Source organism: Peromyscus californicus, unplaced genomic scaffold, assembly GCF_007827085.1.
Source record: "Peromyscus californicus insignis strain IS unplaced genomic scaffold, ASM782708v3 Scaffold_11__1_contigs__length_118956290, whole genome shotgun sequence".
NCBI classification, from domain to species: domain Eukaryota; kingdom Metazoa; phylum Chordata; class Mammalia; order Rodentia; family Cricetidae; genus Peromyscus; species Peromyscus californicus.
The window spans coordinates 28,065,985-28,354,342 of NW_026294402.1; the positions used below are offsets into that span (position 1 = coordinate 28,065,985).

A 288,358-nucleotide genomic window follows, 5' to 3' on the forward strand; every position below is an offset into this window, starting at 1 on the left:
GTTTATTGTCTGTGTCCACATGACCTTGACTGATCCCCTCATCTATGATGTTGCTTTTAGGCTTATTCTTGGGGGGTCTTCCTAGGACCTCACATAGACCACAGGGAACAGACGTGATATACATATCAGTTGAGTACGTGGGAACCATAGTTTGCTTGTCTCCTCTTTGATCATCACAGTGAAACAACTTTTACTGAAATACCCACTTGGCTGTTATTGAAGGAATTCGGGTGTCGGAGAGTTTGATTTGCTCCCAAGTTCAGAGTTAGATGGAGAAGCCTAGATGACCACGTCTGACTAAACGTGAGTGTGTGTGTGTGTGTGTGTGTGTGTTGTGTATGTGTGTGTGTAGGGTTGTCTGTGAGTGTGTGTGTGTGTATGGGTGTCTGTGAGTGTGTGTTGTCTGTGAATGTGTATGTGTGTGTGTGTAAGGGTGTCTATGTGAGTGAGTATGTGTGTGTGTGTGTGTGTGTGTGTGTGTGTGTGTGTGTGTGTGTGTGTGTAGGGGTGGGGCTCAGGAAGATCTGCTTTTCTTCCCTGGCATCTGTGTCTACCTCCTCTTTTTACTTAGACCTAAGCCAGTCAAATTCAGCACTACTACAAAGACCATGTTAAGGTTTTCTCATTCTCTTGGGGGACTCTGGAGGTCTCAGTGCCTGGTCTTTGGCAATCCCAGGCTTGCCCATGGCCCCAGTCAGCCTGATAAAATCACTTGAAGCTCATGCCCTCACATAAACATGAATACTGCACACATGTGTACCTGAGCCACTTACGAGTGTGATCCGCTGGGTCTAGACCATGCAGGCTCCTGCTGCCCTGGCCTGGCTCACAAATGCAAGCTCACCACAGATCCCCTTCCCTTCCCAGCCTCCTTCTCCACAGCAGGTTTCTGCCTGCACCATACAGAGAGGGGACCGAGCTTCTCTGCAGCACAGGAAGGGTGAAAGGAGCACTTACAAAGTTTCTAGCGAGCAGTGGGGCACATCCAGAGGTGGCATGCTGGAGCTCATGGGAAAGGACAGTTGGGGAAAGATGGTGCCAGTTCAGAGCCCATGTCCTGGGTGTTCTACTTTATCCCACATCGGCGGCAAGAACAGATGTGAGTGCTTCCCAGGAATTCAGGCAGCCCTATGCCATCAGGAGCCACCTCTGCTTTCTGAAGGACAGAGCACAGAAGCTACAGTGGGGCTGGCTCAGGACGGAACAGAGAGACACCTGGGGTTAGACAGTGTGACCAAGCTGGCATCTTTTGACTATTAGTCAGTCTTGTTGTAATGCATGGCCTGATGAGTAATGCCTCAGGGCTGATCTTTCATATCCCTGGGTAGGCAGGGTGAGAGCTGGAGTGCAATGAAATGGAAACGCTTTTGAAAATTATTACCTAGGAATCCTCTCACCTCAGCTATAACACTAAACACAACTGCTTCGGCCCACAGGACTTCCTGCTCTTTGCTGGTGGCAGACCGGCTTCGCTGTGGGCAGCAAGACACTGGAGGAAGCTCTGATTCTGAAAGCCTGAAAGGGTAGCTGTAAGAGACTGCGTGGCAGGCCTCTGAGTGAGCCAGGAGATGGGAGCAACCCTGAAATTACTCACGACTACACCCCAGCGACACACTGCCACCCACCCCAAACACCTAGGCACATGTAAGTGTGCACACACATGCATACACTTAATTTGCACCAGGCAATCCTTAAAGCAGCCCATTTAGTCCTGCTGCCTGGGTACAGATCTACCAGTAGGCCTTGTGTTTCTCTTTTAAAAAAATGACAACTGTGTATGCAGAGATGACTTCACAAACAAGCTGAAAAGTCGGGGGGCTGTGCACTATTTGCTCAAGCAGTAGGTGCAGGTGTGTCTGGGCCGTGGGTCTCAGGCAGCTCTGTTCCTTCTGGCATTGGTAGTGCCGTGGGAGAGTTTTATAAATGTGGTGGGGTGATGTCTCCCCCTGAGCTGGCTGTTGGATTGGATGAGTAAAATATATAATAAATAATATATATGTCTGTATCGTTAAGCTGTTTTCATAGCATTATAATACAGACTACACCATCGGTGGGCGGGCGCAGGAAGTGGAAGAGAAAAGGAGAAAGTAGAAGGGGGGGAAGGAGGAGAACAAGAGGGGGAAATGAGCCACATCGTCTCCGAGTCAGCCTTCGGCTGGCTATGTCCAGGGCACACACACACCACTATGTCCAGGGCACACACACACAACTATGTCCAGGGCACACACACACCACTATGTCCAGGGCACACACACACCACTATGTCCAGGGCACACACACACCACTATGTCCAGGGCACACACACACCACTATGTCCAGGGCACACACACACCACTATGTCCAGGGCACACACACACAACTATGTCCAGGGCACACACACACAACTATGTCCAGGGCACACACACACAACTATGTCCAGGGCACACACACACCACTATGTCCAGGGCATACACACACAACTATGTCCAGGGCACACACACACAACGACAACAACAACAAGAAAACACCTGCTGCTGCTTCTCATTCTGTTCCTGCACTGACTGACCGGGTAGTAAGCCCTTCACTACGTCCACAGATGGTCATGAAGACTGACATGAGCCACGGAAACCAGTTTCTACCTCAAACTACCAGGGCTGCTCTATGCAAATGAAAGATAGCATCCAGAAGTGTGGAGAGCTACATCTTGGGGAGGGCTGAGCCTATGAAACCTACCCCCGGCAGCTCTGTTGTCCTGGCTTCCCCTACGCCCACCGGCCCATCTCCAGTCTGAGCCAGCCCTGATGGCAGAATTTTGTATGCTGTGACACTGGACCACTTGCTTCTTTAAAGGCTTGAGGAGGCACACACTGCTCATAAACTCTGTGTGCGCTGTGATCTGAGTGATGTGGCTCTTTTTCCCTCATGGTGATGACTCTAACTCTTGGCACTAGGAAGTTGCCTTGAGGTTTTGGCCTCCTCTTTAAGTCCACTCCCCCAACTAAAATCCTAACCTGGAGTAAAGGAACATTCCTCCTTGGGGGCTGGATCCAGCTTTCTGTCCAGTCGTCCCATTCCCAGGCCTGACTGTATCTTGGGAAGTGGGTCGTGCTAAAGTTGGGCTTTGCTCCCTCGTGCCCCCTCAGCTGGCCTTTGGCACCAAGCTACTCCTGGGACACTTGGACTCTGCTGTTGAGTTGAGTTAGCCCCTCTCCTTGGTAACACACTCTGCATCACCCCAGGTCTCGGTTCCTTCTTCCTCCTTCTACCATCTGCCCGAGGATCATGGCACCAACATTTGTTCATATGACAGCAGCCAGCAAAATCAGACAGACACAGAGAAAAAGTCTCACCAGGATTCTTGGTCCTTGGAGGTGTAGTCTAGGGAGAACCTGTAGGACCCAGAACCTGGTGTCTGCAAGCTCCCCGCTGGACTAGCACAGGCTACTGCAGACTCCCACATTTTGGGCCACATGAAGAAATGGGGTTCAGTGCACAACACAGACAGAGCGTAGAACCAAAGCCAACCACACAGCAGATACCCGCCACCCCACCCTCCACCCCACACGCGTGGCTGTCCCTGTATGAGACATGTACCAGTCTCTGGTCCCTGACTACTGGAGCTGCATAAACCACAGGGCCCCAGGTTGCAGGTGGTGATTTGCATGGTTGGCATCTCCTCTCCCAGGAGGTTAGGCCTATCTAAGTTTCTTTTCTGTACAGGGGGAGGTGAGCAGTGTCTTTAAAAAGAAAGGAAAACAAGGCGAGCAACTGTGCCTGGACCCGGGCAGTAAGGTGTTCCAAAGCCTCCGTGGCTATTTCTGGCCCCATTGTCGTCTGGGTTGCAGAGGAAGGCCTCCTGGCAATTCTTTGCTTGAAAGACAGAAACAGAACATTGTTCCTGACGGCTTTGATTTAATGGCCAAAAACAGTTATAGGAAACTGTTGAGCAGATGTTCTATGAAACTCCGAAAAGACTGGGTCTTTGAGAAGGGCTATTTTTAGACAAATGCTTCCTACCATTGGGGGCTTCAGTGCTTACAAAAGGGGATGTAAAAGCAGAGAAAATGTGGGAGGGAGGGAGGGGGGAGGGAGGGAGGGAGGGAGGGATGGAGGAAGGGAGGAAGAGAGAGAGAGAGAGAGAGAGAGAGAGAGAGAGAGAGAGAGAGAGAGAGAGAGAGAGAAGTTTGTGTTTTGGGGCCTTTGAATATTTTGACAATCACAGTTTACTTTTCTGTCCATCTTCCCATGGTTTGCTGGGTGCTAGGGAATCTACATTACTTCCTCATTCTTTACCTCAGGCTCCAGCTCCAGGAACAGGCTGTGAGGCTGGTTTTCTGACCACTTCACTTTCTCACCTCCCTATACCCAAACACATATTTTCACCTCATTTCCATCTGTCTCTTCCATCCATTTCATTCTAATCATCCATTTCACACTCAACTGTGAGCGTTCCCTCCTCCAGGAAGCCTTCCTGTACTGTCTGGGACAAACTGGCCCTCCTTTTCCATCCTGCAGTGAACTTGGTCATGGCTGTCATTGCCTCTGTGCCTGTCCCTCTCCACAGACCGGAGGCTGAGGACGCATGCTGCTCTCACCACTTAGTACTCATCAGTGCAATTATGAGCACAGAGACAATGTATGTGAGTGTGGGCGTGCGTACGTACGAACCAGGGAATGAGCGAGTGAGGCGATTCCTTGGGTGAGCATTTCCAAGCTTCACCTACTGCAGCAGAAATTTATCCCTCTGTTACAGCTTTTCAAATCAAACCTGAATTGTTACTATGCTTAAGGTCATAGACCAGTGACTGCAGTAGGGTTTGCTATTTCCAGGAAGCTGGGGCTTTGGGACAGTCCTTTGGAGAGCCGGCATGTGGACACTTTCTGGTGCAGAGATCATCTATATTTTTTGTTTGTGTGTTTGTTTGTTTTTGAGACAGAGTATCTCTGTGTAACCCTGGCTGTCCTGGAACTTGCTCTGTAGACCAGGCTGGCCTCGAACTCACTGAGACCCACCTGCCTCTGCCTCCCAAGAGCTGGGATTAAAGGCGTGGGCCACCACCGCCTGGCCTATCTTTTAATTCTGAGTGTTTTCTTCATTCCACTGAGGACAATACTTTTCTGGAGTTGGGGAGAGGGCAGACCTTCTAGAGAGCATTGGGTATGTGGCCCCATGAAAGTGCCACCAGCAATGATAGGAGGTCAGAGGGCCCCAGCACACGTCATTTACTGCTGCTACTGTTGCTGCTGCTGCTGGGGCCACATCCAGTTGCAACAAGGGGACGTGAAGCTGCCCAGGTGAAGACTGACGTCATAGTCGAGGGAGCAGAGCAAGTCTGGGAAGGACCAGTTCCCTTCTCTTGGCTCTCCTTCACAGTCTCCCTGAGCAGTTTCCGGAGAAACCCTTTTCCGGGTGAGGTTAGGCACATTCTGATACATGGAAGAAGGGTCATCCTGGCCCTCACAGGGGGCCAATGGCCACATCACTGCACTCTGGGCAGGAGCGTCTGAGCTTCCTAGAAGCTGAATCCAAACAGAGCTTGCCTTTGGGTTTGTGGCCTTTTAATGAATGTTTCCATCTTTTTTTTTTTTTTATTTCTGTAGAGGCATTAAAACACAGGCACGCACACACACACACACACACACACACACACACACACACAATGCTGTAGAAACTGTGCACTAAAAATAGTCAAGAAACCATGCTTACTTTAGTGGAAAACAGTGTTGTTGTTTGTTTTGTTTTTTAAATAGGGTCTCATGTAGCCCAGGCTAACCTTCAACTTGCTATGTAGCTGAGGATGGTCTCGAATCATGATCTTCCTGCTTCTACCTGCTGAGAGTGCTAAATGCTGCGACGATGGGCATGCATGAGCACACCTGGTTTTTGTGGCACTGGGGTTCAAACCTAAGGCTCTGTTCATGCTAAATGGTTCCTCTGGCACCTGGGCTCCATCCCAGCCAGGGCTCTGTGCATGCTAAGTGAGCCCTCTGTCAACTGGGTTCTATCCCAGCCAGGGAAACTCTTTTGTCAAAGCATAGAATGTAAAAAACAAACAAACAAACCAACCAACCCTGCTTGCTCTAGGAGCAATGTCTTCTTAGAGCACTTACCACTCTAAGTGCTGAGCTCTGTTATCTTTGCTTTTGCTTTACAGAGGAAGGCTCTGCATTGGCCAGAGAGGTTGAGTTACTCGCTCAGAATCACACAGCAGCAGGAGAGTGAAATGCTTGAAATTAGTTCAGTTTTGCCTGACACCAGAGGCCAAGTTCGGAAGACTTCACTATCCCTTGCCATTTCCAGGGATTTTTGTTTGCTTGCTTTGTCTGTCTGGTGCTGGGGCTGGAACCCAGGGCCCTGTCCACACCAGGCAAGCCCTCACCACTGAGCTTCCCTTTTCGTCTTTCCACGGTTGGGGTTGCATTTGCGCCCTAGCTCATTCCCCCTTTCCAGACCTTAGATTTCTCATTTTGACCATAATATCTGCAGACCAAGACGGAGACACCCAAGGTAGGCACCTCAGAGTGAGTAACAGTGGTGGGGACCGCCAGAGGCCAAGCAGTGATGTTTTAGAGACATGAGCAACAGCAAGGTAGTTACCCCTTTATCTGTGGTTTTGCTTCCCATAATTTCAGTTACCTATGGTCAACCACAGTCTAAAGATATAAATGGAAAATTCTAGAAATAAAAAAAATGCGAGTTATAAATAATTGTATTATAGAGTATATTATTGTAACCACTCTATTTTGATTATTAGTTACTGCTGTTAACCTCTTACTAATTTATAAACCGAACCCCACCTCAGGGATGTAGGTATGGACCACCATACTGTACACGTAGGACTCTGCCATGGCTGGCTGTGAGACAGCAAAGGATGGTCTTACAATGCACTGTGGCGATTTTATTTTTTTTTTTTTTGTCCAGAACAAGTAGCCTTTTGAAAGTTACTTTGTTTTCTTCCATCCGGGTCTGCTGTCTGCGAGGCATCAGCCCAGGCATCAGCCAGCACTTGCTGCACACTTCTGTGTGTCAGCTGGGATGGTTGCGCCGTGGTGGCAGGTGCCAAACCTCAGTGTCCTGCAGTCGGTGACACTTCTTACTCTTGCTGTGTGAACACTGTCGTCTGGCAGGGGTGTGTCCGGGGTAGGGGGCAGGGCAGGGCTTTGCAACCTGGGACCAGGCTGAGAAGCAGCTGTCACCTGACCCGTGCCAGAGGATTAAAAAAACCCGCACTGGCTGAAATTCCTCAGCTTCTGCCAGAAGTGACTTTGCCTGAATCCCATCCGTAAAAGCAAGTCCTCTGCCTGTGGCCTCTCTCACCTTCAGGGCAAGGAAGGAAGATACAACTGTACACTCTGATTGGTAAAGAACTGGAATGTCTGTTGATAACGTCTCACGTGTTTAATGTTGGGTTAAGTATTATTGAATAAATGATTTTGAATCAGAATCTTGCCTTCAAGAAACTTTCTATGTCACTGGGACGCATCATATCTGACATGGTTGTAGAACACTACGAGGTGGTGTAAGGTCCTTCCTGTATCTTGCCAAACCACATAGGTGTAGCAGGAATCTTAAAAGGTCTTGTTATTAAAATCAAACCTGAGCCAGGTATTGGGGTGAATGCTGGAAGATCAGAGAGACAGAACAAGCCACATCTTCCTCACCTCGACAGTTCCTCAGCTGATCCTGTTTCCTCAGACTGGAAGCCTCTGAGTCCTCAATCGAATGGATCTCAGCTGAACTGCTGCTCAAAGCCTAAAAGCTTAACCAGCTAAAAGCTTCTAGTTCCTGGTCTTCACGTCTTATATACCTTTCTGCTATTTGTCATCATCCCCTGGGATTAAAGGCTCACTTCTTGGGATTAAAGGCTGTGTCACCATGTCTGGCTGTTTCCAATGTGGCCTTGAACTCACAGAGATCCATGCCTCCAGAAGGCTAGGATTAAAGGTGTGAGTGCCACCATTTTCTAGCCTCTGCATCTAGTGGCTGTTCCGTTCTCTGACCCCAGATAAGTTTATTAGGGTGCACAATATTTTGGGGAACACAATACCACCACACATAGGAGGGGCAGTTGGATTTCAGATGGTACTTTCAGCCCCGAGAAGGAAAATAAATAGGAGAAGAAGACCTGGAAAACACGGCCTAAGTAGTGTGAGGTTTAAACAGAAAGAGTAACTACAGAGCTTACAAGATAAAAAGGATTCTTATACCTAGTGGCTTTTGTTACCTTAACTCCGTGTCATGGGACTCTCTGCAAGCCCCCCTTGAAAATTTGTATCGGCTTGTTTCTTCCTCTGATAAGCTACAAGCATTTAAAACACAGAATCTGACTTTATCTTTCATTGTCAGTTCTTATCTTGTATCTGGGGCACAGAAGGGTGTGTGGCTTGTTGTTTGGATGAGCTAATCCTGCCGAGCTATCTTGAAACAGGGTCTATAGGAGCAAAGTGCACCCAGATCCGGAGACCACCCACAGAAGCATCCTTAGCCCAGGACTCAGGACCACTCATCAGGGAGAGCCCTAACACTCCCGCTCTTTCCCCACCAATTGGGCCGCTCTGACCCATATTCACAGTATACCCTCTCTTCCTTGGACATCTTTCTTCAAATATCTTTTGCTGTATTATCCCAGGATGGAAAGGCCCTAGTCGTCTAAAACGTCAATTGCTTGCCCAAGTACACTTTCCAAATGACATCTTGTCCAGCATGGTCAAGAATTCTAAAAGATGTGAGCATTTAATGCTTGGAGACCTCTATGCTCTGGGGTTCTCCAGTCTACTGCTGGTGGTTACACTATGGAAAGAGACCCTCTCAGAGCTAATAAATCTACCAGCAGAGGTGGGCTAGGACATGGGTGTTTTGACTTAGCTAGTCTGCTCTGGACTCATAGATACAAGTTTCCATTTAACTTGTTGATGAATTTCACATTGACCTTGTATTTGCCCTTATATTGAGACAATATTTAAAGCAAGACAAAAACAACCAAAGGACACCAAAAATAACACGGTTTCTATGGCAAGAGGTGAACAACTCCACAGTCAACACAAAACAGGAGCTCCCTTAGAAACCTCAGCTCACCAAGAACATTTAACTTCAGTAAATGACATCTGGGCCACATGGGTGGGGCTTGGAACCCCAGGTGAAGAAGGCCAGCTCTTCAGACTGGCATGATGGGGTAGTCACTGTGTGGACGTTATCATCATTTTATAGGCATCTGAAGGCAAATCTAGCTCAACTGAAAGATTCATGCTTGTTATCTGTAAGGTAGGGTAAGAATCCCAGTGTGTTTGTCCAAAAAATCAAAAACAAGGCTGAAAATGCTGGATGAACTGTCCACAAATGTCACACCCATGGGAGGGGCATCTAAGAGAGTCTTCCTACCCCCAAAGCCCACACAGGAAAGGAGAGTTATCCAAGGACACTGACTCAGGCATCATAGTTTAGCCACTATTTGGGGTTTTGATGGGGAAGAGGTGAAGAGAGAAGATGGGAACGGGGACCACAGAGGTACACAGGGAGGGTCAGTGGGGGCCCCATGGAAGGCAAGGGAAGAAGACAAATGCATCTCAGAAATAGGGGCTTGGTTAAAATTATCTGTAAATATGGCCTCTCACTTCTCTCTGAAAGCAGTGTTCTCCAAAAATAAACTAAGAGCAGAAATCAGCCTAACATGTGGTCAAGGAGATGGGTTCAAGAGTCAGACTGGCTTGAACCTAGATGAGTTAGTCATTTACTGCTGTGCTGCCTTGGGAAAATTATTTAAATCAGTGCAACTTCGCTTTTGAGTTGAAACCATAATGAAAATGAACACCATAATGTTACCTTTTATGGGTTAAGTCACATAATCGGTATCGAGTATTTCTTTCCATATCTGACAAGCCATACTGTTGGTTCTTTGTGTGATCTACGGTGTAGTCACTGGTAGGGAAGTGTTTCTTGGATTTATGTTGAAACCCAAATTTACTGTCTGATGAGGCTTCCTTCATACAAATCAATTTGGGAATCCTTGCCTGCTTTTTTCTTTCCCTCTTCCCTAACCTATGTGGGCTTCTTTTCAATCACTCTTAATTAATTAAGCATCTCATTGAACAGTTCTGAAATGATGGCCGGGATCAAAAAAGAAAGGGGGAATTAAGGTGTCCAAGAGGAGCTCAGTGAATCAGGACCAGTTTAAGAATGTCACAAGCTGAAATTATTGCGTTTACTTTTATTGGCCCCGTGAAACATAAAAGTAGAAATAGGTTGGCTTCCGGGGTCTTCTTAGGGCTGTCACAACTGGGAAACCTTCGCTTCCTGGTGCTCAGTGAGGCCCCACACAGCCTTGTATGGAAGTGGGGGCTCTGCTTCCACGGTACCGCTGTGGCATTGTTACAACTGGAATCATAATTAGCTAAGACAAGGAGGCCCTATTTCCTGTTTTTTTGAAGTCATGTTTGCTGTAACCTAGGATAAATAAACTCCAAAGCAGCCCTTAGACCAGGAAGCACTCTTAGGACCCGTATCCTGCCCCGGAGGGGAGGTAGGATCCGATGAGCTCATGGGCCTCTGTGTCCTAACTGCTGTGGCAGCTGCCATTCAAATAATGGCAGGAGCCTCCCAACAGCGAGCTGTCCAAGGAGAGGAAGATAGAGGGTCCAGTCAACTTTGCTCAATTTTCATCTCTATCAGCACAGGAAAATGAGATAAGTATCAAAGCATCCTTGTTTACTCTGCTCGTACGGAGATGAAAATTAAAATAAGGGGAAATTTGAAGCTTTATGACTGTAAAGGATAAGTCACAACAACAAAGCACAAGGCTACATGCAGTAATATAAAATCAACACAAAACATCAACTATAAAAACAAGCCCTTTCCAGTGACGTTTTAGAACTGTCTAGAAGCACTGAAGTCCATCACCTCATTGAGTTCTTGGCGAGGCTTCAGTGGGATTGAGGTACCATTAAGTCTCTATGTAAAGGTGGCAAGCACTAGGACCTTCAAACAGAACCAGGCCTCTTGTTCAGCGTGGAACAGAGTCAAACAGAGCTGGGCACACCGGCCATACCCCAAGTTCCCCTTTGGATCTTAGCTTCTAGCCAAGTGGCTACAGTCCCCATTGTCTGGTCAAAGATGGACACCTACTTGTCCTTGTGATCTCTGGAGAAGACCCTAAAGTTAGAATGTCAGTGAGTTAAATCAGGTATTATTTGTGCAGGCTGGCTATGATCCATCTGAACGTCAATTGCATCATTTATTAAATGGGGAAAAAATACAGCTTGTCACAAATTAATCAACAGGACAAAACAGTTGAAAATGCGAATGATTTGAACCTAGGAAGGAATCCATATGTGCGTGAAGCAGTTCAGCTCTCTCCCTTCCTAGCCTACTCTCTCATCTCCACTCAAACTTCTTGGCTTGCCTGGATTGTAGAAATTTCTTTCCTAAGCTACATTTGGCTTCAGGTTGACTTGGAAGGACAGGGTTGGCATTGAGAGTGTACACCCAATCCCTGGGTGTGGGTGGCATTGGATGGAGCCAGGAGAGTCGTGACGTCTTTGGCTCTCTTTCTTTGTTCCCAAGTACCTCTTTGGGGCCTTTTCTCCACCTCTTTTCCAGTTTATGGAGGATGGAGAGGAGCTGAGCAGAGGTTGCCCCTGTCCTAAGCCTGACCACAGGGTATCCAATTATGTGGTCATCTATCTTATCCCTTGCCTCTTGGGAGGGGAAGGGACCTGGGCAGATTTGAAAACCATTTCCACAAAACTGATGCTACAAGTCGACAAGAAGACCATGCTCAGCCTTCCAGACAGGATTTTCCAAAGAACAAAGACTTGATTCATAACAACCATTGACTGCTTTATTTGTGATTTTCTCCCTTAATATTATAAATGCAGGCAGCAGGAATGCAGGCTTCCCACATGAGGAGTTACACAAATCATTTTTGTTTTCCATTTTCTCAATATTTCCTGTCCACCCCCACCTCCAACCCAACATACCCCATCACTACAGGGAGAGGAACTGGAACTGCTTTTGTCTGGAAAAGAGGGAGCCCTGCATGTGGGGGAGAGAGAAAGTTTGCAGGATGCTGTGGCCCACCATCCTCCACTCCCGCCTCTCCTCCCTGAGCCTGATGCCAGAGGATGGGTGGGCACCTGGAGCCTGGCGACACATCTTTGCACTAGGAAGGATGAGGCTGGATCTGCAGACATCTGCAAAGGAAGCTCCCCATCCTGCACCCCGCCCTACCTGGTTGTTTGTGAGGTGACTGTGAGCTGCGTAGGCGGACGGCCACAGAGCATGCAGCCAGTCAGCAATTTCTGAGAAGATTTGGAAATTTGATTTGGCTACGGGAAGTGTTGGAGTGACTGACATAACAACCATACAGTTACTTGACTGTTTGGCACATTCACTTGCATGTCATAAATGCATGCGAACTGCGTGGCCCACTTCTACAACGACCGGTTCAAGAAGGCTGAGAAGGACTCCTGGCCAAAGTTTCCTGCAGCCTTCAAATTCTGAGCAGAGAAGCAAAACGTAACAGGCAAGAGTGCCACAGCAGGATGGGAAGACTGGTGTGCAGAAATATATTAAAACGTGTGTGTAGCTCATACACGTAATCTCAGAACTCTGAAGGTAGAGGCAGGAGGATCTGGGATCACCCTCAGCTACATAATAAGTTGGAGGCTAGCCCTAGCTATGGAATACAAATACACTGTCTCAAAAATAAATAACAAAACACAAACACAAACCTCAAATCAAACTCTAAACATTTTCATGTCCCTAAACTTTGAAGCTGCCATTCATCCCTTCCAATTCCAGTGGCAAACTCTTCCGTTTTATAATTTACAGAGAGCCTTTCACAGCCTTCTTGTAAATTATAACAGAAAAGGAAAATCAAATTTTCATTTCTGGAAATTTGGTGTTCTCAATGATTTCATCTCAACACAATGATTTGTAGGGAAAAATCACTATGGTTCAGTACCTTCTGTACAAATGGCCTCTTCTGATAAAAATAAACTAGGGGACTAGAGAAACTGCTTAGCAGTTAGAATCTGCTCTCAAACCTGGTTTGGCTCCCAGAACCCACATACTGTTCACATCTGTGGGTAACTTCAGTTCCAGGTGATCCTATGCCCTCCTCTGGCTACTGTGAGCTCCTGAATGCACAGGATGCATATAAGCTCATGTATACACATGCATATATATATACAAATTAAAATAATCTTTCTTTGTAAGAAAAAGTAACAAGTAAAGAAAGAAATGAGGAGAGGGATTGAAGAAGGAAAGAAAGAAGAAATTTAGATAATAAAGTAAGAACAGATTGCTAGAAAAATAGGTTAGTGAACATTCCTAGTTCTACAGTTGTTTACACACCCAGAGGTCTCCATTTAAACTATATTTATTTTCACTGTAGCTCTCATTATAACTTTGAATAATATGCTTTAATTTGTATTTATCCACTCACTGTAATTACACATTAAGTCTGATTTCATGCCCTGTAAAACATATATCTACTAATATTATCAAGGTTGAATCTTCCCTCCATTTTTTTAGGTACAATTAAGTCATTTATGCTCTGTCTGTAGATTTATTCTAAAAGGTGAAATTTGTGTTAAGATGATGTTGTGCTCATATTAAGTTAATTAACTATAGAACTAAATTGTGTACCCAGACTTTACAGAATGAGTCATGATTATGTGCCTCTGAAACTATGGACCATTGAAAATTATTCCAAGTTTTAAGGTCAGATGGAGTCTCTGTCTTCTATATTGTGATGGTTAAACTCAGACTACATTCTACCCATGAAACTCTCTGTTTCAGCCTTTTGTGTTCCCTGGAGTTTGTAGTTGCTTTAGAATAGAACGTGCTTTCAGCTTTCATCTAGCTTTTAACTTATTTGTAACAGGTTTTCTATCTTTTTTTCTCCATTTAGGTGCTCTAATTGGAAACAATTTCTTTATTCATCTAGCTGTATTGTTCATCTAGCTGAATAATTCCCAGACTTTTGCAGATCTCACCCTTGATTCCATCTTCATTTCATTAAAGTACATCTTATTTTTTTTCCCAGAGAGGTTTTACTGGAGGTGAACATTTATGGGTTTTTTGTGTGTGTGTGTGTGTGTGTGTGTGTGTGTGTGTGTGTGTGTGTGTGTGTGTGTGTGTGAATCTGAAAATATTTTTTCATTCTGTTTCACTTGATTGATAGTTAAAGTATAGAATTCCAGGGTTGAAATAATTTTTCTTTAAGCTTTTTAAAGATCTGTCTTTATTATCTTCTGGTCCTGACAGTCCAGAGCCTGGTGTCAGTCTTATTCACTTGTTATTAATGTTGATATCTCAGCTTCTTTCTAAAAGGTTTTGGTATCTTCTCTTAAGTTTAGATGAAATTTCAGTTTCAAGGTGGTGAATTTATTCAGTTTTCTTCTAGAATTTTCTCCCTTTTATTTTCTTCCTTTCTGTGAACTAAGAGGTAAATGTGGGATATCTTACTCTGATTTTTTGCCTCTTAACATATTATTTCACATTCTCTACCTTTGTAAACATATGCTTTTTTGTTCCAAGAGACTTCATTGACCTTTATTTATTCACTTGTGTTATTGAACTTTTATTGGGCCATCTTAGTTTTTAGCTTTAACAATTAATTCACCTATTAGTCACTTACTTAGTATGGTGGTTTGAATAGAAATGGCCACCATAGACTCATGTGTTTGAGTGCTTGGCCCATAGGGAGTGGCACTGCTAGGAGGTGTGACCTTGTTGGACGAGGCATGGCCTTGTTGGAGGAAGTGTATCGTTGTGGAGGCGGGCTTTGTTGGAGGAAGTGTATCGTTGTGGAGGCGGGCTTTGAGGTCTTATATGCTCAAGCTAGGCCTAGTGTCACAAGTGCCTTCTACTGCCTGTGGATCAAGATGTAGAACTCTCAGCTCTTTCTCCAGTACCATGTCTGCCTGCATTCTGCCCTGTTTCCCACCATGGCAATAATGGACTAAACCTCTGAAACTGTAGGCCAGCCCCAATGATAGATTCTCCTTTACAAGAGTTGCCGTGGTCATGATGTCTTTTCACAGCAATAGAAACCCTAAGGCACTTTGAGAATGTCTCCTTCGTCTGGGGATACAGCAAAGAATAAAGCCAAGTCTACAAATGTTCTTTTCTTCTAATACTGGGGAGCCAAACAATAAAGAACTGAACAAGTAGCAATCTTGTTAGAATCTCATGTAATGGTATCTTCTGTGTAGGAAAATAAAGCAGAGTAGGTAGGATGGGGATGCTGAGAATGAGCATGAATAAACTCCTGTTCAAGAGCAGAGAATCTCTGGCCTGGGCGGAGACCAAGCATTTCAGTTGGGCTGGTTCAATCACTGTGGCAAAGGGACTACCCCCGGGAAGGTAGCTCATTTCAAGCCATGTTTAAAGATACAGGCAGAATAATTAGCCCTTTAATAGATATTGTACTTTCCCTCCCCTGGATCCCTACCCCTGGGGCAGCAGCTTACAGAACACAACCGTGTAAGGGCCCTAACTCTGCTGCCATCCTGGACACTTCAGAAACGATCTTTTTCTTCTTTCAACCTCTTTTAAAAGCATGCTTTCTTCGACCCTTTGGACTTCCCCCCAACTTTGGGCTTCCTTCCTCTTTCTCTAAAGTCTCCTCTCCACCCCCACGAGGCTGCTTGTCAGCTAAGTATCTGACCTCCATTCTAGCTACAGCATGGCCTTTTCCTTTCTCTCCTCCTGGCAGCAGCTGAGACTTTACAGCTTGCCAGCCCTAGCTTATTTTTCTCTTTAACGCTAATAAAATTGCCTTTGTGTTTTCATTTGACTCCACTCTTAAATCATTTTATTAATGAGACTAAGAACACCCAAAGGAGGCCCCAATTTCCCCTGTATCAAGGATGGGTGGTTTTATCCTGTCTGAGGTAGTCAGGTGTGATTGTTTAAATGTAATTGTCCCCCACCCCCAGCCCATAATCTTATAGGGAGTGGTACTATTAAGAGGTGTGGCTTCGTTGGAGTGAGTGTGGCCTCGTTGGAGGAAGTGTGTCACTGTGGGGGTGGGCTTTGAGGTTTCCTATGCTCAGGATACCCCCAGTGTGTCAGTTGACTTCCTGTTGCCTGCAAGATGTAGGACTCTCAGCTATTCTCCAACACAATGTCTGCCTGCACAAAGCCATGCTTCCATTTGCAATTAACCTTGAAGGTTCTCAAATAAAGCAAAATGTACACTTTTCTAATGTGCACATAATTGTATATAACATGTTTGTATTTTTGACCAAATAAATTATACTTAGAATTTCTAGAGGACCACACATCAGGTGAAACTGTGGAGATGCAAAGGTAAGTAAGGTAAAATTTCTGCCCCGAATGTGAAGGAGTAAGTCATGAGCATGGCAGTAATCACAGGTCCGATTTGTACATACCTGGGACAGGAACTGGGAATGTGAATACTCAATTCACAGAGATGCTGATATTTACATCCACTGAAGGATGAGGACAAGTATGGAGGAGGAGAAGAGTGAAGACTGAATATAATATAAGTTGGTTATGGTGGGACTATCCATGGTGGGCTGGTCCATTTGTATCAATCCACAATTAACACAGTTCTATGCAGATATGGCTAAGGGCCAATCTTATCTGGGTAGTCCTTCTATTGAGATCCCCCTCTTCTCGTATGACCCTTTGTAGTGTCAAGTTGACAATAAAAAACTAACCAGGACACCAGGTACTTGTGACCTTCTCAGAAGAGATAAATGAATCATGGGACCTGGTCTAACCCCAGTGGATTAGCTGTCCTTCCTACCTTGAAGAAAGTGACTCAGATAGCATTTCCATACGTTTGGCTATTGTTCCTGGGTAGTACCTAAGTTTACCTTCCTCTAATGTCATCAATTGGCCCTTGCTGGCTAGTTAAAAGCAAAATACCTTCTCTTCTATGTTTCAGCCCTTCACATGTTTAAAAGCAGCAGAGGAGATTGGCCCAGGAGTGGACTCACACATTCCTAGTGCTGGTTGGAACCGTAGGCCCTGGCTAGTCCGGCTCATTAGACCTCCCACACAGCATCCCTGCCAGCCGCTTAGCTAGCACAGTCTCCATTTACCCAGGGCTTTCCTAGCTACTCATTTCTGTTTTGAATGGCTCCAACAGCTCAAAGGCTCTCTAGATGTTCAAAAGCTCTTCTTCATTTTGCTGTGACATATTATGCTTATCCACTGATCCAAGTCGGGTGATGCTGCTGTGTTATGAGGCAGCCACAGTTCCAGCAATAAGATACTATAACAGGCTACTGCAGGGAGACAAGGCAGCCTTCATCGGAGAGATCATGAACAACATCTCCAACGGCTTTCATGTACAAACCGCTTCACATTGAGTCAGGTCTCTATCTCCATGATCTCATTTTAATTTTCAGCATCTTAACTGAGAAGAGATCTTTTGCTGAGAACAGAGGCAGTGGCGAGGACACAGCATATTGCTTGATCTGATATTGCTGTGTTTGGCAACACTGCTAGGGATAGGAGGGACATGGTCAGATAGGAACTGCCTCTTAAGAGATGCCCACTGTTCGGATGCCCCCATTCTCTGGAGTCCCACTTGCTGAAGTGTGGGAATCAGCATCACCTAAGATAAGGAGATGTGCTGGGGCTGTGCCCCTCGTATGTTCCCAACTTCTCACCAGAATTGCAAGTCCCCAAGCTGGGTGGAATTGATGATAAAAGCAAGATATCAGAAGCCTGTCTGTGTCTTCTTCGTGGATATGCTCTAGAAGAGTATCTGGTGGAAGGCATTAGCATTTTTTGAGACTGTCAGACTTCAGAGATATGCAACTCAAAACCTGTGCCTAATCTCCAGATCGGTGTTGAATGTGCCGTGAATAGCTTAGGCTGCCTGCGGCTTGAGGGAATCCATCTTCTCCGCTATGGGCATGGTTTCCCAGGAACTCAGCAGTGCAGAAATTGCACATTGGAGCTTCAGGCAACCCAACCTATTGTCCTATCATCCCAAAAACTAGAACATCAGACTCCAGGAATTCTTATGCTTCTTAAACCACAGGCAAGTGGAGTCCCCTGTTCATGTTCAGAGTCTAGGGTGGAAAACATGGTCTCTCCCCAGCTCTCTTGTGATGGGGAACACAATCTTAGCCGGCTCTTTGAAAAGAGAAAAGATGGACTTTTCTGCTCCAAAGGAAACAAAGTGTGCTTTTAAGCCTTTCTAGCTTCTCTCTGCTGAAGTATGCAAGAAGAAAGAAATTTATTAGGAACTCTGGGGTCAGTTTTTCACCTTGGAGGCATGGAGCCTGACATCAGGAACACACACAGGGCTACCTGTTTGGTCCCTGAGCTGCAGAATGGAACTTTCACTTCCAGAGGGAGAAAGATGCCCAAGGTACAGTGGTGGAAGCAGCCAGTCACCCATCTTCCCAGAAGAAGATAAAAGGCATCACATTCCATTGTTTCAGAGAGAAGGAAGTGGGGAATATTAAAGTCAAGCAAATCAAAGGAAGAAGTGAAATAGGAAATCCCTCTCATATGGAGCTCACAGAGCAAGCAAAGAGGGGCTTGACCTGGGAGCATATGATCGATGCATCAGTAGTCTCCAATTTGGAGACTTTCTAGAAATCGACTCTGTAATCCTTTACTCCACAGACAGCAAATTAATCAGAGAGACCTCGCCTCTAACACATACCTGGTTAGTGAAAGTACTAGTTGACTCCAATCATGTAGTAGAAGTTTTCCTGTGTCCCACCTGGCCTGAGGTCAGGACAAATCTCTCTCACCCATCAGTCCCGAAGCCACTCAGACCCAAGCAAACACACAGAGGCTTACATTATTTATGAACTATATAGCCATTTGCTCAGGCTTATTACTGACTAGCTCTTACAATGTGAATTAACCCATATTTCTTATTTATGTTTAGTCACATGTCTTGGTACCTTTTCTCAGTTCTGCCTTCACATCTTGCTTCCTCTGTGTCTGGCTGTGATTCCTGACTCAGCCTTCCTCTTCCCAGAATTCTCCTTGTCTGCTTATCCCACTTATACTTCCTGCCTGGCTACTGGCCAATCAGCATATTATTTATCAACCAATCGGAGCAACACATTCACAGCATACAGAGCAACATCACCCATCACAATCTTGGGATCTAGAAGTGTCAGGATGGCATGACATTACTAGAGGGGTCAGTTTGACAAAGCACTGTTCTGGTCTCAATTTTTTGCTTTTGAGGCAGATATGTGAGAATTTTTAGACAAATATTTAAAAAAAATACTGTGGAAGGCTGGCTTTATAATCAAGATTTGTGACTAAGAAAAGTTACCCTAAAATACCACCTTCAGTGCGATCTGCTTTATTTAATGCAACATAAACTGCTTATTCCCATGGGAAAGTTCAGAAGGAAATAAACATCTACTGCAATATTCTCACTGCCATCTCTAGATGAGGGAGCAGAGATTCTTTGATTCTTCTTGTCTTGACATTTTCTAGTTTCCCAGTTTTTAAATAATTGACACATTTTATTTTTAGTTTATAAAAGAATACATTGAAGAAAAAAAGTAGAAGACCAAGTTGCTTTTGGATTTGAGACTAGAATTCTTGGAGCGGAGGCTCTAGCTCTATGGTTGATATATTGTGCACCCCAATAAACTTATCTGGGGTCAGAGAACAGAACAGCCACTAGATATAGAGGCCAGAAAATGGTGGCACACACGCCTTTAATCCTAGCATTTCAGAGGCAGAGATCCGTCTGGATCTCTGTGAGTTCAAGGCCAAACTGGAAACAGCCAGGCATGGTTACAAAAGCCTTTAATCCCAGGAAGTGGTGGCAGGAAGCAGAAAGGTATAAAAGGCGGGAAAACCAGGAACTAGTCGGTTAAGCTTTTAGGCTTTGAGCAGCACAGTTCAGCTGAGACCCATTTAGATGAGAACACAGAGGCTTCCAGTCTGAAAAAACAGGATCAGCTGAGTAATTGGCAAGGTGAGGTAGCTGTGGCTTGTTCTGCTCTGATCTTTCAGCATTCACCCCAATACCAGGCTCCGGGTTTGTTTTATTAATAGGACCATTTAAGAGTCATGCTACATAGCTCAGCAGCTTATCTAGCATGTTCAAAGCCTCAGGTTCCACCTCTCTATCCCCAGCATTGCCAAAGAAGAACTCATTGACTTGCAGTCCTGGAAAGTGATATTTAATGTCAACACAAAGAATCTTCCCCCTGAAGGTGCTTGCCTTTGGATCACTTTTGTGGCAGACCCTCTCCAGAATCTTCTCTGTCTTTGACCCATCAGAATACTGAGCCCACTTAGGGCAAAAAGAAACAATACTTGTAATTTTTTTTAAACCTTTACCCTCTGTCTTAGTTAGGGTTTCTATTGCTGTGAAGAGACACCATGACCACAGCAACACTTATAAAGAAAAACATTCAATTGGGCTGGTTCGCTTACAGTTTTAGAGATTCTGTCCATTATCATCATGGTGTGTAGGCAGATGTGGTGCTGGAACTGAAAGTGCCACATCTTGCAGGCAACAGAAAGTCAACTGACTGTTACACTGAGGGAAGCTTGAGCAAAAGAGACCTGAAAGCCTGCCCTGACAGTGATATACTTCTTCCAACAAGGCCCAACCTCCTAATAGTGCCACTCCCTTTGTGGGCCATTTTCTTTTAAACCACAGCACTCTTCTTGTATCTTTTTGCCCCCTCTTCAGAAATATCTACTATCCAAATACCAAATACTCATTATTTCAAAAGTGGAGGCTTTTGTGTTATCTTATTTTGTTTAGTATGAGAGAGAGAGGGGGAAGAAAAGAAGGAAGGGGAGAGAAAGAGAGAGAGAGAGAGAGAGAGAGAGAGAGAGAGAGAGAGAGAGAGAGAGAGAGAGAGAAAGAGAACATGGGTGTGGAGATCAGAGGACTACTTTCAGGATGAGCTCTCTCCTTCCACCTACCATGGCTTCTGGACTCTAACTCAGACTTGCACAGTAAGGTCTTTCACCCCCTGAGCCATCTGGTAGACCTCTACACATGCCCCTATTTTTTTTTTTTTTTTCGAGACAGGGTTTCTCTGTGTAGCTTTGCGCCTTTCCTGGAACTCACTTGGTAGCCCAGGCTGGCCTCGAACTCACAGAGATCCGCCTGGCTCTGCCTCCCGAGTGCTGGATTAAAGGCGTGCGCCACCACCGCCCGGCAACCCCTATTTTTTTTTAATGCTGCCAAAATCAAGTCAAAAGTGCTAGACAGCGTTGTGCTGTGCCTCTGCCAGGGATGAGCTGGGATATGAAGTGAAAGAAGTTGCCGGATTAGCTCAGTGTCTTCACATAAAGAGGCAAATGGTCCGTAGTCATGAGCTGTTTCCAGAGAATAAGGTCAGCATCTTTGATGGCTTCAGATGCTTTCTGACTGGTACAAGACTTGAATTCAAAGCTGTGTGACTTTCCTTAGGTGATTTTAAAGAGCTCTTGGGGCAGATGTGCTGGTGAACTGCTGGCTTTTATAGCCAAAGCCTTACTTTCCATACACTGTCCTAGTCTGGAATCAGGAGAAGATGCTGCTGCTATCCATCTGTTCCTTGTGGAGAACGCTCTATAGCCAGTAGTGAATCATTACAGGAGTAACACAGTTCAGGCAGCTTTTAGACCTCAAACTCATGGAAAACAAACTCAAAAGTGAAGCCGTGCTCTACTAACTTAGACAATTCTGTAGCCAGTACCAAGGCAAAGGCTAATAATGTGTGCCATGGGAAGTTCAGCCCCTCCTTTGAATACCGTTGGGCTTTTATCTGTGCAGATCACTGTGTTCACTACTATGATCTTTGTAACGGGACACCAGAATGGAGTCTCTTAGCCAAGTTTGTGGGTGGTGAAGAAATTATCTGTCTTAACAGACAGCCAACTAAAACTGTGGAATGTGGGGAAATCATTCTGTCTACCTTCCTTCAAGGGGCATGTTAATGAAGAAAAACAAAACGACTTGGTAGGACTTGCTTCCAATGGAGATTATACAGCCCCCAAATCTGGATTAAACTGGAAACCACAGTTTCTTTTGTGTTACTCCTCCTCAAGGAAAAATAAAATGGGCGATGTATCCAGACAAAGTCTCAAAGAGTCAGGGAATACCAGACCAGATGGAGACCGAGTTACCCAGATAATAGCCCCAAAGAGTGGTGACTCATTCTGTCTGTTTACACAGCCTGAATTTTCTGGTCAATTGTCATCTCTTCACTTTGTGCTACATAAAAGGTAAAGTATTCTCCTGACAGGTTTATTTTTGTGTTGATTGGGGAAAGCGGTTCATTGTGCAACAGTTTTATGGTGTCTACCCGAGATGACTGGGGCGGCCAGGGTTTGGTATGACGTTATGCGACACTAGCAGAAGCAATGAAAAGATCAAAGAACCAAGCCTGGGGCCCCAGGTGCAGCTCCGTGTGAGAACATCTGCTTAGTGTGGACAAGACCCAGGTTTGATTCCCAGCACCACAAAAAGTTAAGAAATAATTAGACAAGTTAGGTTCTATACATCCAACATTCAAGTACTCATTTATCTCTATCCATTTGAATTGCCCTTCTGTCCTTCATCTAGCTGTTTACCACTCACTTATAGGTTTATCCATCCATCCACTCACTCATTTCATCCACTCACCCATCCATCCATCCATCCATCCACCCATCCATCCAATGATTCGTCCATCTATCAAGCATTTAGTTAGCCTTGATTTAGATTTCAGGCAAGGACACAGGATAAATGTTGAAGGGACAGTGGTAAAAAGACTAAGGCTTTTACCATAAGCAAAAAATGGAATATTAAAAAAAATATATAATTTTTGCTGCATGAGAAAAATAGTATGTGATTAAAACCCATAATGGGAAGACATAGTCTAATGAGAGACAGGATACAGGAATGGCTAAAGAATATCTATCTCCATGCAGAGGTAGAATTCAGATTGATGCCAGATGCACAAGAGTGGGAGACATCAGGAACTTCTTAGCTTGTTTCCTAAGTCCCCAATACAAGAATGGTCTCTGCTATGTTCAAGAAGGAAAGGAAGTACCTAGGATAAAGACACCAATAACAAACCTGGCATTTTGTTGAATGATGTTCCAAAAGGCTCAAAAAACAAACTGATCTTTTTCCAATCATTCATCAGCCCCAAGCCAGCACAAGGAATTCATTAACAGCCGAGGAAGGTGGTGGTCCATAAATCTCTCCGCACACTCGAGGCTGCAGATGGCTATGGTTACTGGACTTTGGTGACAGCCAAAGCCATGGTGAGCTCTCTGTGGGGGCATTGGTGCTGCTTCTGCTCTCTGGTCTGTGGGGCCTGAAATATTCAAGGAAACCCACTGCTTTTGGTGAGAAAATGGGAGGTTTGTTCCAACAACAGATCAATTTAATGAGAATTTTTCTTTTTCTTTTTTTGTTTTTTGTTTTTCAAGACAGGGTTTCTCTGTGTAGGTTTGGAGCCTGTCCTGGAACTTGCTCTGTAGACCAGGCTAGCCTCGAACTCATAGACATCCGCTGATCTCTGCCTCCTGAGTGCCGGGATTAAAGGCGTGTGCCACCACCGCCTGGCAAATTTTGCTTTTTCAGTGTGGTCAGTTAGCCAGTGATACTCCTCCAGTCTCATCCAAAATGGTCAGTAGGCAGTAGGCACTCGATCTCGAATGTAGGCTGACCATTTAACATTGAAGATATGTGACACGCTTATCAGCTTTCTCCTGATCAATGCCCTCTCTAACTCTGTTTACTTACTTGAGTAGTGATGAGGTTGCAAACCCCCAAGGATGCTTCCCATCCCCAGACTTTTGGCTTCAGTAGTTCTTGGTCATGGTGTTCCTGCTGTGAGGCAACTTTTCTGAGAAGATGATACTAAGTTAGCCCATGGGAGGAGATGCCCAAGGCACAGAGCTCAGGCCATCGCTTCTCCAGGACTCTGGAGAAAGGAGAGCCCAGACTGTTCCCAGAACCCCTTGTAGCCTCCCACCAAAGAGAGAAAGTTGAGGATCGTTTTTATCTATCACAGACTAGGGAGTGCATTAATGATAGTGCCCCACCCCCTACGAAAGGAGAATGCTAGGGAAAACCCAAGAGTTGGTCCTGTTTTGGTGTCTTGGGGGGAATCTGATTTTGAGATTGGGCTCAGGTTGCAACCAGTGGACAGTTTCTAAAAGGAAAAGGAAGGAAATTCGCCTTCCCCTGTGTGGGCTACCAAACTGTAGCTACAGCTGTCTGCTAGACTCAGCAGGATACTCTGTCTAGCAAGCACCTCCTCATTATCTTCCTGGACATTGCACCAGCCTCTCCTGTTCTGATGAGCAGTCCAGCATTCAGTCATGAGGCAGTCAATCCCCTGGCTTTCTCTGATATACAAGGGGTCTTCAGGAATGGAGTAAGAAGCCGAGTCTTGGGTTCAGGTATAATGCCAGTCATTAGCTACAACCTTCCTTTGGGCATTGGGTTAAATACATTGTTCTCATTGATTTTTCTAACTTTCACAATAATCTCCTGGGTGTGTTGTCTAATTATTTCATTATATATAAGGAAAAGGAAGATCAGCAATTGTAAATAAAATGCCCATAGTAACAGAAAGAGACGGGGCTGGGATTTGACTAGGTGAAATTTGGCTTTAAATGTGTTCTAGACTCCTATGCTGTAATGGAATCTTCATCAGGTGGAGACTCTTGGCTTCAAATCCATAAACTTTTCGTTTGTAGGTGCTACAGCCATAGGTTCATCTTGTCCTTGAGACCAAAACTGTCCTGTGAGTTAGACTGACGGTGTGAAATCGTGAGAGATATTTTGAGAGAGAAGAGACAAGCAGGGCAGAAGTCCAGGCAAAGAAATGGGGGCCAAGGAAGAGGAATAAGGTAGTGGTGAGGCAGGGCTTCAATGGGGTACCAGACAGCCAGCTCTCACCCATTGTCTTGTATCTGAATCTGTGGGTTCCAAAGACTGCTCTACAGCCAGGATAGAAGCGGTGTGAAGAAGCCTCAACAAACATTATCCAAACTGCTCTGTAGGAGACTCATCTGGGGCCCTGTTTCCATCCTATTTCGTATTGCAGAAAGGAAGTTCAGAACAGAAAGTTGGTGCAGGAAAGAAGGGTGCAACACATTACCAGCTCCTGGAGGACGATGCCAAGAAGTCCATTTTCGCCTTAGATAGACTTTCTGGCACATGCAGAAGGAAGAAAGCCTGGGTGCCAGATGTGAGCATGCACATGTGTGCCACCTCAGTTCCATCTGGGGCTCAGGACAGGGCCTTGGCTTTTGATCATGTGAAGGAGAGCGATTCATTACAAAGTACAGGATAAGAGGTTCCAGAGCCTGGGTGTGACTAGACAAAGGTTCTCTGCTCCTCTCTTTCCTTTCATCTTATCCTTCTGTGGCCTCTTCGATATTTGGCAACAACTGTGCCTATAATGGAGTCTGGATTTTTACCTCGACTGTTTCGATATTCTGTTCAGGTGTTGTTTCCCTATGTAAAGGGAGTCTTCTAAAGTATCGGAAGGGGCATCGCCCCCACCACCGAAATGAATGGGAAGAAATCATATACTATACAACGTGCAGTAAGTCATTAACGTTTTGCTTGGAGTTTCCATAAATACAATGGTGTTCTTCATTTCTAACTTAGCTCTCTATGTGCAGAGTGCCATAAAGAACCACTGTAAATTGCTGGGACAGAACTCCTACGTTTTAGGGCTTGGGGTGGAAATGAGAGATTGGTGGTGAAGGGCTGAAGGTCCTCACCACACATTATGTCCAGGAATTTACTGCCTTTTCTTCTTTAGGAGATACTGACTTGCACAGTAGCTTGTTATGATGAGAAAGGGGAAAGGCTTCTTCACAGTGGGAACCATCATAGCTTGGAAGCCATTGCACTGGAAATTCATATAGGCACTACTGTGTCTGAACTAACTGACATCCATCATCTAGGCTAACCTACAAACATGGCTGAGAAGCAAGGAATTCTTCTTCTTCTTCCTTCTTCTTCTTCTTCTTCTTCTTCTTCTTCTTCTTCTTCTTCTTCTTCTTCTTCTTCTTCTTCTTCTTCATAATTCTCTGGGGTGACTAGCTTAACTGTCAACTTGATGTAAGCTAGATTCACCTAGGAAGAGAGTCTCAGTGAGGGATGACCTTGATCAGATTGGCCGTTGGGCATGCCTGTGAGGGAAGTTTTAAAAACTGGATCAATGGAGAAGACTCACCCTGAATGTAGGTGGCACCGTTTCATGGGCTGGGCCCAGAGGCACGCGTATGAATGAAAAGGCTAGCTGAGCAGTAACATGCATGCACTCATGTCTCGGGACTCTTGACTGCAGATGTGATGTGACTAGATGCTTCAATTTCTTGCTATGACTTCTCTGCACAGGGGACTGTCACTTGGAATTGTGAGCTAAATCTTGTCTCCTTGAAGTTGTTTTTTTTTTTTTTTAATCAGGGAGCCACCTCTGTGGAATGGAGAGCTTGTGATCCCTGCCATTATTCCATACTCTTTCCTGGATTTCAGGTGTGAGCCACCCCACCCAGAGTGTGCAGTGTTAGGTTTGAACCCAGGACGTCCTATGTGTTAGGCAAGCACTCCACCAGCTGAACCACCTCCCTAGCCTCAGTTTATAACCTCTTCTTCTGGAGGATTAGTTTCCTTTGCTCTGGGTCATCTGTGTGATCACAGCACTTATTCCCATTATGGTTTATTGAATACAAATTGAGACAGAGTAATTGTTTTTTATTGTAGCATAAATTATATTATCATAACGTCTTAGAAAACTGTGTGTGGAAGCCAGAGGTTGATATCAGATGTCTTCCTCAATCATTCTCCACCTCATTTTTTTGGAAATATGTATCTCTCTCTCTTATATGTCTCACTTCTCACAACAGTGTAATCTTGTTCTATTTTTTATGTCTACAAGAGTGCCTGGTGCAGACACTTATTAAACTAAACTGAGAGAACCAGTACCAAGGAACTGGTTTTCTTCCAAGTCATGTTCATTCACAGGAAGGCATTGATTCAGGACCACCTAAACTGCTTTTCTCTGAACCCGGAGCTTGTTCATGCAGTGTGACTGGCTGCATTTCCCTGAACCCGGAGCTTGTCCATGCAGTGTGACTGGCTAGCCAGACCTTCCTGTCTCTACCTCCCCAGTGCTAAGACTTCAGGCACACGATGCCACACCCAGCCTTCCTGTGGGTACCTGGGATTGAACTCAGATCTTTCTGCTTACCCTTCAGAGGTAAGAGTCCAGCTTCATTCTTTCTTTTGTATGTAAATATATTTCCAAAGATATGGTCTGAAATAAACCTTTTTCCTTTCCTGGACATTCATTTTTCTAGGGGCTAGAGTCTAGGCACTTTATGCTAGCAATGGCTTCTTCTTTACCATTTGGATTTCTATTCTAGTCTATGATAGGCTGCAGAAGAGGATGGCCCTAAGGTCCTAACAGGTGATGCTTATGAACTCTACTAGATAAGTGCAGGGCAAAAAGCCCCTCAATTACACCATACACTTTGATAGAGTGTAAATCGACATCTATTTTATTCCAGTTATCTTGCACACATAGTGGTTATCATTGTAAATAGCTGTGATGGATTTAATTGACCATGCACTGGACAGCATGCCTGAACTGACTGGATTTGGGGGGACAAGCTGATGCTTTTTACCTTCATAGACTTCTCTCCCAGCCTACATTACACTTTCTGGAGTTGGTTGGTTTGTGTGTCTCTCTTCCAACAACAGTGTGGTCTGGTTAGATTCCTAGTGCTGAGAACAGTGCCTGGTGCAGACATTTATTAAGCTAAACTGACTGAGCCAATAGCAAAGCATGGCTTTCATCCAAGTCATGTTAATACACAGGAGGGGATCATGGGCATTAAATTGTGTTTTAGTCACAAGCTTATAGGAACTGTGCTACTAATGATGTACGGTGAAGGGTAAATGACGTGGTTTTCTGAATGACTGAATGGTTTTAGGTCTTTATGGACTTACAAATGGAGTATGTGTGTCTTCATTAAGAAGGAAAGGAAGCACTTGTGCAAATCTTGACTCATCCATTACTCAATATAAATGGAATCTTGGGGCAAAAGTCTTGGAACTGCAGGCAGATACAGACTTTTCCAGTGTTTCCCTATTTATAGAAAACGAGATTGCACTGTGACATTCTTATCGTCCCTGTAAGTGAAGAAAAGATGCTGTGTATGTTTACCTAGAGTCGCTTCAAGGCTTTCATATTGCTTATATTTTCTCAAAATAATACATGTTAATATTTCTGCCTTTTAATCTCTGCATCATAGAAAAAACAAATCCACCAGTGCTCACCTATGCCAGAAATCACCTGAAGCCATCAGAGCCACCAATGCTCTTCTGAGGCAAAGGTCACCAGGAAACAGGTTTAGGCGAAGAGACACTTTAGCTTTACCTTCAGAAACCCCAACTTCCTGTTTGGCCATCTCCCCTCCACACACACAGTGAGGGCAATGTGACAACATTTACATTAATCCAGGTCGGAGAGTGGAGGCTGGTGAGACCATCTGATATGAGTGGGCCCAGATCATCTTCTTTTGTGAAGGAATGCACTGTGATGCTCACAGTGTACACATATGTGTGTCAGCACATACCCAATATGAACAATGCACACTTGACACATCAGGTTAATAAAGAGCATCAAGAAACCTAAGCCAGTGAGTGAATGACAGAGATCCTGCTGGAGACCTTCGCCTGAGTGGTTTTACAGCACCCTGTCTCTCCTGTCTCATGCCTAGGTCAACACAATTCCACTGAGAAAGTCAAGCCACGGGGGGCAGAAGTAGTCATATATCTAGCAGAGCACCAATCTAGTGCACCCCAATGAACTAGCTCCCTCTTTTTGGCTCGCCTCCTTCCCCATTTTACCCCTGGCTCAGCTATATTTATTTGAAGCATCACTTGAAGGATAAAAATAATCAGGTGTGATTCGGTGCTGCCACAGACAGCGACAATATTTGCTCCGCTTTAGACCACAGCGCCTGCCCTTTTGACCGCTGCCCAACTCCCAGAGGCTGACTGGAGACCGCCCCTTCGGCTTCCCTAGCTTGACCACACCTCCCATTTCAGAAGGCAGCTCTATTAGGAGCATTATGGTCTCTGCATCCTCTTTAGCCCCGGAGCCGAGGATTCCGGCAGGTAGTAGCTGGAAAGAGCAGCAGACCTTCGGTGAAGCTCATTTCATTCCTCACACATCTCTCCGGCAAAGTAGTAAGTGAGCGCTGAGTTTCTGTTGAAAACTTTCATTCCATTTTCCCTCTCCTTCCCCATATTTTATGAATTAAAGGGTAAAAAGGGAAACTTTTAATATACAGCAGGTTTCTCTTCCTCTTTTTCCATCTCTCCCTATTCACCTATTCCATTGTTTAACAGTATTTTTCAAAATTACTTCCCGACCTCATTAGACAAGCTGAAAATCAAGACTCTTGTTATCCCTCGTCCCCAAAGGCAAAACCACTCACATTGTAGATCCTTGCAAATGACACTTCACAATTTTTTGTGAATATCCTTTGCAGACCCTTTTGGAGAAATAAAACTGCAGTTGCACTTAGAAAATTTTCTTTTCTTTCTTCTCTATTAGCGAAAGTCTACTGTTTTGTCTCCCTCCCCCGCCCCCTTACCGGCGACTTAATGAATGGCTTTCACAGAGAGTAAATCGCTACCGGTTAGGATCTTCTGAAGGCAAGCTAGCCTATTGGGTCGTTTCTTCCACCTTGTGACTTACGTCCTGCAAAAGCCCAACAATTCTTTGCAAGAACCTGTAGGTTGGTGGTTGTGGGGGTGTCTCTAGGTCAGAGGGGCTTTCTCTCCTGCACTGAGGGGTTGGGCCCCTGCTGCCAAGGGAGACTGGAGTTGGGACTGCAATTCCACTTTGCACGGGTCTTCTTGTTACTCTAAGAGTATCTGCTATCACCTTTCAAAGCAGATTTTTCTGCGCGTGAACTGTACAAAGATACTGGGTGGCGCGAGATCGGGACATTCCATTGTAAGGCTCCTTTTTTGTTTCATCCCAAAGGGGTTTTCCTTCCTACTTTGTGTCGCTGCATGGAACTAACTGGGTGGGAAACAACAGGAAATTCGGATCCTGAAACGTACCTCTGGCCGCTCTGTTTGATTTGTAAAATTACTGACACTTTAACTCTTTCATCAGCTGGGGTCTGGATTACTTCAGCACCTTTTTTTTATCTAGTGAGAAACCCCTTTGGTTTGTCAGGCTCTGATCACGCTCTATTCCTCCAGTTTACCTGCTGTTCAGAACCCAGGCCAGGGAGAGCTGTAAGGGGTTAATTCGTGAGAAGTGCTTTGAAGATGAAAAGGTCTTTTCATGTGTTAGGGATTGCAGTTATTAATATTAATATTTGAAGGACCACGTTGCTTTTAATTGTAAATCGACAACCTCCATGCTTACCGATCAGTAGTGGAATAACAAACAGGGCAGGCGACAGTCATACAGCCTTTTCCGTCCGGGGTCTGCTGCTGGGGACTCGGGACGCATGTCTGATTACCAAGGGGCTGTTTGCCTCACAAGGCACCTTACACCCAGGTGCTAGTTGCCAGAGGTGCCGGGGAGGGCTAGAGCAGAGTCTGGGGAGGTGGGGGACTCCTCCAGCACCTGGAGTCGGTGACCTTGGGTTCTCTGCTGAGCCCAGGCTTCTAATTGCCTATTCAAATTCCTAAGGATGGTGGAGTTCAAAGACCAGGAGGGTTAGAGCTGAATTTTGGAAGGAGGAAAGTGGATAAGCGCTTGGACTCAATGGGAATCAGCATTTGTAACTGAGGAGAGGTTACTGAATGAACATAGGGTGCTTTATTTTCTTAAAAATACAAGTGATTATTGATGCCCCACCTAATTTCCAAAGAGGGGAGACTCTAAGTAAGTAGTATAGATCTTTGGAAAAATAAAAGAGCCAACAGGGCCAGGATGGGCTAAGGCAAACCAATGTGGTGAGGACAGGTACTCAGCACAGATTTCTGCCTGTGATCACAGACAGCCTCAGTGTGTGGGCAAATTTCTCTGGTTCTCCTGAACCTGGTCATTATATAGAATTCTCTCTAAAGAATTGTAGTCATCCTTAATGCCTTCTTCCTTTCTTTCGGGAATGCATCTCAACATCACCACCCTTGTACTTTCATGTGTTCATTTTAGGTGTGGGCCTTGTGGCTTTATTTACTGGTAAACAGACACACAGCCCCTGACAGTGATCCTTTTTTAATTGCCTATTCAAATTCCTCAGTGGCTCATATGAGAGGCAGAAGAGATGGGTACATGCCAAAAGTTGGGGCTCCCTCCCTCCCTCCTTCTGCTCCCTTGTGTCCCTTCCTCTTTCCTTCCTCTTTATTCTTCACAGAAATTTAAAGCATTTAGTGTATGAGTGACACTGAAATATGAGGCACCGATTTAATGGCATTTAAGGCGACACGTGTTTCTTTAATCCTAGGGAAATGTGTATGTGAGATCCTCCTAGGCCTCCTTAACTCTGCTGAGGATGTAGCTTTACAGGACTCTTCTGAACTTAGCCAACTCCCTCATTTGAGGAGATTGTTTTCACCTAAGAGAGGGGTGCAATCAATTTGCTGAGCGCTTGCTCAGCCTGTTCCAAAAGGTGCTCTGCATGGACTCCTTCATTTAAGTCACCAGAGTGAGCTCTGGGTGGGACCAGATCAGAACCAAGGGAATGGGAACACAGGGCTCGGACTCCTGTCACAGGAAGCAGAAACTCCAAGACACACAGAAGTGGCCTGGGTTTGGCTAGGTGTCTGGGAGGGTAACGTGGATCAGGCCTATTTTCCAAAGACAAGTCCATAAATTACTCCTCGCCAAGAAGACACTGACTCTGGAGAGAACTACCTGTCTGGAAGGCCTGAGTGAGTAAAGCATCCCACCAAGTCCAGCTTCTACTTCATGCCCTGCCTTGTTTAGAGAGGGCTGCGGAAGGTATGCATACATATTTTCAATTTTATGTAATTTCTTTTAGAAAGCAATATTTTGCTGGAAAAAAAAGGTTGAAAATAACAGACAATACAATTTCAAATGGTGTGATACATTCCATGAATATTTTCTGAGTTCAAGTGACACGAAACAAAATTGTAGCTCGAGTCGGGTGGGAGAGAGAGAAGCATGTTTGGGATTATTATTATTTTTTTCTCCATAGAGCAGAAGAAGGTGAATTTCATGTACCCGTGATGTAGGTGTGGTTCCAGCACCTCCATGGAAAGCTAGGCCAGCACTTCTTGATCTGAGTCAAGCAGGGAACTTTCAGCCAATCAGAAGTCTATCCATCATGGGGAAATATGATTTTCTTTTTTTTTTTTTTTTTTTTTGGCTTTTATTTAAAAACAATTCTAGGAGCACGGACGTTTGAAAAAATTGTTCAAAGAGTTTCTAAAAACATTTGAAACTTTTAAAAATTGGGACAAGTCAGTCTTCAAAATCATCTTCTGGTGCCTCTGGGTGGAGGTCTTTAAATGATTTCTATGAATGTGGAGGGAGATGTTACCATTCGGCATCCCCTGTAGGAAGGTGTTCCTACGTTCCCTGCCCTGGAATTCCTGGTCTTAAAGGATCCTGAGGGCTTCAGTTTCTTGAGGTTTTTCAGAGGCTAAAGAGCTAGCCTTGTTTCTTGGGGAAGACAGAAGTCTTGGCCATCCTTTGGCATAGGAGACTCAGAGCCTTTCTTGTACATTTCGTTTTGGCCAGGTGTGCCTTGCACCTACAACGTGCAGACTTGTGCTCAGCTGTGGCCAAAGTCTTTGCTTTTATTTTCCAGGTGCTCTGCTTCCTAAGTACCCATCTTAGTAAAAATGCTCCGAAGTGTAATCAGGTGAGTCCAGCCCTGCTCCTGAGTGAGTGTAGCATCATCCATCCTCACACGGTCGGAGTAGAGGCCCGAAGCTGCTTTGTAACCAGAACTGTGAGATTAGGATTCATGTGTGATTTATAGTTTGGATGCTCCTGCCTCAAATCAAAAGCAACAACAGCTACACAAATGGAAATCCCAGACAAACAGGAACCCTTGCAATGCTTTCCAGAGCAGGCAACTAAATTCCCTGTATCTATAGCCAGTTGGTGTAAGTGTTACTCCACAAAAAGTTATATCTATAACTCAGGAAGCTGCAGTAGTTCCTAGTTTGTGTGACAGCATCTATAGTCTTTCCAAGAGCTCTCTTGGAGCTGTAAGAATATGCTAGCTTCTTGGTTGTATGCATAACAATGGTGCAGGGTGCCTAGCCTTCACTGAAAACCATGGCTCTCTTGTCTTGCAAAAATTTTTGACTAAGGATATTCAGCCTGTGATATTCGTAAAAGAGGTTAGTTTCTTGGATGACTGAAATGTCAGTTTTTAGAAAAAGAGGTGAAGATTTCAACCATGAGGTTCTAGTTGTCCATCTCCCCTTCTTTCTTGCCTTTCTTTTTTCAGACAAGGCCTCCCTATGTACCCCTGGCTTGCCTGGAACTCACAGAGATCTGCCTGCCTCTGCATCCCAGGATTAAAGATATGCACTAGTACATCTACTTAAATAAGTAACCTCTGCTACCTTGAGCTGTGAAAATAATACTAATATAATAATTACACTAAAACCCATCTTTCCTACGAACAGTAATTGCCAGGCGCTGCTGATAAAATAGCAATAAAATAATTTATTGACCATTTTTTTTTACTAGCTGTAAGGAATGCAGTTAAATACCTTTATTTTGTATATCCCTCCTCAACAACCCTCAAAGGGTTGGTATTCTTGTCTTCATTTTATAGTTGAAGAAACTAAGCCTGTGAAGCTAAGAAATCCTGTCATGACCACCCTCTCAGGATGGATAGTCAAGTCCACTCAACCATCTGTGAAGCTCTTCATGACACCTCAGCTGTCTGACCTTAGCTTATTGAAGCAAAAATGAGATGGTTTGATTAATTTTTTTTTTCGGAGTCCAAACTTCCCTGGCTCTGAGAAACCACTCTTAGCCAGCAGACTGCCAGCAAACTGTTTAGCATTACGCTGGGAAATTGGAACCTTAGGATTTGGGCAATAAAACAAATGAAACCCCACCATGAAAATCACAATTAGGCATAGTCCAAGAAGTTGCTTGCCAGATTTGAGAGATCCATGTCAGCTGGTGTCTTTTAATTCCATTTTAGAGGCAAAATATTAAAACTATCCAGCCCCCTTTGATTCCCGGAGTCTTGCTATTTATGACCTCTCTTGTTTTGTTGAGATCTTCTGACAAGGAAGAACTCGATTTCAATTCTAGATTGCAAATGCAGGCCACACGCTCTGGGATGAAATGAAATTATTTAAGACTCCAGGCTCTGAAGAATTTCTTTAGCGGCGAGCATTGGGTGAGAGTTGACATTTTTGTCTTATAATTCTTCTTTGGGTCTGACTTAGCCAAGGATCTGTTTAACCCTGACCTCTAAGACAGCTGTGATTGAGAAGAAAGAAATGCTTAGCATCATTCTTCCAGATTCTTCATTTTGGTTTCCATGTTGAAAGCCTAAAACAATCTTAATCAGTCGTTATCACCACCTAACTTGGCCACAACACTGCAGTGCACCTGGAGGTCAGGTGTGCTCATTTGTTGCATACACAGGACAGAAGGACAATATCATCAGTGCACTTTTCTTCTTACCAAGGGCCACTTTTCTTATGACATGCTCCTCCATGCTAACTAGAAGGAGCAGACTGCCGGTTTCTGATGTGTTTCAGAGATTACAGTGTCACTGTCCTAGTTGAATTTGAAGGCTGTTGGAGCTCAACAGAACCTTTGTGTTTATCGTTGACAATGTATTCTGACAACATGATGGTTTTTCTATCCAGGATGAAGTGTCTAAATCAATCATGAAACACTCCTTATTCCCACCTCCATAATGTACAAGAGTAAAGCCACTATTAAAAAATACTTTATTTTGAAATTATATGTTTACATGTATGGGTGGGGCAGGTGCCTGCAGAGGGTAGTGGAAGGGGTTAGATACCTTGGGGGTGAGTTACAGGAGGTTGTGAGGTGCCCAATATGGGTGCTAAGAACTAAACACAAGTTCTCTGTAACAGGCGTGTTAACTCTTAACCACTGAGTCATCTCTGTAACTCCCTTAAGCCACCATTTAGCCCTTAGACATTAGTGACCTATGTCCCTAGGAAGAACAAAAGAATATATGCTTATAAAGTCATAATGGCATGAGCCCATTTTAGTATTGTAAGGAAGACTGGTTATATACATCATATAGGACTTGACAATGCTAAGCTTAATTCTAAATTTCAGAGACAGAAGACTAGGAGATGGGTATGAGTCCTTTTCTTTAAGGAAGGGCTAGAGATGATTACCAATAAAGCTGGAGAGAAAGAGGATATGCTGATCTCACTGCAGTAGTTGCTGCCTCTGAGTTTTGTGAAAGAGTCACCTACTAGGTGGCTGTTGAAGACACAGAAGGAGAGGGCAGCACACATAAGTCAGAACATTGCCTTTATTGGTCAATGCCACTATTTAAAGGATACTTACCACTGTGAGTATGCAATCCTTGCTGAGGAGAGTGCGGGTCATTCAGTCTTAGTGAGGCAGAAAGACGGCCCCCAGTTCTAATCATTCACTCACAGTCAGTCTCTGTCTCTCAGGGGTTCTCAACCTTCCTAATGCTGTGACTCTTTAGTACAGTTCCTCAAGTTGTGGTGACCCCCTAGCCATAAAATTATTTTTGTTGCCACTTCATAGCTGTAATTTTGCTATTATGAATCATGATATAAATACCCATGTTTTCTGATGGTCTTAGGTGACCCCTGTGCAAAGGTCATTTGATCATTCATAGAGGTTGTGATCCACAGGTTGAGATACTGCTGCTTTACAGCAATGTTTCCTAGGAGCATGGTAAGGAATGTTCCATTATTTAATGTGAGCTCTCTTAAAGCATTTAGAAAACTGGCCTTGGTAGCTTTGTTATACTAACAGATCAGGAAGATACCTTCCAAAACAACCAGAGAAATACTGTGGACCATGTGAGGGAATTAGGATATGAAGGTGGGAGACAGACAAAATTATGTGATACATTAATTAGATTAGAGACAAATACAGTATTATTTGTACTCAACACTTTAAGTTATCCTTTGATTGTATTTTTATGATCGACCCCTTCTCTGTATTTAGGATGCCCAAGTTCACTGTTGGGAGTGGACACCTTCATAACATGTGGTGACGTAGTTCTATCCTAAGATCTGCACCCTTCTGGGTATGTTCTGGCATGTTCCTTCACCCAGTCAACTAATGAGTGTCACATGAATGGTATGCACCATCTAAAAAGACATGGTCTCTCTTTGAGGCAACCCACGACTCTAGGAGAGAGGATGGTAGAGTATCAGACTTTTAAGCATTTTAGTGTCACTTACAAGAGGAAAACCAGGGTGACCGCAGAGCTCAGGACATGTTTATATGGCATAGTGAGACCCCTGTTTTCACCCAACTAGCTAACCATGGAGAATATTCAGGAAAAAATTACATCAACTTTGAACAAGTACAGACTTCCTTTCTTTGTCACGATTGGCTAGCCTGGGCTGCATAGGGAGCTCCTGGCCAGTCTGGGCTATACAAAAAGACCCAGTCTTAAAAAAATAATATTTTGAAAAATAGCAATATAGTTGTGGCTAATTATATATTATGAATGTAGAATATTTGTATGTGTTTACAATCTTAAACTTCAGGAGATAGAGCAATACTTGTGGACACGTAATGCCCACAGCATAATGTCAAATATCAATGAAAAAAGCAGATTATTAAACAGGATATTCAGACTATAGCATGAAGGTGACTGTGGATGGTGGGGTTGCATGGGATTTTTTTTTAGATCCATTTGAGGCTTTTCTGAATTGTTTTCCCCACATTCAGGTACCTATTTGTTGATGAAGAAAACAACAAAACCAACTATAAAATAACATGGAGCGATCCAAAAGAACCATCTCACTAAACAAACATAAAAATGGCAGTTGATTTCTAAATATACATAATGGATAACAAAGGACAACTTTTAAATTCCATTTTCAAAAGTCAAATGATTTGCTGGCATTCAGAAAAATATCTTTAAAAATTAAAAAAAGTCACCAATTTCTATTGTGAATTTAAAGTATTTTATGGAAGAATGGTTTTAGAATATGGGGATTTTAAAAAACATTTGTAATAAATACACGTTATTATGTTAACCATTTGGAGAGATTATTTATTTATTATTTACTTTGAAATAGTAGTTCACTCTGTAGCCCAGGCTGGCCATGAACTCACTATATTCCTGCCTCACTCTTTTGAGTGCCAGAATTATAAGTGCATACCACTATGCCTGGGAAGTAGGAAAAAAAAATCAAGTGTGGTTTACTGGGATAGTTGCTTAAAGTCATAGGTTTCCTATAAGGGCAGATCACACAAAATTAAAAACCCTTGACTGGTGTCTCATTACCTACTGATGGAATCAAGCAGGACAGAGTTGTGTGAACTGGATTCAGCCCAACCAAGGCTTATCTCCTCAGGGTCCTTAGTCTTCTGCTGCTTTTCCCTCCCTCATCCCTCTTGCCTGCTAATCTCTTTGCTTTGTGTATCATTGCCCCTTGACCTGGGTGAGAAGGGATGTGGGCTAGCAGGCCCTGGCAGGGTTAAGAGGCTGCTGGACCAGGTGGAAGTTGAAATGTCCACAAAGATTAAAAACTCTCTAGAAATGAATGGAAAACTAGGTTTCAAGGAGTGCATTGGATATGAGACATTCCCATAGGCCAAACTGTTGACTATTTCTTCTTTCCTCAGTCTATAGCTTACCTGGTCCCTAAGGTCCAGGATGAAGAAGGCAGAGAAGCAACGGGAAAGGGTGAAGCCCTTGGTTCCAGGTCTAAGGGGGCAGTGGACAGGGCGGTCTCAGACTTCCTCTTCATCTAAAAGGAACTAACATGAACCAAAGGCTGTGAACAGGTTCTCTCTAATCCTTAGCAGTTATTTGCATGTCAGTCACGTGGTAAGACTCAGCAGGAATGCAGCGATGGATTAAGCTCTGCTTTGGAGAGTTTAAATTCTAGTGAGGTGGGGCGTGAGAGGGAAGACAGCAAAGTGCAGTGGTGTGGCTGCTCGCACAGGGCAGTGGGAAAAGGTTTCCGACATAAGGTGACACGAAATAGTGACGTGAGCATAGCAAAGCAGATATTGTTTAGAGATGGACGTGGGGCATCAGGCAGTCTTCATCCAGACCTGCAGTCTAGGCAGAGCCTCTGATTTGTAAAACAAATGCCTTCACAGTGAAAGACCCCCGAAGGTAGTCTTCCCTCTGGAGAGACCCTCGCCCAGAGATCACACCGAGACCACAAGTCAGATGCAAACAGCAAGAGGCTTTATTCAGGAACACGGGTACCCGGGGCGACACAGTCCCTCCAGAGGCTCAAGAGGCTGGCGCGCCGACGGGCTGGAGTGGAGGGTTTTTATAGGGTCAGGCAGCGGAAGGGCGGGTACAGAGGCAGGAAGCATATTTTACAGGGTTCTGATTGGACGACTCATATGAGGCCATGTTTTACAGGGTTCTGATTGGACGACTCATATGAGGCCATGTTTTACAGGGTTCTGATTGGACGACTCATATGAGGCCATGGCTTACAGGGTTCTGATTGGACGACTCATATGAGGCCATGGCTTACAGGGTTCTGATTGGACGACTCATATGAGGCCATGTTTTACAGGGTTCTGATTGGACGACTCATATGAGGCCATGGCTTACAGGGTTCTGATTGGACGACTCATATGAGGCCATGTTTTACAGGGTTCTGATTGGACGACTCATATGAGGCCATGTTTTACAGGGTTCTGATTGGACGACTCATATGAGGCCATGGCTTACAGGGTTCTGATTGGACGATTCATATGAGGCCAGGTTCAAACTCAGGACAGCTCGTGGTTTTTCCCCGAGCTCGACACGCCTGCTGACCTGGCTCCCATCCAGGGTACAAACTGTCCCTCCGACCCTCCAGTTCCCTGTTCTGGGGCCAGGTGGCCGACCGCAGACACCCCGCTCGTTCCTGCGCCCATGTCCTCCAACTGAACCCTCCCCGTACTCCTCAGGCCCTGCTCAAGATGGCGTCAGGCGCAGCAAGCATGCTGGGGCCCCTCAGCACCACCCCAGAAGAGTCCCGGGGTCCCGGCCTGCACCTCCCTGCAGGGCTCCCCAGTCCTCAGGCCGCGCCACCCCCACAGGGTCCCCAAGTCCTTAAGCGGCGCCACCCCGGGGGTACCCGGGTCCCAGTCTGTACCGCCTGGAGGGTCCCCGGCTCTTGGCCTGTTCCACCCGGCAGGGTCCCCTAGTCCTGGCCTGCTCCATCCCGCAGGGTCCCGGGCGCCCGGGTCGCGGCCCGCACCACCCTCGCCGGCGGCGGCACCGGGCGCTGGCGCCGGGCAGCGGCGCCAATCGGGCTCGAGGACACGGCGGGCCCGGGCTGGGAGCCTGCGGTCTCCGCCCGCCGCGCTACGACGCGGGGCCCGGGCGCGCGGGCCGCTGCGGGGCGCGCATGGCGGGCGCGGGCGGCTGGCGCGGGGACGGGCATGCGGCCTGGCCTGTGCTGCCCGCGGCTCCGCTCCTGGCGGCCTTTCAACAGTTGATTCATGTCTCCCATTCTTAGGCTTAGGAGAGTTGTTTGGCCATCCACCCACCCACCCACCCATCCATCCATTAAAAACTTGAGTTTCTGTCATGCAAAGTTCGGGATTGAGTGGGAGAGATAAACAGACACAGATGTTGGTAGAACCATGTGATAAGTGTAAACAATAGGAAGATAATACACCGGAGACTATTGGAAAGGAGCAGCTAGCCCCTGCTGGGGTGAAGAGTGGCTGAGGGAGAGGTGAGGGCTTGAGGTCTGACACAAGCCTAGAAGCTTCTGGAGACATGGGGCTCACAGGAACTGGAGGACAGAGGGCATTTCCAGGAATGTGGCAACCGAAGAAGGACAGGGAGGAACTGAGTTACACAGTGGAAGACTGTGGAGCATACAGCAGGGCTCTGTGGGCTGAGGACACGGCGGGGGTGTGGAAGGTTGGGAGTATGGCTTAGTAGCCTTGCTTTGGAAGCACCCATTCTGCTTATTGAGCAATGCTAGTTTCATTGAGGAAAAATGAATATGATCCACTGTTCCCACACGTTCCCATCATCTCTCCACTGAGACAGGTCTCAGGGCTGTTTCTCAGCTGGAGAGTAAGGCTTAAAATCACACAGTTGTTTTCTATTTAGGTAATACACATGTGCAAGGCCAAGACAAAATGTTCAAGTCCAGCTGATGTTCAAGAAGTTGTCATGTGGGAGGGAGTTCCTGCTGGCCAAAAAGCCAAGGGGAAAAAGAACTCACACACCCACAGACACACAGACATAGACATACACACACACACACACACACACACACACACACACACACAGAGGCACACACACAAACACAGAGACATACACAGACACACAGACAGATGCACAGACACACACAGGCACACACAGACACAGAGACACACACAGAGACATACACAGACACACAGACAGATGCACAGACACACACAGGCACACACACAGACACAGAGACACACAGACATAGAGACACACACAGAGACATACACAGACACACATACAGACACAGAAACACACACAGAGACATACACAGACACACACATACACACAGGCACACATACAGACACACACACAGACATACACACAGACACACACAGAAACATACACACAGACATAGACACACAGACACACAGACACATACACACACACACACACACACACACACACACACACACACACACCCCTTTTGCATCTTCAGAAAGGATTAGATCTCTAGCAGCTGTTCTGTGTCACAATCTGCAAGTTGGAAAAGGGGCAGGTTCTTTTCTTCTTTCTCCAAAAAAATAATAAAGCAGCAATCGCTTTCTGTCCCAGAGTTATTTCCTGTGATGAGAGCCCTTGAGATCCCTGGCAACTCCCTCTTTTTAGTTTCCTCCCTGGGCAAAGGGCTTTTCCCCAAGGGAAGTGTCATTCACGCTGTGGAGAGTATGGTCCAGCACAGAATGCACCAGATGTTCGGCCAGAGGTTTCCTCCCTCTCTCCGTCAACTGGAAGAGAAAACATGTTTCCACTGGACCTTTTTCCAAGTGTGTTGCTATGAAGGGGAGTGTTGTCTGGCTGGCAGACAGAAACTCTTGTTGTCTTTGAGCTGGTCTCTGGCACAGTGCTGTCAATGCGTAAAGTTCTTTCTCTTGGGAATATGTAAGTAAACTGGACATGCAGTAGGGTGAAGGTCCTTTACTGCTGTGGGAGTCTAAATGATTCACAGGGCCATCGGTCACACCTCCCTCTGCAGTCTTCCATGATTCCCTTTTCTGTGTGCCCCATAGAACCAACCACTGCTTACTTTTTCCATATTTTTGGCAAACTACTGATCACAATATGGTACAGTTACATGTGAATCTGTCTTCTCCACTTCTGAAGCCGTAGACTCTGTCTTTCCCAGCTTTCTTCTCCTGAGCTTGTTAGAAGCCAAAGGGCCAAGAGGTCAGGAATCTGTGTTTGTTTACTAGTATGTCTCAAGGGCCCAGCACATTGCTTCATACATAGGAGGTTAGAGTAACTATTGAAGGAATAAATAGATTCTGTCTTCTGTATGGTTGTGAGTTGGAGAACAGGCCTGTAGGGACACGGGATCTGTGGTGCTTTTTGGAGGGACACCAGAAGGCTGAATGGCTCCTGTGAAGTAGCATCCATCATGCCTGGACATTTCCAGCATGAAGGTATAAACCATCCTGCAGGACCTTGGGGGGCTGGCCAGCTTTTCCTCAGGGACTCTCATCACGGTAGGCCGTTTTCAGTGTGGCATGGTCAATGCAGCTTTTAGGTCTCATCCTTTTATATCAGTGCATTTTGATGGTGATTTGTTAAGGCATTTAAAGTTATTTTTTCAGATTAAAATGAAAACAAAATCCAGTAAGAGAGAATGCTTCAGTGAGGGAGGGGCCATTGAGTATCTGGACACGATTCATCCCACACCTGGTTGGGACAGGTCCATGATGATCCATGTTGTCTGGATCTAATTCTCAGAGTCTGAGACATGGAGCCGCTCACTAATTTTAGCAAAATCGTTGAATGGACAAGAGGTGATAGACCGGTGAAAACAATGCTCTTGGAATGGCCATCCTTGATCTTTTCCAGCCATTCAGTATCCCCACTAATGAGCTCTTCCTGGGTCCATTGGCTGCAGCAGGGACAAGGATGAAAACTTTTTTTTTTTTTTTTTTTTTAGACAGGGTTTCTCTGTGTAGCTTTGTGTCTTTCCTGGAACTCACTCTATAGCCCAGGCTGGCCTCGAACTCACAGAAATCTGCCTGCCTCTGCCTCCCAAGTGCTGGAATTAAAGGTGAGCCGCTGCTGCCGCCACTGCCACCACTACCCAGCTGAAATCTTTTTTAAAAAAATGTCTTTTAAAAATAATTTATCTTTATTTTGTGTGCATTGGTGTTTTGCCTGCACGTATGTCTGTGTGCGGGTGTCGGGTTCTCTGAACTGCGAAGGTGTCTATCCAGGCCCATGGATGATATCTTAAATAGCGTAGCCTAGTTACTTAGAACTCTTACTTAATTGATTTTTAACTAACTGATTTTTGTTTGTTAGTTATTTTGGGAGGGGGAGTCAACATTGTTTGGACTTTCTTGTACTTTGAGGAGGAAAGACATCTTTTTAAAAATTTATTTATTTATTCTATGTGTTTTCTATATCGTGTATCTTGATCCCATTCATTTCCCTGCCCCTTCCCATCCACTCTCTGCCCCCTGCACAACCCCCAAATAAAACACAATTTAAGAGAAAAAAGGAAAAATAAAATAAAATTTAAAAAGGGAAAAACTTAAAAATCTCATCCTGGAAGCTGCAGTGTGACACAGTGAATCACGCCATGAACCCCTTTGTCCATATGTCTTTACCTGCAAGTGTTCATTGCAAAGTCAATGGTCTGGTTCGAGGCCTCTGGTTTCTACTACCCTATCAATACTGGGCTCTCGATAGGGCTCCTCCTGGATATTCTGCTGTTGCCCTGTGCTGTGAAGATCCTGCAGCTTTGGGTCTGCAGGTCAGGTCCCTTGATGTGCTCCAGCAGATCATAGATGGGTAGATGATGGGGTGGGCCAAGTCATAACTTTGGGTCTAGGCCTGGGTGGCTGCAGGGTTGGTCTGCCAGATGTGGAATGAGGACACTTTTCCTCTGCTTACAACTTCGGGGCTGGCTCGCCCATACCTGCACTAACAAGGTTGGCTCTCCCACTCTTATGACCACAGGGCCAGCTCTCCCACCTGCTCCAGATGTTGATGGGTGGGTGGGGGGGTGATTCTCTTCTGCCCATGCCACCACAAGACAGATGAGAAATGGGGACATTTCTCCCATGCTCACAAATTTGGGGCTGGCTCACCCACACCTGCGCTAACAGGGTTGGCTCCATTTTATGCTGCCCTTGAGAGGTGCAGGGCCTGCTCTCCTGAATGCTGCAGCTGGTGGGGGTCAGGGAGAGCTTTCCTGCTCTTATGACCACAAGCCCAGCTCTCCCACCTGCCCCAGGCATTGCTGGGTGAGGGGTGGGGGAAAGACGTCTTAATAAGGTAAAGTACCTCAAAGCAAAACCCCACAGCCCTAGGATAAGTTCTGCTTTATAAGCTCAAGTTTCTTACCCAATTGATGTTGTGGCTTAATTGGTCAAGTTGTGAGCAGGATCCCTGTGAAAGTAGATATGCCATTGACTATCAGGCACTATCAAGATAGTGAATTAGAATTGCAAACTGAACATAAAACCCATCTCTGTACTTTTTATGTTTTCTTGAAATAGGTTGATTGATTTGAACACACACAGGAATGAGGGGGCAAGGGCAGACAGGAACTGGAAAGCAGCTAGGATGAAATGTCACTTCCTAACAATAGGAATTTGGCCTCTGAACGATAGGCCTAGCAATGTAATCTTCTCAATCATTCAAGAGAGGCATATTTTTATGTGTAGTATTGAATTTATGAAAGTGTGTGAACTTTTGCACTCTGGAGAGCACTCAACTCAACAGAAATGCTTGATAGATCAATGATCTTCTTGGTGACCGGCAGCTCACTGGAAAATCCCTCTAAGTTAGAACATTCCAGGAGCATTCTTCTCATTCAGACTTCCAATACAGATAATAGATCTCATCAAGAATGATTCTCAAGCCCTTTCCTTGATATCCGATGTATTTGTCCGGTCTATTTTGCAGGGCTTCTGTCTGTCTCTGTGCCTGGGGCTGAAGGCTCTTCCCAGAAGTGTTTTCCTTTCTTTTCTCTAATACAGTCTCTCTAAATTCTGTCAACAATTTATTTGCTACATATGGAATTCTTGCTGTATGTCAGGTCTGGATGGGGCTGGGGACATGTGAACCATGGTTGGAGATCTTATTTTAAAAAGACACTCAAGACTTGGTTCCTGCCCAGAGATCCTGTCAAAGGGATTTTTTTTTTAGAACCTGTCACTCTCTGCAGCACACAGACATGATCTGTGACCCATGCTGGCTGGCTGTGGCTAGGGACGGTCCCACCATATCCCTGGATGAGGCTACCTACCTTTCTGAATTATTTACTTTTTTGCCTCACAAAATAAGTGAACAAGTTGGCCCTGAGGAGATGCCCCGGTCTAAGATTTGGATGCTTTTCAAGGGTTAATGTCCTCACACCCATGTACAGCCAGGGGCTCAGCCAATGTTTTCTTCCGCACAGGTGTGGAGAACAGAATGAGCTACTATATGGATTCCACCATGGGCAACCCCACCGCATACTCTGCGCCACGTCCTGCAGTGCTGGTGAGTGATGGTCTCTTCCCTGCCTCCTTCCCTTACCCACCCAGCCTCTATGCATTTCTTCCTGCCCCTGGAGATGTGCGGAAGCCAGGGATTCAGCTTTGGACCTCTTGGAGGAGTTCCATTGTGAGGCTATCTATGTTTTATATACCAATATAAAGTAGAAGTCCTGGATTTGTTGAAGGTTTCTAGTTTCAGAGAATGAGACTCCGTCTAAGGAGATACTGCATAATGCCTAGAGACATGTTGAGCTGTCTAATTTTGGGAAGTGCTACCATCACTTAGTTAGGAGAGGCCAGGGATGTAGCTAAGTTCCTGTAACACTCCAACAGCTCCACAGGAAAGATAGGAAGCTCTTAAAGTCAATTCTCCTTCAGTGGAGCACGCTGGTCCAGAAAAGCCTCACATTTGAAGGCAGATCCTACTATATGCCCAGAACACACTTAAGCTGGGCAGATTTACTTTGGGAGACAATGTTCCTATTCCAGGGAGCTCCATTTAACATTTGTCTTAATAGACCAATAAGCAATCTTTCAAAATCATTTCCTAGTTCTGAAAGATTACCATGCAGCCTAGTCTCAAATTTTGAACTAGAAGTCACATTAGCATTCTCTGGTCCCTTGCTGTATTGGAAGTGTACTCGAAGCAATCTCAACCACAGCTGTAAAAGCTCTGCCGCTCTCGGGTAACGGCCCATTGGTGAGGAATTCATGTTCTCTGCCTCAGGGCCAATCTGTCAAAAGCAGAGCATGAGTCTTCTGGCTTGTTAGGTTAGATCCTCGGGAAACTGTAATGGAGGACGTGATGTCACAGCCAGGAGGTAAAGAAACAACACTTTGGGAAGCTGTCTGGCTTTTGTGTGGGAGGGGTTCAGCTTCCAGGTACTTACATGGGTGGTGTGTGGGGACCCTTTTATCTGACCGAGGAAGTGCTCTTTCCTGTTATGCTATTCTGGCTAGCCTTGTGGGCTCTGGAAGTCCCTCCAGTGCTGGCTCATTGGCCCTCTCGTGCGTCATAGTTCTTTACGTGCCGTTCTGCCGGCCTACCTGGAGAAGGGCAGGCATGAGACTGCTTATAGTTTTAACAAAACATGACCTAGGTTGTGACCATCTTCCTGACACGGAGGATGTGTGGAGGAGGCTGTCAGGAATTACTGACCTTATTTGGGGATCATGTGGACAGGCTACTAGGAAGCACCTTGAGCTGTACAGAAAGTAGAGATAATAACTGCCTGCTCACCTCTTGCCAGGGCTGCAGGCTTTGGGACACATAGCAATATGCCCCGGGCCAAGGGTAGGTGTCCTAGGGTACTATACCACACGGAATGCACTGGTGCCCAAGAGGTTAAATGAAATACACAATCAGAATTTCTTTTGGTAAGACTCTGTGTTTAGGGGACATCTCTGTCTGTTTGAGGGTAGAGTGACCACACTGAAAAGTCCCCACGCTTTCAGCACAGTTCAAACACACTTTAAAACAAATATAAATATGGTGTCTTTATTTTCCAAATGATAGCAAACTCAGAAATTGTCGCACAAAACTTTAAAAGCAAACAAGCCTGTGAATGTATTGTATAATGAGTTCTAGGCTGGCAAGATGGCTCAGTGGGTAGAGGTACTTGATGAGCAAGCTTGATTATTTCATAGGTTTTCAGACTCCACATAAAAATGGAAGAAAAACTGACTCCATAAAGTTGTTGTCTGATCTCCATACATGTCTCCACACACATCACACATCCTTTAAAATGTTCTCAGTTTTATAAATTGTCTTGCCTTTGTCTGACACCTGTCACGTTATGCAGAGTAAAGCAATATGAGACCAGGGCTACCTTATACATGTGATCACTGAAGGGTCCAGAAGATTGAAATGTGCCTGAGTACATGCTAGATGTCAGCTTGACAGGGACCTGAGAGACACTGTCAGCCACTGGCTGGCTCAGACATCTGTTCCTAGACTGTGCTAATGGACTTGTGTGCTTGCCTCATTGAGTGTCCAAATGGTGATGCCAAAGATCAGCATCGCAGCCACCGAGTGACTTACAGGTCCAATATAAGTCCCAAGTGACAGTCCTCACACAAGCTCTCTGTCTCAGAGTTTTGGTTGTTTTAAAGACTGTGTGTGTGTGTGTGTGTGTGTGTGTGTGTGTGTGTGTGTGTGTACATGAGTGCGTGTGCCCATGTTGGATCCCTTGGAGGTGAAGTTGTTGGGAGGTTGTGAGTCATTTGATTTGGCGATGGGAACGGAAACTGGGTCTTCTGCAGGAGTAATATGTGCTCAGAACTGCCAGACCTTCTTCCCTGCTCCTATCACAGAGGTTCTGAGATTAACTGAATCCTCCAATCTCACAAGGACGTATGAAGTCCTCCTTCCTTCCTTCCTTCCTTCCTTCCTTCCTTCCTTCCTTCCTTCCTTCCTTCCTTCTTTCCTTCCTTCCTCTCTTTTTCATTCTTTTATATAGTGCTGATGATTGAACCTGGACCTCAAGCACGCTAATAAAGTGTCCTACTTCTGAGTGACACATCTCTAGCCAGTCCTCTTTTTAATTTTTTTTTAAAAATCTGAGACAGGAGTCCCTTAATCTTCCCATACTACTCTTAAATATTCTGTGTAGCCTGGGCAGACCTTGAACTTGTGATTGTCCAGCCTCACCCTACTAAGTAGCTGAAATTACATGTCAAGGCCACCCAGCCTGTCTTCATTTGTATATTCTATTTTTCCCTCCCATTATGATTGGTTGATTAATAGACTATATATATATAGTCTATTTATATATATATATATATATATATATATATATATATATATATATATATATATATATATGCTTGTTTCTGTCTTCAGATACTCTGGCTAGCAGAAGAGGAACCCATTTTCCTCTTGCCCTATTTATAGCATGTATTAGATGGAGCTTGTAATCCCAGGGCAGATCGTTGCAGGATGCACCTGGATTATATTCCTTTTTGCTGCTAAAACACACTTTCTTGAGACTGTGTGATTTGTAAACAAACAAACAAAGCAATAATAACAAAAGACATTTATTAGGCTCTGTTCCAGGGTCTGGTAAGCCAAAGAACACCAGGCTGTACCGAGTGAAGACCTTCTTTTGCTGTATTCTGAAGAATATGGAGTCATTTTAGAATGTGGTGTGAGAGAGTGAGGTCAGGAAGCCACTGGAACTCAGTCTTTCTCATCAGAATCTGCTCCTGCAATAATAGCACCCACCTGCTCAGGAGAGCAGGGCCTTTGTGGTCCCACTCTATGGCTTATCCTAACAGTGATGAAACTCTTCCTTGGGTTTTAGAGCATAGTTCAAATGATAGGAGCATTGCCGATGATCACTGCGGCAAATGCTTGAGCACCAGAGGCAGAAAGACCTCGTCTGTTAGTCCTTAAGCAGTGAAGGTGAGCAAACTATGAGGCTGGGACCCACAGCATTCTTGCCTACACAAAAGGGAGTATAATCTACCATGAAGGTAGATGCTTCCATGGGGACACTCTAATCAAATGCCTCCATGAAGATGAGCTCACTTAATTCCATTTTTCTACCACTCACCATGTCTTTTCTTTCTATTCTGGGTTCTTAAGTTGTGTTAAGAAGATTCTTGATCGGGGGAGAAATAGAGAAAGAAGAGTTTTACTCTTCTCTACAGGGGTGTTGTCAGAACAAGATGGAGCTACTGGGGTACAGGTGGCGACATTCTTGTTGGGAAATCTTGCTTCATGCTCCCCTGCATGAGAAAGAGCCCTCTTGCCACCAGATCAAAATTCTCTTGTCATAGGTTGGTGGTTTACAGCTCCATTGTGTAACCAGACCTGCTTCTCTTATCTAGAGTAGTTTAGTTTAATTTGGCTTCCTTGTGCAGCGGATTCTTTTCTTAGAGGGGGCTCTGGCTGTTGATATCCTCACGACTCATGCTTAAGGAGTCCAGCTTTTGGATGTGTTCACGGAGTAATCATGTGCTGTCCCTATGCTGTGTGTATCTGTGCTTGATACTGTGAAGCCATTATAGGTACCACTCCAGTTCTATGGGGATCTTGCAGCATTGTAGTTAATGCTTTGTTTAGAAAAGTGGGATCACTCAAAAGAAATTCAGAATTGCAGTAGAAGCTGTAAAAAGTTTTCCCTTTTTCTTTTTGCCTGGGGGTGATGATAGCTCTATCATTGATGAAATTATTTTGAAAGTATAATAGAGTACTTACATATGTATATGTGTTTATCTATGTATCTATCAATCTACCTTTCTCTCTCTCTCTCTCTCTCTCTCTCTCTCTCTCTCTCTCTCTCTCTCTCTTTCTCTCTCTCTCTCTTCCTCTCTTCCTCCCTTCCTCCCTCTCTCCCTTGCTTCCTTTCTAGCATTTTTAGAGAATGGGGCATTTTTGAGCTATTAGGGTCAGTCAGTATAAACTAAATAATTTCAGAGTCAGGACACACATTGGATGTTACAACATCAGAAAATAAAGGCCCTCCATGGTTAAATGAATTGTCCAACTTTGTAATACCAGCAAAGCATAGATGGACCCAAATCTCTTTTCAAATCTGTTTTTGTTGCTATCACTGAATTTACGAGACTGGGAAACTTATACAGATAAGAGTTATTGCTACAGTTCTGGAAGTTAAGAAGATTCAAGATCAAGGCGTTGATCGGTTCTGGGTCTTGTGAGGTCTCAGTGTCTCCTTCCAAGATGGTGCCTCAGTACTGTGTCTTCTAAAGGGGCTGAATGCTCTGTTCCCATATGACTGACTAATGGGAGGGACTGAACCTATTTCCTTAAGCCCTCTTGCAAGGGGTCTTATACCATCAGTGAGGTCACCCCATGACTTTCTCACCTCCTGGATGCCTCACCTTTTAATGTTATTCACATTGGTGAATAAGTCTCAAATATAGGTTTGGGAGAACATATTTGATTATAGCAAGTCTTTACTATTGTATTTATTTTATTAACTTTTTTTTGAGTCAGGGTCTGGAAATCACTTTGTAGACCAGACTGGCCTCAAACTCATGAAGATCAGCCGGCCTCTACCTCCTGAGTGCTGTTATTTAAGATGTGTGCCCTATTCATTTTTCAAAAAGTTATTTATTGGCATATGAAAACTTAGAACTGACATTTTTTTCCCCACTCTATCTGGTTGTTTATTTGACTTGGAAAGGGAATGTGATAAGTACTTCTTTTTTATTTGAGACCTTTTTTTTCATTTTACATACCAATGGAAGATCCCCTGACCCACCCCACCCCCATCCTTTCCTCCAAAAGGGTAAGGCCTCCCAGGGGGAGTCAGCAAAGCCTGATACATTCAGCTGAGAAAGGACCAAACCTCTTCTTTCTGCATCAAGGCTGAGCAAGGTGTTCCACCATAGGTAATGGGCTGCAGAAAGCCAGCTCATGCACCAGGGATAGATCCTGATCACACTGCCAGGGGTCCCTCAAACAGACCACAAGCTACACAACTGTCTTCAGTATGCAGAAGGCCTAGTCTGGTCCCACAGCTGTTGGTCTAAAGTTCATGAGTTCCTACAAGCTTGTAGATTTCCCCAGCATGATCTTTACCCCTCTTGCTCATATAATCCCTCTTCCCTCTCTTCGACTGGACTCCGGGAGCTCAGCCTAGTTCTTGGCTGTGGATCTCTGCATCTGCTTCTGTCAGTCACTGGATGAAGGCTCTAGCTTTTCTGGAGCTGTGAGTTGTAGTCCGAATACCCTTTGCTTTACATCTAGTATTCACTTATGAGTGACTACATACCATGTTTGGCTTTCTGAGTCTGGGTTACCTCACTCAGGATGATCTTTTCTAGTTCCATCCATTTGCCTGCAGATTTCATGATGTCATTGTTTTTTACAGCTGAGCAATACATTTTCTTTATCCATTCTTTGATTGAGGGGCATCTAGGTTGTTTCCAGGTTCTGGCTATTATGAATAATGTTGCTATGAACACAGCTGAGCAAGTGTCCTTGTGGTATGATTGGGCATCCCTTGGGTATATGCCCAAGAGTGGTATCATTTGGTCTTGAGGTAGATTGATTTCCAATTTTTTTCCTTTGGTTTTTTGAGATAGGGTTTCTCTGTGAAGTAGTCTTGGCTGTCCTGGAACTCACTCTGTAAACCAGGCTGGCCTTGAACTCACAGAGATCCACTTGCTTCTGCCTCCTAAGTGCTGGGATTAAAGGCGTGTGCACCACCGCCCGGCTAGAACAGACTTTTACTCATGCACCTACATACCTTGTTTATGAAAACTTGGTCTCCCCTGACCTAAGAAGGACTCAGAACTCCATTATACTGACTGCCGAGAAAACTGCTGAATTGATAGTCTTTTAGCCTGGCAGGTTCTCCTGACTGGATTCTCCCCTAAGGCTCCAAGTTAGCATTATCGTGTACTTCACATCATGGGGTACCAGAAACTGTCATCCCATGGGGGTGTCAGTGCAAGTTTAAAGGCTTCTGGCTGAGTGAGTGGCAACTTAGAGATCCTAGGAGTTCAAAACTGACAAATGACATTCATCTCACCTAAAAGTTCTCAAAAAGACAGTAATGTCTCCAGACTCTCAGGGCCTTTTCACGTTCCATGCCATCCATGCCCCTTGGTTGGGTCTCAGTGAGTGTCTGATGTGAGTGGAGGCCTTGTGTTGTTGGTTGGCACATAGATTCCCAGTGGTCTGCAGGGAAGCCAAAAGCTGGTCCACAAGAAGAACACGTTAGACGTTCTCTTCCTCGGCCCTCCTTTTGCTTCTTCTCCATTCTCAGAACCTGCAGAGGGTCAAGCCTGCCTTTTCACCAAGGCCCAAGTCTATCACTCTCATTGTTTTAAAAAGAATTTCCTGGCCTTGAGTCTAAAATTAAAATTGCCCCTTGGGATGTTGCTATTTTGTATGTTCCTGCCTCTCCTGGTGGCCGGACCCCCCTTTGTCCCTCCTTCTTCACAGTCACACTCAGGAGAGCTCAGAGGACTTTGGCTGTGCCTCCCTTCCCACCTCTCAACAGGACAGGACAAGTGTACCCAAGAATCAGCTCTGTGTCCCTGTGCCCTTCTGAGGCCAAACCCAGCCGGATCAGAACACCTCTTTAGCCTTGCCTGAAGAAGAGTTCTAGCCGACATGCTTGACGGTCAGTGGAAGGCGATGCTGCCGTACGCCGCTTCTCCCAGGGATGAGAGACTTCAGAATCCATTAGAAGTCTTTGCTTAGGCACGGCAGTGTTTCATCATCTTCGCCACCTGAGATCCCAGTAACTGCTCGCCCTCAGGAACTGCCTAAGTTTCACCTTTTTCTTCTGGAGAGTGGGAAATATGGGAGGAAAACCCTGAGCATGGCTTTGGGAAGCATGAGGACACAATGTGAACGTGACAGGGACACTGTGGTGAACTCACATTCTGCCTCTGACAACTTTTGGCCCAATAGGCTTTTCCGTCTGTCCCATGGGGCTGTTGATCTGATGAAGATTACCAGTTACAAGGTCAGGAGAAGGAATGTGTTTAGGTCAGCAAAATGGAGAGTTTGAGTTGGCAAGGAACTTGTAGATCGGCAAGCTATCCTCCTCCGGAAGCAAAAGCTTAAGGAGGTCAAGAGACAGGCCAGAGGTTACACAGCTCTGTGGCCGTGGAACAGGACTTATACACAAGCTTCCTGCTTCATAGGCCTCTGTGTTCCTGGTAGAGTGTATGCATGTCTGTGACATTCCCAGAACATAATACAGTCATCCTAGATGACAAATCACAATGTCCATCCTGCCCAGTGCTGACTCTGCTGTAATTCTGCATTGAAAAACATCTTGAAGTGTTTCTTGTGCCTTCTGTGTTTATGGCTTGAGGCTAAACCCTAGGCTTCGGTAGCCAAGCAAAGGAAAGGTGGTGTTTCTGTGCAGACACAAGGGAAGGAAAGAGAGAGGAGGGAGTTAATGGGCAAACACCTGCAACCTGAAGGCTGCTTGGTTGAAGCTGGAGAGGGGCTGGAAGAACAGCTCACACACTATCTATCACAGATACACTGACTCCATATGTTTGTGATTTGATAGCATAAAAGTACTCCCTTAGTCCCTCTTCCAATTTTGGGGGGCTTTGGGAGACTATGAACAAGTAGAATGGCTCTGGGATGTAGCAAGCCTAAAAGGGGAGGGGAAATGCTTTCTCTGGAGTCACAGCTGCCTGCAGTGCAGAAGGAACAGTAGCTGCAAAGGTGCTGGACTTGGCCCTGATGCATGAGCAGTGGAGCAGAGAGAGGGCACCGACAAGAGAGCTCTTCACTGTGAGAAGAGGGCGTGTGGTCCTCTGAGAAGATGGCTAGTGCCTTCAGCCCATCCTTAAAGCAGAGCAGTGACAAAGCTGTGTCTCTGGTCTCCTGGTTCTCAGAACTAGGTAGGTGGGATGTTTAGGTTGCAGGCTCCTGGATGCTCTCCCATAATGCCTCTCTGCAGTGATACTTACTGAGTTGTTCTGATAGAACATGGCAGAGACTTCAAGGGCCTGTTGTTCATTGACTACATTGTCCCCACTCTTTCTTAGTGGGTGCTTAGAAACCACCACTGGTGCTTAAAGCTCTGCTGTTGGCCACCACAACTGCATACACTTACTGTTTTTTCTTCTATACCATCAACTGTTACATCTTTGTTTTTATACCCTTATTTCTCCTGACATTACAGACCCATGCAGCTGAACTGTCCTCTACAGGCTCCTATTTTAGAGACTTGGTCCCCAGCTTGTGTTATGGTTTTGAAAGCCCTTGCACCTTCAGGAGGTGGGGTCTGGATGGCACAAGAAGTCACTAAGAGTGGTCCTGTAGCATCCCTATTGCAACCTATGTTCTCCTTGGTCGGCGGCTGTAGAACAAGTCACCGTGGCACACTACTGTGCCACAGACTAAGTTGCCTGGCTTTGCCTTCCTGGCATGATGGGCTGAGGCTTTGTGAAATTTCAAGGTCAAGTGAAATTGTCTTCCCTTGAGCTGTTTCTGTCAGGCATGTTGTTGCAGTGAGCAGAAAAACAACAGACACCAGAACCGTATTTTATCAGTTTCCTTTTGCTTCACCTGCCCGTTTCCTTGAATCTGTGCTCAAGGCGTGTTCTTTATGCAATCGCATCTAACTTCATTCTTTCCTGTCTTAGGAAACTGCTCTACCAAGCTGCTCTACCATTCCTCTACCTAAACATGAACCCGTGACCTTGTCTTCCACCCTCCTTACATGTGCCATGCCCCTCAGCGTTTTTGCTATACGAGAGCAAGCACTCTGTGCGTCTTAGACTTCCTTTTCTTTTTTTCTTTCATTGCCTTGTTCAAAATACATCGTGCTGATTCTTCCTTTAGACCACTGTATGGCTGTTTCCACCTTCTCCTCTGTGATGACATGAGACTAGGTCTTCCTTCATAGCTAGATTAGGCAAGATTAATGGGGCTTCATGTGAGGTGGGTACTCAAAGTCAGCAATGAATCTGGAGACTATCTTAATACAATTGAAAATCATAATTGAGGTAAAATCCATTATGGAGATAAACATTTAGTTTAAATAATTTGAAAATAAAATGAAGTCTGGGCCAGTCGTACAGATTGACGTTCTTGCCTCAGCTCCCTGTGTGGCTTGACAGGAGTCCTACTGACTGTTCCGTCTCTTCACCTTCTTCTCCTGCCCAGTCCATCCGACTAGCACCATCAAGCGAGTCTCTCTAGAATGTGTTGAGTTAATAAGTCACACACACAACCTTGTTCTTGTATTCATGGCTTACTTCTAGCCTGTACCTCAGCTCTAACTGCCGGTGCTTAGCACATCCCAGTGCAGGGTGCCCAAGATAATGTTTTTCTCCAAGGCTTGTCCCCACCCACTAACAGTCTCCAGCTTTCTCTGCCCTGCCTGAACCTCTTTTCATCCCCCCTTCTGTAGTTGTGTCTGTCTTGAAGTGTAGACCTGCCTTCTTCTTTACCCTCTGATTGCTTGACCATTGACCAGTGTTCGAAGTCAATCACCCTACAGTTCTCGTCTTAGTCTGCTTTCCCTCTCCCCTACAAAGTGGTCCTTAGTGCCGTCACACCCTCTCACTAGAACTTCCTGTTTGCTTTTCTGTGTGCTCCTGTTGTGTGACCAAACTTTTCCCGGGGAGACAAAGCACATGTCTACTTACCCTAGATAGGCACCCATGAGAGACAAAAGTATGGATACCACCAAAGTCCAACTTGGTGAACCAATGAATATTATTGGGATTACTTACAGGAGTAAGGGTGAAGGGTTACTTAAAGGATCAAAAATGACTCAAAGACAGCTGCATCTCCAAAGCCCACCCCAGCATGGGTGACAGCTCCCAATGCTGGGAACCTGGAGCATACTGCACAGCCTGCAGGCAGCTAAACAGGCTGGAGAGTCCCTTCCAAGTTGCTCTAAACCTCTTCCAGGGAGCTTGACTGGTTTCTGCTTCTTCCAAGCAGCTAGTCTGGTCTCAGAGTCTTCTTTTGCAGCTCAACCTTGCTCTGCTGACAAAGACTCTCAGTTTTTATTGCTTACTCTGACAGGGAGGGGCCTAGTGAATCTGGTCAGTTTCAGGGACTTCCTGAAGCTAATTTGGGTAGTTTAACTTTCCTGCTTTAGCAGCTTCTCTGCAGGATGAAATATTTCAATCTAGGAGGAAACGGTTACACAACAGCTCTTCAGGGTGTGGTTCATTTCTTAGTCCTGTTATACTTTGAGCATCCCACATAATACTTGGCATAGCCTAAGTGTACCATCTATATTAGTTCCGTGACTTCACCTTGGCATAATTCATCAAATACTTACTATGGAATGTACATACATATTATCGAATTAGTTTACTGAGGCAGAGTCTTGCTCTGTAGCACAGGCTGGGCTAAAACTAGTCATTCTCCTGCCTCCTCCTCCTAAGCATTGGGATTACAAATAAGTGTCACCATGCCTGGCTTCTAACAACCAGTTTTGGGCCGCATAGCTTCCTGTTGTATATGTAGTAGAAGAGGCAGCTGGAAGTCAAACAGACCAGGGTTAGATTTCTGTCTCCATCCTTCTATAAGCAGAGTGGCCTCTAGTAATTGGCTTTCCTTCTACATGTGTCAGTTTGCTCTTCTGTAAAATGGAGATAAGGGTAGTGGGGATTCAAAGGGGCCATACTTGTAGGATGGGTAGTGTGCCAGCTGGCACTGGCAGGTGTGTGGTGCATGTCAGTTCCTTTCGGCAACCACGTGGGCATGAGCAAGTGAGAAACCGCCAGATGCTTTTCTGAAGCCGAGATGGGTGTGTTGCTCAAACCTCTCACGGATGCATCTCCGTTTTCAGCCAATAAAGGAAGGTGCAGGTGAAGAACCTTTCTGTGCAGCAGCTTATTTGAGGTGGTTCCCTTTAAACAATGAGATGGGGCTGCACCACCCACACTCCTGACCCACCAGTACCCTGCTTCTTTCTCCTCAACTGGGACAGTTTCGTAATGAATGGAGGCTGTTGATGTGGTTCTGTTGAGTAATAAGGCCATTCTTATACTCTATGAAATGGCTATCAAGTCGATTCGTGAAATGTCTAATAAGCAGGCAGGTGTTTAGAATACAGAACTGTGAAAGGCTTCTCAGAAGCATGTGCCAGCAGAGATACTTGTGGTCAATGGCAGATACATCTCACTCTGAAAAGCAGAGTTCTCTGGCTTGATTGCAGGCAGTCACAGAGGGAATGTGTCTGAGGAACAGTTTCTTTTTTCTTTTTTGGTTGCATGTGTTTGTATGTGGGGGGCATGTGTGCATGGGTATATATTAGCCCGAATGTTGGCGCATGCATGTGTGTATGTTCTCCTGCAAGTTGATGCATGAATGTGTGTGGAAGGCAGAGATTGGGGTTGGGCAGCTTCCTCCATCATTCTCCACTCTGTTTACTGAGGCAGGGTCTCTCTCTGAATTGGAGCTCACCAATTCACCTAGTTTGGCTAGTCAGCTTCCAGAAGGACCTCCTGCTTCTACTTATAGAGCTCTGGGATCACCAGTGTGTTGTAGAATATTATTTTCAGGTGTGTTACATTTGTTTATGCTCTGGAACAACTTTTGTTTAATGATGCAAAGATGTGTTGCATTCCTTTATGTTGCATTTGTTTAACTCTGTGAAGCTGTGTTACTGTACCTGTTTAAAACACCTGATGATCTAATAAAGAGCTGAATGGCCAATAGCTAGGCAGGAGAAAGGATAGGCAGGGCTGGCAGGCAGATAGAATAAATAGAAGGAGAAGAACATTAGAAAGGAAGAGAAGAAACATTTATTTATTGTACGTGTGTGTTGTGGTGGGTGTCCACATTTTCTTGCCAAGGCATGCATGTGGAAGTAAGAAGACAGCCTTTTGGAATGGATTCTGCCTACTCTCTGGGTCCTAGGGATTGAACTCAAGTCTTTAGGCTTGGCAGCAAGTGCCTTTTTTTATTTGATGAGCCTTCTTTATCTCCCCCAGTTTCTTTTTCTTTTTTGTGAAATTTTAATTTTTTTTTGAGATTATAATATAATTACAACATTTCTCCCTCCAAACCCTCCCATATGCCTCACATATTCCTCCTTGCTTTCCTTCAGATTCATGGCCTCTTTTTTCACTAATTGTTACTTCATTCACATGTATATGTTTATGGATATATATTCCTAAATATAACCTGTTCAGCAAGTGTAACGTGACTTGTATATGTGTTTCCAAGGCCTGGATACCTAACTGGTGTGCTCTTCCCTGGGGAGGACCACCTCTCCTGCTCCCAGCTTTCCTCAGTCGCCTGCAGCTCTTTATGGAGGGTTGTGGCCTTGTGCCCTTCCCCTGTCCAGTTTGTCATGGCCATTAGTGTCATCCTTGTGAAGTTCACAGTTGCTTTTTAAGAATAAAAATGGAAAAAAAAAGAATAAAAATAGATCATCCTTTTTACAGAAAACCTCGCTTTAATTTAAAGATTTTATTTTGAGACACAATCTCTTTAAGTGACTTGAACTTTCTGTATAACTCGGCAGCCTTCAAACCGGCCATGTCTCTGCTGCCGCCTCCTCGAGCTCAGACGGATCTTGAACTTGCTCTTCTCCTGCTCCAGTCTCCTGAATAAACTGATGCTATAGGCTTGTGCCAGCAGGCCCAGCTGTCTCTTAGTTAAAATAATACCAACCTTGTACTGATGGCAAAGTTTCATATAGAGTACTCATTACATGTGTTTCATAAGTACATAATTTTTATTCAACACATTTTATATTTAGTTTTGCTTTATATGTGATTTTCTTATACATTTTTAGAGTTTAATTTTTATTTTATGTGTATGGGTGTTGGCTTGCATGTATGTCTGTATGCCACATGTGTGCTTAGTACCCAAGGAAGCCAGAAGAGGGCATTGGATCCCCTGGAACTGGAATTACAGGTGGTTGTGAGGGGCCATGAGGGTGCTGTGAATTGAATCCAGGTCCTTTAGAAGAACAGCTGCTCTTAACCACTCAGCCATCTCTCCAGCCCCTCAACTCTCCTACTTTATAAGGTTTAGATTAAGGGACAGACCTGCACTCCCATGAGTAAGTGGTGTAGCCTGGGTTTGAATTTATATATACTAGAATTCATCTGACTTCAAGGGATAGGCTTTTAAATACTGTGAAATGTGATTTTCTGCATAGCATGTTTGGTTTTCTCACAATGTATATTTTGTGAATTTAATAAAGCTAGCAAGGAGGTGGCATAAATCTCCAAATACTACAGGAGATAGACTGTTCTTAACCAGCAACTTATGTCATCAAAACCTACCCCTACCAATTAATAATGAATGAAATGGATCTTATGGTAGAGATCCGTTCTTTGCTTTTTCCTGTGCCATTTATTTATCACTGTTCTAGGACATTGGGTTGTCTTGTAACAACATTCTCTTATGATGTTTTTGTAGAGGAAGATAATACTGATAGAAAAAGCCCAGACTGTTTAAGGCTGAGATGGTCAATATTCTGCCCTGCTGTTCACTGTGAACAGGTTTTTGAAGGTTGTAAAAGCTGATACTCAAATGTGTGAAGGTATGGGTGGAAATAAATGAAGTCATAGTCCAACTCAGTAGTTCCTCTCATTCCCTGTGAGTTTGGAAGGCAAACTATGTGGGAATGAGTGTCTGGTTTTGACTGACAGATTGTTTCTGCCTATCTGTGATTGAATGGTGTGGAGTAATATTTATAAGAGGATTGAATTATAGAGGATTTTCTTCTAATACATGCTCTTTTATTTTCACTGGTCACAGAGGCAGGGGCCTATTAACACTTTTGAAGATCCTCGAATGACCTGTGGTTTCCAGTCCAGTTACCATCAGCAAAGACCTCTTTACCTACTCTGGGATGAAGCTGCCACTCAGGAAGTTCCGACTGGCCTTGAACACTGTGGCTCAGGTAGGAACATAAACAAAAGCTGGGAATGCGGAGAGAGTTGAAGGGCAGGGAAATCTGCTGAGGGCTACTTCTCTGGACTAATGCCTCCATGGCTTACACCGGTACAGATGTTATTGTTCTCTCGTGGAAAGCCCCATGTCTTCTTGCTATCTTTGCGCTACTTTACTGCCCAACAGGAAGGTGAAACTACCAATGGGCCCAAGAGGGGTGGCTTCTGGTCTGTTTTGTCAACAGTGTTGTGCCTTCTGGACACTTTCCTGTTGCTTCTCCCTTTAGGATGGTTGTTGACAAGCACATTTTGCCATCATAAAGGCAGAGTAGCCTTCTTTCAGGCCGAACCGTCTTTCGTTCATCATCGATCTCTTATTCTGCACTGGCGTCTTCAATCCCTTTCCTCTCCCCCTTTCTTGCTCGCCAACCATCTGTGCGGGCAGCTTCCCTGCTCCTCCTTCCTAACTTGCTGCCTACAGGACCAACCAAAGCAGCCCCAGGTTGTTACCTGTGCTCTGTTCTGTTTTCAGGGCTCACTTCTGTTTCTTTTCAATTCTATAAGTCTTTGTTTACTTATTGGCATTTGAAGAAAATACTAAATGTAAAACTTGAATTTGGGGGTCTGAAATTTCATTGTTCTTGAGATCATGCTATAATGACATATATAAAATATAATTTATGTTTTATGTATATATATATATATATATATATATGCAAAATTATTCCAAATCTGTCAGAATTTTTGTCAGGATAAATTCTTAGCATAAGAAATATCATTGTGCCTACATATTGAAATATGTAGTTCTCAAGAATTTGACAAGTGAAGCTATGAGATTGGGGATAATTTCTGGAAACTAAGTGGAATTCTTTGTTGTGGTGGCTGTTCAGTATCCTTCTGACTTATGATAAGTGACTTGTAAAATACTGGGAAAAAAACCCGAATATCTGCTCTGTTACCCATGCTTCATCCTGCAGCAGAAATGAACAGAGAGACAGAGCATAGTGCTTGTTCTGGGCAGGGGAGTGCTGTGGTAGGCGGTGCATGTTGTGGTGGGTGGGGCAGTATGGGAGGCTCCTCCTAGTTCCGGTCTTATCTCTAGAACAGAATGGCATCAGCATTCTGCTGTCTCAGTGGACAGTGATAGTTGAAGCAGTCTTTGACACTCCACAGGGCTGCGGCTGTAATAACATCTATGCTATCATTTTCCAGTTGGTATCTTAGTCCCTTCAAGCGTTAAAAGCATAGATGCAAACATCTCAGCCATGTTTCTGTTCCACAAGCTTTGGAAGATTCTGCACCTATACACAGGTTAGACTTCAAGACTTAAGAAGTAAGGGCATGCAAAAAATGAGCTACTAAAATTCCAAACAAATTGGGCAGTGGTGGGAGCATTTGGGAGGCAAAGACAGGCAAATCTCCAGATTTGAGGCCAACCTGGTCTACATAGTGAGTTCCAGAGTAGCCAGGGTCACACAGAGAACTCTGTTTTGAAAAACAAAACAAAATAAAAAAATTCAAACAAATTGGATTTCATCTATCTAAGCAGAAGACCCACATAGTCATGCCTGGCTTTGTACAATTCTTGAGTAGTATTAATGCCACAAGCCTTAGGGTTTTTAAATCTACTGAATGCAACTGATATTAAAGCTACTTGCCTTAAACTTTTGTTCTATGGTACCTCTGCTTGCTACATGTTGAATCTTACTGGTCACTGAGGCGCTCTGCACCCTTGCCCATAATCCCAAGGTGAGAATATCTTTTTTTCCCAAAGAAAGAGACATAGCCTTTCTCTTTCTTAATTGAGAAGTGCATAATTGGCCAGAGGGGATGATATTTTATTGTCGTTCTTGCCAAGATTTTCAAAAGTTAAAAATGTTTTTATTTCAGCCGGGCGGTGGTGGCGCATGCCTTTAATCCCAGCACTCGGGAGGCAGAGGCAGGCGGATCTCTGTGAGTTCGAGGCCAGCCTGGGCTACCAAGTGAGTTCCAGGAAAGGCGCAAAGCTACACAGAGAAACCCTGTCTCGAAAAACCAAAAAAAAAAAAAAAAAAAGTTTTTATTTCAGGGCCCACAAGAAAATTTCTGTAAAATATATGAATGGCAACTCAGGATGTTCCTAGCTTTAAAATGCCAAGAATTGTTAGTGATGTGATACAGGGTTCCTTCCATAGCTGAGGGCTGTAAGACAGAGGCTGGGGTTGCCTAGACTTGTGGCTTTGGGGTGGGATTGGAAGATTGGGGGGAATAGTAACCATTCTGAGAACGGCCTGACATGCCTTCCACTGCAGCTTGGAATGATAGACTGCTTCCATGGGGTCTGACTCCCTACCAGTTGGTGGCAATCTGTTTGTAACTAGAGGTAGTCGCTCGCACTTCCTCAGGCTCCCTCTGATGGAACGATCTGGCAAGAACCTTGAGCCTTCCTTGCTGCCCTTTGCCTTGTCAGCCCTCCAGATGAAGAAGCTGCTGTGGGAATTCTCTCTGGGCTGTGGTCCAGTTCTCCTCAGTGATGGGTCGCTGTTTGGAAGGCTATTGTGAGGTTGTAAAGAAGGGAGATGAAGGCACAGATGAAGGAATGATTTCTCCAGCTGTGGCATATTTTTTTTTTTTATGGAGATGTGCTGAATAAAAAGAAAAAGGGAGAAAAATACTCTAGTTTTTTTTTGTTCATCTTCTTTCATCCTATTTATAACTTCAGTTTCCTTCCCCTCCTCCGACTCACAGCTACTTCCCACCCCTGCTCTGCTTCACGTCTGTGAGCTCAGAAGGGATGAATGGACTTCTTTTCCAAGGATTACACATCTGTCAGTGACTGGAATACTGACAGGAGGGGCCGAGCGTGAACACCCAGGCTCACTCATAGTGGCCTTCCTCAGAGTATTGTTTCCATTCATTCATGAAGGGGCAGAGGCTGAGGAGGAGGAGAAGGAGGAGGAGGAGGAGGAGGAGGAGGAGGAGGAGGAGGAGGAGGAAAGGAATGGAGGGACCGAAGGCAAGAGAGAATAAAGCTGAACTAAGCCTTGAATAGGGAAAGCCTCACCAATAAGGGGAAGGGAGACTCAGCAACCAGAAAAGTTAGGGATAGGTCAAAGGGATAGAGGAAGAAAATAGAGATGCGTAGAACTGACAGAAAACAGAGGGAGAGGGTAATGGGAAAGGAAGATGAAAGATGACAGAGAAGGAGCCAAGGAGTGGGGAGTCCAGAAAATGACGAGGGAAGAAGGAGAGGAGAGATGGCGTGAAAGAGAAACAACACACGATTCTGAGGACATTCACTACAGCTAAAAAGGGAAGTCACATTTGCATGCAATTGCCTGTGCAGCTGTACATTGCTTCACAATGATCTTGCAGTCATCATTTTCTTTCATTTTTGCCTCCTCCTCCCTCTGCCATGGCCCCCTCCTCGCTATCAGCCTGGAGCCATTATGGAGAGCCAATGGGGGCTGAGGGCTGGTGTTGTGCATGAATGAATGGGCCCTTTCTGTTTCAGCTTCTCGCCATCCTTCTGTCAGGGAACCGTGTGAATCAATGGAGCTCCTTAACAAGCCAGGGCTGTAATGTCTGTTACTGTTTATAGTCTGCCTAGAGTGTAGCCCACTGACCCTGCCCCTTTTCTGTTCCCTTCCTCTGTTCTGTCCTTCAGCCTCAGCACCTCCCTCTCCATCATCATAACAAGAATCATTGTGTATGTCAGGCTCCTGCTCTGTCTCTAAGAGCTCACTAACACGTTGCTGTCATAAGCCCTTAGGGCCAGTTCCTGCCCACAGCCCTGTTGAGAAGTGGCAGGGTAGATACAAGTCATTCTCGGATGAAAAGGTAAGCCTGGAAATGGAACCCAGCCCTGACTGGAGTCAGCCAATGCCTGTTTCCTATTGGGAACCAGAAATCAGAGACCCCACTCCACATTGAGACAGTACGACCACAGTTCGTCCATAGCTGCCCGCTGTCCAGATGTGGTTTTAGCTTCTCAGTTAAGAATCGTCATGAGCCGGGCGGTGGTGGCGCACGCCTTTAATCCCAGCACTCGGGAGGCAGAGCCAGGCGGATCTCTGTGAGTTCGAGGCCAGCCTGGTCTCCAAAGCGAGTTCCAGGAAAGGCGCAAAGCTACACAGAGAAACCCTGTCTCGAAAAACCAAAAAAAAAAAAAAAAAAAAAAAAGAATCGTCATGAGTGACCAAAGCATGTATCAGAAAGCATGGTGCTCTAGCCCCCTTCCAGAGTGGCATCATTTTTTTTTTTCATTTCAGGGATTATTTTTCAAATGCAGGGTTGGTATTGGTCTTGAATCAGCTCAATTTATGAGTGGCGTTTTGATCAATGTCCACTCAAGCCAAATATTTGCTTAAGCTGAGAGGCAGTGCACAGTCACAGAGCACAGAAAAGAATTAATTTCATTCTCATCACCATGGTCCTTAATTTTTTCCCCTTGTATAACGTATTTTGGTATATTTTGTTTGCTGAGTGCAGTAAAAACCTTCATCTACCCTCATGCACAGAATGCTGCTGCTTCTCATCTATCTTGAGAAAGAATAGGGATGGCCCAAGAACAAGGAACCCAGGCTTTTATTTATTTATTTATTTATTTATTTGGGTTTTCGAGACAGGGTCTCTCTGTATAGGAGGAACCCAGACTCTTAAAGGAGATGGCTTAGATTTATAGTAAGCCTTCCTCATAGTGTGACCTTGGGCAACTTGATTTTGACTCTCCAGTTTCCTCACATGCCAGGGAGATTCTTAAAGTATGTTCCACAGGCGGTGGCAGCAGCAGCAGCAGCAGCAGAGTAAGAGGAGAATCTAAGATCTGGAAAACTCAACTCTTGCTCCGGACTCACTGAACTTGAAACTCCAGAATCTACTAACTCACAGGCTTGAAAGGTACACTCCAGGGTTAGGGCATAGAAATGTTTGTTTCTAATATATTTCTAGGAGCTGCCCCCTGTTATTGCCACTGGAACTCTAGGGATCACACTCTGAGAAGCACCCAGTTCATATCTATGAAGCTTGAAGCATGTCAGCATACCGTAAACACGACGTGCATGTTTGCTATCATAAATCATTGCCTTCAAATGCCCTTTGACTCACTATCCTGTAAAGTACATTTTGGAAATCAGAAATGCCTAAGGGTTGAGTCAGAAAGTGACCCACTGATTGGCTGAACTCCTTTGACCATCAGTGGTACATGGTGGACCCCAAGAAGACAGATGGGGAAAGAGAAGACTAAGTCCTTGCCTGCAAGCAACTTCTTTTTTAAATTGTGTGGGTGTGTGGGACATTTTTTGTGATAAGAGTAAATGGTTCCCATATGAAATAGCACATTTACATATGACACAGGCTTGGCAATATGGGGGTGTGACTTTGAATTTCACTATTTAAAATTTCTAAAACCGATTTACTAATAAAATGGTGGAGTTGAAGAATGCCTTTCCCAAATAAACTTTAGAAGTTCGTGTGGGAGACATGTTGAGAGGCCAGGTTCATGGTCTCTCTTGGGGCTTTGTCATCTGGCCCAGCGGCTGGGAGGAATCAAACCTGGGCAGTGTTTGGAAAGAGCCATCGACAGCCAGGTGGGATGTTTCAGCAGGAAAACCAGAGCCTCCAGTTTGGCTTTCAAGTGTTGAGAGTGTTGAAGAAAAGCCAGCAAGACTTCACTGGCGATTCACCTTGCCCTGAAATGTTTATGCTCATGGCAGGTTTGTTCTTTCAGCTGACTGCATGATGGCTGCGGGGCTTAAAAATCCGCGTCTTAAACCCCATCTGCTGCACATAGCCGTTCTGTCTTTCTTCAGGACACATTTTTCTTTTCTAGAGCACTGTTTTTAGGTTCTTTGTTCTTCCAAACAATTCTGAGCCCGTGGGTCTGTGAGTATCCTGGATGTTGTAACATTGGCTGTTACAATATTGGACTAATCTGTCCCAGACAGAATGCTGGGCTGTTCCTGTCCGAGAAGACTTATGGTAGTCTATAGGGAGGCAAACAAGGAACCCTTCACCGGCCCCCATCCTCAACATTTTATTGAATTTTCTTGATTTCCCCACTCAATGGGGAACAGTCTAAACTTTGAAAAGGTAGTTCTTTGCAACTAGTTTGTTTTATTATTATTACTATTTTAAAATATTTATCCACTCGTTTTTGAGACCCAGTCTCAATGTAGCCCTGGCTGGCCTGCAACAGGCTAGGTAGCCTAACACTAGAGAGCCTTTCTTCGTCTTTTCAGCAAATAGGGTCTGACCACTAAGGGCACGGACGGCTTGGTTTCCCTGATTCTGGCTTGACAGCTCTGCTGTCTGGGAAGGAGCTGGCTATAGTGCTGTCACAACTTCCATCCTCCACAGATGACCATACTTGAGGCCTCACCACCCTGAGTAGGTTACTGCAGAGGATGGCGCCCAGGGAAGCTTGAGGCTGCACAGTCTTGTCACGTGACCTACCCCATCACATCTCTGATGGGTTGTAAGGACATACTGCAATAAGAGGAAGCAGGTGAGCCTAGCCCAGTCCACTTACCACAGTCACCTCCATGCTCACCATCGCCTTCTGCTTTTCCTATCAAGGCATCTGTGTGTGCCTGTGCCTTTTCTCTGCAAGTGAAGGTGGTCCTCTGGCCAGCTGTGGGTACCTACGGCTGCCCTGTTGACCGGGGCTCTAATGCCCGGCTTAGAGTCCCACCTCCTGCTTCCTTTCACGGTCAGATTCCTTGATTATGTTGTGTAAGGGTTTGAATCTAAATCAGACTGTGTCCTCCAGGCCGAGTGGTGTGGTAGAGAGAGCAAGAACACAGCCTCACGTCCCGGAGTGGGGTCTCCAATCTTTAATAGATGGGTCCCTACCCTTATTTTTGAGTTCTCATGCTGGCTCCATAGTGCAAGACATAAAAGCCACGGCCTATAGCCAATAAATGGCACCCTTGCCCTCCAGCATAGTGTGGATTTAAAGGAGCCAGAGAAAGAAGGTGCCTGACTCTGACCTCAAGAGTCTTACTACTTTCTCATTGTCCAAGGCACACCCTACCCTTGAGCTCCCTCCTTCCTCCTCTTTCTCTCTGTTCCCCTCCCTCCCTCCCTCCTCTCTCCCTCTATATCATATATCATCTAATATTACATCTGCCAACATTACCCTTCACTATAACTCATTTCACCAGCAGAAAGGGAGGGACACCTGGGAAGAAGAACCCAGAGCAGTTAGGGATTGGTGCTCACTGGAATGATGCAAGAAGAGATTGGGGGGGGGGGTGGAGTTTGGCTGTGTGTGTGTGTGTGTGTGTGTGTGTGTGTGTGTGTGTGTGAATCCCTTCTACAGATGCTGGCAAAGGAAGGAGACCCAGGTGCAGAAAGAGTCCCTCTCATCTTGGCAGGGTTTAGTAGAGTGACAATTAGCACACACGCATGCCTTTGGCCTGACCACCTGATAGATACATTCCTTGTTTCTCAAAAAAGTTAAGGAAGTAACAGCATTGCACTGGAACTCCCAGGGGGCTCTGGAGGGGTGGGGGAGAAGTTCTCTTAACTTTTGCAAACCGCAAATGTTTTGTCCGAGTTGGGAAAAGGTCCCCGGGGCACTGAGTCCTTATTGGATTCTAGCAGTTTGACCCCTCTTCTGGAACAGAGGCGGGGGCGGGGTGGCCACTGCTGGCTGGCGTCGCCTGCTCGTCTCCTCACTGTTCCCGAGGGCCGGCTGCTAGCGGGCGCTGCGGATCTCTGTGAATGGAAGTGGTCGGGTGGGTGGATGATGTGAGAGGGCTGGAGCTGAGCTGAGCAGAGAAGGGGTGTGAGAGCCGAGGGGGTGGGGACGGCCGGGCAGGGACAGCCTGTGGTGCTCACGTCTGGCCGGGAGAGACTCTGTCTCCAGATGTTCAGTGTGTTTATAGCTGCCAGAGCAAGAGACCAGCTCCCTCGTTAAGAAGTTGCTTTCCCGAGCTGCAGCTTCTGCAGCTGGAGGCTGCGCCCTCCCTTCCCCCAGGCTGGTCCCTCACCCCGACCCCGCCTTCCTCCTCTGCAATCCTCCCAAAATACACGAGCACACAAAAAGAAAAACACCAGCAGATTTTTTATTTCAGAGAGTAAACACTTGGGCCGTGGGGGTCTGGAGGTTATGGGAAAAGAGGAAACCATCCAGCTAATCAGGCAGCACACACTTCCCCCGCTGAAATAAAACAGAAATCTTTGCTCCGCAGGGCTGCCGGGTTAACCCCGGCACTGCCAGCCAGGCAGCGCCCCAGCCGCCAGCCCGAAGTGGTGAGTCCAGGCCTAGGCTTGGCAGCTGCAACGCTCAGTCTGGGAGGGGAGAGGCGTGGACAGCCTGGCCTGCCTGCTGTCCCCTTGGTTTGTGGTGGCACATCTGCTTAAGAAATAAACGGTTGGAACAGATGAGATTTTGGACTTAGATTTGTTTGCAAGAGGCTAGTGGAAGTTTTAGATAGGTGGGAGAGGAAACAGGGTCACCACTCCCTGCCCAGAGTCCTTGCAGTTTAGAAAGAAACCGAGTCTGACTTCCAGGGCCCGGCTCTTTTGCCCATGTAACCCATGGGCAAACGATGGAGCCTTTCTGAACTTGATTTTCCTAATTTCTAATATCAGAGTATCAGCCCTGCAGAATTACTGTGAGACAGGAGAAGACAAACAAACAAACAAGCAGATTGAATGTGGGAATGACCAAGGGCCAGGCAGGGATGCACAGAAAGCTAATTCAAGATTTTACAGACTTCTGTGCATGCAAGGCCGGCCAGCCACCCGTTCCTTCCTTTCTCCCATCTCCTACCTTTTCTCCATTCTTCTCGCCCTTTCCCTTCATCTAGTTCTTCCCCTACTAAAGGCCTTCAGAGTCTCTGTTCCTTCATGTGTCACCTTGCTGTCTGTCCAGAGAACATAAATATCCCATGGGGCAGAAGTCAGGGGTCAAACAGGAGGCCTAATTGCACTATGGGAGAGATCACCTCTCCCCTGATGTGTGGGCAGCCTTTGGCCCTCAGAGCTTGCCCCTGTGCACGGCCTCTGCCTTTTCAGTTCAGCCGCTGCCCTATCTCACTGTCTGGAGGGTTGGGCCTCTTCTCTGCATCACTGTGTGTTTTTATAGGGATCTGCTCTTCCTATTCCTGAACATCCTATTGAGACTTACGGCCTTTGAAGACTTGCTTATTAATAAAACAGATTTCCACACCCTCTATTCATCCTTTCAGGTGGGATTTAAACCCCAACCTCCAAAGCTACTTCATTTGCAAGTCAGGACCCCTCCCTTGTCGACTTTGTCAAGTAGTGCTTGAAAGCAGAAACATCCATGATTTAAGCATGTAGAGAAGCAGGTCCTAAGTGCCTGGGCCGTTTACTCGATGTCCTGCTTGTACACCATCAACCCCGACAACATTCTGCCAAGTATTAGGCCTGCTGATTGTCACAGAATGGGGTTTTTTGTTAGAACTGAGTTTTAGGAAAGCATGATCTTGCTAAAGATATTACATGCAAGGATTTTGCTGTGCCCTGCTTCTCCCTATGGTCTGAGACTCCAGAGAAGTTAGGATCATCTGCAGCCAGGGGAGAGGTCCTCCTGCAGCAGATAAAGAGCACAAATGGCTCTCTATCTTGCTTCACAGCAATGAATTCACTGGTGTCAACTTCCTTCCTACAAATCCCTTTCCACTGCTCTCGTAGATTCCCCAGAGATTGTATTTAAATCTGGAAGTTGTTTCCATCCCATTGTCTTGGAGATAAGAATCATGGCCTTGCCCAATGTCCAGATACATCTCTCTGCTTTATTTTGTGCTACTCAGGATACCTCTGCGAACTTCTGGAATCTGCCTCTCGAAAACTCTCTGGTGGGCCCTAGCTTGTGCCCAGCACCTTCACCTCCTACAGCGGGAGAAAGAGTGGTGGTAGCAGTGCCTGGTACAGTCTCCCCATTGAGTCAAAGTGTATAGAGGCAACAGTGGCAGATGAACTGCCCAGTGTGTACAGTCCCAGCCAACTGCCCCTGACTAGGCATCGTCCTCTGGAGTCTTAACCCTTCACGTCTGATCTCTCACTGCTCTTGAAGCTGCCGACTGGGGTCTATTGCTACAAAATCATTTAGACAACTCATAATTTTCAGATCTCTCCAATCCAGAGAGAGATGGGGTCCAGATTTCCCTACATGGGCCCTGCTACTTTGGCCTTCCTGGTCCCATCCTAGTATTTCTAACACTCATCAGTATGTTTGATGGACATTGCAAGTGGAACAAGACTTAGGGCTGGTTGAGGATCCTTGGCCAAGTATTGTTTCTTTTAATGAATTAATTAATTTTTATCTTTTGTGCGCTGGTGTTTTGCCTGCATGCTTGTCTGTGTGAGGGTGTCAGATCCCCTGGAGCAGGAGTGATAGACGTTATGAGCTGCCATGTGGGTGCTGGGGATTGAACCCGGGTCCTCTGGAAGAACCACCAGTGCTCTTAACTGCGGAGCCATCTCTCCAGCCTCAAGTATTGGATTTTTATAATGAACATGGCCAGCTTCCTCTGGAATCAGATATGCCCGAGGACTGTCCTGGAAAGCCCAGAGGAGACAAGAGAGAACCAAAAAGATACTTCATTCATTTCAAACAGACCTGGAGCATGGAGGCATTTCATCATTATTTCTTAACTGAAAATTCTGAGTTTAAATTTCCTGAACAGTTAAACCAGTAGATCATGACAGAATCCTTGTGGGTTTTTTGTTGTTGTTGTTTGTTTTTAAATTTTTGACTCTTGTTTTTTGACACAGTTGCAGAGCTTGTTGAGTTTCCCCGGCATATTTGCTTCTATGTTACTTTTTTCTTGAAGAAAAGTATCAGATATGCTGATACTTCCTTCTTCTCTGATGAAAGGAGAGTCTGAATAATCGAATTCTAGAATGTTCCAGTGAATGCCTTTCCTAGAGTGGTGTGAGAGGGAGTCGCTGTTCTTTATGCCTTCAGTGTGTTCAGGCTCATGCATCTGGGTCTTTCCCTTTTGCCACGCTCCTGGCAGGATGGTATTATTCCCATTGAACAGAATGGAAAACTGAGCTGTAATTCTAGGAGGAAGAAGGAGATAAAGGAGGGAGAGATAGAAAAATTAAACTGAATACGTTCTATGATCCAGTCTCTCAATCACTGTATAAATGTTGTCTGCCCAGATAGTTTCTGTTTTCACTCTTCTTTGTCACCTCCTGCTTGGTGACTCAGGTCGCTGTCCTACCCAGATAAGACAATGTAAGCTTTCCTACAAATCAGAGACCCGTGACAATCTCAGAAACAGGACAGGGAAATGAGCCACTGTCCTGATTATTTTTGGATCTCCACTTGGGTTTCTTTTGCTCCAACATTGATTATTTGAGGGCATGAATAAACCCGGTAATTTGCAAGGCTTGTGTCGAGAGTGGGTTTCCCTTTGTTGGGATTCAGCTGGGATTGGGAGGATTTTCTTTTTCTTCTTCACCTAAATATCCCGTCCCCCTTTGCTTCTTACTCTGGACTCCTCGCCCCACCACACTGCACCTTGAGTCAGCTCTGTGAGCAGAGGAAGGAGACCCCGAATAAGACTAAAGTATTCCAAGTTTCTGAAAGGTTATATCCTTGAAGCCATCCACAGTGCCCATAGCACGTGCTCAAGTTTACACAGAATGTTCAGACCTGAATAAAGAGACTAATTGTGGGGAAGCTGCTTTTCAGCACACAGGATGGGCTGTTCCCTGTGGGTTTTACTATCAAAAGGCTTTTAAAAGTGCAGTGTAGCCATTGTTGAATATTTCACAATGAATTAAATACCATTTCTCCCTTTGCAGCTGTTCCGTGTGAGTGAGCGTAGAGTGATTTTTTTTTTCTCTCCCCTCCTGGCAGAAGATGTCTGCTGTATAAATGCAAACACTGGGGTAATGAGATTATTTGTGTGTGAATTCTTTAGGAAAAGCATTTCTTTATTTTAAACTCAATGTGGTGGAGGGCTGCAGCTCTGGAGCTGGGAGCTGGAGGGAGCGGGAGCGCCTGGCAAAGAATAGAATTGCCACATCTGAGCGGAGCTGGGGGAAGCAGGCAGGGAGAAGGGCTGGGCTCCGGATTCAGCATACTTGCCTCATTCCCCAGGGCTGCCAGCGGCTCTCAGCCATCCTGAGTGGGTGATGGAGGAGGGAAATTCCGTTTTTTTTTTTTTCTCAGTAAACAATTGCTTTCCCATCTGCTCTTTCAGGATTCCTTTCTGATCTTACAGGTTTTTAATGAATTTGATGGAATATTTTTATTTCAAGGATTTTCCCCAAGTTTTTTTTTTTTCTTAAATTATAAAATACACAGGGAAGGAGAAAGGCCGTTCTAACATCTACTATGCTTTCTGCAATACAGCTATGTTCAGCCTGTGTCCTGTGCCATCCACGCTGTACCTGGTGCTATGGTTTGAATGTGGTTTGAGAATGTTCCTGGAGTTCCACAGGCTGGCACCTTCTGAGAGAGAGAGAGAGAGCAGGAGAGCTCTAGGGCGTAGTCATTTGATCCTTAGTCGGTATTATCTTGTTTTCAGGAGACTGTTGTGACTCCCCATGGAGAACAACTCTCTGGATTCTCCTTTTCCTGTCTTGACATATCACCCTCCTCTCTGCCCCTCGAGATCCCCCCCTCCGCCCCCCACTGTTATCTCATTTTCTATGGGGACCTTAGCAGAGCAGCGTGAAGGTTGGTGGCCGCCCTTTCAGCTCTGGTACTGTCTACTGTATAAACCTCTTTCCTTTACTACTTAGCTGGCTTCCAGGATTTTGTTACAACACAAACAGAATAAGATACCAAATATTCACAGAGCTTCCTTTGTTTATCTTTCCAGGTTTAAAAATTTTTACTGCCTTTGCCAGAAATTGAGCTCAAGTAGTCAGTGAGTTGGAACTGAGCAAAATCAATTAAGGTTAACTATAAGTCTAATTCTTCTTAAGATAGCATTGGGAAAAGATGGTATTAAAGGGGGGGGGAAAGATTTACATTAGATCAGAGGAAGTGGAATTTTGAAATTACCTATTAAAGGAGTTTATGAGTTACTTCCTCTCAAATATTTTTTAAGAATATCATTTTTTTTCAAAAGGATATTTCAGTGGGAGTTGAAATAAGTTTTTAGTATTATCTATCTGGTTCTATTACATAAGTTGTAAACTTTTTTTTTTTTTTTTGGTTTTTTGAGACAGGGTTTCTCTGTGTAGCTTTGCGCCTTTCCTGGAACTCACTTGGTAGCCCAGGCTGGCCTCGAACTCACAGAGATCCGCCTGGCTCTGCCTCCCAAGTGCTGGGATTAAAGGCGTGCGCCACCACCGCCTGGCAAGATGTAAACTTTTAAAAGGGAATTTGATGGGGTGTGTTAGGAAACTCAAGTGCAAAGAACAGGTCAGGTACAAAGGAAAGCCACGGAGTCCAAATTGCTCTTTTTATTCTGCTTCCAAGGTAAGAAGGAAACACGGGCTAGTTGTGTTGATTATAGAAATGACCTGGTAAGTCTGGAGCTAGAGTAGAATGGCTTGCTATGGGGTTCTGCGCCTCTTCTACCGTTGGTCAATTACTCCTTGTGGGCCTTCCAGATGGGAAGTCCAGTCTCCACAGAAGAGTGGGCAGATGGGGGACAATACTTTCCCCATCTCTATAACCCAAGCAGAAGTTTGGAAGGCAAGAGTAGGGAGAGCCCATGCTCGTTGGTTGTTTCTAACACCATCTTTGTCCTCTGCCTGGCTGTGGCTTATTAGTTTTCACACCCACATGCGTCATGTATGGTTCCCTTTTGAAAGTAGTCACTATGAAAACAACGCCAAGATCCAGCTATACCACTCTTGGGCATGTACCCAAGGAATACTCAATCATACCACAAGGGCACTTGCTCAGCTATGTTCATATCAACATTGTTTGTAATAGCCAGAACCTGGAAACAACCTAGATGCCCTTCAACTGAAGAATGGATAAATAAAATGTGGTACATATACACAATGGAATACTACTCAGCAGAGAAAAATGACATCATGAGGTTTGCAGGCAAATGGATGGATCTAGAAAAAATCATCCTGAGTGAGGTAACCCAGACTCAGAAAGACAAACATGGTATGTACTCACTCATAGGAGGATACTAGATGTGGAACAAGGATGACTAGACTACTACTCACATCACCAGGGAGGCTACCTGGAAAACAGGACCCCAAGAAAGACACAGGGATCACCCAATGACAGAGAAATGGATAAGATCTACATGAACAACCTGGACATGAGTGGGGGGAATGAAGGGCAAGGGTCGAGGGAAAGAGAGCTTAGGGGAGCAGGAGATCCCAGCTGGATCAAGAACAGAGAGGGAGAACAAGAAATAAGAGACCATGATAAATGAAGAGCACATGAGAATAGGAAGAAGCAAGTGCTAGAGAGGCCCACAGAAATCCACAAAGATACCCCCACAACAGACTGCTGGCAATGGTCGAGAGACAGCCCGAACTGACCTACTCTGGTGATGGGATGGCCAAACACCCTAATTGTCGTGCTAGAAACCTCATCCAACGACTGAGGGATCTGGATGCAGAGATCCACGGCCAGGCCCCAAGTGGAGCTCCAGGAGTCCAATTGGCGAGAAAGAGGTGGGTTTGAATGAGCAAGAATTGTTGAGACCAAGGTTGGAAAAAGCACAGGGACAAATAGCCAAATGAATGGAAACACATGAACTATGAACCAATAGCTGAGGAGTCCCCAACTACATCAGGCCCTCTGGATAAGTGAGACAGTTGATTGGCTTGATCTGTTTGGGAGGCATCCAGGCAGTGGGACTGGGTCTGGTCCTCAGTGCATGAGCTGGCTGTTTGGAACCTGGGGCTTATACAGGGACACTTGGCTCAGCCTGGGAGGAGGGGACTGGACCTGCCTGGACTGAATCTACCAGGTTGAACTCAATCCTCAGGGGGTTGCTGTGGAGGAGATGGGAATGGGGGATGGGCTGGGGGGGAAGGGGGGGCGGGAGGGGGGGAGAACAAGGGAATTCGTGGCTGATATGTAAAATTAAATTAAATTTAAAAAAAGAAGGAAAACAACACATCTTTTGGAAGATGATTTACAAATTCAAGAATAGTAGTAAAAGTAATCTAGTCATCCATCTGAGTTTTAACACATGGAGGTGTTTTCCTGAGAATAATCACCTGGATTACACACAGGCCCCTGGGTCACAGCCAGTCTTGTTGCTTGTTCTCTGCCTCAATGTTCTAATCTCTAATCTACTGTTTTTTCTTGGTGAATTCACCATTAGAAAACGGGCAGGTACTGACTCTCTCCTTCCTATTTAAACCTGTGTGTCAGTTCCGGCTCTTTTTCTTAGTTGCAGAAAACTGGTTCAAGCTTAAGGAGGAATTTACCAACTTCCTTGTGGGGAGTCCAGTAGAAGGAGGAGCTGGGAGAACCCCTTCTCCATCCATGCATATTCGCATGGATTTGTCCTAAGATGAGGGGGCTACAGAGTGAAGTGATTCTCTTGAAAGACCTCAGGGTCTTTGATATGACCTGATAGGGAGCTCAGGCAGACATAAGCCCACTGGGCAGTGTCTCATGATCTCTAGAGAGGAGGGAATGACGGAGCAATGTTTATGCTGTGGAAGGGAGGACCAGCACCCTATGACTCTCAGTGGAGCCTCCAAGTGAAATGTGAGTGAGGGTCCAGGGAGGGTCTGTGGAGCAGTCACCCCTCCAAACTTGGACAGTCTGGCTCTCGAAGGGCTTGTTTTAGTGGTGTTTAGAATAGTGGTCACCAGGGCTCTGCTTTATGTATCCTAGACCATTGTTATTCTTTTCTTCCTACCCTGTGTTGATTTTCACCGCCCTGGCCTAGTCTGCGCCCCCGCCCCACCCCGGCCCTTTTGCCTGCCTTCAAGGATGTGCTCAGTCTCCCCAACCCCCACACCCTGCCTCCCAACCTGAATGAGATAGTCCATTCCTGGGTCTGCTGCCCCTCACTTCATTAGTGTTCCTTATGTTTACAAAGCCAGAAGATAATATTTTTAGGTTCCATTTGGAGTTCCCCAGGCAGCCTCTCTCTAAGCCACTTAGGAAGTTTAGAAAAGAAGGTCATGGAAATGTTAGACTTTTTTTCCACTGAACTTTGGTTAAGTAAATGGTCTTAAGATGATGTTCATAGACCCCACTGGGAAGGTTTTTATAGATGATGAGAAATTCTTTCTCTTTTTATTTCTCTTGCTTTTGCCTCTGGAAAACTGAAGTTGTTTTATTTGTCAAATAATCAGTTGAAATAAGCTTACTGAGTGATATGTACTATACAATTAACTCCTTTAAAATGCATGTTTTAAAAAATAATTTATTTATTATTTTTATTTCATGTGCATTCATGTTTTGCCTGCATTATGACTGTGTGAAGATGTTAGAACCCCTGACTGGAGTGGCAGGCAGTTATAAGCTGCCATGTGGGTGCTGGGAATTGAACCCAGGTCCTCTTGAAGGACAACCAGTGCTCTTAACCACCACTGAGCCATCTCTCCAGCCCTAAAATGCCTGTTTTAAGAGTATTTTTTTAAATATAGCTATAGTAGTGTGCAACTGACATTCATAATTGAACTTTAGAACACTTTTGTGCTTTTAAAAAGACATTCTAGGTCATTAACAGCCAGTGTTCCTCATCTTTTCCACTCTTGGCCAGTAGTAACTGCTTTGATATCTGTCTTTGTGAGTCTATTCTTGAGTACTCATAAATGTAGGCATACAATGTGGCCCTTCGTGACTGGCTTCTTTCCCTTAACATAATGTCTAAAAGTTTATCCATGTTACAGGATGAATCAGTATTCCATTCCTTTTTAATCATTAACATTTCTTTTAAATGGCTGTGCTACATTTTATTTGCCCATTCTTTGGTGGACATTTCGGTAGTTTCCACTTTGTGGCTACCATAAATAATACTACTGTGAACATTCATGTGCAAATTTTTGCATGAATATGTTTTCATCTCTCTTGGGTATAGACCTGGGGAAGAATTTCTCAGTCATCTCTGTTTAACTATTTATGGGGTGGACAAACTATTAGCTATATTGGCTGCCCATTTTCCATTCCCATCAGGTGTATGTGAGCATTCCACCTTCCCTGTATTCTCAACAATATCTGTTTTCATCTGTCTTTTGGATTATACCTTTCCTAGTGAGTGTGAAGCAGTATTTCCTTGTGGGTTTGCTTTGTATTTCCTTAAGATTAATAACACAGAGCATATTTAAATGTGCTTATTGGACACTTGTGTAGCTTTTGTGAAGAACTGTCTATTCAAATCCTTGATTTGCTTTTCTACTGGGTTATCTTTTGGAATGTTGAATTTTAGGAGTTCTCGATGTAGTAACCTAGATGTAAGTCTTTTACTGGCAACATAATTTGCAAGTGTCTCTTCCCATAATGTCAGTCACCCTTTGTCTTTCCTGATGTTATGTCTTGTGACACACAACAAAAAAGAATTTTAGTTTTGATATAACCCAATCCATCTATTCATGTGTGTTGTGAAAAGTTGTGAGGTTAATTGGTTATTTCTATTGTCCCTGCAGAGTTGTGCTGATTTAGTTCCTCCATTTAAATCTCTTAATATTTTGAATTAGTTGCAGTGTGCCATGTGAAATAAATGATTGGATTTTTTTTGGAAGCATACACTTAATCTGTTTATTTTATACTATCATTTCCCCATTCCTGGGCTATTCGTGTGCACAGAGATTTTAAATACATAGCCCACCTACATTTATGAACTGTTTTCTTGATTTAGGGCACACATTTTTATTATTTGAATTGAGTGGCTCTAAAGACTGCTCTTTCTGATAGATGAATATTTTTAGGGTATCAGTATACTTGAGTTCAAAGCTGTGTGTGTAGGTATGTTTGTTATGTAGCTTGAAAGAAAAAAAAGCAACCTATCATCTATTATTTACATCAAACCAGACATAGTTAAAATTTTACATATACTACCCTATTTGAATTTTACCCCAAATCCTGTGAGTTATAATTAATTTCATTTTACAGCTGAGTAAGTTGATTTTTACATAGTTGAAGTAATTTTTCATAAATTACCCTGACTTTAAATGTCACACTCTAAGCTGGGGCTCAGGTCAGCCTCATTCTCCATAACCTAGTGGTGAGTGATGGAGAATCACAGTAAATGAAAAAGCATCATAAAGGACATGGAAGGAGGGATTTGTGAGGAAGTTACAACATGCAAGTCTGGCTATGTACATGGTTATCCGTTCCCACATCTCTAAATTGGTGCCCTCCGCTCACCTCCTGTGTGTTACAGTGAAACCCAAACACACAGTATTTCATCTCAAAGCTCCTTCAGTTTCTTTGAAGTCAACAAAGCCAGCCGACTGTTGAAGTATAATTTCTTTGTATTTTTTTATGAATCAGTCAATAAATCTTATTGAAGGCAGTTCCGTATGGTATATACAAACGTATTGACATTGCTTTAATTTTCTTGGTTTGTCCTTGATAAAATTTAAAGAAAGTCACCAACAGTTATCTGATAAACATCCTGGACCTACAAGTTAATCACAGACAAGAAGATTAATACAGCTAGTATATTTAATCTGGGCATTTGAAGGAATAAACCCTGAGTCTAAGGAAAGTGGAAATGTCTCTTTTATTGAAGTTGTCCACATGAAGCAAACTTGAAATTGCTCCCCAAGTCCCTTTCCCATGTTGTTTCCCCACCCTCTTTCTTCCTTGCAGATAACCTGGCTTTGGTGGAGAATTGGAATGTGTAGCATCACAACAGTGAAGCATCTCCCAGGATACCGTGGTTGTATGTTTTTAATTCCAGTTTCGGTTACTATGAAATTTCTGTTGGAACACATGAACTACTGTGTCCCCAAAACCATGTAAAAGAAAACAAAACAACTAGTAGTACAAGTTTCGTGGCCAGCTACTCCTGTGTGCAAAGCTTGCCAGTGTTTTCTTGCTCTATCTGGCTTTAGGAGATGCACAATAGATGGCCAACCCTGGATGCAGAGGTTGAACCCGTGTCATTTTCCCTCGCCCCCCAGTTCCCATGGGAAGGGATCTGAGTCCTCACTCTGCTTCCCTTAATCTGCAGCTGGGATTTCATTCCTCCCCTGCTTTATTCTCCAGCTGAGGCAGATACATCACTTGGAACTTCACTGGTTCCACCTCCCAAGGACAACTCCACTTATTCCTAGGAAAGGATGGGTAGGAATTGTGGGTTAATAAGCTCCTCATCTGCCGCCCCAAGCCGTCTTCCCTCCCCTATATACTTTTTATTGGTGGGAGAATGATGACTCAGTTGGCTTGTGGCAGGAAAGTGAAAAATATGTAACAGAAATCCACAGAATGATGGCATATCATGACAGGAGAAAATCACAGTGAAAGGTCTTGGAGTGGGTAGATGAGACATAGGGACAGTTGAAACAGTTGAGCTAATATGTGTCTTCAGTATTTTGCACAGCTTTCTTGGATCAGAGTTGATACAAAAGATAGGAAAGCGTGTCTCACCCTGATAAATGCTACATATGGAGAGCCCAGGATGTTTCTCCTCTTGGGTATCTCAGAGATGCTGTGCAGTGACGTGGATGGAAATTCTCTCTGAGCTTCCGTGTTAGACCAGGCTCCATCACTGTGACTTCAATCAAAGGAAAGGCAAGATGCCTTATTCGTATTTAGTATTGAGGTTTGATCCATAAAGTCTTTAGCACGATCCAAACTCTGAACATAGCGCGAAATGAGTATTTCCTAGTTAGGGATCCTGTTTGTGGAATTATACGGCCAGCTTAATCTGAAGCATTGCTTAAATAATCTGCTAACCAGAATGTACTGACAAGAACTGTCAGCCCATTGTTCTTTCTAGCAAATTCTGAGCACTTCTTCCTCCTAATGAGAGGTGTCTTGTGTGTCTTGATTTGTCTGATATGCCTTTTAACATTGCTCAAAACTTCAGCTATTTTCAGAAAACAGGTATTTCTAGCTCACATAGCAAATGCTAGTCTCCAACACCTTATGTGATACTGTGTTTATCGGATGTACTTAATTCTTGTGTCCAATAACTCTGACAGCTCACCTTTGCACTATGTATTTCTTCTGAAGTTCCAGACCCTTTGATTAAAACTCATTGGTTACATGCACATGTTATTTTGTTTTTATTAATACAATGGCACTCATATTTATATTCATTTATAACAATTCTCATTTAAGCATGATCTCTGCTGTTCCTTTTTTTTTTTCTTTTTTGTTTTGTCTTTTTTTTTTTTTTTTTTTCCAGAGCTGAGGACCGAACCCAGGGCCTTGCGCTTGCTAGGCAAGCGCTCTACCACTGAGCTAAATCCCCAACCCCTGCTGTTCCTTTTTAACAGCAGTTCACTTGTGTAGTACAGGTTCTTTGATGCAGCCTTGATAAATTAGCAGGTGTGACTTTTCCAGGCTCGATCCTCAGTGGCTGTTTTATATTCACACCAAGCCTATCTTGAGGAGACAAATCTATAGGAAAATGCAGGCCTCGTTGTCTGTATTTCTTGTCATAGTTTCAGCATGTCTAAGAGGTCTTGGATTAGTTTTCCTCACGGCACTCTCTGAGGATGGAAGGTGCTCTGGTGTGGTAGAGGATGGTAATAGAAGAGCTCATTGCCAGCCCGAGTCTGCTCTGAAGCTTTCAGTCTGTTATGTTCATCACAAAGTGGGCATTCTGCTTTAGTGCACAAGCAGCTTGCTGGAACAAAGGACTGCCAAGCAAATAGCAGTACCTCCTCCCTTAGTCTCGGTCAGAGGTTACAAACTCTTTTACTATTATTATGTGCGTGTTCATGGTTTTCTATACGAACACATCCATAAATATTAGACACCATGCATCTTCAGGAGCTCAGACTCTGATTATAGCTAGCAAGCAAAGAAAATGACTATACATGGCATCATGCATAGAGCCAAAGTCATCCGATGACCCTCGGACAGTGCCTTCTGCTACAAAGTTCATTCGTTAGAGGTGAGACTCCTTCAATTATTTTGGCTGCTTTTGAATTTGAGAGATTTGACAGTTTGAAAATCTACCTTACAAAGATCTTTACTTTCTCTTCTATTTTTTTTTTTTTTTAGACAGGGTTTCTCTATGTAACAGCCCTGGCTGTCCTGGAACTCACTCTGTAGAACAGGCTGGCCTTGAACTCACAGAGATCCGAGTACCTCTGCCTCCTAAGTGCTGGGATTAAAGGCTTGTGCCACCACTGTTTGGCTACTTTCTCTTCTATTGAGTTTGAGGCCCATTACTATTTCTTGGGAGACTTATATAGTATATGGGGTTGCTTTATAAAGTATTCATCTGGTCACTTGTGTGGGACATCTGAGAGGATGAATGAGTAGTCCTCCTCCTCCTCCCCTCCTCCTTCCCTTCTCCTCTCTTCCTTCCTCTTCTCCTCCTCCTTCTTTTTCTTCTGTTTTGAGATGTCTCACTCCATGTTCACGCTGTTCTCTCTCTCTCTCTCTCATTATTTAGTATGTGTGTGTGGGGGGGGGTACACATGTGCCACAGTGAGTGGGTGGAGGCCAGAAGACAACTTGGAGAAGTTGGTTCTGTCTTTTCCCTGTGTGGGATCTTGGAATCACACTCAGGTCATGGGCCTTGTCAGCAAGTGCCCTCAGCTACTGAGACATCTCTCTGATTCTGTCATTAACCTCTGGGCAGCCCTCCTTACCTCAGCCTCCCATGTGTTGTGATTACACCTGGTGTGGCTTTTCTTAAAAACTGTTGGAAGGAAAGTTTTTTTTCTTGAGTCCACAAAAGCAAGAAAGAAGCTTTAAGCACAGGAGCTGGCAGGGAAAATCCAGTGATAGAGCCATTTGGCAGGACTGGAAATGGCTAGCCTGGTCTCCTTCCTGTTTTTTTTTTTTTTTTTTTTTTTTGGTTTTTCGAGACAGGGTTTCTCTGTGTAGCTTTGCGCCTTTCCTGGAACTCACTTGGTAGCCCAGGCTGGCCTCGAACTCACAGAGATCCGCCTGGCTCTGCCTCCCGAGTGCTGGGATTAAAGGCGTGCGCCACCACCGCCCGGCTCCTTCCTGTTTTTATTTGAGAAACTGAATATGGGGGAAGGGAGACACAGAGACAGACAGACAGATACACACACACACACACACACACACACACACACACACACACACACACACACAGAGAGAGAGAGAGAGAGAGAGAGAGAGAGAGAGAGAGAGAGAGAGACAGATAGACAGAGACAGAGACAGAATGAGTGCTGATAATTTCAAATATGAATGAAAAAAAGAAATAAAAAGGAAAGGAAAGGACATAACCGCCCCGAGGTATGGTGGAGAGCAGATTTTACTGTAGATATGTGGGAGAGCATAGTCAGAGGCAGGAATATCTGGGAGAATCCAGAGTGGACATGACCAGACTGAGCCTGGCCATGTGGAGAGAAGGGGAGGGGAACGGAGAGGGGAGATGGGGGAACCAGGTGCAGCAGCCAGGAGGCCAAAAGGCAAAGAGGCGAGTAACCAAAATGTCTGGACTATACAGAGAAGAGCATCTGGGGGAAGGGCAGCCCAGCCCTTGGGCTGGAGAGTTCAGGGAAGAGGGCAGGAATGCCAGCCATACCCTGTAACAGGCAGGGACTGAGGGATGCTGGGAGAACCTGGAGGTCAGGTCTGCTTTGATATGTAAATAAGGCGCCCTTCAGCCATTTGTCCTGGGTTTGAAACTTAACAAAGTAGGGAGACCCATGCTTATAAAATACCAGTTCTCTTTTCCCAGCATAAGGACTAACTGTAGTGATGTTGAATCAGTAGTAAAGTTTGAAATAGCCACCTCAGACCATATTCAACCTAAAATAGTTTCATTCATTCCTTAGTTATTTCCTTATTAAGTTATGCATTTTCCCAACCTTTATTAGGCATTTGCTATGTCCAAGTCATTGTGTTTTAAGCTGGAAATTAAAATTTGTGTCGAATGTGATTCCTTCAGTTGGGAGGGGCGGGGGCTCAGATTATCTTCAGTAAAGGTAACAATTGCTCCATCAGAAGCCTGCATGGACACATTTGAAGGCTGCCTGTCCTGAGATCCCAGAAAAGGAAACAACAAAGTGCATAAAAGTGTATAATCCTAGATTCCAAAAAGTCCAGGGTTGCTAGCTAGAGAGCACGGGAAAAGGGAAAAAGGGAGAAATGAGACGGAGCGGAAGACAGGGTGAAACTGGGCCTCGGCTTGGATCTGACCTGCCTGGCTGTAGGCAGTTTCAGAGTGCTTCGTTATTTCTACACGATGTTTAACAAGACCTGGTGGGAACATGCGTTTGTATCCCAGCTTTCCTGTGTATGTAAGGCCTTCCCTGGAAGGCTGTGCTTGCCTTTTACATAGGTTCGAGGCCTCCCAGCACAAAGGCACAGCCGCTAAAGGCTCCTTGAGTGCATCTCCCTTTGGCCCTGTCAAAGTCTTTCACCAATGCTTCACCCAGGTGGCTGAGATGTGGGTAGATGCTCCCCCGAAACCACAATGTACTAGAAACTTTTGCCTTCCTGAATAGGTTGTTTTCAAAAGAATGCCAGTTTGGTCTATGCTGTCAGGCTGGGAATGCTAGAGTGTGAGCTGTGAGCGATATGAATGAATTCTTTGGTATTGATAAGTGTGGCTTTTCTAGGGCTATAGCTACTTGGTCATGTGGGGGTTGGGGCTTCTGAGAAGCAGAAGATTGGATTGTCTATCTCTAGGCTCTTTGCAGAAGTTTCTGGCTGAGAGAAGCTAATCAGGAGACCTGCATGGGGAGAGAGGCGTGTTATTTAATTAGCTTTACAATGGGCTGACTTGAAGGCACGTGGTGGGTTTAATAGAGGGAGATAGATGTCCTTTTTTGCGGGGCTAATTGTTGGGAAAGAGCAGGGTCTTTGTTGAAGCCCAGCATGAGAGCTCTGATCTCTTGCAGCCTGGGGCTGCCCCTACTTATAATTTTAGACAGAGCTATTCACGGCTGCTCTGCAGAGAAAAGAAGAACAAGAAGTGTATTGTGTGTGCAGGATCAGTGCCCAAACCTCCCCAAAGTCACTGGAAAGAAAAAGAGAGGAAAGAAAAGGCAAGCCAGAGGACCCCGCCATGTGCCTTTTGGAGTGTTTCCCCGTCGTTTATTTACTGTGGCTTTTGGAGAGGGCAAAGCTACACGTTTACCAACTTGGAGCTAAGGTGGGATGAGTTAACCAAACACCCCCAGAAATACCAATTAACTCTGCTTTCCCAACAATAAGGCATTGGTCTTGCCAAGATGGAGTGGGCAAGTTAGATGATGATGCCAGTCCCGTACCGCCAGCTTTGTTGGCAAGGCGCCAGGCAGGGGTAGTGCCCAAATGCAAATTATGTAGCTGAAGCCCCCTCAATAGAAAATCTGTGTTGCTCGAGGGAGTTCTTGGAGCAGTGATGGTTCAGAATGGCAGCCCAAAGAGTAGAGTATCGTAACATTTCCTAAGATTCTTTGGGGTAACTAGTCTATACAGGTGACCAGCTCCAGCAAGTAAAATGTCATCTCGCATCCAGATGGCAAGTCCAGCTTTTAGGGTTGCTATATCAACCCATAATTCTGTCACCGACATGAGTTAGAGATGGGTTTTGATGAATTCCCGCACAAATGGGAAGTTGAATAAAAGGTGGGGCCAGCTGCTTTAAGAAAATACGGTGTCCTTCAAGTTGTACAAAATCATAGCATCAAATCTTCTACCCGAGAGAAGAGGACCCAGTTTTGGAGGAAGCTCGGAGGGTTATGAACTCGTTTTCGCTCTTGATTGGTAGGTCTGCCATGAGCATGTGACTAGAATTTCCTCGGCAGTGTCTCACATCTCCATAATGGGAATCGATCCCTTTTCATCTATGAGGGAATGGTATCAAGGATTTGTGTGATTTACTTGCTTAGCATTATCTTTATCCCTGTGTCTGATGTTAATGGCTCACACCAAGAGGGATGCCAGTGTCTAATCTGCTTGTGAAGAAAACAATGTTCAGTGGTTTGGATTAACATTCTTGAAAAGTTTGTGCTCACTACATCAAAAGTCACAAATCTGGTGTGGGTCGAGCCGAGTGGGGTGGGTTGGGTGGGGTGAGACAGGGTCTCAATGTAGCCCAAGCAGTCTTCAGACTTTCCATGTAACCCAGTGTCTTAGATTCTTTTCCTGTTTGTGTGATAAAGGCAACTTAAGGGTGCAAAGGTTTGCTTTTTTTTCTTCATAGTTCAAGGCATAGTTTGTCATGCTGGGCAAGGGAAGGCAGCGGGAAATTAAGTCAGCTGCTCACATGGCACCCACTGCTCAGGGAGCAGGGGTGAAGAATGCTTGCTGCAGCTCAGCTCCTATGCAGTCCAGGAACCCTGCCAGGGAATGGCACCACCTCCCGCCCACAGTGGATGGATTCTCCCATCCCTATGAATGAAATCTAGATGGTTTCCCAAAGGTGTGCTCAGAGGCCCATCTCCCTGGTAATTCTAGATTCTGTCTTGTTAACAATTAGCATTAACTGTTACACCAAAGGTGACTTCGAACCTCCCTACTCCATCTTTCAAATGTCAGTAGGTTTATACTGCCACTCTAGGATCAATTCTGATTTCTAAAGGTGGTAAGAGCAGCTAAGAGTCATTGAATACTCATTCTCCATCATACACAATATAAATAACGCACTCGACACCTTTGTATCATACGCAACTCTGAATGGAGTACTTTTCTCGTCTCCATTGACAGATGAAGGAATTGAGGATTTCTGCGGCCAAAAGACAAGTGGGTGGTAAGTGGCAGAGCTCATACCCCAGCTCTAGACTATACACTGCTGAGGCTCGTCACTTACCACTCTACTTCATTGCTTCCTAGGTGTTTTCGGAGTTTAATGGTATGTCCCACACAGGGAGGACAAAGCCTGAGAGTTGTGCTTGGCAAAAAGCTGCAAGTGTTCTTAGTGTTTGGAAGCAAGGGCACCTTTTGTAATAGCCTCCTTACCTCTACAACTCAGTTCAAAGAAAGTTCTCCAAGGGAGAAGCATTATTAACTCTAAAATAGAGGCATCTCTGTGAGCACTGGGTCTTTCCTGGATGTGGAAGAGTTGTTGCCACCCATCTGATCTCTCAGAGCTGTGGGATTCCCTGAGAAAAGAAAAGTCTACATTCTTTTTGATATTTTTCAAAAAATTCTCAACATTATTTAGAATTTTTAATTCCTGGAAAGGGATCTCTCCTGGGAACCTGCCGCATGAGAGCTGCCTGCCTTTTGTTCTTTCCTCCCAGTCAGCTGCCAGCTCCCCACCCAGCTGTGCTCCTCCCCCTTCCAATGGGTCCCTCGGGGTGCTTCCCACCCAAGGCCCTTTGTGAAGGAGTCTTTTGGGCTGGTTTCCCAATCTGGGAGAACACGTGTTTCAGATCACAGGCTTTTCGAAAAGCGGTTCCATTAAGAAGGGCCTTCTAGATGGTTTCTTCTCTATTCGCCACCTCCCCTCTCCTGAGTTATCATTTCAAGCCAGAAGCTCGTGAACACGTGTGGTTCACAGGCCCGAAGGGGTCCACGGCATCCTTGCATGTCATCCGTGTGGGCTTTCCTTCTTTCATTGTCGCTGTCTCCAAAGAGGAAGGAGTTTTAGTGTGTGGGAGCCGATCCCGCGAGGCGAGCGGAGTTTTAGTGCGTCATTGCCAATGCTCTCCACCTCGTTCCATCGAGAGGTTGAGGCATGGTGGGGAGGAAGCACAGCTGGTTCCTTGCAGATTAAACCGGACTTCACATCTCTCTTTGAGCCTGCAGAATGTAGCATTGAATGTGAACTGCAAGCCCAGAGAAGTAGGCAGATGCCTTCTTGAGGCTGACTTTCATCTGCCAGCCTTACAGGGGTGCCATATTTGCTGATACTTGCAGGGAGGGATGGCAAATATGAGTACGTACATTGTTATACTGGACACCCTAAAACTGTTTTTCCAGATTATGTCCCTGTGTGTTCATGGAACTTAGATTCTAGTCACGCTTTCCAGGAATGTACACACACGCGCGCGCGTGCACACACACACACACACACACACACACACACACACACACACAGAGCACCTAGATTTGAAGCAGCATGAGAATTCAGCAAGTGCTATGTGCTCTCATTCTTCTGTTATTAGTGTTGAGACCGATAAAGCTGGAATTCCTATTAATTCATTATGAAACCATAATGGGTCTTAAGGAAGGATGCTTAATGTAAGCAAAATATCTGTGGGTGACTGTAGGAATGTACTCAAAATGTGTTTACTGCTTAGTACCATGTTCCTAGTATGACTCATGTGAGTTTTTCAGTCCTGGAAAAAGCTGAAAACTAGTGAGCGTTTGTTTACCATCCCAGTCACAGCCCATGGATTTTTTTGGTTTTCATGGCTAGATTTTCTGTTATTACATCTTGATTATCCCACGCATAGATACAAAAGATGCAGCAAGTATGATTCTATCACCGCAAGAGACGTTAGGCACTTTTACGTGTCCCCGTGTGCTTGGCAGGCACCTGCAGCTCAGTGCTCAGTGGCTTCCCTGTCTTTTCCCTTCCGGTCCTGCCAACCCTCCCCACCATCATCTTCCCATTTGTACTCCCCACTCACCCATTCATTCCTCATCCCAGGGATACTGTATAGTAAACAGATTCATTTGAGAATGCAATGCTCCCTGTGAACTGTGTATTACTCTTTTCCTAAAGGCATAGCAACTTAAGTTCATTGCATGCATTTTTCTTTTCTCACAAACAACATGGACAGCAGCCGCTGTATCGCTGGCCTTTATGGTGGTCAGTGAAACGGAAGATTCAGTTTGAGAAAGGGCTTCTAAGCAGAGTCTGAGAAATGAGCAGCGTGCGGTGTAAAATGTTCAGACCAACAATAAAATACTTAGCTTGCCATGTGGTGAGCCAAAGGCTCTTCTCCACAAACAACTGCATGTGTGACTACATGGACGAAAAAGCAAATGAATATACTGATCTTGCCAACATTTTTAAGTGGCTGGCTGGACGCAAGGATAAGCAGAGCAAGCCGTATAAATTAGAATGAAATGTCGGAAGGATTTTTTTTTGGCTCGAAAAGGGTTGTTTAGTTCTTCAATGTAAACGTTGGGCAACTTGGTCTCATTTTCAGGCAAAACAAAACTAGTAAATGAGTTTTACTTTTTTTTTTCTGTAAGGATTAACATTTGAGACATTAAGAAGTTGCCTGTTCAATGAAATATGGTTATTTATTGAGCTCCAACTGTATTCAGCTCCATGCCATAGGGTATAATAAGCACAGAGGAGACAGACATGCATATTTCCACATACACCAAGCAAGCACTCAGGCTGCTGAAGGCAGGAAGGATGGCTGCTGGGGAGGAGAAAGGGCTTCTAAGAAGGAAACCCTTTCTTATGGCGAGTATCCTTGAGAGAAAAGGAACCCTGAGAAATATCCCGTACATATGAGCATGACCAGCCCTGCCATTCTCCGTGACCCCCTACGATCCTGCCACCTGAATGCTACCCTGAGTCCCTGTGGCTTTTTGGGCATAAGGCTCCCTCTCAGGGCTCCCTCTCCTCGTTCCATGGCTGTTGGCCATGTGAGATGCTTAAGTTGGCTTCCTGAACATCCTGGATTCATCATTTCAGGTCCTAATTTCATCATAGACTCTTGGGGACTCAAGACCCAGAAAAAGGAGGACAGAAAAGCACCGTGACTCTGACTTCCCTCCTGCCCTCCATTGTTTCCAGAGGAGACCCCTTCTATTTCTTCACTATCTCCCCTGGCAGGGCTGTTTCTTCTAGCACTATCTGCTTCCTTTGTTTGACTCCCAACTCTAAAAACAGAACGGATAAATAAATCCATCACTTCATCTCTGCTCCTTCATCTCCAGAGAGGTACATGTAAGTCCTTCCGGTGGACTGACTTCGAGTTTAAAAACTGAAAGTGAGCTGGGGGAGGGGGAAAGATTTCACAGTGGAATTATTTGAATGTCAAATTCGAGCCATGCCTACAGAAAAGTCGGTCTTGACGTTGGGCATTGTCTTTATAACCTAAAAGAAAACCTGGGTAAGATCAGGGAAAGGTTGCACTTTCTGCCAGAATGAAAGCACCTGGAGCCCCAGGGATAGGATGGAATCCTGTTGCCATGGGGTAAAAACCTGTTGCTAGGGGCTTCCATCGTGTTATTCAAGAACGCGGTTCTCCTGTCGTCTGTGCCAATGCCCTCATCCCTCCATTTCTTCTAGTCCAATTTAGAACAACTTAAACTTGAGATCCAAATTATAAGATTCCTTCAGGCTTATAGGGCAGTCACATTCTACATTCTCCTGGTCCAGAAAACAACAGCAGTCCTGAGAAAGACATTCAGTGAGATTAAGGAGAAACACAGTGACCCTGGGTGTGAAGAAGGCCCCCCAGCTCTGTCGTTTTGATTGGCAGCTCCTCTCCTTTTTCTGTCTGTGCCAAGTCTGATTTGCTGTGAGAAGAATACGTGATGTCTAAACTGATGGATTCTAACATGTTGCTTGGTCTGTGGATTAGGCCAATCCATCCCACATTGTTGGGGCTGCAGATGCAGTTGAATGGCTCATAATTATAGCCTAAGAGACTGCAGACAGCAATAGAGCCAAGCCAGACCCCCTTTCTCCTCATAGCCCATGCCAAGCTGTCTCCCACAGGGAATGAGGGTGCTTACTCTGCAATGTACATGCCCAATACAGCACAGCATCTTCCTGGATTTCTGGAAACAGTGCCTGGTCACCTACCTGTCCGGATGCACATGGGACTGGGCTTTGTGTGGTATGGGCAAGCTCATTTTTCTGCCCCGCTGACTAGGAGGGCTGCACTTGGAAGTCACTAACAGCCTCCTGTCTCGGACCATGTGGTGATGCAGGTCTAAGGTTTTGCCTCCAGTATGATCTAGAAGAGTACCTTTCCACTCACTTGCAGAACAAATCCAAATACACAGTTTTTCTTCCTCACTCAGCGCTGGAAATTCTCAAGCAAGGCTAGGTAATTCTCTGTTCAAGAACCATGGAAGGGGATTAGATTTTAAAATTCAACACGATAGCTGTCTGAACTCTCTCTGGCAACAGTTCAGTTGACTGAGGGTCTAAGCTACTCCACAGAGATGTCCAAAGAGAAAGATTTAAAGTGATTTCTCACATATTCTCCCTTACTCCAGACCCTGAAGACAATGATAATTATTTTAAGTTAATTGAACACTTTCCTACTCTAGATATTCTGCTAAAGCTTTGCACACGTGGCCTCATTTAATCATACAGACAGTCTTAAAATGTGGGTGCTATTATTTTCCCTGCTTCAAACATCCAGAACCTGAGTTTCAGGGCTAAGTGATTTACCTGTGATAATTTAGCAGGTTAAGTTGGTTGAGTTAAAAATCTGAATCTCACTTCTGAATCCATACTGCTCACTATCTCTGTTTATTACAGAGTTTTCTGGGCCGAATAGGCCCTCAAGTCTTCCCCACCCTCCTCCCCCTTTCCCCTGAGCAACTGCAGCTCTGTTACGGTCCATTGTTTATTGTACTCCTCGAACAATAGCTAATGAGTCTGTATTACATGCTAGGAAGATCCAGGGGTGGTTTTATTCCCTGAAGCACAGATGAGGTTGTGACACTACAAAAGGTTAAGTGGCTTTGGTAAGGTCACAGAGCCAGCCTGCAGTCAGCCACACCACCTTCTGAGTCCCTGGCTTAGTTCCTAAACTGACCCTAAGGCCTTTTGGAACTACAGTTTAATTAACAGTTATTTTAATTTCCTCCCTATCTCCAAGTCTCCATTTTATTGCTGATTAATAGTAGATATTGAAGCCCTGGGCCTTTCTTTTTTTCCCTTACCCCGTGCTTTGCACTAAATAGAAACTGACTGGTACAGAGCGAAGTTTCTGACGTGTTTTTCAGGGTATGACAGGGCCTGTTGGCTTTTCTCAGACTGAGAGGAGACCACAAGTGCAGCTTAGACAGGTTGCTAACTGAGAGCCTGAGAGCTTGTTTAAAAAAAAAAAAAAATCTTCCATTTATACCAGTAAGTCAGCATCTGTGAGTCATGAACTCGCTTGGGATCAGTCGTTAGTGGTCTGAATGTTTTTTGTGCTCCCTTCAGTGAGGCCTATTTTTAAAGGTTCAGAATGTAGAGAATTCTAGCAGATTTCTGCAGAGGAAGGTTATAGCTTCCAAAATTCTTTGAAATTAAATGCATTTTTATATACTTACTGAGTTTGGAGCAGGACTGAGGGAAGAACAAGGGGAAATTATTATTTTTTTTTGTTATATGCTCCTGTGGTGAGGAGATTCCTGTATAAAGGTGACTTCTGTCTCGATGCCATTCATGCCTTTTTGGACTTGATAGCCCTATTCTCCAGAGTTCCAATCCTTGATCAGATGTAATTAGCTAGGGTCTAAGGACTTTTAAAGATACAAATCTGTTTTCTCCCCAGTAGGAAGCCAACCTTAAAAAACACATTACTTACCGGCCCCCCAAGTGCCTTAAAAACTATCAGTCTTGAAATAGTGTGCTCAGGTATAAGAAAGCAGAACTTGTATGTGGCTGGTCGGTAAACTGAAACACTTGTGAACCGAAGTGGGCAAAGTCGGGGTAGAGTTCTATTTTACCATAGGGAACAAAGGGCAGCTCCCAGGGCAGTTACTGACACCTTCTAGGTCATTTTTACAAGCGGTGGTAAAGCAGAAGCCCCGAGTGACCAGAACGCTGATAGTTCTTCACTCAACAAGTATTTTTTGAATGTCTGTGATGCCCTAGGCTTGGGGCAAAGGATATGTTTTTTGATAAGTAAACTGCAGTAATGTTTTTTTAAACTCCGAAGAATGTTTTGGAAAATCTACCTGTGTTATAAAGAGAATACAAATTCCATTTGTCAAACATTAATTAAGCGAGCTACTGTCCTGGTTGGATTACTACTGTCCCAAAGATGTAAAAATATCTTAACTGGCTCCCTCTCAGTGCTTCTCACCCTCCGGGAAGTTTCAACCCGGTCCAGGGCTCTTCACAGGACCTCTGATGTTGCCAGCATTTGCCCTCAGTATCATCCCCAACCCACCCACTTTATGATGTGGACACTTGTGCCTCTGCACTTGGGGTTAGGAACAGGAAGATCAACAAACTGATGGGCTCTGTGGAAGGGTTACAAGGAACACATCCCCTCACTGCCGCCAGGGGAGAAACTGTTTACAGCTGCATCTCGGTGGGCTTAAGTGTCTGACATGCATGTGTGTAAGCAGTAGTGTAACTAGACACTAGTTTAGTGAAGGACAAGACCTAGGGGAGGGGAGAGGAAGGAGTGATTCCGAGAAAGGTGCTTTTGCAAACAGAGTAAAACTCTCCGGCATTTTCATTAAGATTGAAGCAACAAATGAAATCCCCCAGAGGAACTATTCATTTGTTCAGTTCTGCAGATGTCATAGTAAGGCAGGATCAGTTCAAGATTCTTTGCCTTGCTGCTTATTTGGGTGTGTGAATGTACAATTCATTCTTCAGCTGGCTCCCTCAGCTTTTCCCAGGATCCGAAGGGTCTGTTCTTGTCATCTGGAGGCCAGTATTGTTTTCTCATACCTTGCAGAAACACAGCTGGACTGCAACAGTCTTTGTTCTTTCAAAAAAAAAAAAACATGAGGATTATCACATACACATATTTTTCTCTGGTGACCAAAGAAGGGTGGAGCCTGGAGGTTGGACCAGGACCCAGAGATTGACACTCTATTGCTATTTTTTCCCCTGATTTGCTTTGGGAACCCTGTATACTGCTGAAGCCCCAAGGGGGCAAAACAAACAAACAAACAAACAACAAAACAAAAAAACATGCTTAGATAAAAGTTAGCAGGTGTGAAGTTTCCAAGATCAGAAGTCACAGTTGCAGGCAAGTGGTGGGAGTTCATCACATGCTTAGAAATCAGGAAACAGTACTAAGAATAGCTTTCCCTGAGGTTGCTCAGGAAGATTTATGTTGTCTTTTAATCAAAGGTAGATGTCAATGCCTTGCTCCAGCTAAACATGCACTACCATGTCCTGGATGATTTGGTAATGAGTACCACCTATCTTGATGTATGATAGCTAATTATCAGTAGCAAATTATGGATTATCCTGGCTTGTCTTTTTATCTGGAGTGTTGGGAGTTCCCAAATATGACAAGGATGTGCACTGTGAGATGCTGTGGGCTAGTGATGAACCCTAGAGATTCACACCAAAATGCTGGTGGATGTTGTGATGTAGAAAAGGATGTTGGATTTTTCTAATTAGAGCAGAGTTTGAAAGACAAAGCGTCGGCCAATGGTGACACAGTTAGAGAAATAGAATGATTAGGACTTCGGTTATGGGTTCTGGACTCCCTGGATAATCCAGGAGTTTGGGGGCTTGAGTTTTGGGGTGGGTCTCTGATAGGTTTGGTTCTGAGTTAGTGAAACTGATTAAGGTTTCTGTTCACCAACGCTGCCCTTGTCACTAAACCATTCCAAGGGTGGGATTCTGAGTCATGTTGCGACTGGAGCCCTCCCAGAACACCCGCTGTGGAATCCCCCGCACGCGCCCCTCGGTGCGCACCCAAGCAAGCCTCACGTCCTGTGTGTCATTCAAGCTTTGTGAATGAATGATGTTACACGCACTTGGAAAACTATGCTGCTACCGGAGCGGGCCGCAGCGGTGATCAAGCCCTCAAGAATGCGTGCAGAATCAGACGGACTTTCCCCGAGACCGTGGCAGCAGCCCCTGCACGCCAGCGACCCGCGCCAGCCTTCCTCGCCAGCGGTGGCCCGAGGCCCTCGCCCTGCGTGCGGAGGAGCTGGGGCTGCGCTGCGGGGCCCGGCGCGCCCGCCCTTCCTTTCGCTTTTGGGAGACGGGCGGTGATTGGCTGCGGGCGATAGGCCCCGCCCCCGCCGGCCCGCCCCCGCCGGCCCGCGGAGTGGGCAGTGCAGACGCTGGGACCCTGGGCCTGGGCTCGGGTGAGGAACGCCCTAAAGCGGAGGCGAGCTGCACAGCGCCAGCGCCGGCCAGCCGTGCAAGCGCCCGGGACCGAGGAGCAAGCGGGCGAGGCGCGGGCGAGGCTGGGACCCGAGCGCGCTCTCTGCTCCGCCAAGTGCCAACTTTGCGCGGACCGGCTGGGTGCGCACCTTCCCGCAGGGCAGTCCGCGGGAATTTGAGATTTTTAGGGAAGAAAGTCGGCTTCGCCCTGTCCCCTTGCCCCGGGTTCAGAATCCCCATTAAAAAGCAAAACAACAGTTACAACAAACTTGCTCTCATCCCGCCGGGCCCCCACAACTCCCGGCACCATGAAGGCGGCCGTCGATCTCAAGCCGACTCTCACCATCATCAAGACAGAAAAAGTGGATCTGGAGCTTTTCCCCTCCCCGGGTGAGTGGCGACAGCGTGGCCCCCACCCCAGCTCTGGGTCCCCTCCACTTCCACTCTGGGGTACGCTGCTCCCTCAGGAGCCAAGGATGCGGAGGCCAGGAGGACTGTTGGTGGCCTGAGACCCGTGTGTGTGTGTGTGTGTGTGTGTGTGTGTGTGTGTGTGTGTGTGTGTTTATTTTCACAGCTGCTTTTTTTGTGACTAATGGGAAAAAGCTTATAGAATTTCCAGCGCCCTAATTCCGGTGTTAAAATTTTCCCACGTAAGTGAGAACCTTCTGGTAGTGTTCATTCACGTTAGCAAGGGGGCCCGACACTGCCTCTCGTGTCACCCCCTAACTCTGTGTCTCCCCAGAATTGGAGCTTGATGGGAGGGCCCTGCGGAGTGCTGAAAGGGTATCTGGCTAACTGCCTGGCCCTGGAGCACATTTCCAGCACTCTTGCATCCTGAGCTCCCCAGTCACACGTCCCGTAGAGTCTCCTCTTTTCTGGGTTGAGGAGGTCGTGGGAGGAGAAATGAAATTCATCTGTTTAGCTCTGAGAAAGTCCGATTCCCTCCTGTTCATGCAGGTTACTAACTTTACTGGCTTTCTATTCTGCCATGTTTTGTTCTCTGGTACCAAAGGTCCTAGGAGAAGGAAAGCATCCCAACACCAGATGTGACTTAGTGTCGTTGGTTCATGGTTTCCATTTAGCCGGCTTAAAGGATTTAAAGAAGAGAGGGATAGTAAAGACACCAAATTTTGTCTTAGAAGGAAATTTTGGCGCTCAACAGATGGAGTCAACTCTTCAGGATTCCTGAAGCTAGCACAGTTTGAGAGGGAGTTTGCCTGCTTTTAGGCTAGGGAGCCTACAGCTGGCCTCAGAGAAGAGTGACTTCAGAGGCGAAAGGGTAGAGACGGATACAGGGAGAAGGTGATGCATTTTGGGAACTAATCAGCTGTCACAACACACACCTCTATTGGGTCTAATTATCAGGAGGTTTAGTTGCTGCCCCCAACCTTTGTCTCTTCCATAATGAACGGCATATGTTAACCCTTTCCTTAAACTTTCAATACAAGCCAGGATGAGGTTTTGACATTCTGACGTGCTTCCAAATGTTAATAAGGACATTTGGGTCCCCTCCCCTCCAGAGAGTCTTCTGACATTCAGTGCGCTGTACAAAAGCTGGGCTTGTGTCTTGTCACAGTGTGATGACAGTCAGAGCCATGCTGAGGCCTCTCCTAGAACTGTGGAGACTTCTCCGGCACTTAGAGCTACAGGTAGAAACGATGCTGTGAAGGCTGTGTTTGAGTGTTCAAGGGAGCCAGAAGTTCTCAGTGTTACGATTGATTGAATCCATATATAGCAGAAGAGAAAGGATAGTTCCCAGCGAAGATATAAACTCAACTAATAGGTCCTTTCCTTAAGAATGGCTTGTTTATATGTGCTGTGTGTGTTTATGGGGGAGAGACAGATGTGGGCATCTGGGAAACATCATGTGTATTATGTCAGCTCACATACCTACAGTGGGACTTCCCTGCGGGCAGTGAATAGGGGCCCCATGCAGCACATGTTTCAGATCATAGCAAACAGCTGGAGCATGATTTTTTTTTGTAATTTAATATTAAATATTTGATGTTTTAAAGCATTTGATGCTATTACTTCAGTTATTGATAAAAATAAAATGTAGGCAAGTAACTTTATTGAGCTGTCCCGCCAGTAAAATGGATCTGGGCAGGCCTGATATTGCAGTCAGTATTCATGAGACGAAGTACCTTTACACTGGCTTTTTTGACCAGAAAAGGTGTTCCAGGAATGCAAGTTGGAAGTGAACCTGGGCTACACAGTGCATTTAAGACCAGTTTGAGCAATATAGTGAAATTCGTTCTCAAAATAAAAAAAAAAAGCTTCCAAGCCAATGACCAGGTTTTATAAATGACCTTCAGTGCAACAAAGCAACAAAATTTCATTTGGTCTGCGAAATGAGGAGTCTTCTGCCATTTACTATGATGAGATTTTTTTTCCCCTGGTACTTTCTTAGAGAAAATGAAGAACAGGGATTTGTTGATCATTATAATTATTTTTTTTAGCAAGTTTTTTTTTCTGGGTTGTATTTACATTTATGTAAATATTATGTCCATACCTCAGATGGGGAACTAGAGGCAAAAAAATGTTAAGACACTTAGGCAAAATTCTCCATAGAGCCAGTGGCTGACGAGAGATGGCTGATGAGAGATGATTCCCTGTTTCTAACTTGTCGGTGTTCATACAGTGAGTAATACTCCAAGTTACCTTTGGAAGCTCAGCAGAGAAACACCAATGGAGACTTACATTTTCAGGTGGAAAGATGGAAGAAACCCTGGCCAGGACTGCTGGCTCTCACCAATGGAAGGATAAGATGTTAGGTACAGCTTCACCTGGACCATCAAACTCTATAGGACACCCGTGTCTAAGCTGCATGACTTTGCATCCATTGTTGTGACTTTAGTGTTTACCATGGGGTTTTTTTGTTTGTTTGTTTTTCCCATTGTATTGCTCAGTTTCTTGTGTGCGGAGACAACTGGTGTGGAGTGTGATGTTACCTCAGATTTAAACCAGAACTTCCTTTCTGCCCCCTCCACAGATTCCTAGATTCTAAGAGATACAGTGGGAAGTCTGAGGGTCCAAATCGGAGCCAGAAGAACTGGAACCTTTGTCAGCCTGTCTGTGGTCAGGACTTGACCAAGAACCTTTATTCACTTTGGTTTTATATTGAGGGCTGACAGGATTTGGACTGCATCAAGTGGCAAATTAATATATACTTTCAAATAACACTGGCATTCAGTTTCCCCTGTAAGTGTCAAGTGGGGCATACTATTTCATTGTACACTTCTCTCAGGCCACATGTAGGTTTAAACCAAAGGTAGCATTAACTTGTTCCCGGTTCCTTTCTGAGCAGGGGATGAGGCTGTGCAGGCAGGGTGTGGGAGCAAATGCTACTCCATTATTCGCCTCCCTCCCATTCCACTCCACCTCCATGGTGAGGTGAAGACAGCGGCCATAGAGGAACAGTTTTCATCCTGGCCGTTTGCCCGTTTATGAGACTTAAAAGGTTCAGTCCTTACTTCCATTTCACATTGACAGAGGATGTCATCTCCTGGGGACTGTTGTCCTTCAAGATAGGAGGAAGCACTGTCCTTTCTTAGTTTGAACAGTCTTTGTGTCCCTGTAAGCGAGAAGAAAGGGGAGAGCTGCCCGGCTGCTGGGATCACTTGCTCACCGTGTTTCTAGATCCCCTCTTACCACACTCTGGTAGTGACTAAATAGCCCAGTGGTTTAGACAGGGACTATGGAGCCAGCTTGTCTGGGTGTGAATCCCCAGTTAGGAGCTGTGTGACTCTGGGCAGACTACTTAATCTCCCTGTGTTCCAGCTCCTGTATGTATGAAATGGGTGTAATAATCCTTGGATGAAGATGAAACCCGAATATGTGGAAAATCTTAACTCAGTGCCGAACCGGTAACAGAGTCTGTTGAGCAGTTAATGAAAAAGCAAGTCAACAAAGACCTGGATTCGTGTAGAACTTTCAGAAGACCTTGGAAGGTTTGGTAGGGAATCTGGAGGCTGGTTTATATATGTGCCCCAAATCTACCACTTGGGGAAGAAAGTAGAGCAGAGAAAAAGATCTCCTGGCCTGAAATCTCACATGCGTGGGCTGTATTCTGAGTTCTAGACAGCAAGGTTGGTGAGCAGTTCACTTTCAGAGTGTCTGGGAGGCCCGACTGTCACTGTGCAAGGTCTAAAGGGTGGTATATTCCTTTGGGTCATGGAGCCTGTCAGTGATACCTCAGAGCAGGAAATCTACCAAGTCCAAGGACATTGGGGACATTGCAGAGTTGGAGGAAAAGTAAAAGTTTTTTTGCATCTTGCTGGGTTGAGAAATGCGTCTTGTCCAGTTATTATAAAGCATCTCACATTTTATTTATTTACTTGGTTGGCAGAGCTTACATTCCAGGCATTTTTGCTTGGTTTGTGTTGCTGTATTTTTTTTTTTTTTTTTTTTTTTTGTCCATGTAGCATTTTCCCTCCTCTTAAAGAGGCCAGACCACCCTGTAGGGACATCTTCTCTCTCTAAGAGACAAAGCAGCCGTGATCAACTTCCTCAAACCCAGCTTGCTCAGGGCCCCACCACAGTTTCTGCAAAAGCAAGAGTGGGTTAGTGGCTGCCAGGATTTTCCAGGAAAGGATCTCCCTGTTTCAGAATATGGTGGCTCATTCCCATTGGCGCACGTGACAGCGTAATTATAGACGGGATGAAAACTGTAGCTGTGACGGCATTCCAGGAGCTTATGCTGATGGTAGATTCTTGTTAGCTAACTGTTGTAGGGAGTTTGTGAAATGTGTATCGAGTGTGCTTTGTCTGTCTACAGCATTCACACACTGAAGCACTTGAGTCACGCTCACTCCAGGGGAAATATTATTTATTCCATTATTTTTCAGATGGAGAAAGTGATGTTCATAGAAGCACATGCATTTTCTAAGGCCACACTTTAGAAACTTAGACACTGGTGAGATGTCGCAGGCTTTTTGTACCTGAAGCAAAAAAAACACATTGTGTTATTTTCGTCAACTCTGGAAATTAAACCATAGAAGGCAGGGCTGGCTGATGCTTTGGAGGTTCGGGGAGTACAGGGGTTCCCTGCCATCCCTGAAAGACTCCTCTGAGTTGAAATGTCACCTGAGTGCCCTGGACAGCTTGGTGAAAGTGCGTCCTCAGGCATGGCCATCCAGATGTGTATCCTATGGAAGAAGCTTGCAGGTTCCAGTCACTTTGACCTCAGAAGGTGAAGGAGAACCAGGATTCTGTGTTTCAGTGATTTTCAGGCAGTCTAACCTTGGTTTCTGATGGGACCATCAAGCCCCGACCCTCTAGCTTCTGCCATTTTATCCCCTTCGTCACTGGTGCTGCCGTGAATTCCATTGTTTCCAGTCTAGATGATGAAAGGTGTTGACTGGCAGATGGAAGGCAGTGGAAGTTGAATTTTCTACTTTGTAAGGAGGGTGGGGATAATTTCCTTCGTTCTCTATACAACAAGTAACTTCTATCTTTCCCCTTAAAAGTTATTTATTTTTGACTAGTTTCTGTGTCAGGGCATACTGTTCAGAGTGGCTATGGGGGAAGACAGGTCAGCCCCATCAGCACGGAGCTCATTGAGAGACAGACTAGTTCTTCATCCCTGGTCAGGGTATTGATTCCTTTACCTTTGCGTACGGGGAGTGTTTCTCCAAATACTTAGCATCCTTAGGCCATGCAGCCGTCACAAAGAGGAGCTTGTATGTGAATAGACAGAGCCTTGCTTTATTTATTAGTTTCATAATGATATATTCTCTGCTCAGATGGAATCTCAAGTAGCATTTGCCTCTGTTTGCAGAATTTTAGTCCTGCCTTTTGCTTATAGCTGTTATACTGTGCTTAATTCAGGATTAGAAAGGCCAGAGCAGTTTCAAATCTGTCGTTTTTTACTCACGGTCTTCTGTAGCTACTTCTCTCTTTAGATGGACAGAGGGTACCTGTTTACAAAGTTCCAGTAAATGTTTCCTGAATTGCACCAATAAGCTGTTTCCACCTGACTACATTTCTGAAGCCTGTGTCTGTCTGAGTTACCTTTTCTTGTACCCAACTAGTCTGTGGTCCTTATGCAGAAGGGAACTGATCTGTATATAGGGTTGTAGTAGGCCTGACATCAAGGGCATGCAGAGACCCGTGATACAGTTAACACGCGGCAGTACAAGTCTGAAGTATTTTCTGACCATCTTGTTGCCAGGTCCTTCCCAGCAGCTCCTGTTTGTGTTCAAGCCCATCACTCGATACCCTAGATGTGGTAGGCTTTTGTTTGTTTGTTTTGTTTTTTTTTTCTCCGTATACTATTCAATACCGCCTCTTTTTGGAGCTTTCTGTTCTGTTTCAGGGAGAGGTAAATTGGCCCTCACAGTCACAGTGTTATTAGATCTAGTTAGCACTGGGGATCTTCAGGCAGTTGGATTTGAGATCCTGGAACAGTATAGACAGGAGGATCATATAACTAACCACCCAAATGACACTTTTGAAGGTGTGTGTCTCAGTAATACTCACAAAAGAATGATAAAACTCAAAGTAGGACCTTCCCATCAGAAGAGGCTCTCCAAACTTAGGCACTAAATTTAGACCAGACTGTTCTCTAGAATATTCTCTGTCAACTGCTCATTTTAAGGTTTACACTCTCCAAAAGAGGCAAACTGGACTAGATCAAGAGTTTCATGTTTTCCCTCAACTGTGAAGATTAATACTTTTAAATTTGTCTTTGATGTAAAGCATAATGTTCCTTAGCACCTGAGACACCACCTCATACTAGTTCACACTGAGTGCTTTAAACTTTTTAGAAGCTATGGGTATCTGTGGTCAGCCATTAAGTGTGTTTTGCAGAGTTCTGCACGGGAACTGTATACTTTTTGCAGGTAGTGGGGGTGAGGCGGGTAGTAAGTGTGTGAGTGAGAAAAATAAACTTTTGAGTTGGGGGTCAGGAAATATCATTATATTAGTGAAGATAATTAGAACTTTGTTTTGTTTTAGGGTTTGTCCAAGATGAGTTTTTATAATGTTGAGGTTAAAAAAAAAAAAGGCAAAAAAGTGGGTTTTCTTTTTGTGTCTTTAAAGTGGATGAAAACAAAACAATACGACACAAACCTTCATCTGTTGGTGGGGGAGGAACGGTGAGTTCAATTGCAACATCCCTTTTGGCTAAAAAAACGAGAAAGAAGGAAGGAGGACAGGAAGAGTACAAAAGAACTAATAAAAGAATGAAAGAATAAAAGGAATTTAAATGGCATTTCATAGACTTTTGCAAACATCCTCCTCTGGACCAAGCATTGTACGGGACCGGGACCAGGACTTCTTGTCTCAGATGGCGTGATGGACAGCCTTGGGCCTGTTCTTGCTCTTTGTGATGCCATTTCCAAACATGTTAAACTCCTGCATCTGTGGCTGGTCAGGACAGTCCAGATGCTATCTTTCCCATGTTCCAGATACGAGGATGTGCTGGGGGCCAGGACTCCTTGTGTTTTCTGTGCCTGATAAGTGTCTTTTTTCAATAGTTCTTGGGTAGAATGCTTTCATGGGCCAGCTTTCTGGAGACCATGGGCCACTTGGAGGCACTTGAAGGAGCCATAAGAACAAGGGGAGGATTATTTTTAATATAAAAAAGCATGACAATGTTGCAAGTTTGGAATGAAAGAAAGACTTGAAGGAAAAGTATTGATCACAGAGAGTGAAGAGAAGTGGGTTAGATGCCAGGACCTTGGAGACACAGGGAATCTCAGAAAGACCTTTGCCTTCCAGAAAGGGGAGGTGGGCTGGAGAGATGGGCTGTGCTTGGAGAATCTACTTCTTTTGCAGAGGACCTGAGTTCTAGGTACCCAGAACCCGGATCGTGTGGCTCACAGCTGTCTATAGCTCCAACTCCAAGGGGCCCCAACAGCTCTGGCCTCAGTAGACACCTGCAGTTCTGTGCACACTCTTTCATGTACACAAAATTTAAAATAAAAAAATTCAACACTTAAAAAGTATGGCAGTTTCAAGGACAGAGCAGTGTTACTGAGTAGGCTTCTGAGAGGGCTGAGCTTTTTTTCTGCATTACTTTCCCTCCCACTCATACTGTTAGTTGCTAAAACCTCTGTATCAGTTTATCAGAATAGGCGTTAAACCTCAAAGAACATGACAGAATCACTCAGGTACATATTTTTAAGGTAAGAATGGAAAATAACTTAGTCAGGCACTTGTGTTTGTAGATGAATTTTTTTTAAGGCTTTAGGTGCTCCCACTATGTGCCAGGCCTTATATCTGTTCTGAAATTAGTGGTGTGTGTGTGTGTGTGTGTGTGTGTGTGTGTGTGTGTGTGTGTGTTTGTGTATTTGTATGTGTTGAGTGAAACTCATATTTTCCTAAGGTCACTCATTGTCATCATTCACATTGAAAATAATAATGTATGATAGGTCTGATTTTAAAGTATATTTTTGAAAATTCAGTACAGAGAGTTTACAGTGGGAAAACTTCCATGTGACTGACTGTGTACTGACTCTTACTTTTCTTGATATTTTGCCTAAGTTTTAGATTAATTCTGTAAATTGTGCATAGGTTGTCTTACATCATCCAGATACTACTGATGTTCAGAATGCAATGGAGAATGATCATGACTGATGAACACGACCTGTCGGCAGAGTAGAATTGAGTACCATGTTATGTAATATGCAGTTCACTTTGTAGGCTCAACACCAGAAAGAGAGACAGAGAGACAAAGTCAGAGTCAGGAGGATTCTGGGTACCTGTGTGTATGACTTTGGGAAAAATAACTTCATTTATTCTGAGTTGCATTTTCTTAATTAGTCAAGTAAGTTAGCTAAAGAAGATGACTGTAAGGTTGCTCTTAACACTGATGTCTTGTGATTTTAGGCAGAGGTAAAGGCTGGTAAAGAACACAGCCCTGCTATTTAAGAGGTAGACAAAGCCCCAAATTCTGTTGATTAGTCGCTGGAGAATTTGGGGTACCTCTGAAAAGAGCATGTCACAGAAAGGTATTAGGAATTGGTGTGGACATTGCTCAGAGCAATCATGAGTACCACATGTTAACTGGTGCTCCACTCCTAAGCCCTGGCTCAAAGTTATCTGTGGTCATTTCTGAGTTTGTCCTCTCAGGGTCGTGCTGGGCTAAGAGTCATGTCTTCTCTTGGTCTCTAATACATAACAACTTCCTCTCTGCATATGCTTTGGCCACGGGACCAGCTGAAGGCAGCTCCAGTGAGGGGTCTGAATTGGAGGAAGAGAGGTGTAGCTTAGGAGTCTGGTAAGTAGAGCAGCCAACCCAGCTGTATCCTCGCAGCTGCCCATGTGGTCTGAGTAATGACTTCGTTCATGGACGCTGCCCCTTCTTGTTGTTCTGTTCTGTTGAGAAACAGTCCCCTCCTGCAGCAGGAATGTACTCTGCTGTGAGCCACCTCAGCGCCGATTCCTGACAAGCCCAGTGAGTCAAGGTCCTTACTGCCTGTTTGCACAGAGGGAAGGGCCCATGCCTGCTTGTGGGACTCACAGGTGGTTCCTGGGCAGCAACCAGCTGACCCCTCCATGGGCATGGCCTGCCTGGTGGAGTTGGGGACAGACAAGATGCCACCTGCTTTGGCTTCCCAGCCCTCCAGGAAGCTATAACTGTGCACTGGGTGTGGTAAACACCGACCCTCTCGCTTCTCAAAGGCTGCCTCTGCGGCTGTGGAGTCGCCTACGCACATTTGTTATCTGTGATCTCATTTTATTGATGTTATTTCTACATTTTGAGAAAGATCTATCACAGTTACCCTTCTTTGGGAAACAAGAGCCTAAGTTCAACTTGTCTATCTGGGAGGAAAACAAGAAGATTGCCATTGAATTCTTATCAGTGGGCACATCTAATTCCTACCTATCTTTATTTTGTTAGTGAGTGTTTTGTTAATTTTTAAATTTATTTATTTATTTTTTAGGTTTTGGATGCTAGGTTTATGCCAAAGACCCACATTGTTTTAGCTTATTCTGTGCTAGTCAAACGTGTATTCCCATTTCACAGATGATGAAGTGAGTTGTTAAACCTTGTCATAAAGGTGCTAAGCACTGTTTACATTCAAACTCAGCTGCAGCCAACTCTGCAATTGCATCTATGCTATCCGTACAGTTTTCTGAAGTCCTTGAGTGCTGAATTTGGAGGGAAAGCTGAGGGCTGCTATGCATATTTAGCAGTCTGCTGAAGTACCGCCTCATAGTTTGGTAATGTGTTAAAGTTGGGCACATGACTTTACCCGTTAGAGATCCCGGTGATCTTTGGAGTTGGCAATGTTTTGTGAATGAGGGGAGTGTACAGCAGGGATGCCGGGTTGTTCTCTCAGTGCTACATGCAAAGAAGTGACGGAACCAGAGCTGGGCTTGGTCAGATGGCCTGGCATTTCCTTTTAGCCACTCACCCTAAATATTTATTTTGTTTGATGAATATTTACATAATAGCCACAATAAACACTAGCATGAGATTGAAATGTCAACATGGCACCCACCCCCTTCTCTGTTTCTGGAAGTACCCTTCCTCTGCATATTTTATACATCTTTAATGAGTCTTACATAGTTGCTCACTACAGAGCTTTGGACAGGTTGCCCAGACCCTTGTGCTGTCACATCTAGGAGGGTGGCACAGATATTCAGGATGCCAGGCTACTGGGCAAACTAAATAGCATGGCAGTTGTCAAGGAGCAAAAAGAAATGTGGGTTATTCTACAGACTACTGGACAAGCGTGCACTTTTCCTCTGGGAGAGGTTCACCTTGGGCCTTAAGAAGTAATTTTTGTTTTTTTTTTTTTAAAGAATCCCCCAACCCTGTTTTCCTATATTAAACTAAAATGTGCTTTGCTTTGGTTTTCTGTGCCTTAGCTTATGTCAAGTGAGGTCCATTTTGATGAGTAGAAGGAAAGTCAGACAGCTGGAGGTATGCTTCTGGCAACAAAACAAAAGAGTAGAAAAATTTGAATATCACAGTACATGTTATATAGAAGAATTGTACCCAAGAGGCACACAAGAATTAATGACATCCTAGATGAGGAATTTATTCTTTCCATTTAAAACAGAGGGTGTTTGCTATGGTACCGTGTGTGTGTGTGTGTGTGTGTGTGTGTGTGTGTGTGTGTGTGTGTGTGTGTGGTGTGTGTGTGTGTCTACTCAGATTAGTTAGACTGGATCAGATCCCTATTATAACATATTATTCTTCTTAGGAAAAATCAGCATCCTTGCATCCCCGCTTTGTTTTGGTCTTGCTGGAAGCCATTGCATTCCCAAGCCAAAGGACAAACCCTTGGTCTGAGAAGTATTCTGGGCTTGCTACTGTTCCCTTGTAAGTGGATAGAAATCCTAAGCAGCCACCAGTACCTGGGTTTCTCTGGATGACTGAGCACAGGGAAGTGGAGCTGGAAGAGAGGAGTGGCACAGTGGATTATCGCTGAAACAGAGGGTTTTAAGTTTGGTATTTTTTAGTCTGGGCACTCAATTCTTGTAGGAAAACTTTAGAACTCGCATAAAGTAGATCTTAATGAGAGTCTCCTCCTCAAACCTGAATCAGTATCTGACTAAGAACCCCACGCCCCCCTTACAAATAGAGTAGCTCAGGGCAGACCTGGAGGATCAGTCCTTGATCTTATCTTGCCTAGCTTGAACAGTTGGCTGTAGACTGACCTAACTCGAAGAGGTCATCCTCCCAAGTCCTTCTGTGGCCTGATGTGAGACTCAGGATGCTGAGTCTGTTTTCCCTCCAGGCCTCCAGGTAATTGTTACCTGTTCATAGTCTCTGTATCCTTGGAGGATGCTGCTTTGAGTGAGCTGCCATTCTTTGGAAGAGAGAGTAGTAGAGCTAATGAGTTAGAAAGTGCCAGAGTCACTGATGATGCATGGAGAGTTGTTAAATCAGTGGGAGATGTGATATGGAGTGGTAATGCTCAATACATGTGAACTCTCCAAGGTGAGTCATATGTATGTGTACAGGAAGCGTATCCTTGATCGCATATAGATCAAGAGTTCAATCATACACCTTCCCTGTGTCCCGATAGAAATAAAAAGTTCTACAAAACGTTTGGGTGTTATTGTTTTCTACACATAGCTGTACTTGAGGCCTAAGGGATGAGAGACATGAAAGTAATGTTTGTAGAGTACCTACTATGTGTCAGGTACTTCACAAGGAGCTTTATACAAACAGTCACATCCTTTAATCACCTCTGTGAGGTGTATGTCTCTCCCCATTCCTCTCAGATAAGAAACTGAATCTCAGAAATTTTCAAATGATTTGCTCAGGGCCATAGAGACTCAAAGTTACAGGTCTACATTTAGAGCTTTATCAAAAATCCTAACTTACATAAACACACCCATTTGGAGGGAAACCTTGCCAAGACTCTTAAGAGAATCATTGATTCCTGGGATTTTATTCTGTGTGTTATGTTTTCTTGTAGGATCCTCATGATCAGGGTTAGGGAAAAAAAATCATCCATTATTTATAAATATTTACCATAGGCATGGGTTTGAAAAATTTCCACCACATATTTTCAAGTTCAATGAAAATTACCTAGCAAATTTGCTAAACTTGCATACAGAATTCATGTTTGGGCCCCCATGTTGTCAACTGGGAAACTGAGGAATGAAGTGAGAGCTCACCCATGCCTGAGAATTTTCCAGGGAGGGGACAGAAGCTTAGGCCTTGAGGCCACTTGATGCAACAGGAATGTTTGTAGAAAAATAAACACGCACATGGAATGAATCAACATCTACATGCTGGACCCGGAGTTAACCTCTTTAAGCAGGAGGCGGAGCAGGAGGAGTTGGAGTCCTTCTCCTCTCTTTTTAAAAATGACACTTTATTTAAGGCCTCTCTTAGGGGATCCTAGTGACAGTTCTTTGGCCCTTACCCACAATCTTCTGCACTGGGTGGCCTGATAGAATAATTTAGAAATTTCAGAGACTCACAGCAGATTTTGGGTCCTGACTGAAGAAAACAGCAGCGGTGTTTCAGGGAGATTGGGCCCTGGTGAGTTGCCTTGGCTTCCCAGCACTCTGTGGTCGGCAGGCACTGCTCCTGGCGTGGCTCATTCAGTGAGTGAGCAAGGATGAAGCAAGGCTGTGGTTGCTCCCAGCTGCCTTGCCTTGGAGGATAGTAGTATTTCCAGTGCTTTTACAACTCAACCAATTCCAAGGAAGTGGAATTGGAGTTAGCTAAGGCTGGCACAGGGTACACACTTGTCTCCTCCCACACAAGCTACTCATAGTATTTGTGGAGCTCCCCCCAATTCCTGTTCCAACAGGGTCTAAATGTGATTCATCTCATTTAGTCATTAGTGCTGGGCTCTTAAGTTTGTCAGGTAGATTTAGTTGCGCTGTGGGTTGCTTATCATAATCGTATGTTACGGACCATTCTCCTTTCCCAATTGGCAGATGAGAACTAGTCAAAAGGAAAGGTTTATAGTTAGGTTTCCAGTACTAATGATCTCTGCCCTTGGGTGGAACATATTCCTCACTAAAGGCAGGAGAGAGAGCCCTGCTTTGCATTCTGGTTTGTCACTAATTTGTCCTAAGGCAAATGATTTAGCTTCCCCAACCCATGCTTTTCTGATCCGCACAAGGAAGATAAGAATAAAGCACTTCCTTGGCTATGGAGAGGATTAGAGATAATTCCTCTAGAAACCCCCCCACCCCAAACCACACCACAGGGTCTCAGGAAATGGTATTGCCATCGTCTCGGCCCACCAAACTCTGTACCAATCATACTTGGCTGCTGACACTGTTCTTACTTCAGCGGTTGTTAAAATTGTGGTTGCTGTTAACCTGGTTACAGAAAATTTTCCACTTGACACCCCTTTAACCAAGTGAGGCTGAGCGGTCCTGTGGCTGGCTACATCATTTTCCAGTCCCTCTCTTCACATGCTTACCATATTTGAGTTCAGGCTCTGGCCCGGTTTCCAGCTCCAAAGCATTTTTTTTTTTTCTTTCAGGCACGGTCCTTCCGACTTCAACAAGGAGGCTTCTTAGAATGCTTGTTATCAAAGCTCAGATGATTTTTATCGTTGAAACACTCCTCTTTGCTCTGCAACTCCTGCCTTTTTTTTTTGTGGGGAGGTGACCTAGACCATGAGGTTTAAGGAGAAAAACTACTACCAGATACCCCAGCAAAGCAATTAAAGGTCTGGGTCACTTGCTGAGCCAGGCTATCCCTCGTCATAGGTGCATGTGTGAAGGTGTAGGCAATGAAGCTACCTGGCAAACTTTTCAAGACCCAGGAGCAGCCCCCTGGCTGTCTTTTCTCAGGGTTCTCCCTCCTCTTCCCAAACAGGCACCTGTTGGACTGTCCTAGTTCATCCAGACTTCCCCTAAGACCCATGCACCTCTAGACTGCACTAGTTGATGATGGCAGCAGATGATTTACAGCCAGAATCTGGCACCAAGAAAAGGGATCATGTGCCTTTAAACAGCTGTGCGCCAGTGTGTGTAAATGTGCCTGCTAATCCAGTGACTAATTCAGTATATTATAAAGCAGCAATGAGCCTGCGGCCAACACAGGGCTCTATCCCAACTGGAGGGTGTGTAGGGCTCAGAGAATTATTTCTTAAGCTCTCTCTCTCTCTCTCTCTCCCTAGCCCTCCCCCCTTCCCTGTCCTCTTGATTCCTGCCCCTCAGGTCTTCATTCCCCTTCTCTGTCCTGTCTCTATCCCCTGCTTTACTCATCAAGGGTGGGGGCCCTGTGCCATCTGAGTAAGGGCCAGGGAACCAATCCGTGTTGTCTTGGGACATTCCAGGGAACAGAACTCATTATCCAGCTAGAAAGTGTTCTCAAATGATCTTGCTGTCACTGAGTTGTGACTGGGCCTTCCTTGGTGGCCCATCTGGGATGCTGTGCTCTCTCTTGATGTCTGTTTTCCTGAGATCCATCCTATCTGCCCCTCTTCTGTTACCTCCTAGAGGCTGGGAGAGAAACCTTCAGCCAGGGGTGGGGACCAGAGTGTAAGGTATACTTCCTTCTGAGGGTCTTTAAGTGAGGGCAGGGTGTGACTTTGGATTAGCACAGTGGTTCTCAACCTTCCTAATGCTTCGTCCATTTAACACAGTTCCTCATGTTGTAATGACCCCCAACCATAAAATTATTTCATTGATACTTCATAACTGTAATTTTGCTACTGTTAAGAATTGTAATGTAAATATTTTCGGAGAGAGAGGTTTGCCAAAGGGCTTGTGACCCACAGGTTGAGAACCACTGGACTAGGGAGTCAAGAGTTTTTTTTCCCCATGGAGTCTGAGGCCTCTAACATAACTGTTCCCAGAAGTCGCTGACACCAGGTGTCTGTTCTGGAAATGAACCTTACCCAGCTTCTCCCACAGAGTCTCAGGGAGGCACACACAGTCTGGCTGCCATCTGAAGCATTTCCATGTGTCAGAGGTGGGTGTGGGAAGCCCCGGCCTCTCTCTGTCTTCCCTTCTCAGTAATTGGTATCACACTTGTCACCTTCGTTCCCTCCCATCCCAGGACATCTGCAGGCTCCTCCTTATCTCCCTTCCTAAAGCTTCTGGAGTCCATCCACATTGGTCTCTCTGCAAAGTCTGGGCTCTCCGGAGTTGTGAGTGTGTACTGCTCTTTGTGTATCTAACGGCATAGGTTTGTCTCACTAGAAGGGGAACTCCAAGTGGAGGGTCTCTGGTTGTCAGTGATCAAGGTATGCCCATTGCCCTCTGGGTCTAGTACCGATCTTATTTTTTCAGATAGAATTAATATAATAGAAGCTCAGTGGATTTTAATACATCCACAGAGTTGTGTAATCATCACAAGTACCCCATTTCAAAATGCTTTTGGTGTCCCCAAACAAGCATCATGCACACCCACAGCCTACAGTGGATGCCCATGGAATAAACATGTCATCCAGTACGGACAGCTTCCCAAGGAGTTCTCAAGCACACGCTTGCCTGAGTTCTTCTGATCTCCGGGGACCTGCTTTCCAATTGCCTCTCCCCAGCACTCAAGCCCTGCTCTCCCTGCAGCCTGGCTTGCTTAGGCTCCTTTGTAGAGTACACCCGCCCGCCTGGTACTGCTGGGCGGAGGTAATGAGCGCTTTCACCAGCTGCATACAGACACAGGCCCTGGGAGCTTGGGTTGTGGTGGCTGCAATTTCCTAATGGCTTCCTGATGAGGCAGAGCCAGTTATTAACATCGGATGAGGGCTGTGCACCCAGGCCTCTCTTTCCCACCTGACTCAGGCAGATGGAGAGAGCGGCTTCAGCTGCGGCCCCTTATCATTGATCAGTTCTTCTCCGCTCCCCACCTATTGGTCTGTCTAGCCCATTGATCTGAAGATTGGGTCTGCCTGGCGACGGGGCCAGCCTCTGGGGTTTGATATTAGAGGCGCCCATAGCTGTCTGCTCTGGGCCTGTGTGGGCAAGACTTTGAGGCAGAAGGGTGATTGTCATTATGCTGAAGTCTGGGTGCATAGGGCTGTTGTGAGAGATCCAGAGGGAAGAAACCTGTGTAGCTCAAGGTGCCAACTTGGAGAGATGTAACATTCCTTAGAACTGTAGGTCCAGTACTCCAAATGTGTTGGCTTTGAGGAAGAGAGGTACTAGAATTGCTCCAAGGCTTCAGGACCTTTGGACTGAGACAGACAGCTGCATTCATTAGCTGGAGGTTCACTTCACAAACCTATACTCTGACTTCGTGTCCTGGATAGTGTTCTATCTCCTTGATATTCACTGTACCGTGGTCAGTGTTTGGGTACCCAGAAGAAGTGTAATGGTGATGTTGGATAGGCATCAAACGGCACAGTGACTCTTGGCTCTCCTTTCAGTGGTTTTTAGATGCAGATCTGCAGATCAAACATTAACTGATATTTTCACTGCCTCTGGTTTGATAAGAACGGCACCCTCGGTTTTCAGAGCTGGGGCACGTTCTAGTGTCATGCCACCAAAGGCTGCTTGCTTAATGATGGCTGATATCAATAGAGATCACTCTCTCGATGGGAATGTCTACAGTTTGCTGGCTGCCACTCAACCCTTGTAAGCTATAGTGGTAGCAGGTAACACAGGACTCCACAGTATGTTGTACCTTTTGCATAAATGTTGGCATGTTGGATAGTTGTCCCCTGGGGAGTCTGAAGAACTTGGGGAGGAACAATGTTAATCCAGAATGATGCTCCAGGACTTGATGGCAGGAAAGGCATGGAGGAGACCCTCTTCTCCCAGTCTATGGCAGTGAGTAAACAGTGGTGATGCAGATGAGAAAAATACTGGGCAGGGGGTCAAAAGGTCTCGAATTAGTAACCACATGACTAAATGAAGTGTAGGTCACCTCCTGGGCTTCCTTTCCCCATTAGGAAAGGAAAAAGTTTGAAGTAGATGACATCTAAAGGCCCTTCTGATTCTTCTAGGACTAGCGTGGGACCCTTGGCCAGGGACAGGGCTGCGGCCCCTCCTCCAGTAGCAGCTTCCTTTCATTCATCTTATAATTATGTCTGGTCGCCAGGAGGGAGAACCTCCCTCCAAGGAGTTGTTAAGGTTTTATAGCAAATTCTGTAAATTCTTTTCTGCTTCTTGGCTGCAGCTGAGGCTTCACATAGCCAGAGCGAGGGCATATAGAGGAACAAGACAAGGGAGGGGTGAAAGCTCAGGCCGAATGCATGGGGTGATTCTTCAGCCAAAGCTGAAGAGATACAGGGGCCCAAATTATAGATTGAGTAGATCTGCACCAACCGTGGAGAAGGCCAGATGACAGGGTTAGCTGGGAACCTAATGGTATAGGGGGAATAACTACACTCTCTTCAAAGCTTATCTCTGGGTCTTTAACTCCTTAGCAACTCAGGAGACTTTAGCAGGGACTGACTCTAAAATTATTACTGAAATGCCTCAAGTCCTTGGGGTCGGGCTCATTAGAGACATACATTGGAATTTACAGGACTGAGTAGGGCCTTTATTCTGTGAATTGTTGAACATTCAAAGCCTGAGGCTGTAAGCTCCAGATGTTCCAGTTGGGGGCAAGGCCACTAGTTGCTGGTGCCTTTTGCTGGTGTGCAGGGAATTTTGAAGGCTGAGGGGAGGGGCCGTCTCGTGTACTTACCAAACAAGCAATGGGTGGGAATTTTCTCATCTTCTCTGATGTCAGCCTTGCTTCAGGGATGAATACTGTGAATGCGTATTTCGCAGCCTTCTCCCCACTCCTACCATGTGGCTCCCATGTGGCTCTTTTGAATTACACTGGGATGAGTCAGCAGGGCCTTTGGAAAGAAGGGGGTGTTTTGCCTGTAGGGAAGATGGGTGGAGAGAAATGAAGGAAGCAGGGTTTGAAATACAGGATCAGATCACATGCTCCATGCACCCACTTCAACATCCACGGTCTGGTATATTTTAAGGTGGTCTTCGTCTGGGTTGTTGTCTTTACCACCTGTACTGACTGACCCAATTGTTTGCTAGTTGTGGCCTTGTACATGGTATCTCAGTTATCTTGGTAGCTCAGGTTTATTAGTGTGCCCTCCGGGTGCCATGAACTGGGAGCATCTTACCTCATGCACTTGTGAATGAAGAGGCTGGGAAGGAACACAGTAGAGCCTTTACTATCCACTGGGTTGGTTGGCTCCAGCAATGCCATGCCTCGTCTGCTCTGTGCCTAATATTCATTTTCATTTAAATGAATAGGAGGAGAATTACCTTACTCTGACTTCTTTTTGCTTATCTAAGTGCTGGTTTTCCAGGAGCAAGGAAGGAAGTTACTACTGGAAACTCAGAGGCAGGAGTGAAAGTGGAAAGCTGACATTACCTGGGGATCTTTGTATTGGTTTACAAATCTCTTGCCTTTAGGGAAAATCTAGCTCTGTGCTTAGGATTGGTAGGGCTGAATCCAGTGGGTCCAGTTGCTGACTATTGGTTGCCTGTTAGTCCTCAAAGCTATAGGTGACATGCATGAAATGGATAGGCAGCAGAGTGACAGCCCTCAGGGACTCACTGCAGGTTGGGGTGGGGGGCTCTTTCTCTACATCTTTCTGCTCTTCTGAGCCTGTATTCATTTTCAGGTTGTTTTCTATTAGGCCAGTCTGACCACTGGTGGCCATTTCAGTAAGCTGGTGGGAGGAATATAAGAAACTTAATAGGGAGGGATTAAAATTAATTATCACAATATGAAGTCAGGTTAGAACAAAAGATGAGCTTCCAAAAAGAAGACAAAGCAATAAAAGGGAAGGAAAGATCTTTACCTTCTTTGTGTCTGTGTGTTTCAGCTCTTGGCCTCTTGTTCTCTCCTTGGCAGTGGTGCTGGGCTGATCCCAGACAGAACACATGCTGGACAAGTGTTCCAGCCTTGAGATACACTCTCAGGCCTGTCTGTTGGCCCCTTCATTCAGCTCCAAAGAAGTAAGCTATGGAACTTTCCCGCAGAAAAGCTCTTTTGTACTATTGCTAGCCATGTGGAATGAACGAACCTGATAAGACTGTTGCCCCAGGAGCCATAGCTTCGACCTCTGTGGTCTGGTTGATTTGTCCTTGGCATCCTCACCTTGCTTGAACAGTGTAGACAGAGGCCTTAATTGCCTTTCAGGTCTACCCATCTCAGAGGGGACTAGAGAGGGCATGCAAGTTCTCCACTTGGCTACAGACCTATTAGATTGAGAAGGGACAGTATGAGCAAAAGAATAGCTCATTCCTCAGCAGGCAGCCTTTGTGGTGACCTCATCTTCCTCCCAGCTCTGGTCCAGTTGGAGCTATGCATACAGGGCAGACTTCCAGTTCCTCCTGTCTGGGACTCACAGGGGCAGATATAAATAGACCAAGACTTTGTCTGCAACCATTGTTCTCTGACTGCCCATTGTTTCTGGTGCTGAAGCCTACCCCCCCGCCCCCGTCCCCCCCCCCCCATTGATTCTGCCCCCACCTCTCTCTTAGTGTGCAGAAGTCTGAATTTCAGCCTGGCTGTTTTCATTTGCACTTGTCTGGTGCTAGGGGAGAATCACCCTACAGTGTAGATCAGCTGAATTCTAAGCCTCCTATTTTGACGCCAGCAAGTGCTTTTTGTCTGAGTCTTTCCTTGATATGTTTGTGGTCAAGACAAAGATATGTGGATGTGTTGATAGTGGAATCAGGAGGATTTGTAAGGGGTTGAACAACTGTCCTCACAGGGGTTTGATTAATGTGCCTGTGTCAGAGTAATGCATGGTCTGTGCTGTTACATTATAGCGCTCAGTACTTGGCCATTGCTTTTTTTTTTTTTCCATCAGGCCTTAGGATAGAGAAAGATGCAGAAAGCATTCTTTGTAAGCTGCAGATGCTGCAAAGGCTGGGATAGATAGCTAATAAGGTGTGTACAAATTCATGCTATAAAGACTTTTACATGGGGAATTATGGATCAAAACAGTGAAGTTTAATGTAGATACATGTGAAGGCCAATACGTGTCAGGCCCTAGGTGTGGGATTGGCTCCATATGAGTTCATATGGAGCTGGCAGTACAGCTTGGCTTTTGCAGGACAGTTGCCAATGTTCTTGCTTTTAGACAATCATCTCACTGGTCTCAGTTTACCATAAAAAGCAGGACATTCTCTGTGGAGGTTTATGATACTCTTTAGGGAACCAGGGTACAGGCATGCATGATTGCTTTGAGGTGGACAACGAGGCCACCGTGAATAAGTTCAGTAAACAGGGAGTTTTAAAACTGGACGGAAGGACAAACATGGTATGTACTCACTCATAAGTGGATTCTAGATATAAAGCAAAGAACAATCAGACTGCAACCCCACAGAACCCGGGAGGCTATATGGCAGGGGGGACCCTAGGGTGACTGTGGCTTAGAATAAGTTTTGGTTTTACTCCAAATAAATAAATAAATAAATAAATAAAGTTGTAAAAAAAAAAAAAAAACTAGGCAGAGGGGTTAGCAATGGGGAAGGATAACAGTTGGGGCTGGAGAGATGGCTCAGCGGTTAAGAACACTGACTGTTCTTCCAGAGGTCCTGAGTTCAATTCCCAGCAACCACATGGTGGCTCACAACCATCTGTAATGAGATCTGGCACCCTCTTCTGGCCTGCAGGTATCCATGCAGACAGAATATTGTATACATAATAAATAAAATAAATCTTTAAAAAAAAAAAAAAAAAAAAAAAGAAAAACGGCTAGTACCGCAATCTGAAAGACACAGCTCCTCAGCAGGCGTCTTTTAACACAATGGGTATGATCACTCTTTTCATAGCCATCATAGCTTAGTAATGAAATCGGAAGGCTCACAATGTAGGACCCAACCGAGTCAGCATGTGGAGGAGTTTTGCCCAGGTCCTGCCTTTCCTGTGATCATCAGGCTTTTGTCAGTCTGAGAAGCTTAGTTCCTGAACATGTGGACAGTCTGCTGCACTCATGATCAAGGCGCCATGTTGAGCGGCTCTGTCTCCTGTACTGGGAAAATGCACTTACGGACTCATTCCTTTGGTCACAGTTTTTCTGGTTTGAATACAGACGGTTGTACTGTGTGAATGTGTGTGAATATGCATTTTCCTTCTCTGTCCAGATTTATTTATTAAAAGAAAAACACATCTGCATAAAAAAGCCTCAGAACACAGGAAGAATGTCTACTTTGTTTTTCTTTCTGTAGCACCAAGACATGCCGGGTTTTGGCTTCCTCTCAGGGATTTTGAAGACTGGCTTTCATCTCAAACAAGGCTTCCCCGCCCCCCACTGGAAAACTGTCCTTTTTAGGGGGAGGGGGTTTAAAATGTATTTATATAATCTCTAAATAAATAAGAAAACGGGGAGAGAATTTCCTTTCAAGCTTCATGGAAAACGTTCTTTCTGAACATCATTAATTGGGGTGAGTCACTGCATCTCTCAAGCCCCTTCCTCTTGGCCTTCTGCCTCTCTCTCTCCTGGCCAGGTCCTCTTTGCTGTCTCCTCCGCCTCCTCTCCTGCTGTCTCCTCCCAGGCTAGCCCCCAGCTCCTCTCTCTCAGAACATCATGCCCAGCTAGCTCTGTGCCACTGAGCGTTCAGTGGAAGAGGCCTGGCTCTGTGTTTGTTTCCTGCGTGGGAGGGAGAGGCAGGCCTTGAGAAAACAGTTCAAAAGTGCAGAAAAACTTTACCTCTTCCAGCCTAAATAAACGGGCTTTGCTCCATTTGTTTGCCCAGATTTTTCTTTGCCCATGGAGAAAATGCTTCATCCTCTACCTCTCTTGGATCTGCTTTCCTGGGGGTGGAGAGGTCCCCGGGCCCCCTTTTCTTCATAGATGTTCTCCCCGTGCCCCCAGTGAAGTACCACGGAGGTTCTGAGCCAGGAGTGAGAGCAGGTCAGTCCCGGGATGGTTGGGCAGTGGTGTAGTGGCACAGTGGCACCTGGAACCATGTGTCGCAGCTGTGGCCTGCCATCTCGGGGAGTGAGGTCCACCCTTCTCCAGAAAGAACTCTACACACATGAACAGAAGCACCCTCCAGCCTTGTGGCTAGCCTGTCTTCTTCTGCCTCCCCTGCTTGTAATTTTACAAATAGACACAGAGAAGAAATACCTACCTTTCGTGTCTAAGGATCTGGACTTGAGTTTCTGGCTCTGTCACTTTCCTGTTGGCCACAGTGGTGAAATAACCGAAGTAGCCTTTGTGAGCCTCAGTCTCCTCACCTGAGGAGTGGGGAAAAGAATACTAAAGCATTTGAGAAAACACTTGCAAAAATGTGAAATTCTGCTTAAAAAGCAGTGATGGTAATTATAGGTGGGAAGCAGTGAAATTCAAATAAGTTGATTATCCTAGGAACCCTCTTGGGATGGTAGATGAGGAGACCATAAAGGCTCAGAAGTAAACCCTAGGCAACAAACCGGAAATAGTATCCCTTGCTGGGATAATAGCAAGATGTAGAAAGTCAGAGAGTTTCCATCATTTTGAGCGGCATTATTCTACGTCATGCTATTACTAAGAGCCTTGTGACCCTGTCATGAGTATTTTAGCTAAAGGTTAGACCAATAATATCAGAAGCATAAGGAGTGGGCCTGGGGCTTGGTGGTAGAGTGCCTGCCTAGCTTGAGCGATGCCTGGGTTCCAGTCCTAATGCTGCAAAGTCAGAAGCCATAAGATAAAGAGTCATCGGTGTGCAGCATGGCTGTGTGCACATTCGGGCGCGTCTACTTAGGACTTCCGTGGAGACTAGGGCCTGGTACTGTGTTTATCAGGACAAAGGGATCACACTGTCCTGGGACTTTATGGAAGTACACAGGCATATTGTGTGGTGAGCCACAGTGTCATCTAGGATGGAAATGCATTGAAGTATGTGAACACCTTGTAAATAGCTGGAAGTGATCATCTAAGGACTTCCACAATCTGCCCAGGTGGTCCTTGTGCAGAACTCTGCCATAGGGTGGTAGGACTAGAATCCAGGCCTTGGTATATGCCTTCTGCCATTGAGTTACACCTTTTACCCGCCAGATGTTCCTTTAAACCATGGGGGAATCATTGAATTAAAGGCCCATAAATGACTAGTCTAGTTTATTTGGTGTTTCAGAAAGTCTTTATATATAGGAAAGAGCTTTGAGTACAGAACTATACATTTTCTTTGTGTCCTATTGATTCTAAAGTGGTACTCATGGGACGCTTTTAAAAACTAAAGAGCCATAGGATTTGTGTAGCTCTGAAGTGTTGTCATGGCAAACATATTTTAGATGATGGCTACCAAAAGGATTCCCCCCTCGCAGGTTGGATTACAAGATGCAGAATAAATAAGACATTGCTCTGTTCCTTCAGCGAGGTGGAGAGAGAGAGATTCAGGTGAAAACAATTTTCCCCGAGCTTGCTTTCCCTCTGGGGTGTGCTCTGCAATGAAGATTATGGGACAGGCATGTGAAAATGCCAGCTCCTGGTGGGACATGAGAGACGATCAATAGAGTGTGGTGTCTTAGCTGAACTGGAGCAACCTGTGACAGCAGATAATGCATGAGATTCTATTTACAGTGCTTAAAAGGACAGCAAGTTCCAGGAATCCGACAACCTCCCAGATGTACACAACTATGAAAATGAGAAAAAAAAATGAAGAATCAGATCTCCGTCTTGAGACCATTTCTTGGGCCTTCACTTGCCGGGGCTGCTAGAGAAGACATGTGTTTCAAAGGCCTTCTAGCAGGCCGTTTTCATTCATGTTTCCTCCTTGGGGGTTTTGGGTGGGAGACTTGAGCTGTCCCAGGGAACAGAGTAAGAGCACTGATCTGCAGGGCTCAGGGGCCGGGTCTACTTTCTGCCTTCTATGCTGGAACGGAAGAGCCTCTCTGGGTTTCCCTGAACACCTGGAATTGATTTGGGTCCTGCTGTGCCTTCCTATACATATGCTGAGGTGGAGGATGGTGGAGGGGCTTGGAAAGAAATAAATCCAGTGATTAAAAATAGCTTTTGCATGTCAGGTGCCTGAACGCATTTGGGAACATGCCTGCAATCCCTTTTGTCTGGCAGGTCTGAACTCTGGCGCTGCCGAATTACAACTGCTTTCATTTGTTTTTCCTGCTTCCCTACCATGTAATGGTCAAGGGCTCATTGGAACCATGTGTGAGCCTGGTGACTCACCAAATCCTCAAGACTTCGGTGGTAATAATGTGTTAAAACTCCTTTTGGGGGATAGGGTAGGGGATGGGTGAAGGAAAGGGGGGAGGGAGTCTGAGGTCATTTCCTACAGATGTTCACTGTGCCTGGTGGACCCTGCACACTGCTTTCTCAGGCTCAGAGCAGCTTGGAGGACTCTCTCTTTTGTCCGAGGGCAGTTTTTCTCTGAGAAGAGGCATCTACCTTTGAGTTGGCACGTTGTACCCAGTGTGTGTTCCCTGGTGGCTGTGTGCATTAGCACAGAGAGATGCTGTAATCTGAGACTGGCTTACATTTTTTGGGCAGCCAGGTCACTGGAGGGTGAATTGGGGATTTTCTGTACAGCTTCTTTCTACCTTCTTTGGATTAGTTTTTACTGGCTGATGCCTGCTGGAGGTTTGGGTAGAGGAGAAGGACACACACTCAGTTGTTTGTTTTTCTACCTGATGAGAATCCAATTCCATTTCTCGTGCTGTTCCATTGTTTGGAACAACGATGCGCAGCATGGTTGGCATGGGTGGACCCCATGTGGATCCCCAGGTGGATGCCCATTTATTGCTTTGGCACATCACTTCATTAATGAAACCTGAGCCAGGGACTGCAGAACTCTTACTTCCCATCTTTGCATTAACCTGCCCCTAGGATTGAAGTCATGTCTGCCCAGGTTCTAGTGCCTATGAGTGGGCCCAAGAGCAAAACAGAAGGCATTGCTCCCTTTAACTCTGCTTCTATTCTATTGTGTGTGTGAAAGAGACCGGGCAATACTCACTGGTTTGAGAGTCCCGTTCTGGGATGGTTGGCCCCTTTATTGGGTATGTCCTTTTAGAAGCCAATAGCAGCTTGCAGCCACCAGGGTTTTCAGCCCCTCTGGCCACAGCCATTCTCTCCTTGTGTTATTCTCCTACATTGGGCTTTGTTCTAGGCAACTTGACTATGACTCTTGGAAATTGCCCTTTTGGAGTTGGTCAGAACATCAACGTTTCTTTGTGCGCTCTTCGTTACCGGTGAAAGTTCACAAGGCCGTGAGCCGTTCGGAATGATAACTTCAGTTTCAGGTTGGCTTTCTATCCTGATCTGAAGGCATTTCTTTCTGCTCCCCTGTGCCAATTTCTCGGTCATGATGTTGTTGCCTTAACAATAGTTCTGTGGTTCAAGTGGGCCAATAAATGAAATGTAGACCTGATGTAAGTACCAGGCAAGATAATTTCAAGCCCCATTTTCTTTGGCTTCGGGTATATCTGTCTCTTAAACTTTCATACTATAATACTTATTTATCTCAAATCCTCAAGACAATAGAATATTAGTAGGTGAAATGACTTGTTGTTTGGATTATCTTTGTTGTGTATGTGTGTGTGGGAGGGAGACAGAGATATGAAGTAAGGGTTCATTACACTATTACGTCTGCAAATGATCAGATCAAAATTGTAAAACCCAGTCATGGGGGCTGCCTCTTGATGGAACTCCTTTTAGAGATAAATTGAGTAAGTACCTTACCTAGTGTGAGTTGCCTAATGGAGAAGGTGACAGCAGAATCCACAGATTTTGATCAAGAAGGCAAGTCAGCCATGTGCGTGTCTCTCACTCTCTTTTCCCCCTCGTCTTTAGAACACCGTCTTTGCATTTGGGCATTCTTTTGTTTGTTTGTTTGTTTGTTTCCTCCATCTCCATGTAAGCCAGAAGGCTTCTTCTCCATTTCTGTTTACTCTGAGAAAATTTCAGCAAATCTTTGTGTAACTAATTAGTCTCCTGTTAGATGTCCAGCAACCTATTAGGGTGCCTCAGTGAAGACAGACTGGGAGGAGCCAGGTTGCTGTTTAGCCTGTGTGCTTCATGTGGAAGGAAGGAAGCCTTCCCTTAGTCCCAGGAAAGGGGAAGAGAAGCAGTAGATGATGCAAACAGGTTTCCATAATTGTGGTTATCTGTATGAAATGCAGAGTCTTGGGATAGTTTTAATTGCTTAAATACCTCAAATTTTCTAATTTTCAAACAAAAATAAATCTGGCCTCTTTCAGCTTCTAAATTTTTACTTCTCTTGATTATATTTATGCAACCTGTTTGCCCTGGTAGTGGAATTGAGCAGGAAGACCCTGGATTTTCAAGAGTGGAAGGCTGTCTTTTGGCCCTAGTTGGTCCGTCCTGTGCTCTGACTATATGCTGAGCCCCTCTGGAGTCTTGTTTTCCACAATTATAAAATGGGAACCCTGCAGCACCTTTCCAGCCACCCCCAGGACTGTCACACTGTGGGGATGTGGTGGAAAGGTCTATGAACGAAGTCTTAGCAAATCATGAGGCAGTTTTCCCTTCTCCCTCTCCTGCTGCTCTGTTGATGGCAGGATCATTGTCAAGTGCTAGAGTTTGTCCCAGCATAGCATCCACACAACACTGGATGCTCATCTGGGATTTCTTGTCTTTGGTTCTGTCCCTCACCATCTTACTGGTGGATTCCAGATGCTGTCATTTTTACATCAGTTGTTGAGAACAGCAGGAGAAAGAACTTGTAGTTCTGTAAGGCCCTCAAGCCTTCAACATCTTGCTGAGGAAAAGCTACCTCAAGTTAAGTTCTTTGTAAAATAGTTGGTATGAGCAATTCTGTTTTAGAGAACTCCAAAGAATGGTGGAAAAAGACACATGAGACACCTTTGAAGGGTTCTTGGAAACTGAACAGCCCTTAACTTTGACGAACGCACAAATGCAATAGAAATGCTTGTTTTACATTTCGCTTGAAATGGTCTAGGGTTGTCAGGGGTGGGCCACATTGAAACACAGGCTGGTGTTTCCCTGTATTCAGAACGCTGCTGGCTCAGTATGCCTGTAGATTCCAGGAGAGCTGTCCTGCCTGCCTTTGTCTTCACATTGTGCATCTTGGCATGGGTTTCTACTCACTGGCTTCTGTACCACTGTCTTCTCAGAAATACAGGGTAGGTCCTATAAATGTTATTGCAGAGGTAGGGTCCTGAGGAACAATTGGTAGACAAGTCTAATATATGACTCTAGTTTCCATGCATTGTGCTCCAGGGGATTGGCATACTCTATCTTCAAGTCAAGTTCTCCGCATTTTGAGACACTGTTATTTGAATTTAAGATACTGTAATTATTAACCACAAAGGTAATCTCAGTATTTTTCTAGGAAATGCAATTAGTGTTCATAGAGGTACTGATTAATGTCCAGATGCTGCTTCTAAGATTAGAAAGTATCTGTAATAATGCAAAGTATTACAGTAATGAGATAAATTAGGAACAATAGTAATGTCTGCTTTCCTAAATCATGTCAGGTTCTCCACCTACCTAATGATTTCATCATCATCATCATTGATATGAGTAATTACCAGAACTTACACAATCACAGATAATATTGAGGGACCTTTTGTATTGGTCTTTTTAAGTAACAAGCTTAACATATCCTTTTTTTTTCCCCCTTTGAGACAGACAACAGCCTTGGTTGTCCCAGAACTCACTCTGTAGACCAGGCTGGCCTCCAACTCACAGAGATCCATCTGCCTCTGCCTCCCAAGTGCTGGGATTAAAGGTATGCACCACCATGCCCAGCTATTGATCATTTTTTAAATGCAGTGTCCACACCACTGGAAAGACAACCCAGCCAGCTGTTCACTTAGGTGAAGAAAGGATCTGGTTTTTTGAAGTCTAAATCTTGAACTTTACAAATACAGAAAAGTTCTAGCTTTCTTTTTTACAGCCTTTGGTTCCAAGAACAATGACAGTGGTGCCTGCTGGGGCTCACATCCCAATGCAAGTGTCTCAGATGTGGGGATCGTTTTCTCTAATAGGCTTGGGAGATCTTCCTAGGAGACCCAGAGCTTAGATCTCACTACAGGAGGGACAGAGCCAGGTGGCTGCATGTGAACTAGACTTTTAGAGGTGACATTGAGGTGGACAAGCCAAAGTGGTTCCAGACGCTTCCATTAGAGAAAACGAAGTGAGAATATGGAAATGCTTGCTACCCCAACAGGAAGCAGAAACCTGCATGGAAAAAGCATCCACTTAGCACTCCTGGTCAGAGCAGACTGCCAGAGTGCTGTAGGTAGAGGATGCAGCCTCAGGGCATCTTCCTTCTCATGCTCTCTACTGTGGTCCTTGCTCTTGGCTGTCTTCTCAGGAGGGCATCACATTGCCCCAGCTTTCATGTTTAGAAGATAATGTGGAGCCATCCTGCCGGAGTCATGGTAGCCCCACAGACACTCTGTTAGTGTTGGCCTACATTTTCTACATGTGGCTCTAGCCCGTTTCCACTATCAGTGAAGTCCTTCTCTTGAAGTTTTTACTCTGATGGAGGGAACAAAGACAGAGAGCAAAGCCCACCCCATTCAAGTTCCTGAATTTAGATCGAATGGGAGCGAAGGGAACAAAGTTGATTCAATTGAGAAATACTGAATTCACAAAGTATGTGTTGATTGACTTATATGTTTAGCTTTGTGCTAGCATCCTGGGATGTCAGAGTTTTCCCTACTCCCAAGACATGCTCCCTGCTTAGCTAAAGGGCCTCTTTCTCTGGAGTAAAATTGACTTGTGCTCCGAAGGGGAGATACTGTATGTCACTTAGCTGTTCTCAGATTGGTGAAATAAGGACGAATGGGGAACATTGATGTGTTTCTTAATGACTTATTTGATCATTATTCCATTGTTTGAAGGGCTGGATATTATGTAATCAACAATTATCCCTTCCCTGAGCCCCTTTTTTTTTTTTAAATTCCCAAATCTGGGATTTTCCATCGTTTTGTCAACCTTCCTGGAGGCATGCTGATTCTTCCTTTAGAATTTTTTTGGAATGTTCCAAGGCAATTCAAACACTCTCTGGGACTTGAGATTCCTTGTCACTGGCAGGGCTCGGGAGCGTAGCTAAAGTGAACTGTTTTCTTCTTAGGAGGGCCCAGTCACTGGGCTGCTCCCTGGCAGCATGGCTGGAAGCTGTCCGCAGGCATGCGGCGTTACCTCAGTTCATTTTGACATTCAGAGGCAATATAGTGGCTCCTTTTCTTGGAGGTCACTAATTCTCATCATTTCTCTTTAGCGACTCCCTTCCTTCTTTTCTTCCTCCTTCCCTCTCTCCCTCCCTCCCTCTGTCCCTCCCTCTCCTCCTTCATTCCAACTAGCCAAGGAACTTCTAGAACAAGCTAGCTGAGGAACTTCTGTAGTGTCCTCTTCTGGACTCAGGCATCTGACAGCAGTTTCTGCATGTGGGCACACTGGCCGTTCAGGCTGCTAAAAGTCATGACAGTGAAGGTAGTCGCTGCAAAAAGTCACAGAAAAGCTAGGAGGGTTTAACTCTGGGGAGAAATTGACTCAAGATGCGTTTAGAAGATGCTTGATGTTGGCTGTGTGCATGTACTCATATTGGGAACAAGGCCTCCAAGTGTGGAAGTGTAAAACTGTGTGGGGTCTGGCAACTGATGATCCTGGCAGGTCTGCAGGATTGGAAGCCCCACTGCCCTTTCCCTCCTACATCAATCATAAATTGGGACTTCCTGTATACACTTCAGGCTTGCCTGCCTATCTTATCAGCAATACTGCTTCCCTAGTCAAAGCCACTACCGTCTCTCAGCAGAACAAATACTGCCACTTTCTTACTAGTCCCATTACGTGCACTCAGGTGCACCTAAACCACTCTTTACAGACTCACAGTGCAGGGAGGCCTTTGCTCTGGCTAAACTTCGGCAGCTTTCTGTTTTCCTCAGGATAAGGTGCCCTAGTCTTTCACGTTGTCTTCACTTAGCTCTTCAACTTCATGTCAGCCAGCTGCCCTCCTGATCGCTCCGATTCGACAGTCATTCATCTTTTTTTTTCTTTTTATGTTACAAGCTTTTTTCCCCTCCTTTTCTGTAACTTTGAAAATTAAGTTTGTTCCTCTCTCCGTCTCCCTCCCCTCCTCTGTCTTCTGATCATCCCCCTCTTATCTCCCTCCCATTCCTGGAAATCCTCTCCGCAGTCTCTTTCCTAGCTTTGACTTTCACTTTTGTTTTGTGACTCCATTAGTTTACCCAGGGCCATCTGTGCGACCTTTGGTGTGGAACTATCCATTGGAACCTGGTGGGGTCACCACTGGGTACACAACTAAAACAGTGACACCCCATCTGCCTGAATCTATCCAGCAAATAATTCACAGTGAAGGAAGGGTAGGGCTCCCTAAGCCTCTCTCTCATCCATGCTGGCCTGTTGAGGAACTTCTTCTTAGGAAGACCCGGCATAGGCCTGCACAGCTACTGTGTGTTTGAGAGTACAATGACCGTGCCTCCCTCAGAAGATACTTTGTAGCGCTTCTCTGTGTCCTCTAGCTCTTACACTGTTTCTGTCCCCTCTCCTACTTTGTTCCCGGTACCTTAGAGGGGACGGTGTAAACGTGTTGTTTAGGGCTGACATTCATTTGTCACTTACTCTCAGCACCTTGTGTAGCTATGAGTCTCTTCATTCATTGCCATTTTCTGCAGAAGAGACTTCTCTGATTAAGGATGGGAGTAGCATTTGTTGATGAGCATAAACATAAATATTTAGAAGGCAGTTTGATACTATACCAATTTAGCTAAACAGCAGGATCCAGTTACCCACTACAGCCTAAGACCTCCCATCCATGGGTTTTTGTAGGGCTTACTGTACGGGGCATGGATGCTGTCCTGTGGAGCATCATCAAAATCAGAGAAGAGTTGGTTACCCCATAACAGCAGTGCCACTGTTACACAGGAGAACACATCTTGATCTTGTAGCTTGTAGGGACCACAGCTGTGTAAGACCATTGCTGCCTTTTCTGCAGCAGTCTGCACAGCACTTTTGAGGACTGTGAAGACTAGCTGGAGGGGAGAAAGCTTCTAGCTCTGTTTTAGCTTGATATCTCTATATTGCTCAACCAAGAGGTGTGGAGACAGGACTGTCCTCTATCTCTACTAATATTTAGTATAGTGCCCAACGTCTTATTAGACCACACGAAAGGAAATAAAAGGGATAGAAATAGGAAAAGAAGTCAAAGTGTCCCTGTTTGTAGGTGATATGATACTGTACATAAACAGAAAATTCCTAACCAATTAGCTTTCCCGCAAAGTGACAGAATACAAAATAACTATACCAAAAAAAAAATCAGCCTGTCTATATACCAATGACAGAAGCACCGAGAAAATAATAAATAATAAATCAGGGAACTAATCCCATTCACATTAGTATAAAAAAATAAAAATTAAAAACAAAATATTGGTATAAACCTAACCAAGGAGGCAAAGAACCTCTGCTTCCGTCTTTTTGATACCTCTTATCTCATGCCCTTCCTTTATGCTGTGCCTAAGATTGTGTTGCTTAAGTTCAGTGTTTACCACTGGATTTTGTGTTGGAAAGCAGACAAGCTGTCAGGGTTTTAGTGAAACTGAAAATTTGTATCTGCTCATTTCCAGGCGAGGCTGATGTCTGCTTGGGGCACCACACTGAGGTCAGCTAGGCTAGAGAATACTTTTCTTCCTTAATTTCTGAGAGTCCTTCAGATCTCACGTCAACTATCTCTGCCTATGGCAAGTTTTTCCTGATGCTCTGGACTTGCAGCAGTTCCTGTTCTAGGCTAGCATGTATCGTCTCCGTTGGGACCCGTAGTGACATTGTCTTTAAACATTTGTGTCTATAGATTTTTATTACCCGAATCCACTGCAATAATCTGTCTTGGTAAGCTGTTTCTATGTCCCCTGGTATGTTTTGTTCTGTGCTATTCCAATCCCTTGCATATTTCAAGCACCAAGTAATTCTTGGTTGCATGAATAATATTGTTTCTTCTTTTTAGAGGTAACTGAAAATATGTAGTAACACAAATGGTTTCTGTGAATAAGAAGGATAAATGGGGGCCATGGATAGTAGAGATCAGAAGAAAGAATAAGCATATATTGTTCATCAGGGTACAGGGCATTGTAAGCAAGACACAGGGTTTTTTTTTTTTCCTCAAAGGGGCCTAGCATATTGTGGAAAACCCCTTCCATTTTACCTGCTGTGATGAGGACGTGAACATGGTTCTTTCTCAGCTTGCATTCTCTGATTCAGTCACACCCTCTCATCCTTTGTGAGTCGTTAATTACCTGTGTGGTTTTTGTGTTTCATATGCCGTTTTTTGTTTTTCCTTACAGATATGGAATGCGCAGATGTCCCCCTGTTAACTCCAAGCAGCAAAGAAATGATGTCCCAAGCATTGAAAGCTACTTTCAGTGGCTTCACGAAAGAGCAGCAGCGACTGGGAATCCCAAAAGGTACACTTTTTACAGTGGGAAAACCGGTCAATCGGGTCAGATCCTCAGGGAAGGCTCATTGGCTCTCCTGTAATGAGGCTGGCTTAGATTAGCAACACTGGAATCAGAAGTGATGGGCTATTGCAGACATCCATGAGACACAGGGACTGAAGATCCACCCTTTCCCAGCTTGTCATCGCCATCTTGGTCTTAGGACAGTGTTTCCTGACCTGTCTGTATATCAGACTCTCTGGACCTTTGAGAACGTCCAGGTAGGCCCCAGACTAGCCCAGTTCAGCCTGAACAGCTCCTGACATCTTTATTTTGTAAACTCCTCAAACAATTCCAACTTGCAGACAAGTTTTGGAAATTGTATTTTAGGGTCAATCTGGGCTGCCATGGATGAATCCCAGGTGCTGTGTTGCTTTATATGTATGCTATGTTCTCTTTGATGTACTTGGGCAGAGTATGCTTGTGCTTTAGGTTTACTGAGAATGGAAAGGGTCTGGAGTTGTCCGAAAGAAGTGAGCTGAGAATTGTCAGGTTCACCTAGGAACATGTCTTGGATAGTCAAGAGCAGGAAGGCTTTTGTTGTTAGGAAAGTTGAAGGAAGGCTGTCTGTGAATCATGCCTCTTCCACTACCGGTTAAAAGATTTCCAGCATGGCCAGACTGGAGCTTCGGTTAGATTTTTGGAGTGTATAGGTACATTTTTTCTTCTGTTTGTAATTTTTCCCCCAAACCTGGGTGAAGAACAATCCCAAGCGTTTTTTGAGGACCAGAGGCAGAGCAGGATAACTTGACCCCTGAGTGTTCTAGCATCTCATGAAGTTACCTTTTGGATTCAGTTATATGGCCACTGGAGGCTGCTGTCATCTGAGTCCCTTTGGTGTCCTTGGTGGCACAGCTCTGTCATACCTTAGGTCATGTATACAGAGTATATGTCATCACTGCTGTTCAAAGGAGGGCCTGTGCAGGGTGCAACCTTGGCGGGACAATTTTCTGATGTTGTCACTAATCATGACACTTGAGTGACTTACCATTACTAACTGTGGTGATTATTGTAAAACCTAAGTGGCTAAGATAAAAAATAATCCAGTATGAAAACCTCAAGTGTATTGAAGAGTTGAGAGCAGACAGAGGCATGTGCAGTTTGTGGAAAACACTTTACACTGTTACCATCGCTATTAAAGAAGGCACGTTCCCTTATCTGGGACTTTTAAAATTTTTAATGGAAATAAAGATGAGAGAGGAGATCAATGGAAAGCTTGGCCTGAATGAAAGCAGGGAATCATTGTTGGCTGACCACAGCTCCTCCTCCCTGGCAAAGTAGGGCAGGTGGGATGCTGAGTGGGGGGAGACATATATGAGAGGTGCTGGAAAGTTGGTCATCACGGGATGCTGCTCGCTGGGTCTGAGGGTCACTAGCATCCCCAGCCTTGTTCCATCCCTTCACTGTCTTCTCCCCAGCCTGACCTACCGCATCATCCTCATTTGATCTCTCTTCTCAGACCCCCGGCAGTGGACAGAAACCCATGTTCGGGATTGGGTGATGTGGGCTGTCAATGAGTTCAGCCTGAAAGGTGTGGACTTCCAGAAGTTCTGTATGGATGGAGCGGCATTGTGTGCCCTGGGTAAAGAGTGCTTCCTGGAGCTGGCTCCAGACTTCGTGGGGGACATCCTGTGGGAGCATCTAGAGATCCTGCAGAAAGGTAAATGTGTGAAAACGGGGGAGGGGGTTGTGTGGGGTTTCTCTAAGAGTAGAAGAAAAGCCTGCCCAGCAGTGAGAGGCCCCAGCCTTTGTATGTAGGTGTTCAGCCATGGCATGGATGGTCCTTGGGGATGTGTTTGTCATAGAGCCTGGCACAAAGTGAGAGCTCAATACATGCTGGTTTATTTTTCTTCTGTGCATTGGGAGTTCGTATTTTAATTTTTAGTGAGGTTGTACTTCTGCTTCTTATATGCAAAAATATGATCCAAGTTATTTCTGAAGTAGTTCCCACAGCCAAAACCTGGATTTACAAAAAACAAAGATACTCCCCCCCGCCCCCCAATAACCTTAATATATACTCCCTTGATCTATGGTGTGTACTCTCTGGTAGCAGGAGAGTACAGCTTCTCCAATCTTATTAGCAAGACAGGTTTCTCTGCCACTTACTGGCTTGGGATTATGGCAGTGTAGAATACCTTTTACACTCGGAGCCAAAGCTGGGGTTATATCAGGACGTGGTGTTGCAACCTTGTAATGACACAGCCTCCTCTACCGGCCTCTTCTAACCTTTTTGGACCAAGTGACTCATGTCCCGTAGCTCTGGCTGAGTATAGAAACAGCAGCAGGCGGCAAACTTGGGTGTTTCTGCACTTATTTTTCTAAATTTCTTCTTAAAATAAATTATAGTTACCAGCAGTCAGCAGTGCCCTGGAGCTGACTGTAAGCCTAGAAGCCTGCTGCCCTCTGTAACCAGGCCCACCCTTTCCCTGTGGTCACCAGGCCCCAGCTCTAGGCACAGCCACTGGGGGCAGGGCGCACAGCTCCTTCCATATAATACCTTCCTTTGTGTAGGAGTATGCCCTTCTCTCAGGGCAGAGGAGAGACCCAGGTCCTATTCCTCTAGGCATAGAAGTGTGATGTGCATTCCTTCTCCTCAGCTTCTTGTTGAAAATGAGCAGTGGATGAACGGCCAGGGATATGGTGGTTCCTCCTGTGGCTGCTGCTCCTGAGGAGTGGACAACAGCCTTAGTAACACACTGGTGCTGACCCCTAGGCACTGACATGAGTGACCTGTTCAGAAGAGGAAGAGGAAGATGTGGTAGGCGCCTCGCAGAGCTGGTTTAACTGCTGGCTTTGGAACACCACACAGGTTGCACCAGACCATGAAACCAAACATAGTCTGTTAATACAATGCTTCTCTGAACTTAAATGAATTCCACAGTGGATGTACCATGAGCTGGGGGTAGTCTCAGTCTGCCACTGGTCATGGTATATTCATATCCTTGGCTCTAAAGTGCTGTAAACTATATTTTCTCTTGGAATTATCCCCAATTTGTGATCAGCACTTTAAACTTTACTTACTTCTGAATCTTTTTAAATTTCACTTCCCATCCCTTTTTTTTTTTTTGTGCTGTGGGACTGTGGGCTTCCATCTCTGGGATAAGATTAGACTGTAGGCTACGTTTATGCTATGGAGTAACGTTAGGGAATTGAAGCAAAGCTGGGTGGAATTGAGTGTATTTGAGAAGGCAAGTCTTGTCATCCCAGCCGGTGTCCCATAAGAGTTATTCAGAATACTTGTGCTCAGGACAGTATCCAGTCTGTGATCAAATCTGTGCAGCATGGCCGCCAGAGAACATAGCTGTTTGGGGTGGAGTTGGAGGCCAAAGGTGGAGGGGATGTTTCAATCTGATAAGCTTTGCAAGCAGAGTTTAATCATTTTATCTTAACTGGGAACTTTTTTTTTTGAGTGCAGGCATAAACTTGTTTTCCCATCAGCCTTTGCTCTGAGCAGGCTAGCAGATACCTGAGGAAAACCCCCTATCAGTTGTCTCCCTTTACAATTGATTTTTGTAGTGAAATGCAGCCAGTCTCTGAAAAGTGTCAACAGCTACTGCATTTGAGTCTAAAGTAGCCAGGGGATCCTGAGCCCACCATGACAGTTCTGTTCTCCACCATGCTTGCTCTCCATTCCTTTCTGAGGTCCAAGGAAGTTGGCATCTAGGCGGCTGAGATATGTTACTTCTCTTACTTTACACAAGTCTTCATGGCTCACTGAGTGGAGTCACCTTACCAGTGTCCTGCTTCTTGTCTGGGCCTGAACTTGAATTCCAAAAACAATGAGGGAAACACAGAAAAATAAAAACCCAGACATTGGCAAAAAGTGGAGGATACAAAAATCTACTTGCCTAAAGACTGGCTATGTTTCTGAAATGTTTTTTAATTTATCAGTTTGAGTGGTAAGCACTGATCAAGGTCCTTGCCGTCCCCAGACAGGCCTAAAGATGTAGGTCTCTGAAGGGAAATACCAAGACATCACAAATGAGGGCTGCCCATTTCCCCAACCCTTAGTCATTATCTGCTGGGTCTCCTTCCAAGACAGTAAATCTCATTTCACAGCCACTGAAATGATAAACTCAGCCTACTTTTGTGATCTCATCTTGAGACAAGGCCCCAGTCAGGCAACTAAGACACCAACTCCTCTAATGTGCTTGAAGATGTCTTAGAAAAAAAAAAGGTTGAGGTCATTGGGGTCCTCCTGTGTCCAAGATCCTTTAGGCCAAGTGTCGCTTGCATGTTACTTTTATTTCATTCTCTGATGTGTTTCTTACAGAGGATGTGAAGCCATATCAGGTTAATGGAGTCAACCCTACCTATCCAGAATCCCGTTATACCTCGGATTACTTCATTAGTAAGTGCCATCTTTCACTCTCCTTCAGTCTCTTGGCTCTTTATGGTAGGGAGCTTGGAAAGGCTTAGTCAGTCTCAGATGCTTTAATAATAATTCCATAGAAAGTAAGATTTTCTTAATCATATTCTGCTTTTTTAAAATTATCGTATGACTTTTCACAAAGTAAAAGCATTCAGCTTGTATGTGTGTTTACCAGTCTACAAAGTTCCTGCACCTGGAAAGGAGTTCACCCTGGCTAGATTTTGAACTTATTTAATCCCATATGTGATAGTGGCTTGGAGAGGGTTGGGTTAGGGATTTGATTTTGTCTCACATGCTCTCCTTATCTGTTATTGAGGATGACAGCATTTGACATGGAATCCATCTAGAAGAGTGGCCCATGTAGTATCACACTCTAGTACAGAGAGTAAAGCCTTCTGTTTTTTTTTTTAGTGTAAGATACCTTAGAACACCATGGAGGTGGCCAGAGAAAAGGAATACCATTGCGTTTCTCTGGTGCTTCTGCCTTCAAAGGTAGTGTTCAACAGGTGTGATGTCATTTTTATGTTTTTATTTATTATAGTTCTTATTCCAGTGATAGCACTACATTCACTAGATATCAAGAGTTATCAAGAGTGTCACAAATGTTGCAGACATTGTGCATACACAGTCTGATTTACTCTTCATCACATTGCTCCAAGGAAGACTTAATCAACCTTATTTTACAGACAAGTAAATTAAGACCAAAGAGGAAGGTATCTTATCAAGGGCTGCAGATAGTAAGTTGAGGATCCAGGTTGAAATCAAGTCCTTCTGACTTACTCTCCTTTTGTTCTTTAAGAGAGGCAGCTCATATCACGTGATGGGGCCTTGATATGTAGTAAGAATTGCTTCCTTTAGGTATCAATCTCTCCAATTGTAAACATTCTCCTTTTCTAGGCTATGGTATCGAGCATGCTCAGTGTGTTCCTCCCTCAGAGTTCTCAGAGCCCAGCTTTATCACAGAGTCCTATCAGACTCTGCATCCCATCAGCTCAGAGGAACTCCTGTCCCTCAAGTATGAGAACGACTACCCTTCTGTCATTCTCCGGGACCCTCTCCAGACAGACACCTTGCAGACAGACTACTTTACCATCAAGCAAGAAGTGTTAACTCCAGACAACATGTGCATGGGGAGGGCCAGTCGTGGTAGGTCAAATTTACTTTCAAATTCCTTGGGTGTACAAGAATGACCTCACTTTATGAGTTTTTCAGGTCCTATTTCACTCACTTATCAGTCCAGTATTCATCACTCTCAGCCTTTCTGTTTTTGAGTGTGTAGATAATAAGACCTTTTTACCATGGCATTTTAGCCTTATACAACATGCTGGCTGTAGTTAGACTTTCTTTTCTGCCACCAGCCCCAAGTAACGACACAGAGACTTATTATTAACTCTGAAAGCTCGGCCTTAGCTTAGGCTTGTCCCACTAGCTCTTATAACATACATTACCCATTTACATTAATCTACATTTTGCCCAGTGGCTTTTTACCTTTGTTTCATTCGGTGTGTCTGACTCCCTCCCTGTCTCATTGGTGTTTCCCTCAAGCACCTAGCGTCATCCCGAGTTCCTCTCTTTTTTCCCAGAAGTCCTGCCTATCTCTCCTGCCTAGCTATTGGCCATTGAGCTTTTCACTACACCAATCACAGCAACACATCTCCACACAGTACACAAATATCCCACGACAGATGGCAGGGAGCTTGGCGGTCCTGCTGGAATAACAATCCATTGTGGTATTGGGGTAAAATGTTGGCCTGTATAATACTTCTAGGTGGATTTTGAAAAGCAGGCTGCAGTTTTATTAAGGGAATTTTCTTGGAGATCATAATCTTCTTGAAAGTTGATGTGTGCCTTGGTGTCCCTCTCAGGGTACACCTGGGCCACACTGTAGAACCTGACTTGGTACCTGGGATAACCCTTGCTGTTCATCCTGGGAACTTAGCCACTTGTGACTTCTTTGGTTTGGGAAGATACAAGATGGTTAACCAATGGTTTATTTGGAGCTGGTCATCAACAGTGTGGTGGAAGTGTGTATTTAGCTAAGGGACCAGGGAGTAGAGGGTCAAGAGGCTTCCAAAGGAAGGTGCTCTGGTTGACAAGGCTATTATAATAATGATAAAACATTCTCAGGCAGTGAAGTCAGTGTTTCAAAATAGGTCTGACTGACCTGATGCCCCAAAGGGAGACTATACCTGATATTTACGATGAGGCCACACAAACATTTGACCACTAGGAGCAGTGTGTTCAGATTGCTTTGTTGTTGAGAAGTGTAGTCTGTTAGGAGGGCCTTCTTCATCCAGGAAGAGCCCACTAGTTTCTGAAAAGCTAAAGATGCCTTTCCTGGTGGGTAAATGGGAAAGTATTATAAGCAGGAGGAGGGTAGTGATTCCTACTCACTGAATGACCCCCTGTGCTACTGTTCAGAGCTCTCCAAAAGGATGAGAGCCAAAAGGAGTTAGCCTGTGGCCATTGTAAGCCATACCTGCTGCCATACTCTTCAAGTGTTCAGGCTCACACTTCCTCCCGGCAAGGCTCAGGATAGCTAACTGGCCTTGCAACAGGGAAAGTCCCTGCGAAACCAGAACCCGAATCGTCCTTCTTAGACTCCTAGGTTGTTTGTGTTTCAAACCAAAGGGAATGGGTGGGACCACGTCTGTCTTCCCCTTTCTGTCTGTCTTTTATTTTTGGGTATGTGTCTATTTAAATACACACTCACAACTGTATGTACGCATCTGCGCACTTCTTGTCATGCAGCTTGAGGCCTTAGAACCATTTTCTTCCTTAGGGGGCGGGCTCTGTGTGTATTTAAGGAGACTGAACTGTGGGTTTGGGGTTCAGCTATGTTGTCAATCTGGGTAGATCTGCAATCATATTGTTTTACAATTGTGGCTGGTTTTGCGTTTGTGTAAATGTCCCTCTCTCCCTTCCCTTTTCTTGGTTCTTGGGTTTTCACTACCCCTTCAAACCCTAACTGGCGATTAAAAACCCAAACTTATACTTGCTAAAGGACGTCAGGTGTTCCTTGTGGCTCCTCTGTCACTCATCTCCTTCAAGCTCAGGCCATAGCCTTAAGGGGAAGAGCAGCTTGTGCAGGCCTGCTTGCTGCATGGAGGATGTGCTGTAACATGGCTGGCCAAAGGGCCCTTGATTCTGAGTGTTGTGATTGGTCTAGACTAAAGACATTACTGTTAGCTGACTATTAATAAACGCAGTATTCAGAACTGTGTGATCGTATACAAAGTACTTCTCTGTCCACTTATTTGGGCTCTAAGGCCGGTCTTTGTGTGAGTCTTTTCTGTGGGTGGCTGTGAGGCTGCCCGTCTACTGTTCAGAGTGCTATGGAGTGGAATCAATTAGCTGAGGAAGGACCTTGCTGAGGCATTTCTCAGAAAAGACGGTCAGTGCTTGTCTTGGGGCGTGCTCGCCTCCCTGGTTGAACACAGAAGCAGAACTGAGTAGCTAATCCTGTTGGATTCGGCCGATGTTTTGGAGAAAATACCCGTTAACGAAGGCTTCCAGCTCTAGGGTTGTGAAACAGAACTGAAGCGAAAGCTGCACTCTGCTCTAAACCACAGTCGGAGCTGAGTGGCATCTGGTGAGGCCGCGAGAGAGTGACGCCTACTTTAGCACTTTTGCTAAATGCAGCTCTTTCGGCTCCTGGCTCTCCAAAATCGCTGATAAGAGGAATTGCAGGGAGCTCAAGCACAGAGCAACCTACATTCTGGTGACTCCATGGGCAGGGCATCCTTCATGAAAATACACGTTTTCTTTCTTAGGCTTTTGCTCTATTTGTGCCAGAGTAATCGAATGACAGTTAACATCCATTGCTAGTATGAGAAAGCGCCTTTTTATGAGATACTAGAGAGATTTCTGTCCTGCTAAAAAAGGCTATGGCATTCTGCTCATAAGCTGCTTTCCTGAGACATTTAATGTGACTTAAAGAAGTAGTAATGGGAAGGGTCTAGTGTGGTACTGGCTGGGCAGGCTGGGCTGATCACTCCTCAGGCTCTGGTTTGCCTTCTGGAGGTTTCCTTCCTGTGAACAGATGAGCAGACGGTAGTGATATATGAACTTTCTGCCTTCAGCGTTACAGGTAGAGTGTCCACAGCAGTGGAGTGGACCAGAAGTACTTGTTTGATTTGGGCTTAAATTTTTTTCTTCTTTGGAAAACCGTGTCTTTCCCGTGTATTTAACTTTGATTTGGATAGCTGCTTATGCTTGAACTTTATTTTCTTAAGCAATCCTCACTATCAGGAAGAAGGAGGTATGCCAGAAGCACGCTAATATGTGGTTGTACAAGGCATGTTTACTTCAGGATTTATCCAGCTTTGTACAATGCGAATTGATTTGGGGGTATTTCTGTGGATGCATTGGATCACATCTTTCCATCTTTTGGCTTGTGCTGGATAGAAGTGGCCAGCCTGTTTCCTGAGATCTGCCTCCAGTTGCCTGAACAGTCGCTGAACATGGAACATAAGAAAAATATTCCCGGGAATCCTTTTAGATCTTCAGTGTATTTATTTTCCTCTTAAGCTTTTCTTATAAGCCCCTCTTTTTTTTTTTTTTTTTTTAAAGATTTATTTATTTATTATGTATACAGCATGTATAACTGCAGGCCAGAAGAGGGCACCAGATCTTGTTACAGATGGTTGTGAGCCACCATGTGGTTGCTGGGAATTGAACTCAGGACCTCTGGAAGAGCAGTCAGTGCTCTTAACCTCTGAGCCATTGCTCCAGCCCCATAAGCCCCTCTTTTAATGGCATTTTTGCCAATGGAAATTTCTCCAAGAATGATTGCACAACCACGCAGCTGTTTAGAACCTGGTCTGGGAAGTGAATGAACTTGCATGATCTTGTGGTCAGTTAAGAATGCCTTAAGCAGCTCATGGAGTGGAGGGTTTCTGACCCTGCTGTGGGCCTCAGCTCCTCTTCCTTCCCGTTTGCTGCCCATGGAGCATGAACTCCAAGTACTAAACTGTGCTCGAGAGGATAAACAGTATGGTTTCCTATCTAGAAGAATGATAGCGAGCTTTGTTGGGTTTTTTTTTTTTTTTCTCTCTCCTTGAAGGCATTCCATAATTTCTTTCTCTGTTTGAGAGGGCACAAAGGAATCACTTAGTATTTGGGAAAAAATGCTTAAAAAGTAATACTTTAGTTCTAAGGTCAAGGGAGGCCAATCTGCTCTTAGTCTAATGGAGTCTTATCATTTCATTGGCTGGAACTGGAAAAAAAAAAATCTGACAGTGTTCTGTTTGTTTTTCATTAATCCATGAACTCTAATATATTAACTTAGGACTCTCATGACAAGTAACATTCCAGGCTTCTACATTTCTGGCTTTAGTATTCTCGAGGTTCCAGTACTGTTGTATCCACAGGACAGATCAGAGGAACAGAACCTGATTTCAGGTCTCTATACTAGGAACTAGGAACCAGGCGGTGGCAGCATCCTGAGGTTGTGGCCAGGCCAATCTCCTGCCCCCCTAGTGTAGACTCCTGACTCCTGGGGCCTGTATCCCTGGGCCCTCTCTCCCTTCACCCCTCTACAGATCTGATTAGCAATCTGTCCTCCATAAGAGGGTTTTTACAGTTGTTTTTTCCCAACCCCTCCTCCCTGCCTTCCTCCCACCTCCTCCTTTACCTCCAGGTAAACTCGGGGGCCAGGACTCTTTTGAGAGCATAGAGAGCTACGATAGTTGTGACCGCCTCACCCAGTCCTGGAGCAGCCAGTCATCTTTCAACAGCCTGCAGCGTGTCCCTTCCTATGACAGCTTCGACTCTGAGGATTACCCCGCTGCCCTGCCCAGCCACAAGCCCAAGGGCACCTTCAAGGACTATGTGCGTGACCGTGCTGACCTCAACAAGGACAAGCCTGTCATTCCTGCTGCTGCCCTGGCTGGCTACACAGGTAGGCACCCGGCCCCTGTCTAGGTGGCTCTTTGCATGTTTCTGTGGGCCAAGTCAGATATGTGGCACAGAGACCCAAGGGCGTCCTTCTTTCTTTGTGTGACGTTGATGTCTCTGAAGGGGCTTCAGTCTCAAGCCAGTCTGCTTGTGAGAAACTACTGAGTTTTGGAAGCCAATCGTATCGCTCTATCTCAAGGGTTCATTTTTAAGGGTGGTAGAAAATTTAACTTTCGAACTTCTTCCATATCTGGAGTTTCTGGAAACTGCCTCACGGCAGCTCTTGAGGGACTTTTGCTGGCTTGCTCTGGGGAGACCACTCCAAATATAAAACCAGAAGCTGGCTTTCTTAAAGACAGAGTTCAATGGCCTGCATGCTGCAAAGTTTCACAGTATGGTTATCATAGCAGCTTGCTGTTTGAATGCAAGAACAGTGTTCAAAGCCCTGTCCAGATCCGTTCTGAATTTCCATAGCAAACCACTTAAAAAACAACAAGGACAACAACAACTTAGCTTTATGGTTGGTTTTCTTCCAGGTATGAAAGCTCTAATTAGAATAGTGGTGATTTCAGAAAGAACCCAGAGAATGGACTTTGATGGAGAGTCCGATAGTACAGCCAGGCAGTTCACTGTTCATGTCGGCAGCAGTACGTATGTTACTCAACCCAGGAGCCTTGGAATAGTTTGTCTGAGAAAAATCCAAGGAGCACTAAGTGATGTGCTGAGCATCAGGTCCTTTCTGTAAGACTGCAGTGCTACCTAGGCTTACAGCGTGTGTCAGAGAAGAGCCTTGGTTACACTCGGCTCTTCAGGTGTGCTTTAGCAGCTGTCCTCTTACACTGCCCTTCACCGGGGCAGCTGAGGGCCCTGTGTGACTGAAGACAAACAGCAGATGTGCTGTTTCTGTTGACATACCTGTCTGATGCTAAAAATGTGCTAGGATAGTCTTGGGATTTTTCTGAAAAATTAACTGATCTTCAAGAACAAAATTCATATACTTAGAAAAATTACTCCTTCAAAGATCAAGAATATATTCTCTATATTGCATTCCGCAAAGACCCCTAGGGTAGTCACTGCATCAACAGTGTTCAGGAAATATGTCTATGATTGGAGTGGCAGCAAGGACCATATGTAGAGTCAGGAGCCACAGACACACTTGAAGATCCGTGTTCTTTTGAAATACTTCCAAGTCTTTTTTTGGAGCTATTAGTAGGTGAGAAACTTGCTACATTTCAAGGGGATCTTTTTCTATCTCTGGAGAGTAGATTATTGGGAGGTTTAATCATTTTTATTGAAGATATTTGAGATTAGAAAAATTCCAGGAAATCTTTCAAGGTGTACAAGAATGGCAGACCCTGGAATTGGGACCAGACTCTCCAGATGTAGTGGTAGAGTAGGTAGGGGTAAGGGATGCTTAGAAGGGAAGAGAAAGGCAAACTGGGGTAGAGCTCAAATGATTGGCAGTGTTCTTGTTTGGATATTGTTTAGTGGGCTCTTTCCCTCCCTCCCTCCCTCCCTCCCTCCCTCCCTCCCTCCCTCCCTCCCTCCTTCTCCAATGGGATAAGGGATTAAAACATTCAATTAAGTAGAGGAGATAGGAAAGCGATTATCACTTAGCTTTCTCAAAGACTAAACTCTTCAAATTGAAAAAAAAATTTTTAAAGCCTCTCCACGTTTAGTTTCTGTTTCTTTACAACTGTGGATTTAAGTTTTTCAGACTCAAACGGTGACGAGAACAATAGCCCAGAAAACAGAAGTCCTCTGAGCCACCTCCCAGCTCTAACACACTGTGTGATTTTAGGCAAATTTACCTTGTACCTTTTTCTACTTTAGTGAAGTAGAACTGTTCACCCTTATCTTGACAGTAGGAGATGTGTGAACATGCAACTGAACCAAATCAATTAATTAAATGAGTGCTAGACATTGTGCTAGACATGGTGAGAAGAAACCCCTACTTGTAACAAATTGATTATTTCAGCAAATGAGCCCCAACTGGGGGTGGATCAGACCGCCCAGGGGCTTCTTCCCGTCTTGTCCAATTTATTCTAAAAACCCTTAGACTTGGACTGGACTCTCTTGTTGCTGTGGTCCAAATAAAGGTTGGGGTTTGTTAGGTGTGTGTGAGCAGACCACATTTCGGTGTCTGTTCCCATGGGCCCTGCCTTTGCAGAACACTTCCTGTCTCCACACAGGTTCTCTGATCCTGTGGCCTTATAGGCCCTTCTCATTTCAGAAATGGATGGCATACACCCATCCTGCCTTGGCTCTTACCTGAGGTGATGGCTAGAGTGTCTACAAATGGGTGTCTGGCTTTATGACGGTGTGGGAGGATGAGCTGACATTTGAAAAGTCCTTTGGAAAGTGGAGATCACTGTGTAACTGTTGGCAGTACTTCTGTCACGTTTATAAAAATCGTTTTCTGTCTCCGGTCTTCCCTTTTCTGTCCTAAAATCCAATTGCTGCTGCTTGTTTGTGACCTCCACTAGGGACACTCACACTTCTGCATCATGACCATCGTGACTGCCTGGCCTGCACTACATGCATGCGCTCAGATGCACCTAGCTGAGAAGAGGGTATAGCCTCCTGCCCTAGACTAGGGGCTGAGGTTTCTGCCCGTATCATCTCCACAGGAATACATTCTTCTCCTTCTTCCTGTGATATCTTAGTTATTGCACTGTAAGTGTGGAGATCAGTTAGAAACTGAATTTTCACATTCTCTTGCACAGTTACATTCTTCCTTCAAAGATAAGAAAATTGCATCAGCCTTTACTGGGCTCCCATGGCAACTTGTTAAATTAGGTCGAGATGTGGGGGCAGATAACACGGCTTGAAAGCCTGCCTGTTAGCTGAGTGAAGAATACATCAAATGCAATATTGGCTTCCGCCAGAATGTACCTCCTTACCTTGCTGCTTACGGTTATCAAACTGATACCATCATAAAGCTCCATTTTCTCTCCTTCATAGATACATTCTGAACCCTTTCTAATTACAACACAGTGAGAGAGCAACCAGGCCACTGTTGTCTCTGTACCCCATAGACCTCAGAAAAATGCTGAGCACTCAGTCTGTGCTTGCATGCTGGAATCATTTGTTATGATGATGGGTCCTTCCCTCCTATGTCTAGTACGATGCCTAGCATTCATTTGTTTAGTTAATCAATTTGGGTGTAGGCATCTTGATTTCAATTTCAATGTAGGGTTAAGATAATATGCTGGATTGTTAAGTAGTAGTCGCCTTCCCTCTGGGTTCTTCTAGCCCCATTTTAGAGATGGTGAAACTGAGCACAAAGAACATGCTTTATCCAAGGTCAGGCCATTTTGCTCTGTAAGAAAGTAGCTCCTAAATGAATTCAGTGCTGCATGTCTTGCTTGAATGCACCATCTGTTCTTCATGTTAAGGAATGGGAACACTCCCTGGGTATCTCCATGTCCTTCACAGAAGTATTAACATCCCAGGTGGCCTCTTATCACTAATTAACACTTCATACATGTGGCTGAAGATCTGGGAGAGGGGTAGAGATGGCTTTACTTCAGTACAGAGTTCCTGGCCTGTGAATCACCATTATTGGACTTCATTCCATATTCTTAGTCACAGCCACAGATAAGGGCCCATTCCTATCCCTGCTACAGGTGACATTCAGTTGATTTGCTGGCAATCTATGTCTGGGTATATCATCACCCACTAAGGAAGTAGGTCTTTATCACCCAGAGCCTGGAAAAGACTATGCCCAAAACCATTCATTAATGATCATAAAAGTATGTTTTATATTCTCTCTCTCTCTCTCTCTCTCATTGTGTGTGTGTGTGTGTGTGTGTGTGTGTGTGTGTGTGTGTGTGTGTGTGTGTGTGTGTGATATCACACCAAAAGGAATCAGACCTAGAGGAAAAGCATCCCCCTATGTCTGTCCTCCTATATGTCCCCTCAAATTTCCTTGGTCAGAATGAATTCTATTCTGTCCATTTCATAGATGACAGGAGAGTCAGTCTAAATTCACACAGTAAGAAAATCCCCGGGTCAAGCTCAGAACCCCTGAGGTCTCATTGCAGTTGAGTTTTAGGGTGCAGTAGCCCAAAGCTGCTGATAAAACACATTTGAGAAAATAAACAAATTGATTACAGAAGGGAGGCCTGTCAAGCCCCTCTGTTCAGGGCATGGCCTGTGCGTTTGGCTTAGTACCTGCACTCACAGTCTTCTGAAGAAGACTGAGTGGAAAAATAATCTATACTTCCTAGGGCACGAAATGGTGACTTGAGTCTTGGGAAAGCCCAAGTTAGCAGTAAGAAAAAGGGAGATAGGTTGCTGAGTTCATAATGTAGCATGCATCTGTGCAGAGCTCAGCTATTCCAAACACAGGTTAGCCAAGGTGGAGCTTCCAAACATGTTACCCTATACTAGGGTCTTGGTGGAGTCTCTCCATGCAAATACTTCTGGGATAAGACAGTGAGAGGTGGCTAGCATTGAGATAGGCCAACTTGTCGGAGTGGGAAGAGACCCTAGTTGCTCACTTTGAGCATTAGCCCCATTTCCAGAAGCCAGAGGCACTCGGTAGTGACTTCTCTGAGCTCCCTGAATCTGGCAAGGCTGGAGCTAGCTCAGGGGTTTGCCAAAGCCAGCACAGTCTGAGTGTGGAGTGTCCCTGGTCAGTATCTCCACTGGGAGGGAGGAGGCTAGGAACAAGAAGGGCAGGGACTGTCTTCCCTCTGGTTTCAGGTCACAGGAAAGGGAGAGGAATCTTCCTGCTCAACAGCAGCCCTGAGGCCTGCGGGACTCTTAGTCATTGTGCAGGTTGCAGGGGTTCATGTGGGCTGGATTTGAGTCTGAGTAGAGACCTGGGTTAGTTAGCCCGCTGTTCACTTGTAGGTCAATGGAGAATTACTTTGGAGTACCAAGAAGGAAAATTCCCAGAAACAAAATTGAAGTGGCTGGGAGGGGAGCAGGTCTCTGCAGCCTGCAGTGCCGTTTCACAGTGTCTGCCTCTTCACTGATTAGTGTGGTGACAGTTAATCATTCTCCACCAGTAGAAGAATTCCTATGGTCGGAGAGTTTGGCCACACGGTTGTTAACTTTTTGTTTCTGAATGTCTTAAAATTTTGTGGGAAGAGGGGTTCCTTATGTTTGCTCATAGTTTTGAAGGCCAAGATTGGCTGAGTTCCCTCAAAGCCTTGGGCTAAAACTGTACAAGCTGCCCTTGGAGTGGCTTTCTAGTCTGTCTGAACCCGAGGCATATTTGCACCTCTCTGAGACCAGTCGGCTTTCTGGATAACAGGTTGACCCTTCTGTTTCGGGAGCAGCATCTCTGTCTGGTTCAGAGAAGTCTCCGAGTCTCACTATTTGGGGAATCACTGTTTCTTTAACAAACTCTCACTATGCATGATGGAATTGGGTGGTGTCTGCTTGGGAATTCCACACTGACTCCAGTGTGAAACTCCACCTTTTTGCCTTTGAAGCAGGATGTTTCCATTGAGCAAAATGTAGCCAGCATGCTGTGAGACATCAACACAAGTCCTGGCTGCCTTTGCGCAATGGTTCTGGAAAGTCCCCATCACCTCTGACATGTTCCAGATTCTCCAGCTCTGCCCTGTAGGGTCTGCTTTTCCCTGTGGTGCCCTTCTGTCCCGGCTGTGGAGAAACTGCTTGCTCTTCAGCACAGAGGCTTGAGTCCAGAAAAGCACCCCTACTCCTGCATGCACTCACACCCAAAGTGAGATTTACTTGATGCCATGGCTTCAGTGAGGTCAGCATCCCATCTGCCATTCAAAAATGCCTTCACAATGAAGTCCAATTTAGACAAGTGAGAGGCTGGCCACTCTGGGCTGCTTCCCCATGAGGCTATAACCTGTAGGGATTGTGAGCATGGACTTGGGCTCTGCTACTGCCCAGCTGTAGGACATTGGGAAATTTCACAACTCCGTGCCCCATTTTCTTTGTCTAAAAAATGGTGGTAATAATGGTTCCCATCTCATAGATAGGTGAGAATTAGTGAGTTCATGGAATCACGCAGAGCAGTGATGGGTACCCAGGAAGAACACCCCAAATGACAGCTCATTCCTACTCCATATTAATCTCTTATCTTACCCTTTCTTCTTTGCAGTATAATTTTAGTTCTTTGAGGTCAGGAGATACATTTTGTTTATGGAATTTCAGCAGTTAGTGACAGCATCACAAGACAAAGCAAGACCTTTAATGTCAGTTAGGCCCATCTGACATGTAGCCCAGGCTGCTGCCTGTGTTAAGTACCTCTTATGTCCTGGGCTCTTTCATATAGTAACGTTTGTTAACTTTTCACAAAAGGCATACACAGAAGCTTCTGTTTTTCTCATTGTACAAGTGTGGGATTGATTTGGAGGGGGAGGGGAATGTCTAGACCAAAGCCACAGAGCACATAGGATACCTCCCAAAGTTTTCACATTGTCTAGCTAGCAATTAAGAAAGTATCCAAAATAGTGAGAAGCTGATAGAAAGCGATGGTTAGCTATGCAAGCAATGTGTGTGGGAGCATCTCCAAAGACACAGAAGGAACAGGGGAGGAGTCAGGGAAGCCTCCAGAACAAGCTGTAAGCCTGGACAGAAGGAGGTTTGGGTAGGAAGTGGCTCTGCTCTGCTCTGTGTCTCAGCCTCTGGATGGTTCAGCCAAGCTGGTAGGGAGTCTTTTGGTCACAGCTGCCCAGTGGAAAGACCTCTGTGTGTTCCAGGTCTGGGCCTGTATGTCCCTTGCTATGCTCTGTCCGTGGTTGTAACAGTCCTCAGAAAACCTGACCCCTGTATGGACATGGTAGAGGAGGTCTATTATATCCCCTGCAGTAGGACACCTGAGCAGCAGTTAGTGTGATAGCCACATTGGACCTGATCTACAAGGTGACATCTCAATACGCTAGCATAGCTTTTCTGTCTGGCCTAATATAAGGCACGACTCATGATCATGTGTCTCTATGTTCATAGTGGCCCATGATGGGCTTTGGGGTTCTGTGCATAATGTTGGCTGTAATTAACCCAGTGGTGTGACTCACATCTCCCTGATAGATAAAGAGAGTGAAAGTTCTCCTAGGATGGCTGAATTCGAAAGTTTAGACTCTGAGAGGAGGGTGGCACCCAAGGTGTTTAAGAGGGTGGCAGGACACAAGTTATGTGGAGGAGTTTGACATTCAGGCTGGGTGGAGCAGTTTCTTGTGAAGGCCTCTCCAGGCTCCTTCTCTGGCCCCAGTTCTTCAAAGGCGTAGGCAGGACACTTTCAGCTCACTGCATTATGGTGAACTAAGTTTTTTTTTTTTTTTTTTCCTGTAGCTCCATGCAGCCCTTAATATTCTGTTTCATGTTCCAACTCAACCTAGCTACAATGCCCTACACTTGAAGGATGTTCAGAAATCAGTTGCTGCCTAAGGGCTTGTAAGAGCTAGCACACACTGATGCTCACATAGAACAGAATGCCTTCCCAAGAGTTACAGTGGGCCAGACTAGCAATGTTCTTCATTTGTAAGATGCCAGGCAACCTCTCCTCCAAAGTTAAATCAGTCCTGGAGATGGACTTCCAGAGTTACTTTTCTGAGTCTGGAGGCCTCGGCTCATACCTCTAAGCAGTCAACCATCTTTCTTTCGTTTGCTTGCCTAGGTACCCAGAGCAAGGTGTTCCCTTTAAGGTATTTGCCCCGGTTAGAAAAACAATAGTCCGTTGTTTTAGAACAATTCTCTCTGTAGCCCTGAGCCCAGCCTGAGCCCTCTCTGGTAGCTTCTTCAAAGGTCTGTTCCCTAGAAAACACCAGGAGGAAAAGGCTGTAAAAAACCCACTTCCTGACTTGAGGCTCACTGTCTGACTGCTCAAGTTCACATGCAAGTTAGGCTGCACGTGGTGTGACGCCGCCATCTGGGGTGGGCTTAGAGGAAAGAGGTGGCTGCCTCGAAATGGGCAGTTTTCAGCCAGTGGGACGTGACCCCCACAGGGGTCACATATCAGGCATCTATCTACCTTATGATTCACAGCAATAACACATTTACAGCTGTGAAGTAGCAATGGAATAATTTTATGGTTGCGGGGTCACCACAACACGAGGAACCATGTTTAAATGTATTAAACAACATTAGCGAGGTTGAGAACCACTGATCTAAATGGAGGCAGCCCCTTTAAGAGAACGGAGCAGTCTCGTTTCGCCCCCTGCTGCCCCCCCCCCCCCCCCCCCCCCCCACGTGTGGACACTTTGCACACCTGCAGGTGTGCGGAGCCTCAGGAAAAAAAACAACAAAGGTCTTTCATCACCCATTAAAAATGTGTAACTGCCTTCTCCAACCCAAGGCAGACCAGCCCAGTGAGTCTCACTGAAGTCTGTGCCCGGTGGGGCGGCCCTGCTGGTCAGTTGCTGCCCCCTGCACTTGGTGGCCAGCTTGCCTAGGCCTTGGTGGCTAGACAGGGCACTCCACTTCTCAGTTAGTGTTGGTGGACCATGTTTGTGAGGACACTGAGTAAGGTGGCAGGGGCTTGGGCCAGAGCATGAATGATTAGGGAAAAAGCAGTGTGGGAAAGAGGACCTTATTCTGTCTGTGACCCAGGTTTCCCCAAGCCAGCATGGTTTGTGATGCTTTCACTTGCAAAGCGGTTCGCTCTGCTGCCTCTTCTGGTGTCTACCAATTTTTAATTAGAGGAAGGGTTTCATTCTCATCCTGAACTTAAAAAAATCTTCAGGGGTTATTCTGTTAAAATATTTTTAAAATTATATTTCTATGATTGGCTTAAAAAAATCTCAGCGTTTCTCCTTTTTCAAAGTTGCCATTTGAAAGGTTCATTTCATTCTTGGAAGCATTATTACATTTTATCTAGGGAGTTTACAGTTATTTCTTTGAAAATTCTGTTTTTTGCAGCTACTTTTCCTGCCGTCTTACACTTTTCTGTGTGATTCCAGTGCTGTTTATTGTTGTGCAACCCAGTTGGCTGCACTCTGAGGGTTGATTCTGTAGTGTTCTCGCTCTCTTCCTTACATCCCAGGGTTTCTCTAATAAATGCCTAATTTATACATCTGCAAATGAAAGACAAGCAGGTATTACTATTTCCATTTTAAGAACAGGAAAACAAAGCCCAGGGAGTTGGAGTTGCATCATATTTCATTTGAACTAGGAAGAAGTAAAATCAAAGATCTGTAGGGGTCACTCCCTATAGAGGCTTCCTTATGAGTGGTGTGTGTGTGTGTGTGTGTGTGTGTGTGTGTGTGTGTGTGTGTGTGTGTGATTTTCTAGGATGCTGTCACTTCTCAGTCCTTCATTGCCTGCCTGCCATATAACATTTTTTAAGTGTTTTGAAATACTCCCCCTATTGGAGTGGCAGTGTGTGTGTGTGACAGGGGGAGGGGAGCAGACATATGATGGACCTGAACTGGACACTCAGAAGCTGGTTTTAATCTATTTGAGATCTGTTTTCCAACTCTTGTCCATTGTTAGATGCTGGTTATCTCAGCAATAAATGGATGCAGGTTTCTGGATTATTTTTTTCATCATTGTGCTTATCAAATACAGCTTTAATGGTCTCTTGGTAGACCTCATATTCTGTTCACTACTCTTGAGTTCCTAGGCATCAACACAGGAACATATTTATAGAGCATACGATAGCAGGGACTTAATTAACCAAGGCATTTGGGTCTTGTTAGAGGTGAGATGAGACAGAAGAATGGCACCAGAAAAGCGTAGGGTAACTCAGAAGAAACAGGAGGTGACAGCTCTAGGCATAAAACGGAGTTGGAATATCAAATCATCTTTGCTCTTTCCTTTCAAAGTTCTTTCCAGGCCTAGAGTGCCAAACCCCAGAGCAATACCGTCCTGAAACAGTCCTGTGCAGCTTCCGTCCGACTCTCGGCGAGAAACTGTTGGATGATTTCTATTTAATTGGCCCCTCAACACCATGACTTAATGGAAACAGTAAGATTCTGGAGTTGTCTGTGACTTTGAAGGGTGTATGAGACTCTAAAGTCACCCACCCCACCTCGGAGACAGGTGCTCCTTGGGGGGTATAAAAAGGGAGGGTACGCCGAGCCGACGGGTCATTTCCGGACTCCGGTGTTCTGTTTTTGCTGTCACCGTTGGCTGTGGGCAGAGACACCTGGCTGGAAGGGAGGGGCCAGCCAGGCTTATTCGCTGTTTTAGGGCCACCTGCCAGATGTGTGCTCTCAGGGCAGAGTCAGCCCCATTGCAAGGCTGATCAACCATGAGAGTTTCATAGGTTAAAATAAATATGCCGTCCTACCCACACTGAGGTATTCAATTTGAATTTCAGAGTAGAACTAAAGGACTTCAACTTCTTAGAGCAGCATGAACCCCCTAAGGACAAGAGGTGCGGTTGTTTTATTTTGGGAGTGTGTTGATGCAACATAGCCTGGGTGTCACCCATATTTTGGTCCCAAATATAATTTAATAGAGAGAGGCCTTTAGTTACCTTTCAAACCTGTGTGGGTTTCTCTCTCTCTCTCTCTCTCTCTCTCTCTCTCTCTGTCTCTCTCTCTGTCTCTCTCTCTGTCTCTGTCTCTCTGTTTCTTTCTTTTTTTTTTTAGGATGATGGTTTTGATAAAACCATCCATTAAATGTTGAGGTACCATGCCAGGTACCACAAAAATAAGGAGACAAAACCGGAAGCATTCAACAGAGCACATTGCTAGAGTCGATGGCTGGGAGATGTGTGCTGGTGAGGTGTTGTCTTAGACTTCAGGAATGAGAACAGGGACTTTCCTGGGAGCATATAGTCCCATGATGAGAGAGAGATGGACTTGGAGCAAACCACAAAGTCTTGGTGTTAGAAACCATAGGGAAAGAGGCTGGGGAGATGGGCAGATGGCTCGGGTGGTGCTCGCTTCCCAAACATGAGAAACTGAGTTTGATCTCCAGATCTCTAACACCTACTTAAAAAGCATGTCATGGTGATGCCCATCTGACATCCCAGGGCTGGGGAGGAGAAGACAGGAAGACCCACGGAGCTCTCTGGCCAGCTAGCTAGTCTGGCCTAATTGGTGAGCTCTAGACCAGTGCAGACCCTGTCTCAAAGAGGGTGGGCGGCTTTTCTAAGTGTGATACCTGAGGTTGTCGCCCATACTCCACCTATGTGTGCACACACACATGTGCACTACCCTTCACACACACGTACACAGTGTTGAAAAGGAAACCATAGTGAAAATATGAGCAGTCTGCCAGGACAACAGCTGTCTAATGTTGACGCCATCTGTATGAACTCAGCTGTCTTGTGTTAGCCTCTTACTAGGGCACAGGTGATAGATGGGAACTATGGTTTGAGGGGAAATGAGGACGGGGTAGCAGAACCTGAAGTCTAATCCTCGCTCCCCTTGGCCAGCTGTGAGGTCACTGCCATGGGCAGGTGGTCTGCAGACCTAGAGAACAAAAGGAGTGACGGTGACACTCAGCTACTAGGGGCATGAGACAAGAAGATTGCAAGTTTTTAGGCCAGCCCGAGCAACTTCAGTGAGAGCCTGTCTCAAAATCCGTGCAGACATATATAAATAGATAAGTACATAGTGGAGGGCGTGGTGGCTGTCTTAGAACACTTGCCTGGCATGTGCAGGATCCTAGGTTTAGTCTCCGATTCCGTAAACAACAATAACTGAAGACAAACAGCAAATCTTAGCCGAATGAGCCAGACACATGGCACGCACACATGCACAGGCACACGCTTTAGTGAAAGTATATTTCTAGCTTACTGCGATTTTTAACCTCAGAGTCAGTGACCAAAAAGCAGGAGACATCAGTAACCAGTCCTCATTGACATCGGTGGTAGGCCTTGCCCTTTCTAGATAAAAGACAAGGGACCTAAAACAGGACCAGAGTCAACAAGAATGTATGTGAGGCTGCCTCTGATTTGTGGCCTCTCTGGGGTTCCCTGGAGGACAGTGTGCTTGGTATTCTTTGTCCACTTGCCCAGGCCCCTCCATGTGCTTCTTCCAAGTCTGGATCACGCTTTGCACACTAGGACTGCCTGCATTGTATAAGAACTTTCCTCTCATCTAGAGGCTGAGAAGGGAAAACAGGCAGAGGAAATTCCCTAACTTGGGTGGCTGGAAGAGGGCAGAGCAGGGGGTATGAAGTTGACTCAGGCAATGGGAGCAAGATGGGAGCGGGGCTGTGGGGGTGTGTGCGCTGTGCTCCTTCATGCCCCGCCTTGGAACCTCCTTCTAACAGGGACCCCTCTGTTGTTGTGGCTCCGAGCTCCACTGGAGCAGCATACTTTCCCAGTGATGCCACTGGATTCCTGATGTGTGACACCGCAGGGCAGCATGGTGAAGGGTGCCGTTGACTGCCTTGGGGCCCCAGACAGGCCTGCCATTGTGAGTCACATTTAACATGTGAGCTCCCCTTTCCCATGACTGGCACTATTCTTAGTACCAGTTTCTGCTCTGGGGGGACAGAGGTTTGCTGGGACTATAAACCCATTTGGGTAGGTGGATGGGGGAGGTAGGATCGGAGAGGGGAATGTGGAGGGAGAGTTGAGGAAGCTTTGAAATGTCAGAGCATGTTGGAGCAAGGGCAAAGGAAGGAGGCTGGAGCCTGAGGCTGTGAACAGGTCTATGCTAAGCAGTCCAGAAATGTCCTCAGGAGATCTCTAACAGGGACTGCAAGTCTCCTTCATGCGTCTGGGGCGTGGACTTGGATGCGGCTGGCGGATAGGCAAAGCCGGTAAGCATCGCAGCCCCAGGGCTGCGTCTACGCTTTGCCTCCATGTGGACCCAGTTTTCCCTCCGGAAGTGAGTGAGTGAGGCTGATAGGTTGCTGTGGGAACAAGGTCCTTGTGACACCACTGAGGAGTGAGATAACCTGGAAGCCACAGTTCTGTACCCTTCCTCTCGCTGTTCTCTCCAGCAGAAGGGAAATGTGTACAAGTCAGTGAAACGGCATCAGCGGGAAGTTGACTTTTAAGAGGAACCATGGAATTGTCTCATTGGGTACAATAGTGTAGGGTCTTATCCCCCTCTTTTTGGTGGGTAGGGGAGGAGTCCAGCTAGGTAGACCAGGCTGGCCTTGAACTCTCGCTTCTCCTGATTCTGCCTCCCGAGTGCTGGGATCACACACAGGTGTGTGCTAGCACACCTGAATGCCTATGGGCTGTCCGAAGGCATGCATCAGCTAACCTGCGTCTTCTGTAAGAATCCCAGGAAGAGGCTTGCGCTGACATGGCTGCTCTCTCAACTGTCTTGGAAATCGAATCAGAGACATTTCTTCCCATTCAAGTGCCTCTCCTTGGGCACCTGCTCTCCCTGTTTACATCCTTTCTTCTTTTTAGTGGATGTGGAAGAAAAGACCTCAAGAGTAGATGATCCTAGGACTTGGGTTACCAGTGCCCAGAACTGACATTTTTTTTTTATGTTCCCTCTGAACATAATAAAACTCACAGTGAGGAAAAAAAAAATCATCTCCAGCAAGGATTCACCTGTCCCCAGTTGTATTCACACATCAGTGGGCAGATGCTCATAGGCTGTATTAGGGAGTTCTTTGGTATTGAAACTTAGGTAACACTGTAGGAAAATCACTTCTGTCCCCTGAGCTGATACTGATGATATGATTTGAAGTCCCTCTTTCTGTCCCAGCCTCAAGGGAGGGACTGTGCTAGACTCCTGAGCCTTCCTTTCTAGGGCCTGCCAGTGTGCTTGCTGTACTGATCACTGACTAGGACCTGCCTGGGTCTTACCATCTTTCTATCCCTCTCCTCAGCTTGATATTCAATGTCTCTCTGAGAGGGATTTTTAAGACAGTTTGAGAGAGGTTCCACTACTGTAAAACTTAGCCACTGCAGGGGCCTGACTAGGCTGGCAATGTCCCTTGTTGGGATGGGTACCTAAGTTAGTAGGTGATATGTCTCTCAAGAGTCCTGGAAGAGACAAGGAAGGTGACTCCTGAAAGCTAGATCCATTTAGCACTTGGGTTCCTGAAACCAGGCAGTCAGTTTAGTTAGGTCCATGGCTTTTGGTTTGGACAATGTATTGAAGAATCTGAGGTATTGACCTAGGTATTCTATTTCTCATCTGAATGGCTTTACCCAAGTTAGATACCCATCCTGTGCATTAGGTTTTCTTTCTGCTGAGAAATGGTAGAAACCAACAGATTAATAACAGCATCCATCCCATAGAGTTACTGAGAATTCAGAAGCAGACAGTAAGGCATAGATGTGTCTCATGTTGTGAAGGCCTCAGTGAACTGTGGCTCCTTTTTTCTTAGGGGTTTTCTTATTTATGAGGTCTGTAGTATTGATACAGAGTAATCAAAGAACTCTGATGTCAGCTTTTCTGTATCTGTTTTGGGGATACTGCTTGTTGTATAAGATTTCTGAGCGTCGGCCGGGCGGTGGTGGCGCACGCCTTTAATCCCAGCACTCGGGAGGCAGAGCCAGGCGGATCTCTGTGAGTTCGAGGTCAGCCTGGGCTACCAAGTGAGTTCCAGGAAAGGTGCAAAGCTACACAGAGAAACCCTGTCTTGAAAAACCAAAAAAAAAAAAAAAAAAAAAGATTACTGAGCGTCACTGGGAAACTTATAATTGACATTGGGGCTATTACAGTTCATTTCTCAAGGGCAGTTTGCTTTCTTAGCTCCTAGGTCACTGAGAAAGACTTCTCAGCGGGTCTCTCATTTGCCATGTTTAGCTTCCTGTGGCTGCAGACTTAACTGGACTCCCAACTGAACATGTATCTGAGTTGTGTTCTAAGTGGATTCTTACAAACAGGTATATATGGAGTGAGTGAAGGCTTTACGACGGCGCTCTGGGTTGTTTCTTCAGATAATTCATTGGCTTGGAAGGCATTTGCTAAATGCTTTTATTCTTAGCTATATATCTGGCAAGATGGCTTCACAGAGCCAAAGGTACGTTCTCAGTGTGGTGAGGAAGAGCTGGTTCATTTACCATATGCAGCATGTGTGTGCCAAGGAGAGACTGAGCTCCTTCGGCTGCACATGGTGGTATCTGGCCCTACATGCTTTCTCCGGTGGTGTTGAGAAAGGCTTCCCTGGTATTTTGAGTCTGACTTTGGAGCAAAGTCACTTTACTTTTCTGAGTACCAGTAGCTTAGAAAGAATAGGGCTGCCTGAGTCCCACTCTTAGCATACCTTGAAGGGGTGTAAGATAGAGTGAGAGGTGGGCATAAAGAACATCCCTTTTAATGGAGACAATTCTAAAGCCTGTTTGCTGTTGATTCTGAGTTTACTTTGGAGCAGACACATTTACAAATTTTACTTTTAGGTATGAGAATATTAATGTCATAAGGTGCAGTGTAGACATTTAGCAAGAGGTGCTGACAGGTGAACCGATAACTTTCTATCTGCCCACACCCATAGATTAGATAGGATTGATTTCTGGTCATTTCATAATAGGAAGATAACCTGCAAGGAAGACTTGTAGATTAAATCCTTTAGAATAGGCCATTTGACTGTTGGGGTACACTAGACTTTCTAGAGTTACGTTCTTGTACATATAGATAGGAGGAGAGACAGGAATGTACACACACACACACACACACACACACACACACACACACACACACACACACACACACACACGAGACAGAGACAGAGGGGGTGGGTATAATGAGAACTAACCCTGTGAATACAATGCAGGGCAGTCCTCATCTGACCTTTGAGGATCCCTTGGGTAGCAAACTGATTCCTCACATAGTGGCAATGTGTTCCTTTCTTAGTTTTGGCTTGAACATTTGTGTAGGGGACTACCCACCACCCCCACATTTCCCCAGAGTGCTCTTGAGTAGGAGCAGCAGGAAATATTAGATAGAAGAATTAGAGGGGCAAGATAAAGATAGAAAATACAGGATAGCCTCAAGAGGGCCTGGAACCTATTCCAACAGGCCCTGACTGTCTCTGCCCCAGGGTATTTGTAGAAGTGCCAAGGGGTGGAGCAAAAGACCTCCCCCCAGCACAGCCAAGTGCAGATCATTTCAGACACCTGCACTCAGGCCGGTGGTCCATAGAGAGGTCATCCTCTCTATGCAGACCTGCTGGGTAAAACCACTAGGAATCCTGAAAATGGGCCCCCACAAACGTGCCGGAAGTGGAGCCATGGTAGAGAAAACCATCACAACTGAAGGGCATCAAGTGCCTGTTCCTCATGAGAGGATGCGAGCACAGAGACAGAGCCTTCTTCATCACAGATCAGGGCTGGAAGCCCCTGCTGTGGAAAATGCTTCTGAACTTTGAGTTCTGAAGGACCTGGCAAAGACTTTCCTTTCTTCTAAGGCAAATGTAATGACTTAGTGTTTAAAGGCACATAAAATACTCACTGCCGAATGTGGTGGCACACGACTTTAATCCCAGCACTAAGGAGGCAGAGGCAGGTGGATCTCTGAATTTGAGGCCAGCCTGGTCTATATAACAAGTTCCAGGCCAGCCAGGGCTACATAGTGAGTACTTCTCTCAAACCAAATAAACAAGCAGCAAAGAGGATACTTCCTTAGAATATCTCCAAAGACAGACTGTATTTTTTTCCAGAGTTTGCATAGCAATTAAAAGAGGGTGACCCTGAAATTAATAAAGAACAGGCAAGTGATAGAGTATGTCTTGTGATTCTCCTTGTTTCTTCTGGAAGGAAGCTCTTCACTTTCTCTGAGCTCAGAGTACTTGCTCCAGTGTTTGTGCTGAGGCAGGCCTCACTCAGTTTTCTCCTGTCTAGACAGGCTCAGAGGAGGGATGTGGGGCTCCTGCACAGTGGGGCTGCTGCACAGTGGGGCTGGCCGCTGCGAGCCTTGAATACGCGTTGTTAATGATCCACCGTGCCTTGTGCTTCCAGGCAGCGGCCCGATCCAGCTGTGGCAGTTTCTTCTGGAATTACTCACTGATAAGTCTTGCCAGTCTTTCATCAGCTGGACAGGAGATGGCTGGGAATTCAAGCTTTCTGACCCCGATGAGGTAAGAAAAGAGTGACTTGGGAGTCCCGGGCTGAGGAAGGGTGAGAGAAAACCCTGGGATTGTGATCCTGTGGGCCTGGATCGCAAGCTCCGCTCCGCCACTTCTCGCTGATTGTGTACCCAAGAACTACCGATGCAGCCTGCCTGGGCTTCAGTTCCCTTGTTGGCAGAACGGAGAGTGGGTACACTGTCTATTGACTTTCTGGGACGAACTGATACATATATAAATTCCTGGTACACAGTTGGCCCTTCATCAGTAGACACACCTTCTGTGACTCACCCTCTTCCTAGTGGCTGGCTCTGTGAATTTGAGAGGCCTTGCAAGGTGAATGTACTTCATTCACTTTTCCATTCTTTTGTCTCAGAGTGCTTACTAAGTGATTCATCTGTGCTGCACCTGATTCCAGTGCCAGAGATGAATGGATAGGAGACAGGAGATCTTTCTTCTGGCAGACATGAGAAAGTGTTTGCACCCTGGGACAGAAAGGATGCTTCCTGGTGGTGAATGCAGGGGTGGCAGCTCTCCCACCCCTTCCACACTCTGCTGTCCTTTCAAATTAAGGACACCTGCTTATGCTGTGGGCTAGAGGGATGTCTGTCCTGTGGCTCTTCTTTTTCCTTCAAAATCAAGTAGTTTAATGATTTCATCAGTTTAAATAATTAAATCGAGTGCAACACTTGGAAACTAGAACTTAGAAATTCTTTTGCAGCAATGTATATGGAAGGGGCCAGCATTCTATTAAGAGGAATATGCTGGACTCAGAGAGGCAGCACATATTCTCACTTAGGTTTAGAAACTGAATTATGGGTCCCATAGAAGTAGGGAATAAAATAATGATTATCAGAGCATAAGCAAGAGGAGGAGAAGGGGACAGAGAGACAGTGGCTGCTGAACCAAGGATGCTGTTATGGGAAGAGAGAACTTTAGAGCTTCTGTGGTATTGTTGGGTGGCTGTGGAACAGTCATCAGCTATTTCAGGGGAGCACATGGGAGTTATTTTGAATGGTCTCCAGAAAGTAATAGTAAATGTCTGAGGTTAAAGGCATGCCATGTAACCCGACCTGATTGTTACACAGTGCATAGGCATATTAAAAGGTGGCATTTTAATGTCCACATTTTGCTGAAATATTCTCTGAATTTCCATGGCTTCATAGTGTACATTCACAGTAACGTACAGTTACTGTGAAGAATGCAAAAATATTCTTAAGAATAAAAATGAAATTCAGAGGGACTAGCTCAGAACTGTGTACACACACAAATTTCTGAGCATTTTTATTTGACAGTCATGAGTCATGATGAATGTGTAGAGGTGTATTCACTGTATTCTAGTATTACCCTACAGACTTTTACCTACTTCTGTTTAATTTTATTTCAGGTGGCCAGGAGATGGGGAAAGAGGAAAAACAAACCTAAGATGAATTACGAGAAACTGAGCCGTGGCCTTCGCTACTATTACGACAAAAATATCATCCACAAGACGGCGGGTAAGCGCTACGTGTACCGCTTCGTCTGTGACCTGCAGAGTCTGCTGGGATACACTCCCGAGGAACTGCACGCCATGCTGGATGTGAAGCCAGATGCTGACGAGTGATGGACACAGAAGGGACTGGGGGAACCCTGCTGAGACATTTCAGAAAACAACCGCGTTGGCTGGACTCTTAATTTTTAGTTGTTATTCTATGTTTTATTTTCCAGAACTCATTTCACATTCAGGGGTGGGAGCTAAGGGAGGTGCAGCTGTATTCCATTGGCCATTGGTGAGGCTGGAAAGAGAAAGTCAGGACCTCTGGGGTGGGTGGGGCAAGAAGCTCCTGAGCAGATTTTTCAGGAGAGAGAAAAAGGTCTTCTTAGAAGTTTGATGGACCTGGTTTGCAGGAGGAAGAGACTAATGTGTCCAATCATTAAAACAAGTTTAAGAAAAAAAGTCCATCTTGAGTTATGGATTTAATAGCAGGAGGACTTGTCACATCATGAGTAATGGGATTGACTAAAGTCAATACATCTGGAGGGTGGGATTAAAAACATTTTCTTCAGGGGATTACTAAAAACAAGAATTATTAACCTTTCTACTTTTTGAAACAAAGATGGACTTCAATGGAGGGGGTCCAAAACTGTTTTTATGTTAAAGTTTATTTTATTAAATTTTGTGCCAGTATTTTTTTTTTCTTAAAAAAAAATGTCTTAAGCTCTAAGATGGTCTCAGTATTGCAGTATTGTGAGTTTGTTCTTTTTTGGCGGCTGAGGATTCTGTCACAGTGAAAGGCAACCATTTATATAGACCCCATCGGAAAATCAAAGCTCTGTACTGAGATCAGAGACCCCAGACTCACCTGATTTAGCTGAAGGAAATGAATGCTGATTTGGGAGCAGGGGAACCGTGCATGTGAATTATACCTGCAGTTTGTATAAAATTTTCACGTCCCTTGTCATTTAGAGGACTGTCAGGCTTTGGACTTAGTGTAGTTAAGGGGCATTAAGTCTTTGCACTGAATGTATTTTGCAGCTCTGATTGGGGACTGTTGTCAACATAGGAATACTGCTAAAGTCTTGGAAAGGAAATTGAAGGAGGAAGATTAACCTGGTTTTTGATTAAATCTCTACCTGAAACATAGATGACTCAGAATAAAAGCTGTTCAAATGGGCATTACCCGTCAGGTCTTAAGTAAGCCCCAAATGCATGCCATTTCAAATGAACACTCTACAGTTTCTCCTCTACGTCTTATTTTCCTGGCATCCCACATTGTTACCCCTCCCGCCCCCAACCTCATTGTTCAGTAGAGTGGAATGCAATGCTTTCTGATAGGTGAGTAAAAGTGTAATTTCAGACATCACGACATGAATCCAAGAGTACAGACTTGGTAGGTTCAGAAGCCATGGAAATTCAGAGAGTATTTCAGTGGCACGTGACTTGGCCTCCTTTGGGAAGAGGCTTTCCTTTGAAGAATAGGAGCTTGTCAGGTAGGACTTCAGGTGAGGCTGCATGTAAAGAAAGTGGTAGAGAGTGCTGGAAGCTGGAGCTTGACCTGGTGCTTTGACAGAAGACAAGGGAAGGTCAACTGCAGATAAGAAGAGTGACTTAAAGGAGAAGATACAAGGGGAGGAGCTTGGTGAGGAAAATAAAGTGGTCCATGATGTTTAAATATGTTTTTAGTTCCCTCAAAGCTTAAATACAAAGAGTTAATTGAGGCAACCATCTTCCTCCCCTTGGGAGGGGAGACCTGAAAAGAAGGTATTGGGGGTAAAAAATAAACAAGGAAACTTGCCTGGTAGCATTAGAATCCCTTCCACTGTACACTTGTCTGGTTAAGACAATGATAGTGGATGTCCATGAGAGAAAAGAGGTAATTGATTGAGATGGGCATCTCCAGGCTGGCTCTTTTGGGGGATTCCGCTATGAAAATGAAAGTTGTAACTACCTTGTATCATCTTCCTGAGAGTTGATGGCTGACTCCCAGATTCTCTTGCAGACTCTGAATTATTAAGAACATAACTCTTGTCCGTGGATGTTCTGTACTGATTGACTGGAGCATCCTCCACACAGGGAAGCAAAGGCAAAACATCCCAGCTATATATTTTGATCTTACAGATGCAGGTGCCTTAATGAAGCTCTCAAAATATTTAGGAGCTGCTCAGGGAGTATTAGGTGGGATCATTTGGATTATGTTGTTTTATATTATGTGATCTTTGTTGGGCACTGGCAGTGTGTGTGTGTGTGTGTGTGTGTGTGTGTGTGTGTGTGTGTGTGTGTGTGTGTGTGTGTGTATGCACTTGTGTAAAACTGCAGCTGAAATAATACTGAATTTTCTACTTAAGTCTGTCCACATTTCTGTAATGGTGAAAGAGTACAGCCAGGGCTGATATCATTGCTTGCTGTTTGCAACAGGGCTTTAAACAGTCATTTTCCCAAATAATCCTCCTCTTCTATTCAATGCATGCTGAGAACTCTCCTTCTGTGAGGCTAATGCCTGCAGTCCCTATGGCAGATGAGATGTGAGAAAGTGCCTCCTTGCACTCCTCAGCTTGCTGACTTACTTGCCAAGATGTCCCTTCTCCCTAGGTCCACCATTTTCAGGATTGTAGATAGTATATTAGTCAGACAGCTTTGTTATCCATCTGGCCAGATGCTTTTTGTCCTTTTGTCCAAAGGCCAGAGACCATCCAGGAAGAGTGATGGGTGGTTTATACACTGGAAATGTAGCAGCATTGTTGCATTGATGCTCTTTAAAAACACGTTAACTTCAGAGGAAGGATGAACAAATCTGATCTAGCTGGGTGACACTCTGGTTTTCCCAGAGAGATGCTTTAACCTGCGTGTGGCTTTTTGGCTCAGAGTCCAGGAGGAGGGGACTCTGTCCATGGAGCTCTGGTTTTGTGGTTGTGGAGATTGGTGGAAGCATTTCCAGATCAGAGGCGCTCTTCCTCACTTTGGAGACCAACACTCTGGGTTTTAAAGCATTAACCTTCATGGTGAAATCATACCTTCTCTCTTCTAGTCATGCTGTGCATGCTGCTTTCTCTGTTGGGGTCTATATAAATTTGTTGAACTCTTACGTACATTCCAAAGAAGTTTCAAGGAACCACAAATATATGTATACAAATACATATATGAAGTATATATGTTAAAATGAAATTATCTCTATCAGGAATACTGCCTCAGTTATTGAATTTTTTTAAGAATACTTTTTTTTAAGATGAGAATTATTGGGGTGAAAAAGATGTTATATTGTGTTTGACTATTTTCCAACTTGTATTTTCATATAATTTATATTTTTTAAATGCTGAAAATTTAAAAGCAAGATTTAAAAAGGAAAAGCAGGTGCTTTTTAACAATCAGAACTGAGGTAGCTTAGAGATGTAGTGGTGTGAGTGTCATATGGTTTTTTTTTAAACAAATGCAAAAAAATTCTTATGGGGGAATTTTTTGTTTGTTTCTTTTAGTAGCTGATGCTGGCACATCATTTTGCTGGAAAGTTTTTTATATACTGTAGCCTGATTTCATATTGTATTTTAAACTGTGTGAAATTAAAGAAACAAAGAAATTCATTCATAATGAGGTGGCTCTGGCTTGATTCTTTCCTGTCTACATCATGGGAAAATTAGGAGAAATTAACCAACCAGAGAAAAACACAGAAGAAATACAGTTTAGTTCCTCAGATCCTGCAGCTTGGGATCATTTTAGATAAAGACTGACTAATAAAAGGTTAGAGATATAGGGACACAGTCTTAGCGTCTCAGTGATTACCTTTATTGTTTATTTCATCCTTTGTGGATGCAGTCTGCTTAGTCAAACCTCATTTGTTCATTTCTGAAGGACCAAGAACCATGTGAAGAAAAATTGTAATGACTTAGCAGGTAGCCTTTGGAGTCCAGCTAGATACAGTTCCTGATGTCAATATAGATAGACAACAGTGTTTTAACAGGTAGCCTTTGGAATCCAGCTAGATGCAGTTCCTGATGTTAATAGAGACAGACAGCAATGTTTTGGTTTCTTCTGATGGTAGCTGTGCTCTTTGGCAATTTAGACTTATCATATCCATCTCTTTGGCCCGAACCCTTCCACTGGAGCTGGGAATCAAGAATTATAATGTCTCTTAGGACCCCTCCAACCTATGCTATGAGTAGAATATGTATTTGCAAGTGTTTCTGGGAGAAGAATGCTTAGGGCTGCATTCTACATGCTGCTCTTTCTTGTTGAAACTGAAGAAGGTGGATGTTTTTAATTAACACCAACATTTGCAACATGAATCCAAACTCACAGCTGGAAGGAGAATTTTTGCTGAATTGTTCACAAAGAGAACTCTGTTTTTGGAAAATCTGTTTCTTCAGTCCTGGAACTTGAGGTTTGCTGAGCACACGTTAAACACAGACTGTGTGGTCTAGTGGTCAGGGAGCCCAGCTGGCCAGGAGAATGGCTTTGGTCTTGGGAGCCTGGTGAAGCTACCACAAATGGACAGATTATTTTTTTTTTTGGAGGGGGTTTTGAGGTCCTCAAATTTTGTGCTGAAAAGCTGCAAACCTGGGCAAAGGCACTACTTCCAAGCCAACCTGAAGCCACATCTGAGATCTTCTGTCCCTGAATAAATAGTTCACAGAGAACGGATTCCAGCTTCAGTCAAGGCTTTGGGCGAAAAGTGTTCCAAGTTGACATTATTTCTCAGAGTATCTGACTACATGCTGACCACAGTGAACAGTATAAGGCACACGTGAATGAAGTCAGCTTAATCCTTTTTCTCTACAGCTAGAAGTCACATTTCCAAAGGGGAATTCTCAGGCAATTGAACCCTGGTGTTCTCTTAATGCCACCGGTGAGACTCTGTATTGAAGCCATTGTGGATGGAAATAGCAACAAGACAGTCACAATGGCAGGATTGAGAGGGATGGGACCAGGTAAGGTAAAGGGAAATGGAGGAAGAGGAGTCATTTCAAAGAAGGTGGCAAGACACAGACTTGACATGTTCTCAGAAGGTGGCCAGATAAGATGTGCCAAGTGTTTTGAAGCCTTATTGTCATGGCAGTATAGCAAATTACCAAAACAAACATGCTCTGAACATGTTTCCTTTCTCTGAATTGATCAACAGATACCAGTTAATCTGTTTTCTGTAGTCTAACAGAATAACTGAGGTAAGAGGTAGAGAAACAAGTTTTCTTTAGTTCATAGTTTTAGAGAGCAAAGTCCAAGATTAGTGGCCTTATGTATTTGACCTCTGGGGAGGACCTGATGGTGGGTGGCATCATGTTGGGACGGCATAGACAGGGAGACCATATCTGATGATATAGAGTGTCACAAGGATCCAGAGCCAGGATTACTATTTTCATAATAAATCATCAGAACTAACTAATTTTTCACGACCAGCATGAATCCCTTCTGAGGGGCCATGCCCTCTGGACCTAACCACTTTCCACTAGACCTCATCTCTTAAAGTTCCACCACCACACTGAGGATTAAACCTCTAGCCCATGAGTCTTTTTTAGACAGATTCAAACTATATCCAAGCCATAGCAAGAGTTTTCCAGCGCAGTATAACTGTTTTCACCTGAAAAGAGATGGTGATTTGTGTTTGGGGCAAAATAAGGGAGAATTTATAAGCTAGTGATGCCATAACAACATCCCATGACTGAGATGGTTCATTTGTCCTTCAAAGTGTGGAACCCACTTGCACAACCCAAGTGAATATCCTCCTCACATAGGTAGGAGGAACTCGGCATGGGCACTGAATAAGCCATCTCCTTTGGATGAATGGGAATCTCCTATTTTATCCCCAGCGGGCCAGCCCTCTGCATCTACATGCTTGCCTATTCCCGGTAGAATGTGAGTTTGTGGCTCTTACGTATCTATCCTCAGTCCGTGTTTATCTGACACGAAGCTTATTGAATTCAAGAAACTCTAGTGGAAGAGAGTGCAGAAGGTCATCCGGGTCATCAGAGAGCCGTCTGACCTCTAAGTCCTTCTTTCCATTATGCCATGTGGTTGCCATAGAACTTGAAAGGCTTCCTTTGAGGACACGGGGTGACGGCTAACCATCTGTGGGAGCCATAGTCCTGGAATAAGAGGTACACTTCGTCCTCTAACCATGGAAGGGGACAAAGTCTCCTTTCAGTAAGGATGATTCTCACCCTTCAGCATCCTCCCTGGCCTCTCCCTTTCTGCAGAGTCCGCCCTGGAGGTGGTTTGCAATGTGGTCTGCTTGTACAATCTCGTCTCTGTTTCAGATGGAGAGGATACTTGACTCACCTGGAAGCTGGCTCTAGGACCAGCCCTAGCTCCTTGGTCCCATTTTGGCTGAGCTTACTGTTGGTTGCTTACCCCCCCAAAGGGATCCCTCCTTGTTATAAGAATCCACATGGTCCTCAAAGCAATGAATAACCTGATAAAGACTACTTTATTGGGGCCTGTTGTAATGAGACAGTTACTCCAGGAGTCTAATTACAGCACTTTTTGAGCGACTGGTGAGAAATCACAAGGCTAAATTGGGAGTCACACCCATTGATTGAGAGCTCAGAACCCAGGTTAGGGGATAAAGTGGACCAGGCTTCTGACTTTGGGTCAATGTCATTTCCTGTTTTACTGAATGTCCCAGTCCCCTCCTTTGTTTCCATTTTCCTGGCAAATCCATCTGTCCTGGGAAAACCACTCTTTTCAATCGCCTGGCGTATCTCTATGTGCTGACGTCCAAAGTAATGATAGCAATGACCATCTGCCCACAGCAACAAGAGGAAATCTACAATGGCCAGGTCTTGTGACATGTTTCCCAATTCCCAAAGCCTGCAGGGAGTTTACAGACCTGTCTCTAATCTCTCATCACTGTCCTTCAGGCTCTGATACTCTTGGCCACAGCATTTCACAGAACTTTGAAGTTGAGTTGGCTCTGGTCACTCCCTGTGATATGGCGTAGAGAAGCAAGGGAATTTTCAGCAGCCACTTGTGGCAATTACTAAGGTCAAGAGATGGCCAGTGTCTCTTCTGTGTCCCCTGCTTGACACTATCAGCTTGAGCCGTTGGATCTGAGCCAATGCAGACCACTGTAACCTTTGTATAAGCAAATGGGAAACTGCAGCCGACTCTTCAGGATCTGTTCCCAAGGTATATCTGGATATGACAAGAGAGCAGAGATACTTGAAGTGGGACCAGAATTCACAGGCCCACAACACCGATGGCACCTATTGGCTTCCTTTGAGATTGCCTTGTTGAGGCAAGACTCCTCCAAACTACAGAGGAGAGATGGCACTGGAACTTTCTATATACTTTGGTGGGACTTGTGCAGTATTCCTAAGAAGGGGTAGCTGGCCTCCCAGATCTCTGAGACTGCAAGGTCAACACAGGGCCGGGGATGTAGCTCAGTGATAGAACACTTGTCTACCATGTACAAGGTCAAGACTAAGTGAAGAAAGGGAGGAAGAAAGGAAACTGTACAGTCCAACCCCAAACCTGTTCCTAACAACAACTGAGTTGAGATCCCATCTGTCTTCTAAGCTGTCATTTAGATCAGTCTTGTTCCAAGTTTTCTGACTTCCATGGAAATAGAAGGTACAAAAATCCAGTGCACAATACACAAATGAAGACAGTTCTTCAATTGGGGACGTATAGACACATCTATATATATTTTGTATACTAGTATATATGCATCTTAGGTAGATAAGATGATAGACAATGACTGGTGTTTGGAGTAGTAGATATTTATGCAGATATCTGCTTTATAGCCAAATTTTCAAGACAGTGATGTATATCTGTGCCCTGGTGCCCAAGGGATTTAAAGTAGGTCTCCTTCATTCTGGCCTCTGAACATCCTACCTGCTCCTGCAGCCTATGAGGGGAATTTCAAGCACCCTCCACCCCTGCTTTCTGATCTCATGTGCCTTTTGTGTATTTTTTTAGAATATTTTAAGAAAGATTTTACTAGGTAGCCAGGCTGGTTTGGTACAGGTGACTGACTCTATGGCTTCTGAACGCTGGCATTACAGGCTGACTTGGTTAGGGTTTCTATTGCTGTGAAGAGACACTATGACCATGGCAGCTCTTATAAAGGAAAACATTTCACTGGGGGCTGGCTTACAGTTTCAGAGGTTTAGTCTATTATCATCATGGCAGGAAGCATAGCGGTGTGCAGACAAACATGGTGCTGGAGAAGGAGCTGAGAGTTCTACATCTGGATTGGCAGGCATCGGGAAGAGAATTGGTTTGAGCTTCTGAGACCTCAAAGCCTACCTGCTAGTGACATACCTCCTCCAACGAAACCACACCCACTCCAATAAGGCCACACCTCCCAATAGTGCCACTCCCTATGGGCGCATGGAGGTCATTTTTATTCAAACCACCACACAAGCCCACCAGAAGAACACCACCACGACCACCCCCACCACCCCCACCACCCCACCCCCCAGTAAAGATAAAAGGTGAAGTGGGTACTAAGCAAACATGCCACGTGCAACCGAGTTAGCACAAGAGGTTTATTAGGGAGGGGGGAGGGGGAAGTGAAAGAGCTTTTTTTTTTTTTTTTTAATCATAGAGCACTGGAGAATTCAAGTGTGTCAACTACGTGATGATGGTGGCACATGTTCATTGCTCTAGGAACCAGTGTGTGTAGCCTCCTTGAAATCCTACATCAGAACTCTGACTACAAATTCCAAATAGTCTTCTCTTTGTTACTGTAAGTAATGACCCAAGTTCTGAAGCCTAGCCAACAAGGACAAAATTAAAACCAAAGGACTATTACATGATTTAGGAAATGTGGGATCATCCCAGTGTCCTGGCATCATCCTGGGTGGCTGCTTCTGGCAGCTCCTTTCTCTTCCATAGTAATTTGCAAGGTCTCCTTGGTAAACTCGGCAATGGCTAAGCCATGTAGGTATGTCCAGCCTTCTGACATTTTTTTTTTAAATCTCAACCTTGTTATCTACAAAGCTCATGGCCAATCAAGTTACAAAAAAGAAAAATCAAATTACAAAAAAATCCCTCCAAATTTCAGAATGTTTTAAACTAATGAATTTTGGAATAGAGCACATTCATAGTTATTCTAGGGTACATGCAGATCGCAGGCCCCAAGTTTGACACTCCTAGAGGGATGATGGGTTGAGGAGCAAATGCCAGAACTCTAAGATTCTACAGTTTAGAGTCCAAACTGACATTATACAATCTCTTCAATAAGGCACTCATGATTTAAGAGTGCAGGGAGGACACATGACTTGTGTCCCCCAACAATCACCCCATTAGTGACAGAACTGTACTAGAATGCAAAGCAGATTTCCCCCATGTCCCTATTCTCACAATTGGTTGACTCTCATCCAATTTCCAGGTAATGTATCCTGGCTTAAGCTCATCCCTAGAGGATTTGGTGTCAATCCTGTTAATTATTTGTATTAACTCTGTTGGATTCAGTACTCTGCTAAGTGCTGAGGTTTACCTAAGGAATGAGAAACTGAGAGAGGTGGATCTCTGGGTGGAGGGAAGACCTTCTGTATCTCTGTGTGCAGAAAGTAAAGTTGCAGGACCTCTGAGATCTCAGTTCATGGGTCTGTCAGATGTTGCAGCTAGAAGCCATCCTTTGCAATAATGCCACAATGTATTCCTACAATCAAAACTCATTGATTGTCTGCCCTGTGGCTAACATTGACTTGTGCTTGGAGAGGCCATAAAAAGAAAGTAAACATGACTTATTCATTTAGTCTACTTTTTTGTAAATTAAGGGTTAGGCACAAAGGGAGAATTTCTCTCCAATGAGATTAGCATTATGATTTGACACCAAGAAAAGGAACCTGAACGGTCTGAATGGGTGTAAAGAAGAATCCAGGTTGGTGGGCGTGGAAGAGATTGAAGCAGAGAGAAAACAGACAACCTGGGAGAGAAACCAGAAGTTAGAAGGACAGAGGTTTGAGTTCAGAAGAGACGGGCAGGAGCTGATCCTGTGTGATGGACCCAGTGAAGCACAAGGTAGAGTCTTGGCCCTCTTCCTGCTGCCTTAGCCACATGTCCTGCCCTGTGCCTAGAAAAGTCACTCAGACTCTAAACGGTAGATCAGAGGGGACAGGCTGCAGGAGGGAGTTGGGCTGGAAACCTAGCTGGCTCATCAGAAGAGAGATGGGCACGCCAGAATGCCACTGAGGTTGAGGTGCATGCCCTGGTGATGGGTTGGTGTGGAGATGGTGAGCACTGTGGTAGAACTCTGGCCACGAGAAGCATGTAAAGATGGCAGTGCCATCCCTCTCCTTGGGTCCCACTATCATCAGAATAAGGATTTTAGATCTGGAAAGAACATTAGGGGTAAATGACCAATCCATAGAAATTAGTCTAAAAGTCTAGGAGACTTTAGTCATATTGCTTACTGGTGACTGGCCAAAGAGCTGGTTCCAAAGTCATCCTGTGGATTTAGCAAAGTTTGGAAACTTGTCCATTCAATTGTACCCAACAATGAACCAACCCCCTTCTTTCCTTCTCTCAGAATGGGCTGTTTCTTCTCATAAGGGTACTACCACCCTGCCCCAGCCCTGGTGCCTCCTCCACCCAGGCTGCAATTGGAAGAACAGGAGAAGGTAGAGATTCACTTCTCAGCTTCAACTTCTGCTCCTCCAGCCACACAGAGAACTGCCCAGCCATGTTTGGCAAGTGAAGCCGAGCATATTCCCAGGATCCTACTGGGGCCATGAGGAAGAGCAGGTGTCTCTGAGCAGCACTGAGGCCAGGTCAGGTGTCTCTGAGTTCCCTCAAAACCAGAATCTTTGCCATCTTTATACTTCCTCTCACAGGCCTTCCTCTGTGCTAACATCCTCCTGCTTTTAGAGACTGCAGTAGTCTAGTCTTTGGTAATTTTCACTCTCTCTTTTAAATCCACTCTGTTATTCTCCATCTTGCTGTTTCTCTCCTCGTGTCTTACACCTTGTATTTCTAGAGAGAAAGTTGGAGAAGTCCAAAAAAAAAAAAAAAAAAAAAAAAAAAAAAACAGTCACATGGACCCCATGGTTTTAACTCTAGGCCATGTCCTTTGTGAGCTGTGAGACCAGACAAGCTGCTTATGTTCTCTGTACCTCTGTTTCTTCATCTCTGAAATAGGACTGATGATAATGACCTCATAGGAGTGATATGGTGGTTGCCAGCTGGTCCGTGTCGGCTCTGGACATGGAGTGAGAGCTATCTACAAGGAAGTAGCTCGGTGTAGCAGAAGCTATGATTAGGAAGCCTTCCCTCCCTTCGGGGAGCCCTGTTTTCTCTGAACTAACGGGATGTGGACTCTTGAAGGTCTCTCTGCAGAGAGAGGAGGCTCTGCCCCTCCTTCCAGCCCTTGGGCGTGGCCACAAGCCCCAAGACCTTCAGCAGGTCATTGCAGCTGCAGGTGGGCAGCTCCCAACACTGCGCTTGCCAACTCTGGGACTCAGCATTTTCCACTACTCCCTACTCTGTTTTCTTCTCTAGGCTCCCCCGCCCAGTCAGGCCTTCTGAATTTTGTCCAACAGCAACGTTGGGCAGCCCAAAGTCCTCTCCCACTATGGCACAGGGCTCCAAGGTCCCTGATGGCCTCCTGCCGTTGGCAGGCAGAGGGAAGGGGGCGGCTGGCCCACTCAGAAGGCTCACACACAAAGTGCCATTGTATGACATTGGGCTGTGGGAGACAAATGAAAGGGATTTCAAAATCAACGACAAGTTATTTTTATCTGCGGAAGGGCTGAAATGCCTTTCTCTTACATCTTGGAAAACAAACCGTAAGGGCTCCTTGTGGTCTGGGGAGTGTTTTCATTTATCCTGGGACTTAAGAATTTAGGAGGGCAGCCTCAGAAAGACCAGGACTGAAAAGGATTGAAGCCCCAAGACCCAGGCTGGGGACCTGTAGAGACTGCACAGTCCCCGCATGATGTGGTCTGGATCTGTCAAGTCTTGCTTCTTGTCAAGGACTGAGAGCACACTGTGACCTCCTGGGTGGCGGTGGCAGCAGTGGTGGCAGTGGGTGGTGGGGGGAGTATCTTCCTGTTCTCTTCACCTGCTTGCCTGCTGCCCTTCCAAGTCATTGCTGGCTTGCTCTTCTCATTTTACACATGGTGCCCTGTGTCCAGATAGGGTCTCTTTTGGGAATAACACAATTATCTTGCAGAGCAAGGGTCACCAAAGGGGGAAGTGTTCACTCCAACCATCATGGAGGAAACCAGTAGAACCTCTATTTAAATTCATTTCTAATGTAATATCAGAAAAGACCCTTCTTTACTCATATTGAAAACACATATCACTTCTCTCTTAGTCTGGCTTTCTGGGTCATTTGCATATATACAAAGTGTCCTGAGGGAAAGTGGGAATCATGAGTGTGTGGGTGGGGGCCCACACTGGTACCCTTGTTTCTCTTCTTAGCATATTACAATGTTCTTAGGTTTCTATAGGCGATTTACAAACCAGATGAGGTAACTTTACCCAGATAATCTTCAGGAAATGGACACAGGGCTTACATGCCTCCAGCAAATGAAAGCATAGATTGTAGACACTACATACAATTCAGACACAATAAGATGAGGAAAGAGTTCTAGTGCCTTTTCTGCCCTCAAGCAAATTATCATCAATGTATTGTAAGTCAATTAACAATGACTTGATTACATTGACAAGATTTAGCCCCACACTTTTCCAAATTGTCAGAACTTCCCTATCTTTGATTCTTGGCTGTCTCAGCCAGTGTTTTATTTCTGTGAAGAGACATCATGACCACGGCAATGCTTATAAAGGAAAACATTTAATTGGGACTGGCTTACAGTTTCAGAGGTCCAGCCCATTGTCAGCACTACAGGGAGCATGGCAGCACACAGGCAGACATGGTGCTGGAGAAGTAGCTGAGAGTTCTACATCCAGATCTGCAGGCACAGGAAGAGGAAGACACTGGGACTGGCTTGGGCTTTTGAAATCCCCAACATGACACGATTCTTCCCAAAAAGCCACACATAGTCCCTCACGAGTAGTGCTACTCCTTGATGGCCAAACATTCAAAGAAATGAGCCTATGGGGGCCATTCTTGTTCTTACCACCACGATATCCATTGTCACTACTGATGACTGATACTCCAGGGTGTGTGTTGGTAACGCTATCTGACATTGATTGGTACATATAAATTATAAGTAGATAATAATGTATGTGCATTGGAGATGGTGCTTAAAGAGATTTACAAAGGAAAAATATTGTCAGAGACATCCGGAGATGACTGTTGTGGTGATCAGTCTTAATTGCCAACCTGATAGGGTTGACAGATGTCTAGAAGTTTAGTAAGCACAGCTCTTGGTATGTCTGTGAAGGGGGGTGGCTGGGGGAGGTGGCTGGGTTGCTCTCAGTGTGGTTGGTACCATCCCATAGGCCAGGGGCGCTGGTGGAATAGAAGGGGATAAAGGAGGGAGCTTAGAGCACAGGAGCATGTCCCCTTTCCCTCCCTCCTTCTCCTCCTCACCTTCTTGCCCTCCTGCTCTTCTAGCTGCTGTGATGGGAGCTGTCCTACCTGCCTTGCTCTCCCACCCTGATGGGCTGAGGACTCTGAAACCATGGGTCCCAATAAATCTTTCCTCCCACACACTCATACTTTACACACACAAAATACGTTGTCATAGTGATGGAAAGCAATTACAGTTGCTGGGAAAAACATTTGAGTAGTTGTTGGAGACCCTGAAGATTTCTGGTTGTGTTGGGAACAGCCCACCACATTCAACCCTGAAAAGATCAGAACTCGATTCCAACTCTTCTACCCAAGTAGAGTTTACATACTCAGTTTAATATGTGGGTTTTGAGAGCTAACTTCTGTGAGCCTCAGTTTCCCCCAAAGGACAATGACACACAAAATTCATAGGTCTGTCAAGAAGGATCAGAGGCTCCTGCAGAAATGCAGGGAATGATCATGTGCTTGAGATGGGAGTGCATTTCCTACAAAATCCAGCTGTACCTCTTAGGCTGAGAAATGTGAGCCTGTGCTGATTCACATCATTGCTAGGCTGTTCTTGGCCCTACAATGAAAGGTTGAAAGGTGGAGTGTGTGTGTGTGTGTGTGTGTGTGTGTGTGTGTGTGTGTGTGTGTGTGTCTTGGGGGGGCGTGTGTGCTCACACAAGCAAAAAAACATGTTGGGTAGATCTTCTTGGAGACTTCATAACACGTCTTCAATAAATGGTTACACCCTGGTTTTAGTCCAGAGCCCAGTTCAGACAGTCTTCCCTTCCCCTCCTTCTCCTCTCCTCTCCCTTTCCATTTCCCCTTCCTGTCTTTTCTCCTTTCCTTCCTTGTCACTCTCCCCTCCCCTCTACTCCCCCCCTTCTCTACTCTTTTCCTTCATCCCTCCCTTTCTTCTTAGAAAAAGAAAGGCATTATGTATATGGGGCTGGGGGTCAAGTAGCGTAGACTTTAATTCGTCTGATTTTTTTTTTCCTCTGGCCTTTATTCCACACACAATGATACGAGTTGAGGATGATGACCCTGTCTAAGCACAAGAAACACAACCTCCATTCCTACCACCTCTTGTCCATATTGTTGCTCAAGCAACGATTTATATTAGCTGATGAAAGTCATGTACTAACCAGGACCAGCTTGCACCTAGGGGTTGGTTAGGGCACGGTAGGGTAGGGTAGGGTAGGGTGGGGTAGGGTGGGGTAGAGTGGAGCAAGAGTTTACTCTCCAATCCCTTCATTTTAAACACAGCCTTAGCCTGAAGTCTTAATCTTAGTGCCCCTCTCCCCTTTCGGATAGCCCTTAGGTTGCTCTTTGGAGTCCAGAGAAACTTTCCAAGTTACTGGACAGTGAATGTTTCACTTTCAGTTCTGCACCGGGTGAGGCGAGAGAAGGTCAGTGGGGCTGTTACTGCACGAGGAGCATGTTATGGATATTACAGAAGGTTCATTCACACAGGAGCAGCCTCCAGCAAAGGTGACTGTGAGCTGTTGTGGCTAGAGGATATGATCTGAGCACAAGTCAGGGAAACAATGCTGGCCCATTGCTCTCTGGATGACCTCACTGCTGTGTTCTCCACAGTCTATACCAGACAGGTGACCAACCTGTGAGTCAGGCTTGCCCGAACTGGAGGAGCTGATAGAGGTAAGAGACTCCATTCTGTAACCTGACAGTCTTGACCCTGGCCTCCCTGGTTGTTCCTGTGTTTGAGGACAAAGTGGCCCTTGTTTTTACAACCTACCTCCAGGGCACAAGCAAGTAGTGACACATTCCTTCCTCTTATTACAGTTGCCATGCAGGGTCTTTTCATTTGATCTGAACCACTTTGCTTGTCTCATCTGAGACTTCCTTGAAGCTCAGATGAACTCCACGTGGTGTGTGGCATGGGCGTTAGGACCATTTACTCAGCTGTTTGGAGAATCCAATATCCAGTTCAATAATACCAGCATCTCTGCCATCCTGCCAAGCATTCTTTAGCTTCCGAGTCCAAAAAACTCCATCCTTGGGGGCTTAGGTCTCTTTAAAATCAAGAAAATGACTTTAGAAGGCTCAGACCTAAGACCAACCTGGGAAGCTTGGACACATAGTGCCTACCATTTTCACCTTGCAAATGAGGAGGTCATACTTATCTTCACAGAGCAGATATTGCCAAATAAGATAAGTAATAAAGTAACCTTTAAGGGTCTGGATCATGGCAAATGATCATTAAATATTAGTTCTATTTTTTGCATCTAGTCTATCAAATAGAGCATCCCAAAGTAGTTTCATTAAATATACGTGCAATTAAGGAAAGAGTTACTACAGTTTGGATCCTAAGTATTTCCCAAAGGCCCACATTCCCATATGGCACCACTGGAAGGTGGTATACCCACTAGTGGGTGGCTCCCAGTGAGGAGTCTTTAGGACACTGGGGGTAGACCACCAAGAGGGATTGTGGGACCTTGGTTTCATCCTATCTCTTCACCTTGCTTGCCAGCCAGAAGGTGAGTGGCTCTGCTTTCACATGGTGTCTACCAAGAAGAGATCTCTTTACCATCAAAGAGACCTAAAAGCAGCAGGTCCACCAACTTGATGTGTTTTGACGAATATGTTTATATAAGGTACACTCCAGAGAGTCCCCATATCCACCTCCTACAGTCTGACGGTGCTGTGAGTGCTGTTCTCCGAGGTTTGTTTTGCCTGTGTATGAACTGCCGAAGTCACACATCACTGGAGAAAGTGTGGAAAAGGTTCTGCATCAGTAATGCATCCAATTAGCCCCCGACCACTGTTGGTCCACCCCTGCCCTAATAGCTTCAAAACAGGATCCAGAAAAGCCACACTATCCCTGAGTGAGCTCAAGAATATTTTTAGGAATACAAAAATATCCAGAAAGCCTACATTGTGTGACCTCCAATAAAGAAAATACCAGGCGTACACAGAAGCAGGAAAATGTGAGCCACACTAGAGAAGAAAAATCATTTACCCAGAAGTTTCTGAGAAATGCCACAGATGAAGCATTAGCAATATAGGTGCTGAAACAGTAGCTTCACGTGTTTAAGAAGCCAGGGGAAGACTGAATGTGTGAGAAGCATAAAGAATCTAAGTAAAAGCTCTAGAGAGAGAGCACTGTATATGAGATGAAAGGCGGTAAGTGGGATTGATGACGACAGGCTCCATACTGGGAAAAATTAGTGAATTTGAAGATGTAGCAGCAGAAAATGCCCTGAATAATCATATAGAGAAGAGAGACTGCGAAGCAGAACCAGAAGTGTGGAGTGTCTTGGATTTGTGGGGCAAGTTGAAGTGTTTGGAGATATGAAAATGGAGTTTGTGAAATGGTAGGGAGTGTGACTCAAAAAAATATTGAAGGATTGCTAATGGCTTCAATGACTCAAATTTGTTTAAAACTGTCAACCCACAGATCCAGTAAATCTGAAGCATAAGAAACGTGAGATAATTATACCAAGGAGCATGGAAATCAAATGGCTCCACACTGAAAGGGAAACACAGCTCTCACAAGTAACCAGAGAGAGGCCAGCAGGATGGCTCAGCGGACGAGGGGGCTTCCTCTCAAGACAAACAAGTCCAGTTTGAGTCCCAGGACTCACGCGGTAGGAGGAAGGGAACAGCGGCTACAAGCTGTCCTCTGACGCCTGCATGTACACTGAAGCACTTGTACGCAGCCTCCCACCCCCCAGAATAAATAACTCTTAAAACAAGTATCTAGAGGGGCCAATGAGATGGCTCAGACTACACCGGTTCTTAGCCTGTGGGTCATAACCGTCAGAAAACCAGGTATGTCCTATGGTCTTAGGAACTGAAAGACCACTCAGTTGCAAAATTACAGTTATAGAGGAGCAAGGAAAATAATTTTATGGTTGGGGGTCACCACAGCATGAGGAACTGTATTAAAGGCTGCAGCCTTAGGAAGGTGGAGAACCCCTGGCTCAGAGGGTACAGACACTTGCTCTGTAAGCCTGAGAGCCTAAGCTTGATGCTCAGGATCCACGTGAGAGTGGAGAGAACCAGCCTTACAAAGCAGAACTCTGAACTCCGCAGAGGCACTGCGGCGGGCCTGCGTGAGAAGACACGTAGCCAGAGAAGAGGGTACATCCCATACAGAGGGTAAGAAAACAATTTCTCACCAGAAACAAGGCACTAGGAAAATAGTGCACAAAAATAACGAAAAAAAACATTCAGCCTGGAGTTCTGTATCCTGTGAAAAAAATATCTTTCAAAGAAAAGGCTCCTTCAGGTGGCGTTTATTGAAAGATCTTGGCATTGGTAGCCCGGCACAATAGGAAATGGTAAAGGCTGTCCTTTAGCCAAAGATCGACAGCAGATGGAAATAAGGATGTCCATGATATAATTAAGAGCCTTGGAAACAGTGATTACATAAGTAAACATTTTTCTTTTCATTTAAATCCCTTTAAAAGACAACTGGCGGTTTAAAGCAAACAGGAGAGCAGGTACTACGGGCTTATTACACGGGGCGAATAAAGTGTATGGAAACAGGAGAGCAGGTACTACAGGCTTATTACACGGGCCGAATAAAGTGTATGGAAACAGGAGAGCAGGTACTACAGGCTTATTACACGGGCCGAATAAAGTGTATGGAAACAGGAGAGCAGGTACTACAGGCTTATTACACGGGCCGAATAAAGTGTATGGAAAGAGGAGGGCAAAGTTCAAGTGTCAGGACCGGGTGGAGGCTGATGTCCGGTTTGATAGCATGTGCCAGTGGTATGATTTTATGAACACTGTGATGAAAAAGGAAACACAAAGAGACAGGATGGGGAACAAACAACAGATGGAACAAACAGAAGACCTTTAAAAACCGGCTACATACAGGACCACATTAAACACAAAGTGATTTCAGCTCCTCAAACCAAAGTGAATGATAGCAGATTGCTTAAAAATAAAAACTCAATAGCAAGACGCCTTAGTGGGTGAAACGCACGCAGGACGAGACGGACGGCCTGAGGTCAGTCCCTCCAACCCACGTACGGGCGGGCGGAAGGAGAGCGATGACTCCACGAAGTTGTCGTCTGACCTCCACACCTGTGTCATGGCAAGTATCCCTTCCACCCTCTTCCCATGCACAACACAGTAATAATAAATAAAAAATTTAAAGACCACGAAGGAGGTAAGGGTGACAAAGGGGCTCGAGGAAGCTTTTGCAGTTGACTATATGTTTGTTTTGGTGGCGACGGGTTAGCCCTGCACATTCACGAAAGCTGGTCCACTTGTGCATTTCACATGGGTACAGCTCCTTCATCACAGTTCCAGTGGCAGATGAGCTCAATTGGTTGATGTCCCGTGCTAACAAGGTCGAGACCATGAGCCTGAGTCATCCCTAGGCCACAAACTTCTCTATTTCCAGTAGCAACAAAACACAGCCCTGTATTCCTGGGTTTTGAGGTCCTGGAATTAGAATGTGAATGGCCAGGAAACCCATAACCACTACAAGGAAAAAGTAATTGCTTAAAGTAAACTGTTTACACACAGTGGATCTTAGCAGATCCTCGCTTTACAACGGAGAGCACGAATTTCCCCACCTTGTTTAAAAAATGGTTTCTAAATGATCCTACTTAATTCTGAATTTCACTTTGTCTTTCACTGGTCTAGACTTACTAATGACATATGAAGAGTAAGAATGGATCACTGTCACGCAAGCAAGCACTCACATCTTCATGTTGTCTTTTGCATCTAGATAGCTCTTTTTCCTTTTGTTCCTTTTAAATAAAAATCAAAGCATTGTACTGAAGTATAATTAACATATAATCCACTGTACAAATTACAATTACCCTTCGAGAGGGTCTGACACCATGTAAACTATGAAACTATACCAACGCTAAGGAATACACAACCCCAGCGTTTGCTCAAATCTTATGTAGGTAGACACTTCCCATCCCATGCCCCAGATTCTCCTCATCACCTGCTCTCATCAGTTTCTGACAGAGGGTCGCCTTGAGTGTTCTAGGGATTTGTATGAGCAAACCTTGAACCTCATAGTCTTCTGTTTGGATCTTTTCCCTTCGAGTAATGATCTGAGCTGCACTTGAGTTAGAATAACTCTTAGTATCCTGTCAACAATCTGTTCTTTTTATTATTTACTAACAAGACATATTCTACTGTGTGGCTACATGACGATTGTTCATGTTTACTTATTTATTTTTGTGTTAAGTATGAGAGCGGTTTATGTGCATGTGTATATACAGGTATGTGCACCTAAGCACAAGTATGCAGAGTCCCGAGGGGGACACTGGGTGTCCTGCTCTACTCCTCTACCTTACTCCTTTGAGACAGGAACCTGGAGCTAGGCTGGCAGGCAGCAAGCTTCAGTGACCCTCCTGTCTCCAGCTCCCTACAGCACTTGGATTACAATGGAGTGTTTACTTTGTGTCCTGGGGATTTGAATTCAGATCCACAGGCATATGCAGCAAGTGAAGATTCACCTTTTTACTAAGTCATACCATGACTTTTTTTTTGTTTTTTTCGAGACAGGGTTTCTCTATGTAGCTTTGCGCCTTTCCTGGAACTCACTCTGTAGCCCAGGCTGGCCTCGAACTCACAGAGATCCGCCTGGCTCTGCCTCCAGAGTGCTGGGATTAAAGGCATGTGCCACCACCGCCTGGCAGTACCATGATTTTTAAATCTGTGAGTTTTGTGGGCTATTTCTAATTTGCCCCAAATTTCTCATTACAAACGAAAGGTGTTTTAAAAACTCACAAAAATGTCTTTTTACAAACCTGTGTATTTGTTTCCCTGTGGTTAACACGTGGGAATAAAATGACTAAGTAGTGAGGGGGATGGGTGTTCAGCTTTTAATTTCACATTGTGTTTTCATTTTTGGAATATTTTTGAATTTTATAGGAAAGCTGAAAGATAGTACTAACAGCCCAGACATGTTTTTTTCTTTTTAAAAGTTATTACTATCTTATGATGTGTTCTACAGTAAGTGAACCAGTACTGATACTTTCTTAGGACCTGAGATACTTTCCTCACATTGCCTTTTTATTCAATGTCCTTTTTGTTTCAGGTTCCTAGCTGGGTCATCTCATTGCCTGTTTTCCTAGCTCCCTGTAGCTGTGATGATTGCTTAGATTTTCTCCTTTTAAGTTCTTACAAGTTTATTTATGTGTGTGTGTGTGTGTGTGTGTGTGTGTGTGTGTGTGTGTGTGTGTGTGTGTGCATGTGTGCCACAGTGGGTGAATAGAGGTCAAAGGACAATTTGGAACAGTTGGTTCTCTCCTTCTTGGGGCTCGATCTTAAGTTATCAGGCTTGGTAGCAAGCACTTTCGCCTGTGGAACCAGCTGGTTTTCTTGTCTGTGATGACGGTGACTCTTTTGAGGGGCATCATTTGACTAGGATATTTCTCTATTGAGATTTGTCTGATATTTTTGTCACAAACACATTGGTTAGACACTGTTGGGAGCATGCAGTTGTCTTTTAAGAAGCATTACTCACTTTTCTGTGGGAAGTCTAAGCTGCCTTGTGATCAGCAGTGTTTGAGCGCTCCAGTTGTCCCTTCTCATTGCCAACACTGATAAGACCTTCTTTCATGTAGACACCCTAGTGAATATAATGAGACAGCCCTGTGGTTTTAAGTTGCATTTCCCTAATGACTAATGCTAGCCGACATTTCTTTGGAAGCTGGTGGGAGATTTGTAAGTATTCTTCTGTCTGCTACGGTTAGGATGAGTGTCCTCAAAAGGTCCCTGTATTAAAGGCTTGGTACCCAGGGTGGTACTAATGGGAGGTGATAGAACTTCTAGGAGGTGGAGCTTGTGAGAAGTCTCTGGAGGCAGGCATGCCGTCAAAGGGCACTGTGGTTTCCCAATTCCTTTTCATCCCATTCTGCGTCCCTACTTAGAAACAGCTCCATCCCAGGCTCCTGCTTGGAGGTGTTGCCTCACCAGATGACCGAAGCAGTGGGATTTCCTAATCTTGGACTCGCAGAAGCATGAGCTAAACAAATCTTTTCTCTTCACATGTTAAATGTTTTAGGAATTTCATTGTAGTAACACAAGGCTGGCTAACACAGTGCCCGAGTCTCCCACCATCTTCTTGCTGTGTTTCTCTTCCTCTTGTTTTAAAGCCTTTGAGGTGTTTTGAATAAAAGAGTTGTTTTGTTGTTGTTTGAGTTTTTGTTTGATCGTATTGGTCAAATATATGAGTTTGAATATATTCTTTATAGTCTGAACTGAATTCTCTCTCTCTCTCTCTCTCTCTCTCTCTCTCTCTCTCTCTCACACACACACACACACACACACACACACACACACACACACACACAATCAGTTTCACTATGGTAACCCAGGGTGGCCTTAAAATCTATATCCTCTTGCCTCAAATGGGAACTGCAGACATACAGTACTGTACCAGGCTGCTTTTCATTTTCACAATGGTATCTTTTGAAGAACAGATCTTTTGATGGGAAGTAACTACTTTCCTCCCTTATATGGCTTAGGTTTTTGGTGTTGTGTTAGAAATCTTCCCTACCCCAAAGATCTTGCCCTATGTTTACTAACATAAACTTGGTACTGTTCCGTTTTCCATTCAGGCCTGTGATTACTTTGAGCTCCGTGTCTTGCCTGACATCGTCCAAACTTTACTTTGTGCACAGTTATGTTTGATAGTTGTGCTATTATTTGTTGAAAAGAGTTCCTCACAATATTATTTTAGCATACTTGTCAAATGACAATTGGAAAAACATGTTTCTATTTCTGAATCCTCACTTCTACTCTAATCCGTTTATCTATGTGACCCTCTGAAAGACTTGTCGCCAGCTCCAAAACACACTGTTTACCATTATCCTCAAGAATGCCTTGCAAACAGCCAGGATAAGCCTTACCTCTCTGTGCACTGTTTCTTTTTAAAATGAAAACTGCTTTATTCCTTTTCATTTGTACTAACTTTAGATTGTGTGGGAATTTTAATAGGAGAATCTGGTGGGATTTATATGAATATTTCATTAGATCTACAGACAAATCTATTTTTTTAAATTTTATTTTACAACACAATTCAGTTCTACATATCAGCTATGGATTCCCATGTTCTCCTCACTCCCGCTCCCCTCCCCTTCCCCCCAGCCCCCCACCCCCTATTCCCACCTCTTCCAGGGCAAAGCCTCCACCGAGGACTGAGATCAACCTGGTAGACTCAGTCCAGGCAGGTCCAGTCCCCTCCTCCCAGGCCGAGCCAAGCGACCCTGCATAAGCCCCAGGTTTCAAACAGCCAACTCATGCAATGAGCACAGGACCTGGTTCCACTCCCTGGATGCCTCCCAAACAGATCAAGCCAATCAACTGTCTCACCCATTCAGAGGGCCTGATCCAGTTGGGCGTCCCTCAGCTGTTGGTTCATAGTTCATGTGTTTCCATTCGTTTGGTTATTTGTCCCTGTGCTTTATCCAACCTTGGTCTCAACAATTCTCGCTCATATAAACCCTCCTCTTTCTCGCTAATTGGACTCCCAGAGATCCACCCAGGGCCTAGTCATGGATCTCTGCATCCAGATCCCTCAGTAGTTGGATGAGGTTTCTAGCACAACAATTAGGGTGTTTGGCCATCCTATCACCAGAGTAGGTCAGTTCGGGCTGTCTCTCAACCGTTGCCAATAGTCTATTGTGGGGGTATCTTTGTGGATTTCTGTGGGCCTCTCTAGCACTTTGCTTCTTCCTATTCTCATGTGGTCTTCATTTACCATGGTCTCCTATTCCTTGTTCTCCCTCTCTGTTCTTGATCCAGCTGGGGTCTCCCGCTCCCCCAAGCTCTCTTTCCCTCAACCCTTGCCCTTCATTACCCCCACTCATGTCCAGGCTGTTCATGTATATCTCATTCATTTCTCTGTCATTGGGCGATCCCTGTGTCTTTCTTGGGGTCCTGTTTTCCAGGTAGCCTCCCTGGTGATGTGAGTAGCAGTCTAGTCATCCTTGTTCCACATCTAGTATCCTCCTATGAGTGAGTACATACCATGTTTGTCTTTCTGAGTCTGGGTTACCTCACTCAGGATGATTTTTTCTAGATCCATCCATTTGCCTGCAAACCTCATGATGTCATTATTTTTCTCTGCTGAGTAGTATTCCATTGTGTGTATAGAGTTATGATCGTCACGATATTTAGTCTTTCTACCCACAAGCATGGTTTACCTTACCTTTTATTCTTCACTGTGAATTTTTCTGAGGAATATTTTACTCCTTTCAGGTGTAGGATTCCTGGGCTTTTGCCGTCTTTATTATTATGTACTTTCTATTTTGTGACAGTACTGTAAGTAGAACTTTGGAACATTTTGCTTTTTATTCACAGATAGCATATAAGCACAAAGTTAATTTTTAGATGGAGACCTGGTATCCTACAGCCAACTAATTCCTTAGTTCTAAAAACATTCTCTGAGTTTCTTGTCATAAAATATAACCATTTTGGCTGTCTTGGAACTCGCTTTGTAGGCCAGGCCAGCTTTGAACTCACAGAGACTGTTATACCTCTACAACCGTGTCTTATTTCTTCCATTCTCTCTCTCTCCTTTCCTTACTGTAGAGAAGGCCGTGATCATTTTTGAATATGGCCTGTATAACTAAGAGTGAGGTAGACTCTTAGTGATGATCTTACCATGATTCAATCCACCGTTTTTTTTTTAAAAAAAAAAAAAACAGTGACAAAAGTCACCTAGTAATGAAAGGAAATAAAAGTATTTAATGCGGTAATAGAAAAACATGACTTTTATTTGCTTAAAATAATGGAGCATTAACATCTCATTTGCATATTATTTTATGAGTTCAAAAGTATCTTTATGTAACCCTCTTAAGTGGAAAAATAAGAAACAAAAAGTCCCAAGGAATCAATAAGTATGCTGTTTTAGAAATCTGGCTTCTGGTGGCCATGTACGTTTTATAATAAATAATAGGAACTGAGTAGCAATTTTGAGGTAAATGAGGAATACCTTACACACCATTGGAGTCTAGAAAAATAAAAAACTGCACACCTCTAACTGAGTTGCAGCTTTCACAAAGTAAATACACAGTCACAGGCTGTGTACTTAGTTCTGCGGGAAGTGTTACTATGTGCCAGCATTTACTCAGATTTGCACACTAGCTTATGAGAATAAAAAAATCTACCTTGCTTTTGGGTCCTCGCCTAAAACCTACAAGTAGTAAGGACTCAGTCTGAGAAATGATCGTCTTAACACTGGCTGGTAATGATCATCACTGGACAGGGATGCAGCCCAGGAGCAGAGGAAGAAAGGGATCAGAATTGGTCAAGAAGGGAAGCTTGGTAGCAACTGCTGAAGCTATCTGTGGCCATGTGCTGTTATTTATAGAAACATAAGTTTGCATGCTTGTGCCCGTGGACTATCTGTACCTAATTTGTGCTATAACTTAAGCAGAATTCATTGAAAATTATTTTTCCTTAGGTTCTTGTGTCATAAATAACTATTAATTCCTAAACCTGATCTAGCTGTTCTTGTCTGATTTTTTTTTTTTTTGTCAAGAAGAGTAATGAGGAAAGGGTATGTAAGTGGTCTGATTGTCTCAGTTTCCTAACATTAGATGTCTCAAACTACACTCATTGAGTAACTCTCTTGAAATTTTTGTCTGTAAAACATAGCTCTGATTAAAAAATCAAAATAGTGATAGTTAGGATTTTTGTTTTTAGTTTCTGCTATTTGAGAGGCACTGTGCCCAACCCTGACATGATCATTTTAAAGTTATAGCACCCATAGTTTGGGATCCATGAGGGTTATACAAATAAAGTGGGTAAGGCGTAAGACCATCTCAGTACAAATTAAATATTAAGTAAAAATTTGCTAGCAGTAACCTGTTAATGCTGCTGGGGTCTATCCTTACTAAATTTACACTGGTAGCTCTCATTTGACCTGCTGGCTGCTTATCACAATTCCATGTTCTATTTTCTTTACATACATAACTGTGAATGTCTGCAAGTATCTTCTTCCTGACGCTAAATCATAAAAGAGGGATTAACATCGAGATTTACTTAGCTGCAAATAGCAGGAAATAATTTGCATTCTTCTAGAGTAAAAGAGTAGTTTTGGGCTCCAGGGGTGAGGAACTGGCTCCTGCAATGTTCCAGAAGGCAGCTGCTCTGTGAAAGTTCTAGACCGAGGGACTGAAGAGCCATGGGACCGTCCTTTCCACTTTTTGTGTCTCCCTCTGAGACTCTGTCACATTCTTCCTTCTCTCTGCAGGCAAACTTCCAATGTTGCTCTTGTTACAGATGACAGGCTACGTGGCCTCAGGGCAGTCCCAATTCATGCATCATGGGTGCAGCCGCATAGCAAGGGGATGACTCTCCCTCCTTTGGTGGCAGTTTAAAAGTCCCATAGGATAGGTCGCCGTTCCTACTCCAGACCATGCAGCTGTGTCTGTGAGAGAGACATCCACTCCCAAGGCCTGCAGGCTTCTCCCCTGAGTGGGAAGGCAGTGTTCAGAGCAGAGGCAACTCCCGGAACTAACTACTCTACTAGGTCAAAGTTCATGCACATGACACTTTTAATGCTCCTTGCTGTGTGTACTTTATTCCCAAATGTTCTCCATTTCCACCCAGGGTATATGTGAGCAGATGTTACCAAATAAACTAACTTCATTCCAACCTGTTTTGTTTGGTACAAGTCTTTCTAGAGTAATATTTAATTTAGGTTAATAAAATATTGGAGGAGAATTAATGTTGTGTCTTCTACTTCCTAAAGTAGAACACTACATCCTTAACTCTGTCCCCTCCCCCACCCCGCTCTTTTTACAGGAGTGACTGCTTTGTCCTAGTTCTGGGGACCTCAGACTGTACCAGCTGCCGTCACCTCTCAGGCTGAGAACCCTTTCATAAGCATTTTTTAATATATATTTTTATATAATAATTTTTTAAAATAATTTTTAAAATAATAATTTCCCAAATTAGTATCCCTTTCCTAACTTCTGTGTGTCAGTGGCTGTTCTGCCTAGTTTCATGTCAACTTGACCCAAGCTAGAGTCATTGAGGAAAAGGGAACCTTGATTGAGAAAATCTCCCCCTCCTCCTGCCCCCAGACTAGGCTGTGGGTAAGCCTGTGGGGTATTGTCTTGAGAGATGATTGATGTGGGAAGCAAAGCTTACTGAGCAGGGAGTGGTGGTAGGTGATAGATGTAGGTGATCCTGAGTTGTACAAGGAAACAGGTTGAACAAACCATGGGGAACAAGCCAGTAACATCCCTCTGCCATGGCTTCTGCTCCAGTTCCTGCCTCCAGGTTCCTGTCCTGAGTTCCCACAGTGATAGACTTGTAAGCTGAAAGGTGAAATACCCACCCCCTCAAGTTGCATGGGTCATGTTGTTTTATCACAGCAATAGACCCTAACTAAGACAGTAGCAGAATTCCTTTTTGTTAGAATTTCATGCCTGAATACGTATTTATATCAATTGTTTCTACCCTTCTGCCACTCCAAGTCATCCTGTCCCCTAACAAGTCCCTTTCACATTCATGACTTATTTTTAAATTGCTAATGTTATGAACACACACACATATACCCTACTGACTCTATTTAGTGTTGCTTGTGTATACATGTATTTAGGGCTAACCACTTGGGAATGAATGACTTGGGGAGCTCATCCTCAGAGAAAACTTATTCTCCTTCTCTGAGCAGCCATTGATAGTCTGTAGCTCTTCATCTAGCAGTAGAACCTTGTGAAATTTCTATCATCTGTGTTTGCATGTCAGCTGGCCTTGTCATTGTGTCGATCTTGTTTGGGCAACCACATTGTTGAGATTTCATGGATGTGACTCTCCTGTCATGTCTAGAAGATACTACCTTGAACCAGTTATACTGGCCCTCTGGTTCTTACCATCTTTCTGCCTACCCCCACTTCCATCATGATCTCTGAACTTGGGTATAGGGATTGTATTGTAGACATACCAATTGGAGTTAAGCACCCCATTGTCATTTTGACGTTTTGAACAGTCATGGATCTCTGTAATAGTCTCTATCAGTGGCAAAAGGAAGCTTCTTTGATGAGGGATGAGATATCAATTTTCTGTGGGTATAAGTATTCAAAATACAGTTAGAAATTACATTGGTTTAGGAAAATGGCAGTAGTCATAGGTTCTCCACTAGGGCCTGTGAACTCTTCAGTCTCAGAAGCACAGTTCTTACGATGATTATAGCCCGAATGTTGAGACACCATCTTGGATGCCCCCCTCCCTTGCTTGTTCTGATCCCTTCTGGAGGTTTTCCATCTTGTCCATAGGTATCCGTTCCCCTCTTGGTCCTCTGTCTATTTCTGTTGTTTGTTCCAGAAGAAGACAGCAGATGGGAGCGCCGCAACTCAGGTTTAGAGCTCATATTTACTCCACTAACATCCTCTTATCTCTAATTCCAAATTGTTTCAGTGGGACAGATTCCTTCTCTGGACCACTTAGAAATGACCAAAGCAGAAATAGAAACTATGAATAGCTACGGGCTCCTCTGTATGGATAGTGTTGTTCTAAAAAAAAAAAAAAAAAAATGAGGTTTTAGGAGAAAAATTCTCTCCCTGGCCCTGACACAAGCAACCAGAACATCACAGAAAGAAACACAAGTGTTACTAAGAATCAGTATTTGGAATGGATTTAGTGCTTTTTTGGTGAACGTTAGATTTAACCAAGATTTTTCTTGGGAAATAAGGCATCATTTTGTGTTGAACTTTTCATTTTACTTTATTATAAAAAAAAGCTGAAAATGAAAATATAACAGATGAGAAAGGAAGTGTTCTACTTTCTCGATTTGCCTCTGAATGGAAAATTGTGCTGCCTCCCCAGAATCTAATTCTCCACCATCCAGGCAGGCAGCTTGGGATTCCCCTGATGTCCAGGCTTTTGGACTCCAGGTCCCTGTTGCCTTAGTGACAGCAGCTCCTAGTGTCTCTCCTGATATGAGTTTGAATGTTCTTCATGATAACTGTTTTAGGGCTGTGAAGAGTGAGCACATGGGCCTCAAGAGGCTTCCTGATAGCTTGGAATATCATCCCTACAGCACTAATACAGTAAACTCAAGGAAAACATCAAACTCAAGGAGAGTCCCTCTTTGGGCTGACTGACTTTCTGATATTTTTATTAAGTATTCTGGGTAGAAAAAAGGCACTGGGCTCATTCTGTCTCTTCCCTCACGTGGTGTATTCCTTTCATGAAGAATTCCCTTTATCCAGGGACTTGCTGCACAGTCTCAGGCCTCCCGGTTTCTGAAACTGCTGTCACCACCGGCCTAAACTATAGACATAGTCTCCTTCTCATGTGTGTGAGCATGGCGGAGCCAGGGCCTACTGTACAGTCAGAGTCTGTTCCTGTGCTAACACCTGGCTCAAGCATACCCTTTGCTGTATATTCCTTTACCCAGATTTTTCCTTTTCTTTTACTGCTTTTGATGTATTAGTTCCTTACCAAGCACACAGACCTCAGTTCTTCGCTCTTCATCCCTGAGCAAAGAGCATGAATCCCTGCCTCGTATCACATGTACATTATTTGGCTATACTTGGGTTGGATGATAAGACAGAATGAAAAAGCATCACTTTTACTTGTAGGATGCTTTTATTCTCATGAACATCAAGGAAAAAGCTATATAGCAGAACTAAAAGTGATAGTATGGACGTGACCCTAGGGGAAAGAAGAGGTGATTTTCTTTCCTCTCGGTGTTAAGGAGGAAGGGCTCCAGCGGTGGAACACCCCCAGCCGCTGCTCTCTGCTTCCTTTTGGCTATGCTCTAAGGAATAACAGCAGCGAGTATTGCAGGAGGAGATGAGTCCTGCTGAAATGGATTCATGATCCTTTCTGTCCACGCTCTGAACTACACGTTGGCGCAGAGCCCCGAGTCGGGGATATGATACTGTCTATCTGATTCTGCCTGACAAGGATGCTAGCCTAATTCTGTGCCATCATGAGGGAGTTCCCTTGTCTGGGTCCACATCAGTATAAACTCATTGTGAGTAGACAAGTTTTATCTGTTCTAAGGTTAATGTTTTGATATTCCCATCTGCTTTAATTTTTGGTCTGCTTTTAAGAGGTCAGGTGGGAAGAGGTGGTACTAAGGTGTGGTTCCTGGGAACCTTTTCCTGTTCTCCACGGTGATAGGTGAAGTAGTCTAATGACTGAAAAGGGGAGACTGAGAAGATTCACAGAAGAGGCAATGTGAGAGCTCTTAGTAGAGGTTCAGGAGCTAGCTGATTTGGTACAGTGCTTACCTGGGAAGTACAAAGCCCTGAGTTTGATTCTCAGCACCAAACCAGCCACGTGCAGTGTCACACAACCAGAATCCTAGCACTCAGGAGGTAGAGGCAGAGGACCTGAAGACGAGGGCCATTCTCAGATATATGGTGAGTAGTTTGAGACCCGCCAGAGATACAAGAGTCTCTGCTTGAAAAATAAAACAACACACACACACACACACACACACACACACACACACACACACTGTTAGTAAAGAAATAGAAGTGTGCTAGTGGGCAGTGCAGAGGAACTGTCCTTGACCTAGAAGATGGAGTATGCGATTTTCTTAGAAGATTGTGTCTTCTCTGAGAAAACCTGGAACTGGAACTGGACAGGCAAATAAGAATCAGAACACAGAAAGCTCTGTGATGTTAAGAATTTTTTTTTTTTTTTTTTTTTTTTTTGTTTTTCGAGACAGGGTTTCTCTGTGTAGCTTTGCGCCTCTCCTGGAACTCACTTGGTAGCCCAGGCTGGCCTCGAACTCACAGAGATCCGCCTGGCTCTGCCTCCCGAGTGCTGGGATTAAAGGCGTGCGCCACCACCGCCCGGCAAGAATTTTTACTTTTCCACAATACAATGAACTGAAACTTTTCAAAAATTGAGTGCCAAATAAGTGATGTAGCCAGTAGTAAGAAGCTGGCTTTTGGAGCGTGGGGAAGTTGGAGGCCCAATGTAGGCTGTGGTTAGTCTATGTGAGAAGTGACTGGTTGAGGCACAAATAGAGAGGCCCACTGGATCCTAGAGCAGTCAAACTTGTAAGATGCAGTATTCGGTGTGGAGGCAAGGAACAAGCAAAGTTGGAGGGCCCACGTGGAGTCTAAGATTACAGTTTGGGCATCTGAAAGTATGGAAAAGATGAAGTGCCCTGTGGTTCATATGCCTGCTTTAACACCTAAGACACTGTATTTTGTGAATCATTGCTAACCACAGTGGTTACAAATTTTGATAAAAAATAGTGTTTGAGTACCCAGAGGGTCCTAAACTTTGTTTAATACGCATTAAGCAAAAAACAAAAAGCAAAAACAAACAAAAAAAACTTATTTAATTATTAAAAAAATTTTTTTGAGATAGGATCTGTCTCCCTATTATTGCCTAGGCTGGTCTTAAACTTTCAGTGATTCTCCTGCCTCAGCTTCTTGAGTGTTGGGATTACGTGGTGAGCCACTATGCCTGGCTTTTAATGCCTTTTAGAAAACACATTGTTATAGTTCAAATTTTGAATGTCCTAGAGGCCCATATATTATTAATAATTATCATCATTAATAACACTTGACCCCCCCCAAGTACACACTACAGGGAGGTTGTATAATCCTTAGGAGCTGGGCGGGCAGAAGGTCTTTGGGCGTTACAGGTGTGCCCTCAAAGGCATTGTGCATCTCTCTTTTGTTCCTGATTATAGAAAGAAGCTTTATTCCATCATGTGCTCCTGACCTTTGGGGCTGCTGTAGGACAAGCACCCGATTTCAGTCCTTGAACAGACATGTCTTCGTGCCACTTACGTCTTTCTTTCCTCCACCACCTGAGCAACTAGACAGGGGTAGCTGTGTCTAACGTGCCTGTGGGAGAGTACCTAGCATTCATGTATCTTGGTGAAATCAGAAACAAAAGAGCCAGCCAGGTAGACACCTACATGGCAAGGTGCCAGGAGGACACAGGTGGAGTAAGAGTTGGGGGTGGTGAAATGCAGGTAGGGCCAGGGACTGCTCCTTGGGGCCCTTGGCTTCTAATCTCATGGAGAGAGTTCCCTTCCAGCGGAGGCTCGGGACATCTGTTTCCCATCTGACAATCCATTTATGATTTTCTTCTTCTTCCTCCCTCTGACTCTTGGGGCTGGCTGCAGCAGGAAAACCATGTGGAAGCAACGTTCTCAGTAAATCATGGGGAAGGCTCTAGGGCTTTAGGGCTCATTTTTCACTGGGAAAGCCAAGTCTAGCAGAGGCTAGTGAGGGCTAAGAAGGCATGCCCAGCTTGGGATAGCTCTATGTAATGTGTGGGGAGCTGGTGGGGGTGTGGGTGTGGGGGAATAAGTGTGTGTGTGTGTGTGTGTGTGTGTGTGTGTGTGTGTGTGTGTGTGTGTGTATTCATCCCTCTGTGCCAAGGTGCTGGCTCAGAGCCTTCCCCGTGGCTCTTGATAGAGGTCAAGTGTCTGAGCCTGGCAGATCTCTCCACCCTCCTCTGTCCAGGCCCACTAAGGACAGTCCCTCCATGAGAAAGTCTGTGCAGAGCCCAGATTAGGCCCAAGGCTCCTCCTCTGCACTTGCCACCCACAGACCTCACATGAAAGTAAACAGGGTCTGGGAGCAGACGCCCAAAAGACTTGGCAGTTGTGGCCACACTGGAGCTGTGCTAGGCGAGGGAGGCTGTAAGACCATAAAAATTAAGTGTTAGGAAATGCCATCTTTTAGATGGCTCTGGTGGGGTTAGTGGTAAAACTGATTTCTTTTCAGTAACAATGTCTCCTTTTGTGTAAGCTGCTTTCTATTTAACAATGTTACTTTGGTGTCCTGCATTCAGGGGCAGCCAGAGTAAGAGGTGTGGGTCCATAGGCAGAGGAAACTACACATGAATCTGTTAGCATTGGTAGAGTTAGCAGAGAGCCTGAGCTCACAGATGCCACAGCCTTTCATAGCTTGCTTAGCACTCAGCTCTTGTATCACCAGACTTTATAACTCAAGGGACACTGTGCTGGGATTCGGTGGACTTTATGGTGACAGTTGTTAGGGGAAATAGTGACTCTCGTGGACTTGATCGTGCTTGGGAGAGTTTCTTTTACTGGAACTTGAGGCTGCTGGTTCTTCTGGGCAGTTTGGAATCATGCTGGGTAAGCCTTTGAGGTATAGGGCTTGGCTTTGAGTATTAGCTGTGTTTCTTGGCCCATTTAAGTCCTGCTATGAGAGCAGAACTGATTTTGAGTCTAGGATATTTCCATGAATCCTTTGCACAATTTAACAGACCAACTTTGAGACTCACATGATATGGAAAGGATTTCTGTGTCATGTCTAACATCCTGGGAAATGTGGTTTTCAGAAAACGGTGGAAGTTTATGAGAATAGCAGATTATTTGAAATGGAGACCCATCTTGACAAGCCAGGATTCCAGCTTCCCATTTTGCAAGTGTCTTCTCTACATGTCTCTGGATTCTGAGGCAGGACCTCCTCCTCTCTGTGTTTGTTCTAAAGCATCCATTTAAAATATTTGTGCATGTGTGTGTGTGTGGGGGGGGGGCGCCTGCATTTGACACACACACACACACACACACACACACACACACACACACACACACACGCCAAGGTGATGCCAGGTGGCATATGTGGAAGTCAGAGGTCAATTTGTGGGAGTCCATTCTCTCCTTCTACCGTGTGGATTCTGGGCATTCAACTCAAGTCAACAGGTTTAGTGGCAAGTACCTTTACTTGCTGAATCATCTTGCCAGCCTTCTCAAACTTCCACTTAACCTGAAGAATAAACTTGTCTGTGCAACAACTATGGGAATGCTTTGGATATATACTGACAGAGTCAGATGTAGAGGGCAATGCTTGCTGGCAGAGTCTGAAGGAGGTATAAAGACAGCTGTGTGTCCAAGCAGAATGGAACAGACAGCCTCCATCCTCCTTGCTATGGACAAAAGCTCAGATTTCTGTTAAGAGGGAATTGATTCAAATTATGATAATGTCAAGGAATTCCCCCAAAGCTTTGTATAAAGTAAAACTTTGTTATTGGGACAATTTATTGTACCTGGCGATCGTTTTCCTTAGGAGAGTTGTATCAAGCACCCCAGAGATATAATGCAAATTAAATTTTGGGATGATATTGTTCATGGATTCAACAGAGATGCACAACCTTTGGATCCAGTTCTATTATCAAATTGACTGAGGGATAACAATGAAAATAACAGCAACAATAATATCTAACCTATGTGGAAAACTTGCTGTGTGCTAGGCACTGCCCTGATGGCCTGGACTAACTGTGTCATTTAATTCTCAAGAGACTCTTCGAAGAGGGATGTACTGTTATTACCCCCACTTTGCATGTGAGGCAAGGGAACCAGCTAAACAATCTGCTCAGATCCACACCACTGTGGCTGAGTTTACTCATATCTAGACTGACTGACTGCAGTCTATTCTCATCCCATGCGTTTCTTGCTTCTCTAGAGACATCCTTAAGATGTAAGTTAACACAGCCTCCGGTCTCCTTGGAGTAACACTTGGTACCTCCTTGCTACTAGAACTAGGAAGCACAGTTGCTGCTTGGAGTCCAGAGTGGGCAGCTCTCCAGGAACTGGGTGCTTTGTAACTTTCTTCCATCATCCCAAGAAAGGCTACTAGTAACAGCATGTTAATCCCATGTCTGTGGCTGGATGTGGGTTGGAGAAGGAAAGGGTGACCCTGAATACTGTTGCCCAGCAGAAATGTCTAAAAGAGAATGAATATTCTCAAGATTGTCAGGATATGACCTCTGAGCAAATCGAAAGCAGGGAGAGGAGAGGACTGCCGATTCCATCTCTTCCACTGTCCCACCCACTTGGACACATATGATGGAGAGATCATCAAGGTAAGCATGGCTGAAGACAGTGGTAAATTCTCCAAGGCAATTGAAGAGTATATGCTAGGACTATACCACTCAGCTAGAGGGGTCTGGATCCTGTCCCCATATGCTGAGAACCTGACAAGATAACTCCTAGGGGACAACCCATTTTCAGGGGCCTGACATTCTCCATTGTATTTGAACTGTGTGCTGTGGACATGGAAAGTTGCTTCAGGGCTGCAGAAGTGACCCATCTGGGCCATATACCATGCTCCACCTTTGCAGGAAGAGTCCTCGTTGAATCTTGGGAAGGAAGACAGGAACATGAGTGTGTGAGTACATTCTGAACCCTCTCACCACAGCGGTGGGCATTAGGCAAGCTCTGAATTTCAGGGAAAGGTATGGTTTACATATCTTCTTTGCTGGAAGAATTCTGGCCAGGGGATGGAGAACCTGTATGTATGAGGGGTAGCAGCTTAGTGGAGGGAATCTGTGCCTCCTACAGTACTGGAAGATGCCTCAGCCAGGACAACAGCAGGCAGAAACAGTACTGTACAAAGCTATAGGCCATGCAGGCTCCCGAGGGACTGAGTGGCTCTGCTTCCCCTGTGGGCCACAGCGCTTGGGTAGGACCCCACTTACTATACTCTCCAAGGGGCTCCTAAAGTGGACAGGAATGTTTGTTTTCCGCTTGGAAACTCCATGTGCCCTGAAGTAGAGTCATACAGAGCATTGGTCTCGTTCAAAGGTCTGGTTCATAGTTCGGCAAGTTGCCAAGACCCTCACGTCCCAATCAAAAATAAGAGTGCCAAAGTTAGGCACTGTGGTTCGCTTGTAATTCCAGCACTGTGGAAGCAGAGACAGGCAGCTTGATGGAGCATGTCGGCCAGCCATCCTAGCCAGATGCTGAGCTCTTGGTTCAAAGAGAGACTCTGCCTCAAAAAAATAATAAGGTAGAGAAGGAAGGAGGAAGACACATAGCATGGCCCTCTGGCTGCTACATATACCCCTTCTCAATGTGCACACATGGAAACACACACACACACACACACACACACACACACACACACACACACACACTAAAAAAAATAGTGCTTGCCATTTTATATACCAGCTATAAGACTCAAGTAAGGTCATACATGTCAAGATGCATGTGAAATGCAATGAAGTATTCTAATATAAAAGATGAGGATTATTATGGTCAAACAAATGCAGTAGTACATCTTTACTTAATAATATAACAACTAATATTTATTTAACAGGTACTGAATTAAATACCTTAATAAAACATGCAGTTATATCAATATAAATACATGAACACAGTGCCTACTGTGTGTCAGAAGCTGCTGCAGGAACTCTCTATAAACAAACATGGGCCTACTTCCTCCAGGGGAGAAAGAAAAAAAGCGTGAAAATAACGAAGATGCCTTCAGACGTCAATAAATACACAGAAAGACAGACTCGGGCATTGTGAGGGGAAGGGAGAAGTTTCAGACGGATGCCTCTCTTCTGAGAAGGTGATTTCTATGACATTGAAGAGGTCACATCTCCTGTAGGGGTGACAAGGTGGAAAGGTAAGGTCACAAAGGCCTTGGTGATCTGTGAATGGCTGAGGGTGCCAGGCCCACCAGATGGTGTGGGTCGATCTCATTCCTGGTGAGTGGAGAGTCACTGAGGAGCTTCAACCAGGAAGTAGTGAAGGATCTCTCTTTTAAAAATGACACTTTGGCCACTGGTGGAGAAAAATTGAGTTAGGCAGGAGTAGAGATGAGATCCTACCTACAATAGCTCATAGGATAAAACAAGAGGGCTTCTTAATGAGGACACTGGGATTTTAGGGAGTCTGAGGGCTTTTATGCAAAGTCAGAATGCGGTGAGGTAGGAACCAGCGTTTGAACCCTGGCTGAGATTCCAAAGCTGGGGCTCAGCTCACAGAACTTGTGTTCTTTCTACCCCAAACCGTTGTAAGCCACGGCAGGAATGCTGGTAATGGCGGCTCGCCATTGAGTGGGGCCACAGAGGACTCCACCACGGGTGGAGGACTCCACCACGGGTGGAGGCTGGTTTCCAGCGGGCGGGTGCTAGGCAGCTAGTCCTTGCCCTAGGCTTGAAGGCCTGGCTGGGGCTGGCTGCCTCAGGAGGCTATGTTTCACTCTCCTTTGGGGTTTTCCATTCCCATCGAGTGTCTCCCCAGAGTGTCTCACTGAGGCCTGTGGCCTTGCCATGGCTTCTGTCCACATTCTGCCACAGTTTGCAAGCCATAGGGCAAAGATGGGACAGTTCTGTTTGCCACAACAGCTGTCTCCATGGCAACAGCCTGTGATACCACTGGAAAAACGGTTGGTGAGAATTAGGACTGGAAGCAGGAAGGCAGAGCTGGAGAGAGCTGCTTATAGCACCCTGGCTGAGTCTCTGTGCAGGGTCCAGGGGACTGTACACGGGGGTCCCTTTCTGTGCTCCTTAGCCTATCAGTCTTTTACTTAGGCTTAGCAAATCCAGATGTTCTTCAAATAGCTCAGGCCTATTTGGTCCAGATGTAAACTTCATTTTTCATCCAACCTCACAAATATTTGTAAACGCTTCATAGTGTGAGCCTCAGGAACTCTTTGGGCTGGAGAGGGTTAATGAGGACTAATCCTCCCCAGATGGCTACTTGCCCTTCCCCCAAATCAGGCTTCTCTGAGGCCAGCAGGATCTGCTGTCCAAGGGACCTCCTGAGACATCCAAGCAGTCTTTTCTTAGAAACAGGAAACTGGCTTCTGCCAAGTACAAGTGAAACGAAGCACCCAGAAGCCTGAAGGCTGTTCCAGATCTGGGGCCTGGAGGTAGACAGGGAAGGCTAAGCTCTGCCAGACCCTCTTTACCCCTCCCCTGAATATTATCCACCTCAATTGTGATCTCCACCTTGCCAGTACTTGTGGGTCATTACGTAAGTGCTAGTTACAATCCCACTGAAATATTGGCATCAGAAGTTTATATTAGGCACATCTACATACAAATTAACACAGTGTTACTTCATTAATTTTTGTAACCTCATAATTTAATTGGACAGACCCTCATCACTGATGGGATTGGAAAGATTACTGACATACTACTCAGGCAGGCATTTGAATGGAGCAGAAAGGAAGAACAAGGAGGCCATGTTTCTCCTAAGTACAGCAGGAGCCTTAATGGAGACTCTCTTTAAAGGGTAGGTATTTTGGGTACCTTATTTGCTAAGCAGTTACATAAGTCCACGGATTTCTTTTCCAGAATTAAATAGTCCCACCTTCCTTGAAGAGTGGGATAAATCTCCCTGTTCATTTTCTTCAGCACCTAGCTTGATGGTGGGGATTCTGTAGGTACTCAGAAAGTGGGCACTGGATGAATAAATACACAAATCAGTCAGTGAAATTAGCTCTGGACTCATGAGAGTTGTAGGAAGCCTACACTATGTGCAGTACAGGTAAGCAGTAGAATAGAGAAGGAAGGTATGTAAAGTGAAAGACAATGTGTGTGGTGTAGGTAAAGAGCAGAAGAGAGACAGAAGGTGTGTGTGGTGGTGGACAAGTCTTCCTCCAAGGATGTGAGAGGAAGGGTCCTTGGACCCAAAACCACAGGACTAGCATTTAGTCTTGACTCGGTGTAGGTGTGTGATTTCAGACAAGTTGTTTAGTCTCTGAGTATGAATGCCTTCATCTCTGGAGGAAGTGCATTGACAACCTGCCGCCATTATTCTAATGATCTTGGGATTAAGTGAGATAGGATGGGAGAGCCATAACAGCTTCTCTAGCCCATGATGCCTCTGCACACTTTTGATCATCTAACATTTCAGCTTGCGCCTGCTGCTCCATTTCTTTGAAATACACAGCACGGTTTGTTTTTCCATTGACAAGGCTTTCTATCCATTTTCCCAATCCACCACGGTCACACTGTTTGCTAGTGTTCTTTCCTACAGCCACACTGCCAGAAAAATCTTCCAGTCTCAGGCATGTGTCCTTCCACTGGGCAAGTGTATTCACCCCTGCCCTTCCTCTCTGTGACAACTGCCATTACTGGAAGCAGCCTGGGACAGCAAGTCAAACAACTTTGGACACATCCGCATGTGTGTTTGGAGCTATGGGTTACAATCTACTGGTGGAATGTGTGCTGTGTTTCCTAAGACTGAGGCTGGGGGTAAACATTAATTATGGAGCTGGGCCCACCCTGCCTGCGTGAACAGCCCATGTTCCCCACACTTCTCTTCCTTCCCATCCCTTCCCCCACCTACATACTAAAGGGTGCCTCGGGGACGTCTTTTCTAGGGGCATCCCTTCCTCCCATGGCACTTGGCTTTCCAACAAGCTGGCCAGCTGAGGGAGTGGTTTCTGTGGTATGGTCTGCCACAGCTCATTTTCTATGAGGGTCACCAGGCAACCGCCAGAAAGTGACAACTCCTGACGCAAATGCTGCTTCACCCGGCGACAGGCTCTGTATCTCATTACTCAGTCTGGGCTAGGTCCAGGCTGGTTATGCCAGGACGTCCTGCTTGAGAGGGTGGACTGGGAAGTTAGAGCCACACTCAGCATCCTGGGTAGCTTTGAGAGCTCTCCTGGGCAGGGCAGGACAAAACAGCAAGTTTTAAACCCAGCTGTTGATCCCAAAAGAAATACCCTGCTTTCGTGTGCACGTTTTTTCCTATCAGGGTGTGACCCAGGTAATAAAACGCTGTTATTTAAAAGGCAATGGCAACATTTCATCTTTGCACAGTGATTTATAATCCTGGAAGCAAATATGCTTCGAGTTTAAAAGCTGCCCATCAAGTAGCTATTTCAGGGAAACTTGGTAGAGGATTTTCTTTCCATTTTAGAGACAGAAAAACCAGCTCAGAGAGAAAATTATTAGCTGATGTTATATTAGGGAGGAATTGACAGAGACCAGCCTTAGATCATCTCTCTGTGTGTAACTGTAGCATCAATCTATTCGTGTCTCCCAATAACTATGTTTCCCTTGAAATGCTAATTAATGAATCCAGTTGTTTTTTTATTTGTTCATATCCAAGTCTCTGGGGTGCCTGTGCATGTCAGGTGAGAACAGAGCAGTGAGAACACCCGCAACCCACCTGTCCTTCTGGGGTGTCAGTCCTGAGGACAGGCAAAACACTGAAAGCACCGGTGCTACTCCCGGCACATGAGGAAGATGGAGAAAAGTGGACATGGAGGTCAGAGAGAGCAGGTGTGCTTGTCTGAGGGATGGAGAAGAGCTTCTGCCTTACACAGAGTGGCCAGAGGTTGTGTCTAATTGGCCCCTGGGAAGAGTGGGGAGTGGATCTCATGACTGTTCTTGGGCATGTGTTGTGTGATTTGTGGATTGCTATCTATCTGCATGTCAACTGTGTACGTCCTATGTTGCCACCCAGTGACAGATGAGAAGCCCTCAGCGAGGATCCTCCTCTAGTCACACAGCTGCACGTAGGCGAGAAGGGAAGGCTGATGGCTGGCGTCAGAGCCCTGCTTACAGTCATCAGCAGTTCAATTAGAGACCTGACATGCCCATGGCACCACGGCAAATCCAACAAGACCAGCTGGGTCTGTTTTAATATTTAGCTCAATTTTCATTTCATCTCTTTATTTTTCATCAGGCAAAACCCAGAGTTCAGGGATTTCAGTTAACACCAAGTGCATGGTGACTGGACACACCAGATTCAGAACAGTTTTTCAAATAGCCCTTGTGTTTAGAGGTATGCTAAGTACTTTGCATGTAGTATCTCACTTAATTGTTACAACACATCTATGCTAGACATTCAGGAGGCCCTTCCATCCAATGTTCTGTTTTCCACAGTTTCAGTTACCTATGATCCAAAAATATTAAGTGGACAATTCCAAAAACAAATAAAATTTAGAGAGCACACCATCCTAAGGAGCATTACCCCTCCCTATTTGCCTCCTGCCCTGGGTCATAAATTTTCCTTTGGTCAATGTATCCATGCTGTATATGCTACTAGCCCATTACTGACTAGTCATCATGGTTATCAGACTCTCAAAGTATTGTAGGGCTTGCATGTGGGGTTCAGCACTATCTGTGGTTTTAGGCACACATTTTCAGTCTTTGAATAGAGCCCCAATAAGGGGCACCACTACCCCACCTTCTTCTTCATTGTACTGATGATGAACTTGAGCTAAATGACATGGCCGAGGCTGTGTTGCTAAGTGATTTTCTTAAGATTCAATTCATCTCTTATATCACAGGAAGAATGCCCGAAGGCGTAGGTGTGGGGAATCTCAATGGGCAAGAACTGACAGAAACAAAAAAAGCAAGAGGGCAAGTCCAGGAAGTTGCTAGGGACTCGTAGTGTGTGTGTGTGTGTGTGTGTGTGTGTGTGTGTGTGTGTGTGTGTGTGTGTGTGTGTGTGTGTTTCGAAGTGGAGTAAATTGGGATCGGTTCTCTAGAACTGGAGTGTAGCATTCCAGAGAGCAGCAAGCCGCTCACTGATTCATTATGAATGTGGGAGAATCTCCTGACACACGTGATGTTCTCATTTCACCACTCAAGGACAAGCCCTACCACCACTCAGGCACGTTACTGTTCTGTCCTCTTTATAGACATTCTTAAAATACAGAATTCAATTTAGACAATATGTCCTCCACCCCCAATCACAACACAAGGTCATTTCCCGCTTGAGAACTGCACTCTCCCTTGCTTTCCAGGACATACACAGGCCTGGCCCTGGCTTCAACACCCTCCTTTTCCTTTGTGTTCTCACCTAGAAGTTTCACAGGATTCTGCCGGAAAAGCCCAGGCTTTACTGTCTGCAGAGGGAGAGCCTGAGTACACCAGGCTCGGCTACTGAGCATACATTCTCTACCCCCACAAGAGCTCGGCCTAGTCTTCCCTAGACTGTGAACATGTGCGAGTAGACAGCAAGATTCACGGCTGTCTGGCCTCTTCCTGTCCTCCCCCAGGATGAGCTGAAGCCAAGATGACAGCATCAGGCGGACCTGAGGAGGATCGATGGCAAGCCAAGAAAAAAATGAACGATATCTGGTCCCAGCTTGAGCTTTGGCTTAATCGCTACCACATGAGCACAGTCCTGGCCACAGAACAGGGCTGGGATTATAATGGAGCTTGCTTCTGGGATAATAAGGGGAATAATAACTCATAGTACAGGAGATAGTGCAGTGCCCAGGGCATGATCTTTTCAACCATAAGATCAGCATTTGATATTTACCGAGTGCCTTTCAGTTGCCCAGCATGACACTGAATGCTCAGGGCAGTTACCACATAGTTCCTCTAGCATGTGGATGGGTGGGTATTGCTGTTAGCTCTGTTTTGCAAATGAAGAGTCCGAGGCTCAACGAGATGACATAATGTCGTCAGCCACCCATCGAGTAAGTAAGTGGTGGAACTGTCATCAGATACGAGGTGGTCTCACCATAGGCCCTAAGCCTTTACTTGAGGTCTATTTTTACCCATTCTTTCTCTAATGCACTCCTTTATTCATGAATCCATTCATTCACACCATTCATGCACATGTACACTGATCCAATCTATTCCCTTCTCTCGAGGGAACAACAGAAGTACAATATCCTTGGTTTTGCGTCTGTCTTATGACAGGGTTTCAACTTTGGTTGTGCATTGGAAGCACCTGATGAGATTTTGATAATTCTGATCCTGTCTTCATGGCTCCAGCTTTTTTTTTCTTTTTTTTCTTGCCAGAACTACGGGTTTCTCGAAAGTATGTTTTCAGAGCTGACCATTTGGTATCGGACAACCAATTGATGTGCTATTCCCTGAGGAGGACTGTTTTGCCCACTCTCAACCTTCCTTACCTGCCAGTAGTGCTCTTGTGTAGAGTTGAGGCCTTGTGAACTGAGAATTTAAGTGACATTTTCCCATCTGGGCTCACAATGCTCCCCACAAGAGCCATAGACCATGTAACAAAGCCTCCAATATCAGGTGTGAGAAGCCCTCTTTGGAGTTGTTGATAAGGGTTGTCCAATAGACTCTCAAGATTCTTAAAGTATGACTTGAGCAAGGTACAATCCTAGCTCAGAAGTTGTTCACAGTTTAAAAGCTGAGACATGGACATATAATCTAAAATTGTAGATGCACATAATTCAAAAAATGACAAGTGTGACTGGATTGTCCTCAGTGTTTACAAGAATAGGGAGGAAGATTGACTTCAACCCAGCTAAAGGAAAGAAGTTCCTTGAACAGACTTCACAGAAGAATCGCTTGAGGTTACAAGTCCACAGCCAATGGATATGTTGCAAGGGCTATTAAAATGGTACTGCCATTGACAGTATAATTTTTCAGGATGATTAATGCAGTACTGAAATTTCCATTCAAGACAAATTATACCCTTCCCATGATTTACCTAGCAGTCATACTTAGAAAATTCTAACTACCCAAAACTGCACAACATACAAAAATCATGTTCTAGGTGTTTTTATATAAATGGAATTAAGTCTGGAGGTCAAATAATTTAAGTTTTTACCCACAAGAATGTCTGGACAAACATGCATAAGCACTTGCTGAGGAAGGTAATGCCTCATTGCTTGGGATCCTCCTGTGCATGACAGGGCACTCAATATCCTTGGCCATTACAGAAATGACAGTAGATGCAACTTCATACTGTGACAATGTCAGATTCTTCTCAAATTCACAAAGCTCTTTTGCCAGAGTGGTGTCACATCTGCACCCAACTCCTGATGTAAAGAGAAAAATAAAAAATAGTTCTGAATAACTGACATTAGCCTTTTATGGAGTCACATAATTTGAGGTGATCTATGCTGTTTGCAAAGGAGTTCTAACACTTCTGGACGCCGTTGGCATTCTAACCGAAGAGTCAGTAGACTGGTGGATGGGAGGCAGAACCTCTGAGCACTGCAACTCTATTTCTGCAAGTGAGTAACCTGGAAGTTAGAGCTGCTATGAGAAGATGTGAAGGGGAAGCCAGCACACCTGCATTTCAACAGGACGAGAAACAACCCATCTAAAATCCAATTTCATGACATTTCCAGGAGAGCAGTTCTAAATGGAGCCAACCCTTGTTAATTTTCACTGATGGACATGGTCTGTACTAATGAGAAATCCTTATTGCTTCACATTTGCAATTAGTAGCTTTATTTTCAAGAATAATGGAAGGGCAAATGTTTGAGCACTTATGTTATGAGTAATATGTTAGAGAGGATGTGGAGCAAGGGGAATACTCCTGCACTGTTGGTGGGAATGCAAACTTGTACAGCCACTTTGGAAATCAATATGGTGCTTTCTTAGAAAATTGGGAATCAACCTCCCTCAAGACCTAGCTATACCACTCTTGGGCATATACCCAAGGAATGCTCAATCATACCACAAAGACACATGCTCAACTATGTTCATAGCAGCATTATTTGTAATAGCCAGAACCTGGAAACAACCTAGATGCCCTTCAACTGAAGAATGGATAAAGAAAATGTGGTACATATACACAGTGGAGTACTACTCAGCAGAGAAAAACAATGGCATCATGAGGTTTGCAGGCAAATGGATGGAACTAGAAAAAAAAATCATCCTGAGTGAGGTAACCCAGACTCAGAAAGACAAACATGTTATGTACTCAATCATAAGTGGATACTAGATGTAAAGCAAAGGATAACCAGACTGCAACTCAACTACAGGGAGGCTACCTAGTAAAGAGGACCCTAAGAAAGACACAGGAATCGCCCAATGACAGAGAAACGAATGAGACATACATGAGCAAACTGGGGGTGGGGGGGTAATGGAGGGCAAGGGTCGGGGGAAAGAGAGCTTAGGGGAGCGGGAGGTCCCAGCTGGATCAGGAGCAGAGTGAGAGAATGGGGAGGGAGATACCATGATGAATGAAGACCCCAGAGGAGTAGAAGCAGAGTGCTAGAGAGGTCCCCAGAAATCCACAAAGAAAACTCCACTGTAGACTACTGGCAATGGTCGAGAGTGCCTGAGCTGACCTACTCTGGTGATCGGATGCCCTGGCTGTCATGATAGAACTCTCATCCAGTGTCTGATGGAAGTGGATGCAGAGATCCACGGCCGAGCCCCAGGTGGAGCTCTGGGAGTCCAATTGGCGAGAGAGAGGAGGGATTGTATGAGAGAGAGATATTGAGACCATGATTGCAAAAAGCACAGGGACAAATAGCCAAACTAGTAGAAATGCATGAACTGTGAACCAATAGCTGAGGAGCCCCCATGGAACTAGACCAGGCCCTCTGGATAAGTGAGGCAGTTGATTAGCTTGAACTGTTTGGGAGGCCCCCAGGCAGTGGAGCTGGGACCTGTCCTTGGTGCATGGGCTGGCTTTTTGGAGCCTGGGGCCTATGCTGGGACACTTTGCTCAGCCTTTGTGTAGGGAGGAGGGGACTGGACCTGCCTCAGAGGCTGAGTCTACCAGGCTGGGCTGACTCCCCAGGGGAGACATCGGAGGAGGTGGGAATGGGGGGTGGGTGGGGGGAGCGCTGGGGGATGGGAGGAGGGAGGACGGGGGAATCTGTGGCTGCTGTGTGAAATTAAGTTAATTATAAAATAAAAATATTAAAAAAGAGAATAATAGTAAATATTTCTAAGCCTCACAGAATTAACAAAACAATTTTCTAAATCTGTGGATAGAATATGATTGTGAAAATTAATTAGCAACACAAACTGTAAATGCCTAGTAAGAGGGTCAGACCCTAAATGTCTTGGGAGTCTAAGAACAAAGATCTTGAGAACCAGAGTGATCAGAGTTTTTACCAGGGATGGGACCACACCCTAAATGGTAGATATGGATTAAACAAGAAAACTAAGAAGTGCCTTTTACGTGGAAGTAACGGCAGGGGCAAAAAGACAAGGAGGCAGCAACCCGAGTGACTCTCTTGGCCAGGGAGGAAGAATTGGCAGAGGGAGAAGCAGGTTAGATCCAGACAGAACAGTAAAGCATCCTTCATTCTGGATTGAGATATCAGAATCGGCCTTTTGAGGGATGAGAGATCACTGACCATATTGATCAGAAGGTTGTAAGACCAGAGGTTATGTCGATGTGGAGGGCAAACCTTTCCTATTTTTCCTGGTTTCTATTTTCATCATGGACAAATATTGAACGCAGAAACACTCTCGGTCCCTTTGTTGCCCACCTCAAAACTTCCAAGGGAAAGAGGAATGCTCTTTCTCTGATTGATAACTTGGGAAACAGGCCTGGTTGTTCATGAGTCAGCTCCTCCTTCCTCCTTTCCCGAGACAGTCCCACAGAACACTCATATTCTTGTACCTTGCACTCTGTCTTTTGTAGACAGAGCTCCACATGGTGAAGCCTGTGTCCAGATGTGCCTGTGACTGGATGAGCAGGCCTGCCTAATTCAAAATGAAGGATTAGCAAGCCCGCTTGGCTACAAACAGCTGCACTCCCTCCCCACAGAAGAGTCTATCTGTAATAACACTGACATTTTGATCCCACCTGTCGGGCTCCTATGTTTCTCTGGTAATTAATTCTAACTTGGGTGGAAGATGGCTGGTGCTTGCTGGAGATAAAACATCCAATTAGACAGAAAGAAGAAATGCTGCACCTCTCGAAAGATCCTTAAATATTATTTTAAAAAGTGTATGCCTGATATCAATTAGGCTTGGAGATAAAGTTGCTTCTAGAATAATTAAGATCCCAGGGCAATAGTTAGAGAAACTTCAGGATACTTTGGGTTAGGTGTTGACAAACTGACCAACTAGGTCAAATCGGGCTTGTCACTTCTTTTTATAAATGAAGTTTTATTGAAACAAAGCCATGGCCATCCATTGGCATATTATTATAGCTTCTTTCATAGTTTGATATACTCATCAGTATATTTACTTAGCCACAGGTTTGGTATCAGCCATCTAAAATACTTGAAAGTATTTCAGATTTCATACTTTTCAGATTTAGATTATGCTTAATAAAATGTCTTGACGATGGGCCTCAAATCTAAACACAAAATTAATTATGTTCCATGCACACCATATATACTTACCTGAAGATGATTTTACACAATATTTAGACTAACTTAGGGCACTCAACAACATTTAAAAGCGTTCAATTTTCTATTTATGGTGTCACGTACAGGCCATACCTCCCCCAAATTCTAGATTCAAAAATTTCAGATTTTGTGGTTTTGAACTTAGAGATGCTCAGCCTGGGTGTTAATTTATCAGAGCTGACCCAGCTTTTGACAGAGACCAAGTGGTCTGCCAAGCCTGAGAGACATTTCTGAATGGTCACTGTGATTCTGCTACCATTTATATGTTCAATTTCAGTTTGCAGAAACATAGTTTACTAAATTGAAACTTTGAGTAAAAAGAAGAGTAAAAAGGTCTTCCTCTTACTTTCAGCAAAATATTGACTATTAAAAGTTAAGTTGCATATGAAATAGTCACAGGAAAATTGCCTGTACCAGTTCCTTCTGTCCATGTAATCACTTCCTGTACTGTTGGATATAAAGTCTGTGCTCATGAAATTATCTGCTTTGGAACTAAGGCAATTCCTGGAAATCCCCACCCAGCCCCACGGTAGGCTCACAACTAAGTTTTGTGATTACTGTGTTGTAAAGCCAGCGTTTCTGGGTGTCTACTTCCCACATCAACAGTTAAAAGTGCTGCTTCAGTCCTTACCTGAAACTCCTGAGACAGCCCTTTGTTAAGGACAAGAAGGGCTCCAAGCTTTCTAGTAAGCAGCCCTGGAAAGAGGAAAACATTTGTAGACAAGATTGAATTAGCTGTAGACTGTGCAGCTAATTTATTAAAGTTACCAATGACATCAAACCGAGGAGATAAAATTCTCTATTGGGGATAATACATAACAATTTTCTGAGGGTCTGCCTGGAATTTCTGCTGAGGCAAGAATGTACAGCTGAAAGTTAAGATACCTGGACATCTCCAGGAATCTCTTGTCCATAAAAGGACCATAAAAGTCTCTGAATGTGTATTTATTGGTTTGTTTTGAGACAGCATCTAGCTGTGTATGCCAGGCTGGCTTCAAGCTCCTGGTCCTCCTGTCTCCTAATGCTGGGATTACAGGTGTGTACCACCACATCCAACTTCAACACTTATTTTAATGACATTTCCCCTATGTACAATTACCATTTTATTTCACAGCTCCTTACATGCAGCTCTCAAAATACCACTAATTAAGCACAGCCAATAACAAACACACCCATTAACTTCTAATATTTTTTAATTTTTATAAAGTGAAAGAAAAGTCTTCGAAATTGCCTACAGCTTTTTGGGAAATCTCTCCCCCTTCTTAGTAATAAATCTAAGGGCCAACATAAACCAGGTTCAAATGGTCTAAAAGGAGGGCTCTGAAAGAGGCTTTGCATGGAGGATTACAGAGGCCCTATCCCTCTAAAGGTTGTGAAAAAAGGGTCCGAGAGGGAATGTCTCTCCAGACTCAAGCACCACAGGCGTCCCCATAGTGCAGGAATCAATGGACCATGCAGTTTTTTGAGGGAGCAGAAATGGGTAAGCGCAAGGCTGCTACTGCACAACCGCTATGCAGCAGGGCATATAATCCAGGCTCTCGGGATTTTGGGGTGCCATGGTCCCCAGCCTGTGCAGTCCCAGCTGCACTCCAATCATGCCTTGAGTGAGCCTTTTTCCCACACACAGGTGCAGCCTCCCTCGAGTGAAGGGGTCTGTGTGGGGCATCTCTCGTCAGGGGAAATTTCAACCCTGGAGTCCTGCATATCAAAGCAGTGGTAATGAACCTGGATCTGCCTGGCCGGCAGGTCTGTTATTTGGCTTCAGATGAACCAAGTGAGCCAGGAAAGTGCCCATGGCCCAAAGGCAAGGACCAGGAGCAGGCCTACAACAAATCTCAGATAGTTTTGGTATAATTTTTAGCCCTCTCAAATTTGGGGTATGATATCAGAAAACAAATTCAAAATCATCAGAGTAGATCAAGTCCATAAATGCCCCTAAAACAACGAATGACTGAATACACAGATCAACTTGTCTGGCTCACACTACATAGATATTTGGTCAAGCTTAATCCTGGACATTTTTGAGGGTGTTTTGGATGAGTACTTTTTGCATAAATCAGTTGCTCACCACAATGAACCAGGGTCACATCTACTCAGGGAAAGTCTGACCAAAAGACTGAGTTCTTCCTGAGTCTGCAGATTGCCTGCCTAGCCTGCCGAGTGGGGACTGCAGCCTCCAGGATCACATGAAAAATTGTGGAATGTGAAGTGTTCCCTGCATACACCCTCTGCTGCTTTTTTAACCTGACTGCTTATCATTCAGCATAATGATAAAGTTTTTTAAAATAATTTTTATTGATTCTTTATGGATTTCACATCATGTATTCCAACCCCACTTTTCTCCCCGACTCTTCACATTGCAACCTCCCTTGCAACTCTACCCTTGCAACCTCCCCCAAACGAAACAAAATTTAAAAGAAAAAACAAAACCCAAACAAACAAATAAAAAAGAGGAAGAAGAATCTTGTCATGGAAACTGTAGTGTGACCTGTTGAGTCACACAATTTACTCTTTAGTCCATCCATCTTTGCTTGCAAGTGACCATTGCCACAGTCACCAGTCTGCCTCAAGGCTTCGGGCTTCTGCTACACCCCTGGTAATGGACTCTCACTGGGGCTCCCCTTGGCAAGCCTGTTGTTATCCTGTGTCATGGAGATCCTGCAGTTTTGGACTTGTAGGTTAGTCCCCTTCACATGCTCCAACAGTTCATAGATGAGGGGGATGTTGGGGTGGGCCAACTCATAGCTGTAGACGAATTTCTAAACAGTCTTATTAAATAAGAAACACAGAGCCAAATACAGAGGTAATAGCCGAAGATATCAGAGCAATAGCCACGACTAGCCTTAGCTTACCACCAGCAGTAGCTTCCACAATGAGAGTTTCTTCCTGTCCGACCTGTGCTTTTATTGACTTCCTGTTCTGCCTTCTCATTGGCTCTAAGCCCAGCCACATGACTTCCTCGTCACTGCCTGTCTATACAGCCTCCAGGTCTCTATGGTTGGTACTGGGATTAGAGGCTCATGTCACCACGCTTGGCTGTGTCCTTGACCACACAGAGACTCTGCCTGCTATGTGATCAGATTAAGGGCATGGGCTACCACTGCCTGACTTTTGTTTATGGCTTGCTGACCTCTGATCTCCAGGCAAACTTTATTAACATACAAATAAAATATCACATTTCAGCACAAACAAAGCATCAGCGCACATAGCCTTGGTTCTGTGCCTGGGTGGTAGCTAGTCTGGTCGGCCTGCTAGCTTTCCCTCATGGCCATAGGTTGGCATGGCCCCTGTGGCAGTGTGGAGCTTGGACACCAAAATGGCCCCAGGTGCCAGCCCAGACCCCTGGCATCAGCATCAGTATGTCTTTAGATGGTATCAGGAGTTACATACATAGACCCTGGTTGTGATAGGGTCACAGACCCAGACATGGCTCTTGGCAGCAGCCCTGGCCCAAATGATATCATGGCCTCAGAAGACAGTGCTGGCCACTCAAATTAACTAGGTTCTGGTGGCAGTACAGCCCTCAGACACCAACATGGTCACAGGTTGTGGCCCAGACCCTAGGTATCATGTGGCCTTTGGTGGCATCATAGGCCAAAGACATCAACACAGACCCCAGCTGTGGCAGGACCAAGGACCTAGACATGGTCATGACCCAGGTGGCAGCACAGGCCACCTGGATCGGCATGGTCCCCAAGACAGTGTGGCCCTTGGACAGCAACATGGCCCCAGGTGGCAGCCGATATTACAGGCCTCTGCAGGACTCTCAGTGTCAACAGGAGCCACAGACATCAATACACACGCCCTTGGCTTCTTCTGGACCTTGGACCAAGACCTGGCCCTTGGCAATAGGCTAGACCTGGACCTCACCTTGGACTCAGGTGGCAAGCAGGCCATTCACATCAGCCATTCCTCTCCACCCTCACCTCTCCAGATTGCCTTTATCCCCAGCCCATAAACTGTTCTTCTCTCTCTCTTCCATTTCCCCACCCTGTACTTGCTCACCATAATGGTGCCCAACCACTTGGTGCCAGGATTCCTGGTTGAGTCACAGGTGGCACTTGCTGAGTCTTCTCTGCCCCAGTCACAAGACATGGCACAGAGCTGTTGCTTTTCTTTTCTCATATGCCAGGCCTAGAAACCACCGGCAGTGCATGGCATGATGGTGTTCAACTGCCAGCTCAGCCCTAGAAAGTGCTGAGTGGCTCCTGGTTTACTGTGCTCCCCTCCCCAGACCATGAGGTATGGGGGGAGCCATACGTGTCCTCTACTGGCTCAGGCTTGGCCATAATGGTAAAGTTTTTAATAAACCTAGAGGAAGGAACAATTATAAGGACTATTGTGTTCCTGCTCTCTGAGTAGATTTCTTAGGTGGTTAAAAACCAATCAATCAACCAACCAACCAACCAACCAACCAACCAAACAAACAAACATTTGCTAACCACTGCTAAGAGGCAACTAAGTCCTGCTGTGGGATGTCTTTCTGTATGCTGTGAGTATGTGTTGCTCTGATTGGTTGATAAAAAAAGCTGTATTGGCCTATGGCAAGGCAACTTAGAGGCAGGCAGGAAATACAAGCAGATAGACAGGAAGAAGAAAGGCAGAAGGGAAGAGGTGAGCCAAGGTGCCCAAGGAACAACATGTAATGGGACTAAGGTAAAACTATGGAACATGTGCTGATACATAGATTAATAGAAATGGGTTAATTTAAGATATAAGAGCTAGCTTGCAAGAAGCTTGAGCCATTGGTCATCCAGTTCATAATTTATATAAGCCTCTGTGTGTTTACTTGGGTCTGAGTGGCTGCAGGTCCGGATGGGACATAGGAAAACTTCCAGCTACATTTTTCCAGCTGCAAAGTCCTTCAAAATCAATCACAATTTAATGGTAAAAGCCAAAGTCTAGTTTTTCTGTGGCCCACTATTTGATACATTCAGCCTTTAACAATTGTTTTATAAACATACCTAGCAACATGGCAAACTTCATTAAAGTTTTAAAATATTTTATACTTTTGTCAGATTGAAATTTGCAATATTTTAAAACAAGACTCACAAAATTAACTTTTTAGAATTCTTTACAACTTTGTCAGTATATCAGTTCCTATTATACTTCTAGGGTTTGCTTTCACTATCCTCTGTCATATTCTGGAAAAGTGAGTGAACTTAGCTTAGAAAAAAAAAACATTTTCATGGATTTTGGTTGTGTGCATGTGTGTGCATTCATGCATATGAATGGGGGCACACACATATTGTATACTGTGGTCTGCATGTGGAACTCAGAAGGCAAATTTGTCCCTCACTCATACTTTGTTTGAGAGAGAGATTTTCCCTTCTATCTGGTGCATAGGATGGGGTAGTTGGCCTTCAGGCTTCCAGGAATTCTTTTGTCTCTATCTTTCATCTCTCCATGGGAGAGCTGAGGTTGCAGATGCCCACACTATGCATCTGGATTTTTACGTGGGTTTTGGGGATTTGATCTCAGATCCTCATGCTTGCACAACAAGCAGTTCTACCCACTGAGCCATATACTGAGTCCATTCTGATGTTTGTATGATTAGAAAACATAAAACAAATTTGTATGTATATGTAGATATATATACCATATCCTGTTGATTCTTTGGAGAATTCTTGCACATTCAAATACCTTGACAGCCTATTATTTGGACTGATGGTAAAACATTGAAATAAACACAGCATATTTCAGAAACTAGTCACTATGTGTGCCAGTACAGCATTAATCATCCATAGCAACTATAATTAGTGACTAAATTAACCAACTTTGACATTCATTGGACAAACTGGGAACTAATTGATATTTGCCCATGCATAACATTTTAATAAACTTACAAGGACATCACACACATACACACACACACACACACACACACACACACACACACACACACACACACCACTGCCTACTACAATAACACAACACTATCTTAAACACTGTCTTAGTTATGGAGGCCATGGGGAACTGTGCTGCATACTAGCTTGCTCCTCATGTCTTGCTTAGCCTGCTTTCTTACTGAACTCAGGACCACCAGTCCAGGGATGGCTCCATCCACAATGAGCTGGGCCCTCCTATATCAATCATCAATCAAGAAAATGCACCATAGGCTTGCCCACAGGTCAGTCTGGTAAGGGTGTTTTGTCAATTGAGGACCCCTCTTCCCAAATGACCCCATGTTGGGTCAAAGTGAGATAAAACTAGCCAGCACAGACCCTCTTATACCTTTCTAATCTGGGAAGAACAGACATGTTCATTCACCTGACTTGGAAGTATTATTATTTCATGGCATGTAAAACATGAAACAAAAGTACACACACACACACACACACACACACACACACACACACACACGTATTGTGATCATTGTTCTAGTATTATACAGACATCTTAAGACTACTAATTAATTAATTAGATTATTCTCATGTCAAGTACGGATCTTGGCCTGAAACATTATAAATGTATTAAAATTTTGTTAAATTTATACTTAATCAAATCCACATTTAAAGTTTTTTACACTTAGTGATTTCATGGGAGTAATGTTAGCTAATTTGATGAGTAAGCCATTAGAATAAATTCAGGACATACTAAGATCTTATGAAAATAAGATACATCCTTGAACTCTTCTTGATAGTATTAAAATAAGGGAAATTTTATATGTTATCTTCAAGCAAAATAACTAAGTCAGTTTAACCTACTTAAAGACTCACTTTAATTAAGTAAACTTGAACTTAAACATAAAAATTCTTCTAAGATGGCAGTTGTGACAAATAGGACTCTTTGTTCACTTATGAATATATTAAAAATATTAGTTCTAGTCTTTTAATTTTCTAGTATAATACTCTAAATTCTGTGAAATATTTGATTTATGTAAATAGTTATTATCTCTACACCAATTAGGAAGGGCTTTTTTTATTATAAAAGACCTCATCTATTTTAAATATGTGTAAAATATACAGTTTATGAAGTATGATGAAATGGTTCAACAATACATGTGAACAGCATGTAAGAATCAGATCAGGGTAACTGGCCCATCAGTTCAGAGATCTATCATTGTACTGTGAACACTCAAGACTCCTCTCTATGAGCTGTTTTAAATAATTAACTATTATCCACCACAGTTATTTTATGGTGTAAAATACTAGAAATTATTTCTCATATCCCATTGTACCCTTGTATTAGTAAAGTTCATCTCTTCATCTCTCCCTTTGAAGACTCTGGTAACCATTATTCTATTTCCTTCTTGAAGATCAAATATTAAACTTTCACATATAAGTGAGAACATGCTGTATTTGTCTTTATATCTGGCCTTTATGTTTAACATAATGTCCAATTCCATCTGTGTTGCTGCAAATGCCAGAATTCCAAGTATTTTCTGGCTGTATAGTATTCCATTAAATACACATCACATTTTCTTGATCTAACTTTTAAAATATACTTCAAGATCTGAAAGATAAAAGCTTTTCTTGCTTATATCAAGAAGCCCATGACTTCAGTTCTGGAACATTAGCCTGGACATAAGTTCACAGCTACTCACTGTACTCAGGTCTCATAGGCTAGATCTTCTCTGCAGAACACACACACTTACTTATCAGAGGTCACAACTGGATATAGGGACAAGCAAAAATTAACAGATCAGGATCTCCATTGCCCTTTCACTTTAGAGATCAATACCAGTTCGCCTACACAAAGCACTCCCAGAACCAAAGCTGGCCCACTGGAGAAACTGAAGAAAAAAACCACCAACATAGAGAGAAAAGTCAGGACAGGTAAAGTTGTAGAAGTTGTAGACACCATTTAGGAATCATTGTGGAAGTCCAGAAAACACATTCTTGGGCTTAAACAATTAGATCCAATAGATGCGGTTTCATGAGGTCATGTTTAATCTGGAAGGCTGGTTTATACAGTACCTCAGTGAGACCTCCAAAATTACAAAGGAATAACTTCCAAAACTTCAACATGGTTCTCATTCACATACTCAAGGATAACTTCTTGAGTCTATGCTATTTCATTACTGAAGGAACACATCCCATGGTGAGGCGAACTCAAAGGGGACACCTTTGAGGAACCAGATGTGTTTGAGGCATTAAAAAACAATTAGACTAGGTAACAAATGGCCAATAATCTACAGCACAATGAAACTGTTGCCTTTAGGATTATCTTTTTTTATGAGATCAGAATATGCAATTCAGCTTGATGTCTACATGCTAATGAAATTGTACAAGGAAAGTCAAATTGCCCAAGAAAACTGAATACTCCTTGGGAGGGTCTCTGGAACAATGCTCTCCTGTGATAGAGACAGGACATATCACCCACACTTTTGAATATTTTTCTCTTTATAAAAATTAAGAAGTACTTCCTTGCTCTACCCTATTCATTTGATCCAAATGCATCATGTTTCCCCTCTCTGTAGACTACTAGGATCCTCTTGGACTTCACACACAGACTTCATTCCTAAAGAGCAAACTTTTTTTAAAAAAATTTTTGGGATTATAATATAATCACAACATTTCTCCCTTCCCTTTCTTCCCTCCCAAATCTCCAATGTACCCCTCCTTTGCTGGAGATGTCTTTCTATATGCTGTGAATGTGTTGTTCTGTTTGGTTGATAAATAAAATGCCGATTGGCCAATAGCCAGGCAGGAAATATAGGCAGGACAAGCAGAGAGGAAAATGCTGGGAACAGAAAGGCTGAGTCAGGAGTTACCAGCCAGACACAGAGGAAGCAAGATGTGAAGGCAGAACTGAGAAAAGGTACTAAGCCATGTGGCTAAACATAAATAAGAATTATGGGTTAATTTAAGTGTAAGAGCTAGTCAATAGAAGCCTGAGCCATTAGGCCATACAGTTTTAATTAATATAAGCCTCTGTGTATTTATTTGGGTCTGAGCAGTTGCAGGTCCTGGGCGGGACTGGAGGAAACTCCAGCTACCTTCCTTGTTCTCTTGCACATCCATACTCTTATTCACTAATTGTTACTACTTGCATACATGTATACACATACATATTCCTAACTGTAACCTGCTTAGTCTGTATCATGTTATTTATATGTATGCATTCAGAGCTGACCATTTGGTATTGGATAATCAACTGGTGTGCTCTTCCTGGGGAAGACTATTTCTTCCACTCTCGGCATTCATTAGCTACCAGCAAGAATTTTTGACATAAATATTTAATGTTCTTTTCTAGCATCCTGGTTAACACTAATTTTGTGGTTAACAAAATTCCTGGTTAACACTAATATCTGTGATATAAAAGAATATCCACAAGATATTCTTTTTCTTCTTCCCTGTTTCTTAAAATGCTATTTTTTGGGGGCGTGGGGTGGGGGGAGAAGAGGGCAGCTTAGGACTTCAAAGTCTAAAATTATTTTTCAAAACTTCATCATTAACTAAGGTGACTTGGTGACTCTAGGATCTGTTGTAGAATATTATTTTAACTATGTGAAGATGTGCTACATTTGTTTATGCTGAGGAATATTACTTTAACTATATGAAGGTGTGTTATAGTTTTTCCTGCTGCCTTTGTTAACAATGTAAAGACGTATTATATTTGTTTGTATAACTATGTAAATATGTGTTACATCTGTTTCACCTTGCCTGCCTAAGGCACCTGATTGGTCTAATAAAAAGCTGAACAGCTAATAGCTAGGCAGGAGAGGGAGAGGTGGGGCTGGCAGGCAGACAGAATAAGTAGGAGGAGAAATCTAGGCTGGAGGAGTGAGGGAGAAGAAGGAGGAGGAAAGAACAAGGGCGAAAGAGAGGGACAAGCTGGGATCAGAAGCTAGGCAGCTGCCAGCCAGACATGGAGACAGCAGGGAAGTAAGATATCCAGAAAGAAAGAAAAATAAAAAGCCCCACAGCAAAATGTAGATAAAGAGAAACAGATTAAAATAAGACCTAAGCTAAGGCTGAACATTCAAAACTAATAATAAGTCTCCATGTCATGATTTGGGAGCTAGTTGGTGGTCCAGAAGATCTAGAAGGATCTGTAGATCAGCCAGATTAATTCAAAGTTATTCCATCCACATTTCCTTCCCTTGGATCTAAAAGACATTCAAAACAATAGCAATAATGAACAAAATTATGTATATTTCATATAGGATTGTTCCTGGCTTACAAATGAAAGCAGGCACCTCACATGGTAGGGCTCCGTGGCACACACAGACAGTAGGGACATTTGAAGTTTAAAGACTACATCGACTTTCTCCATTTAGGAACTTAGTTGAACCAGTGAACAGCTTCTGCATATCCCCTCTCTACAGGACTTCCCCTCTTCCCTCTCAGCCACAGTGCCTACAGCCCACCAATGTTTGGAATTCTTTTTACTTTGGTCGAATCTTGTCAGAACGAGCACTGATCACATGTGTATACCAAGTCACCCTACATCCCTGTTTATCCGTCATTGTGCTGAGGTTTGTGAGTGTTAGGAAAAGCTACTCACCTGCAAACAAAGCTGCCACAAGCTACAGTGGCCCACAAAGGCCAAAATTCCTTATGGTTTTCTGCTAAAGCCTGCAGGTCGCATCTGCTTTTGCTGGTTGAGCTAGTTAAAAACCAACCATACAACTATAGGAACCAGTCCCCAGGTGTGAGGTCAAAATCCCATAATACTTACAGTTGCTGAATTTTATAGCCTAAAGCCTGCAACTGAGGCTTTCCACTGAGACTCATCAGCTATAGGTTGCATTTAGTTTTCCTAATTTAAATTCTTACTGATGTCTAAAAGCTTCTGGCCTTGAAAAAAAAACTGGTTTCGGAGGGGAAACTAAATAACATTCCCGGTTTTTCCCCTGCCTTAGCTTCGAAACAACTGAGTTGGGTAAACAACACTGAAGATTAAACTTCTCTATTATTTTCAGTGAAGCTGTGGGGCGATATGGCTTAAACGTGAAGGTCATACAAGAGTCTTTATTACATGAGTGATTCCTGTCCCATTGACGCACAGATGACTTGAAAGTTGTGTGTACTGGAGGTGGTGTGGTGAAGAGTTCACTGATCTCTATGGCGACACACGTGGCCAAGACTGACACAGATATGTTACTCTTCTGAGGGCTGAGGGAGTGGAGGAAAAATGAGAATGTCCCTAATGCAACACTTTGCACAACAGAGCATAATATCCAATGAGTTGCAGAACCAGTCTCATATTTTAGACCAGGCCCTTGGAATGGAAACAAGTGATGGCTGTTGGAACCTCAGAGTGTCCCATCCCTTCATCTTGCTTTCACTCAGAAGTATTTACTGACACTTTACAATATGCTTACAGTGTCCTAGAAACTGGAGAAGCAATCATATACTCTATAGTGCAAGATAAAAATTGAACAAGTGCATACCCCAGGGTGACTGCCAAATGCAAGAAGACACAGACCCTCACTCAGAATGTGCAGTGGGAGGAAATCCAAAATGAACTAAGGTCAGTTTAAAAAAAAAAAAAGGTAAACTTTGCTTGCTTACACCATTACCAAGTTGCTGTCTTTGGGCACGTTAGGCAGTAACCGCGAGCCCCACCTTGCTCTGACTACAGTTCCTTTTCCTCCACTTGATTGCTCTGTGCTGTGGGGTACTCACCATTTTCAGGAAGCTCCAGGAGACTCCGTCGCTCCAGATCTTACGTTTCAGCTCGCATCTGGATAGAGAACAAAGAATCTTCATTTTGGAATTCCCAGACAAGGCACAATTGAGTCATGAAACGATCCCCATGCCAATCACTGGTTGGCATAGGCCTGCCTCACATAAGGGTGGGTGAATAATTCTCTGGAAAGGATGGAACACATCTACTAAGAAATAGATCGGTAGAGAGAGAGAGACAAGGCTACAGATGTTCACTAACCTGTGGATTAGTCTGTGCTCACAGAGGGACTTCTTTGAGGAAATAAAGCATCTCATTGAGCCCAAGATATCTTAAATTTTCAGGGGGATGTAGAGCCCTCCAGGTGAAAGCATGATTATGTGTGAATATTGTTAGGGATTATGGTAGGAAAGAACATTTTATATTCCTGACAAAAATATGACTAAGAGCTGAAGAACAGCAGAGGATGTTGTAGATATAGACAGATACCAGGTCATATCTGGTTTTGTAAGTGATAGTAGGTCCTTGTGAGGTGGCCATAGTGACGAAGTGATGGTATAAAGGGGACTAAATGAAAATAAAAGATTAGGAAAATTCACTTGAGTGGCTGTGGCATTCCACAGACAAAATGCCATTATAATCTCAACGGCATTGCCACTCTAAAAAACTATTTTAAGGTAGATTTATCTAATATTTTTGTTTTGAAGTAAGCTGAACATTAGAAGTTATCTCATTTGCCAGAGATTATTAATATAATCATAGCTAGCGGGAAGGGGATATGACTTACACGGTGAGAAATAATGCTATCATCTTCTATTAGATGCTGACTCATGCATCTTTCAAGTAAGTTCTTTATCTCTCAGTGGTTGGACTTGGGCCCAGATCTAAGCAACAGTTTAGTATTTTGGTTAAGAACAGAAGAATGAGTGTACAGTGTCTCAAACAGTCATATGTCACGAAACATGAAGTGGAGGGGCTGAGTCACAGACCGAGTTTTTGACTTAACTCTCCTTTGGGAGCAAGGTATCTCAGAAGATAGAAGATTCCCAGAGAATGGGGAGCTAGTGGAAAAACAAGCTGGGGAACTCTTTTAATGACTGCCAACCCTTTGCCTCACCCCTCCCCTTCACCTTAGCCCTCCCTTCACCCAGCCCTCGCTTCATCTCACTGCCTCACCCCTCTGTAGAGATCGAAAGCCACGATGGACATAAGGTGACAGATCAAGGACAGATGCTAACATGGAAGCAAAGAAACTAAGGACCAGAAGGTACTTACAGTTGGGTGAAGTGAGATCAGACTGGAGCATTATGGAGACAGCTTGGAATGACATTAGTTCATGGAGTGGATCTTCTTGCTAACTTAGGGTTAGCAAAAGTGATTTGTCAATATTTCCCTAAGCTTTGCTCTTCTGAGGCAGTGACAGAAAAAATTAGGGGAATCGCCAGAATTGGCAGAATCTGTCCTCTTCTAGAAAACTAGGAAGTGACAAATTTAAAAAGTCTTGCTTATGCCAGATGTGGATAGCTACTGATTTAGAAATATAGGAAGTCTTGAGCAAAGGGGAAAAAAAGAAGAATGTATGTTAATAGAAGTATGTGTTAGGAATAGGGAGGGGTGAATGGAACACCCAGCTTCCTGGGAGTCAAAAGTATAGAAAACATAAACCGAGGTTTTGGGGTGAAAATGCCCCAGGGCACATTCTAGAATGTTCTAGATGGGGAAAGGCAAAGGAGACAGTTGACCCCTACACCTATGTCTGCTCAGATCTTCTATTCAGAGTGTCAGTGTGGTGTTCAGGGGTCACTTGTCTGGGAACAGGAGTCTCTAGGTGTGTATAGACAGTGACTTTCTTTGCTTTTTGGAATAAAGCTACTCTCTTCCATCTGTTGGGCTAAATAAAAGAACCATTCTCATATCAGGCTAGCTGAAAGATAATCGGAAAAACATAAGGCTGATCTTAAACCAGGCTGCCAAGTGTTAAAATTTGGGTCAAATTCCAGAGTTTTAGTACTGAATTCCTTTGTGTAGTTCTTATCATTAATGACCTTCTCTAGTGTCAGAAGGGATTTGTAAGCTTTCTATGGACTAATGGTTGAAAAATTACTGTGAGGTTGTTTGAGCAAATCTTTCAAAGATGAAGGATTTTATTTTCATGGGTTTTTTTTGGGGGGGGATTCAAAATGCCATGCCAGTGTGGGTCCCTTAATTGTTTGGGGTCAGACAACATCTGTCAGGGTAGGGTGGGCTGTGGCTTTGCAAATTGATGATTGTACAAATTGAGAAATGATAACAGCTCCCCTCTTCCAGAATGGCTTTCTCAGCATATGGGGACCACAGCCGAGTTAGCAAGGTCCTGAAGCTCACTGGCAGGCACGGACAAGTTCCTGGAGAATGACACTGAGAGTCCAGGGGGCTCTCTGTACCTCACACAAAGCTGTATGTGCAGTTCATATGAGTAGACTAACAGCTGACTTCCTGATTTTTCTTCAACATCTCCTCAGCCTTGCTCCACATCGGAACACTCAGCTGTTGGTTACCTGGTCTCTGGAACGGTAGTCTGCCACTACTGCATCACCTTTCTCTTCGGAAGAGCTTGGAGGAAGCAAACAGAATGAAGTTCTGCCTGCAGTTGGCAGGGTGGCGAGAAACGTGTAGTCTGTATAAGTATATGGAGTCGACATATCGGTCTGCTTTGGAAAATGATTGCTTGGAAACGGAATGGATGGTGTGCTAGCTAAGGGGTTCTGGGAGAGCCACACAAGAGGGGAATGAGAGAGGGGCCAGATGGGAATGGTAAAGGAGGCAAGGACTTCTGACTGACTCGGTGTGAGGTTCTCCATATGGATCGCCTGACCTGTCCCTTCCGAGTTTGGCAGTTTTTCCCGTGGGAATTTCCCTTCGTCCCTTCCTCGTTCTCACCTCTCAAGAATTTGAGATCCTTCCACTCTGATCATTCACCTTTCTTCTTCCTGTCCACTGCTGCCCAAGTAGCATTTAGAGGCTATTGAACGGACAAGATGATCAAGATTGGGGTGTGGATAAGAAGCTGTTATGCTATGCAGACCCTAGGACTCTTGCATGTGAATAAACGCACCACCTTCTCACTCCATCTTTATGGTTATGGTGGCAAAAGATTTTTCCCGAGACCCAGTAACCAACAACCAAATCTCATTGGGAAGAAATCATTATACATGAAGCCTTGTCTATTAGACCCTTAAAATTTGATGATTACTGCGGCAATACATGTTTTTTTTTTTTTTTCACTTTGAGCCAGGAGAAAGTGTTTGTTAGCTAATGGACAGAGGCGTTTAGGGGTGCCTCTCCAGAGCATATGCTTTCCCACAATGTCTTCGTGTTTGGTGTTTCTGTGAGCAGAACAGAATCACAAGGCACAATTGCTTCCTCTCCCTGTTCTTAGAAGCATGCACCTCTTGATAGGCTGCTGGGCAAAGGGCTCCTGAAAAATTTAAAGCCTGGGCTGAGGATGCTTAGAAGAAATAGTGTGGGAGCCAGTATATTCTTCACAGAACTCATTGAGTCACAGAACACCGAATACTACTTCCTGGTGTGCGTGAGTTCAAGCCGTTTCATTTTACAGCTAAAGAGACCCGTGGTGCACACGCCTTTAATCCCAGCACTTGGGAGGCAGCGGCAGGTGGATCTCTGTGAGTTTGTGGCCAGCCTGGTCTACAGAGTGAGTTCCAGGACAGCTAGGGCTACACGGAGAAGCACTGAAATAGGGAGAGAGGGAGGGAGGGAGGGAAAGAGAGAGAGAGAGAGAGAGAGAGAGAGAGAGAGAGAGAGAGAGAGAGAGACAGAAAGACAGAGAGACAGAGAGAGAGACAGAGAGAGAGAGACAGAGAGAGAGACAGAGAGAGACAGAGAGAGAGAGAGAGAGAGAGAGAGAGAGAGAGAGAGAGAGAGAGAGAGAGAGAGAGAGAGAAAACAGACACACAGACAGACAGACCAGGGTCCAGAGAAGTGAAGTGACCAGCCCAGGCTTTCCCTCCAACAGGACTCACAGCCTGTGCTCTCCAGCTCCTTGTAGTCAACTGTAGCACCCCTCCCCCACACCAGGGCTTCCTCCTTCCTTCCTCCCAATCTGAAGGACCTGGGAGAGGACCTCAGCATTGGGTAGCTTTGCTCACAGGTGTTTTCTTTGGTTCCCAGGCTCTGCTGCTTCACTGGGAGACTTCTTTGCAGTCTTTGCCCTGTCTCTTGAGATTCCTGAATCACAGTCCAGGCAGACTCCAGAGGCTTCCTTCACAGAGGCATCCAAGACAGGTCAACAGTTCATTCTTGCCTGGGTCAAAAGAGGCAAGAGTCCCAGGATCTTGCTTCTTAAGACTCAGCTCAACATCCACCTGACTCAGCAGAGGCTGCTGACTCCTCAGGGGAGCTCTCACCAGAAGTGAGGAGGTTGTGTTTCTGTTTCTGTACCGGGGTGGCCAAAAGAGCTGACGATGACCACGAGGAAGGGAAATGCACACACATAAACACAGCAATCTCAACCCTATAAATAACCCTAATTAAAAAGAAAACACTAGAGAACTCTCATCCTTTTTATTTTTTCTGGTAGACATCATGGGAGGTCCCCTGATGCTTGCCAACAATAACCAGGGTCTGAGAAAGAAGTTTCTATGCCTCTCCATGTTTTTGAGGGGGGGCAGCCAGTTCAAATCTTAACTCTCTTTCTGAGGCTTCATTGTGGTTCTCTCTCTCTCTCTCTCTCTCTCTCTCTCTCTCTCTCTCTCTCTCTCTTCCTTTTTCCTTTCTGTCTTTTAAGGTGATGTTCAGAGCCCCTGTCTCTGACTCGGGGTTCTATCCTGAAATATCAAGCACTATCCAGTTGATTTATGAAGGTAGTTCAGCAGGGCTTCATTCATCACACAATTAAAATAGCCCATGAATGAGGGCTTCCCCTGGAGGGAGGTTTTGGCTATTCTAGACTCATTTTTTAAAACGGACCAGATAACAGGAGACACAGCACAGAAGTCTCCTCTTGCGAACCAGGAGGAGTGGGAGCCAGGGCATAGCTGTCTAGGGGTACAGAGCAAGCTCTTAGAGTCCTGCCGGAAGGGCAGAGTCTGTATGACCAGGGGAGGCTGCTGCAGGTGACCAGTCCGAGGTCTCAGTGAGGGCCCCCCTTCTGTTCTGTGAAAGAGGGCCTAGGGCTTGGAAGTTTATAGAACACTTACTATACTCCAGGACACACCAGGAACAGGAATAGGAGGACCAGAGAAATACTAAGAGCACTCAGCTTAAAGTTAGGTCCTTAAAATTTAAACTTAGGAAATATGCTCATTTAATTCCCAGCACTGTAAAAAACAAAACAAAACAAAACATTCTGAGAAGTTTTACTAGCTGGGATTCTCAGAGCTAAACAACAGCAGGACCAGGGGATCTTATAAACGCAGTAATTCTAGGTGGTCTCTTCAATATCATACTCCTTATTTGTGTGTCGCATGCCAGCTTTAGATCCCCAGACACTCCCACACACTTAGGCCACAACTATTTATTGAGCATAAATATTTAGTGCCCCTCCATGCTTCAAGCATCCAGTGAATAATGCTATCGTTTTTCTAAAGACATTGAACTCATTTGTCTCCCCCTACCTGATATTGTGTGTGTGTGTGTGTGTGTGTGTGTGTGTGTGTGTGTGTGTGTGTGTGTGTGTGTTGTGGTGTGAGTGTGCAGTGTGTGCAGGCTTGCATGTGTGGGAGTGTGTATATACATATATAGGCCACAAGGCCTATGTCTAGAATCATCCTTGATGGCTCTTCCACAATAATCATTGAGTCAGACTCAATCAAATCCCGAGTGCTCCAATATGTCTAGACTCTCTAATCAGCTTGCTCCAGGGTTCCTATCTGAGCCTTCTAAGGCTGGAATTACAGACAGGCTGACATATACTCAATTGGAATTTATATGGGTCCTGGAGATCTGAATTCTGGTCCTCACACACAAGCTTTCTTAACTACTGAGGAATCTCCCCAGCCCCTCTACTGTTTTTGACTCTGCCTTTTCCATTAGTTGTAAAGACTAGACTCATGCTTTATTATCTTCAAATTGCTGAGACCCATGGTTGCTCGATTTTACTGCTAGCTTTCCCTAAACCAGACTCTGTTCTTGATGTTCTGAAGATATGGAAACTATAAAGCATTCTCTTTCTTCTAGCAGCCTAAAAGGAGGAAGAAGATTTATATGTCTAATTCTGTATGTCCTCTATATAGGAAGATTATTTTAAAAAATTGAACCTTTGAAGCTAGAGAGACAGCTCAGCAGTTAAGAGCATTGGATGCTACTGCAGAGGACCTGGTTTAATTCCCAGATTGCACATGGTGGCTCACAACTGTCTGTAACTCCAGCTCTATGGGGTCTAACCACCTCTTTTGGTCTAGGAGAGTACCAGACACACACATGGTGCACAGAAATATATGCAGGCAAAACATGCCTACACATAAAAAGCAAATAAGAGTGAAAACCAACAAAAATACTGTGCTTTAAAAACTTGCACATGGAATACAATTTAATCTGGTCTGTGAAGTGATCTTTACTCGGTCCCATCATCTTCTCACCCCCTCACACCCCTTGTACACGCTTTGACCATTTAGACACTTGACACACTTCAATCGCTGTCTGCACGGAGTGGCCTTCTCCATTACGCAGTATTCTAAAACCAATCTGTCACTCAAGACCTGTTGTTTCCTCAATCATATTTGTCCAGAACTGACTTTGAAAATCCCTCTTCTTGTTCTTTGTCCATTTCTCACAACACTTGTCACAAGGCCTTTCATAGCTTCTTGATCTTTCCATTCTTACCTTGTAGTAAACTTGAATCCTGTTGATTCTAGGTGCAAGTTCTGGATGGATTCCAGCTGAAACCCTGCTGTGAGTTACTTGATTACCACTCCTTCTGGCTGTCACCATCGACGGTACTTCTCAGACCATTCTGAATTCTGATGAAGCCGTGAAGACACCTGTCTCCTGCTCGAAGATTATCTGCAAGTCTGCCAGCCCTTAGTGGTCTTTGTAGGAACCAGCAGGTTTTGGGGTCTGCAGTGAATTTTCCATGGCTATTTCATCCCATATGAGGCCTGTTCCTTGGATTAGGACTCTAAAGGATGATTTAAGACACTATTTTCAAGACAGTTAAGAACATTTTGTTTGTTTGTTTGTTTTTGAGACAAGGTTTCTTTGTGTAGTTTTGGTGCCTGTCCTGGATCTCGCTCTGTACTACACTGTCCTCCAACTTACAGAGATCCACCTGGCTCTGCTTCCTGAGTGCTGGGATTAAAGGTGTGCGCCACTACTGCCCGGCCAAGTTAAGAGCATTTTTACTATCTAACTTAGACCTAAATTGGAGAAATTTTGAGTGGAAAGACACATTGATTCTCTGAGTGAATTTATGAGTTGGTGGTTATAGACGTCTATAGGAGTTGTATTTAATCCATTTTATCATTATGTTTTAGGGACTTTGACAATGATAGATCAACACCATAAGATTACAGCTCGTTATCTAATTTTTATACAAAGATATAAAAATACTGCATAAGTCAATATCTGTGGTACCACCTCTTTGGGGCATGAATTTAATTTAGAGCCACATTTATTTAAAAACCTAGCTTTCTGAAGTCTGTTTTTTTTTTAAATTTAATTTTTTCCATTCTTTGAAAATTTCATACATTTTTTAGAATATATCTTGAACATATCTACTCCCCATTCCCTTTCTCCCACGCCCCCTAGGATCCCCCAAATACATCTCCTCTCCAACATCATATTATCTTTTTTATACCCCATTGAGTCCAGTGAATGTTGAATGTTGTCCATATTGGGAGGGCAGACACACTTTAAGAAAAGTCCTTGAATCCTCCATTTAATTAGATATAAAAGAGAAAAGAAAGTAGAAAAATTATCTAAACTTATAAGTGCTTGAGAAACCTAGTGCTGTTTATCTATTCATAACATACACCTTTAGCCAGTGATTTGGCCATAGGGCATCTTGGTAAATACAAAACTTCCAGAAAACGTCTAATTCTAATTGATTGTTCTATGGTCTAATTATTTCCTTGTAAATACATAGTGAGTATAGGACAGAGGGATAGAGACAGAAGCAACATGATAAAAAGAAAGGTAACATGAGATCTCATGAATAGGGAGATAAATGGAGAGAAAGAAACGGCTTCCTATAAACAGAGAGAAAACAAGAGGGATTCTGTTCTTGGCTTAGCTTTGTATTTGCAATGCAAGAGTCCAAGACTTACTTTTACTTAAGCACTGACTCACAGAGTATGCTGGCTAGTCTTCAAAAGGTCTCTCCCTGACCCCTGGGCTCCATGAGGTCAGGGGTATCAACTTAGGACTTGTTGTGTATGGACAGGGGACAGTCATCTCATGTGGTCTTGTATAGAGTACCCTGAGATCTTGGAGGAATCCAGAGAGCCCTAACTCAAGAATAAGCTAGATGAGAGGTCTCCCAAACAGTAACCTACACTCTTCATGAGTGCAAACTATACAGAACATTCATGGATTCAGACATTTGACAGAATTCAATGGACGATGAGAAAGGAGAAATTAGAGTAGTAGTATTCATTGTCAAGTTCAACCCCATTTGACTTCTTTGTGTGTTTCTGTGTGTATGTGTGTGTCGGGTATGTTTGGGTGTGAGTATAGTGTGTGTAGTATGCCCATAAGTGTATATAGGTTTGCATTCCTGTGCACATGCATGGAGGCCAGAGGAAGACATTGGATGTCCTTCTGTACTAGTCAGGGTTTTCTAGAGGAACAAAACAATAAGATGAATGCATATATTAAAATAGCTTGATAACTCGGCTTATCTTAAAATAGTAACAAGCTGTCTCACACCTGAGATGCCAAGAACCTTGCAGATGCTTGGTCCCTGAGGCTGGGTGCCTCAGCACCTGGAGTAGCCCCACGGTGACCACCATCTCACAATGGAGAGCCAACAGCAGAGAGCTACTCAATACACAGGCTTGGTGCCTCAGCAGTCCCAGTTGGGTACCAAATCCTGGAAGGCTCCTGGAGAACTGCTTGTGCTTAGTCAACGATGGAAGCTTGGAAATGCTGGTTCTGGTATTAATAACGGAATCAGCAGCAGTAGTGATGCTGCCCATCAGCTCTGCAGAGAGGGAAGGCAGACTGAGCAAAGGGAGAATCTTCTTCCTTTTCCATACCTTCTTCTACCTGGACAGCTACCCACATGCAGGGCAGATCTTCCCACATCCATTAAGGCAATCAAGAGAATTCTCCAGGTGCAGCTCCCTACTCAGGGGATTCTAACTGTGTCAAGTTGACATTAAAACCAACCAGGATACCTGTTCTATCACTTTCTGCCTTGGTCCCTTGGGACAGGATCTCCCAATGGAGTTAGGTTGGTGGCCAGCAGGCCCCAGTGCTTTTTCTGTGTCTGCCTACTATGGTGCTGAGGTTGCAGGCAAGTGAGCCACACCCAGATATTTACATGGGTGCTGAGATTCCAGCTCAGCTCCCTCTGCTTATACACACAGCAAGTGCTCTCACCCACTGAGCCATCTCTCTGCCCCCCATTGATTTCTAAGGTTGGCATAATCATCATTCTGCAGGTTGGAATCAGAAGGACCTTTCATGTCAGGATCTTAGAGAGCATAGCTACTTCCTAGAGCCCGAGAGAGAGGTGGCTCCAGAACAAATGGACTTTTGAGCACCTTCCTTTTTTTGGCTTATTTAAAAGCTTGTTTAGCAGTGAACTTTTCCAAGAGAATTTGGTAGGAATAATGTGTTTGAGTGTGTCTCCTTCCCTCTTAAAGAGCATTATTAACATCTAGCAAGGGAGATGGGGAATCACATGATGATGGTGGTCAGGTATATAGGCTTTCGAGTCCACTAACCTGAATTATTTTACCTTTAAAATACATCTGAACATGAAGATATTACTGTTTGTGTTATTTTTGTTCAGCCCCCAAATTAAGATACCTCAGAACCCTCAAAATGTTGTGAAGATTGAATGAAGTGACATGCAGCTGTCACTTGCTGTGTCTGGAGAATCGGTTCGGGATCTCCAGTTGATACCAAAACCCACATATGTTCAAGTCCCTTATGGAAGATGGCATCGTATTTGCATATGCCTCACACAATCCTTTTGTGTTGCATGCTTTGTCTCACAGATTCCTTGAAATATCTAATTTGATATAAGTACTATGTAAATAGTTGTTACGGGGTATTGTTTAGGGAAGGATGACAATAGAAATATCTGCACATGTTCAGTACAGATGCAGTATTTTTTGGCATGTTTTCCATCCTCATTAGTGGATGTGGAATTCATGCATATAAAAGGCTGATTGCAAATAACACTCAAGATGTATTTAGCTTAATTATTATAGGCTCTATGTCAGATGCAGCTACCTTCGCTTTATTTTCTCCAGACACACCAGCTGAGGCACAAACTTCACATTTTTATTAGGATCCTTGACTTTTTACTCAGTGGAGAATACTGTTGGGCTCTGGGCACACTTGTGGTCTTTAGGATGACAAAAAAATTTACCTCTTCAAGGGATCCCAATTTTATTCTTTCAAGAGCTTCCCAAACATGCTTTGGTTGTTGCCAGCTAATGGCTAATGTGGACCTATTTCCAACTTGAGTAAGTATGTCAGCATCACAGGGTTGGAAAAGCAAGCAGAGAGCCCCATATGAGTCAACAGTGATGGGTGGTGTAAGAACAACATGGTAGACTTGCATTGCACTATTGGACACCTGAGAACCTGAGCAGGCACCGACGATCCTGCTGTGTTCTGTGATGGTCAGAACTCATTTGGAAGATCTTACTAATTCTTGAGCACTGCATTTTAAAAGGAACTTTAACAAATTGTAGTATGTTTACACACATACACACACACACACACACACACACATACACACACACACACACACACGGGAGCCAACGTAGCCAAGAACCTCAAGAACAGGTAACTAAGGAAAACTAGAGGAAATGAAAAGACAGGACCAAAAAGAGTCCTCCTGTTTATTGTCTTCCGATACTTACAAGAGACAATAATAAGCACTTTTCCCACGGCCACTGAGAGAACTCAGTAGCTCACAAGCAGCTTAGTGGGTATAAAGAAGAGGTAAGGGCAATATTGGGGCTTAATGTTAGGAAAGGAAACTCCAAAAAGACAGGGCCTTTTGTTTTCTGTTGTTTATTTATTTATTTTTCCAGTTTTGAACAGAGCTGGGACACTTAGCATTTAATAAACATTTATTGCATGCATGAATGATGTTTTGTCAAGTAGTTAGAGATGCCTCAGAATTGACTGGGATACCTTAGGAAGTGATGAGTCCTTCATGCCTGGAATTAGGCAGACATGATCTTTGGTGAGCTGTGCTATAAGATACTCAAACATGGAGTTGGGGCTTGACTAGGTGACCTGCAAGGTCTATGCCAACCTCAAGATTTAATTATTAAATAAAACAGTCCTCAGAAAACAATCCCAAAGCTTGGTGCCCTTCCAAGCAGTCTCTCAGCAATTCATTTATCCCCTAACACCCTATCCCCCCACTCTGAGTGTTGATTCTAATGAACCCTTGGATTGCAGAGGGATTTATTCATTAATTGAATGGTTGTGGCGACCTCCTGCCGATCTGACAAGGGCAGAGCTCTCAGCTCACACTTCTATCAGTTTTTAAGAGTGTCCAGGATAGAGTCTGGCAGGCATCAAGAGCAGGGAAGGGTACACTTTGCATGAAGAATCCAGGATTGAAGTATCCCTCCTTCTGCTGCCCATCACCCTTCCCATCACAGCTAGTACAAGTTCCAAAGCTCTGGCCTCCTTGCTTGGCTCCTTCTGGTCCACACATCCCACCCCCATACTTTTTTTTTTAATACAAGCCGGAACCAAATTCCCTGAGCCCCTAACTGGTGTGTAGACTCAGAGCATAAACACGATCCCTGACATTAATCACAGTTAATAGAAACCAGAGATGAGCTGTCACGGAGTTGGCTAGCCTGTTGCTGAGTCAATGCAACCTTTGAAAAACACACCAAGAAATACACACACAGGCTGGGAACAGAGCATGAAAGAAATTCCAAGGAATATTTGCCTTCTTTTTTCTTGCTTTTCTTCTTTTAATTATACAGGAATTCAGTCACCAGAAAAACATAAAGAATTAAAAATAGATCCAGGCTTCTGAAGATCTGCAATAGAATAGTACACGGAGAAGAAAGCATCTTTTTATTACAGGCCATTCTTATAACAAGAGGTTTAACTATTTCAATATGAAAAATATGCATAGTTCATCTGGTGGCTACCTCATTGTAGATGCTGTTCTCAGCAGCCATGTGGCTGGCATAGCTTATAAACAGTGAACTTGTGGTGTTGGCTTGGAGTTCAAACTTGACTTAGTTCCTTTATGATTGCTGTGCCATTGGGTTATTTGTCTTACTTCTAAACTTAGTTAGCTCACCTGCCTGAAGAGAATCAGAATATTCAGTACACTGGATTGTAATGAAGATTGAATGACGTGACTATCTACTCATCCCAGACGCTGAGATACACTATACTTGCCAAAAGTTAATTGATTCTACATTTGTTTATACAACTGACACCATCCAATATCAAAAACTTAAGGGTGAGTGACAGTGATGTGCATGTGTGTATTTGTGTGTGCGTATACAAAATATGAGCCAAGTATATATATATATGTACATTATGCTAAAGGCACATTTTTTTGTGATGGCATTTTACACTGACTAAATCCTATTTGCAATGATATGGAATATGCAAACACACCTTTACTGTTAGAGACAGTCTTTGTGCAGCAAAACACAGGAAAGAAAAGTACAGCATGCAATTTCGGTTTCAGTCTCTTGACTCAATTCAAACAAGATGAGCTAGAAGTGAAAATTAGAGGCAACTTATCTTTATTTGGACATCCGTCAACTAGTTATCATCCTAATCAGTCCTTACTTATTTACTCAGTTTCTACCCAATGCTCTGGCCTAATGACTCCATAGATTATTATTTCTCACCTTGTGAGACTCCAACAAGTATTTCCATTTCTTAGTTAACATGAATAGATCCAAGAGGCTAAATAATTCTTCTGAAATCATCCACTGTCTGCTCCAGAGTAAGGCTGGGAGTCACACAGATTTTTGTTGCTTGAATTACAATGCCTTTGATAGAATGGAACTGGGTTTGCCTAACACTCTCTTTTAAATCTTGAGCACAGGCGTGTGTGAAAACAGCTCACTGTGTGTTGACTGTTAAATGTGCGAGCATAGTCCATATGACTAGGCTAACCATTTTGTAACTCACTGTTCAAAGCAGAAACCTTCTGACTAGAAGAGGGGACACTATAATAAATATTCTGGAGGAATATGTATAAACAGGACCAGTGGAAAATCCAAGACACATGTTGTCCTAACCAAAGCAGGCTGTTCTGGGAGCTGTCTGGGATCTTGGAATACCAGGGAGACAGCTCTCTACAAGTGTCCTTCTGATTGACTTTGAACTTGCTGTCTGGGTCTTTTGAGAATTCTTTTTTGTTTGCTTGCTTGTTTGTTTTGAGACAGGTTCTCATTGTATATCCCTAGTTGGCCTGGAATTCATCATGTAGACCAGGTTGGCCTTGAATATGTAGAGATCCACCTGCCTCTGCTTCTCTATTGTTGGTATTAAAAGCATGTACCATTGTGCCTAGCTTCTTTCAGGGATTCTTAGTTTTGATTCATGGAAATGACATCATTCTGAGTCAACCAATCAGATTTTGGTTTATGCTGCATTCAGTGATCCATGTGTTGAAGGGAGGATTATGTATAATCAGAACTGATTACTGAATTTTTTTTATGTCATTCAGGTCTTTATGACTTGGATCAGAGTTTCTTGAAGCTACCCAGAGAATCATACAAAACATTTAGTAAGGCTGCCAAACATGGCAAACTTTTCTTAGGTAAATACAGCTATTTCTTGTAACAGCAGTTTGTGAAGAAACTGATTCGGGGGTTTTGAATCAAATTCTTAAGTTACTTGCATCTTTAATATCCCCTTTAGGCCTTTGGTGACAGTTTGTTTGGTGGTTTGTCACATTACAGGTCCTTATTTATGCCTCAGAAAACTGCTTAACATGGCATTATGATATAATATAAACAAAAGTTCTGAGAAAGGATAGTAGTTTATGTGTGTGCCTGTGTGCACGTGGGTGTGCACACGGGTGTGTGTGCATGTGTGTGTTTTGTTTTTATGCAAAATTTTCACTGTATATCTCTTAACTTTTCTAGGCTTCAGCATTTCCTCTGTAGATTTTTAGTTCTCTTAGGAATTTACCTAATTGCTGGATCATTTTACAAGTCTATTCAAACTTCTGAGGATCTTACAGATTTTTCCAAATTATTCACCTCATTTTGTATTCCCGTTAATGATATGTGATGGCTGCAATTTCTCTACCCCCTCACCAAAACTCATTATCTAAACTACTTATTCCAGTAATTCCAGGGAGAATGAAATGGTATCTCACTCTGATTTTTGTCGACATTCATTTATCTAATGATTCCTACAATTAGTCTTATAAACATATGATTATTTATTCTGATTGGCTTTCAAGATGCGAGAATATCACAAGTATGTTGAGCAATCCTAACCAGAAGATTGAGTGAGAAATCAACAATGGAAGACGTGGTGAAATTCAGCCAGCAGAGAAAGACTTGGTTAGCAGAGCCTGCGACAACGCAATGAGCTGGATGTCCCTGCAGAGTTCAAATGGAGTGTGAGCATTTGTTCCCGCTGGACTTGAGCCTCTGCTGCCAGCTGGCTGCTGTCCATCAGTGGTCACCACATTAGCAGACTGTGCCCAGTCCCACACCTCCACGCTTTCCCCAAGGATTTGTTTGTCTAATGTTCTTCACTAACACGGCAGAGGGACTCACATCTCTCTTGAAAGTATGTCCATCTTTCATTTACTCGGATGACGTTTACTAGTGGTGACCTTGGTGTCTGTCTCATGCAGTCTCTTATTCTTTCAAATGGATTGTGTTAAAACGGAGTTTGAGAACAAAAGGCAAGCCAGAGAAGAATGTGTCACTTTGCAAGTTTTTGAAGCTTATCATTTTAAATAAATAATGTATTAGTGAAAACAAATGATAAGACTAGGGATACAGAGAGTGTGGGTTCTCATTGGCATTGGCCTGGTTAGCTTAACTAGTTCTCTCTGTCTCTATCTCTGTCTCTCTGTCTCTCTGTCTCTGTCTATGTCTCTGTCTCTCTCTGTCTCTGTCTCTGTCTCTCTCTCTCTCTCTCTCTCACACACACACACACACACACACACACACACACACACACACACACACACACACTGGAATCACCAGTAAAGATAATTATTTTTTGAAACATGTTTGCCCAAAGAATGAAGGATCTGATGAGCCAATTTGTCACTGTCTGAAAGCTGATTTTTGCTTAGTTGCCATTTTCTAAGTTCCTCCATGACCCATGTTGTTAGAATCAAGAAGAGATACGAAAAAAGCCACTGATCAATGTGAAACCATTTGGTGTGCAACAAAACAGTTACTATTCATGCTGTGTTGTGGTTTTAGTGTCCTGAGAGAACAATCTTATGTGCAGATACTTTCAGTGAGAGGAAATAAATAATATGGCCTTTGCTGCATATCTCTCAGATCAGGACAAACTTCTATTTGTGTGCAGAGCCCCTGGCCAATTCCATGCTGATTGCTTCAGCCTCATCTTTTGATATTTAACCACTTGACGACTTGTGTACTTATTAGTCAGATGTCTCCAAAGAAAGGAAAGAAATGGAATATATGGAGATCAAGAAAATGGGTGTATTATGACATGAATACCAGCATACGCCTTATGCAATCTAGAGACCTGTAAAGCATGTCTGACTCTGAGGTCCTGAGACCTGGGGTGGAGATGAGATTGGGAGTCAAGTCTCAGAGTCCAAAGGCCTGAGGATCTGGAGAAGTTGAGAGAGCGGTTGGCTTTCCCTCTGCCTTTTTGTTCTATGGAAGCCTCAGTGGATGGGATGATGCCTGGCTGCACTGAGGAGGGTAGATGCTCTTCAAACAGCTGAATTAATGTCAGTCTTGCCCAGACACACCCTCACAGCCAGAAATAATGTGTAATGGCCATCACCCCAGGCAACTTGACACAGCAAACCACTTGGGTCTATACTCCAGCTGTGTCTATACTCCAGCTGTGTCAGGACACTGACACTCCTCTGAATGCTCATTTCTTCTTTTTGATTTTGCATCTGCTGGTTCCTTTGCCTGGAAATACTTTTTTTCTTGAATTTGTACATCTGTGAAGTCACTAATTCTTTTTTTTTATATTAGTAGTGTGTATTGTGTTCTTATTTTATTTTATTCTTTGACATTTTCATATATGAATATGCCGAGTTTGGGGCCTTTTCACTCTTTTATTACCCTCTTTCTCCCTGCCACTCCTGTGGCAACCCTCTTTCCCAACTATCCCTCTCCTACTTTGATCTCTTTCCTTGAAAAAACAACCCTCATAGCTCTTCAGTGAGGGGTGGGGCCTCATAGGCCCCTCCCCCATTGTAATGACGTGGCAACTGCTGGAACCTTGTGCAAGTCTCTTGTAGGTAACTCTAGCCGCAGTGCGTTCATGAACACAGAGGTGTGATGCTCAGAGGACACTCTTTTACAGCACTCCTCCCCAACCTCTGGCACTTACATTCCTTCTATCGCCTCTTCCATGATGTTCCCGGAGCCTCATGGCGGAAGAGGGGGATAGAGATGCTCCATTTAGAGCAAAGGTTCCATAGTCACCGATTCTCCACACTTTGAGCAGTTTTGAGTCTCTGTTTTGCCTACTGCCCCCTACAAGAAGAGGAGCAGCTTCTCTGATGCAGGTTTAGAGCAGCACTAACCCCAGGGCACAGCCGGCTGTGGCATCTGAAATCTGCTTTCTGACCTCTTACTCTAGTCTTACGCTAGTTCTTTTAATTTGATTTAATTTGCTTATTCTCTCATCTTCTTTTTCTTTTATTGAAAATGGACTTTTTTTCTATGTAGTATATTCTGATTATGGTTTCCCATCTCTCAACTCCTCCTAGTTCCTTCCCACCTCTCTCCCCTCCAGATCCACACTCTCTCTGTCTCTCTTTAAAAAACAAACAGACATCTAAGGAATAAGAATAACATAAAATAAGATAAAACAAAACAAACAACTTGGAATAGGACTAAACAAACTAAAACTAAACTAAAAGAAGAAAGGAGCCAAAGCAATGTCATGAGAAACATATAGACAGAGACACACATGTTCACACACAGGAAACCCATTAAAATACAAAACTAGAAACCATGATGATACTCAAAGGACCTATCAGGTTTAAAAAAATGCCCTGACACAACGTTTGAGACAAGGAACCTCTAAAGATGCTGCTGAGTTCATTTTGTGTTGGCCATCTAATGCTGGACATAGGCCTACTCTTAAGAGTGGTTTGTTTCCCCAGTAAGACTCCCTTGGAGAGAACTAAGTTTTCATACCAATTCTTCAAGATGTAGATCAGTAGTCTTTTCTATAAAGGCTTCTCTGGTTTTTTTCTAGTCCTCGTTCTCCAAGCTGACCTCCTCCTCCACTGCATCTGTCATACTTTGCACAAAAATAGGCACTTTCTCTTACTTTTGTTGAATACCTATTATGCTGTATACTATGGTAAGCTCCAAAACAATTGTAACAAGGTTTATTTCTTTCTTAGTTTTCTTGATATAGCAGAGGGGGAAAATGTACAGAAAATTACAATGTAATCTAAAGTCTTTGGAATTGGAGGGGTTCACTGGGATTGGGCAGCATATGACTCACAGTGGGGAAGATATTATTGTTGGCTTTTGAGTAAATTGACACCTGAGAATCTCAAAGGATGTGTAAGAATTGAATGGAAGAGGGGACAGAATAGCAGGCTTATATCAAAAGGAGAAAGTGAAGAATCCTTTTTGGCAAAGGGAAGGGTGGGCAATATATGAGGCTGTGAGTCACTAACATGACTGTAGAGCATAATGTGTGTGGAGAGAGAAGGGCACCTGTGGAGTGAGCTGAAGCTTGAGGGTTAGGCTAGTCTCTGTCCAAAAGATTCTCCTAAGCTCCCTTTGTCCTCTCCTGTCCTTAGGGAGAGGGACTCTGTTTAACTTGGGTTTATATTTCAGTGTCTAATACAGGACAACTTTTTGGAGGCATTCCAAAACTACTCATTGAGTGAAAGAGTGAGTGAGTGAGTGAATGAATGAATGAATGAGTGAATGGAAGATGAGCACTGAGGGCTGGGATCACAAATTGACTGTAAACCATCTACGGAGAAGAAACAAGGATTTTTCACAAAACATTTGGTTGACTCTGAAAAAAGGATGCTGATTTAATTCTTTTTATCCCCCATTTCATCCATTTTATTACCATATATTTCCTCAAAAGAAGGTCTGGCTAGTATCAAAACAAAGCAGCCCGCTCTGGTTTTAATTAGCTCTTTCAAGGCCATGCTGGCTGGGCAAATGCTGCCTGGATCCCACTTGAACTATGATCAGAAACATGCTGTCTGCTTCCCTTGTAAGCACCGACTGGTGTGCATGAAGCTTATATTGATAAGGGTTGAGTTGGGGGCTTTATCTTTTAATAGGGGTGATAAGATTCTAATGCCTCCACCCTCCACTATCTGCATGTTGATGGTGGGAACAGTCACTGAAGTGATGTGCAGGCGGCAGTGGTGGGGCCCTGGGTTAACCTCAGAGAAACACAAATATGAGTGGGTGGAGTGGTTGCTTTCCATGAGAATCTGTCTCCTTCTCTTTCACAGCCTGGCCCACACCATTGGGCCCTTGCCAGCAAGCCGAGCTTTGGATTATTTTTCCATTGGTCAGAGGAAGTTTTCTCTCCTCTCTCTTTTTTCTTCTTGTGAATGGAGAGAAAACCTTTCATTTTAAAAGAGCACTTTTGGAATTTCATTTTAGTAAAATGAAAGATGACTCAGATTCCTAGGAAGCATTTGAGGAAAACTCAGAGGCTGGGACACTGAAGATGCTGGAACCCTGCAGACTTGGCATCTGTGTGTTTCTTGAAGGAACTATACATTTATGAGCCTAAGTGTTCTTAAATAGTATATGAATTTAGTATTATGAGATTTCTCAGGTAAATAAAATGAAACGCATATAACTAAAGTATAAGTTTTCATTAGACACTCAATATTTATTTTCCGTCATATGCCCTTACATTTAGACAACAAATTATCCCACCTTCCCACATTTTCTTTGTATTTGGGAATAAAGTTGTGAATATAAATATAAGATGTTTAGAGGAAAGCTTTACATATACAATGTTGTAACCCTACCCATTGATCTCATTCCCTTCCAGAGACCAAATATTTATTACAAATATACTTGTACATGAACCTGATTGAGCTGATTGAGTTGGATAAGAGATGCTTGCTGTCCTCTATCCTCAGGAAACTTCTCTTAATACGGCAAAAGAACTTGATACACTGGGCTGGTAAATAATGTCAGACTGGGGTGTGTGTGTGTGTGTGTGTGTGTGTGTGTGTATGTGTGAGACTGCACATATGAAAAGTTACTTTGGGAGGAAGAGAACAGCAAGGGCTGGGTATATCAAACAGAGTTTTTAATTACTTAGATCCAGGTAGGAGGGGTTGTATAATGAGCAAAAACATCTATACAACTTCTTTTTCTTATAAGTTATGGCTTGATGAAAGACAAGATTTGAATTTTATAAAACTCTAGTTATTTTCTCTCTTAACAATAGCTCAAATGTTGCTGCCTCTCTGTTCCTGGGTCAAGTTATTTCTTCTGGCTATAATCTTATCTAACTGTAGAAATATAATTGTAGAAAAATATATTTACCAGACCAAACCCAAATTTCAGTTTCCTTATTATGAATACTCCCCCTCCACCCTTACCCCCAACTCTGTGATATAACATAGCCAAAAGATATAAGGTATTTTAGGAGTCATTGTTTTAAGTAGTTGTGAAGTTAATTTCTATAAGAAATATTCCAGCAATCCCCAAACTGGCCTGGCCTAGGAACTAACCTACTACTACTTGTCAATCAGTTCTTCTTGTGCCCATCTTCTCCTGCTTTCTTTCGTACCAGGACCAGTGAACAAGAACTTCTGCAGATATTGAAGATATTGAAATGAGTCACCGACTCATTTCCCTTAAAATCAGCTCCATGTCTAGAAGAAGAACCCTATGTGTTGAGAAACAGGAGCTCCTCTTAGCAAGTCCATCGTCGAGGCAGCAATGGGACAGATGAGGACACACAGATATTTAAGGAGGACATGACAACAAATCTTGAGTGTCAAAATGAGGACATCCATGGCCTTTGTCTGTTTGAGGACGCTGTGGCAAAGGAAGAGGCCCTCACTGTGCCCCAGCACGGTGCTGAACTAAAGGACCGTCCGCAGGAAAACAAGGGGCAGCCAACCAGCAACGTAGTCATTTTGTAAAATCATTCACGTTTCCATTTTGATCTTCTCACATTCATGGACTGATTTAGAACGTTCTGATATGATGGAGAGACTCCAGGCAGTTCTCCACAAATATCTTTTAGTGGTGCTGTTCACGAGGGAAGGGAAATGGTCTCTAAGATCTCAGCAGTGACCATCTGACCAAAAATGACTCAGAGGTTGGCTAAGTCTTAGGAGTTTGGTTAGTGAAAGTTTCAAAATATGTTCAAAAATCCAGTGAATTCAACAGAACAATTAAGTTGTAACAGGAAGCTCGGGGGGCTTGGGGTTTAGAGAGAATGTTCAGGAGATAAGTGCTTTCTGGAGTGAACAGCTCACGGCTTTCATTCCCATTCACTTTGGGTACATCTCTCCTAAGTCCTGGTTTGTTCGCTCTAGACAGGAGGCTGAGCAGGATGATAGTCCAGCTAGAGGGAGGCCCAGCCCACACTCAGCCCCATGTCCTCTCCATATAGTCACGGCTGGCACTTGTTTTCAACCTATGTCAAGAAGAACTCTCCTGAACTTTATATATGATTTGTCAGGAAGGGGGTTAAACAATTTTTTTTTGGTAACTTGGAGGCGGCGCCAAAGGGCACCCAGAGCACTGCCCAGCTGGCCTTTCACCACGTTGATGATGAATTCATAGTGCTTTCTTTGCCTTTTGCCCCCAAACCAAATGGAAACTCCGCAGCAAGGATAGAAACATATGTTTTTTTTTCCCACTGCTCCGCCTCCCCCTCTCTTTTCTTTTATCAGGGAAAACAGTGGAAAACCGGACTGCAGGCCCAGTCTGTTGGCACTTGACATTCCCTCTCTCCTCAGATCTGCTATCTCAGCAACGGGGACAGTGAGATAATTGGAATCTAACTAGCGTTTTCCTCATGCAGCCCCCAGGACAAACAGGCTGGATCGTGCCTCCTCTTCGGCAGCAGGAATGGGGAAGTTGTAAGAAATCAGCTCCATCATAAACGAAGCAAGAGTGTGAGCCATGTCTTGGTGGTTACATCCAAACGAGATTGGCTTTGGTTGGACTGTGAAGTTAAGAGAGAGGGAAGTCAGCACACCCACCCCAGTGTTGGCAACAGTGTGGCTTTACAGACCAGATCTGATTATCCTCCAGGAACTCCGGCCAGCTACATTTTCTAAGTCACACTTTGGGTACTTGTGATCCCAGAATTCCTTGTCTAGATGACCGGTGGCATATTTCTAGGGTGTCCCCAGGCTTCTTCCTAGAGTGTTTGCCCTGGGAGGTAGATCACGTACACCTCATAGGCCTCAAGGGTGGCCAGGGTACAGTTCTTTACAGGGGCAGGCTGGTAGATGGAGCTTGACTTTTGGATCAGGGAGACAGGGCGGAGGTAGGGAGAAATAGGGTGCTCTCTCCTCATCCTTTCTTGCTCTGCTGCAGGATTCATTGGAGGATGAGCATTCTGAGTTTCATTTGGGGCCTTAAAACTTTTCATGAAGGCAGATGAAACAGAACATATACTGGTTGATGTTTTTGTCAATGAACTTAATATATAGTGTGTGACATTGAGAATGATGTTATGCTGTTTTCCATTTAAATTTTCACCAGGCCCTCATATGTTAAAGGAGTCCCTGGGGAGAAGATACATTTATACTTGGGCTGATGAGTGAAGTCAGTAAGAATGGATTCAGGAGTCCCTCCTTATCCACACTTCGTTTTTGAAAGTTTAAGTTACTTGTAATCAACCAAGGTCCAAAATGACTAAATGGAAAATTCTAGAAGTAAACAAACAATTCATATGTTTTAAATAGCTTCTATTATAGTCTATTGCTATTATTATCCTGTTTTGCTGTTAGTTATTATTGTCAGTAGGCCTAATTCATAAGTTAAACTTTTCATAAGTTTGGAGGTACAAGAAAACAGAGTATGAAAGGAATTTGGTACCCACAGTGGTACCAGTTTCAATGTACACTTCACAAATAAGGGTTTCTATTTGATCTAGCTCAACTTTTGAGGGGTTGTGGGGAATAGGAAGGAAGTCTACTATAGTGGAAAGTACCTGAGATTTGGAGAAAAAGAGACCTGGTTCCAGAAATGCTTATTAATCACTTGTTATGTATCTGCCTTGGGGGCTAGATCCTAGGGTAGAAAAAAATACTGACAAAACACACACACACACACACACACACACACACACACAGAGTGGCGAAATGGTCATGTGAAACTAAAGACAGCTCAGTGTGTTCAAAGATGCTTCAGCCCGTATACTTCTATCAGATGAGGAGGGTCCTCTGAACTAAAGAATAACTCATTGGAGGAAAAGATGTTCACACAAGCTTCGCAGAGGTGCTTTTGCATGGGTATTTCACCTGCAATCTGTAGAGGTTTGCCAGAGGAAAGAAATCAGCCCTGGGGAGAATGAAGTGTGCCTACAGATGGAGACAGGAGAAGGATCCAACCTCCATTTGATAATGAACTTTGTTACTTAATTGTCTAGTGGCTCTGGAGTAAATGACTTAATCTCTTTTAACCTCAATTTCCTCATCATCATGGGGGTCATCACATGGGGATTATGAGATAGTGCACTGGAAATACATATTTTTAAACACTAAGGCTCCACATTCAGATCCCCCTAGATCCCAGCTGGGAATACTCTGCTGATTTTGGCGTGAGAGCTGGGGTATCTCTTGGGGGCCTTGGGAATCAACAGTCACATCAGTCACATCTGGTGAGGGTTTTTTTTTTTTTTTTTTTTTTAACAGAAGGAACACTGAGTTCAGGGTGTGCCTGCCCAGGAATGGCTGTGCGGGTTGGTGTAAGGAGAAGAAGCAGAAAAGAAAGGCCTGCAGGCCTCTCAGCGGTATCCTCGTGTTTCTTAGAAGTCGGTTGATGCCTTTCTACTACCCAGAAGCGAAACTTAGTCTGTGACCCGTGATCAAGAAATTCAAAGGGTGGGATCATCTGGGGCTGAGGTCAGGCTGCTTTGGCTCCCCTGGCAGAGGTATCAGCCCCCTGCTCCAACCTTCATTATCATCCGCACACAGGGATGGGGATGGTGATTTTGAGTTCTTGGATTAGCATTGGGATGGGTGATTAATATGCAATCTGAGGCCAAAGAGTGTGTCTGACATAACTTGAGTCTCTGGGACCTGGCGTGGATAATGAGCGTGGTGTCTGTGTGTCAAGTGGATGAGTGATGGGAAGGGTCACTCCTCCAGGCTCCACAGGACAGGGTGCGTTCCTTTCCCTGCTCACTTAGAGGGACAAAGTGTTTTGTGTGCTCTGGACAGCTCTCCAGGCCTGTGGCTGTCCAGCTTTCATTGTTGAGTGTCAGTCCCAGCAAGACACATCAACAAAAGTGTATCTTACTCAGGGTCATCTCCTTCAGGGCAGACCCCATGTCCCCCCGGACATGGACAGCTTCTGTTTCGCATCTGTTTTTACTTCTGCTCGGGTCTTCTGGGTCACTGCCTTGGCCCAGGCATCTCCCCTTTCACCTTGTTCCCACTCCGGGTCAAGAGAGAGAGGCATCCTTTCTTTTTCCAGTCCCCATTCTGGGCCTCTCTCTGATGCCTGGCCAGACCCCAAGAACCTTGGTCCTGCCCCTGGCCAGCTTCTGCCAGTCTGGTTTGCCTTTGTCACTCTCAAGTGACAGTGGGCCGCTCACATGGGCTCATCCTGACCTCCGGGTCTTGGAATGCCAGAGCACACATGTGGCAAAGGAACTCAACCTGTTAGATTCATTAGCTCTTCAAACTGGCAAAGCCCAGAGAAGCTTCCTGACATCAGCACTCTGTCAGCTGCGTGTTCTTGCCACTGCCGCCTCTGCTTCCCCAGCTCAATCATGTGGGTCAGAGTTGATGGGACATTTTGAATTGTTTATAGCAAAAGGGAGATAGAATACAGTCTTCTCCCTCTTTTTTTCCTGAGGAGCCTTTATTTGAGACCAAAGCAACCTTCATTCCAAATGACTCAGACTGAACAACAGAAAACAACAACAACAACACCCCAACCAACCAATCAAACAAACAAACAAACAAAACAAAGACCATACTGCACATGCATGGTGGCACTCGCCTTCAGTCTTACCACACAGGAAGCAGATCTCCCAGTCTGCAGAGTGAATTCCAGGCCAGCCAGAAGATTAATGATCAAGAAGTATTGGGTAGGTAGGTCAGGGATCCCTTTGTGGTTATTTTAGGAGTCATTAAGGAAATATTTCAGGAACAAGGGGTGTGGTCTTTCAGTTTAGAAGTTTCCTTAGCCTGGCAGTGGTGGCACATACCTTTAATCCCAGCACTCCAGAGGCAGAGGCAGGCGGATCTCTGTAAGTTCAAGGCCAGCCTGGTATATAGAGTGAGTTTCCTGACAGCCAGGACTACACAGGACTACACAGAGAAACCTTGCCTCCAAAAAGGGACAAAGAAAAAGAAAAATGAAAGAGTTCCAAAAGGATTGCGAAGCTGGAAATAATGCACACAAAACCATGAAACCATAGCATACGTGAAAGAGATGATGACAGGCAAAACTGTGGGTCACAGGAACTGCCATGGAAGGCCAGAAGTGAGAGGTGGCTGCTGTGAACACCTGAGGGGCTGCTTGGAGGAGATAGAGCTCAGTTTAGGCGGCAACAGCGGAAGGATTGTGTTAGTGTGTGCCTTTCTGTCCTCAGCATCCAGTCTCACAGATGATTAATATGTATGTATATGAATTAATGCACCAGAAGAAAGAGGGGTGAGTGGGAATGTGGGAAGGATGGGGCTTGTCTGTGACCCATTGGACTGACAGGGCAGGCATGAAGGCTGGGGCCAGAGTCGGGAGTCAGTCTGACTTTAAGGAGGGGAAATATCCAGTGTGCGGATGCTCACGCTGTCTGCTGTTGCTGGCAGTTCCTGTCAGGGCAGACTGTGCGGAGCTCGGATCACTTTTCACTGAGCTGTTTTTCTCATTCCACGGCCGGTGGGAAAATATTGCCAGTCTCATGGAGATTGAAAACACAGTGCTGTAGATAAGAAGGGCAGGGTGACTGCAGGTATGGAGTAGGGTCACTGCGCTGGGGCTCTGTTTCACCAGAACTCCAATCCAAACAAGGCTGTAAAATGAGAGGGAGGGCAGTGGGAAAGGACCTGTGTGCCTGCCTAATGTTCACAAATGCAGCAGGGCCAGCATAGCAGGCAGCGTGCAGTCAGCATGGCAGACAGGACAGGTCTGTTTCAGCATTATTATGACTCCTCCAGCACTTGTGAAAAACTGTGGAAAATTTGTCCCTATATGTGAGTTTTAGTATATTGTCAACACCAGAATATATTTATCATCTCCGGAGACTGTTGCTGTGTTTGTTTATAGCATGAACGTTATTGTTCATTATGTGTATATTATTATATATTGCAATATATGTACATCATGCCTATGTGATATACACATATAATTATGTATGTGTATGGATATATATGAACCATATATATATATATATATATATATATATATATATATATATATATATATTTCATTGTGTGTCCCTGGGCTCTGTTCTTATGGAGCATACCTTTACACAAGAAGCAACAAAGAAGTAAAGAAATATCTTATCACCTATATGGCAGCTCACAAGTCTGTAACTTCAGTCCTAAGGGGTCCAACACCTTCTGGTCTCTTTAGGCAGCAGGCACAAACATGGCGTACATCCATCCATACCTACCTACACACATCCATTCCAGTAAACACTCATACCCATAAAACAAAGATAAAAATCTTTAAAAAAATAAAGAAAAAGAAAGAAGGGAGCAAGTGTACTTGTGCATATAGTATAAAGGCTCTGTGAGAGCATCAAATACTGGATTTTCCTCCAGAAATGAACTCTGTCCTGAACTAGAACTAAGGCTGAGATTAGACAAAGAAACAGAACTCAGAGTATGGGGATGTCATGCCCAGGGCTGGAGTGACTTCCAAGAAGACTCATTTTCTCAGAGTGAGTCTGAGCACCCCGGAGCAGCAGAAGCAGCAAGCTGTGGGGAGAGAGAATGGTGCCAAGCTTGAGGCAGGAGATCCACTGCTGTTGGACTAGTTGCGTCCACACATGAGAGGTAAAGGAGGTGAAGAGGGAGGGTTGGGTAGCAGGCAAGTTGGATGTGATGGTACATCCTTGTCAGCCTACTTTGTTGAGGCTGAGGCAGGAGAATGATGGGCTTGGGGTTAGGTTGGGGCTTCGTCGTGAAATTCTGTCTCAAAGTAAAAAGAGTACCCAGGTTTCAGTCCAGCCCCCTCCTTCAATATCATGAGCTTGGATTAGTTTAACCCTTTACACCTTGGTGTTCTCTTAACAGAAGGAAGATTTTTAAGGTCTCCTGTGTTGTTAAATTTGATCATTGCACAGTGTGTCTAACCGCAAGTCTGATATTCTGAAATACGTCTTGAAGACTGACACCATTTAGGGCTATGTTCTTTGAGAAATTGGGAATAGGTCATGAGTGGAGGTGGAGAAGTCAAGCACAGAGGGAACCGTCCTTCAAACCACATTTTAAACTGAGAGTTGGGAGGGATCAAAAACAACAGAGACCTATTTGCTGCCTGACAACAAGTTTGAGTCACGAGTCCTCCTCTAAGGTGTGTTGCTTTATGTGGCAGGGAGTTACTTCACCTGTTGCTTCACGTGATTGACAGACACGTCACTCAATATCCATTCTGTGTGTGCATGCGGCACACATGGGTAGTACATATATGCAATATGTATATTACATAATATATTACATAATATTACAGAAAATATTGCTTCTAACTTTTCTGCATGACTTTCTATCCATTTAGTAAGATCTGGTGTGTGTGTGTGTGTGTGTGTGTGTGTGTGTGTGTGTGTAAACTTGTCAAATAATAGTGCCTCAGATTTCCAGTCTAGAGTTGTTTACATTTGTTTGTGTAACATATGCTTCTTGGATAAGTGTTTGATCTTTTGAATTGTTGTTCCTTTCTGAGCCTCTACTCTTTCAGGTGTGGGCAAACGTTTATATGACATCTAGGTGGTGGGGAAAGGTTAGATCTCCCTGACTTCCTCTGTTCTTGCTGTTCTGAGCCCTGACTAGGGGTAGCTGGTTGGACTGAGGGTCCCTGAGGCAGGCTTTATTCTTTTCTGTGTCTGGCTCCCATGATTAAATCTATGGTCCTCCTTGTCCATTCTGGTCGGGCTATTCTCTAGTTAGGGCTCAGAGATCCCCATCCTTTTACATCGTCCCTATTTTCCTGAGGTCTTCTGTGACGATTGGCTTTCCCGCATACCACACACATTCTAGAGTGCCAATGCCTTGCCTCAGAGCCCATCTTTCCAGCCATGACCCTCCCCCATGCAGTGTGCTCTGGAGTGCTCTCTCTCTCTCTCTTTATTTTCCCTCCCCTCCCCTTCTTTCTGCCACTTTCCTTTCCTCTCTGTTTCTACTTATTTCTCTTGAGCCAGTTTAGAAGCAGCCCTGATCTGATTGCCAGTCTTCTCAAACAGGTTCTTGACCCTGAGTCCATCTCGGAATCTGCTGCCGAGTTTCCCTAAATATTGGTGTCTGTGACCCCTGTCCAGATGTTGTGTTGTGCATCTGGGTATTCAGAGGGGATTCTGCTGTGCAGTTGAGCACCCTGTCTTGGAGACTTGCAGTCAATGCTTTTCCTAGACTGACCACTCTGCTTGTTCTCACAACCCTCTGTCTCCTCCTCTTGAGTCCTGTGATTACAGGGGGCTGGCATGCCTGCCTGATTTCCGGTGGGCTTTCCGGATGTGAACTCCAGCCCTTGTGCTTGTCTGGCAGTATACCTAGGCCCTCACTTACTTTTAAGGACTTGAAAATTTCCTTTCATACTCACCCATTTAGGGGAGGTTCTTGAGGAAGTACCTGTGTGGACAGAATGTCTTCTAACACAAGACAGAAACTTCTAACTCAATTGACTTATACAGAGTTGCTCCTTATCTCAACTAGCAAGTAGGCTGGACTGGAGAAGTGTAAAGTTGACTCAGAGAGGCCAGTCACCCATACTTTAAGTTGTCGTGTGTGTGTGTGTGTGTGTGTGTGTGTGTGTGCTATATAGCTCTTGGGTTGACTTCTTTTGCATTATATGGTTACTTCTGTATGCAGTTATCATATACAGATATGATAACGATCAGAAGACTAGAAGGCATCTCTCTCATGATTTCTTTTTAAGAACTTCACTAGAGAGCCTTTAGAAAATTTCCTCTTATGCTTCCTAGTCTACAGTGGATTACATACTCATTCTTCTGCCAATCAGCAACATGAAAGACATTGACATTAACATTATGACTTGCGAAGTCCAGGCCTACTGGCAGAGGGGTAGCATATGGCAGCAAATGTAGAGCTCTGTGAGGAAGGCAGGTGAACACGTGCAAACCAGGCACAAGGCACTTGGGTGCCGATCTGGGAAAGGCCCAAGGGGAACATACACAGCCCTCCACTGAACAGGACAGGAGCCCTGCCTGGGAGAAACCTAGATAACAAGGTAAAGAAGAGGATTTAAGGCACAAATTTTATATTATAATAAGAAGAATGAATTGAAGAAAATAAATGTTATCCAAGTAAAATACCACTGGTCTTCTTCATATCCAGGTCCTAGTCTAGAACATATAAATGCTTATTTGTAAATAGGTGTAAATGTAGAAGTCCAAAGATGTAGAATGGAGACCAAGAGAGGTTAATATTAGTTAATGAGGAAGGGTAGTGAGTGGTTTAAAAGGTCCGAGAGCTGTGAAAGAGCATATAAAGCTTCTCCCACTCAGCTGTTGTCCCAAATTACCTTCCATAGATATCTGAATTAAAGTAGTAAAAACCGGTTTTTGCATTAAAAAAGAATCTACATGTGTTATTCTTAGGAACCATGGCTGTGAAACCTGGGATCTCTTTTGAATTCCATGATCATTAGCACAATAGTGACTAGATGTGGCCGGTCCCTGAATACATATATGGTTTTGACCCATTAGGAAAAAAAAAGAAGAGATTACACTTTTTTTCTCTTAGGGGGAAGGGTTCTGTTACTTAAAATTTTTCTATTTTTTCGCTATCTTTAAAACTATATTAAATCACTGTAGTTTTATTTAATTTATAATTCACTTTGCCATACACAAAATAAAGTATGACTTTAAAAAAAGAAGAAATTTGGGGGAAGACAGTGTTATAAGAAAGAACTGCAATCATGAAAATTCTGGTTAATTCTGTTGTGTACAATAAGAGATATTCTTGGTTGTCTTTTTTCTAGACTCAGCTCCAAGGTGCAAGCTGGCTATAGGACCAGATGTTAACAGCCATCAGTTTTGGCAGTGCGGAAGTGTCTACGGACCACACTGGGACGGAGAAGGTTGGGGGAGGCACACTAACTTGTACGGTGCTGTACGGATCTTGTAGGGTGGTCAGCTGAGGAATCAAAAGCACTGTCATCGGTTGATAGAAAAATCTAATATGTATGAAATGTAATCATAACAGTAAAAAATAATTATTAAAAGATGAAGAATGAAGGACATCATTTTTAGTACTAAGACACTAGGTTTAGGATGAGGTAATGCACCAAATTCAGAGATAGGGTACAAAGCATAATATGTCTAGATAAATAGCCCAAACAATTGTGTTTGCTTTGGTGAAGGGTAGGGGGTTGGGGCCTTTCACTGCAAGGCCTTTTCATTATTCTTTATCTCAACCATGTGCCTACAAACTGCTTGGTAATTAGAAATACATCGCAAACATGATTCATGTTTACTTTCTGTCATCCTGATGTAGTTACATTTTGTAGTATGCATTTTCTACATACAGTTGTGTTACAAGCGTTTTCCCTACTAGTGCATTGCCTTTATGAGTGTTCATTTAAAGGGCTATAAAATACTTTTTTTATTTTTATTTTTGTACTTTTATTTCTGGCATTCATACACTTCTTGGGAATCACTCTGTCTGTGAACAACTGAAAGTAGTTGTTGAAGTTTGGGGCAACAAATTATGGTCACAAAATAAAGGTTGTGGGGTTTTCCTCTGGAAAGAACTAAATCTTGTCCAGTGCCTCATTAGCACTGTGCATTAACCAAGTTCAAAGCGCTTGGCAGAGCTGTGTAGAGGTCCAGCTCATGACAGCAACCCTGGGTGGTGCTTGTACACCCCGAGACCCTTGAGGCCTTAGGCTGCTCCACCACAGCCTGGATAGCGTCAACCTAAGGCCGCCCTTTGCACTGACACTGCCCTCAAGTTCACTGGAAATGGGACTGCCAGAAGAGGTGGCTTCATTTGCAAAGTGAGAGCATGGTTTTAATTATCCTTTAGATCCATAAAAAGGCCGGGGTGGTGGAGATAGATTTACGAGTTTCAATTCTCTTCTTTGCCGTTTATAAAACAGTATTTATCAGGTGTGGGGCACATGGCAGTTCTGGAGAGTGCCAGACAGGGATCAATAGCAGAGCATAAAACCCTTCCCCTTTCAACAATCCTAATCTCCACCTTCTATTTGTAAATGGCCACATTACCCTCTTGGCTCAGAAGGGAGATTCATTTGGGCACTTTGCTGTCCCAGGCATCAGGGGAGTGAAAAGCTGGCTCCCGTGTGGCAGGTTGGCTTGCCTCCCTTTGATGTTTTCTTCAGAAGAACAGAACAATGGCCTGGATGGAGAGCTTTGTCCTGCCATTGTGTTAGAGAGTGTTTCTTCCAAGGAAGGCGGTCATGTTCCATCCTATAGAGCATCGCATTGGGAGAAGGCTAGAGAGAGTGACAGTTTGTTCCTTCATTCCTTCATGATGCTGAGTTTTTTTGTTCATCTGCCTACTACACTACCAGGTCATGGCAGAGTCTAATGAAAACCTGAGATTTGATTCCCTCCTTCAGATTGTGTTGGTGTTGATGCTAGCTGGCAAGCAAATCTTGTACATAATAGATTCCTAGCCTATGAAAACAGTTTTAAGTATTGTTGAATTTGGGGAAAGATTTGCTCACTAGAGGGGCTTCAGACTAACTCCAGTTTTGCCAAGAAAGTGTGACGTGATGTGACGATGCTGGAGCCCTAATTTTGGTGGACTGACAGTTAAAGATAAGGCCCCTAAGGAAGTAATTAAGACTAAATGATGTTTTGAAGGTAGAGACTCATCAAACCAGATTAGCATCCTTATGAGAAAAGACCAAGAGAGCTCACTCTCTTCCTCCTGTCTTGGAGGTTGGCCTTTTACCCAGTCCCGAAGACAACTCTTACTCAAACTGTGTTTACTGGCACATTGATCTTGGTCTGTTCCCCAGACCCCTGAGAAAATGCATTTCAGTGGTCTAAGGCCAGCCTGTAGTTTTCTGTTACGGCAGTCAGGATTGACTGATAGATGGGCAGGGTCTCAAAGAAACAAAAGAGCATTACAGGTCGGGAGTGAGTAGAACTGCAGAGATATCTGAAGCTAGCAAGACTGTGTCAAGGGTGGAAGAGAAGAGGGGTGTAGAGGGCATGTACTGGAGATGTCTGCCAGGTCCTGGTCCTCTAGGTGTGTCTCAGCCTCTTGGACTGGAGCTTCCTGAGCACCATGACCATGTAGAGGGCAGACAGGAGTGCATTTACTCCTAAGAAAGAAAACAGATTTTTCTTGATTTCTCTGCTTCTGTTTGAGAAGATACTTTACTTTTTCCTCTTTATGCTGTTTAGAATATATCTACATTGTTCTACTGAAAGTGTCACTTTGTAAAATTCTAAAGGGTAGATGCTGTAAGGTTGTCTAAAATGCAAGCTCCATGAAAGTATAGGACTCCTTGGTTTTATTCCCCACTGAGGTTGAGTCTAGCCCAGTGCCTGGCACTCTATAAGTACTAAATACAAACATACGAGTAATGTGATGAAAGTCTGGCTCCATGCAGGTCAGGAAGACGTAGCTCTGGACAGACTTAGTTCTTGGTATCAACTATGACCTATGTTAGCTTGGAACATAACATCACTTGTTACTTAGACATATCTCACAAAATTGTGAAGACCAATTATCTATTCAATGTGATTGAATCCATTTAATTACTCAGTGGTAGAATTCGGGACTAGTAAGTAGATTTAGATTCCAGGGAACTTAGAGGCCACTGGGAAACTCAGAAAGTTTACTTGGCAGTTGTTAACACAGTAACTTTTTTTTTTTTTAAACCAGGCTGGGGCTCTTTTCCACCCAGTAAGTAATCTTCTAAAATCCTACATCTGATCATGTTTCTGCTGCCTAAATACTCTATCATTTTTCTTGCTTTTTATAGTAAGAAGAAACAATTTTACCTGTCTTCCTATGATCTACATACTCAGGTAATGTTTATAGCATGATTTGTCACACAGGTACCACTCAGCCACACTAGTCTTGACTGCTTATTGAAGATGCAAAGCAGTCTTTTGCCTCGGGCCTTTTTGCTTCCTATTAACACTTCCTGAAATTCTCTTCCCACAGGACCCTGTAATTCTAAAATAACAATTTCCTCCTTTTCTATCTCCCCGCACATCACAACACAGGTCCCTCAATTCTAAAGAAAGCTTTGCTCATTGTGGTATATCCCCCAGTACCCAAGACCATTATCATACATAGTTCCAAATAAGTATTTGTTGAATAAATGATTGAAACTCTAGTTTATTGGGGGTCCAAGTGTGCTAATAAACTCCCATGCTCACAACTATGCTAGACCATAAACATTGATTAATAAATGGTAAGCTTACATAGTAGTTGTCTTATTTTTAATTTTTTTTCATTTTCTTTATGTCTTTCATATCATGCCTCCCGACCCCACTCATCTCCCTCCCCACCCCAAAATAAAACAAAATAAAATTTAAGAGAAAAAGAGGAAAAGAAAAAGAGGAAGAAGAGGAAAATCTCACCATGGAAGCTGCAATGTGACACAGTGAATCACGCAGTAAACCCTCTTATCCATATATTTTTACATGCAGGCATATATCACCAAAAAAATCATTGGTCTGGCTCAAGGCCTCTGGTTTCTGCTGCACCATTGGCAATGGGCACTCCTGGGACTCTTCCTGGACATCCCATTGCTGTCCTGTGTCAGGGAGATCCTGCAGCCCAGGGTCCACAGGACTGATCCTACCCCCACGCTCCAGCAGGTCACAGATCGGGTGGATATTGGAGTGGGACAACACGTAACCCTGTTTCTGGGCCATGGTACTTGCATGGTTGGTCAGCCCACCAGCTCTCCCCGTCTTCGCCACCAGGGTGGGCTTTCTGGGATTGCCCTGGCTAATTCACCTTTTGTAGCAGTGAGCAAGGGGCAGGGCCAATCCTCCTGCTTTCACAGTCTCAAGGTAGGTTCTCCCACACCTACACCTTCAAGGCCAGCTCTACTGTGTTGCCCAGGTGAGATGTAGGGGCCACTCTCCCGGATGCTGCAGCTGGTGGGGGGACAACTCTGCTGCTCTGATGACCTCAGGGCCAGCTCTCCCACCTGCCTCAGGAGTTGATGGGGCGGGTATCTCTCCCTAGCCAATGCTTCCTCACGACAGATGAGTAATGGGGACGGCTCTCCCATGCTCACAACTTCGGGGCTGGCTCACCCACACCTCCGTCAATGGGGTTGGCTCTATTGTGCTGCCTAGGTGAGGTTGCATAGTAGTGTTACACATAGTCCACAGGTGCACAAGAAGGTATTTAACAGATGTTAGTAGGACTTAGAAAAATTGGAACCCTTGAGCATTTAGGAAGAAGCAATATTTTTAAATTAGTCTTAATTTGTTATATCTTATAACTCAACACCACCAAAATCAAACAGCTTGGATACAAAATGACTCAAGGGTGTTCATGGATATGTCTCTGTAGAAGTTCTACAAATGCTTCAGAAAAGGAGCAACAAGTGTTATTGGGGATTTAGAGACTTGAAGCCCGGATGCTCGGTTCGCAGCAAAGAAAAATGGAGGATAAGATGTGGAAGAGAGAATGGTGGTTACTCAAAACAAAACAAAAACAAAAACCTTGCTCTTGGGTTGTTAGTTGTTTGCTTGTTGCTAACCAGACACACCAGTGGCAGGTAAGCTGTTAGGCTGATTTGATTAGAAGAACTAAGTGACCATGACACTGACTGCCCAGTCCTTCTGTTGAAGACGAGGAGGCTAGATCAAGAGGGTGGCAGTCACTGAAAGTCATACAGGCAGCTAGGAACAGTCACACAGCCTAGCACAGGGAGGGTAGATTTAGGAGTAATTACCCTTTCCATTTTTCCCCTAAGTTTCCTCTTGGTAAACTTTTTCTCCTTTTCCACCATAGCTCAGAGCATTAAGAAATAGGATGAGGTCCTTGTGCCAGGAAAATCCCTGTAGTGTTCAAGAAACCACTTTCCCACCAGTATGGCTGCTGTCTTTTATTCACCTTTTCAAAATCCAAAACGCTCCGAAACTCAGAGATAGTTTTAATGACTAACTAAACTTCTTGGCAACAAAACCTGATATAGATTAACACAAGTTAACTTATAGTCTTTTGTTAGAGTCCTGTCTATTATGACTGTTTAGATACAGTCCTAATCATTATGACTATTAATAAAATACTGATACATTTATCTAAAGGGTATGTCTCCAGATCTTGCGAAGGTATAATATAATAGCATAACACTTATACTATACTTTAAGATTCACAATATCCCAGGTTACAAAAGACATCTAGCAACTTTGGATTTTGAAAGAAAATAATGGATATAATGGATATATAATATATTAAATTGTGTGCTTTCAGAACCTTGGAAAAATTCAAAGCATGACTTGTAATACTGAAGTGAAATGACTCTACTTGAGTCTAAGTCTTTCAGCAAAGTGGATAGTCTACTTCGAGTGGCAGTGTCTCGGTATACATGCAGACCACGAGATCTATACCATAACAACAAAACAAAAACAAAACAAGACAACAACAACAAAAATATTGACTTTCTCAAGGAAATTTCAGGGCCATTTTTTCCAATAGCTGAAAGTGTCCCTAGCCTAAATCCAGAAGGAATTCTGTGCTGAGTAGAATTAAAAAACTGAAGAACTGGTAGAACCTACCGAAGGCAACAGAGCTAACAATTATCCTAGTGAAAAACACCCATGGAAAACTACATAGGGATGGAAAACAGAGCTGTGCTAAAAAAACATTTGCAAAACTCCTATATATTCTGTCCTGTTCTGCAAAGCCAACCATGTTCATTGACTTAGAAAATGCTTTGGAAAATCCTGCAGAAACAACACCAAAAGTAAGATATTTTGCTCATTTTTTTCTATGTAAGCCATCTTTTTCAAAAGTCCATCAGAACAGGGACCATTGCTAGCCACCTTGGGTTCTCTGCATTCCCAAGCTAGATGACAGAAAAGAGTGTTTAGGAAACTAGCTCATGGGAGAACACAACAGGGCAGCAAGTATGGAAGACTGGTGGGGGGTTGTGGGGAGAGAGTTGGAGAATTTCTGAGGCACCCACTTCTGACTGCCTTCCAATGTTTCATCTGGTATCTTAAGGCATTCCTCTTGTAGCTGGTAATTTAAGAAAATGTCCTTTGAGTAAATTTTCTGGTTTATGTATTTTAGCCAGACATGATTATTTTAAGTTCTGATGGAATACACATGACATGTATTTACCACCTTAACACATTTGAAATGTAGAGGTCAATGACATTAGATGCTCTCACATTGTTGTGCAGCAGTCACTACCACACAGACACAAAACATCTTATGCTCCATGGAATTACGTTTCCTCCACTCATATGAACAGGGATGCTCTACACACAGCATATTGAATTAGATACATAAACATAGTAAACATGAGTTCATTTAGATGAGTAAGTCAGAATTACAAACCCCAATGAAATACCAACAGAGGGATTAACATGCACTTTGAAGTCACTCAGATATATAACTCCCCAAAATATTTGTTAAAAAATCCAGACATGAAACTTTACCCTTCTGTTTGTTTATTTTTCTCTTCAGAGTCTAAATATCTCCCAAACACTCTGTTCTGAACAAGCAGAAAAACAGCAGGAGATTTAAAAAAAATAAAAATAAAAAACCAAAGCTGAATTTCAGTCACATAGACCTCAGCGAGAAGCAAAAATAAACCCTTTAAAGAGGACTCCTTTTGCACAGTTCCCAGGCAGAGTCTCCCCTTCCCTAGCCCAGTACTTCTCTACTCTGCCTCTGTTGATGTTGCGCGGTCTCCCACATCAATCTAAGACTCCCAGGACTCTGCCTTCCATGGGAGCTACCTTCGAAAACAGGTATTGGAATACAAATGTCTGTTAATTTTACATTATCCTAGTTTAAGGAAAGTAGAGCAGATACACCACTAGAACTTTAATTGGCCCAAGCTTCCCCTCCATCTAAGGGCAGTAATCCATCTGTTGCCACAGCTAGCTTGTAACAGGGCTGTCAGGAGCCATAGGTCCAACATCAGCACTCCCTCCTCCCAGTCCCCCATGTGGCCTGCCATTCCAAATTAAAAATAAGATAATTTCCTATCTAACTCATTGTTGCAATGAAGCCTAGTTATGGCATGGAGTGGGAGTTTCCACCACAATGTGTGCTTCATGTAGCTGAGGCCTACCAAGTTCAGCACCTGAGAAAAATTAAGAGGAGAATTGAAAATCATATCCAGCTGGGGCGTTAGCATGTGTTAAACAGGGTTTGGCTGTTAAAGAGTTTTAAGTGCGTGACTGGTACACCTCAGGGCAAGGCCCACTCTGCCCGGAGAATCTGTTCTTGCTTTTCTTTCTTCTCCTCTAATCAGTCCCATTCAGTCTCCAATTCTCTTTCTCACTTTGTGAAGTGCCAAACAAATTACTGGTATCCTCTATGAGTCTCTGCTTTCTTTTTTGGTTTCTGCGACCCCCCTCCAATGACTTGAGAATATTTTAGGGAAAATCTTACTTCAAACCCATTTAATAAGAGTCCCAGGAACATGGAACAGGAATCTTCAGGTGACTTTTGTCACCCTCCATCCTCTGAACTCTCTTCTGAAATGTGCATATTGTCTTAATGTTCTTAATGTCTATTGTTCTTCCAAAAATTTGTCTTACTCTCTGGCTTCAACATGATAACGTCTGAGCCACGGATAGGAGCAGAATGCAAGGACTCTGGCTGCAAACTTTCTGACAGTGTCAGAAAACCATCATCTTTATTGAACATTTTTATGTAAAAGTGTAAACACTTAAAACCCTTCTTGAGAATTCCATAACGTGATAACACGTACACATTGAAATATGGTCATGGCCACAACACTTCCTTCAACTATCACAAGATTCCCCCAACTCATCTTCTTTTTTTGAAGACCCCTGTAGGTAGAGTTTTCCTGCCTGGCCCACAGTCAGGGCAAATCTCTCTCACCTGCCAGTCCCACAGCCGTCAGACCCGACCAAGTAAACACAGAGACTTATATTGGTTTCAAACTGTATGGCCATGGCAGGCTTCTTGCTAACTGTTCTTTCAGCTTAAATTAATCCATTTCTATTAATCTATACCTTGCCACGTGGCTTGTGGCTTACCGGCATCTTCACATGCTGTTTCTCATCGTGGCGGCTGGCAGTGTCTCTCTGACTCAGCCTTCCACTTCCCAGCTTTATTCTCCTCCTTGTCCCGCCTACACTTCCTGCCTAGCCAATGGCCAATCAGTGTTTTAATTATTGACTAATCAGCAACACATTTGACATACAGAACATCCCACAGCACTTCCCCCTTTTTTTTTTTCAAAAAGGAAGGTTTTAACCTTAACAAAGTAAAATTACATATAATTTGGGAATTTGGGCGTAGCTTCTCTTACTACTTCCTGCTGGAGGGGGGCGCTGTATCTTATGGGGAAACAAAGAAAATTTTAGGATCAAGGAAAAGTCCATGACGGTGTATCGTCTGAGCCAGTTGCCTTCAAACCATTCTGGATGTTGGATCATCTGGGCCATGGTGTCATCGGAGACCTTTCAGGGGGTCTTGGCTGGTCAAACCTGATGTATCTTAATCTTGAACAAATCCATAGCCTTTGGCTTTCTGTGGGAACAAAAGAGACTCTTTTCCAAAGCAACATATCCTTACATCCAAATTTTGAAGTCAAAGTATCTTTAAAATATACATACTGGTTTAACTCAGCTTCCTTTACAATCAAATATCTCTCTGTAGTTAAGAATCCCAAAGACAACACAATCCAGACTCTCTGTGTAATAGTCATCTCTACGTGGCTTATTTTTATATTAATTTTACTGTCTCTTTAAAGACTTTATTTTTTTTAAAACCATGTATTTGTTTCTATACTGTATATATCACCTTTTTTTGTCTCTTTTAAGCCTACGTATATTTTACACACATTTTAAACTATTACATCTGAATCTGTCTTATTGTGAATCTATTGCTTTAAGCTGCAGCAGCTGTGGCTGCTGGCTCCGCCCACCTCAGCTTCCCAACATGGCGGCGGTATGCTTACCGCCAGCTCTGGGAGCCATCGTGGGTCTATGCTTTTATCCAAGCAGCATGTAGCCCAGAAACCTCTTTTTTTGTTTTGTACTAGCAAAGGCTAAATCCACAATGTAGCTTAATGTGCCACTTGCAGAGGCCTCATTCCCGCCACCGGCAGGTCGAGCACGCACGCTAGGAACCCACCAGTAGCTCAAACCAGCAGCTGCCGCTCATTTGAGAGAGACAATTAGGAACTGTTTTTAGCTCCATTTTAGAATCTTTTTTCTCAGTTTTTAGGTGGAAACTCTTGCCACCACGTTGGACGCCATTTGTAGCTGGAGTTTTCCTGCCTGGCCCACAGTCAGGGCAAATCTCTCTCACCTGCCAGTCCCACAGCCGTCAGACCCGACCAAGTAAACACAGAGACTTATATTGGTTTCAAACTGTATGGCCATGGCAGGCTTCTTGCTAACTGTTCTTTCAGCTTAAATTAATCCATTTCTATTAATCTATACCTTGCCACGTGGCTTGTGGCTTACCGGCATCTTCACATGCTGTTTCTCATCGTGGCGGCTGGCAGTGTCTCTCTGACTCAGCCTTCCACTTCCCAGCTTTATTCTCCTCCTTGTCCCGCCTACACTTCCTGCCTAGCCAATGGCCAATCAGTGTTTTAATTATTGACTAATCAGCAACACATTTGACATACAGAACATCCCACAGCAGACCCCCATCAAATTCAATTGGTATTGTCCATATGCGCGTGAGTATGGAGCTTGCCACTGGAGCATTGGCGACCTACTGGTGGTCCCACCCCTAGAGAAGAATGATTCTCCTCCCCCCCAGTAGCACTAAACTCCAGTAACTACTACTCCTTTATGAGTGGGACATCATGAGCTCTTCCAACCACACTGGAAGTTTAACTGGCTTATTTTGTGTAGGTCTAATGCCGTAATCACAGCAGTGAGAACTATAGTCGTGGCAGGTCCCCAAACAGCCTTCATATTCTTCCCCATTCTCCAGCTCTTATAGTCTTTCTGTTTCCTTCCACAATGTTCCTTGAGTGTCAGTTTGTGTAAGGGGATTGCCCTATTTAGGGTTGAATATTCAAAGGAGTGTATTGAAATAAGTTTGTTTGCTTGGAGTTGACTGTTTATTGTGGCCCAGTTTGCTTGCTACAGGGTGTCCAGACTCAGCCTGCTACCAAGTACCCATCCTTCTCTGTATTGGCTCCAGCTTTTGCTGGGTTCTTCTCTAATCTGTGTGTCTCATCTGCAGTCAACAGTAATCTCAGCATAATGTGTAGATCAGTCACTCTTTCCAGATGAAACTGCTTAATTAATGCCTCTATTCCCAGAGAGGAGTGTTAGGTACTCGCTGGTCAAATGAAACATGTTCAGATATAGGAAGTGTGGGAGAATTAATTCTTTGGAGACTTGAGTGAAACTAGGAAAGACATTGGACAAAGTTGCTGCCCTTGGGAGCAGCTGATTTGCCAGCCAGTTGTTATGTGACTTGTCCATAGTATGGGTGTTGCCATGGCCAGAGAGATGCACTGGTTTGCTAAGTGTTAAATTGGGAGTATCAGTATCAAAAGTGGCCAACTGTGTGAAGTGTGCAGGAAACAGCTGAACTGACCTGTTTAGAGAAAGAAGTGGGAGGTATGAATGCTTTGCTCTCATGATTTTGTCACTTGCTATACAGTCTAAATCCACAGTCCTGATTTTATTGTTTTGTGACACTCTGAGGGGAGTAATAATCCCCTTTGGCAGAAATAAGTTCAAAGTGAATCCAAGTGCCTTGAATAAGAATGTAAGGAATTAAATGTTCATACTCAAGCAAGTTGATGATGGGTACTTCCTAAGTCAAATGCTTATTCCCAGTGACCACTCCCTAGAGACTGCAGTGCTATAACGTGGTCACAAGAGCATACAAACCTCTACAAGTCTGCTGAAAAAGGATCAGCATGCACTGGAAAATGAACAGTTACTTTAAGACAGTGGTTCCTGAGGGTAGTGACTCAGGATCTGTTAGGAGTGTGACTTTCTTGGGAATTAAAAATGATTGTTCTTTGAGATGATTTTTTTTTTTCATTGCAAATTTTCTCCTGGACTTAACACAAAAAAAAAAAAACCGAAACAATGCTCGCTTTTGTACTGGCTCCCTGTATAGAAGAAAATATTCACTCACTGTGAAACTGCTAGTTTTATATTAGTATATTCAGCTTTCTCAGCTGAAAGACAGAAGACAAAAAAGAGACTCGAGAGGCTATTTTCTCAATCCTCCTGTAGACGGTACCCAATTAATACTGTTCTTGATGTAGGAGACAGGTTTATCTGTTGCATACAATGGATGGCTTTGAGTGTTAGAACTAAATTTTCTTTAGAGAACCCTGGTTGAAAGAGGCTTATTCAGATGTTTTAAATGGAAAGTCCATAAAAATAGCACCAAAAATGTTTAGTTTTTCCTTCCATTCATAGAATCAAGTAAAGCTTTGAAAGCACATTCATTCAAAACAAAATGAAGTTTTTTACTTTACTGTGAATAACATAAGCAGTTAAAATGTTCTGCATGTGAAACAAAATTAAATGTTTCAAAAATAATTATATAAATGGACAGTTATGTATGTATATATCATGGTGTAAACATCTCTTAATAAATGAAGACATTGATCAACTAAAATCATATGTGGAACTCAACTGAGAAATTCATTGTTTAAATTGTAAATTTTTCCATTTAAAAGACACATCATACCCCCATTTAATAAAACTTTTACTGCAGACAACATTTATAATTTTTGAAATAGGTTTAGCTGAAACAACAAACCTGATTCTAACTATAAAAACAACAATAAAAATGAGGGCTATCCATGTTTTCTTTCATCAATTGAATTTTCCAAATGTTAAAATTTCACATAAATTGAACTAAATCTGAAATTTCTTCATAAGTACGTTCTCTTTTCAATTGCAGTTAGCTGAGGTCATTTGGAAGTCTTTTAGTTTTTGGTGACTGGAATACTAGCATATTAAGACTTTTAGAGAATTTAGAAAATAACAGTCACTAGAAAATAGAATGTGTTAGTAGAAAGATCTTTCAAATGAGTTTTAACAGAGGAGAAGAACGGAATGTTCTGGAGTGGAAAACTAAGGACCCCTGCTCATTGGAGGTCAGGAGTCAAAATAGAAACTTTTCATTCTGAAACTCAGTGGAACTTGAAGCACACCAACTTTTGGTAACTAATTATTTTATTAATTGGGTTTAAAAGTCACGTATTTTAATTTTCATAAAATATATTTTGATCATATTCTTTTCTCTCCCCCATGTCCTCCCAGACCTTCTTACTTTCTTACCCCTCAATTTCATGTTCTTTCTCTCAAAACAAAAGCAAACACAATCTCCTCCCAAGTAAAACAAAACAAAACCACCCCCAAAGACAAAAACACCAAACCATAACAACACGTTCACGCGCGCGCGCGCACACATACACACACACACACACAAATGGAGTCTTCTTTGTGTTGGTCAACTACTCCTGAGCATGAGGTACTGCTCTGGAGTGTGGTTGATACCCAGTACCACACCACTGAAGAAAACCAATTTTCCCTCTCCCAGCAGGCATCAATTGGATGTAGCTTTGGTTAGGGGTGGGACTTTGTGTCCCTAGCTCCCTTCTCACTGCTGGGGTTTGGTCTGACTTGAACACATATAGGTTTTGTTTGTGCTGTCACAGACTCTGTGAGTTAATATGGTACCATCTCTGATGTGTCTGGAAGACACTGGATTCTTGGAGTCATCCACCTGGTAAGATTGTTTGGATGAAACTTTTATCCCGTATTTATTTTTTGTTTTGTTTGTTGTCCTGAAGATCAAATCCTGGGCTTTGAACATCTGCTTTCAGTTGAATGTATTTATATTTCCTGCCAGAGTAGAATAAAGTTAAGGTAATTTACAATTTTGAAACAGATGTGCTTTGTGCAACACTTTAAAATTCTACATAGGAATATGTTCATTGAAAAGTTTGGCCTTATAAAAATATTTATCAAGGAAAACAATTGGAATGGAAATCAAAAGGCAGAAACTTTAAAGATATCTGAGCTAAAACATTTGCACATTTACCTACAAAGATCTAAAGTTAAGCACATGCTTTATTGACAAAATTTTCTCTGACTTAACACAAGAGTCTGTGAAGGTAGTGCTTTAGGAGGGGCTGTAACTGTGATCTTACCCACTATCCTTGCATGCTGGGATTGCTCTTTGGAGTCACTGGTTCTCTAACATCTTTTTATACCAACTATTATCATCCTGCCATGAGAAAAACAACAAAAGAAGACACAAATAATAAATAGAGAAGTAATTTAACCCAACCTGGACAGGGAGAACATGTTCCTTTCAGAGTTCTTGTTATATTTGGGAGAAGAGGGACACAGGAAGAAAAGGCTAGCTTTGACAAATAAATGTGCATAGGGTATCACAACTTTATTGAATTTTCTTATTGTAAAAATAATTAGAGCAGTTCAGTCAACCTTCACAACTGCACCTAGAAGACCTGAGTATTTTTACCCTACAGGAGAAAGTGGTTTAGGATAGTTTTTCACTCCTGAACCTCAGATCTTTCATTTCTTAAAAAAATTAGTTTTGCTAGGTGAAAACTGAGGTACTCTCTGACACATGAATTTAAGACCCTTGTAGTTGGAGTTCCAGCTATTGATCCTAAAGGGCAGAGTCAGGGGGTAGAAAGGCATGCAGAGGAACTGTCCAGGGTGCTTAGAAACACATGGTCTATTCACTCTCTGGAGCTGTGATCAGAAGCCACAGTATACACCCATCTGATATGCTTCCAGCATTTATACTATGGTAAATGCACAGCAAGTTGTTCTGCCAATAATAACTGGATAGAATTGAGCATGAGACCAACTTGGGTCCAACTTTCTAGTTGACCAGTAACTGAGCACACAACCCAGGCTAACCTCAGATTCATGGCAATCTTCCTGTCTCCTTTTTTCAAGTTCTGGAATTCTAGGCATGAGCCACCATGCTAAGCTTCTGTCTTCAAATCATTGCTTATACCAATCATCTCATTCATCAATATTCAGAGCAGTATCGTTTAAGTAGCTTTCACAGTATCTTCATCATACTGATTTTTTTTAAAGAGTCCTATTTGAGTTTTCAGGTCACCAAAGTAATTATGAGAATGTGTACCTCACATCCTGTTTCTTGGCAAAGATATAGAATGTAGAGAAAGGCTTTGGAAAACCCACATTTGACTATGATGCAAAATAAGGAAAGAGGAAGAAGAAAACAAATGAGACAGATAAGGGGAAGTAGTTATAACAAAGGAATCTTTAGTAGCTGGACCATGCTGCCTTGAGAGGAGAGTTTATATGTATATTATACTAACTTATCCCAGCATCACTTTGTACTCTACAGTAGGTTCCACTGTATCTTGCTCATAACTTATCAGGGTATAGAATTTATATGAGAATGTGGCAAAATGAAGTTGGGTGACATATATAGGCTACTGAGTGAAGAGGGGGACAAGCTTATTTCTGAGAGTCTTGTTCAAAGCCTGTGTTCTGAGACCAATTTCTCATTCCTTGTGCTTGTACCTGGATCTTGTTTCACCACGTTACTCTGATGATTTCCATCCATGGACTATTTTAATGAGAATGAATGGATTCATCCTCCCACTGACCATGGTCCTTAGCTACCTTTACATTTTTCAATGCTCAAGATGGAAGCCAGGGATTCAGTCTGGCAACTATGTCAGCATCGAGAGCCCTTTATTAAACTTTCTTCATTTCAGCACTGTGGCAGGCTCATTGTGTCCACCATGACTCTTTCTAGGCATATTGAGTGATCACAGCACAACCTGAGAGAGAGAAGGTAGAGGATCTTTTGCAATTCTTGGAATTTTTATTTACATCTCTCCTCAGTGCTGTGGGATGTCTTTCTGTATGCTGTGAATGTGTGTTGCTATGATTGGTTAATAAAGAAGCTGCTCAAGCCAGGTTATAGTTAGGCAGAATATCCAAGAGAGAGACAGAAAGAAGAAGGGCAGAGGAGAGAACACCAGCCTGCCATCCAAGGAGCAACATGCCTTTTCTGAAGTTTCAAAATAAAACCAGACTTGTTTTCTAGTCGATTCCTGTGATGACTCACTAATACTTACAATATGATTAAAATTTGGATTATTACTCAATATATACAAACCAATAAATGCAACCCAGCATATAATCATCTCAATAGATTCAGAAGAGGCCTTTGGTAAAGTCCAACATCCTTGGACAAAACTAGAGATAGAAGGAACATTCTTCAGGATAGTAAGGGCTACATATGTCAACGTTATAGCCAATACTATAGTAAATGAAGAAAACTCAAAATATTTTCTCTAAAAATGTTCTGCTCATGCAATATGCTGCTTGAAGTCTTAGCTAGAGATACAAGACTCAGCAATAAGTGAGTGCAAGTGGTGTGATCTTATATGGGAGAGATCTCCAAGCAAAAGAAACCCCCAGAACTGATGGGCCCTTTTTGGAAAGCACAGGATACACAGCCAATATACAATCGGTAGCTTTTCTACCGACCAACAACAAACAAATTGAGAAAGAAATCTGAAAACAGCCTCCTTCACAATAGTAAACAACATATATAGGAATAAACCTAACAAGGGAAGTAAAAGAAATCTACAATTAACAATTAAAAATACTCATAAAAAGGCTGAGGAAGAACTCAAAGATGGAAAACCTCCCCATGCTCACGAATAGACAGAATTAAAATTGTGAACATGGCTGTTTGACTGAGACTGACCTACAGGTTCAAAAACCCCAATGAAATGCTTCCCATAAAAAGTCCTAAAATCCACATGAGTTCACACTCGATTCTCTACAGACAAAGCAATCATGGGGAAAAAGGTGGAAATGCTGGAAGTATCACAGTGCTGAATTCTAAATGATACCAACAAACACACTAATCACACTAACAGAACAGCATGGCACTGTCATATAGATGAATAACACAGGAGCACAGGTCCCAGAAATGAACCCTCACAGCTACAGGTGGCAAAAGAGCCCAAAATATACAATGGAGGAATGAAAGCCTCTTCAGTACATGGTGCTGGGGGAAATGGAGAACCACATGTTGGATAATCCAACTCGGGCCATATCTCTCATCCTGACGAGGACTGATTAAAAATGAATGAAAGATCTTAATGTCAGGGGAGGGAGGAGGGGGGAATCTGTGGATGGTATGTGGAGTGAGTAGAAAATTTCTTAATAAAGAAAAAAAATTTGGAAAAAAAGACTATTTTAGAATTCTAGCAACATTAAAAAAAAGATCTTAATGTCAGACATGAAACTGAAACTATTAAAAGAAAACACGGGAAACATTTTAAGGTAGAGGCACAGGTGAGGGCTTTCTGAAAAGAACTCTAATCGCTCAGGAAACAATACAAAGATTAACAAATATAATGAAAAATCTTTTCCAGAGACAAGGAGAAAAATAGCCAGGTGAAGTCCATCCTCAGAGTGGGAGAGCATCTTTGCTAGCTACAGGTCTTATAGATGATTAATGCTAGAATATACAAAGAACTAAGCAAATAGCAACCCCTCCAAACAATCCAAACAGTAAAGGAGCTAATAAAACAAACAGTAATTTCTCCAAAGCTGAAGTACAGATGGCCTGTAAAAATATGAAAATGTGTTCAACAGCCTTAGCCATCAGGGAAACGAGAACTCAAACTGCATTAGTAGCCCATAAAATCACAGTCATAAGAGTTATCAGCCAGGGAAAAAATATGACAACAAATGTTGGCAGAGATATTAGCGAAGTGGAACCCTATTTACTGCTGGTGGGGATGTGAAATGTACGCCACTATGGCAATTACCACGGAGGTTCCTCAAAAAAACTAAAATATGAACTACCACGTGACACATATATACCACACCTAGGTCTATAGCTGAAGGAATCTAAGTCATCATACTGCAGGAACACCCACACACCCTATTTATAGCAGCATTGTTCACAGCATCAAGTTATGGAACCAGTCTAGGTGTCTTTATCAACACACACATGAATGAAAATGTGGTATATATACATAATAGAGTTTTATGCACCCAAAAGAATGGAATTGTGCTGTCTGCTGGAAGATGGCTAGAACTGGAGATCATCCTATTAAACAACTAGCCAGGCCCAGACAGACAAACATCAGAGGTTTTCTTTCATAGGTAGAGTTCATATTATACACTCTATGTAATGTATAAATGAAATCACTTGTGTACCTACGACACGAAAGACCAAGATCACTTGGTCATCTTGAAAGAAGATTGATGGAGAGGGTAGAAGAAGAAAGTGGATGGCATGGGGTTTAAGATGGCCAATGAGCCTGATACACTTGAACGGAAATGTCTTTATGAATTCTGTCATTGTGGATGAGGGGTATATGGCAATAAGATTAAAAGAACAATTTGGGAAATTAAGTATAAAAAAAGTTAGATCTTCAATTAGAAAATAAGAACAGAGGCCTGAAACATTCACACCTTTATGCCATTTAAGAATATCATTATCACATTGAATCCTTCGCTGGGTAGCTTATAGATGAGTCCAGTAACCCAAGAGACGGTGGCAAACAGAGTTACATAAATGTGAATGGTCAGAGTTTTAGCTTTAAGTAACATGAGATGTGGAAGTGGAAGGGCCTGAATGGAGTGTGCAAGGTGAGAAGGTTGAGAAGATCACTTATTGAAAGCTTTCTTGAGTCTTCTAAGGGCCACTGAATAGTTAGTTATTCAAGGAGATGTCATGGCTTCCTTGGGTCAGGGACATCTCATTCTCTTCAACAAATGTCTTAAACTCAGCTGTTTTTCTGAAAGAACCAGCTGAAGGAAGTGGCAGAAGTGGTGACAGGGAAGCAGAAATAGATGAGGAAATGTGAGAACACAAGTGTGGAGGCGGCCGGCGTGTGATCGCAGTTTCACACTGTTTATATCATTGTTTACTCTTCAACTGGGGGACGAGGTGATTTATTAACCAAGACCCTCTGAATCACACCCCCAACATCCTCACTAAAAATAGCTCTGGGCTGCTCTGAATTTCTTGCAAACCTCGTACAAATTGTCATCAGATGCCTGTGCTGTCTTTTCCATGGTGTGAGGTTAGAGCCCCGGGTGCAGCCCTTTCGTGCTTCTCTCTTCTGTGAGGTAGCATCCTCCAGCACCCACTTCCCAGCAGCCTGGCATAGGCCTGTCTCCTGCGAGCTGGCTTGGCATCAGCTCTAGCCATAGGCAAAGCAAGTGACACAAGGATTCAACGCATCTCATACGGCTGCCAAGTGTCCCCAGGCACACAGTGGCTTGTGGGATCTTGTGGTTGGCTAGTGTGAGATTAATTAGGAAAAAGGATGAACATGTAAATTGCTTTCTGGTAAGTGGAGGGCAGCAAATTCAGGATAGGCTTTTAGCCTTCTTGAAATGAGTTACCAGGAGGGCCCATGCAAACACACATGCTCACCTGTATGATGAACTCTTCTCTCCATCCCCAACCCAGATTGCTGAGAGAGGAAGGCGATGTTACAGGGATCATTCTTTTCAAATGTCTGGTCTCCACTATACCATCACATTGTAAGAAAAAAACATATTTCACTACTGTCTGTGATTAAAAGTTAACAGTTATTCATACTGGCAGATGCATTTGTACTGTGAATGTTGGCCAGAAAATAGTAAAATAATTTCTCCTATTTAAACAAAATCGAATCAGTGCCTGATGAGGTGGCTCAATGGATTATGGTACTTGCCACCAGGCCTAATGACTTGAGTTCGATTGATACTTGGGACCCACATGGTGAAAGGAGAGAAGCAACTCCTGAAAGTTGTTCTCTAACCTCCACATGTGCACTGTGGCATTCTTGCATGCATGCATGTATGCATGCTTGCATGTGTTCACACAAGCACACACACATACACACACTGCAGAATTTTTTGTAAAATAGAACCAGAGTGTGTTCCTTGGACTTTGTGTTGTTGTGATAAAATGCCCAGAATAAACAACTTAATGGAAGAAAGATTATTTTTCTTTGTTTCAGTGGTTTCCACCCACCATGGCTAGGAGGACTTTGCAGAGTAGCTAGCTCATGTCATGGTGTCAGGAAATGGGATAGAACTGTCACAGGAAGGGAATGAGGCAAGAGGTAATCTCCAAAGACAAACCCCTAGGGATACATATTGCCCAACCAGATCACATCTTCCAAGACCCCATGACCCACTCCATGATCTATTCAGATTCAGAGGCTACAGGTGGATTAAATCAACCATTAAGCCAGAGTGCCCATGATCTAGTCTCACAGACACCCCTAGATATATGCTTTACTAACCTCCTACATGCTTCTCAATCCAATTAATTGGACAATTATGATCGATGATAAATCATTGAGCATGTGATTTTTTTCAAGATTATCTAACAGTGATGGCTTTGGGAGAACATGAACATTCTTAAAAGTCCTAGATGATGAATGCACACACATTTATATGGAGAGATAGAGGGAGAACTTTGCATGTTATTTTAGGGTGATAGCTCTTTATACGACGCTAACACATGGTCTTCTTTATGTGTGTAGATAAGAGATCCTGTACTGGCATATCCTGGATGTCATACATGCTGGTAAAATCTACAATTTTGAAGCATCTCCGTGCACCACAAATTTTACTAGGAACTAGATAGACGTTGTTTTTAGCCTTCCCTAACAAGCCAGCAAAGTAGGCATCTACCTCTTCTCCACATGAGAATGTTGAAATGAGAGGGGAAAGCTGATTGGGCAGAGAAAGTGCCTCCTAGTGAGTTGGACATAAACTCTGGTGTCAAATTACTAGGGAGTTGTGTACAGTTATAAGATTCCCAGCAATCTTCTCATCTGTTTGTATACTATGCTCTTCAGTTGTTTGTTTACCTCGGATGGAGCTTACGTCATAGACTCCTATGAAAAATAAACGATGTAAGTCTTGCCAAGTGCTTAGAATATTGACCTGCATGTGGAGGGCACTGGATAAATTTTGTTTTAAGGGCTGGTATGGCTTAAATCTTGGCTTATCTACCTACAAAACCAAGTTCTGATGGCAGCCAGAAAGCCTCTGCCGTATTGTGTAGTTTCCAAACCATTTGTTCTTTGATGACTCAGAGTGTGCTATGTTTCCAAACCTTATGAGACAGTCAGTAACTAGCCCCCCCTATTTTCTTGGGGTGCTTCTATAAAACACCCACTGCAATCAGTAAACAGTGAGACACTTGTTACCTGTGAGAAAGGGATGACTCCAACTCAAAGCAAAGGGCATTTTTCTTCATTTATCTCCATAGACTTTACTTTTTAGCAAGTGTGCTTACCTCCAAATGTGCCTTTGGCAACACAATCAGTGTGCCATGATTATAAAATAAAAATAATGGTATTTGGGTGATTATTAACTGGACAGTTCGCAAAGTTTCAATAACATTTGACTAAGGTAGGGAAGGAAAATAAAACACATAATGTTTTTATTCAAGCCATATTTGGGAATCATGTTTTTGTTTATCTGAAAACTGAGAGAACATAGGAGTAGCTAACAAGTTCATTATGCTGGCACAGAAACTTAAACTTTTTTTAAAAAAATCAAGTTCATTGTCCTCAGCTGGAATGCATGATTTTGGTTACTTTTGGAAAGGTCAGTCTATTTCTGGGAGTAATATTTCTGCAATGCTAAAAATCAAGAGGCCAAAAGGGTAGAGAGGGCAGGGCCCACAGAATAGATTATATCCCTATCTGGGACTCCTTAGGGAAACTTAAACACAGAGTGTGCTTGTCGTAAGGTTGAGATTTGCACTCTGGAAAGGCATTATGATGTTTCAATGAACTTGTTTAATCAAATTTGCTTCTTTCTTATTCACAGAATCTAATTATCTAGATTCAGTTCTTCTCTCTGTCAACTTAGGTCCATCAGGTGCTTCAAAAAGGAATTCTTGGGGTCCTGTTTTCCAGGTAGCCTCCCTGGTGATGTGAGTAGCAGTCCAGTCATCCTTGTTCCACATCTAGTATCCTGCTATGAGTGAGTACATACCATGTTTGTCTTTCTGAGTCTGGGTTACCTCACTCAGGATGATTTTTTCTAGATCCATCCATTTGTCTGCAAACCTCATGATGTCATTGTTTTTCTCTGCTGAGTAGTATTCCATTGTGTATATGTATCACATTTTGTTTATCCATTCTTCAGTTGAAGGGCATCTAGGTTGTTTCCATGTTCTGGCTATTACAAACAATGCTGATATGAACATAGCTGAACAAGTGCTCTTATGGTGTGGTTGAGCATTCCTTGGGTATATGCCCAAGAGTGGTATAGCTGGATCTTGGGGGAGATGGATTCCCAATTTTCTAAGAAAGTGCCATATTGATTTCCAAAGTGGTTATACAAGCTTGCATTCCCACCAGCAGTGGAAGAGAGTTCCCCTAGCTCCACATCCTCTCCAGCATAAGTTGTCTTCAGTGTTTTTGATCTTAGCCATTCTGACAGGCGTAAGGTGGTATCTCAGAGTTGTTTTGATTTGCATTTCCCTGATGATTAGGGATGTTGAGCAATTCCTTAAATGTCTTTCGGCCATTTGAGTTTCCTCTGTTGAGAATTCTCTGTTTAGTTCTATAGCCCATTTCTTAATTGGACTGTTGGGCATTTTGATGTCTAATTTCTTAATGGAATGAGATCTACATGAACAGCCTGGACATGAGTGGGGGTAGTGAAAGGCGAGGGTCGAGGGAAAGAGAGCTTGGAGGAGCAGGAGATCCCAGCTGGATCAACAACAGAGAGGGAGAACAAGGAATAGGAGACCATGGTAAATGAAGACCACATGAGAATAGGAAGAAGCAAAGTGCTAGAGAGGCCCATAGAAATCCACAAAGATACCCACACAACAGACTGCTGGCAATGGTCAGGAGACAGCCCGAACTGACCTACTCTGGTGATGGGATGGCCAAACACCCTAATTGTCGTGCTAGAAACCTCATCCAACTACTGAGGGATCTGGATGCAGAGATCCATGACTAGGCCCTGGGTGGATCTCTGGGAGTCCAATTAGCGAGAATGAGGAGGGTTTATATGAGCGAGAATTGTTGAGACCAAGGTTGGATAAAGCACAGGGACAAATAGCCAAATGAATGGAAACACATGAACTATGAACCAATGGCTGAGGGGTCCCCACTGGATCAGGCCCTCTGAATGGGTGAGACAGTTGATTGGCTTGATCTGTTTGGGAGGCATCCAGGCAGTGGGACCGGGTCCTGTGCTCATTGCATGGGTTGGCTGTTTGAAACCTGGGGCCTATGCAGGATTGCTTGGCTCGGCCTGGGAGGAGGGGACTGGACTTACCTGGACTGAGTCTACCAGGTTGATCTCAGTCTGTGGGGAAGGCTTTGCCCTGGAGGAGATGGGAATGGGCGGGGGGCTTGGGGGAAGGTGAGGGGGACGGGAGGGGGGAGAACAAGGGAATCCATGGCTGATATGTAGAACTGAATTGTATTGCAAAATAAAAAAAAAAGGAATTCAAAGCCAACTATGGTGGTTTATGCCTGTAACTTCACCATTTAGGAAGCAGAAGCAAGAAGATCCAGCAGATCCCAAAGGAAACCAATATTATTGTAATAATAATAGTAATTCATAGCACGGCATCAAAATATACTAGGCAGACTAGGGGTTCAGTCTTTTAACATGAAAGATATGGTTTCTGCTCTCAAATTATTCCCACCAGTGGAGGAGACAGTCGGCCAAGATCCCATCTCAAGACCCTCAGGATGGTAGGTGCTCAGCAATATCTGTTTAAAGAATGAGTTGGTGTCAATCAAAGTGCAGGCACTATAGGAGGAAAGTTGCTAGGAAATGACCTGTTCTTACAATGGATGATGATCAGGGAAGAATCCCTAAGGTCATATAAGAACAATTTAGACAGAAATATTAGAATTTGGAGTGATGAGAGAGTTGGGAATTACTTGAAGAACCCCAAAGCATTACTGAAGCTTTATGTGTGGGTGAGGAAGAAAAAGGCATAGGGAGAGATATTCAGGGGAACACAGTGTTTAATGTGCTTCAGAGAAGACCTGGAAACTTTCAAATACTTTTATCTCTTTCATTGCCCCCTCAGTTACTTTAAATTCACAGAGAATGGGTGACATTCTGCCCATGTGAGCAGAATGTTGTACACAAGCCATGGTGATTTCCACTGATTCCTTTGAAGCACTGAAGTCATACCCCATTTTACCTCTAGGCTCCAGCTGACACCTTTACCTCAGCATTCGTCTGACTTTCTTTACAAGGGCTGAGAGCCAAGACCATGAGGCTAGACAGAAACTGAGATTCATCAGGGGACATGAGGTCCCACTAGTAGCCCCTCAGCTGAATGTGCCTACCAGATGGGTATCCTAAAATGAATGAATATATGGACAGAGGGTGAATGAAGAAAAGTCTCTGAGACATGCAGCTGGGTCTCTATATCCTCCAGAATGATTGAAGTGGACCTAGTTTGGGGATGGTGGCTCAGGGGAGCTTTTCTAGAATGGTGTCAGCTACTTGTGGCACCTGTAGAAAACTTATTTGTAATCTGTAATCTTATTTGTAATTTCTGCAGAGGCACGCTGAAATCAGTGAAAGGGTACACAGTCCCCAGGTGGCTAGAATTTCTCTTTTGTACTTCCAGGATCTGGCATCCTGGTATTCCAATAAGGTTGACAAATACTTTTCCTTTGCCTATAGTTCCCAGCTGGATTATAAATTCTGCAACAGCAGGCACACTGGCTGTGGTTCTTTTGAAGTATTCTCAAGACCCAGCATAGCAGTTGCTCAATAAATAGCATTTAGCGAATTAGTCCTGAGATTTGTGGATGGCTGTGCGGGCTATGTAATTAGCAATTTTGCTGAAATGGATAAGATGGGTGAAATCTCAATTAAATCTTGAATCCATCAAGGCTCTTTCCCCAAAGGCTGGAACAAGACAGAAAACTCTTCTCTCTGGAAAAGAGCTTCAACCTGTTGAAATAGTGCCAAGAGACCCAGAGAGAATCGTGCCCACTCTTGTACCACAGAATATGATCCGCTCCAGATCCCCTTTCCTCCCACAGGCCAGGATTGTATGTTGGGTAGCAGACACGCAGGAAACACTTGCTGAATTGACTTTCTAATGTGCTGTATGAGAAAACAAGAGAAGACATTTCAGATTCTTCTGAAATGAAGGAAGAACTTTGGGTGAAGATCATAAAAATGCAGAAGGATCCTATCCAAGAGCATACGTAGCTTTAGGTGTTACTCCTACCTTCATTTTATACATGGGCATTCTAAGAGGAGGCAAATGCCTTCTGTCTCTGATCAAAGGGAGTTATTGATCATTTGAAGACCTAAGATTTGCACCCCAACTCCTCCACTCAATGTTTCTACTTCTCAGGAGGAAGGAGGGAAGCATGATTACCCTATGTGTGCACAAAAGAGGCAGTTGGATAAAGAGTTTTGAGTTTGTATCTTATTAGCTTTGCTTTCTCTTAGGGTTGGAAACTTTCCCTGAGGCTTTGCATGTTTTCTCTATTCACACAATGCAGTCCTGTAACTCCAGACCTCAGCCCAGCTACACACACACACACACATACACATGCACATGTACACACGCGCACACACACCGCACACATATGCATGCACGTGCACACACACACACACACACACACACACACACACACACACACACACACAGAGAAATAATTTCTACAGACATTTTTGATGGGTCTCCGTGAGGCCACATGTTCTTCCATTCATGCCTTTTCTTTCTTTTAAATATTTATAAAGGTTCACAAGCAGAAATAAAAGTCCTTCAGATAGAAAGCAAACTAAAAATAGCCACTGTGTTCCTTGCCAGGCAATCTGGCATCAATCAAGGCCATTGCAAAGATGCTCGGGAGGGAAGAAGAGCCGCTGATAACCTTTTATGCCGTTTTTGGTCATTCCTTTCTGTTATTAATAAGTTAGAAAGATTGGCAGCTCGGGATGCAACCCAGATGTTGCTAGACTCCTGCTGCTACAGAGAGCTGCTGCTCCCTGGTTCTTGGATTAGACATGTTCTTGAGGAGAGGGCTTTGAACTAGCTAATTGCCCTATAACTTTGGTTTCTTCGGCAAAGGGAAGACTGGGAGGAATCTTTGAAAGAGTGAGGACCTCATGAGCTTCTTAGATAACCCCCATTTCTGCTGGATAGATTTATACAGAGCTTTAAGCTCTGCCCACAGACCTGTTGTTGACTAATTCAAATGATAATTCACATCTGCTTGCTGGGCCAGGAGATGAGACTGGGTTTGGAGTGCAGTTCCAGACGGGCACAGAGATAAATAGGCAAGAGGATCAGCAAACAGCTGAGGGGCCTTGGCCTTGGGATAGGAACTTAACATATAGTTGGGTAAATGAATACAACACAACTTAATGACACCTTTTCTAGGCCTTGCTTAAGTACGGGTAGAAAAGTGTTGGGTGACAGAATGACTCTGGATTCATTAGTGGCCGAAGGCTTAGTGTGACTCAGAGAAGAGGGTGACAAGGAAAGATAAGCTGAAGTCTGTCTGATTCCTCCTGACATCTTCCTCTACCTCACTTGTCAGCTTGGTCTAAAATAGGTTTTCTTGGCTTTCCATGGTTTGGGACGTGAGCTGAATGACTCCTCTAAACATGTTGAGAGACTGAAGGGAACCGGAGGTGTCACCAGCTGACCAAGTCCCTAGAAGTTAGTAGACCAAGTAAGTCAATCATGAAATAAATATGAGCCCAGGGATGAGGGAGTGAAATGATACCTATGCCAATTAAATGTCATTCAAATGGGACCCAGATAGAGGAACTGTGGCTGCAGATTGAGTTGGAGAAGAGTTTATAGTCTGCGTCTCCTTCTAATAGGAAGCTTCCTTCCCTGTTCACGCTCACATGCAGCAATTCCCCTCATCCGTGGACATATATCCTAGGATTTCAGCTTCCCACAGTCAATCATGATTTGAAAACATTAAGTGGAAAATTCTGGAAAATATAGCTCTTTTTTAAAAAATAACTTTTGTTGTAGTACATTCATATAAATGTGTAATTTCATTATTAGTCATTGTTTTTAATCTCTTCTGTGGATAACAAATAGTTATTTACAAGTAGAATGTTACAGAATGTCCAGGTTCCTGATTGTCTGAAATTTCATTCAGCTAGCAGGGGTCTTGGAATCCATTCCCCACAGTTGGGGGGATGGGGTGGGAACTTGATCAGTAGGTTTAGGAGACTTCACTTCTTATGGTAAAGTCAGGGTGATAGCCAAGGGGTGACTGTGATTCAGGTCACAGTGGACCAGTGTTCTTCCATTTCTCTACACACCAGCTGGAAGAATTCTCTGAAGTTATTTCATATCTCCAAACCTCCGTTTCTCATAGAGTAAGGAGGGTCTCTAAGGTTCCATTCAGCATAAAACTCTAACCCCTCCACAAACATTGTTGACAATCTGGTATGGCTGGCTGGGTCCTGTCTTGTAGCTGCAAAGAGACAGAAGATTTGACTAATTCTGACCACTGTTCTTGATGAAGTACATGTAGCTAACACACAATGTCACTTAAAAGCACTACTTTACATTTCTTATCTTTGCAATATCCCTATGAAGGGAATTTTCTTTTTATAATAAAACTACCATTTTAAAATCATAACTAATATATAGTTGTAATTAAGGAAGAGTTCTCTGTTGTTTTATCTGCAGCACAGTGGCTGCACCTGAATCTACTGCTGCCTCAGCTGCTGACTGCATCTCTGCCTCTGCCTCCTTGCTGCTGAGGCTGTGGCTCAGGAGAGCCTTCATATCTCACTACTGCTGCCTCTGTCACTGTCTCAGCTGCCTCCACATAGGGAGACAAATGTTTTTGACTAGTTCTCTATCTTTTTATTTGACCAGTAAATTCTCGGGAGCCAGATGCTGGAGTAGAAATCTGCTAGCTCAGAGAGGCAGAGAAAGCAACCCAGCTGACTGACCTTCCTCCTCCACCAACATCTCAGGAAGGGGCCTCTCCAAAGGACAACATCAAGAGGACAAAATGGCAGCCTACAGAATGGGAAAAGATCTTCACTGACCCCATATCCAGCAGAGGGCTGATTTCCAACATATATAAGAACTCAAGAAACTAGATATCAACAAACCAAATAATCCAATTAAAAGTGGGATGTGGATCTAAACAGAGAATTCTCAGCAGAAGAAACTCAAAGGGCTCAGAAATGCTTAAGATGTTCAATATCCTTAACCATCAGGGAAATGCAGATAAAAAGACTCTTAGATTCTATCTTACACCTGTCAGAATGGCTAAGATAAAAAACAAGCAACAGCTCATGCTGGAGAGGAAGTGGAGCAAGGGGCACACTCCTCCATTGATGGTGGAAGTGCAAACTTGTACAGTCACTATGAAAATCAGTAAGATGGTTCCTCAGAAAACTGGTAATTGATCTACTTCAAGACCCAACTATACCACTCTTGGGCATATACCAAAGGATGCTCAGTCATGCCACAAATACCAAAGGATGCTCAATCATGCCACAAGGACACTTGTTCACCTATGTTTGTAGCAGCTTTATTTATAATAGCCCAAACCTGGAAACAACATAGATGTCCCTCTACTGAGGAATGGGTAAAGAAAATGTGGTACATTTACACAACAAAGTATTACTCAGCTGTTAAAAACAAGGACACCAGGAAATTTGAAGGCAAATGAATGGAACTAGAAAAAATCATCCTGATTGAGGTAACTCAGACCAATAAAGACAAACATGATAAGTACTCACTCATAAGTGGATATTAGCTGTAAAATAAAGGGTAACTATTGAGACTAGGTAACAAGGAGAATTCAAGGGGGGCACCTAGATCCCCTTAGGAAGGGGAAATGGAAGAGATTTTATGAGTGAACTGAGGGCAGGTTGGGATGGGAACATGAGTGATCAGGTTGACAGGGGTGGTGAAGAACAGAGGAGAAGAGTGCTGAGGGGGGACTGCTGGGGGTGCATTTTGGGATCTGGGTGGAAGCCTGGCACAGGGGAGGATCTATGGAAAGGACCCCAACTTAGACTCCTAGCAATAGTGGATAAGTAGGTTGAACTGGCCATCTTCTGTGACCAGATTGGTGCATGATCCAATTGTCATCAGAGAGGCTTCATCTGGCAACTGATGGAAACAGATGCAGGGATCCACAGCCAAACATTAGGCAGAGTTCTGGAATCCTGCAGAGGAGGAAAAAGGCTTGTAGGAGCCAGAGGGGTTAAGAACACCATGGGAAAGCCACATAGTCAACTAACCTGTACTCACAGGGGTTCACAGAGACTGAGCCGACAACCAAGGAGCCTTCATGGGACTGCATATATGTTATAGTTGTGTAGCTTGGTCTTCTTGTAGGACTCCCAACAGTGAGAACAGGGGTTGTCTCTGACTCTTTTACTAGCTAGCTTTTGGGATCCTACTCCTCATGCTGGGTCACCTTGTCCAGCCTTAATACATGGGGAGATGCTTAATCTTACTGCAATTTGATATGCCATGTTTTGTTGATATTCGAGGGATACCTGCCTTTTCCTGGATAGAGACAGAAGAGGAGGGGACTAGGTTGTGGGAGAGGGAGTATGAGAGAGAGGGACTGGGAGGGGAGAATGGGGAGGGGGAGGCTGCAACCGGGATATGAAATAAATAGATGAATTAAAAAAAAATCCTACTGCTCCAATGTTTTCTGTGTTGTTTTTCATAGAGCAACCCAATCTTACCCGCCTCCCCTCAACCTCCCCACTTCCTTTTACTCTCCATGGTTTGTTCTGATCAATTGGAGGCTTGCTCCACCTCTTGACCTATGGTTGATTTTATTTAACTAATGCAATCTCAGGGTTCATGGTGTGATCAAATATCCTGCAACAGTTCTCAGACCAATGAACTCTGAGTTTATTAATGAATTTTAGTGACCTTTGAACTGATGCTCCTGTCTCAGTTTCTTGAGTAGCTGCAAGTACAGGCCTGCATCACTGGGGCTAGCTTAATTTTCCCCTTTTGGTTTAATCCCGTCTATAAAATAAGAACAGTTGTTTTTTATTAGCTCAGCTTCAAAATTGATATGTTAATCTATTATATGATCATATTTCTACTGCATCTTGTGTGCAGATCTAAAATCTCAAAAGGCAGGGCACTTATACTGTTTAGGGGGCTTCTGAATGGCTGGCTACCATGTTCATATTAGTAAAGGAATTTAGCAGCGATTGTTGTTTAATATATTTAAGTCTGTCCTGACTGGAAATCTAATCTTTGCTGAAATAACCATTTTTAAATGTTTCAAGAAACACCCAAAGGAAATGGGAAACAGAGAAGTATGCTGAGATTTCTCTCCATAAATAAATAAATATGGAAAAATAAGTTGGAACTTTTATATTATATAATTTTTTATGAAGGATAATAAAACAGGAGAAATTCTAACATAAAATATAAAAAGAAACATCTCCATCAAACCGAGGTCTATGTGTATGTGTGAATGGGGAGGTCAGGTAGGGAGCCATTAACTCCACTGGGAAGGAGTGTTTTATCACCAACACTCCTTAGAGTTGCCTGTGTGTGGTGATAATAAAAAGAAGTCCGTGGTTCCACAAGTTTCATGTTGTTGTTATGTTCCATAGGCTGTGCATTCTATCATTGCCTTCATGAAAAGGGCAGCTTTCTGGTCTTGGCTCCTCAATGCCCCTGTGAGGGTTGTTGGTTTAAGAAATGGAAAATATTAACCTTGGAATAGAGAGTGCAGTCTAGCTTCCATACTAAGTCATCCGTCTGCAGATGGGAGCACTCCAGATGAAACACTAAGCTTTGGCAAAGCGTTCTGAAATGTGGGTTGCTCTCTTAGCTCCATTTCATGCACTCACCCCCAGTGAAGGAAAGGTGGGAAGAAACTCAGAAATGGACAGAGTACAGAGAATAAACTTCACATCAGAAAGCGAAAGCCTTTGAAGACCAATTTCTTTCATCTTCCATATGCTTAAATAACATGGTCCATGTTTTATGCATGCAGGAGATATTTTTATTAGGAACTAACAAAGGCAAAGTGTTAAAAAAAAAAAAAACATTTAAATTGTCGCACTGGCTCTACTTCTACCAGGGATTTAGAAGCTCAAAGGGTAGTCTGATGTGTTCAGGCTGCAGTGTGTGCCGTCCACCTTACCTTACTGCTATCACACTCTGTAGCTCTCTCCTCAGAAGAGTGGAAGGGCCAATCTAGAGTCACATTAGGAGGGTATCAATCAAACAAATCACAGACATTCTTAGGCTTACATGTGGCACTTCAGAGTTGTGTGATCCTAAGTCGCCTTCCTCTCGTGTCCGGTTTCCTCATCTGCAAAGTGAGGCATCTTGAAAAGAAGCTTTGTTTTCAACACTTCCATTGAATGGTTTCAGCCCCGAGGCTCTGGGTCTTTGGTGCTTGTTACCAAACACTGCCTGCCCAGGATGATGAGGAGTCAGCCTTTTGGAGGCTTGCCATCCTGAGAACAACAGGTTGAGGTGTGAGGGGCCTTTGCACTTTCCAGTGTGCTCAGGGCTCCTGGGAGTTTCTGCTCTGCCCATTATTCAGATTGCCCACAGTTCTTGCAGTGACAAGCCAACTATCAAGAAAACCCTCGTGTTCTACTGCAGAACTTTTAATTTCCCAGAGAAAACTTCAGTCTGCAGCCTAAATCCAGCCCGCCTTTCTCATCAACTAAGATTTGCTAGAATATGTCCAAGGCCATTTGTTTTCAAATGTATGGCAGAGACATACATTTGACAAGGAGTAAAGATATGCAACTAAAACATTACCATGTTGTCTGGGAGAAATTGTCTAGGATAATAGTTTATCTGGGATCATAGAGGCCCTCTGCTCCCCTCTTACCCAACTCTATGTACTGTTCTGGTCAGGGCGTTCAAGACCTCAAAGCAGTTATTACTTTGTTGCCTAATTCTAGTTGAAGAATCCCCTCCCCAGCTAGACCAATGTGCTTTCCAGTTTTGGTTTTCACACTCTGGTAATTGGTTCCTTCCCTCTGCCCCTCTTCTCTCTTTCTGCTCATCTCCTTTATTGGTAGCACTGCTGAGTACTTATTTTGTGGTCTTTCTATTCACTTTTCAATAGTAATACAAAATTGTGCCTGAACTACGAGGCCATTCTGAGATTTAAAAGAATGAGATCTGAATATATCTATATATCTATATATCTATATATCTATATCTATATCTATATCTATATCTATCTATCTATCTATCTATCTATCTATCTATCTATATCATAAAACACAGGAACTGTTTATGAAAGACAGATATTAGTGCTGTCGATTGTGGGACTGAGAATTGTTTTTAAGTGATATATACTGAAGGAGGTTGAGGCTTCCCACAAAGCCACCTACTGGTATTTAACTGGCTAATTCTGGCTCACCAAGCTCCTTCGTGTCAAGGCGTGAGTTCTGAAATTGGTGTACGCTATTTCACTTGGGCTCCTGTTGCCTTCTTGCTACAGCTGCACACACTGTGTCATCAAGAATGATAATTTTAACCCTTTCTTCTTCCTTTCTTAGATTTCTATACAATCATGTTTTTTTAAGTCCCTATGATCATGCTATTTCCCGATTACAATACTGAATGCCAATTTCTAGTTCTGTAGGTATTCACTCATTCAATGGTATGCCAGTCACTTTGCAGGTATCAAAGGAGATCTAGAGCTACATAAGGTGTAGCTGTTGTCTGCACACTTCTCTCAAACCTGATACAGAGAAACAGACATGAATAAATCTATTCTAAGGCATGGCAAAGAAAATGCTAATTAGGGCTACATCAGTCAAATGCAAAAGTTGAACTAGGAATGCTGGAAATGTTTTATGGGAAGGGTAGGGTTGTAGTCCATATCAGAATTGATATTTTATGGGCAGCTGTTGTGCCAGAGGCAGTCCTCATTCTTGGCCTTAAGTAATGTGGCATTTGACTGGTTTTGGGTGATCTTGTGGCATGGCTAAAGAGCAATGCACGTCTCCAGAGACAGGTCAAATAATCGACATTTTACGTTTGTAGGTCATGGGGTTTCCGTCTTCACCGCTCACCTCTGCTATTTAGTATGAAACTAGCCAAGCACCATACATAAGTGAGCGAGTGTGGCTAAGCTCATTCATAAAATGGCCTGATTTGGCCAGTATGCTGTATATATTTGGACACCCTGTGACATGGAAGATGGCTAACAATGCATCTGGAGTGAGACCTAATTGCTTGAGTAATGGAGAGGAATAGATTCTGGGCTAGGGGTACTTCTGGATTGTTTTCTATGGTAATGAGAGGATTCTATAGGAAAAGAAACCAATGCTTCTGAAGATGCTGAGGATGAAACAAAAAAAAATAAAGGACACTACTTGATACACTAATTGAGGTTATGAAAAGTAGACTTTCTCCAAAATTGACAAATTTCTAACTCAAATGGTGGAGTATTTAGTTGGGCATATGCATGGACTTGTTCCTCAGAATGTCTCTTGTAAATTCCCACTGTCATTTGTGTGCTCCAGGATCAGAGGAGGACACTCAGTGTTTTGGTTGGGTAATCCAAGAAGGGTTTAGTTGAGACTATTTACAAAGATGTGGGTAAAGCTGAGGGAAACCACAATAAGTTGTGTGGCACTTCCATCATCTTAAGAGTAGGTTGTTGGGGTCCCTGAAGTGATGAAATCTGAGAACCCACAAAGACAGAATGGAAGTGAACAATGGAGGAGCCCTGGCCCTATTTATGGTGATAACAGGAATAAACTGGGACCGCTATCTTGACCTTGATATTCTCTTCTACTGGTTCTTCTCTCGGGAACAGAAGGGGGACAAGACGGAAGTCTGGAACATAGGAAGTCCAGGGTCAGGTGAACATTTGATGCAGGTTCCACTTCCTAGGGCATGGATGAGGATGGAGGGAGGGGAGTAAGGAATAACCCTGAAAGAAAAACCAAAATATCCATTTTCCTGATGCACTGATAATGGGATGATTATTCTTAAAATAGCAGTATAGAAAAGATATTTACATCTTTCCCCATACCCATGAGTTCCACAGCCCCTTGTGCTGAGAAGAATGTGTGATAGGACTCTTCCTAAGGGGAGATGAAAGGGAGTGGTAGACATCCTTCTAGGCTAAAGTTCTACAGAGGAATCACTTGAGGCCATGACTCGTTCTTTGCTCTGACAACTTGGAAGCTAGGTCTGTCATGGAAGATCACTTGAGAAATAGACAGGGGCCTGATCTCCTTCACAGAAGAATTTGTCCTGGAGTTTCTGGACCCTTAGCACAATCCAACACACTTTGTTGTTTTGCTATTGAGTTTCTGAGAGTTTGCTTCTTCCTTCAGCAAAACTGAATCATGTTGACCAGTATGGGTACAACAATTACAGCCTCATGCATAGAACTCTCCAAAAAATAACTGGCTAGTATCACTGCTGCAGAGTTCTGTGGTATAGCAGGTTGTGCCATACCTTTTTGAAAGGCACCAATCATTGTTGACTAGTTAGCTGTCCTCTTTCTGCACAATTGTGACAGCATCTTACTCTTCAAAGTGTTTGATGATGTTATTTCTGAATGTGTTTGTTCTCCCAACTTTACCCTCTCAGATTCAAAGTTTCAAAGTCAGGCTAATTATTCAGGGCTACTATCTCTGGAAGTTGAATTGTCTGATGTGACCTGGGTCTAGGCTTGTTCATGTGGAATCATAGAATCTCCCTGTTAGCTGTGGGAAGAGTTTGGACTTTGCAACCTGAAATACCTGTGTTTGAGTTTCACTCTGGTCACTCATTAGCTATGTGACTTCATGCATGTGGCTTAACTGAGCCTTATTTTTTGCCCTCTTTTAAATGGCAATGCCTATGAGAAAAACTATTGTAGGTATTTGAAGATAAATCTCAAAAAAAATTATGTAGTGGATGATTGGTATCTTGCAAGAACTGAATGGTTCATGTTTTATATTTGATCTATGAAAATTCTGCTAAGTTTTTAGTTGGTAGTATTTGAATTAACCAAAACATAGTATCAGATATTAACTTCCTGTCTCATTTTGTTGGCTAGGCTTGAATCTCAGTAGGGTTTCTGTGAATATCAAATTAAGTATTTTGAGAGAATAGTATATAAATGATTCCATTCAATTAAAAGTGCAGAATTGCCAGGTGTGGTGGCATACACCTGTGATCCCAACACTTGGGAGGATGAGGTAGAGGGTTGTGAAGTCCAGGTCAGTTTGGATTACATAGTAGGACCTTGCCTGAAAAACGCAGAATAGATTTTTTAGCAGAGCAGTTTGGAATAATGGGTCTGAGGTTAGTATATGAGTCAAGACATATAGATGCTGGCCCATGATCAGCATTTTTAGAACACAATCTGTTAAATCCTTTATTTTCACTAGGCTCTTCTATATTCACTAATAGATTGGGAATGTATCATCCTCTCATTTACAACTCATAACATTGCTGTGAGGCTCTGAGAGCAGCACATACAGGAAGCAGGAGATGACCAGCCGGGAAGTACAGTCCAGGTCAGTTCTTTACACTTTTGGTTCCTTGAATTTGACAAAATGTCAGTGAATGAATTAAATGGATTAATAAATAAAGAGGAACTCTTAATGTCACTAACATTACAATCAAGGCCTCCTGATGATGGAGGGATTAGATCCTCCAAGGGATCTTGGAGGAGAAGGAATGAGTAGAAAGTCAAGTAATTCAATTCTTCTCTTATCTATCTACCTATAGCAAAACGTAGAAGGAGAAATAACCCAAGATGGTGGCGAAACTGGAATCCCAGCACTACCGGATTTAAGATGAATGCTGCTTACATCGAAGGGTTTGTGCATACTCCATGGAAGAATATCCAGTTCTTGTTAACTCACCTGTGTGTGAGATTATGCCAGTGCACTGTTCTTTAGGCAGGCGAGTGACACATTCATTGATTTTAACACCTTATTTTCCCTAATAGCCCTGATGGTGTGTGTGTGTGTGTGTGTGTGTGTGTGTGTGTGTGTGTGTGTGTGTGTGTGTTTTCTGATAATTCAGAATTGGCAGGTAGGTTTCCCAAACCTACCTCTTTAATTGAATAGAGGCAACACGTGTTGAGGTAAGCCTGCTTCTGCTTCATGGATTTTGACTCTAGAGTTTCCATATGGACGTAGAGGTATAGGTACACAAGTGTTATCACATTTAGCCACAATTTTGTAATTAATGAACTGTCTATAAGGAATTGTTCTTGTGTTAAGCATTCTAAGACAGCAACAGGGTTTTTGTCCGAGAGTAAAAGTTGGCCTGTAAAGGCTGGAAGTTCTGTGATACTGAAACTTGCTTCTGCCTAAATAACTATGTTCTTGTTGGTGGTTTGGCTGCCAAATTGAAGCTCCTTAATTCGCTACTCCAAAGTGATTGTTTGAGTTATTGGGAGGTGGGAGCATGTTTGTTCCCTCTATAACTGCTAGTTAGTGATGGGTCAGTTGGGTAATTCTCCCATAGCATTGGTGCAGTGTATCTCTGGGAATATGCCACAGAGGAAACATAAGTTATGCTATGTATATTTCTTGCATCCTCCAGCCTTGGAGAACTACTCAGAAAACACAGAAACTTAAGTTTCTCTTGACTTTGGGTAAATTGAATGGGAGCTCAAACTTGTGTGGCTTGATTATAAGGATCTTCACTTTAAACTCTGGCTTGAACCTGAGTATTCAACATAAAATGCAAATGAAAATAATTTCTAATCTCCTGGACAAACAGACTTAGTTTTCTTTATTCATTGACATGGGTATGAAAATGATCCTTCAGTTGTAATTTATCATTACTTATTTTTGATCATACAATTGTGTCCATAGCCTAAACATATATCAAAAATCATCAGTGTCAGAGTTTCCATTTGGTGTTACTCATTTTCATATGAGAGATGCTTATGTTTGATTTCTAGAGCAGACTTAGAGTTGAATATGAACCCTTTGCTGAAATTAATTAGATATGAGTACTAACAAACAGGGCCAAACCATTTCAGGATGAAACTATGTTACTGGTTTGTGGAGGTTGTTGCATGTAGTAGAAAAGAATGGGGTTGTAGAAGTGTGATCACGAGGTGCTAGAGGTTATCATGAAATAGAAGTGTAGATTGGGGGTTCGTTTCTGAACTCTCTTCTTTCCCTTCCCATGTGCAGTTGTGAAGATGCAATAACGCTAATTCCTTGGTTTGAAACTTCTTGTCATTTCTTCCTCTTTAGTTCCATGGCTTATCCAGGCTGAGGAGCATAAGGTGATGAGGTGACTTTTTTTAAAACAGTCTATGCCACCAGCGAATGGTGGTCATAGATTAGACTTCCTGTCATGCATCCTCAACTGCTGCATGGTCTTAGTTAAGGCCTTTGATCTCACTTTGGGTTTGAACACTAAAACCGAGAAACTAATCTATGTCTGAGCACTACATCCCCAGAAACAGTAAATTTCAACATTTCCCCTATTAGGTAAATCTGAGGTGAGACAATTTCATCATCTACTAAGCCAGGGAATGGGAAATACAAAGACAGTATCAGAAAACGGTAACAGAGATGAAATAAAACACCAAACTGAATCTGAATTTCTTTTTGAAAAAAAAAAAAAAGAATGAATTTTCAGAATCCTGGTTTGAGAATTAGGTAAAGGTGCAAGGCAGAGGCTTTGAAACGGACCAGGGAGAGATCAAAAGAGTCAGTTTGTGGTGCATAGTTTTGATGAGAAGAAACAAATACAGGTATCTGTGGCAACACCCTATCTGTGTCTTTATTTATCTCTTCAGCGGTCCTTCAATCTACACAGAACCCACCAGCGCAAAACCACTGCAGACTCATCAGGTTGCCCCACATAGATCTTACAGAGCTGACCTGGAAACTAAAAGGGAAATTATTCCACTGCCCAGTGTCTGCTTTTGGCCAGGGCTGAATAGTGGCCTGTATCAGATGTGTGCACTGAATTCCTACTAAGTCACAATGACTTGGGGAAGGCAAATTGGAGCATCACTTGGGAATTCTCCCTCTCTTATCTGTAGCAAATCCAAGAAATTCTCCAAAATGATTCCTGAGATTTTTTTTTAAAAAGAGTTGTTTTTACAACATTAAACATATATTCTGATAATTACTTTTTTGTTTAGTACAACATCTAACATTATCTGGCCAAGAGTCTCAAAAGGTATTTCCTTGAGCCAGGCAGAGTGGTATATGCTTTTTATTTTATTTCATTTTAGCACCCAGGAGTTGGAGGCAGGCAGATATTTGTGACTTGAAACCAGCTTATTCCATATCATGAGATTCAGGTCATCTAGGGCTGCATAGTGAGAGCCTGTCCTAAAAAAAAAAAAAAAAAAAAGAAAAGAAAAGAAAAAAAGAAAAGATGTTTTCTTGGAAAGTTGGAAATGGCACTCCTGTCCCCATTTATAAATAAGATGTGGACATGGTGAAGAGGTCAACATGTCTACTTTAAACTTATTAAAATTATGTGTGTATTTTTTATTTATTATGTGTGTGTTTATATATGCTAATGGGTAAGCAGTTGCCTGTATGTGGAAGTCAGAGATGAGCTTGCAAAAGTCGTTTCTCTCCTTCTCCAACAGGGGCTCTAGAGGTTAGACTTACGTTATATGGTTTGGTGGTAGGCGCCTTACCCTTTGAGTTATCTCACACTGAACTTTTGTTCACTGTTTTCGGAAGCATGACATTTTAGAGCTGAGACTTGCCAGAAAAACATACATGAATTCAATCAATATTCAATTCTGTATCTGTGGGGCCTGGAAGTTTCCATGATCATGAATGTCAAAGGTGTCATCATAAGGGGGGATTCAAATTCTACTTTTGATGCCCCTCCTACACTTCTTGAGAAAAATGCTTTTGTGCAGTCTATCCCTTGGTATTGTACAAAGTAGAATTTAGAGTTGTGACAACTGTCTAAGCCAACTCTTTTTTTCTAATTTTCCCTGAATATACAAGGTTTTATTTCTTCTGTAAGTATTTATTGTATTCCCATTCTGGACCAGGTTGTGTTCTGAGGCATTATATGCACATCAGAGACATGTGATACCTCCAGGGAACTTTGTGTCCACATTCTATTCCTTGTACAGTAAAACTAGACTGCAAATTGTTTAGTGTCCCTTCTGCCTCCATATCCCATTGTAACAGCCACCACTGGGCAGTTGAGTCTTAAACCTTCTGCGTGACATTTGAAAACCCTGAACTCTAGCCTAATGTTTCCAGTGCTCTGCCTTACACGGATCCAAGTATCTCAAGTGCAGACTTGGAACTATCCAGGTAAATCTTTCTTCCCTTCTCCCAGCTAGATTCACATCAAGGCTTTCATCTCTCCCGGCCCTGGCTAGCCCACTTCTTCCATAGATTCATATAGAATGTCCTAACTGTTCATTTGTCAGCATCTGCCATATGTCTGCAAGATTTCTCCATACCAGGGGTATAGCATTCTAGTTGAACTCATTATCTGTTGCCTGCTCTGTGATTGTCACCTACAGGTTCTATTTCTTCTCTCCCTTTCCTGGTAACCATAGCATGCATCACAGACTGATTTCCTGTATTGTTCTTTTACTGAAATACCTCCAGTGAGTCTCTTTTATCTTCAGACTAACTCTGAACTGAACAATCTTCATGTTATGGCCTTAGTCTACCACTTTTGTTCATATCTTCTGTGGTTCCATGTATGCATATGTCACAGTCACCAATCCAGGAAATCTCTCTCTGTAAATTAGTTGAGTTATGTTGAAGCATGCTCATATTGGCAATGCTTCTATGGTTTTATTTCCCCTAAACTCTAACTGAAGTGTCAAGTTCTTCACAGAAGCCCATGATAGACCTTCTAGAACACCCATTACTTACAATATGAACTTGTTTTTCTCACATGAAACATTTTGTGTTTACTTGAAGCTTGTAAGGACCTTGAGTTCATATTTCAGATGATGTAGGGTTCTGTTCATATCTCAAGTATTTGCCGGAACATTTGGTCAATTTAATGAAAATTATTAATTAATGGGAGCTAAGTGAAGTATGATAAGATAATAAGTAACTCTAGAGTCCAAAAATTGGGGGGGGGGTTAATTATAGGCTTTGCTTTACTGAACATTCTTTGCTTCCTACCATCACTCAGGAAATAAAGACAGTGAAAGTCCTTCCTGGCTTGTTCTGAGGAGTGACTACATTAACATACACAGTGACTGGAATAATGCCTGGCCCAGGGTCGAGGCCCTGGGTGCATTTGTAAGCCCTCTGATCTGGCTGTTATAAATGAATGTAAGGAGGAGCATTTGCACACACTGGAGTACCTGGGAGAAGACCTCTGGGTAAGGTCATCAGTGTAGGTCCTGAGTGGTGGACCAAAGCCCTCCATGACATGCCATATTTTGTTTTTCTCAGTCATCCCCCATGATCCTCTCTAATGTCCACTGTCCTTGGTAATCTCCAAGTTGTTTCCCAAACTGAAACAACAGCCATTTTTTTTTTTTTTTTTTTTTTTTTTTTGGATCCTGTGTTCCAAAGTACCTCCTTCACTGTGCCTGGCCCTCATTCCACCAGAGGGCTGTGAAAGCTCAGCTCAGGCTGCCTACTGTTCCTCCTGGTCTCCCGCTGTCCACCCTGTGCTGGCAGCCTTGCTGGGCTCAGTCCAGGAAACATCTAGGCAGGGACAGCTTCTGGATACATTCTCACATCTGTGGGGGACCCAGCTGGGAGACCGGCTCTCACATTTTACCCCAGGGTACTCTTGAGGAGAGAGGGATAAAGATTTAGATAGAAGGACTGAGGGGAGAGAAACAGAAATGCAGGATAGTCTCAGGAGGGCCTGAATCCTTATCCACCTGCCCCTCCGGTCTCTTCTAAAGGGCTATTTATAGGAATGCCAAGGGGTGGAGCAAAAGACCTCCCCCTAGCTCAGCCAAGTGTAGACCCTTCCAATCACCTAGAAAACATGCACATGGTCAAGCCATCCTCTAATGCAGCCCTGCTGGGTAAAGCAAGCTCAGATTTCACTAGGAAACTTTTGTGGGCCTCCACACACATTAGAAGGCCTGGCCTGGGCAATCTGCAGGGCCACCTTCTCCAGAACGCTGTGTAGGGAGGCTGAAGGAAGAGCATTGGGAATGGGTTTGTTACCTGAGGCACAGAGAGTGCCCTGACGTGATCCCCATTGTGAAAAGACAGCTGGCTGTTGTTTTGTTCTTCTCAGTACAGTAAATAAAGCTTTCTGTTGCTATGACAACCTTTGGGCTGTGGGAGAACCTCTGAAGGTCCCTCCTGCAGCCCCTGGCTGGGCTCTCAGCCTAGAGAGGTTATGGGGCAAATGGAAAGCCAATTATTTGCGCAGCTCCAGCTAATGAATAGCTTTGGACCTGGGACTTCCTGAAGCTGGTGGTGCGCTCCACCCATGCAGCGTGATTGAAAAGAACATGGTTGTGTCTCCCACCAGGCCAAGCCATTGGTTGTACCAGGCCTGTGTCAGAGGCTAAGCCTGGCTCACTCATCTCACACCTGAGCTTTCAGAACATCTTCCAGGTCCAAAAGGACTTGCCTTGCTTCTTCACAGTTGTGGGGTTCCTGCCTGCTCCTCCAGCCTTTGTCATTCCTGGGGAGTTCAGGGTCAGCTTGTATGGAGGAAAGGCAAACCTTTGGAAGGGTCATAAATTCCAGAGGTAGGTCATGTCTCTGTTTAGACCATGTTTCCCATGTGTATGTACTACAGGGACCGGTTGTCCTTCTCTGGGATTCCTAGAAATGGCCGTTTTTTGGGGGGGGGATCTGAACCACGGAATCAAAACTGTCTTCCCAGATGTTTTCATAGGCACACACCACCACCGTTAGCTCACAATACTACCACCATGCCCGTGTACCACATCCCATGCCCTGAGCATGCACAGGGAGGGGTGTGTCTGTTAAAGGGAAAGAATGAAATATCCTACCAGAGCAGTTGATGGATGGGCCGGTAGATGACTGGGGATGAGGACAATGAGGTCTGACCTGCCAGAAGATCTTAAATTTATCTCTAAACATGTGCCAGGGCTCCCAACTTCAGTTGCTTAGATCTTTTCTCCACGGGGACCTCTGCAGTCTGTTGCTTTGATATGGAAATGCACCCATTGATCCCTGCTGGAGGACATACATCCTTGCACTCAGGGAGGCAGCCTCAGGTTGAAAGAGAACAGAATTCAGCCCTCTTCCCACTGCTTCGCTTCTCAGTAGTGGGAAGTGTCTGGAGTTTTGTTCCTTTTCCAGCAATCTCTTCCCCATCTCACATTCTTCCCACTGCTTGGGGGAAATCTCTTTGTTTTCAACATTAAATAAATGAATTCCCAGTAAGGGCTGCCATGCTTCTAAAAATCCATATGGGAAGAAAATGTAGATGTCTTCAAAAGGAAGTGTGAGCTGGAAGGTATGGGCCTGGGCTCATCTTGAATAATTCCACACTGTAGGTGGATCCAGCCTGCTTTTGAAGTGGCTTTTACATTAACCAATGAACCAAAAGAAGTCATGGCAGCACTGCTGAGGCCCAGGAAACTCAGCAAAGATGCTCACTAGGGACTTGGTCTCTGTCCTCAGTGTGTAAGCTATCAAATGTATGGATCTGAAGGCTTTTAAATAATGAGACTAAATGCTGCCTTTTAAAGCACAGTTTCCACTCTGGAAGACGGTGTACTTATCCAAACATGAGTTTCGAAATATTCCTAGGACATTGTGTTAGGGGCAAAAAATGGGCCAAGCAGGCATGGTATCCCTGTGGTCTGTGATCTTCAAAGTCCTAAGGTAATATTAGTGACCAGAAAAAAACTGGCTCATCTCAAACTTCAAAATTAGACTACAAATTTAATCAATATTTAATTTGTCATTGTGTCATGTAGTCCATAGTGATTTGGCACAGAAATTATATTTTTCCAGATTTATGAGTGTAATTGACAACTTTGTGTTGAACACATTCACTGTGTAGATTGTGATGTGGTGCTGTGTATATATATTCTGAAACGACTAGCACAGCTGGCTAACTAACCTATCATTTTGTTATGTCATGTTTGTCTTTATTTTTGTGTGTTTGTAGAGATCAAGACTCAATCAACTACACTACAGTGGGTCAGTCACCATGCTGTAGGTCTGATTAATCAGAACTCATTCATTTTATAGCTGGAAGGTTATGGTCTTTGACCAATGTCTTTACATTTCTGCATTTCCCCCTCAGAAATTGGCAGGCACTATTCTAATTTTACTTGTTATTTCCATAAATTCATCTTTTTCTATATTTTACATGTAAATGAAACCATACAGTATTTTATTGTCTTTAACCATGACACCCTTATTTCATCTAAGGTGTTGAAAATGGGGAGGGGGCTGCCCTTTTTTACATGACTAAGTTTCACTGTTATCCCTTCTACTCTGTGTGTGTGTGTGTGTGTGTGTGTGCGTGTGTGTGCGCGCGCGCGCGCGCGTACATTACCATAATTTTGTTCTTGAAACGGCATCTTACTATGTTCTCTAGTCTAGGCTTGATTTTCTGGGCTCACGTGATCCTCCTGCCTTAGTCCTTCAAGTAGCTAGGACTATAATTTGTTATCTGATAGGCAATTGGGCTGTTTATATTTCTTGCTGTTGTGAACAATGCCGAAGTGCACATAGGCATGCAGATGTCTCCTGGAGATTCAGATTTGGTTTCCTTCAGATGTGTACCCAGAGATGAGATTGTTGGGTAGCATGCAGCTCTTTATTTCATTTTTAAAGAAAAGTTAATATTGTCTTTTACAGTGTTTATACCAGACTGCATTCCCTTCAATAGGGTACAGACTTCCCTTTTCTCTGCATCTTCACCCACATTTGCCATCTCTTACATCTCTAGTCTTTATTTATATGAGCCATCTTAACAGGGTGGTGGTATCACACTGTGTTTCAATGTCATGTTTCCTAATGGTTAGCGAAGTTACGTGCTTTTACAAGTCCTCAGTGGGTAAGCATTTGCAAAGTTTTTCTGTGAACCATATTTATGTAAAGCATAGGTGAAATATCATTTGTCTAATATATCATAATGAAGGGTCTCTAACAGTTAGGATACCTATACTCTGAGAAGGATTAAATTCGGCCCTGCTACTGGAAAGGAGCAGAACTATAAAATGGTTGGAAACAGATTCTGGATTCTGTTCGAAGTTTTATTTCAGATTCTTCATATGACTTAGAGGCAAACTCTTTACCTCTCAAAATTTTGTCTCCTCATAAAAAAGTAGCAATAAAAAAAAATTTGCCACATAGAACTTATAAAGAAGAAAAGTCATTTTGTTCAATACCTGGCCTTTTAAAGAAGAAAAGTCATTTTGTTCAGTACCTGGCCCCGAGAAAACTCAGTTAATTTTCCCTCACCATTCTTGTTCATCCATTGACCAAAAATTGTTCTGCACAATATTTCCCAGTTATCTTGGGCTTTGTTTCAGGTTTTAGGCTGTCTCCCCAAATCAGATATATCCCTGAAGGAATGAAAATTAGCCTCCACAAAGAATAGTTGGGACTTCTTGCTTCAGATTGGAAGGAAAAGTCTAAGGATGAGCTTGTGAGCTCTGCTGTGCTGTGTCACCATCACCGCCTCTGCACTTGGCTGGTTTCGTCTGGACAAACGAAAGCTCAGGTCAGTCAGAGCAGTTGCCTTTCTCCTTGCCCAGGAATGACATTTGGATGTCAGGTACAGTTGCACATGGCATCCAAAACCCAGGAATCAATCAGTAAGACTCCAATCAAAAACTCTCTGAGTAGCTATAGGATGCCACAGGCACACAGTTCTGCATATGATCTCTGTGGTAGGTTCCTGTCTTGTGGTAGGTGCTCTAGGGGCTGGATGGCTAGGTTAGTGGTAGAGGGTGTGCTGAGTATATTCAAGGCTTCAAGTTCAATTTCCAGAGTCACTAAATAATAAATAAATAAGTAAATAAATAAATAAATAACTACACTAAAATCCTGTATAAAATTTCCTCTGGGTTATGTGTACATGGTGCTTAGGAGACTTTTCATCCCCCAAGGTATCTCATTACATGCATGCAAATAGTAATTCTGGCCCCTAGCATTTTGCATAGGTGTTATAAAACCTCTGGTGTTTTGTTTTGTTTTAAACAGGGGTTCACTAGGTAGCCCTGGTTGCCTGGAACTGGCTACAGAGCAGAATGGCTCAAACTCACAGAGATCCACCTGCCTCTGCTTCTACTGGGATTAAAGCCATGCACCACCACTCCCAGCTCCAGCTTGTGTTTTTATAGAGTGCAAACGTCTTCAGCTTCCCAGGGCTCATGTGCCTTCTCATTCTTGGGTCTTTACAGAATCTGAAGTCTCTGCAGACTCACCTGTGCTGATGGGTTTCGTTCTCTGTCAAATCTACCCACAGATGATGGGAGCATTGCGTCATTTGATATTTGCCACCATGTTGTATTGAGGTGCCCCTCTGACACAGGCAGGCACTGAAAAAAGACACTTCTGTTTTACTTTTATTTATCTAGTTTCTTACTTTTCTGTGACTAAATTAAATGTAAGAGCTATGTATTTATTTTCATTTGTGAAAATGTATTTCCTATGAAGAGCATAGTGAATACTTATGAGATATAAGTTGAGTGGGCAGTGGATGAATGCATAACAGGTAATTCAATTCTCAAAAATCCCAAGGTTATGTAAGCGTCATAATCTCTGTATGCACACCCAACTAATGGTCCACATCCAATGCTAGATTATCAAACATGTTTTTATACATTTTAACATCAAGATTCTCTAGAATCCAGTCTCTTAATTTTGCCTATCATTTCTTTATTAACACATCTGAGTTCAGGCTCTGAGGATTCAGGTCTGAAATCAAGTCCTGGGTCTCTCCTTTACTTCCCATATAGCCATGGGAGACCAATGTAGGGAAATAGACAGTATATAGCATTTATCAGTCCTTAAGATTGTCTGATGTGTTTAATATCTGTCTTCTTATGTGGGAATAATACCCACTCAATTGCTGGGACTGTGGAAACCTTGTAGACCACTGTGACTGCAGTATGAAACAATGGTCAAGACTAGCAGCTGCTCATTAGTTGTACTTACTGTTATGAATGTTTGTGTACACTGTACAGTGCCAGATTCAGTTTATGATGTCCATTGGATGCACAATGATGGAATCATCATCTGGAAGGCTTCACACTTTCATGCCACCATCTTTATCCCCCTTCAATTCTCTTCTCACTGAGATCCAGAGTGATCTTCTTCATTGCAAGTTTCACCTCACCATGGCCTTTATCAGGTCTTCTGGACCCTTTATAGGTCTAGTATCATCTGGATGGGGGCATTGATCTCTAGAGTGCTCTCTAGTGCACTCTGATCTAGATTTTATCCATGAAAGTAAGCTCACCTCCTGCTCCAGGTGTACTGCACATCATATGAGTGTATGTACCCCTAGAACCCTCTTCCTTGTGCCTCTTTGACAGGCTATTACCCCTGTCTATTATTCCTGTTCAATTCTTAGCATCCAGCCTCTGAGTTTGTCATTCTTACAATTTCATCTCTATTAGCATCATAATGCAAAAGCATTTTTAATGCCAGCCATGGGGCAGATAATGGAAGACCTGTCCCTCTGTCTCCTTATTTATAAAAGGACATTTTTTTTTCTGGTCCCCTTAGGTCCATTCTAGAGTTACTTGATGCCTGTGGTGCCGATAAGGATGATCATTTAACAGGGGCAGCCCTGAGAGAGAGTTTAGGTCCTCCAGGCAATCTTTCGTCCCCTGTGTCAGAAAAATCAAAGAGGGCACGTTTTGCTAATGTGCTTTATCTTGCCCATCAGCTCTGGGAACTAACTCCACAGGGTGATCACAGTTACCCGGCCTCCTCATCTAAAGAGATACAATCCTGGGAGCAGCTGCCCTTTGACCTGCTGGCTGCCCTGTGCATTACTCACCCTGTCACTGGTCTTGGGTCTGGCCCATCACCTGCTGGGAACTCAGCAGTCTGGAGCAGCAGCAGGACGAAACAGGATGCTTGCTGGGTGAGAGAGAGGGTGAGGGTGGAGACTGTCACGCTGGGAGGAACATGCAGCTTCGGCCAAACACATAAGCCTGCTGAGCTTTGGAGCCAAGGACAGTGGCAGAGAGAGGGGCCAGGTGCTCTTAGAGCATAGCGTACCTGGCTGTTGAGACCCAGATCCTAAGAAAAAGTGTGGGTTTGCCAAAGCAAAGTCAAGGCATGGGGGCAGCGTTGACTGATGTGCTGGTGGTTCCTGGTGCTTTCTGCTTTTGTTCCCTACGTAGAACAGAGCATGGACTTCAATAGCAAACAGCACAGAGCAGCCAGCATTCCCTAGTGAGACAATTGAACCTCACAGACAGCCCCCTTGGCTAGTACCTGATTTGACAATGGAACCTTGTCAATGGAACCTTGAAAATTTTCTTACCAAATGTGAGTCTTGGGGGTTAGCAATGTACCCTTCCAAATGGGGTACATGCTTTGGATAGCTGTATTCCGTGTTCTAAGAA

At 44.0% G+C, this 288,358-nt stretch overlaps 1 protein-coding gene across 2 annotated transcripts; it reads left to right on the forward strand.

Moving 5' to 3' along the window:
* Positions 1-29,062: 29,062 nt before the first annotated feature.
* On the forward strand, positions 29,063-157,940 carry Ets1 (ETS proto-oncogene 1, transcription factor). 2 transcript variants are annotated; one of them, XM_052756008.1, is made up of 10 exons: positions 29,063-29,168; positions 44,712-44,794; positions 58,982-59,126; positions 125,593-125,712; positions 127,202-127,402; positions 130,016-130,093; positions 131,012-131,260; positions 135,756-136,016; positions 152,772-152,890; positions 154,266-157,940. In XM_052756008.1, exons 2-10 carry the CDS (start codon positions 44,726-44,728, stop codon positions 154,479-154,481), a joined length of 1,458 nt encoding a protein of 485 aa, XP_052611968.1. In that variant the 5' UTR covers positions 29,063-29,168; positions 44,712-44,725; the 3' UTR covers positions 154,482-157,940. The 2 variants fall into 2 exon arrangements, with proteins under 2 accessions (XP_052611968.1, XP_052611976.1); XM_052756016.1 differs by lacking the exons at positions 29,063-29,168; positions 44,712-44,794; positions 58,982-59,126 and adding an exon at positions 92,984-93,404.
* The last annotated feature ends 130,418 nt before the right edge of the window (positions 157,941-288,358 follow it).

What these genes read in the sequence shown, in the direction of transcription:
- Ets1 (XM_052756008.1), top strand. Translation starts at nt 44,726, where the DNA reads ATGAGCTACTATATGGATTCCACCATGGGCAACCCCACCGCATACTCT. An exon ending in TCTAGAGATCCTGCAGAAAG is followed by an intron (nt 127,403 to 130,015) that starts GTAAATGTGTGA and finishes TGTTTCTTACAG; the next exon opens with AGGATGTGAAGCCATATCAG. An exon ending in TACCTCGGATTACTTCATTA is followed by an intron (nt 130,094 to 131,011) that starts GTAAGTGCCATC and finishes CTCCTTTTCTAG; the next exon opens with GCTATGGTATCGAGCATGCT.